The following is a 260,030-nucleotide window of genomic DNA, read 5'->3' as shown; positions in this document are numbered from 1 at the left end:
GGAAGGAAGGAAGGAAGGAAGGAAGGAAGGAAGAGGGAGGGAGGGGGAAGGAAGGAAGGAAGGAAGAGGGAGGGAGGGAGGGAGGGAGGGGGAAGGAAGGGTGGGAGGGAGGGAGGGAGGGAGGGAGGGAGGGGGAAGGAAGGAAGGAGGGAGGGAGGGAGGGAGGGAGGGGGAAGGGAGGAGGGAGGGAGGGGGAGGGGGAAGGAAGGAAGGAAGGAAGGAAGGAAGGAAGGAAGGAAGGAAGGAGAAGGAAGGAGATTGGAAGTGGACTGAGAAGCAAGGGAGGAAGGGAATCGGTGCAAAGGTGACTCAGGGATCTATCCAGAGCAGGTCTGCTAAGACGTCAATCTTCTCAGTGTCGCTTACTTCAGGAAAATGATATTAGGAGTGCAGTCTTTATACCAAGAGATTCCCGGCGCTTCAGATGCCCTTGGTCGCATTCAGGCAGGATGAGTAATCGATTTGTCCATCAGAGGCACAAAAAGGGCTGGCTTTTATGCTCACCCCACACTTCCTTCTTCAGCTGACTTGCAGGTATGAAAGTGAAGACTTCTTGACTGACGGCAGGTTCCCCAAGCCCACACCTTTTCAAGGGCACAGCTACAAGTGTGTTTCAATTCTCAGTAAAGCTATTTATCCGTAAAGCAGCTTGGCGCTCCGCTCAAGAGAGCTGGCATGGTGTAGCAGTTAAGAGCAGCGGCTTCTAATCTGGAGAAATGGGTTTGATTCCCCACTCCTCCTCCACATGCAGCCAGCTGGGTGACCTTGGGACAGTCACAGTTCTCTCAGAGCTCTCTTGGCCTCACCTACCTCGTTGTGAGGTAGAGGAATGGTAGGCAATTGTGAGCTACTTGGGACACATGAGATCTGCTGCATGACCTTGGGCCAGTCTCAGTTCTCTCAGAGCTCTCTCAGCCCCACCTTCCCCACAGGGTGTCTGTTGTGGGGAGAGGAAGAGAATGTGGTTGTAAGCTGCTTTGAGAGACACAAGACCTGCTGGGGGACCTGCTGGGGGACAGATCTCTCAGAGCTCCCTCGGTCCCACCTACCTCACAGGGTGTCTGTGGTAGGGAAGGGAAAGGGGTTTGTAAGCCATTTTGGAATTCCTTTGGGTAGTAAAAAGCAAGGTATTTTTAAAAAGCTCTTTGCATATTTAAATTCTGCCAATGAAAAGAAGACCCCCCCCCTCTCTCTCTCTCTCCCTCTCTCTCTCGTGCCAGTAGAAAAGTTGGCAGGATTTCTGCATCATTCTGTGAGTAGCAACCACTCAGCCACTAAAAGGTTTTGAAGCAGAGATGGCCAGAAGTGAGTCAGGTTGCCAACCTCTAGGCATGGCCTGGAGATCTCCAGAATTACAGCTCATCTCCAGACCACATAGATCAGTTCCCCTGGAGAAAATGGCCTCTTTGGAGGGTAGAAGGTATGGCATGACACCCTGCTCATGCCCCTCTGGTTATCCTCCCCAGGCTCCAGCCACCCCAAATCTCCAGGCAGCTGGCAATCCAGAGCCGGCAACCTTTCCAGAGTCAGTTATAAGCGGCAGGAGCCTTACTTGCTTTAGGATGCTTAGGGCTGATCCTGCATTGAGCAGCGGGTTGGACTAGATGGCCTCTATGGCCCTTCCAACTCTATGATTCTATGATTCTGTGATTCTATACTCACCGGCAGGCTTCGCAAGGCGCATCTTTCTGTCGTCGGAAGCCGTGCTGGTGGTTTAGGCAGCAGTCCTCCTGGTCCACCCCGTCTCCCAAGAGCTGCACGCAGATCCGGAGGAGTCATCAAAAATCTCATAGCACAGGCTGGCCTCTGAGTGCAAAACAGAAAAGCAGCTGAAATGTTGCTACAAGCAGGGAGGTAGGAATTCCTGCCACCTGGGCAGGTACACAGGTGTGCATCAAAGCTGATATTTTTTGGGGGAAATCTATGTGTCATTTTTTCCTGGGACCCCTTTTTCTCCCGAGGCTGCTTACAATAAAGCAATAGAATGGCCGAACCATGGCTGTCCAGATGTTTGTGGACTACAATTACCATGAGCCCCTGCTATAGCTGGCAGGGGCTCATGGAATTGTAGTCCATGTGAGTCCATGGGCAGCTAGAGAGCCCCAGTTTGACAAGTTTGACAGATCCTGACCAGAAGTGGAAGTCGTTAAGAAGAAGCAGTTAAGTTTCCTTTTTTAAATTTTTTTTTTGGATTTAAAACATTTAAGATAAAAAGATAAAAGTTCAGAGAAAGAAGATAAAAAGAAGAAAAGATACAATAATAAAGCCTTCGAGTTTCTTAGCGACAAAAAAATACACAATTGCCTGTTTTGCCAAATTTATAAATTTGTTGTAACAAGATGACTTCCTCATTCTAAAGTTACTGCAAAGTTATAACAGAAAATCTTCTCTCTTTTTTAGTCTCTCTAAATCTCTCCATTATCATGAAATCCAATCGAAGACCAAAATTCTTTTCCCCCTTGGTCCTCAAAGCCACAAATCAACAAATCACCCCCCCCTCCCCCTTCATTCCAAAAGTCAATAAGGGGGTTCCTATTAGCAATGAACACATCTTGTTGACTTTAGCGCTTATAAGCTTCCGGATTCCACACACATAAAGCTGACAGTTACAGCCCTGCCGGGAACTCGAATGAAATGCCCACTTGATCCTACCCTTTGATCCGAGGCGGTATGTGGAGGAAACATCTGGCAAAGCTCTCCCTGGCATGGGGCGAGTCCCTGCTTACAGCTGCAAAATGAACTGAAGGGGCAGCTATGAAAGCTGGCTCAAAGGCGTGCAAACCCAATGGTTATAGGCCAAAGGAATTCCTTCGCATTCACCTTTTCCCCTGGCATTTGGGAACAACGGCCAGTTTTTCACATTTGGGCATTATGAAAGAACCACAGCCAGGACCTCATTCCCTCTTGCTTGGGAGCACAAACCGGATTTCTCATTCGTGCATCGTGCAAAAAACACAGTTTGGACTTCATTCCCTGGTGTTTGGGAGCAATAAAAGTTTTTTTTCACATTCGTGCATTGTGCAAAAACATAGTTAGGAGTAACTGTGGTTTATAAGGCCTTGACCAGGATGGCCTGATCTCATCAGTTCTTGGAAGCTAAGCAGAGTGGCCCTATAGGCTGAGGAGGGAAAGAACTTTGGTGGGGTATGATATCATAGAGCCAGCTCTCTAAAGCAGTTGATTTTGGGGAGTAACTCATCTTTGACCTGGATGGCCTGGGCGGAGACCAGAGTTACCAATCTGAGGATACTACCCTGCCTTTTTTACGATCAGGGCTCCCGGGGTTAACATCACCCAGGGTCATCTATGTAAGAATCAAAGACTGAGAATCAAGGTTATGGGCCCAGGAGGGAGTAAGTAAATTTGATTATGCCACCATTAACTGCAATAAAGGATTTTTATATGTTTTAATTCTGTATTTTTACTGTTTATTAGTTTGTAAACTGCCACAAGATGGCTGATGCCAATAGTGGCAGTCTAGAAATCAAATGAATGAATGAATGAATGAATGAATGAATGAATGAATGAATGAATGAATCTCATCAGATCTTGGAAACTAAGCAGGGTCAACCCAGGTCGGTATTTGGATGGAAGACCACCAAGGCAACGAATGGCAAGCCACCTCTGAACGTCTCTTGTCTTGAAATCTCCATGGGGTCTCCATGAATCGGCTGGTTTGATGGTACTTTTCTCCACCAAACCTTTATTGAAGGGACAGGACATTTCCTCTTGGGTCCTTTCGGCCAGGGGTAGTCAACCTGGGGTCCTCCAGATGTCCATGGACTACAATTCCCATGAGCCCCTGCCAGCGTTTGTAGTCCATGAACATCTGAAGGAGCACAGGTTGACTACCCCTGCTTTCGGCAACAGTGGGCCTCCCCCTGTAATTAATTGGCCCTATAAATGAGGCAGGATTGATAGTTTAGCTGACCCTGTTGCCATGGGACCAGTTGAGACGGCCTATCCACAGAGATTGCCTTGAGCTGGCTAGCCCGGGCTAGCCCGATCTTGTCAGATCTTGGAAGCTAAGCAAGGTCAACTCTGATTAGTATTTGGAAGGGAGACTGCCAAGGGAATCCAGGGCTGCTGCACCAAGACAGGCAAAGGGAAACCACTTCTGAACGTCTCTGTCTTGAAAACTCCACAGCATCCCCAAAGAAAATATCTACAGAGACTACCAGATCCAAAGGATTTCCAAGGGGCCCTTTCCGAGTAATCAGCTGGCGTGACAAACCCGCCTATTGGACCCTGGAACAGGACCCTGATGCAGTTCTTTCACCATTCCAAGCTCCCACCTCAGCACCCGGATCTTTTGTACATCTGCACACCAGCTCAGCAGACCACTTTTTCTTGTCTACGTACCAAAATCATTTCCATCCCCACCTTCCTCCCCAAAGTGGCTTCCACCTTCCTCCTCCTCTCCTTCATAACCCTCACAACAACCCTGTGAAGGAGGAAAGGGAGTGAGCAGCCCTGGCAGTGTGGAAATTCGTTCTGGATCTTCCAGATGTCAGTGCAAAACCCGCACCAAGCTAACTTTGGGGGCTTTTTCTTGGGGGTCTGCCTCATATATGGAAGAGCCAACAGGCAAAGTGTTGTTTTCATTGTATTCCATGGAAAACAATACCACTGGCAGAGGGGTTAAAGCCCTGGACTAGGATCTGGGTGACCCAGGTTCGAATCCCTGATCCACCATGGAAGTTGTCTGGGCGACCTTGCCCCAATCGGACACTCTCAGCCTAGCCTACCACACAGGGCCATTGTGAGGACAAGTTGGGGGAGAGGAGAACGATGTCAGCTGCTTTGGACCCCCCCAGGGAAGAAAGGCAGGACAGGAATACAGCGTGGTGTAGTGGTTAAAGAGCGGCAGACTCTAATCGAGAGAACTGGGTTTGATTCCTCACTCCTCCTCCACCTTCAGGGTGTCCTTGGGCCAGTGACAGTTCTCTTAGGGCTGTCCTCGCAGAGCAGGTCTCTTAGGGCTCTCACAGCCTCACCTGCATCAGAGGGCGTCTGTCCGTAAGCCGCTTTGAGACTCCTTCCGGCAGTGAAAAGCGGGGTATAAAAAAACAGCTCTTCTCTCTCCATCAAAAGTGGAAACGGAGTACCTGCGAAACTCCCACCTGCCCCACAGCTATTGTTCCTCCCTGGCCTTGCAAGGAAAATAAAACACGCCGACCTCATGCCAACTCTGCCCAGGGCTGCCTCTGAAAAGAAACTTCTGCTCCCCTGCCTTTTGTCTCTGCACCCAAGAAAGAAGTCAGGCTCTTTCTCCCTGCCGCCCGCAAATGGGTTGTGTGTTCACAGACTGCCTGTCAAAAGATGCTGCCAGATGCCCAGGAGCGAGAATCCCCTGCACAGCCTGCTCTCCCTCCCTCCTCCCCGCCTCTGCTTACCTGCAGGGGTCTCCAGGCAGCCAAGCCCCCAGGCCACCGCCAGCAGGAGAGGGACCTGATTCAGCCAGGAGAGCATTGTGCTGACTGCCCTTGGAGGCCAACTGAGGAAGTTTTAAGCCGCAGAGCAGGGAAGTCCTGGGTCAGGCCTTCCGATTAGCCTCCGGCTGACTCAACCGCGGGGAATGACCCGGGACACCCCTCCCTGCCCCCTCCCTCCCTCCCTCCCTCCTGGAAACTCCGGCTGAGACCCTGGAGGGGGAGGATTGTGCAAGATCTGGAGGCTGGCCTCTTGCACCTGAGTGGAGGAAACCGCTGGGCAAAGCGTCCCTTTGACAGGGACACAACCCTCTCCTTTGGCCATTAGTCAGGGCGGGCACAGGGCACCTGGCATTTGCGGTTGCAAGCTTGGTGTGGTTGGGTAAGAGCGGCGGCGTCTGTTCTGGAGAGCTGGGTTTGATTCCCCGCTCCTCCTCAACATGCAGCCAGCAGGGCGACCTCGGGGCTAGTCACAGTCCTGTTAGGGCTGTTCTTTCAGAGCTCTCTCGGCCCCACCTACCTCACCGGGTGTCTGTTGCAGGGAGAGGAAGGGAAGGCGATGGTCAGCTGCTTTGAGACTCGTTTGAGTGGTGAAAAGCGGAGTATAAAAACACACTCTTCTTCTTCTCCGGGTGGAGGCTGGATATCTTTAGGCTGGTCCTGCCTTGAGCAGGGGGTTGGACTAGATGGCCTGTCTGGCGCCTTCCAACTCTAAGATTCTGTGATTTCCCAGGGTGACAATTGATCTCGAGAGACTACAGAGTTCAGCTCCCCTGGAGAAAAGGGGGGACTCTGTGGTGCTGTACCCCGCTGAGGCCTCTTCCCTCCCGTAACCCCTGCCCTCCCTGGGCTCCCCCTCCCACCCCAGATCTGCAAGGAACTTGCAACCCTAAATCAGCCTAGCCTACCACACAGGGCCATTGCTGGCAGGGGCTCATGGGAATTGTAGTCCATGAACATCTGGAGGACCACAGGTTGACTACCCCTGATCTAATCCACCCTCTCAAGCAGCCATTTTCTCCCAGGGAACTGGACCTTGGCCACCTGCGGATCAGCTGTAACAGTGGAAATCTCCAGCTGTCCCGAATCTGCCAGCCCTACAAACCACCTCGGTTTAATCACTTCCTTTGAACGATGTCACATACTCAGACCAGAAGGAGCCTCTCTCCGGAGTCTCCTGCAGAGACAGTCCTCGTAATCTAGGCCGTCCTTGTAAGCCAGTGGTTCTCAACCTGGGGGTCAGGACCCCTTTGGGGGTCGAACAACGCTTTCACAGGGGTCGCAGCAGAGCAAGCAGCTTGGCTGGGGTGGGAGGCCGCCACTGTTGTTGCTCCTCCTGCAGGCGGAAAAGAGCGAGATCAGCATGGTGGGACCAGAGGCAGAACTGAACTGAGAGACCCTGGGGGAAAAACAATTTATATACAATCATGAACAAGGGATCTTCACGCCATGGGTCAGTTTCGGTTTAATTTCTGTGAAAGGACCCTTGTATAATTTTACGGTTGGGGGTCACCACCACAGGAGGAACTGCATTAAAGGGTCACGGCATTAGGAAGGTCAAGAACCACTGTTGTAAGCGGAGACGGCGGGGATCGAACCTGCGCCTCCCGCGGATACTCTGCCCCTGAGCCGCAGCCAAACCCAGCTTCCGGTCTGACTCGTAAGGGCCTAGCTGCATCGGAAGGCTTCCTGGGGCGACTGGCGGCTCACTCAGCAGGCAGCTGCCTACCTGGGGAGAGGTCCTAACCCTGGCACCAACACACTCCCCAAGAGAGCAGGTGACAGCAGCGGCTATGGCGCAATGGCTCAGGATCTCTTTGTCCAACCGTGCCTTGCCCCTTTCCCTCCCTCTTCAGCCAAGCACTGCTTCAAGCCCCATCTCTTTGCAAACCCCCCCCCCCGCCAAGCCTAAGCAAACATTCCTGCCAGAGACGGCACAGCTCAGGTTCCCTTGAGCTGCCTGAGAAGACCGCAAGGGACCCACAAACCAGAATGACCACTCTTCCTCCTCTCTTTTGTCCTGGAGAACAACCACAGGTGGACACGGGCCGAGCGGAGAAGGGGCAGATTAACCCTTTACTTCTCGGTCGTTGGAGCAGTCAGAGGTTCATAATGTCCCATGTAAACTGCCCAGAGCTGTAAAGAATGGGCGATATAAAAATCCAAATGGATGGATGGATGGATGGATGGATGGATGGATGGATGGATGGATGGATGGATGGATGGATGGATGGATGGATGGATGGATGGATGGATGGATGGATGGATGGATGGATGGATGGATGGATGGATGGATGGATGGATGGATGGATGGATGGATGGATGGATGGATGGATGGATGGATGGATGGATGGATGGATGGATGGATGGATGGATGGATGGATGGATGGATGGATGGATGGATGGATGGATAGATAGATAGATAGATAGATGGATGGATGGATGGATGGATGGATGGATGGATGGATGGATGGATGGATGGATGGATGGATGGATGGATGGATGGATGGATGGATGGATGGATGGATGGATGGATGGATGGATGGATGGATGGATGGATGGATGGATGGATGGATGGATGGATGGATGGATGGATAGATGGATGGATAGATGGATAGATGGATAGATAGATAGATGGATGGATAGATAGATAGATAGATAGATAGATAGATAGATAGATAGATAGATAGATAGATAGATAGATAGATAGATAGATAGATAGATAGATAGATAGATAGATAGATAGATAGATAGATAGATAGATAGATAGATAGATAGATAGATAGATAGATAGATAAAGTGTGTCTTATCTCTATTTTAATGATTAATGACGCAACCAAAATGGACTCGAAATTTGTGCCATTTTCAGTGCTGTATGAATGATATATGTATAATCATCAGTATAAATGATATAAATCAGTATAAATTGGTATAAATATTCTTTATACTCTATTATAGGATATCTAGTAGCAAAAAGACGTGGTTGTCAGCAATACAGAATAGGTAAAAGTTTACCTTGCATGAATTATATTGATATAGGCATGTACTACGTTTAGAGCCTCTTGTGGCGCAGAGTGGTAAGGCAGCAGACATGCAGTCTGAAAGCTCTGCCCATGAGGCTGGGAGTTCGATCCCAGCAGCTGGCTCAAGGTCGACTCAGCCTTCCCTCCTTCCGAGGTCGGTAAAATGAGTACCCAGCTTGCTGGGGGGTAAACGGTAATGACTGGGGAAGGGAATGGCAAACCACCCCGTATTGAGTCTTCCATGAAAACGCTGGAGGGCGTCACCCCAAGGGTCAGACATGACCCGGTGCTTGCACAGGGGATACCTTTACCTTTATGTTTAGAGCTAATACGTATACTTTGAATCTTTGGAAAAATATTGGAAAAATCTTTGGGATATTGGAAACTTGCAAGGATAATTTTCACAAGCATAGGAGGTATGCTTCTTTTGTACTTATTTGTTTGTTAATTGATGAACCATGATGGAATTTACACTCACTGTAACCTTGCTGTAATTTCCTGCCCTTAGGAAACAGCCACTGATGAAAATTCAACATTGAAAGCAGAACAAATCTAGAGTCCGTTCTGCTTGCTTCATTCATCATTAAAATAGAGACAGGACACATGTTGATGTTTGATTCAATATCTTATTAATGTGTATTGTATCAATATTAAACTCTATACAGATTTTGATAGCCTGGGACAGGTTCTCTCTTTTGTTCTGTAGCTTCCGAGATCTGACAAGGCTGGATTAGCCTCAGCAGCCCAGGTCAGGACCCTTTAATAGAGGTCTAAGATGCAGAGATGGGCAAAGAAAGTTTTTCATGGCATGGAGATGAATGAGAACATATAAGAATCAACTCTTCTTCTTCTTCTTCTTCTTCTTCTTCTTCTTCTTCTTCTTCTTCCAATTCTCCAGGAGTTTTTCTTTCTTTCTTTCTTTCTTTCTTTCTTTCTTTCTTTCTTTCTTTCTTTCTTTCTTTCTTTCTTTCTTTCTTTCTTTCTTTCTTTCTCTCTCTCTCTCTCCCTCCCTCCCTCCCTCCCTCCCTCCCTCCCTCCCTCCCTCCCTCCTTCTTCCTTCCTTCCTTCTTCCTTCCTTCTTCCTTCCTTCCTTCCTTCCTTCCTTCCTTCCTCCCTCCCTCCCTCCCTCCCTCCCTCCTTCCTTCCTTCCTTCCTTCCTTCCTTCCTTCCTTCCTTCCTTCCTTCTTTCTTTCTTTCTTTCTTTCTTTCTTTCTTTCTCTCTGTCTCTGTCTCTCTCTCTCTCTGCTAGACCTAGTAACATCTGCATGAAGGAAGGCTGGGGTAAGTCTGGAACACAGGTGGATTTCCTCCTCCCTCCCTGTTTTCTCTGCTGCGGTGGGGGAGGGAGAGAATGTTTAAAACTCAGAGCAAAGGCTTTGCTCAACTCCAGCCCCCAAAGGGGGGGGGGGAAGCCATTTCATCACAGTGCCGAATCTTCCTGACCCTTTGGGGTTTACAGTGTCGCAAGACTGTGGTTTGGAGAAGTGAAGGCCCTTTCGGTCTTGTGCAAGATCTTCTGGGGGAAATGGATGTAGACTGAGCGGCACAAGCAGGCTCCCGAGCAGCTGTTCAGGGCAGGCGCCTCACAGGGGACAGCCAGCCCCTGCCCCAGTCTGAAAGGGGAGGGGGAGGCGCCAGTCAAGGAAAGGGGGCCTGCAGAATGAGGAAGGCGGAAGCCCGGTGTTCTGGCTAAGCGAGCTGGATTCCCCTCTCCTCCTCCACGTGCAGCCAGCTGGGTGACCTTGGGCCACTAGTCCCTCCGACCTCACAGGGTGTCTGTTGTGGGGAGAGGAAAGGGAAGGCGACTGGAAGCCGCTTTGAGACATATGAGGCCTCTTGGGGGGCCCTGGGTACTCACAGTTCTCTCAGTCACTGTGCTCTCAAAGGGCTCTTAGTCACACTCTTAGTCACAGTTCTCCCAGAGCACTCTTAGTCACAGTTCTCTCAGAGCACTCTTAGTCACAGTTCTCTCAGAGCTCTCTCAGCCCCACCTACTTCACAGGGTATTTGCTGTGCGGGGAGGAAGGGAAAGTGATTGCTGCTTTGAGACACAAAACTGCTTTGAGAAACATGAGGCCTGCTGGGCGACCCTGGGTACTCACAGTTCTCTCAGTCACTGTTCTCTCAGAGCACTCTTAGTCACAGTTCTCTCAGAGCACTCTTAGTCACAGTTCTCTCAGAGCTCTCTCAGCCCCACCTACTTCACAGGGTATCTGCTGTGGGGGGGGAAGGGAAAGTGATTGCAAGCTACTTTGAGACACATGAGGCCTGCTGGGGGACCCCGGAATCTCAGTTCTCTCAGGGCTCTCTCATACATAGTTCTTTCAGAGCTCTCTCATCCCCACCTGCCTCAGCCCCACAGGGGAGAGGAGGGGAAGGTTATTGTGAGCTCCTTTGAGACTTCTTTGGGGAGTGAAAAGTGGGGTACAAGAAAACAGCTCTTCATCTTCTTCAAAGGTTCACAGGTAGAAAAACCTGCTTGGCAAATCTCGCCACCGCTGCCCTGTGCACGCCCTGTGCACGCCCCCAAATCCGGAAACAGATGGCATCTCCCTTGATCAGACAAAACGGAGGGCGGGGAAAAGATTCCTTTCTGCTCCAAAACTGGGGCAGCTGTCGGGAAGGATATCAGAAACTAAAGGAATGCAGGAAAGGACAGTCTATCGTACTGGGGGGGAGGGGACGACATCAGAACCGAGAATCTCATCTTTTCTTTTCTTTTCTTTTCTTTTCTTTTCTTTTCTTTTCTTTTCTTTTCTTTTCTTTTCTTTTCTTTTCTTTTCTTTTCTTTTCTTTTCTTTTCTTTTCTTTTCTTTTCTTGTGAAAGGAGCCAAGAAGTTATGACTGAAAATGCAAGGAGGGTTGTCAACTTCCAGGTGGAGCCAGGGGATCTCACAGAGTTACAATTGTCCTTCAGATGACAGAGATCAGTCCCCTGGAGGAAATGGCTGCTTTGGAGGGGGGGGGGACACTGAGGCACTACATCCCTCAGTGGTTAAGAGCGGGGGCCTCTCATCTGGTGAGCTGGATTTGATTCCCCACTCCTCCTCCACATGCGGCCAGCTGGGTGACCTTGGGCCAGTCACAGTCCTGTTAGAGCTGTTCTCACAGAGCAGTTCTGTCAGAGCTCTCCCAGTCCCACCAACCTCACAGGGTGTCTGGGAAAGTGCATGGAAGCTGCTTTGAGTAGTGAAAAGCAGAGTATAATACCCCACTCTTCTGCTGTTGCTGCTGTTGCTGCTGTTAAGATTTACTCTCATCCCCAAACTACAAAACCCACATGTTTCCCCCCAAAATCTCCTGGAATGTTCCAACCTGGAGTTGGGAACCCTGACGATGACTGCTATGGTTAGGGGGTGCCAGCCTCCAGGTGGGGCCTGGAGGTTTCCCGCAAAACGAATTGAACAACGGTCTAAAAATCACAGCGTGATAACGCACACAAGGTGGAGCTGCTTAGTGCAGGGGAGTTGGACTAGATGACCTTTGGGGTCCCTTCCAGCTCTATGATTCTATGATTCTATGAGCAGGGAGAGGGGGGACTGAGCAGCTTGGAAAACTTGCCCCTGGCAAGAAACAGTGCCCTGCCTTTCATCCCAGCAGGGACCCAAAGTTCTTACGCCCTCGCCCCTCTCTTCTGCTTTGTCATCACAACACCCCTGTGAGGTAGACAAGGCTGAACGGAAGTGAACGGCCGAGGTCACTCGGCAAGCTCCCACAGCACCGTGAGGAATTGAACCTGATTCTCCCGGATCCTGGCCCTGCTGCACTCCTTTTGGCTCAAATCATCTTCTTAAAAAAATAATACATTAAAAACCTTGTGAGCTAAAACCAAACAGAACACAAGACCGTAAATGGAGCCTCCCCAAAGACGCCGGCTGTTCATAACATGGCAAAAGTCCCGGCCAAAAAGCAAGATTGGCAGCATCTCCAGCAGGGGGCTCCCCACAGACTCCAAAGTGGGAGACGCAATGGAAGAGGCAAAAGCTGACGTTGGGTGGGCCACCCACAGTGCTGTCTGGTTCAGTTCAAGCTTTTGTAAGACAACAGCTTTCTGGGTGGCAGTCAGGCACCCTCTCCTGCTGCATGTTCCTTGTTTCAGGGGAGCTTTCTGGGTTGCAGTCGGCACCCTCCCCACCTGCAAAGTGCCTTGTTAAAAGAGAGCTTTCTGGGTTGCAGTCAGCACCCTCCCCACCTGCAAAGTGCCTTGTTATAAGGGAGCTTTCTGGGTTGCAGTCGGCACCCTCCCCACCTGCAAAGTGCCTTGTTAAAAGAGAGCTTTCTGGGTTGCAGTCGGCACCCTCCCCACCTGCAAAGTGCCTTGTTATAAGGGAGCTTTCTGGGTTGCAGTCAGCACCCTCCCCACCTGCAAAGTGCCTTGTTATAAGGGAGCTTTCTGGGTTGCAGTCGGCACCCTCCCCACCTGCAAAGTGCCTTGTTAAAAGAGAGCTTTCTGGGTTGCAGTCGGCACCCTCCCCACCTGCAAAGTGCCTTGTTATAAGGGAGCTTTCTGGGTTGCAGTCGGCACCCTCCCCACCTGCAAAGTGCCTTGTTAAAAGAGAGCTTTCTGGGTTGCAGCCGGAGACTCTTTCCAGCTGCATGCGCCTTATTATGGGGGAGCATTCTGGGTTGCGGTCCGGCACCCTCTCCACCTGCAACCTACCTTGTTAGAGAGCAGCTTTCCGGGTGGAGGTCTGGCGCCCTCTCCCCCTGCCACGTCCCCCACTGAAGGTGGGCTTCCCAGACTCTGCCAACCTCACTTAACCCTGGTTCACAATCCCCGGCGTCACCTGCCCGGAAGGCGCCTGTGGTCAGAAGCTATTTTTGAAGAAATCAGGGCGACAGGAGTGCGGCTGCCGTTTGGCTGCCCGGCGCGTTTCTCGTCCTGATCTCATCTTTAATGAAACAGGGTCACGGAAACAGTCAAGCAGCTGGTTTGCCGGAGGCAGTCGGAGGGTTGAGTGGGCCAAAGTGCGTCTCTTGGGCCGTCGCTGACAACCTGGAAGAAAGGGGGAAATGGCCATCTGCTTCCCCAGGGATCCTTCAGCTGGCAGCCTTACAGAGGATCTGCGGAGGCCAAACGTTGGCCTAGGGTTGCTGGATCCTGGCTTTGAGATCTGGGAATGGAAGAAGAAGAAGAAGAAGAAGAAGAAGAAGAAGAAGAAGAAGAAGAAGAAGAAGAAGAAGAAGAAGAAGCAGAAGCAGAAGCAGAAGCAGAAGCAGAAGCAGAAGCAGAAGCAGAAGAAGCAGAAGAAGAAGAAGAAGAAGAAGAAGAAGAAGAAGAAGAAGAAGAAGAAGAAGAAGAAGAAGAAGAAGAAGAAGAAGAGTTGGTTCTTAGATACCGCTTTTCTCTACCCGAAGGAGGCTCAAAGCAGCTTACAATCACCTTCCCTTTCCCCACAACAGGCACCCTGTGAGGTGGGTGAGGCTGAGAAAGCCTGAGGACTGCAGACGCCCCGGGTGGGTGACACAAAGTCCACCCACCCAAGCCCCCCTTTTCTCCAGGGAAACTGGTATGGGTGGACAAGATGAACTGTAATTGTGGGGGAGCCCCAGGCCTCTACTTAAGGCCAGCACCCCTGCATTGGGATCTTGCAACACAGTGGATCTACTTACGAGTCAGCCATCCTATGGTGGTCTTGAAAAAAGATCCAGGCTCAAACCTCCCTCTCTGTCCATCAGGAGGCCTTGGGCACACTTTTTGTTGAGGATGCAGCCCTGCCGAGGAGGACCAAGCTTGAGGTCCCAGGCAGGACCGAGATTCACGGATGCTCATTGGCTCAAGAACTGGCTGGCTTCCCTACGGGAGCCAGTGGATTCAAACAGCCAAGACGCAACCTGGTTGGCCAGCTCACAGCAGGATCCTCCAGGGATCCAATCCATTTAACACTTTTGATGTCGAGATCCAAATTCAGGAATTTGTAGCAAGAGCGGTATTCTTGCAGAAGTGCGGGCATTTCCGCACATCTAAAAAACTAGCGTTATGCCAGCGTAATGGCGTAGTGCTAAGAATTATTGCGCCTCTGGCCATTCCTCATCTTCTGGCTCTCTCGCTTCCGTCTGCCACCTTTCCGCTCTCCTTACACTCCGCATGGCTGCTTGAAATGGCAGAAGAGATCAAGGCGCTTTACACATGACTCTCTTCCGCCTGTCAATCAAGACAGGCAACCAATCCCCTTTCTCAACCTTTTAAAGGGCCCACGATGACTGCAATTTTGTTTAATTCAGTCTTTCACCACTGAAACACCATTGCATCTAATCATAGATGCACAGTGCTTTTTGAATGCCAGCTAGTTCTTTAAAAATGGATGTAGCTAACAGTTTGCTGCTTGGACACTGGAGCATCTTCACCAAATAAGCATTTCATTATATTTATGGTGTGCGGAAAGGCCCTGATTCTTTGCGCCTTTCCCCCTCTTCCGGCTCCATCGATGTTGCATTAGCACTAACAAAACCCGAATCTTCACAAATGAGGCTGTCATTGCTAAATATGGCCACAAGAGGGCAGTGCGGAACCACAACACAGGCCATGTGCTGCAATCAATGAAATGCAGAAGGGAAGGGGGGTCACTGTGGGTCATCCCCGAGAAGCTTGAGCTTGCCCTGCTGTGGGGTGGCTTATTTATTCACTACTTCATTTACAACCAGCAGGGAGCCAAAACGGTCTCCCCAGTTCTCCTCTTTGCCTTTTCCTCCTCACGACAACCCTGCAAGGTAGGTTAGGCCAAGGGTTCTGTATGTGTGGCCAAGCTTCCCTAGGAAGCTTCCAAGGCAGAGTCGGGGGTGAGGGGGGGGGTTCAAACCACGGTCTCCCGGATTCTAGTTCAGGACCGGATCTTACATGGATCATGCCTTCCAGCCTCCATAGGGCTTCCATATCACACTGTGGTTCTTCCGTCAGCTTGAGTTCTGTGGCCAGGTGGCACAAAGGTGCTACAGGCAGCTTTCCTTTTAATGATGGTGTCGCTTGGTAATCGGTGGAGCATTATGGTCAGTAACGGTAGGTAAATGTTGGCTCCGTAGAATCATAGAGTTGGAAGAGACCTCCGGGGTCATCTAGTCCAACCCCCTGCAGAATGCAGGAAATTCAGACCCACGACTCAGAATGAGAGCGGCTGCTACCTGCTGGGACAAATGGCAGAATCAACCTTGGGTTTGACTCTGGGTTTGACTCCCCACTTCTCCATTTGGGTGACTAGTCACAGTCCTGTTAGAGCTGTTCTCACAGAGCAGTTCTCTCAGAGCTGTCTCAGGCCCACCTACCTCACATGTGTCTGTGGTGGGGAGAGGAAGGGAAGGCGATTGTGAGCCACTTTGAGACTCCTTTGTGTCGTGAAAAGCAGGCTAGAAAAAAACAACTCTCCTTCTCAGGCTGCCTTTGTCAACTTTTTTACCACTGAGAAACCCAAGAAGTGGTGCGATTGTGCAGAATATGGTTGGGAAGCATACCTGGGTACACGCCCACCTGGGGCCCCTCCCCTTCCCCCCCCCTCCAGGCCCATCACTGTCCATTTTCTGAGGGGGGAGGAGTTTGACATGGCCATATATGATCCTTGTAGTTGTTGTTAGGTGCGAAGTCGTGTCCGGCCCATCGCGACCCCATGGACAATGATCCTCCAGGCCTTCCTGTCCTCTGCCATTTCCCGGAGTCCATTTAAGCTTGCACCGACTGCTTCAGTGACTCCATCCAGCCACCTCATTCTCTGTCGTCCCCTTCTTCTTTTGCCCTCAATCACTCCCAGCATTAGGCTCTTCTCCAGGGAGTCCTGCCTTCTCATGAGGTGGCCAAAGAATTTGAGTTTCATCTTCAAGATCTGGCCTTCTAAGGAGCAGTCAGGGCTGATCTCCTCTAGGACTGACCGGTTTGTTCGCCTTGCAGTCCAAGGGACTCGCAAGAGTCTTCTCCAGCACCAGAGTTCAAAAGCATCAATTCTTTGATGTATATGATCCTATCACCCGATATATGTTTAATAATTTTTTTAAAAAATATATTAAAAATTAACTACCACCCATTCGGGAAACCCTTCTAAAGTCATCAAGAAACCCCAGGGTTTCACAAAACCCTTGTTGAGATAGCCTGGTCTACGGCCTAAACTTGAGAATCATCTCCCTACAGCAGCCAGCCCACCTAGAATCACAGAATCATAGAATCATAGAGTTGGAAGGGGCCATACAGGCCATCTAGTCCAACCCCCTGCTCAACACAGAATCAGCCCTAAGCATCCTAAAGCATCCAAGAAAAGTGTGTATCCAACCTTTGCTTGAAGGCTGCCAGTGAGGGGGATCTCACCACCTCCTTAGGCAGCCTATTCCACTGCTGAACTACTCTGACTGTGAAAATTCTTTTTCCTGATATCTAGCCTATATCGTTGTACTTGTAGTTTAAACCCATTACTGCGTGTCCTCTCCTCTGCAGCCAACAGAAACAGCATCCTGCCCTCCTCCAAGTGACAACCTTCAAATACTTAAAGAGGGCTATCAAGTCCCCTCTCAACCTCCTTTTCTCCAGGCTGAACATTCCCAGGTCCCTCAACCTATCTTCATAGGGCTTGGTCCCTTGGCCCCAGATCATCTTCGTCGCTCTCCTCTGTACCCTTTCAATTTTATCCACGTCCTTCTTGAAGTGAGGCCTCCAGAACTGCACACAGGACTCCAGGTGTGGTCTGACCAGTGCCGTATACAATGGGACTATGACATCTTGTGATTTTGATGTGAAAACCACCTCTTAAAAGTTGTGACAAAGTTTTCGTGCTGTTGGAGCTGGGTGTTTTTGGTTTTTTTTTTAAATTTGAATCTCTGGATTGCTATTAATCTTTTAGGCCGCCCGACATTTTGATGCTTTTAAATCATTTATCACTGTTTCTTTTTAAGCAGAGCCCTATAAATACACGAAATAAATAAATGACAACAGGCTCGCAAAACACACGAGCGCGCCGTATCAGAATGAAAAACAGAGAAGAAACGTCACGCAGACGGGCGAGAGGCGGAATGGAAATCAACAGAGGGGAAAAGCACAAGAATGCCAGATACGGTCCTCGGTTTAGGAACAGATAGGGCAGAGTTTTTTGCCAGGTGAACAACCGGTTCTTCTCTAGAGGAGACAGACTAAGGAGACAGTTTTCACATTGGCCGTCTTCGAGGAATCCTTTCCGTCTTGATTTCCAGAGCGTGCATCAGTATGGTTGCCAACTTTGGGATGGAAAATCCCTAGAGATTGGCGGTGGAGACTGGGGAATCATGGTATCTTAGAGTTGGAAAGATCCAAGATCATCTAGTCCAGGGGTAGTCAAACTGCGGCCCTCCAGATGTCCACGGACTACAATTCCCAGGAGCCCCCTGCCAGCGAATGCTGGCAGGAGGCTCCTGGGAATTGTAGTCCATGGACATCTGGAGGGCCGCAGTTTGACTACCCCTGATCTAGTCCATGGCGGGATCTGAGGGGGAAGACAACCTCTTGCTCTAGAGGAGCTGGCCTCTGTGTCTGGAGATCAGTTGTCGTATTGGGAGATCTCTGGGCCCCACCTGGTGGTTGGCAACGGTATGTTCTAGGCGGCCCCTGGGTGGAGCCTTATAATGGCCCAGAGCTGTCACTAGCATCTAAAAGGGTGCCATGTAGAGGATGGAGCAGAGGTATTCTCTTTTGCCCCGGAGGGACACACCAGAACCAATGGGATGAAATTAATGCAAAAGAAATTCCATCTAAACCTCCGGAAGAAGTTCCTGGCAGTCAGAGCGGTTCCTCAGTGGAACAGGCTTCCTCGGGAGGTGGTGGGTTCTCCATCTTTGGAGATCTTTAAACAGAGGCTGGAGAGTCATCCGACGGAGAGGCTGATTCTGTGAAGGCTCAAGGGGGTGGCAGGTGACAGTGGATGAGCGAGAGGCTTGTGAGTGTCCTGCGTAGAGCAGGGGGTTGGACTAGATGGCCCATGAGGTCCCTTCCAACTCTACGACTCTATGATTCTTGCTAATCCCGCACCAGAGGCAAGGATATAAAATAGCACCTCCTATACTTTCGTAGCAGTCATTTTGGTAAATACATAAAAGAACATGAGTCACAACACGTTCCTTTTAGCCCTGGCCGGCTTTCTCTGCGCCCCCTCGAAGAAGAAACCTTTCTTGACTCGCCCTTGCTACAGCTCTGCAAGGGCCCAGTGGCCCCAAATGGACCCACACGAGGAGACGAGGGGAAGGCCCACGGCTGTCCTTGCTAGAGGCAGCGATGAATTCTCCAGGAGAAAACGGCTGATTTGGAAGCAGGAATTCAGCCTATAATTCCCACCCTTCCGTTGCTTTGAGAGCCATTGTAATCCCCAAAGACCCCCAGGCATGACCCAGAGGTTGGCACCCCCGATTCCACCCATGGCTGCAGGGAACGCATTTGAACAGGGTGGATGACCTGGAAACATTCCCTCACCTCTGCCTAGCAGAGGGGGAGATCAGGGGTAACCGCAGGCCAGTGTCAGCCGGCCGGGATCGATTTTTCTCCCAGAGGAGCCCACGAGAGGGAATCTAGGGCCCTCCCCGGAGCCGGACTGGGGAAGGCACTGGTCTCGCACACTGGGGGGAACGTGCTGCTATCGCAGCCCCAGAGATAACTTTCTGGGTCTCTGATCTAAGCCGGCTGGGGAGGGGGAAGGGGGAAGGGGGACATCCCATTTGAGCTTTGCAGGCTGGCCTTGCAGTTAATAGAATCCGCGGCCAAAAAGGCTTTAATTACTGTCAGCGGGCAAGGCGATCGTAAAAAGCAGCCGGGGCCCAAATTAGTCAGCAGATTCACACGCCGGCTTCTATATTTCTCTCTGTATAGTTCTGTATAGATATACAGCTTCTATATTTGTATTGCTGGGGGGGGGGGGGATGTAGAGACCCCGACAGGAGCCCGAATTAAGTTTACACTGAGGGGGGAGATATATTCTAGCCGGCAGCTCTTTGGCTTAGTCTGGGCTTGCCAACCTCCAGGTGGGGCCTGGAGATCTCACCGAATTGCAGTGGGTCTCCAGCGCCTATGAATATCTGCCCCTGCTGAGCTGTCCTTTCCTACACAGCTGTCAAGGGCTGAAGAATCTCATCCGGGTTTTCACCTCCAGGGCTGCTGATGAGGGTTGCCAGCCTCCAGGTTACAGCCTGGAGTTGGGTTGACAGCCTCTGCAGGGCAGCTGGAGAGTTCCCGGGGCTGCAGCCAGCCTCCAGGTTACAGAGGTCAGTTCCCCTAAAAATGGCCACTTTGAAAGGTGAATTCGGTGGCTATACACCCTACATTATACCCACCCTGCCCTTCTCAGGTTTCAGCCTAGAGTTGACCATGCTGGGTTGGGAAATTTGAGGGGGTGGAGCCTAAGGAGGGCGGGTTTTGGAGAGGGGAGGGACTTCAATGGCGTGGAATGCTGTAGAGCAGGGGTAGTCAACCTGTGGTCCTCCAGATGTTCATGGACTACAATTCCCACGAGCCCCTGCCAGCAAACGCTGGCAGGGGCTCGTGGGAATTGTAGTCCATGAACATCTGGAGGACCACAGGTTGACTACCCCTGCTGTGGAGTCCATCTTGCAGAGCTGACATGTTCTCCAGGTGGACCAACCTCTGTCACCTGGAGATCAGCTACCACCTACAGGCTGGCAACCCTACACCAGCCCCCAAGTCTCCAGCTCATTTCTGGCAGTTCTCACCTGGAGATCTCCTGCGATTACATCTGGTCTCCAGACAGCAGACAGCAGTTCCCCTAAAGAAAATGGCTGCTCTGAAGGATGGAGTCAACGGCATTATCTCCCACCGAGATCTCTCCCCTCCCGAAACCCAACCACCCCGGGCTCTGCCTCCAAAATCTCCATGAATTTCCCAACCTGGAGTTGGGAACTGCCCTCCTGACTCTTCTCTGCCCAACCATTCCTCCACAAATCCGTTAGCGGCTCTGTTTCCAAGCCACGGTTCTTGCAGGAGACCAAATCTACAGCAGCCTGAGGCGATATCGCCAGAACCTAAATCAAAAATATAATGAGGTGCCCTGAGATCTCCCCCAAAGAATCCTGGGAACAGTAGTTTGGTTAGAGATCTCCAGCCTGCCCAGCAGAACCACGGCTCCCTGAGGAGACGAGAAATCGTCATTAATTTAAATGAAATGTAAGAGTTTTTCGGGGAGGGATGGGAAAGGGCTGCCTGAGTGACACATCAGGCCCCGAGGCATGTTCATCCTGGGAACCCGCCCCCGCCCCCAGTGGCTCTACCAGATTTTAATTAAAAAGTACGATCAAAAATCTACGCGTAGATTCACTTGGAAGAAGGCTGGATAGCTTCAGACCAAAAAGGAAGGCTATAAATAGAAAGGGGCAACAGAAAGATTTCCAGGTTGTTCAGGAAGAAAGGAGAGTCCCTGATTCAATGTCCTGTATCTTTCCGATCCTCCAAGGGAAATGTAAATGTGACTAATTGGGGATAAGAGGTGCTTCTGGCCTTTGGACCACTGTCTGGAGATAGGCTGGCCAGCTCTGGGTTGGGAAACACCTGGAGATTTTGGGGGTGGAGATGGGAGTGGGTGGGATTTGGGGGAAGGAAGGATCTCAGTGGAGTAGAACACGAGGGAGACCCACCTGCGAAGAAGAAGAAGAAGAAGAAGAAGAAGAAGAAGAAGAAGAAGAAGAAGAAGAAGAAGAAGAAGAAGAAGAAGAAGAAGAAGAAGAAGAAGAAGAATTGGTTCTTATATGCCGCTTTTCTCTACCTGAAGGAGTCTCAAAGCGGCTTACAATCTCCTTCCCTTTCCTCTCCCCAGAACAGGCACCCTGTGAGGGAGGTGAGGCTGAGAGAGCCCTGAGATTACTGAAGAAGAAGAAGAGCTGGTTCTTATATGCTGCTTTTCTCTACCTGAAGGAGTCTCAAAGTGGCTTACAATCCCCTTCTCTTTTTTCTCCCCAGGTTGGGGACTGGCCTCCCTACCTGGAGAACAGGGCAGCTCCTCGGAACCCAGAAGCTGGCCACCACTGGAGTGGCAGCACCCCATAAGTCCAAGTTTTAGAGGACACCTGAGTAGGGTTGATGACCTCCAGGTGAGACCTGGAGAACTTTCAGAATTACAACAGATATCCAGAGGACAGAGATGAGCTGTCTTATAGCAGCTATGTGGGGTTCTCAAGGGAAGAAATACTCAGAGGTGGTTTAAAGAAGGTAGAGGGAGGACTCTACAGCAGGGGTAGTCAACCTGTGGTCCTCCAGATGTTCATGGACTACAATTCCCATGAGCTCCTGCCAGCAAACGCTGGCAGGGGCTCATGGGAATTGTAGTCCATGGACATCTGGAGGACCACAGGTTGACTACCCCTGCTCTACAGCTTTATACCCTCCATAGAACCTCCCCCCCCAAGCCCCATCTTCATCAGTTGGGTTGTCTGGGCCCACCAGAACCTCCAGCAGGGGATGGGGGGGAGTAGGGTTGCCCGTTCTAGGTCAGGAAGCTCCTGGAGATCTGCAGACGGAGCCTGGGGAGGGCAGTGACCATCCTCCAAAGCAACCATTTCCTCTAGGTTTTCACCGCAATTTCTTGGTTTTATGGGTTTTTACATAATTTTGTTTTTGTCGGTTTTAAGGGAATATATTGGGGGGGGGTTATCCAAATTTGTAACCGGCCTCATAATAAAGTAAAATAAAGCAAAATAACGATAACGATAACGATAACAATAACAACAACAACAACAATCGCGATAACGACAACGACAATAACAATAACAATAACAATAGCAATAGCAATAGCAATAGCAATAGCAATAGCAATAACACTAACAATAAGACAATAACAATAACAGGTGTACTGATATCTAGAGCTGAACTACAATCCCATGTCACACCTGGCGACTGGCATCCCCATTCCCAACCCAGAATTGGTAGTTCTACTTGGGTCCCGTTCCCCCCCTCTCAGCTCTGGCCCCCGTTGCTTTCCAGTATGGCACCCCCTTCATTACGATGGCTCTTTCTGGCTTTTGGAAGCTCAAGACTTAAAAGATATGCTCCGAGGGGCACAGCACTTAGCGATCGATGTCAGCCATCTTGGCTCGCTCCCTAAGAGCTTCTAGGGGAGCAGAATTCCCCTCAGGCACTTAGAAAAGGATGAAGTCAAAAGAAACTTCCCATCACTGTCTGACGTCATTCCCATGAAATCATCCTCACCGCTCCTTGGCTTCTCTCACTGGCCTGAATAGGTGGCTATAAATGGCCGGGTGTCATCACCAGAGCCCTCTTCATAGAATCATAGAATCACAGAGTTGGAAGGGACCTCCTGGGTCATCTAGTCCAACCCCCTGCACTATGCAGGACACATCCCAATCGCTCATCCACTGTCACCTGCCACCCCCTTGAGCCTTCACAGAATCAGCCTCTCCGTCAGATGGCTCTCCAGCCTCTGTTTAAAAATCCCCAAAGATGGAGAACCCACCACCTCCCGAGGAAACCTGTTCCACTGAGAAACCGCTCTAACTGTCAGGAACTTTTTCCAGATGCTTAGATGGAATTTGCGTTGGATAGATTTCATCCCCTTGGTTCCGGTCCGTCCCTCCGGGGCAAGAGAACAATTCTGCTCCATCCTCCATATGGCAGCCTTTTAAATACTTGAAGATGGTTATCAGATCCCCTCTCAGTCATCCCCTCTCCAGGCTAAACAGACCAAGCTCCCCCAACCTTTCTTCATATCTCTTGGTCTCCAAACCCCTCACTATCTTGGCTGCCCTCCTCTGGACATGCTCCAGTTTGTCTACATCCCTCTTCAACTGGGGTGCCCAAAACTGAACACAGGACTCCAAGGGAGGCCGAACCAGAGCAAAGAGCTACCATCACCTCCCATGATCTGGACACGAGACTCCGTTTGATACAGCCCAAAATCCCATTTGCCCTTTTAGCCATTAAAATCCATCCATTCGGGAAACCCTTCCAAGGGCTGTCAAGAAACCTCAGGGTTTCACAAAAGCTTGTTTAAGAAAGTCTGCTGTATCCTTGGGATAACGTGTTAGAAATAAGTACAGGGATATTTCTTTGAACCCAGATCGGTTATGTACAGCCTCTCCCCTTCCCTTCATTACATGCTCTCCTCCCTCTAATATCCTTCTTGAGAGCTTCAATGGCTATTTCCTTAACCATTAATTTTCATTTTACTTGCCTGCTTGGTAAACACCTTAATCTAATCTATATTTTAAAAGAGAGAGAGAGAATTAGAGAGAGAGAGAGAAGCTCCGTCTCAGAGCATAAAAATATATTTAAAGTTTATTCAACCCATCAAGTGTTCAGAACATTTCCTGTGCATTATCTCTCATTAGCCCTTTCAGCAACCTTATCAGGTATATTAGTAGTAGTAGTAGTAGTAGTAGTAGTAGTAGTAGTAGTAGTAGTAGTAGTAGTAGTAGTAGTAGTAGTAGTAGTAGTAGTAGTATGCACTATATCATGGGTAGTCAACCTGTGGTCCTCCAGATGTTCATGGACTACAATTCCCATGAGCCCCTGCCAGCAAACGCTGGCAGGGGCTCATGGGAATTGTAGTCTATGAACATCTGGAGGACCACAGGTTGTCTACCCCTGCACTATATGATGATAGAGCCTCTTGTGGCGCAGAGTGGTAAAGCAGCAGAAATGCTGTCTAAAGCTGTCTGCCCATGAGGCTGGGAGTTCGATTCCAGCAGGCGGCTCAAGGTTAACTCAGCCTTCCATCCTTCCGAGGTGGGTAAAATGAGTACCCAACTTGCTGCTGGGGGGTAAAACGGTAATGACTGGGGAAGGCACTGGCAAGGCCACCCAGTATTGAGTCTGCCATGAAAACGCTGGAGGGCGTCACCCCAAGGGTCAGACATGACTCGGTGCTTGCACAGGGGATACCTTTACCTTTATATGATGATGCCCATAGTGCAGACGGGAACACTGAGGCCCAATGATTTGCATTCATGCAGTCCACTGCTACGCATGTTTACTTGGAAGTAAACTGTGTTATATTCAGTGAGTCTGATTTCCAGATAGGTACATTTAGGACTGCAGCATCGACCACTAACAAGGGAATTCTCAGCCCCGCCTAAACTTGCCACCTTAAATATATCCAGATTTCTTTGTGGGTCCTGCGAATCTCCCCCCTTTCTCTTTGCTCCCCAAATATAAGGGATCTATTTACTGTCTTCTGGGAACCCAAATGTTCTTGGCTGCTGCCCCATCGATGCATAATTAGCCAGCCCGAGGAATGACGGCAACATACCCCCTTCCCAGAAAGAGGGCAGGCAGCGGGGAGAGGACGCTGAAGTCACAGCCTACCATCATCCCCAAAATCATCCCCTTGCCCCTCCCCCCCATACATCATGACATCATCTGCGTCCCCGGCCCACCCCAACAGAGCAGTGATCTCCATCTGGGCGGCCTCCTGCCTCCCCATTGGCTGGGCGGAACTGCCCATCATCCCTGAAAGTAGGCGGGCCCCACAGCGCTCTCCCTATACCCCCCCCTGCCCAAAATCTGAGACTTCACAGAGCGTGACAGAAGGCAGCAGGAGTTGGATTCCGAACCCCAGCGAGAGAGACATCATCGAAGGCCAGCTTGGCTGCAGGCAAAGCAGAGGGTGAGTGAGCCTGGGTACCACATTCCAGCGCTTGGGATGCGGTTGCCGGGGGAGACGGGATGCAGGAGGTGGGAGGGGGGAAGCAGCTAGGCGGAAAGTTTCCCTGGTTTCCTCTCACCCGCTGTACTGACCTAATTCCTCAGCACCCCTCCGTCATCTTTCCAGCCCGTTGGGGACTTTCTTCTTTCCTTTTCCCGTCCTCCCATCCCTTTGGGATCTGCACCCCTCCCCCCTTCCCATTCCTGATCCAAGGATACAGTCTGGGTGTTTCTGGCTCCTAATACACCTTCTCAGAGCCCCTGAGGTCCCATTCCTCGCATGAAACTGGTGGAAACAAGGTAGGAGTTCCAGCCTGCTTTACATGCCAGCCCTGCTAGGACATGAAATCAGATCAAACCCTCAGGAATAACCGATTTCCGTCAGAAGAGAAAAGAGGTCGTGGCAGGGGTGGGGGGGAGTGTCGTAGGGGTAATTTTAGTCACTCTCCCATGCGTGACAGACACTGCTCGATCTGGATTGAGGCAATCTGGATTCGGTCCGAGCACCAAAGTGGGAAGGGGGCTAGGCAAACATGATTTGGGACCTTGATCAAAGCCATCAAGGTTGGGTGGGAACCTAGGAGGTTTCAATCCTTCAAAGGGTCCCATCTGGTACAACTTTCCTTGCAGAGATGCCTGCTCGGAAGAAAGCCCCATTGTGTTCAGTGGGGCTTACTCCCGTGTAAACGAGCATAGTGCCGCAGCCACGCTTGATATAACAAACAGCTGCATTTTGACTTAATTTTCACCCAAACCTGTCCTCCCCGCCCACTGCCAACGGGATCAGGGCTGCGTAGCCCATGCAGAAGCCGTCAAAAGAAGCCCCTGGTTTCATTCCAAGTGCATTAGAATTAAGTGTGCAGCCTCGGTGTGCGCTGAAGTGCACCGAAATTTAACAGGTAGCATTTGAACTCTGCCGTCTTGTACGCCTCGGTTAATGCAACGGCACACCCTCACCCACCACGGACTCTAATAGCACTAAGGGAAGAAGTGTCTGAGTTGTGCTTTACGGTAGAAATTCAGTCATAGAAGCAATTTTTATGGGAGAAAGAAAGCTGTCGGCCTGGGCAGAATTTCCGAAGTTGGGTCAAACTCTGCAAGATTTGCAGGGATCGCTTCGAGGAGGACCTGCTATTAGGCCAGGAAGGAATTTTCCTCCAGCCCAGATTGGCCCATAGATCTTGGACTTAGTTTGCCTTCCTCTGGGCATAGAGCCAGGGTCACTGGAGGAGTGGGCGGGGGTAGCTGTGAATTCCCTGCATTGTTCAGGGGGTTGGACTAGATGACCCTCAGGGTACCTTCCAGTTCCATGTTTCTATGAGGTATAAAATAGTAGACAGGACTTCTCAGCTGTGTCCCAGAGGCTACAAGAAAACACAGGTCCTGTGAAGGACTGTGGCCATCCCCTACATGGTTCATCCCCTACAGTGGTTCTCAACCTGGGGGTCGGGTCACCTTTGGGGGTCGAATGACCCTTTCACAGGGGTTGTGGTAGGGGAAGCAGTGCTGCCGAGGGGGGGGGATGCCATCCACACAACAGCCTTGCGGGGTAGATTGAGAGAGAGCGTTTTTCTGTCAGGAGCGGCGGAAAAGAGCGAGATCGGCATGGTGGGACCAGAGGCAGAACTGAACTGAGAAACCCCAGAGGAAAAAAAAAACAATTTACACACAATCCTGAACAATGGATCTTCACGCCATGGGTCAGTTGTGGTTTAATTTCTGTGAAAGAACACTTGCCTAATTATATGGCTGGGGGTCACCACAACATGAGGAACTGGATTAAAGGGTCGCGGCATTAGGAAGGCTGAGAACCACTGGCCTACCTTGTTCCCTAGCTCTGAAAGAGGATGGAAGTCAAAACCCATCGACTGGGCAGGACTGACGGTGTCCTTAACTTCTGTGGCCCTCACCGGAGCCCCCTCCCGTATGTCTTATCTCTGTTCCGTCCTCTAATAGTGCAGGATTGGAACTAATTTCACATTAGAGAAGTCACCTCGCAGGCCATGAAGGGCAAAACCGGCGCTTAGCTAAGGACTCGCTTTTATCAGGATGAATTCATCCGCTTCAAAGGAAACAAACAAGCAAACAAGCGTGACCTATCTAGTGGGTTTTCTGTTGAGCTTTCTCAACGGGTGGCCAAGGACGATGACCCCTGGGCCGCCCAGCAGCAACCTGCTCCTTTAACCCTCTCTTTTGGGTTTCATGGAATTAGACCATCTGGTCAAATCTTCCTCGATTCGGCATCAGTTTCCGACCGAGTGCCCCTTTCCTCCTCCCGGTCACAATGTGACAGATCTCTCTAGGCCAGGGGTAGTCAAACTGCGGCCCTCCAGATGTCCATGGACTACAATTCCCAGGAGCCCCCTGCCAGCGTTTGCTGGCAGGGGGCTCCTGGGAATTGTAGTCCGTGGACATCTGGAGGGCCGCAGTTTGACTACCCCTGCTCTAGGCTTTCTCAACTAGGGGTTCATGAAACCCTGGGGTTTCTTGACGGCCCCGGAACGGTTTCCCCAGTGGGTGGGAGTTAATTAATTTTCGATACATGTTTAAAATTTGTTAAATATTTATGGGGTGATAGGCCCATATGTGGTCACGTCAACCGATTCCCCCCCCCCCAAAAAAATGGCCAGTGATTTATTTATTTATTTATTTAGAGAGCCAGCTTGGTGTAGTGGTTAGGAGTGCGGACTTCTAATCTGGCGAGCCGGGTTCAATTCTGCACTGCCCCACATGCAGCCAGCTGGGTGACCTTGGGCTAGTCACTGCCCTGATAAAGCTGTTCTGACCAGGCAGTGATATCAGGGCTCTCCTAGCCTCACCTACTTCACAGGATGTCTGTTGTGGAGAAAGGAAAGGGAAGGCAATTGGACGCCACTTTGAGATTCCTTCGGGTAGAGTAAAGTGGCATACAAGAACCAACTCTTCTCCTTCAGTAATCTCAGGGCTCTCTCAGCCTCCCCTCCCTCACAGGGTGTCTGTTGTGGGGAGAGGAAAGGGAAGGCAATTGGAAGCCGCTTTGAGACTCCTTCGGGTAGAAAAAAGTGGCATATAAGAACCAAATTCTTCTAGATTTTTATACCGCCCTTCCATACGGCTCTGGGCAGTTTATACAAAACATCATGGGGTAATTACATGGAACATCATAACAAATATAACAATCATAACATAACATATAACATTTCAACTAGGATATTTCAACAGAACATTGTTCAACCAAGATAGCAACTTTAACAGAACCCTTAGGTAGGTCATATTTAGCCGTGTAAAGGGGGGACCAGCAGATGTCAGGGGGGGACCAGCAGATGTTGTTGGGTCAGTCAGCCTCAAGCTAATGACCTGGAGGGGAGGGGGCCTGAGTGGGCATGTCCACAGCTCTGCTTCCCAACCTTATTCTGCATGATGGCGCCACTTCTGGGGTTCCTCGAAGCCTGAAGAATATTTCAGGGGGTTCTCAACATTAAAAGAATTGAGAAACACTGCCCTACGCCCTTGTTTGGGGGAAGTTCCATTTCAAGGTCTCCGTTCCATTAGAGAAGACCACCCGTGTCTCGTGGATACATCAGAAAGGTTGCGGGAAAGATGGAGCTGAGGAGGCCGGATCCAGGAGGGAAAGTTGAAAAGCAGGCATCCAAGTTGGGCTTCAGGGGGAGGGGGGATTGACGAACAAACAACGCCTTTGGGGAGGGAGGGGAGATGCGTGTGGAAGAGGAGATCCATACTCCCCGAGACCACCTAGGGGCCAGCCAGAGAGAGGAGGCTCAAATAGAAAAATGCGAGGAAAAGAGCAAGAAGAACTTTCCCCGCTGTGAAAATCAATCGCTATTGGATAAATAGCTACCCAGAAAGGTTGAAGATGGAATTAAGAGGTGACTAACAATCATTAAGGAGGTGGAACAACGTCTCCGTGAAGGAAGCTTAAAGAGGTTAGAACTCTTTTAGTTTGGAGAAATGACAATTGGAGGGGTGACATGAGAGGGGCTTGCAACAATTATGCCTGGGATAGAGAAGGTCGGGAGAGAAGTCCTTTTCTCCCTCCCTCGCAAGGCGAGAACTTGTGGGCGTTCCATGAAAGAGCGGTAGGCTTTGAACAGATACAAGGAAGAAGCACTTCTTCTCAAGGACACGTGGGAGTCACTGCTTTAGAAAGGGGTGGCAGCTACAAGCATAGATTCGAGAGGGGATTGGAGAAAAATCTGGAGCAGAGGTGGGTGTTAGCCATAAGGTATAGATGGAATGCTCTACCTGAGGCAGTGATGTATTCTTGGTGCTTGGGGGGCCACAGTGGGAGGGCTTCTGGAGTTCTGGCCCTGCTGGAAGAGACCTCCTGGTGGCACCTTGGGTTTGGCCACTGTGTGACACAGAGTGTTGGACTGGATGGGTCATTGGCCTGACCCAACATGGCTTCTCTTATGTTCTTAAGAGCAGAGTTCCATGAGTGACCACAATATACAGACCAAACACTCTGGAGCAGTGAAGCTCCAGAGTTCTTGGTGCTTAAAAGGGCCACAGTACCAGGGCTTCCTGAGTTCTCACCCCACTGGTGGATTTCCTGATGGGCTCTTTTTAAGTCATTGGTGGCCGTCTTGATGGCCTCTGGGTTATGGCCATTGTTGACCCAGAGCGTTGGACTGGATGGGCCATTGGCTTGGTCCAACATGGCTTCTCTTATCTTAAAGTCATTGGTGGACCTCCGATGGCCCCTGTGTTTGGGCCACTGTGTGACACAGAGCGTTGGACTGGATGGGCCCTTGGCCTGACCCAACATGGCTTCTCTTATGTTCTTAAAGGCACTGGTGGACCTCCTGGTAGCACCTGGGTTTGGGCCACTGTGTGACACAGAGCGTTGGACTGGATGGGCCCTTGGCCTGACCCAACATGGCTTCTCTTATGTTCTTAAAGGCACTGGTGGACCTCCTGGTGGCATCTGGGCTTGGGCCACTGTGTGACACAGAGTGTTGGACTGGATGGGCCTTTGGCCTGATCCAATATGGCGTTTCATATGTTCTTAAAGCCGCTGGAGGACCTCCTGGTGGCACCTGGGTTTGGGCCACTGTGTGACTCTGAATGATGGTCTGGGTGGGCCATTGGCCTGAACCCAATATGGTTTCTCTGATGTCCTAATGAATTGTTTCCGGAGCAATACAGACTACGTGAATCCCTGAAGTAGCAACAGCCAGCCCAGTTCTATGAGGAGCGCCACCGTTTAATCTCTGAAGCAATTGAGTATAATGTTCTGCTTATTGTTTTAATGCATCCCCCTCCCCTGCCACCCCTGCACAGTTGATTACCCAAGTCAGTTCTCCGCTTTGTTCTCATTCTGCGTGACACCGTTTTTATCTCTTTATTAGGATCCTCGCTGGGAGTCCTTCTAGCCGAAGGGCTCCAGGCAAAGGCGATTGTTCGCAAATAAACAAGAAATCATTGTGCAGCCCCAACAATGAGATGCTGTTGAAAATAAAATCAGTCAATCGGCACTAAAAGACCAACCGGGACAGTCAATGCTCGCGGGGATAAATTGGGAGCCACAGCAAGTGTCCAGGGCAGCTGGAGGTCAAATCCAGCCCCCATTTTGTCTTCACCACGAACTTACTAGAGAGGCTGGGCTAAGAGAACAGGACCAGCGCAAGGTTCATGGCACTGTGCAGATTTGAACTCGGGTTTCTAGAACCTAGTCCGATATTCTAACAACTCCACTCATTCCCTTATTAATGGATCCAGAGTTATACCTTGCTTTTCACCCTAACGGATATGTAAAGCGGCTTACAATGTTATTCGCCACTCGTCCATGTCATCTTCAGAACAACTTTGAGTTGCCAACTCTGGGTTTGGAAATACCTGGAGATTGGTAGGGTGAAGTCGGAGGAAGGCGGGGTCTGGGGAAGAGAAAGGACTTTAGTGGGTTATAACGCCATTGACTCCGCCTTCCCACCTTCTACGGCAGCCGTCTTCTCCAGGGGAACCGATCTCTGCCACCTGGAGTCAGTTGTAATTCTGGTCTCCAGGTGGGACCTGGGGATCTCCAAGAATTATAGGTCATCTCCAGCGAGATCAGTTCCCCCGGAGAAAATGGATGCTTTCAAAGGTGTGGCATTCCGGGGGATCCCCAGGTCCCACCTGGGGACAGGTATCCTAGAATCTTGGCCTGGAGGCTTGGAGGCGGAGACTGAGGAGGGTGGAGCTTGGGGAGGAGGAAAACTTCACTAGGGTACAATGCCATGCAGTCCCCCCTCCAAAAGGAGCCACTTTCTCCAGAGGAACTGATCTCTGTAGTCTGGGGGTGAGCTGGAATTCCAGGGGATCCCCAGGCCCCACCTGGAGCCTGGCATCCCTGACCCTCAGTGGGGTCCAAGGCCACAGAGTCCCCCCTCCCAAGCAGCCCTTTCCTCCAGGGGAACTGATCTCTGCAGTCTGGAGAGGAGCTGGAATTCCAGGGGATCCCCAGGCCCCACCTGGAGGCTGGCATCCCTGACCCTCAGTGGGGTCCAAGGCCACAGAGTCCCCCTCCCAAGCAGCCCTTTTCTCCAGGGGAACTGATCTCTGCAGTCTGGAGAGGAGCTGGAATTCCAGGGGATCCCCAGGCCCCACCTGGAGGCTGGCATCCCTATACCAGGACTTCAGTGGGACATAATACCCATGGAGTCCACTTTCAAAACCAGTAATTTCAGGGGATCCCCAGGTCCTATCTGGAGCCTGGACTCTACCACCCTCCCAAGCAGCCCTTTCCTCCAGGGGAACTGATCTCTGCAGTCTGGAGAGGAGCTGGAATTCCGGTGGATCCCCAGGCCCCACCTGGAGGCTGGCATCCCTGACCCTCAGTGGGGTCCAAGGCCACAGAGTCCCCCCTCCCAAGCAGCCCTTTCCTCCAGGGGAACTGAGCTCTGCAGTCTGGAGAGGAGCTGCCATTCCAGGGGATCCCCAGGCCCCACCTGGAGGCGGGCATCCCTGGCCCTCAGTGGGGTCCAAGGCCCCAGAGTCCCTACCCCAAAGCAGCCCTTTTCTCCAGGGGAACTAATTTCCGTGGTCTGAAGATCAGCTGGAATTCCAAGGGCTCCCCAGGCCCCAACTTGAGGTAGCAACCCTAATTCAGAATCGGGGAAAGCTGAGGTCAACGAGGAATTGTAGCCGCCTTTCCCAGAAATTTCTTTAAAATCATATTGGTCGGTTTAGCTAAGATCTCTCCAGTATGGTGTTGTGGTTAAAAATGTTGAACTAGTATCTAGGAGACCCAGGTTCGAATCCGCATGTGTGCCTTGGAATCTTGCTGGATGACCCTCCTCTCTCTCTCTCTCTCTCTCTCTCTCCTACCTCACAGGTTTGTTGTGAGGAGAGAAGGGAAGAGAGGACAATGCTGGAAGTCGCTTTGGGACCCCATTGGGGAGAAAGGTGGGGTATGGTTGAATTAAATACACGAATTAAATTAAATATCCACTCCCTTGTTCACCACAATGGGCCCAAGGGAGACAACACAGCCAGAACAATAAACCAATAATACAGAGATCGTATCAACAAATACAATCCGATACTATGAAATTCATCTTCTCCAGCCCCTCAAATCCTTCCATTTGGGTTTGTTTTAAGTTGTCACCCTTTGAACTAAGAGAGCTTATGCAAGAATAAAAGCTGTTCACATGCCACTGAACTCCTATTGACTTGACACGGGTATTGGTCCAGGGATCCACTGGGCTTTGCAAATATCCCCCAGAATTCCCCATCTCTCAGGAATTGTTCTGAATCATTGGCTTTTAGATTCCCCACCCACCACCAGGAGGGGGAGCAGCAAAAGGCAGCTTTGAAAAATTGGAGGAGGAGAGGGACTGAACAGCTTTCGCTGATGTGGGGTTATTGCTTTCCGCTGCAGATCCCAAATCCTTCCAGACATACCCTCCAGTGACCTTACTGTTTAAGCTCAGAAATGTCTCCCGGCAGCTGTTCTTCCTGTGGATTAGCATCAGGGCAAATCTGGTCCGAAACATCAAGTCTCATGACTGGGCAGTGAAATCTCTGGACTGCGATCAGTTTAAGATCAGTCAAACAGACCCCATTTACCTATCGGTCGTCATGTTTCCTCCTTGTCGGCCTTTTTCCACAAGGAAGGATCGACCCCACCCCACCCCCTGCCAAGTTAAGGCAACTGCATAAGCTTTTAAAGAAGAGAGGTGAACAGAGGTGGGTTTGCCATTGCCTGCCTCTTTGCACCCCCCCCCAAAATTGAAACAGAAAACGTTCTGTACTGGATTAGGGAAGCTCACAGCAGGGAGGAAAGCGGTGGTCACCAAGCTGAACTACCTTTCCTGAACTGGCAAGGGAGCAGGGAGGCGGGTGAAGTCCAGCCGGCATTAGTGCTTTATTTCTTCTCTTTTGACTCCCGAGCTAGCAGCAGCTTCTCAGAGAATGAGGCAAATCTCTGCTGAGGGAAGTGTGGGGTTCTGGAGTGCAGTCACTTGAAAACAGGGAGGGAAGCCTTGCAACTGGGAACCAGGAAGTCTTTAAACTGACGCCCTGACCAATCAGGGAAGATTGCTTTGCTACATCAGCCTGCAGGGAAAGGTGGATCAATCATGCATGTTGCGGACAGACAAACAGAAAGACAGAGACAGAAATGCATTTCTCGCCTCACTCAATTGCAGTTTCACAGCAGGACTGAAGTGTGTGGGGGGGGTGGAATCCTGAGCAAGGGCCACAATTGGCCCTCAGTGGGGGACAGTCCACCAATAGGAAAAAGGCAGTCCGGTTTCGTCAGCAGTTGCTGGGCACATCCCCCAGACTGCAGGGCATACTGGTTCACCGTCCTTGATCACAAGTTCCTTTTTATGTGGGGAAGTCAATTCAGATTGCAATTGCATTTTTAAATTTTATATTTGTGTTGTGTGCCTTGTCAAGGAAGGGAGGCATATGTCATAAATGACTAGAAGAAGAAGAAGAAAGATGCAGGCAGGTAGCCAGGTTGGTCTGAAGCAACAGATGAGAGTTTGAGTCCAGGGGCACTTTAAAGACCCACAAGGTCTAATTCTGGGTAGAAGTGTTTGTGTCCGAGCACACTTCTTCAGATAGAATAATCCGGGTGCGTTCAAACACACAAGATGTGTGTGCGCTCACGAAAGCTTATACCAGCAGTTCTCAACCTTACCTTCGCAGCGACCCCATTTGGCGGCCACTGGTGCGGTGGCGGCAGCGCACGCGTGGTGTGCAACAGGTGGCGTGCATGCGCATGCGCGCAACAATTGAGGCAGTGTGGAGGCAGCCACTGCCATGGCTCCGCCCGCCTCTGCCTGCTGCCCACCGCCACCGCTGCCCGCCACCCACTGCCGCGGCGGGCAACCTGATGACCCCTGGAAAGGGGCCAGGCGGACCCCCATTTGGGTCCCGACCCCAAGGTTGAGAACCACTGGCTTATACCCAGAATGAAACTTTGCTGGTCTTTAAAGTGGCCCTGGACTCAAAACCAAAAGTTTGTCATCGCTGTTGCCCAAGTCAGAGACGAGCGGAAATATTATTAATTTATTGATTTATTGATTTATTGATTTATTGATTTATTGATTTATTAATTTAATTTGTTAATTTGTTAATTTATTAATTTATTAATTTATTAATTAATTTGCTTAGACTTGTATGCCACCACTCCCAGCAAGCTGGCTCGTGGCAGTTCACAGAAAAAAATAATAAAACCCTATGCAACAAGTCACATCATAAAACATCTCTTAAAACAGTTGGAAAAATAACAAGGAAACTGCCAATTGTCCCTGCCCGGGCCAGGCATGCTCAGGACTGGGCAGACGTCCAGCAAATGAATGTCCAGAAACGTTCGTCCAATGAGAGCGGACGTCCACACAAAGGCAGCAGCCCAGCACGCAGAGGCACGGGCATGTCAATACCTTCAATGCGCAAGTGGACGTTTGGAGAGGCGCATTATGCGCAGAAAGCGAGATTCTAAATCCTTAAAAAAAAAAGAGAGGCAAAGAACAAGATATAAAGATGAACAAGCATGACGGGAGCTCTGAAATGCCTCCTGCATTACACCCCAGAACAAGCCCTTGAATTGCGCAAGGTCAAAACACCTGGATAGCAACGGCCGCGCTGTCGTGTAGAACAAGGTACCCTACCATGGCAACACAAAAGCAGCCACAGAAGAGAAATTGGCGGGTTTATCATTTCTTTTTCAGTATGAGTGGCACAAAATAACGTGCAGCGATTCTGGTGGCTTAAGTTCGGAAAGGTGGAAGCTTGGCCACTTTTCCTGAAATGTCGCGGACATTCAAGGACCCACTGGCTTTCAAGGAATATACTCACATCCTTCTTTACCCTATTCTGGTGATCTGGATGTCTTGGTATGGGGAGGGGACTGTGGCTCAGTGGTAGAGCATCAGCTGGGCATTCAGAAGCTCTGAGCTTTGAGCCCTGGTATCTTCAGTGGAAAAGACTATGGGGAATATTGAGGGCCATTCCGCACCCGATAAATATAGTGAAATGCTCACCTTGTGCAGATGCAGATTTTTCTGGCGTTTTGCACAACGTCGCCAACATCCAGTGTCCAAGCAGCAAACCGGTAGCTACAGCCTCCATTTTAAAGCGCTAGCTGGGGGAATCGCATAAAGTAGATTCCCCAACCTAAAAAGCACAAGCTACAGGAGAGCAACCAGCAGGCTACATGCTAAGAAAATGTGTGGAGCTGAAGTAGTGCTATCTCCGTCTCCAATGCCTGCCCTTGCACCCGCCTCCCTCTCCCTTCTCCCCAGGACATGTTTTTTTTTAAGCAAACTGCATGGAGCAACAAATAGGCGTTCAATCATGCAGGCAAAAAAAAAAAAAAACCCTCCCCCCTCCCAGTTAAAAAAGAAAGCATTTCTCTCTAAAGCCTCCCCCCTGAATCGGAAATGAGATTAATTTTTAAAGGATTCAAGGTTTATGATTCCACAGGGGGTGGCATCATAAAAAGCACTATGCATCTATGATTAGATGCATAGGCATTTCAATGGAGAAGTTCTACTTTAAAAACAATTAGCTGGCATTGCGGGCCCTTTAAAACTTTGCAAAAGGTGATTGGCTGCCTGTCTTGATTGACAGGTGAAAGAGAGTCACGTGTAAAGCACATTGCTCTCTTCTGACATCTGAAGCAGGCATGCAGAGTGCAAGAAGGCGGCAGATGAAAGCGAGAGAGCCAGAAGGTGAGGAATGGCCTAACCACTCCCCTGACAATACTGGACCATAGGTTGAGAAATATGCAATTTTTGAGATAGAAAGACAAAGGCCTTGTCGTTCGAGTCATGGAGCAGAAGAGAGGATTTCGGCCAGGGGTAGCCTCCCCAACTGCCTTAGCATGCCCCAAATTCCCTGTCCTGTACACTCACAGAAACACAACACCCCTATCTTCCTTTGTGCTCGGTTACACATGCTAATAAGCCCAGAGCAAACGGATGCCCACACGCCACTGGACCCTGCCCATGACATGTACACAAAGCCAGCGCCGTGCTAGCCCCCATTAAACAAGCTCAATTCGTACAGTCGCACCGCCCGATCTGTTTTGCTAGAAGAGGGTCAGCTAAGGGACTGGATTGATGGGGAAGTGAAAATCAATTATTCAGGAGCCCCAATTAATATTCATAAGCCTCCGGCACCAAACTGTCAGAGGCGCAGAGGGGAAACGAGAACAAGCATCCACGTGGCAGAGAGGCAGCCCTTGCCTACAGCCCCCGGAGCTGTGCCAATTACGGCGTCCTGTCCCTTTAATGAAGACAGCGGAAGGGACAGCTGAAGCTTTCCATAGCCGGGAGGTGAATCGGGTCTGCTTGACCCAATATTAAAGAGACGGGACATTTTTCGCCAGGGCAGTTGGCAACCCTAGCCCCCAAAGGCCACCCCTTAAGTCCCAATCCATGAAGCCAGATTCTTGTAAGAGTGGGCCAAGTGTGACAGATACCTGGAGATTTGGGGGGAGTGGAGCTTGTGGGTGGTGGAGTTTGGGGACGGGGAGGGACTTCAGTGGGGTATAATGCCAGAAAACCCACCTCCCAGAGCAGTCATTTTCTCCAAGAAGACCTGTCTCTATCTCCCAAACATCAATCGCCATCCCAGGCCATCTCCAGCCACCAGCTGGAGGGAGAGCCGGCGTGGTTAAAGAGCAGAAGCCTGGAGAACCAGGCCTGATTCCCTTGCTCTTCCTCCACCTGCAGCCAGCTGGGTGCCCTTGGGCCAGTCGCGGTTCTCTTAGAGCTGTTCTCACAGAGCAGTTCTCTGAGAGCTCTCTCACCCTCACGATGCCCAGCTTCCACATGCTCTGGGCACCGGGCAATAACTGTCCTGTTGGCCTTTGATTCAAGTGGGTCGCAGTGTTGTTCTGAAGCTGCCGAATAAAGATTGACTCTAGTAGAAACTTTAAGACTAATGAAGTTTAAGATTCCTTCAAGAATTTTAAAAAAACAGATGCAAAGAACCAGCTCTTCTTCATTATCCAAGCACTAACCAGGGTTGATCCTGCTTAACTTTTAAGACCGGACGAAATTGTAGACCCGTAATAGGGTGTTGTTTACTTCCCCGCCACTAGAAACCCACACTGCATATTTCCACACGTAAAAGGATGGGGTATTATTCCCCACGCCAGTTCGAAGGTCTCCTCTTCACCCCTGGCTGATCAGCACAGGCAGACATCCCCTAGGGAAAGAAAAAGACTAATCACAAGGTGGGAGGGGGGGGCTGGCTTTGGAGCTGCGAAACATAAGAGCATTTCTAAAAAGACGGGAGAATCCAACCGCAAACCTGCCGGTTGACTCATTCGCTTCGAGGGGACGTGGTGGAGGAGCTTAATTGCGTTCATTACCTTGCAGAAGGCCACGTCTCCGAACCAGAGAGCTGCCAGCCGTTCTGCCAGGCCCACGCTCAGCTGACCCTTTTCCAATGGCTGTGCGTTGGCAATTTTATTTAGGAGGTATTGGAAAGAAGGAGGCGATCCAGCGGGCGCAGTGCTCCTGGCATGAGGCAGGTGCCGTTTGACACATGGCAGAGTTATGGGGAAGCTGCTGCCAAAACCCCCTTGCCTCCGATCCTTCTCCGCAAGAGCTGTGTTTTGCTTTCGCATCTGGTCCACTCTGGCTATCAGAAGCCAAGGCTTTGTGCTCGATAAGGGCAGGCCATTACCGGACAACGAAAGGCAAGCACAATAGTGGGTGGAGAGGCTCGATCTCTTACTTAAAGGGATAGATCGGCCTTCCGACCCATCTGATCACAGCGCTTTGTTTGGTTGATGGTCGTTGAAGGCAACACACCGGATGCTTTTAGCATGCACAGAGGCACACCGGTGGAGCAAATCAACTGGGAAAGAGGCTGAGGAAAGGCAATTTCCTGATTCTGGAAGGAGGCACCTATCTGAAAACTTTTAAATCAGATTAGTTACCTCTTAAGCCAGTGAGTGGCCTTCGAAAGCCAAGACTCAGCCTTCAAGCGATCCAAGGGCTGCAACTCAAGGGTAGAGCATCTGCTTGGCATGCAGATGGTCCCTGGCATCTCCAGTTAAAAGGAGCAGGCAGTATGTAGTGAGAAACACCTTGACCCTGGCTCAGTGGTAGAGCATCTGCTTGCCAGGCAGAAGGTCCCAGGTTCAATCCCCAGCATCTCCTGCTAAAATGGTTAAGATAGTAAGTGATGGGAAAGACCTTGACCTGAGACCATGGCTCAGGGGTAGAGCAATATCTTGGCAATTTCTTGGCATGCAGAAGGTCCCAGGTTCAATCCCCGGCATCTCCAGTTAGAAGGACCAGGCCAGAGGGGATGGGAAAGACTTTGGTCTGAGGCCCTGGCTCAGTGGCAGAGCCTCTGCATGGCATGCAGAAGGTCCCAGGTTCAATCCCTGGCATCTCCAGTCAAAAGGGATCAGACAGTGGACAACGTGAAAGACTTATGGGTACTCTGGGCTGCCAAGAGACAAATCAGTGGGTTCTAGACCAAATCAAGCTAAAATGACTAAATAGAGCCTATTGTAGTTTGGCCACAGTATGAGAAGACAACAGCACCTAGAAAAGGACAATAAAGGCACACAAGACAGTAAACGGTCCCCGTAATGACCAGTCCCTGGGCAGCAAGAAACCTAGAGGCAAGACCTCAGAAGTTAGAAGGGAGGCTGGGAGTCCTGACCCTCCCAACATGCAGTTTTGTGACCCTTCTTTCCTATTTAAGAGACTATGCACTCAGTTAAACTTGCGTGGTCATATGTAACTGATTGTAACTGGTGAATGAGCTGAGGAAGACTTGCGAAACTGGATTATATCCAGGGTGCTAGTTCTTTTACTCACTCCATTTCTATGATGTTCAAGTGAAGACATTCTTTCATCATATTTTTTACGAATGATCTCCTCGGTCACCTGGAGAACAACTAAAATTGCAGATCTTCAGGTGGCAGTTCAGTGTTGTAGTTATAGAGCAGCAGCTCTACCACCTGGAGAACTGGGTTCAAACATTCCCCACTCTTCCACATGCAGCTGGGCAATCTTGGGCCAATCACAGTTCTCCTAGAGCTGTTCTCACAGAACAGTTCTCTCTGAGCTCTCTCAGCCCCACCTCCCTCACAGGGTGTCTGTTGTGGGGAAGGCAAGGGTAAGCCGCTTTTACAGGAAAGGGTAAGCTGCTTTGAGCCTCCTTCGGGCAGAGAAAAGTGATAGATAAGGTCCAACTCTTCTTCTTCATTAATCTCAGGGCTCTCTCAGTCTCACCCACCTCACAGGGTGTCTGTTGTGGGGAGAGGAAGGGAAGGCGATAGGAAGCCGCTTTGAGACTCCTTCGGGGTATAAGAAAAGCAGCTCTTCTTCAAACATTTTGCGGGGTCTGCAGCAGCGGGCCTCGGCTGCAAGCAGATGTTCCTCCGCACACCCACGCTCACAGCATGGGGAGCACCCATCCAAGAGGACAAGGACAGGATGGGTGTCGTGCCCGTTCTGGATCAACGGCTCCGCCGGAGTGGCCCCCCCTCCCTCCCCTCCCTGATGCCAGGCCTCTTCTCAAGCCCCCCTCGGAGTCTGCAGGCTGCTCCCTTCTTCTCTGCCGCTCTGTGACACATCTCTCTATTTTTAGCTCTCCCCTTCACGACGTTTGGCTGCCGGCTCCGCTCTCGGCCCTCCTTGTGCAAATGAGCTCATGCTCCGCCTCACACGGCAGGATCTGGAGCGCACCACCGTCTGGGCCCGGTGCCAGTTCGGGGACGGCGGAAGGGCAGCGAAGGGGAGCCTCGGCTACTCTGCCCTTGCGGAGGGTCGTCGGTTTTGGCCTCCGGTTGTCGCTTCCCCAGCTGCTGGGGCCGTGAGCAGACTTCAGGGGCACCTTTCTGCTCCTTGAAGCTCCCCCTGAAGTCAAGTCGCTCCTTGCTGGTGGTTTGTGCTGCTCCTGTGGCTGCCACTCTCCAGGTGGGGCCTGGAGAGCTCCCAGAATTCCAGCCGAGCTGCAGAGGGCAGAGACCAAATCCCCTGTCTGCTTTGGAGGGTGGGCTCCATGGCAGGGGTAGCCAAACTGTGACTCTGTAGATGCCCATGGAATACAGGGGCTCATGGGAATTGTAGTCCAAGGGCCTCTGGAGAGCCACAGTATGGCCACACCTACTCTAAGGCAGGGGTAGTCAACCTGTGGTCCTCCAGATATTCATGGACTGCAATTCCCATAAGCCCCTGCCAGCGTTTGCTGGCAGGGGCTCATGGGAATTGTAGTCCATGAACATCTGGAGGACCACAGGTTGACTACCCCTGCTCTAAAGCATTATTCCCCACTGAGGTCTCTCTCCTCCTCAGCCCCTGACTCCGTCCTCCCCAAATCTCTGTGAATTGTCCAGAAATTGCAACCCCGTGTCCCCCCCCCCCATCCCAGCGCTGCAGTTTAAAGAGGCGTCACCCTTCTCCACGACCCTTGGGCCCTGCACTGCACTGGTGGACGGGCGTCCCATTTCCGTAACGCATGCTCTAGACCTGATTTCTCCTCTCTTTCCCCCAGCAAGCCACACACACCCCTTGCGGCAACAGTGCATGGTTGAACAGCCCCAGCTCCCGTGGCCCGGGAGGTCATGTCCTCCCCCCTCCCCACGGGAAATCTATGTCAGGCCCCAGCTGCTCCACAGAGAGGTTTATTTAGGTCATTCGCTACCCAGGAGGCCTTGCTCCCTGCCACTGCCAATGTCTCGCAAATCCCACCCTGCGCAGACGGGACACATCAACAGCCCCGGAGAGATCGGGAATGGGGAAATGCGTACTCTGAAGCCTCTCAAGCAGGGGCGGCCAAACGGTGGCTCTCCAGAGGCCCATGGACTACAATTCCCACGAGCCCCTGCCAGTAGGCAGGGGCTCGTGGGAATTGTAGTCCATGGGCCTCTGGAGAGCCACCGTTTGGCCACCCCTGCAGACGCATCCTCTGGCATCGCCAGTGCTGGTTTAGGAAGTACATGAAGACTGTGAGTTTGGGGGGAAATGTTCCCTCTAATTTTTTCCCCCTACTGAGCCTAGCAGTTCACATCCTGAGCAGAATAGACCTGCTGTCGTCTTTAAAAAGGCAGCGCGAGAATCTCCGTGGGTCCAGATTGCTCCTGAGCGTTTGCGGCCAATTTGTACAGGAGTGCAGCAAACCTGGATGGTGATGATGATGATGAATTAATTAATTAAATTTTTATCCTGCCGCTCCCAGACGAGCTGATCCCAGACAAACAATGTTATTTATTTATTATTTATATATCATTTCAATGTATTGCCCGCCTCTCCCCAAAGGCTCAAGGCGGGTTGCAATGTCTGCATAAAACCCCCATAAAAGGTAAAGGTGTCCCCTGTGCAAGCACCGAGTCATGTCCGACCCTTGGGGTGACGCCCTCCAGCGTTTTCATGGCAGACTCAATACGGGGTGGTTTGCCAGTGCCTTCCCCAGTCATTACCGTTTTACCCCCCAGCAAGCTGGGTACTCATTTTACCGACCTCGGAAGGACGGAAGGCTGAGTCGACCTTGAGCCGGCTGCTGGGATCGAACTCCCAGCCTCGTGGGCAGAGCTTTCAGACTGCATGTCTGCTGCCTTACCACTCTGCGCCACGTGAGTCAACCTACAAGGCTAACTCCGTGTGTGTATAAACCCCCCATAAAACCCCTTAAAACACATGAAATACTAATACCATTCAAAGCCCCATGGCGATAAGATGCTGCGGCAAAAAACTCATCCCAGTTCTAACAATACCCATAATGCCTTCTGGTGGGGAAGGGTGAGCAGAGGGCGTGGATGGAAATCGATACCGCCACTCCTGTAGGCAGGGCCACGATCTTCCTTGCTGCCCGGCCTCAACCGCAGACCTGGCGGAAGCGCTCCGTTTTGCAGGCCCTGCGGAACGCCGAAAGTCAAAAACATAACCTCGTAAATGCAAGCTAAAAACCAGATAAAACAGAAAAACAAAGGCAAGGCTGCTTCCATCAGATCTCAGAAACGAAGGAAGGTCGTCCCTGGCTAACAGTTGGAAGGGCAACCTACAAGGATAACTCCGTGTGTGTATAAATAAAAATCAAGTACACACTGCACATGAGTCGTACGTTCGTCCACTGAGTCGAGCAACAGGGGTCCTCTCTCTGCCCTTCCAGTTTCCACAGCTCCTTCTAAGCCTGGAACCGCTGTGCTCTCAGTAAGGAGGGCATTTATTTGAAACAGCTTCCTTCCTGTCCCCGTAACAGCAGCTTTATGCGCCGTCATTAGCGAGTGATAATTGTTATTTCCGTACAGTGAGAAGCTCCATATGGCGGTTACAGGAAACCAAGCTCCTGCTACAAGCACAGAAGCAAGGCCAGCTGGGAGAAGCAAGGCCAGCTGCTACAAGCGCAGAAGCAAGGCCTATTTCAGATTTCACCCATAAAGTTCTGACCCTGCAGGGGTTAATGTTAGTTCATAAGGTATAGCTCTCTGCAGCTGTGTGGTAGAGAAATTCACTTCTGCTTTCCATGCAAATGGCTGGTGAGCTCACTGACAAGTTAGAAGGTCCTGCCACCCTCTGCGACATCATGGGAGGTCAGGCAGAGTATGAGCAACGATGACTTCCAGGCTTCTGTGACATCACAGCAACGCAGCCAATGACAGAGAAGGGCTCTGCAAACTGTCTTTCTGGCTTTTCATCACGTCACCTTCTTGTGACCTTTTTGTCCAATGAGTAAAGCCAAATCTACTTATTCTGTTTCAATATTATAATTTGTTCATGTCTTTTAAGTGTGTGATGAGTGCCCTAAAAATGGCATCTTCAGACAAATCTCGAGTTCAGATGGGTTATATAAACAGAGGGCTCTGAATTTAATGCTGTGAATGATGGGACTTCTGTACAATTGCACATCTTCTTATCCCACTCGGATTTAAAGTGCAGGGGTTCACGAAGATTTTGGATTCATAAGAACTTGGGGAGATTTGAGAAATGGATTTTGATGAGTATAGTATATAGTGGGTAGACCATCTTTGGAAATCTTTAAACAGAGGCTGGATAGCCATTTGACGGCTGATTCTGTGAAGGCTCAAAGGGGTGGCAGGTGACAGTGGATGGGCGATAGAGATGTGAGTGTCCTGCATAGTGCAGGGGGTTGGACTAGATGACCCAGGAGGTCCCTTCCAACTCTATGATTCTATGATTCTAGACATAAGGGAACCCATATCAGTATGTCCCCTGGATAGACACATGCTGCCAAATTCTACTTCAATCAAAGAATCATGGAGTTGGAAGGGGCCAGACAGGCCATCTAGTCCCACCCCCTGCTCAATGCAGGATCAGCCTAAAGCATCCAGGATAAGTCTCTGTCCAGCCACTGCATAAAGACCACCAGTGAGGGGCAGCTTACTTTAGGCAGTCTATTCCAGGAGATCTCTTTCAACTCTTTGATTCTATGATCCAATGATTCTGTTCCACTGCCAAAGTACTGCGACTCAATTGTCATCCCTTGATATTTAGCTGGTACCATTCTACCTGTGTTTGTTTGTTTGTTTGTTTTCTTTGTTTGCACAGTTGCTCGTCTCGGGGTAGTTTACAAAGTCTAGAAGTTTGAATGATTCATAAGATAAAACCTGGTTTGAAAATCATTATATAAAATTGTATAAACCCACAATTTAACACTGTTGCATCAGTTTTAATCACTGAGGTCAAGATGTTATCCTATAGGGAGGGAGCGGGGGAAGGAAAGGAGGGCAGGAGGGAGGCCCTATATCTGCTGTAGTTTAAACCCATGACTGTGGGTCCTCTCCTCTGCTGCCAACAGGAACCGCTCCCTGCCCTTCTCCAAGTGACATCCTTCCAGATACTTCAAGAAAGCCCTCATGTCCCCTCTCAGCCTCCTATTCTCCAGGCTGAACATCGTGCATGGAATGTCTGGACATGTCAAAACCCCATAGAGATCCCTCTCTTTGCATACCGATCTGATGCCTTTTCTCTTCTCTCTTCCAGGGATGTCCTTGCTCCGCGGACTCCTCTAGATCAATATCGAGCAGATCACAATTGCTCTTCACCTCCCTTAGCTACACCCCAGTCCTCTGGGTGGTCAAAGGGACTCATCAGGGGACAACACAATGTCCCGCTTTCAACTCTGTGTACTGTTGGTCCTGTTCCTGCAGGGGTCGCTGTCTGGAACTCACACCTGTCCCCCGCAATGCGTCTGCGAGACTCGTCCGTGGTTCACCCCCCAGTCGGTCTACCACGAGGCCCGCACGGTGGATTGCAATGACCTGCTGCTGACTCGCGTGCCCGGCAATCTCTCCTCAGACACGCAGGTCCTTCTCCTGCAGAGCAACAAGATATCCAAGGTCAACGGGGAGTTTCAGCACCTGTCCAACCTGACGGAGCTCGACCTGTCACAGAACCACTTCTCCAGAATTAGCGACGCCGGGCTGGCGAACCTCTCCCGCCTCATTACTCTTTACTTGGAGGAAAACCAGGTGGAGGAGCTGCTCGACCACTGCTTGAGTGACCTGGCCTCTCTTGAGGAACTGTACATAAATCACAACCGCATCTCCTCCATTGAGCCCTTGGCGTTTGCCGGTTTGACCAGCCTGCTCCGGCTGCACCTCAACGCCAATCGTCTCCGGGCCATCGACCACCGCTGGTTCCTCTCCCTCCCCAACTTGGAGATCCTGATGATCGGGGAGAACCCCATCTCCCAACTACAAGCCGGTAGCTTCCGGCCCTTGGGGCGGCTTCACAGCCTTGTCTTGGCTGGGATGGAGCTAAGGGAGATCCCCTCGGATGCTTTCCAAGGGTTGGACTACCTGGAGAGTTTGTCTTTCTTTGATAACCACCTGACGCACGTCCCCACCGGGGCCCTGAAAGGTCTGCCTCTCTTGAAGTTCCTAGATCTCAACAAGAACCCTATCGCAGAGATACGGGTGGGGGACTTCCAGGACATGCTACACCTGGAGGAATTAAGCCTCAATGGCATGGAAGAACTGACAGACATTCACAAAGGTGCTTTTGAAAACCTTCCGGAGCTGGCCAAACTCGAACTGTGCAACAACCCACGTCTCTCCTACTTGCACCCCGGCGCGTTCCAAGAGGTGCCTGCTCTTCGCACGTTGCTCGCTAGCAATGCCGCCCTCAGTCTCCTCCCGCTAGGGGTGACAGATGCCTTGCCCGCCTTGGCTGAGCTCAGTCTTTACGGGAACCCCCTGCGCTGCGACTGCCCGGAGCCTTGGCAGCCATTAACCACAGGGGGCATACGGCTGATCGAGTCTCAAAGTACTCTCTGCAGCTCGCCTCCAATGGCTGCCGGGCAACCACTCCAGGAAGCCCTGAAAAATGGCATGGTAGGAGCTTGCTTGCCAGAGATCTCCTCCAAGGGTCTTCCGGAGCAGCTGGAGGTACCCTCGGGCTCGACAGTATCTTTGGATTGCCAAGTCAGCTCAGAACCACCCGCGCACCTCCACTGGATAGCACCCTCTGGGGAAAAAGTAACCACAGGGACAGAGAAACTGCACCTGAGGGTAGGGGGAACCTTAGAGATAGCCTCGATCAGCCCAGGAGACTCCGGACTCTATACTTGCGTGGCATGGAACGGACTGGGGTCTACCAGCCGGAGCGTTGCCGTCGCTGTGATCAGCGAAAGACCCCTCACTCCAGCCCGGCTGCTGGTCCTTGCTAAGAAGGTACAATCGCATTTTGTAGTGGTGGAGTGGATGACGTCCTTCTCAGACGGGCAGGGAAAGGAGAGGGGCGGTGGTGGGTCAGTGACTGCCCAGCCACCTCCTCCTTCGCCGTGGTCCTCAGCGACCATGCGCATCCATAACCCCCACTTGAGCTACACAGCAAGGGTTCCAGTGGGCATCCGGGAATTCAACCTCACCCACTTGCAGCCGGCCACCCGTTATGAGATTTGCCTCACCGTCATGTCTTCCGTCCCCAAGGCCTCAGAGATTGGGGGTTACACCAATGTCCCCCCATCGTTAGCCATCTCCACGGGCTCTTCGGCATCTTCTGTGAGTTCTTTCGGAACCGTCTTCGCCACCACGGGCGCTTCTCCAGGGCCGCTGGTAACTCCCAAAGTATCTTCAGCAACTCCCAGGTTTCGTCTAGCATCCATGCTTTCTGCAGCAACTTCCAAAGGCTCCTTGGCCCCTCCTACGGACCCCTCGACCACCTCCACCTTTACTCCATTCCTTCCGCACCTGCCCCGCACGCAGCGCTCTTGCCTCAACGTCACCACCAAGGAAGCTTCGCTTTCCGTGGAACTGATGGGCGGGTGGGCTGGCGGGGCAGCCCTGGCCGCCGTCACGGGCTCCTTGCTGGCGGCCCTGAGCGCCGTGCTCCTGCTTCTCTACGCCTCGCGGCGGCTCAAGGAGAAAGGGTGCCGCCATTCCCTGAAGAAGTACATGCAGCACGCGGCCGCCATCCCGCTCAACGAGGTCTATCCGCCCCTGATCAGCTTGTGGGACGCTGAGGGGGACCCGCCCACGCCGATGGCGCCGCTCTCACAACTGGCCCCGCCCACATTGACGCCTCCGCCTCCTGCCGCCGTAGGACACGCCCTTCTGCTGTCGCCGCCTGCTAGTCAAATCGATACTTCCAAGACGTATCTATGGCAACAGCCGTGAACAAGATACGAGGCCGCCAGGCCCACGATGCCTCTGGCCCCCAGCCATGGGCAGGAAACCTTCCCACAGATTTTAGGGTATAGGAGTGGGGCCTCCAGGCCTTCCCAAACCATGTCCTTGCCTCCCACCGTACCCCCTTGCACATCCATGCGCACCACCACCTAGAGAGCACCCGTATCGGGGAGGGTGTTTTCAGCCAAGGCCTCACTGTGTAGTTGTAGCCAAACTGGGAGGGGAGTATCCGGTGGATGACAGGGCCCCTGGGACAGTGTAGCCCCTGGGGGGCAGGAAATTAAAAAAATAAAAAGTTTTGAATAAAGTTGTTGAGTTGGAAAACGCTCAGAGTGTGCGGATGTGTTCCTTGGGGACGGAAATAGCCACAGTGGCCAAGAAACTGCCTCACAGAGTAAGGGAATGAATCCATTTTACCTCAGGGTGAACACACATTGCTTATCCAAAACAAACCAAAAAGGTTGAGGCACTGCCCTCTAGTGATCATTTGAGAAATAGCTGGCCAAGTTCTCTTGCATTGACTCACACAAGCAACAAATGTTGTGAGTCCTTAAGATGCTACTGGACTCTTGCTGTCTTCTGCTGCTCCAGAGACTAGCATGGCTTCCCATCTTGATCTTGCTGGGGGGGGGGGGTGTTTTTGTGTGAATTGGGGCAACACCAGGGAAGATCTTGGCATCTGTGCCCTCCAGAGGAACTGGTTGGCCTCTGTGTGAGGCAGGATCCTGGACTAGATGGACCACTGGTCTGACCCAGCAGGGCTTTTCTGAGGTTAAGAAGGTCTTGGTCCCTCTGCCCTGTTGTTGGCCCTCCAGAAGAACTGGTTGGCCACTATGTGAGGCAAGAAGCTGGACTAGATGGACCACTGGTCTGATCCAGCAGGGCTCTTCTGATGTTCTCATTGCCTCAGCCTCTATGCCCTGTTGCTGGCTTCCCAGAGGAACTAGCTGGCCACTGTGTGAGATGAGATGCTGGACTACATGGACCACTGGTCTGATCCAGCAGAGATCTTCTCCTCGGCCTCTCTGCTCTTCATTTGAATGAAGGCAGCCAATTACAAGCCCCACCCACTTTCTGAAAAGCTCAGGGGGCACCAAGGGAAATGTAGGTGGGCACCATGTTGGAGAACCTTACTGTGATCGGCAGTGGTTTTCCAGAATCTCAGTAGAAAGGCTTTCGCATCATCTTATGACCAGCTCCTCTTAACAAGAATGTCAGGGGACTGAACCTGACACTTTCTTAACACATACAAAAATACGTTCTCTCACAGAGCCACAGTTGCACCTCGAGGTGAACTTGGCTGATAGACAGATGTAAATGATAAAAAGAGACAGAATCACAAAGAATCCTAGAGTTGGAAGGGGCCACACAGGCCATCTAGTCCAACCCCCTGCTCAACGGAGGACCAGCCCAAAGCATCCTAAAGCATCCAAGAAAAGTGTGTATCCAGCCTTTGCTTGAAGACTGCCAGTGAGGGGGAGCTCACCACCTCCTTAGGCAGCCTATTCCACTGCTGAACTACTCTGACTGTGAAAATTCTTTTTCCTGATATCTTCCTATTTCCTGATATTTTCCTATATCGTTGTACTTGAAGTTTAAACCCATTACTGCGTGTCCTCTCCTCTGCAGCCAGGAGAAACAGCATCCTGCCCTCCTCCAAGTGACAACCTTTCAAATACTTAAAGAGGGCTATCATGTCCCCTCTCAACCTCCTTTTCTCCAGGCTGAACATTCCCAAGTCCCTCAACCTATCTTCATAGACCCTTTAGAAAAGAGGCAAAGCCCAGTATAAAGTTCAAGACATCCTTCCCCTTATGGGGTATCAACAACTGACGATTCAGGGCAGGTTATTTATTGTTAGCTTTAGTAGTTTTACCTTGTTTTTACTGTACTTATGTGTTTCATTGGTCACACCATAATGCTGTATGCTGCCCCAAGATGATGGGTTCAAGAGCGGTGGCCTGTAAATCTAAATGATAAATAAATAATAAATACATTAAATAATGTATATTATCAGCAGGAGGGAAATGGCCACGAAAAGACAGTTCAGCGGTCTAGACACTAGTGCAGAGGGGAAGGTCAGCCTGAAAGCGTTCATCCCTGTAGTCCTGTAGCCCAGAAATATGAATAAGGGTCCAAAAGAGAAGTGGGGATTGAATTTCACACCTCCACCTGAATTTAGCAGCCAGCTTCTCAACTGCAGGCTTCCAACACAGCAGAGACGGCTGCAACAGGAGGCAGCAGCTGGCAAATGACCTACTTATCCCCAATGGGACGCAGGGCTTAATTTGGACCCTGAGAATATAAGGTTGCCAACTTCCATACCCCAAAAAGCTTCAACTACCCATTTCCCCTGGTTAAACCCCTTCTAAAGAGATAGGAACCCCTCCCCCCTTTCAGTTCATTAGGACGTGAATATGATCTAGATCAGTGGTTCTCAACCTTCCTAATGTCGCGACCCCTTGATACATGTTGTGGTGACCCCAGCCATAAAATTATGCCAGTGTTCTTTTACAGAAATTAAACCAAAACTGACCCATGGCGTGAAGATCCATTGTTCATGATGGTATATACATTGTTTTTTTCACCCCGGAGGTTTCTCAGTTCAGTTCTGCCTTTTGCCCCACCATGCCGATCTCGTTCTTTTCCGCTGCTCCAGACAGACGAACGCTCTATCTCCATCTACCCCGCAAGGCTGTAGAGCTTCTCAATCTCTTTGCCAGATCACTGTAATTTGTTTGTGCTTTCAAAGCACAGGATAAAGCTTTTATCCATATTGTACAGATTCTTATTGTGTTGTAGTCTTTACATAACGGATTTCCCCCCTCCTTTTGTATAATCTCCAGGTGGGGCCTGGAGTACTCCTGAAACTGAGCCATTTTCTCTGATCCCTCCCTGGGTCTCCGTCTACATTTGTCCTGTAGGCTCTCTAAGTGTAAGGATTAGCTTGCTGAAATGAGGCTCCCACTATGAAACGTTACGCCTTGCTTCGGTTTTGGACTCCTGGTTGGTTCTGCAACCCAAATCCAAATTTCATTGTCTGATCCTGTTGATTATATTGAGGCACTAAGTAATCTGCTTTGAGTCCCTGTAGGGACGCCAGCTTTGGGTTGAGAAATGCCTGGAGATCCACCGTAATAGCGAGAGATCTCCAGGTGCCGCCTGGAGGTTGGCAGCTGGAAGTCCAGGTGCAAAAGGCAGACTACAGAAGCACTGCTATTTGAACGTTCTTGGCATAGGGTCCTTCCAAGTTGGGGGGGGGGAGAAGCAATGAGCATTGCCAGCCTCAAGGAAGGGCCTGGAGACCTCCAAGAATTGCATGGAGACCTCCAAGAATTGCAGCTCATCTCTAGAACACAGAAATCTGTTCCTTGGCTGCTTTGGCAGGCAGATTCGATGGCATGACGTCCTGCTGAATTCCCTTCCCAAATCCTACCCTCCGTTGCCAGCTCTGGGCTGGGAAATACTTGGCACTTTTGTGGATGGATCCTGAAGACAGCAGGGTTTGAGGAGTGGCGGGACTTGAATGGGATAAAGGCCACCTTCCAAAGTGGCAATTTTCTCCGGGTGAACGGATCTCCAGTCCATTGTAATCCCAGCTCTCCAGCTGCCCCCTACACCCTCCCCAAACTCCACCTCCCCCCAACTCCAGGAATTTCCCAGTCCGCTGTTGGCAACTCCAAAAATCTGCCCCCTAATCATATATATGTATGGAGGGGTCTGGCCAGGATGCTCTACCAGCTCCCCCCAAAAGTGTCCTTTTAGCAGAAGAGTTTTCCAGGAGAGAGAACTCGGGGGGGGGGCAGCTTTTTCCACCTCTGCAGCCAAATTTGGCATCCGCCCACACGGGCCCAGACTCAAAATACATCTACATGAATTAAAGAACAAAGCAAGGAGTGCAGGAGCAACCGTGAATTTGCACTCTTTTAGGTTGTATAGGAGCTAATGAGCCTCTGGAGGAACAGACAGGGAGGAATACCCTCCCACCCACCCTGCTCAGAAGGCTCAGAATGGCCAACTTTCCCCCTGCAATGTGCGTGACAAGCAGAAATTCAACATGGGAAGCGCTCCCCGATACGTCCTCTGCCTGCCGGGAAGATCTGCACCTATTGATTTTCTGTCAGTGGCTCAGGAGGGATTTTGACCGGAAAAAAAGGTTATGAGTCCTAGTGAAGCCTAAGGTTAATCAGGGGTCCCCATCAGGGAGCCCCCAACACCTATCTTAGCTCCTGCCAAGCAGTTTCATAATGGGATGCCAGACTCCAGGTGGGATCTGAGGATCCGTAGGAATTCCAGCTCATCTCTGAGCTACAGAGATCAGTCCCCCTGGAGAAAATGGATGCTTTGGAGGGGGGGACTCTTCCGTATCCCCCTGACGTTCTGGTCATCTCCAGGGTCCACTCCCAAATCTCCAGCGGTTTTCCAACCTGGACCTGTCAACCCTACTTCAGAAAGTGGGAGGGGCTTTTTCCCAGGAGGCCTTTTGATTGGCTGTGCAGATTATAAGAGCTTCTGGCTGAAATGTATTCATTTATGTATTTACTAGGGGCCAAGCCCATTGTGTTCAGGAATACACCGGGTGCTAAATTAGGAAGCTGGAGTGGAAGATCTCTGCGGAAGGCCTCCCCCTCCCTCCAGGACCTGGAAAGACTGCAAGCAGCTGTTAGGGAACTCACCAGCAGGGGTAGCTCTCATACGGCAGGGATCTGCAGCCTCTGAGCCTCGGAGGGAAGTGGAAGGAGGGGGTGGTCATGGGTGAGGGAAGGAAGGCGATTGGCTGGCCGCTGGACAGACAGGCAAGCCGGTTGGAGGAGGAGGCACTCAGGGGCAGGACAGCCGCCCTGAGTGGGTGTTAAGCGCTGAGTGGCACTTGGGCCATGAGACCAGCTCTTCCTCCAAGCCCTTACCAGAAATATTAAGTGGAACAAGTTGTGTTTTTATAAATATTGAAGAGCTTCAAGTAGACTTTATAGATAACCTTATAGTCTGACATTTTGTGGTGGGCTCTTCCTCCTGCAGTGGCCAATTTGTGATTGCCAGAATTTCAGCGGTGTCCACAAGTGTAGGGCAGTGTAGGCCAGAGAAGAGATGAGGGCTTCAGGGAGAGCCACGCGTGTCCGGTAAATGAAACAGCCGGTAAGAAAAAAAACCGGGATTAAATCCCAAGTAGGCGGGGTTCAGCTTCTGTTCGTCTCCTTGAATTTTATTTTATAGAGAATGGACAGTCTTTTCCAGCACTGCTCGAATTACGCAATCCCGAGGTCTTACCTGCAACCTGATACGGTGTGCCGTGATGGCTAAAGATCGTGAGGCTGCAAACCAGCTACCTCCACTCCAAACCGTCTTGGGAATTCCCAAATGGATCTCCGATTCGGCAATTAGATTTGAAATGGGACTCTGTTCCTTACGAGCAATCCCATTCGGCATTCGGATGTGGTTAAAAATATTCTTATTAGGACCCTCGAGGCAACTAATCCATCGAATGAGGCCAAACTTATTTTTGTCATCAAGTGCTAACGTCTTCGTGGAACAAATCGTGCGGAAATGGGCTTTTCATTCGGCAACAACTGATTTAATTACTATTCCGATCACCGGTTGGAAACCAAGACAGGATCGGTTTTGTCGAAGGAATTAGTCTGAGTTGCTCACGGATCCAGACAGGAAGTGTTCTGCATTGTGTTGTAGCTGCGTCCCTACAACTTCCTCTACAGTGGCTAAGTATATGGTCACTATGCAAAAAAACATCTCAAGCACAGACATTGCATTCCTTTGGCCCACCGCCGATAACACGGGGAGGCTTAAAGGTATTTCCATGGCTTGAATGAAATTGTCCTTGTGCATCTGGAGCAATAAAGACCATTTCACTAGAAGAAGAAGAAGAAGAAGAAGAAGAAGAAGAAGAAGAAGAAGAAGAAGAAGAAGAAGAAGAAGAAGAAGAAGAAGAAGAAGAAGAAGAAGAAGAAGAATTGGTTCTTATATGCCGCTTTTCCCTACCCGAAGGAGTCTCAGAGTGGCTTACAGTCGCCTTCCCTTTCCTCTCCCCACAACAGACACCCTGTGAGGTGGGTGAGGCTGAGAGAGCCCTGATATCACTGCTCAGTCAGAACAGCTCTATCAGTGCCGTGGTGAGCCCAAGGTCTCCCAGCAGGCTGCATGTGGGGGAGTGCAGAATTGAACCCAGCATGACAGATTAGAATTCCGCACTCCTAACCATGACACCAAACTAGCTCTCTAGCCCTCCCCCACCTCCCCAAATGGCCAATGATGGGCCGGGAAGGGGAGGAGCCCCAGGTGGGCGTGTGCACAGCTATGCTTCTCAATTATATCCAGCACCATCGCACCACTTTTGAGGTTTCATGATAAATGTTTCCGGGGTTTCCCAATGGTAAAAAAGTTGAGAAAGGCTGAACTAGGGTCTGTGGTGGAGGTTCTTTCACATCATCGACCACGTTGATCCTGTTGGACAGAAGTGCTGAGAACTGAACCTGGGACAAAGCAGCTGCTCCCCCACAGAGTACAGCCTTCCCCTTTGAACCAGAAGTCTAGGCCATTCTGCCACACCTCTTTGACCTTTCTCATTCCACCTGCTCAGCTGAAGGGTCCAAGGCCTCCCTTGAACATTTATCCGTCCTATTGAAGTCAGTGCGCTGAAGCATGCCTTACGAGATACAGCAAGTCCCTCCTGCACAAACCTTCTGAGAATTAACAGGATTTACTTCCTCCTAGTAAATGTGCTTAGGAGCACGACGTTCCCAGACTCAAAGGAAGATCGACGCGGCTACCGATGCCAACCCTTGAAACCAAAAATATCCAGTTCCTGGACGGGCCCTGCAGGAAGAAGCAAAGTCTTTGAAGTTCTGCAAGTGAAAGTCGGTAGTCGATTGTCCTTTCACCTAAAATGCAAAGCATAGGAGGGGGTGGGGGAGAGATGGTACTGGGCACAACAACCAAAAACCAGTCAGGGGTGGTTGGTTGGCAGCTCTACCAAGGGCCTAGTTACTCATTACTGGCAAATTCTCCCACTCTTTGCTGCAGACCCTCTTGTCCCAAAAGTGACATTTCTTGGTGTAAAGGGTAGCTGTTTTCCAGGGGGCGGAAAGAATATTGAGAGAGTTGAGTAAGGACCTGCTTCCCTTCTGGTATAGCCTCACTTATAAGGACAAATCTCCTCAGGTGAGGAAAACAAAAGGATGAGTATTCTGGTTAGGGGAGAAGCAAGTGAGTCAGACGAGCCCCCAGGGGGAGGCAGAATATAAATAGAAGTAGAAGAAGAAGAAGAAGAAGAAGAAGAAGAAGAAGAAGAAGAAGAAGAAGAAGAAGAAGAAGAAGAAGAGAAAAATGTCAAGGGAAACAACTGACAGGGACATTGACCCACCAGTAAAGCATTACCAATCTCGCCACCTAAGACGACTGATCGGTTTCCATACACAGCATTCCTGATGCTCATTGACATGTCAAGGATTATATTCTGGATCTTCTAACCCTTGTGAGCTACTGCACATGCATGTTTTTTCTGCAAGTTATGGAAGGCAGAGTCTTTCAGTGTTTTTTCTCCACATACACACACCTTTTTGCAATATTTGCACAACCAGAGACGATTTAGGTAACATTTTCCCCTCAAAGTAAACTGTCGATAGCATCACCTGTCCATTTATAATGAAGCGCTTTTTGCGGATCGGTTTCAGGAGTGTGGCAGAATGTGTACGACGTCGTGCATAACTGCATATTAGTAGCGATTACAATTTGCCACACTCCTGCTACATTAAACTTGTGCGGAATGGACCCCAGGCTTGCCCTGGACTTAACTACAGTTTTTCTTCCCCTTTCCACCACCGGGTGTAAATCCAAAATAAATCAACGATGCAGTGCAAAGTGGAGTCACACTCCTCTACTTCCAATGAAGTCAGTAAGCGTAGAAGGGCCTAACGTGGCTTAGGCTTCGGGTTAGCCAAAGAGGTCCATGTAGAGGTGCCCATGCCTACAAGCACGGCAAGGAAATTGGCCTTAAAGTAGAATACGCTTCTCCAATACACATCAGCTCAGTTGAAGCAACAGGGGAGGAGCCCAAGAGGCCAGCGGAGCCCTGAAGAGAGAGAAGAAAAGAGTCGAGCCATCAAAGGGATTTTGTTGAAAAATAAATTTATTTACAGGGCAGGATCCCAGAGAGATTCGTCATAAAAAATAAAACAGGATCCAAGCCCCAATGCAGAGGTAACCAGAGAGGGACGGTTCCCCGTCACCCCTCGCTCAGGGACCACAACCAAGCTAAAACAGGAAAAGATCAGGGACTAGGAATCCACAGTAGATCTACTTCAGCATCTTGCAGGAACCACCTGGAAGGGGGCGGGGGGTATAATCACCAGCACAGAATCTACTTCAGGCAACAGTGTCCAAGTCCCTGGATTTTGCCCTGCTCTTCCCGTGTGTCCCAACCAATCCCTGCTAAAGTGGCGCTTCGTAAGACCCCCAAGTGCCGCTGAGATAGAAAGAGAAATCCTGAACAGCACGGACCCATCAAAACTGGCAGAGCCCCCCCCAAAATATAAAAGAGAGGCGTGTTCAAGAGAGGAAGGCAAAAATGGAGCCCTGCAGAACTCCCATCTAGAGAGAGGGGCTGGCCACGGCAAAAAATATGCTTGTGATCAGTGATGCCAAATCTCAAACTCACAGTCTAGACTGGTGCGTGTGTTTGTGTGTGTTGGGGGTGGGGTTGTTCTTTGCTGTCAAGTCATAGCAGCCCTGTAGGGCAGGGGTAGTCAACCTGTGGTCCTCCAGATGTCCATGGACTACAATTCCCATGAGCCCCTGCCAGCAAATGCTGGCAGGGGCTCATGGGAATTGTAGTCCATGGACATCTGGAGGACCACAGGTTGACTACCCCTACTGTAGGGTTTTCCAGGTAAGAGCTGTTCAGAGGTAGTTTGCCACTGCCTACCTCTGCGTCACAACCCTGAAGGTCTCCCATCCATATATTAGTCAAGGCTGACCCTGTTCAGCTTCCAAGATCCTGTGTATCATTTAACTTCCCTGTAATTACATCTTTTAAATTTTATTTGTTTGTTTAGATATCTAAACAGCCCCTCTCCGAAGAACAGAAGTAGGCAACTGTGGATCTCTAGATGTCCGTGGACTACAATTACCATGAGCCCCTGCCAGCATGAACTCATCTGTTCTGTGTTTCGTTCCCTCTAGTGGCCGATTCAATATCACACCAGTTTACATCCGGCATTTTTAAAATGCCATTTAAATCTGCAGGGCGACGTGCCGGACAGAAATCTGTGTAATATCGAATCGGCCACTAGAGGGGGCACAAACTAGGCCCCCAAAGAAGCAGGAATTTACAAACGAGGAAAATGAGGGTGCCGAAAAGACTAGAGTCCAGTAAAACCTCAAAGACAAACAAAATTCCCAGGGTATTCTTTAAACTTGCAAAAGCCAAAGCGGCTTTCATCCGCTAAGCAGGAGTGGAGATCCTTGAGGCCTTACATCACAGCATGAATCTGGGAGAGGTATTTCAAAAACGGGAGTTGGGATGCAGAGGCACAATGCAAAATGTACTCCGCTGGTTTAAAGCAGGGGGCTAATGCTTAAGGGCATAACAATCGCATCTGTGGCCATCTAAGAATCCCATGTTCCCATTCAACCCTGGGGCGACCATGGTTCGGAATTTGCAAATGAACTCAGGTTCTGCAATTGGGCATTGGGGATTTCCATTCCTAAAGATGGAGCGTTGCCTTGATGCTCCCCAGACTTGCCGGGGGAGGTGGGGTGGGAGTCATGTTCCAAGCAGGTCAAATTCCCCACGAGGAAGCTGCTCTAATCCGACTCTGGCATCGGCTGACGCAGGCTTTATCCTGACTGATGCTCACCAGAGCGGACAAAACATAAACAGGGTGAGGAAGGAAGCAACCAAAGTGAGATAGGGAAAGGAAGGAGGAGAGGGGGTACTGTGAAGCCCTCTCCTGCTTGGCTGTCTCCTAGCTTTCAATCCGTGATATATATGGCTGTGAAAGTTGGGCCATAAGGAAGGCTGAGCGTCAAAGAATTGAGGCTTTTGAACTACAGTGCTGGAGAAGACTCTTGCGAGTCCCTTGGACTGCGAGGCAAACAAACCGGTCAGTCCTAGAGGAGATCAGCCCTGACTGCTCCTTAGAAGGCCAGATCCTGAAGATGAAACTCAAATACTTTGGCCACCTCATGAGAAGGAAGGACTCCCTGGAGAACAGCCTAATGCTGGGAGCGATTGAGGGCAAAAGAAGAAGGGGACGACAGAGAATGAGGTGGCTGGATGGAGTCACTGAAGCAGTCGGTGCGAGCTTAAATGGACTCCGGGGAATGGTAGAGGACAGGAAGGCCTGGAGGATCATTGTCCATGGGGTCGCGATGGGTCGGACACGACTTCACAACTAACACCAACATCATATGGGAGGCATAGTCCTAAAACAGGGGTAGTCAACCTGAGGTCCTCCAGATGTCCATGGACTACAATTGCCATGAGCCCCTGCCAGCAAACGCTGGCAGGGGCTCAATGGAATTGTAGTCCATGGACATCTGGAGGACCTCAGGTTGACTACCCCTGCCCTAAAGGATCTTCAGAGGCTCACATGAACATATGAAACTACCTTATACTGGATCAGACCTTTGGTCCATCAGAATCAGTATTGCCTGCTCGGACCGGCAGCTGCTCTCTAGGCCAAGGTCACCCAGCTGACTGCCTGTGGAGGAATCAAACCGGGCTCACCACTCGTGGTCCTTGTAGTCCGTAGACATCTGGACAGCTGTGGTTTGGCCACCCCTGGCGTAAAGGAATTTGGCACCACTGATCCAGCTGAGCTGGCCTCCGTTTACGAGGCAATGGAACGCAGGAATGCATCCCAGAAAACAAGCATGTGGTCTGCTACAGATCTCCATTTTTATTCTAAATCTTCTCCTTTGGCCATTTCCTCTTGAACACCCCCTCGCCTCGGGGTGGGGGGGTGGGGGATCCCTTCTTTGTCACGTGAATCCGTGCTAATATATGGCTACAAAAACAGTTTCACTCCAGCGCAAAAAAGTTTTTAAAAGCTGCGCAAGTTGAAGAGGAAGGAAAAATTAAAAAAAAGACACATAGGACGGCCGTGCCGGTCCCCGTTGCTCTCCCCAGTCCCCCGGGGACTTCCAAACAATCAACCCTGAAGCAAGAGGATCAGGACGGGGAGCGCAGAAAGGGGCCGTCCGCCCTAGGCTAAGAGTTCGTAAAGCTACTCTGCTCGGTGCTCTCAATAAAACTGGGACGAGCCCACGGGCACCGGCAAGAGAAAGAGAGGCTCGGAGGGGCCGATTCCCACGTTAAAAGTGCTCACGGGCTGCCGCGGGGTCCCGCGATACAGACGGGTACTAAGTGCTCCCTCCTTGGGAAATTAAGTCTTAAGCATATGCAGGCCCAACTTGGACTGCTGGGAAATTGCTTCAGCAGCCTCCACAACCAGCCCCTTTGATTGTTTTCCTGGCCTGTACATGTAGAAATCAGAAAAACCACTATAGGAAAGCGGTTGCCAAGAGATGTCCATGGACTACAATTCCCATGAGCCCCTGCTGGCAGGGGCTCATGGGAATTGTAGTCCATGGACATCTGGAGAGCCACCGTTTAGCCACCCCTGGCCTATGAGGCAGTCATATTTTGGCTGAGACTCCTGTAGCAGGGGTGGCCAAACGGTGGCTCTCCAGATCTCCAACTACAGTTCCCGTGAGCCCATGCTACCACATGTCGGCAGGGGCTCGTGGGAATTGTAGTCCATAGACATCTAGAGAGCCACAGTCTGGCCACCCCTGCTACAGGAGTCTCAGCCAATTTATGACTACCTCATGGGCAGGGGTGGCCAGACGGCGGCTCTCCGGATGTCGACAGACTACAGTTCCCATGAACCCTTGCTACTACATGTCGGCAGGGGCTCATGGGAATTGTAGTCCATAGACATCTAGAGAGCCACAGTCTGGCCACCCCTGCTACAGGAGTCTCAGCCAATTTATGACTACCTCATGGGCAGGGGTGGCCAGACAGCGGCTCTCCAGATGTCTATGGACTACAGTTCCCATGAGCCTTTGCTTGGCGGCAGGGGCTCATGGGAATTGTAGTCCATGGACTTCTGGAGAGCCACCGTTTAGCCACCCCTGCTACAGGAGAACACAAAAACGATCGAACAAAAGAGACAACGGATCGTGTGGCCAAAATATGCATCTGTGTCTAGAGAAGCACAATTATTGTGTTTGTTTAATTTGTATACCGCCTTGCCATGCAGGCTCAGGGCGGTGGGCAACAATAAAAAGCAATTATAGAATTAATAACAAACATAACCATTAAAACACGAAAACCTTTAGAACCGCACCTTCCCTTCAAGTTCCGTTGAGCTGTGTCCCCGGTGTGGCCCTTCTCATTTCTAGCGTAGAAACATAATTGGCGTTTTCAACGGGGATTTTCTGTTGGGGTGGGCGATTGGAGGGAAGTAAAAAAAGAGTCAGTAAAAAGTCTCTTTATTATACGAACACATCTCCCTTCTAAGCAAAACTCACCCAGCGGAAATAATGCCCAAGGCTGAATGAGGTTCCAAGGACGGAGGCACGCTTAAGAAAGAAAATTTAAAACAGCCATTTTGAGCTTGGCTCCTTCAGAGAGCCGTCTCTTTGGAAATAAGGACTTGCTGGAACCTTGTTCAGCTTTCAGAGTTGCTTAAAGGAGACACACTTGTCCATGGATTATTTCCTCTGGATTAATTTTGCTTAGAATGAATAGAATCACAGAGTTGGAAGGGACCTCCTGGGTCATCTAGTCCAACCCTCTGCCCTATGCAGGACACCCATAACCGTATCGCTGAAGATTTGCTCATATAATAAAGAAGCTTTCCCCGATTCATAGTTTGGCCACACGATTCGTACTTTCTCACGTAGAAATCAGGACGGTTTCCCCCGAAGGTGTTTACAGAAGTTTCCCAGGGTTCTTTTGGCCCGGAAAAACAAATTTTTGGAAGGAGACGTCTCTTAGCCCCATACGTGCCTGGGGCTTACATTCCTTACAGGGAATACCCGGAATGCATCTGTTGAGTAACGTGCAAATCGGCCCTTCACTGCGGGGAGCCAGTGAGGTGAATACAAACAGGCTTCAAATGGTTTAAGCATTGTGTAGGTTTTCCACACGGCTTGACCGGAGGCCAATCATGGCTTGCGTGGCCTACTAATTGTTTGCATATGGCGTACTCAAAGTGTAACCATATTTCACTTACAGTTTACATAGAACAATTGCAGTCTTGCTGATTGTTAACTCATGGCTTACTCATGGTTTTGCATGTAGGATGGCTAGAGCTAGTTATTTATGGGGGAAAGTCTCACACTGAAGGTCCATTACTGTTCACGCACGCTTATTCATGATGTACTAGTGGGTTACACAAAGTCTTGCCGGGAGTTGACGCTTCCCGTGCTCACACTTAGCGAATGGTTTCGGTATCGCCCGCGTGTTGTGTACAATGGGGCTCGGTCACAAAACGGATCCGGGATTCCCACGTTTTGCTCATGATTATATCCATGGCTTATGCACGGCGCACTCACAGTTTGCTCTAAAAGCACAACTTACTTTTATACACAAATCACACACGATTTTTACACTATTGGTAATACTCATGGTTTGTACCTGATTGAGTTGCAGATTGCTGTTTACACAAAGGACCTAACCTAGTCAATAAAAGTCAATAAAACACCCCCTTGTAAAGCACTTTGAAGATTTCTTCCAGTAGTAGGCAATGTGGAAGTGCAAAAAAGGTATCGTCGCTATTACTATTAAATGCTACACAAAAGGATGATTAAAAGTAACCATGTCTTTGTGGATAAAATTGCTTGCTTTTTAAAGCACAAAACATCAGACCGCTTTCACAATCTCTTGGCAACGCCGCCCGGCCAAAACCATCATCTGAGTTCAATTTCCCTTCCCGGTAACGTAAGTCCAGTTCTAGCTGGCTAATCAACATGGAAGGAAGAGACACAGAGTCAACCCCGACGGCAACTGAGTAATTAAAGGAATATCATGCCCTGTCTCGATTACTTCTTAATCAGAAGTGTGTGAATCGAGACCCAACTAGATGGTGATGGTGGCAGATTGTGTTTTAGCCCGGATCTGCCCAATAAAATAAGACAGTGGAATCGGTGATAGGGTTTGCCAGTCTCCAGATGGAGAATTTCCAAAATTATAAGATCTCCTGGCTACAACAAAAATCAGATCCCCCGGAGAAGATGGAAGCTTTGGAGAACAGACTTTGAGCGACTCTGCATTCTCAATTTTCCTCGCTTGTATATTCCTGTTTCTCGGGGAGGGGGGGGAGGTTGTTCCTATTCCGAACATCTTTTGCTCCCCCTATTGGTCAATTAGATATTATACTGGTTTGTGTCCAGCATATCTCCCTACAGATTTCAACTGCAGGAATTCACACACAAGGGAAATGATAATGAGGGAAAACCCTATAGCAGGGGTGCTCAAACTGCCAGCATGCTGGCAGGGGCTCATGGGAATTGTAGTCCGTGGACATCTGGAGAACCAAAGTTTGGCCACCCCTGCCTATAGCATTTATACAACACTGAGGTTCCTCTCATTTTCCTAGCCCTGTTCTCTCCAGGTTCTACCCCCAAATCTTCAGCAATTTCCCAACTCAGAGCCGGTGACCCATCGTAGGTGAAATGGATGTCAACCGCTCCCCCTGCCAGTGACTTTCTGTCCTCCAGCGTGATTCTCCTCCCGTCAGAGCTCACTTCAGTCACCGTAAGCTCTGAAAAATATCAGCTTAGGGAACAGAACACAAGAATTGTAACTCTTGGGAAGAAACGTGAACTCGAAAACATGACTCTGCCACCATCACATCTAGTTCAACCCTATTAATACTCACTACAGTTCTTTTCCCCGGCGCGTCTCGTGTCCCCCCAAGTGCAGAACCCCCCTCTTCCCCGCTCAAATCCTTGCTTTAATCCTCTTAAAACACGGCCTTTCGATTTCTCTACCCACAAGGTACACTTTCCACAGGAGCCATCGGATGACCATCTGCCACGGAACTCCTAAATGGCAAAGATTTGGGGGCATTTTCAAGGGCTTGGTTCACCCGTCACACGAGTCAGGAACTCTAGCCCCCCCCCCAGTTGTTCCATGTAAAAAGAAAAAAACATTTGAACACATTCAAGATTTCCCTGGAATGGCAGTTTGAGACAGAGCAAGCTCTCCTCCTCAGCGAGGAACTAATCCGCCCCTTACAGGTCTCGTCATAGCAGAAATTCCCTACAGGTTTTTTCCCCCCCACTTCAAAAACCAGAAAAATACTCTCCCCCGTGTGCTTCCCTTTCTTGCCAACCTTTAAAAGGCACCCCCTTCCCCCACTCCCACCCCATGTCCCGCAGGTTCAAAAATAGATATCAAAAATGGACGGACGAAAAAAGATAAATATAGCTCTACGCCGTCTTTTCTCTCTCAATAGGACTCTCTTGACAATAGATAAAACCGATATATAGACTCTGTGAAAAAATAGAAGGCCCTGGGAATTCTGATCGGGAATTGGGTGACATTTCCAAAGTCTTCCGCAGCATCCAATAAGGACTTACCGGAAAATCCCACCAAAACGAGAAAAAAAAATAGAACGTGCCACAATCAAGGAGCGAGGAAATTCTCGTCTTCTGGAAATGTGAGCTACTGACCTACCCCTTATGACACAGCCCTTTTGTTTAGGTTGTACATTCCCTTATCATATATCTGGAAAGAAGCTAAGAGCTGTAAAAAGAGGCAGGATTTCCATTTCGCCGTTTCCATGGAAAGGACCCCGGTTTGGGTTGTAGGAAACGAAGGGGACGCAAGGTAGAAATGAGTCAGTGCTGCCTCTGGGGTGGCTCGTGAAGTGGAAGAGATCTGTGTGGTAGGATTTCCTTTCCGGACACCAACCCGCACATGACGTTTCCTCATAAGAATGGGAGTAATGTCTGACACTTCTCCAATGGATAAAGGGGGAAGAAATGGAGCTGTACGAAAATAGTCAAGGACTTCCCCTTTGGTCATTCCTACGGTGACCGTTGATCGTCAGGAAATAAATTAAGGAAACCATTCTGCAAAGAGAGAAGGTTCCCCTTATAGGAAGGGCTTCCCTTCTCTGGTCTCCGCAATGACGAACCGGTGACCTCTGACCTCCAGGAAGCACATCTTAAAAAATGACAACACACCCAGAGCTTCCACTGCTGTTGGCACCTCTGACGTATCCCCAAGGAAGACTTAGCGACGTCCCCCCCTATCTCAATGAATCAAAGAAAACCTGGTCAACGTGGTCCAGCCCAAACCAACACAACTGGCGCTGCTAAGTCATCTGACCAAGCTGAACGTGACTGGCGGTATTCCTTTCCACCCGGTCCCCCAGAAGACAATGTTCAAGTTTTCCTCCCCTCCCACATCATGCTAAATCAGCAATCAACCATAGAGATATCCTGTTTAGCCATGAAAAAACATGGGTTCATAACCCTCCTCGGTAACTCTATCTCAGGTTCCATAATTCCCAGCATAGCCTGTTTGGTGGTTAAAGGGGACATCTTCCTTCCCTTTCTCACCATGGGATCCAACCCATGGTCAACAGTGCCTTCTCCTGGCCGTTCGACAACAACCGACAATTCCGGTGCTGAAATTCAGCCCTCAAACCACACTGACTGGAATTTCTCAGTTTACTCTACCTGGCCAAACCACGACGACGGAAATTTCTGTCTACTCTACCCAGCCCAAACCAACATGGCTTACGCACCGACATCTTGGCCATGGCAGACACCACCACGCCGCCAAAATAAATATGGCCGATACAGCTTCTATCCCCTCTACACAGCCAAACCAAACCAGACTGGCAAAGTCTACCCCTCTTCGATGACCTAATTACATCTCAGATGAGGTGACAAACACAAGAGATCTGATTTATCGTAGAGGGTTGAAGAAGAAGGTGGTTCCTCTTGACCTTGGACCATGAACCCCCCAAATCATCTCCCTTAAAAGGAGAAGGAATACCAAGAAGGAGGGTGCCCCCACCCTGCCCCATCAAAAGTCAACATGGACAACCCCTTAAAGCAGAAAGGGGACCAAATAAACGAGGATATATATCCCCTTTGCCCCAAATGAGGTATCGGAGGGCCATATCAAACTTCTCAGAAGCTGGCAGGTGCAGCGAGTGGACATCTTGGCGTCCGGGAGACTCCGTTCCGGCTTCGTGGGAAATCCCGGCACTTCCAAGCGAGTGAACCCTTCCGCTGCTGTGTCACTTCCACCCCTCGAGGAGGGCGGCAGTCCCCGCTTTGCCAAAGGGATCTTCCAGTCAACGAAGAGACACGGAGATGTTTAATCCGGGCTTCTTGGAAAGGAACTGAAGCCGTTTCATTGGCAGAAGCAACGAGAGATAACAGAGGTGTGGAGAGGGCAGGTTATGGCTTCTGGGGGCCCGGAGAAAGGACGACAGGGGTGGAAAGTCCGTCGACACTGAGCGAGGGAATGTGAACTTGAGAGCTGGAGTTGCTGGGAAACTGGAAGGAAGAGAGAGAGAGAGAAACAGGGAACTGAGAGAACCAAAACCCTAAAATCAACCAGGGTTTTGTGAAACCCTGGAGTTTCTTGACAGCCCAAATAGGTGGGAGTTAATCCCTTCTCGTTCCTCCGCTTCTCCAGTCAAACTCCTCCCTCTTCTTTTTGTGGCTTTCCCCTAGGTGTTTATTATATTCATCAAATGATACATCGTGGCACTGTCACATAGACACCCCCCACCCCCATTGATGCTGGTCAAATCCCACGCAGCATTCCTCGCAGATCCTAGCCCCAGTCTGCCTCATCCCTCTCCACAGCTCTCCTTTCCTGCCGCTTCCCAGTTCTGTGCATTATTCACGCACGCGCATGCCAAATCCCCAGTTCGACACCCAGAGACACATTAATTTGCTTGCATGTGCTCATTTGGGTTAGGCGGCTTTCAAAGGAAAGACTGGCACTGAGGAAGCTTCATTTCCTGCTGTGTTTCCATGCGGACTTGTTTCTAGCGCCCCCCCCCCGCTTCCCCTAACCGTCGGAAGTGGCTTTTAAACGACTAATATCCCTTGTCAGGAGGGAGTACCCCTGGCTACACTTGGCAGCTACTTTTCTGTGTTCCTTCCGTCACCACCGCTGAGAACGCAGATGCATGTGCAAGGGCTGTGTGAGCTCCATGTGGCCGTTTGCCCTGCCCTGCCCTTGCCTCTGTTCCCTGAAGCCACCGTTTCCTCCTCCACCAAAGGGCAATTAGGGGCTATTAAAATTTTGTAATTGACGTACCTCTATAGCAGCCTTTGTCGACTTTTTTAATGTTGAGAAACCCCTGAAAACATTCAACAGGCTTCGAGAAAGCCCAGAAGTGGCACGATGGTGCAGAATATGGAAGGGAAGCAGTGCTGTGCACATGCCCACCTGGGGCCCCTCCCCTTCCCACCCCTTTCCAGACCATCATTGGCTATTTCAGGAGGGGAGGACGGTCAACATGACACTTCTTAGCAAGCTGTCCAAAGCCCCCCATGAATTGGAACTGCATTATTCAGCACAGGTGAAAGCGCCCTGTTGCCGTTCTGCTTTCCGGCAGTGGGTGAGACCCTGGACAGCCGCTGCCTGTCTGAGTAGACAGATCTCTTTAACTGGACTGAACTGAATCTCTTTAATTGGACCTTGATGGACCAAGGTTCTGATTCAGCCAGAAGGCCATTTCATATGCGTTCGGCGTCCAAGATCTAGCTACATCAGGCTGGCCTGGGCCATTCAGATCACAGAACTACAAAGACACACTGTCTTATCACAACCCCTTTGCGATCCAGCCCCAGACTCTCTGTCCACCCCCCCACACCCCCAAACTCGGATCTCCTTCTCTTGCCTCTGCAGACAGACCACAGCCAACAAGAATTCTCCCAGTAACCCCATCTCCAGAGCTCTGCAGGCCCTCGGATCTCATACCATACCTGGAAAGAGAGCTTGGCAGGACTCCGTGGGGCAATGGGGCTCAGGGTGCTCCAGAAATGAATAGTGGGGGGCAGGGAACTCGGGGTAAGCAAGACCGGGGTCTGCAAAGAGATAAAAAGGCATGTCAGACCTGGGAGAGGAAGAAAACAAATACACGCCCCAGGGGCTCCAGACCGAGCCTCAAGAGGGCACCCTTTTGGTTCCTCCCCCCCTCCTTTCTAACTGCAAGAAGGAAGAAGTTTAGATTAACCTCCAGCAAGGTGATTGGCCATCCTGGGCAGGTGGCAAGCGGTGACAGGGCTTTTTCAGTAGTGGCCCCTTACTTACAGACTGCGCTTCCTTTTGATGCTCGCCTACCATCTGCTTTGCTTTCTTTTAGGCCCCAGGATACCATGTTTTCGTTCACCCGGACTTTTTAGTAGAGGATTGGGGTTTTTTAAACACGATTTTAGCCTTGAAACTATTAAGGTGTCAGCGGTCTGCCATTATGGTCTATGTTTTTATTCTGGCTTGGGTTTTTTTAAAATGCTGGATGGAAGTGAGTCTCTTTTTAAACATTACCACTCTAATGGCAGAAAGTGAAGAGGAACTAAAGAGCCTGTTGATGCAGGTGAAGGAGGAGAGTGCAAAAGTTGGCTTGAAACTCAGCATCAAGAAAACGAAGATCATGGCATGCGGCCCTCTCAATTCCTGGCAAATAGATGGGGAAGAAATTGAGATAGTGACAGATTTTATTTCCCTGGGCTCCAAGATCACTGCAGATGGGGACTGCAGCAAAGAAATTAAAAGACGCTTGCTCCTTGGGAGGAAAGCTATTGCAATTCTAGACAGCATCCTAAAAAGCAGAGACATCACCCTGCCAACAAAAGTACGTTTAGTCAAGGCTATGGTATTCCCAGTTGCAATGTATGGCTGCGAAAGTTGGACCATAAGGAAGGCCGAGCGTCAAAGAATTGAGACTGTTGAACTCTGGTGCTGGAGAAGACTCTTGCGAGTCCCTTGGACTGCAAGGCGAACAAACCGGTCAGTCCTAGAGGAAATCAACCCTGCCTGCTCTTTAGAAGGCCAGATCCTGAAGATGAAATTCAAATACTTTGGCCACCTCATGAGAAGGAAGGACTCCCTGGAGAAGAGCCTAATGCTGGGAGCGATTGAGGGCAAAAGAAGAAGGGGACAACAGAGAATGAGGTGGCTGGATGGAGTCACTGAAGCAGTGGGTGCAAACTTAAATGGACTCCGGGGAATGGTAGAGGACAGGAAGGCCTGGAGGATCATGGGGTCGCGATGGGTCGGACACGACTTCGCACATAACAACAACAACAAGACTGGGCGTATAAGACACCCCCCAACATTTCCACTCAAAATATAGAGTTTGTTACATGAAGTGCACCTGGCGTATAGGACGACCCCCCCACTTGGAGGCATGTTTTTCAGGGGGGAAAAGTAGTCTTATAGGCCAGCAAATACTGTAATTTTGCTTTGTGAGCCACCTTTCTGCAAAGCTGGCAGACAACTGTTCCAAACGAACCAATAAAAAACGCATGGCTAGAGAAAATCTTGAGACCCATCTCTCCACCCGCACGCAAAAGGCAGATTTGGCACAGAAGCTCGCCGTTGCCAGCCTAGTGATCTACGTTTGGAATTGTTATATAGTTGGGTACACAAGACAGGGCCTTTTCAGTGGTAGCCCCACCATTATGTATATTCGGTCTTGAAACAGCTGCTGGCTGTGTTCCGGATCAAGTTCTCACGGTGCTGGCGATCACCTTGAAAACCTAAAGAGTCTAGGACTTCTGTCCCTGGCAGACCACCACTTCCGACATGTTCCCACTTGAAATTTGTGTTGTTTGACTTGCAATTTATTTGCAGAGCCTGGCCCTTGGGAAGTTTGGCTGGCATCCGGCAGGATGAAGGCCTTCTTTGTGGTGGCCCCATCCTGGAAAAAAATGTTCACAGTCAGAGTAGTTCAGCAGTGGAATAGGCTGCCTAAGGAGGTGGTGAGCTCCCCCTCGCTGGCAGTCTTCAAGCAAAGGTTGGATACACACTTTTCTTGGATGCTTTTAGGATGCTTAGGGCCGATCCTGCATTGAGCAGGGGGTTGGACTAGATGGCCTGTGTGGCCCCTTCCAATTCTATGATTCTATTCTATGGTGGAACCAGCTGTTGGATGATCTGTGAGCCCTACAGGACTTACCTAAAACCCAATGGTCTGCAAAACAGAGCTCTCCCGCTTGGCTTTTAGTTGGGTTGGGTTTGCTACGCGGGCTATTCTTCACTTTTATTTGTGTTATATGTTTTAAAAATGAGATTTGAATGTTTTAATTGTTTAGCTGCCTCGAGACCAGCTGGTGGCGAGAGGCGGCATATAAACACAGTTTAGAAAGACAGTTTCATTTAGGATTGCTTTTGACTAAACTATTTATTAGCAGTCCTAACTGGTGTCTTTCCGTTGTGGGTTTTTATGTGCCTTTATAATTATGGCTTTAAATACGTTGGAAGCTTCCTTGCATTCCACAAGGAAGAAACATAGCTAGCGGGTGCCTTAAACAGACAGATTAAATAGAAACAAAACTTGGTGTTTGAGGGTGGAGAGGAGTTTAAACATCAAATCAAGCACGACCCCTAACAAAAAGGGACATCCGACATGGGACGCCTGCATCGTTTCTTGGAGACCCACGTTCGAATCCAACCTGTGTCACAAATGGTTAACTTGGGCCGGTTGTTCTCTCTGTCTAGACCAGGGGTAGTCAAACTGCGGCCCACCAGATGTCCATGGACTACAATTCCCATGAGCCCCTGCCAGCGAACGCTGGCAGGGGCTCCTGGGAATTGTAGTCCATGGACATCTGGAGGGCCGCAGTTTGACTACCCCTGGTCTAGACTAAATCACAGGGTTCTTGTTCACGGGATAAAATGGAAGAGCGGTCCCTGTTGGGGAGAAAAGTGGGGTGTCGTTACCTCTAAATGAATCAGCGTACCTACAGGACCGCATCCTCCAGTGTACCTAAGGGATCGCGTCTCTGCCTACACCCCTCAGAGAGCCTTACGCTCTTCTACAATGACCCCTGGCCCCAGGGAAGCTCGCCTGACTTCAACCAGGGCCAGAGCTTTCTCCATCCTGGCCCCCACCTAGTGGAACAAGCTCCCGGAAGAGATCAGAGCCCTAGCAGAGCTTAAACAGTTCCGCAGGGCCTGCAGAAGGAAGCTCTTCCGCCAGGCTTTTGATTGAGGTTGACCTGAATTCAATCCCATTGGCCCCTGAACCCCCCCCTCCCCATGTGAACCACCACCGACATGTCCATCCTACGGGGTGGTCAGTACGTGACAGTTAAAATTGAATGTTCTCACCATGTTTGTTCCATTATGTTACTGTTCTCCTGTTATGACTCCTTCACTACTGTTCAATTTATCATGTTATTTGTACTGTTTTTATTCCAGTTCCATGTAAACCAGCCTGAGCCTCAGGGGAGGGCGGTATATAAATATAATAAATAAATAATCCCCCAAGAGCACTACAGTCTGTGGAACAACATCTGTTCAGAGTCCCCGGCCCAAAAGAGGAGAAGCCTTCTCCTCTTTTGGGCCGGGACAGGGCCTTTTCGGCCACGGCCGGGTGGACCAAGGACAGTGCCGTTTCGGCCACGGCCGGGTGGAATGTCCTCCCAAGAGAGTCCAGGGCCCTGCGGGACCTCAATCAGTTCCAAGATGCAGCTCTTCCGCCAGGCTTATGGCTGAGGCCTAGAATAACACCCACCAATAAAGTCAGGCCTCACTGCTGGAGGAGTGAGTTGGAAGATCGTCTCCATAGAAAACCCTTTCTGCAGAAATTTCAGCTGGGGGTATCAGGAAAATGTTAATCTTTTTAGATTTTCAACTGTACGTTTTATATATTGCTTCCCCCCCTGAACAATTATTTGAATTTATTATGATGATTTGAATTCATTGCTTCCCACTCTTGGCAGAGCCAGCTCGTGGCAGGTTACAAGACTAAAATAAATACAATCCCCTAAAAATCCCCCTAAAACACAGTCGTTAATAAAATACAGTCTGACAAGAACATGACGGCAAACCAGCCCCCCACCTACCCCGCTGGGGCCCAGGAGAAACAGCGGGCCGCCATATATAAAACATGGTGGAGTACCTCTCCTCCTTGCTCCTCCTTTGGGGGGGCCCACAGATCTTCTTTTCACCCTGGCCTCAACCATAGACCTCAACCATGTGGTCTCAACCCTGGCCTCAACCATAGACCTCAACCATGTGGCCTCAGCCATGAGGCCTCAACCATAGACCTCAACCATGTGGCCTCAACTCTGGCCTCAACCATAGACCTCAACCATGTGGCCTCAACCATAGACCTCAACCATGTGGTCTCAACCCTGGCCTCAATCATAAACCTCAACCATGTGGCCTCAACTCTAGCCTCAACCATAGAACTCAACCATGTGGTCTCAACCCTGGCCTCAATCATAAACCTCAACCATGTGGCCTCAACTCTAGCCTCAGCCATAGACCTCAACCATGTGGTCTCAACCCTGGCCTCAACCATGTGGCCTCAACCATAGACCTCAACCATGTGGTCTCAACCCTGGCCTCAATCATAAACCTCAACCATGTGGCCTCAACTCTAGCCTCAACCATAGAACTCAACCATGTGGCCTCAACCCTGGCCTCAATCATAAACCTCAACCATGTGGCCTCAACTCTAGCCTCAGCCATAGACCTCAACCATGTGGTCTCAACCCTGGCCTCAACCATGTGGCCTCAACTCTAGCCTCAACCATGTGGCCTCAACCCTGGCCTCAATCATAAACCTCAACCATGTGGCCTCAACTCTAGCCTCAACCATAGACCTCAACCATGTGGCCTCAACCCTGGCCTCAATCATAAACCTCAACCATGTGGCCTCAACTCTAGCCTCAACCATAGACCTCAACCATGTGGCCTCAGCCATAGACCTCAACCATGTGGTCTCAACCCTGGCCTCAATCATAAACCTCAACCATGTGGCCTCAACTCTAGCCTCAGCCACAGACCTTAACCATGTGGCCTCAACCCTGTGGCCTCAACCCTGGCCTCAGCCATGTGGAAGGGCAGGGTAGAACTAAAAAAAAATATTAGATTTTTATTGTAAATGGCATTCCTGAAGCAGTCGACCAGGCCTCAGGGTCAAATATAGCCTCACCAACGCATGGGAAGAAATAACCGTGGTGGGCGTCAGGGTGCTCCCCGTCCCGCCAGGTGCCAAGAGGCTGTTCACAGCAGCGTTCACTTTCTCCTGGGTGGGCAACGACGGCAGCTCCAGGACTTTGGGCTTCTTCCCCTTCTGGGGCTGTCCCTCGACAGAGACGACCACCGGGTTGGGCGACGGGGCTTCCTCCTTCAACAGCCTGGGCCCCTCCATGGCCAGCTCGGTCCCCAAGGAGGCCTTTTCCGGGGGCGCCACCTCTTCTTTCTCCGCGGCGTCCATCAGAACAAGCAGGGCAGAGGCCTCCTCCTCCAGGTCCAGGTTTTCCTCCTCGACCTTCACCAGCACCTTCTCTTCGAGAGGAGATGTCTCCAGGGAGGTGGGCTCGACGATGACCTGGAAGAGAAGGGTGGGGGGAAAGGGGTGGGTGGGAGGTCCCCAGAACATCAGTCAAGCAAAGCACAGCTGCCACAACTTTGGCTAACATGCTGCATGAACCAAAATACAGTAAAAAAAAAAGTAGTTTGTATGTTCATAGATATACCACCCAAAAGGGCCTGATTTTGAAAGATTAGAGGTCTCAAATAGTTTTATCTGGCTTTTTGGTCCACAGAATTGACTAGTAAGTAAAATGTCGGGTGGGTTCTCCATCTTTGGGGATTTCTAAACAGAGGCTGGAGAGCCATCTGACGGAGAGGCTGATTCTGTGAAGGCGCAAGGGGGTGGCAGGTGACAGTGGATGAGCGAGAGGGTTGTGAGTGTCCTGAATTATGTTGGGGGTTGGACTAGATGACCCAAGAGGTCCTTTCCAACACTATGATTCTAAGTTTATAAGTTTTTTTAAAGTTTCCCTAATTGATGTATAGCATGCTGTCATTAACACAACTTTCCTTCTTTTTTCCTTTCAGATGTCCATAGTGTCCTGAGAATATATCATTGTATGTAACAATTCTTGTGTTTATTGTATTTTATGTACGCTGGTTTTATTTGATGCCTGACCATTGATAAAGGTGGTAACACCAAAACATGTCTTGTCAGTGGCAGTGTTGGTATGCATGTATGCATTGGCTTTATTGAGGCTATGCTAAAAGCCTTGGGTTTTTAACCTAAATAAATACTTAGGTGTTTGATTTGTGTTCTTAGCTATAACACAATATATAAATCCAAAATTCAGGGGGGGGAAAGTTTGCGTGTTCCTAGATATATACAATAACACAATCATATGTAAATCTAAAATTCTAAGTCCTGTTAATTGTCCAATCCTTGGAAGCAAGAGGAGAAATTCTCTAGAATGTACACTAGGCAGGATTCCGGTATAGCGAAGCCTGTTTCATGAATTTCTTCAGCAGCATTGACCAAATGTCCAGACATAATCTCTCAATGTCAGCATGTAGGATCAGTAAGTACCAGAAAAATACCTCCTGCAGTCGCTCAATTTAAAGGTGAGACACAAGTCGTTGTGAGTCAGATACCACTGAGAGCTTATGGCCTGACAATTGGTTAATGCTGCTGAAGAAAGTCATGAAACACGTTTTGTTATACCGGAATCCTGTTCAGCATTCATTCCAGAGAATTTCATAGAATAGAATCATAGAGTTGGAAGGGGCCATACAGGCCATTTAGTCCAACTTCCTGCTCAACGCAGGATCAGCCCTAAGGCCCTAAGCCAAATTTTTCCTTTGGCTTCCAAGGACTGGACAATAAACAGGACTTAGAATTTTAGATTTAGATTGATTGTGTTATTGTATATATCTAGGAACACACAAACTATTTTTTTTTTGCTGTTGTCTTCTTTGTGTGCTCATGAACCAAAGGCAGGCCTCACATTCATCTCCCGAATTAATGCAACGGCCTTCCAAATGACTACTGGTCTCCCTTATGAAAATGGGATTTTCAAAAAATCATAGGATCATAGACCTGGAAGGGGCCATACAGGCCATCTAGGCCAACCCCCTGCTCAATGCAAGGGCAGCCTAAAGCATCCAGGATAAGCATCTGTCCAGCCACTGCTTGAAGACCGCCAATGAGAGGGAGCTCACCACCTCCTTAGGCAGCCCATTCCACTGCTGAACTACTCAGACTATGAATTTCCCGCCCTGATATCTAGTTTAAGCCCATTACACATAGTTTAAGCCCATTACTGCCCATCCTGTCCTCTGCTGCCCACAGGAACCGCTTCCAGCCCTTCTTCAAGGGACAACCTTTCCAATACTTCAAGAGAGCCCTCCTGTCCCCTCTCATCCTCCTATTCTCCAGGCTGAACATCCCCAAGACCCTCCGCCTTTCCTCACAGGGCTTGGTCCCCTGGCCCCGGATCATTTCTCCCCTGCACCCTCTCCATTCTGTCAAGTTTCAATGATCTTTTGCACCTCACCTGTTTGTTTTGTTTTTTACAAAATCACGGTTTCATTGATATGCTGAACTGCCCCGAGTCCCACAAGGGAGACAGGTGGCTAATAAATGTTTTACGCAAATAAATAAATCCTCCGTGAATCCAGTACACGGACACTGAGCAAGCTCCAACAGGATTTGGCTTCATGCCCTGAGGCCTTTCCTTCCCTCACCACCCTTTTTCTTTGTTTGGGGTTGTTTTGTTTTGAGCAATGCCTGAGGGAAAGTCCTGGAGCCTTCAAAAAGACACATGCTGTTTTTGTATCCTACGTCTTGACTCTAATAGAAGGTATTACGCGAACCGTGAACCTGGCCTAACCCTGCTTTCGGTCCTGCTCTGCCTTTCAGTTGACCTGGGATGAAATTATCTCCCTTGGTCTCCTGGGCCTTGGAATTCCTACATGGGAGAGCCAGCGTGGGGTAGCAGTTAAGCAGTTCTAATCTGGCAAGCCAGGTTTGATTCCCTGCTCCTCCCCAAGCAGCCAGCTGGGTGACCTCAGGCTAGCCCAAGTCCTGATGCAGCCATTCTCACAGAGCAGTTCTCTCAGCGCTCTCTCAGCCCCACCTCCCTCACAGGGTGTCTATTGTGGGGAGAGGAAAGGGAAGGCGAATTTAAGCCACTTTGAGACTCCTTTGGGTTCAGAAAAGCGGCGCAGAAGAACCGACTCTTCTTCTTCAGTAATCTCAGGGCTCTCTCAGCCTCATCTCCCTCACAGGGTGTCTGTTGTGGGGAGAGGAAAGGGAAGGCGACTGTAAACTGCTTTGAGACTCCTTTGGGCAGTGAAAAGTTGGGTATAAAAACCAACGCTTCTTATTCTTCTACAAGGCTCAAGTCTTCCTGCATCGTTCATTCCCGCCTATTGGTCACCAGGCCCTTGGGCCTGCTCCAGTCATGTCAACCAGAACCATGCTGGGAGTTCCCTGCTCAGAACTTCAATCCCAATTTAGACTGGGAAAGCAACGTGTGAGGAGAGTGGGTTTTTTGCTTTCCCACCTGCACCGTTTTCCCGACATCAAATGGTTCCAAGGAGAAACCAGAGCGTGTGGCCAACCAGTCAGAGAGAGAGTTGGTTCTTAAATGCCACTTTTTCTCTACCCGAAGGAGTCTCAAAGCGGCTTACATTCGCCTTCCCTTCCTCTCCCCACAACAGACACCCTGTGAGGGAGGGGAGGCTGAGAGAGAAGAAGAGTTGGTACTTATACGCCACTTTTCTCTACCCAAAGGAGTCTCATAGTGACTTACAGTAACCTTCCTTTTCCTCTCCACACAACAGACACCCTGGGAGGGAGGTGAGGCTGAGAGAGCCCTGAGATTACTGAAGAAGAAGAAGAGTTGGTTCTTATATGCAGCTTTTTCTCTACCTGAAGGAGTCTCAAAATGGCTTACAATCTCCTTCCCTTTCCCTCTTTCCCTGCTGGAATTCTATTGTGAACCGTCCCCCTTTTTTGTGTGTTGTTACCTCCAGGTGTTGCCTGGAGATCTCCCCTAATCATAACTGGTCTCTGGACTTTCAGGGATCAGTTTCCGTGGGAGGAAATGGCCGTTTTGAAGGGTGGACTATCCAGGCTCCACCTGGAGGTTGATAACCCTATCTTTGTGTCACCTTTTCTTCACGTCCTTCCCCAAGTTGGCTACCAGGGCTTTTGATCAGATATTCCTTGAAACGTCTGTGGTTGGAACTCAATTCTGAAGCAGGCAAAGATCCTACTTGAGTTTGGGACCATGATGCCCGGGGATTGGGGGCTAAAGCTCCCCCCCAAAAAAACCTTCTCCCCATGCTGTTCGCCCAAACTGAAACAGCTTCAAGGATCTTACATGTACTGCTGGTTACATCTCATTCTCCCAACAGGACATACAGCAGATTCCAGAAACTATTTCAGGGCCATATAATGGCGTTAGGGGTGAAGGAAGGGACGCCACCGCTGCCTTGGCAAATCTCAGGAGACTTGGATGGCGATATGTGCAGAGGGTGGAATTTGAACAGGATGTGATGTCACTTCAGGGTGACCTCTAGGAATTTTCCTAATCTCTATGGTACAGATCATAGAGTCACGAAGGGAAACCTAAAGCTGCTTTCCAAACCTGAGCCAAACTAGATTCTGTCTGAAGCTCTCAGTGGTTTTTATTTAAAAACTCGGTTCTCCAGACGCAGAACTCCCAGAGTACATCTGGTTTGGCCCTCAATGGTAGTCTTGGTAGTCCACTAAAAAGCCCAGCTTGCCCCCAACTTGCTGGAGCTTCTGAAAAAGCCATACTTGCAAGGACTCTGCGGACTCCTCTGGTTCTTCAATGCTGATATGGAGCTGTGGGAGGTCCTCTACGGGAGCCAGGGTAGGGGGCGGCCCTTCCGGGGCAGCAGGGGGCGGCACGACCGGCAGGATCTCCGTCTCCTGGCGAGAGGCCCGTCCAGCGGGCGTAGGAGTCTGCAGCGACTGAATAGTGAAAGTGGAATAGAGCCCAGAGCGCATATATTCGTTCCGACTGCTACGCGGGGTCCCACCGCCTCCGCGGGGGGCTTTGGGGGCGCCAAAGGCACCCTCTCCCACTTTGGCATCAAGCTGGACCTGCTCCGGTCTCTTGGCGCCCCCCTCGTCCTTCACCCCCTCCACGCTGGAAAGTTCCGGGTAGGAGACGAACTTGTAGACGAATTTCTGCCCGCTGACTTTACGGATGATGTTCTGGGAAGGAAGGGACAGAAGGGGGGAGGATTAGAGCGGCGGAGGAGACGAGGTTCAGACTTCACCTGTCCTGATTGTTGGGAGGGGCTGCCCTAGGCAGAGGTGAGGCTGCAGGTTGGAAATTCACAGCGCTTCGAACGGGGCGGACGGGAAGGCTCAGCGGCAGAGCACCTGGGTTGCACGCAGAAGGGTCCAGTGATGAGGATCGGGTCGGACAAAGCTGGAGTCCAGGGGCAAATTTAAGACCGACAAAGTTATATTCAAGGTGCGAACTTTAATGGGCGTGCACATTTCTCCAGGCAACCACTGCTCAATGGCATAATACTGGCAGGGGCTTATGGTAATTGTAGTCCGTGGAAATCTGGAGAGCCCCGGTTTGGCCACCCCTGCCCTCTGGCATTGCCCAATTCAGGGCTAATGCAGGCACAGGAAAGGGTGTCCGTCCCCTCCCTTGCCACAGATGAGTTTCTGCAGCCCAACAGAACGCCCCCTCGCTACACACACACACACACACACACACACACACACACACACCCCAGCAGTGGGCTTGCCGCCGCCTCGGGTAGCCTCCCCACCTTGTCGTAGTAGTACCGCAGGGCCCGGCTCAGCTTGTCGTAGTTCATGTTGGTCTTGTTCTTCCGCAGCCCCCAGAGCCGGGCGACTTCCTCCGCGTCCACCAGCTTGAACTCCCCGTCGTTGGACGTCCAGGCGATGAGATGGCCGTTGCTCTGCTGCTCCAGGAGCTGGAGCAGGAACTGCCACAGGGTGACCGAGGGATCCATGACTAGACGGGCCGGAGGGAGAGAGAGAAAGGCCAAGGACAAGCGGGTGAGCCAGTGCTAACGTCCTGTTTCCAGCGTGGGTGACGGCTTTCATAGGGTGGCCGGTTGGGAAACTCCTGGAGCTTTAGGGGGATACAGAGGGGTTTGGGGAGGGGAAGGGCTTCGGCAGGGTATAATGCCATAGACCAGGGGTAGTCAAACTGCGGCCCTCCAGATGTCCATGGACTACAATTCCCATGAGCCCCTGCCAGCATTCGCGAATGCTGGCAGGGGCTCATGGGAATTGTAGTCCATGGACATCTGGAGGGCCGCAGTTTGATTAGCCCTGCCATAGACTCCGCCTTCCCAAGCAGCTGTTTCCCCCCAAAGGACTGAACTTGGCTGTCTCGAGATTCTAGCGGTAGATCCTCCGGGGTGCCCAGGAAGGCAGAAACCCTACAACAGGGGTGGCTAAACTGTGGCTCTCCAGAGGTCCATGGACTACCATTCCCATGAGCCCCTGCCCATTGGCCATGCCAGCAAGAGTTCATGGGAAGAGGCAGCCCACGAGCATCTGGAAAGCCACAGTTCGGCCTTCCCCCTGACCTATGAAGACCCACTCAGAGAACCATCAAAATGTAGTCATAAAGCCTCCCCAGGCTAGAACACGAAGTCTGGGAAGCACCTAGGTTAATGCGATTTGGACAAGGGTGGAACTCCCCACAATTGGAAAAATAGCATGTAAGGACAAAGACCGAATGGATTACCCTGAGATGCTTGCTTTCTACATGTGGTTGCTTGGTTAACTGCGTTCTTTGGAGGTGCAGTCAACAGGGCTGCCAATCTGGGTTGGTAAATACCTGGATATTTTGGGGGCAGAGTCTGAGAAGGGTCAGGTTTTGGGGAGAGACGTCAATGGTGCATAATTCCCTGACTGTCTTCCAAAGCAGTCATTTCCTCCAGGTGCAGTGATCTCTGCTGCCTGGAGATCTGTTCTAATCCCTGGAGATCTCCAGCTACCACCTGGAGGTTGGCACCCCTTTACTACTTGGTTATGCTGCCTATTAAGAGCCTCTTTGGCGCGAGGTGGTAAAGCAGCCGACATGCAGTCTGGAAGCTCTGGCCATGAGGCTGGGAGTTCAATCCCAGCAGCCGGCTCAAGGTTGACTCAGCCTTCCATCCTTCCGAGGTCGGTAAAATGAGTTCCCAGCTTGCTGCGGGGTAAACGGTAATGACTGGGGAAGGCCCTGGCAAACCACCCCATATTGAGTCTGCCATGAAAACGCTAGAGGGTGCCACCCGAAGGGTCAGACATGACCTGGTGCTTGCACAGGGGATACCTTTACCAGGGGATACCTTTACCAGGCAACAGAGATTAGTTAGAATAACAGAATCGGAGGAGTCGGGCCTACAGGGTCATCAAGTCAAACCCCCTGCGGAACGTGGTCACTTGGGAGGGTGGGCTCCGTAACACTGAGGTCCCTCCCCACCCCAAAATCTACCCACTCCCAGCTCCACCCCCAAAGTCTCCAGGTATTTCCCAATCCAGAGCAAGCAAACCTACTCAAAATGTAGGCGGGGAGAACAACTCTGATTCTATAACAGCTCTAACAGGACTGTGACTAGTGCAAGATCACCCAGCTGGCTGCATGTGGAGGGGCGGGGAATCAAACCTGGCTCACCAGCCACCACTCTTAACCACTAACACCAAGCTGGCTCTCCTCCATTATACCCTAACAATTCGCTCAGACAGGTCAAGCTGACAGAAAGTGACCAGTTCTAGGCCACCCAATATGGCCAGGAAGGATTTGAACCCGGGCCTCCTCGGACTTAGGCCAGAACACTAACCACAATACCGGCATTGGTTCGACAAGCAAACAGACAATTATTTGCATGGCTTTCTCCAAATAATCTGCCAAAACATTCAGGAGAAAGACGCCTCTGTTGCCTCACAGGATTACGCAATCTTCAAGTCCAGGAGGACATGACTGTTCACAGTGAATGACGTCGCCAAAGTAGTTTACAACACCGCAATCTTGAAATCCAGCATGTGCAGTGATCAGAACAGGCAGTGGAAGAGCTGGGTTCAAATCCCCACTCTGCTGTGACATTGGCTGGGCGGGGGGGGGCATCTTGGGCCAGTTGCTCTGTCTGTGAGACTGGCCTACCTCGCAGTCTTGTTATGTGGATGATGACAGAACCATGCAGACAATCCTTAATTTAGGCTTGCCAGCTCTGGGTTGGGAAATACTTGCAAACTCAGGGGTGGAACCGGGTATGGGTGAGATTTGGGGACCTCAGTGGCGTATAAGGCAACGGAACCCACCCTCCAAAGTAGCCATTTTCTCCAGGGGAACTGATGACTTGAGTCTGGAGACGAGCTATAAGTCCAGGGGAACCCAGGGCCCATCTGGCAACTGGTCTCTCTACTGTTAATCTTTGGATGAAGGTGGAAGTGTATTAGATTGACAGATGTGTCACAGCTGGTTCTTATATATGCCACTTTTCTCTAGAGGCTGAGAAAGCCCTGATATTACTGAAGAAGAAGAGTTGGTTCTTATATGCCGCTTTTCTCTACCCGAAGGAGCCTCAAAGCGGATTACATTCGCCTTCCCTTTCCTCTCCCCACAACAGACACCCTGTGAGGGAGGGGAGGCTGAGAGAGCCCTGAGATTACTGAAGAAGAAGAGCTAGTTCTTATATGCCGCTTTTCTCTACCCGAAGGAGTCTCAAAGTGGCTTACAATCTCCTTCCCTTTCCTCTCCCCACAACAGACACCCTGTGAGGGAGGGGAGGCTGAGAGAGCCCTGAGATTAGTGAAGAAGAAGAGCTAGTTCTTATATGCCGCTTTTCTCTACCCGAAGGAGTCTCAAAGTGGCTTACAATCTCCTTCCCTTTCCTCTCCCCACAACAGACACCCTGTGAGGGAGGGGAGGCTGAGAGAGCCCTGAGATTACTGAAGAAGAAGAAGAGTTGGTTCTTATATGCTGCTTTTCTCTACCCAAAGGAGTCTCAAAGCGGCTTCCAATCGCCTTCCCTTTCCTCTCCCCACAACAGACACCCTGTGAGGGAGGTGAGGCTGAGAGAGCCCTGATATTACTGAAGAAGAAGAAGGGTTGGTTCTTATATGCCGCTTTTCTCTACCCGAAGGAGTCTCAAAGTGGCTTACAATCTCCTTCCCTTTCCTCTCCCCACAACAGACACCCTGTGAGGGAGGGGAGGCCGAGAGAGCCCTGAGATTCCTGGCTGTGATCAGGCTCTCCGCCTTCACTCAAAATCACACGGGTCTTTTTTCAGCGGCTGGATCAGTCGTCCCTTACCCTCCCACAACATCCCAGGCTCACTTGTAGAAGATTCACTTCCAATGGACTTCGCAACTGAGCTTTTCTGGGGGGAAAGGGCAAAGTCCCCTTGCAAACCGTGTAGTGAAATGGCATCCATCATTTTGCACGGGAGAAAATGCCCACCGTGGGTGAGGAATAAGAGAAGACTCGGAGGCACCTTTCAAGTAGCGCTGGAAAGGCCTTGGAACTGAAGTGTGTCTGGAGACTCAAGGTAATCCAGGCAGGGTGAAGTGGCTCTGAATCAGTTCCAGGAGCTGATCCAAATACCCTGAAGCAAAATCTAGAGAGGAGAGAGGGGGAGCGTGGGCATCTGCCACCCTATTAAACACAATGCAGAAAGCTGTCAGTCTGCAGACATGCCCTGGGCACCTGGAAAGCCCTAAAACGGTAGGGTTGCCAGCTCCAGACTGGGAAATTCCTGGAGATTTTAGGAGAAGCGGGGCTGGAACCTCGGCAGGGCACGGTTTGGGGACCTCAGTGGGGCACAATGCCATAAAGTCCCCCCTCCAAAGCAGCCATTTTCTCCAGGGGAACTGATCTCGGTGGTCTGGGAGGGGCAGTTGTAATTCCAGGAGATCGCCAGCTCACACCTGGAAGTTGGCGACCCTATGAAATGGCCTTGGACACCCAGAGAGGCCTGGGAGACCTGATCATACTTGAATAAGCATGCAAACTATCGAGAAAGTTAAAGGAGGAACCATAACAGAGGCATCACCAACATTCAAGGGAGCAGGAGGGACTGCACTTTTCACCCATGGTTGATTTTGTTTGATATTTATACCCTGCTTTTCTTCCTCCAGTGGAGAGCCAAAGCAGGTTACAACATCAACCACCTCCCTATTTTGCCTTCCCCACAATAACAAACTCGTGTAGCAAACATAATATTCACACTTTATGGTGAACACACGTATATCCTGCCTGTACGTACATACATTTGTCCGTAACAGAGATTCAATGTCCGTTCACTGAACAAACGAAGCCGGGGACCAGTTGCTGAGTAAACTGGGGTTCCAATCACAGATTTTGGCATAGTGATTAAAGCATCACACCAGGATTTGGGAGACCCAGGTTCAAATCCCGACTCGCACCATGGAAGCTTGCTGGGCGACCTTGGGCCAGTCACATGCTCTCAGCCTAGCCTACCTCATAGGGGCGTTGTGAGGAAGAAGCAAAAGAAGCAGCAGAAGAAGCAGCAGCAGAAGAAGAAGCAGAAGAAGAAGAAGAAGAAGATTTGGTTCTTTGGGGGAGAGAAGGACCTAAGCCCATTTGAGTCCTCATTGGAGTGGAAGGCGGGATATAAATAAAGTAAATTAATAAATGCTCAGTTGTACATACGATGGATGTCATACAAGAAAAATCAAGCACATGCATTTGTTTTAACTTGCGAATGGGGCTTCCGTGGGCATGCATTTGCATTTATTGATTTATTTATGCCTCAATTTCCACCCCACAGTCAGGGCTCCAAGTGGCTTAGGACATCATTTTCCCTCCTCCATTTCCTCCCAACAACAACAACCCTAGAAGGTAGGCCAGGCCGAGAGTTTGTGAGAGGTCCAAGGTCACCCAGCCAGGTTCTGTGACAGAAGTGGGGGATTCGAACCTGGGTCACCCAGGGTCCTAGGCTGCCACTCCACCCGCAACAGCACACTGCTTCTCCAGTGTACCCTGGGTTGTTCTTTGTACGAGCATGGAGCAATTCTTAAGTTACAGTCAAGCCCCAACGTATCTGAGAGACTGCCTCTCTATCTACAACCCCAGAAGAACCCTACAAAGGTTACCAGTTGGTGGTCCCTGGCCCCAAAGAGGTACATTTGGCCTAAACCAGGGCCAGACATTTTTCCTACCTGGTGGAACGAGCTTCCGGAACACGTCTGAGCCCTGTCGGAATTAGCACAGTTCCACAGGGCTTGTACAATGGAGCTCTTCCGCCAGCCTTCAGTTGGGGCTGTAGCTGGACAGGCCGATATAGAAGCCAAAAAAAGTTAACACACCCTGGTTCTTTCCTACTAAGAGATGGACGCGTGTTCACTGTAACATGTGAACAGGACTTCCCTGAAGAAGGTTAGGCTGGGAGGGAATGACCTGCCCAAGGTCACCCAGCAAGCTAGCTTGGGAAATTCCCTGCATTCTGCAGCGGGTTGGACTAGATGACCCTAGTGCAGGGGTAGTTAACCTGTGGTCCTCCAGATGTTCGTGGACTACAATTCCCATGAGCCCCTGCCAGCAAATGCTGGCAGGGGCTCATGGGAATTGTGGTCCACGAACATCTGAAGGACCACAGGTTGACTACCCCTGCCCTAGAGGTCCTGTATGATTCAAAGAGGCATCTTGGAACTGCTTTCACGCATGCTAAATTATACAGTTTTCATCTGCTTTTGCACCTGTTTACAAGTGGATTTTGCGATTTCCCACAGCAAAACTCTGCTGCAAAGTGCATTGGGAATGGGTTAAAAGTGCATTATTTAGTGAGTGTGAAAGGGATATAATACAGTAGAGGAGGTTACCTCCTTTTATGGCAGTGTTTCTCAACCTGGGGGTCAGGACCCCTTTGGGGGTCAAACGAGCCTTTCAGAGAGGTCGCGGCAGGGCAAGCAGCTTGGCCAGGGGGGGCGCCATCCACACAACAGCCTTGCGGGGTAGATCGAAAGAGAGCATTTATCTGTCTGGAGCAGTGGAAAAGAGCGAGATCAGCATGGTGGGACAAGAGGCAGAACTGAACTGAGAAACCCCGGAAAAAAACCAATTTATATACAATCAGGAACTATGGATCTTCACGCCACTGGTCGGTTTGGGTTTAGTATCTGTGAAAGAACACTTGCATGATTTTATGGTTGGGGGTCACGACAACATGAGGAATGGTATTAAAGGGTCGCGGCATTAGGAACGTTGAGAACCACTGTTTTATGGGTTTCAGGCGTGCATTGGGAGTGACAAGTAGAGAGTTCAAGCAAACACTTTGTAGCAGGGGTGGGAGAGGGAGGTCCCCCAAAGTTCCAGGCCCAAAGGGGGGGGGCAGCGGCGTCTAATTCCTGTGGATTCTGGACACCCATCGAAAATCAGTCCAGTAGAAGTCAACGGACAGCATCCTAACCTGGTACACTTTTTCTGATCAGAATGCCCCACTTGCAAACTGAAAACTGGTAGGACAGAGACCCATCAGCAGCTATCAGCCACAAGATATAAATGGAATAGTCTGCCAGGACAAGGATGCTGTATATCCTTGGTGCTTGTGGGGGAGGACTTCTGGCCTGCTGGGGGACCTCCTGATGGCCCCTGGGTTTGGGCCACTGTGCAACCCAGAGAGCTGGACTAAATGGGCCATTGGCCTGATCCAACATGGCTTCTCTTAGGTCTGGAGGAGTGATGTTCTGTATTGCTTGGTGCTTGGGGGGCCACAGTGGGAGGGCTGCTGGAGATCTGGCCCTACTGGAGGACCTTTCGATGGAACCTGGGCTTTGGCCGCTGAGTGACAGAGTGTTGGATGGGCCCTTGGCCTGACCCAGCAGGGATTCCCTTACGCTGTTATGAATCCGACTGTCCCACCTCCATCCCTCAACAGAAGCCCAGCAAAATTTGCAAGCAAGGAAAGGAAGAATCATAGAATCATAGAGTTGGAAGGGACCTCATGGGTCATCTAGTCCAACCCCCTGTACTACGCAGGATCAGCTTGGAATCATTTTTCCAGTCTCTTCCAATTCACATCTTCCCCTTCCTTCTATCTTACTGATAGACCCGGACAGTGACTATTTCCTAAAATTGGGCTTTACCCCACTTCCAAAGCAGGCAGGCATTCTCTGTAGTCCTAGAACTACAGGGACTGGTTTGGGGTGGCATTCCATGCCGAGCACTCCACACATGCCCAGAGGCACCGGGTCCCAGAGGTCTGAAGACTGGGCCTGAATCTTGGATCCTAAGTAGGTCTGTGCTACGTTCTGGGTGATCCTAGAATGGTGATCCTGGGAAGTGAGGGGCTTGGGGGGGGGGGGGGGCAAGCCAGGATCAAGGTTTCCAGAACAGATCCCGCTCCGTCCCAGCCCGGCTCCCCTTCCAAACCACTTGGTTCTTCCGGGAGACGGAAGACAACAGCTGGTTGTGGGCTCTGATTTGGGGGGTGGGGGGGAGGCCTCTGCCAGATCTGGAAGAGGGGCTGCAGGGATTGAACGAAGCCCGGCCTCACTCGCCCACACGGTCTCTTCCTCTCCCCCCCCCACTCCCCTCCCAGCGAATCTCTGGATTTGGCCAAAAGAAAGGATTTTCGGGAGACGGATTTCACGCAAACGCTCTGTAATCCTGCCTCTAATACGGAAGGAGGGGGCGGTGGATGCAAATGGGTTGGGGGGGTGGCTACGCCGAGGGGGGCCTCCATGGAGCCCGGGGGGGGGCGGGCGGGGGTGTCCAGACAGGCCGGAACTGGGAAGGCGACAAGGGCATCTCCAGTGGGACCAAGGCAAGGGGAGAGATGGGGCCAGAGACTCCAATCATCACCAGACTCAGAAAACTGGGCGGGGGGGGGGGGAGAGATCATCTCTGTCCCCCCCCCCCGGAAATATTTCCTAAGCAGCATGTTGCCTGGCAGGAGGTGCATCCCAGGTGAGAACTGGGTGGGCATCACAGCAGCGACAGATCCACACAGCTTTCTTAGACTGGAGCCTCACTTGGAATTATAGGGGGGACTGAGGGGCAATCTTCCAGCGCCTGCAGAAGGAGAGGCTGCTAGGACCCCCCCCCACACACACACACACACAAACACACATATTGTCATGCAATCCTACCCCGCACATCTGTCGCCCCCCCACCATAAACAGCTGCAAGAGGAGGGGGGCTACAGAAATCCATGGATCCTCCCCCCCCAAAAAAAAAACCCAGAGGGCGACTTACTCACCGGTCAGCATGGCAGCGCCCCCCGCGCCAGACCCGGGCGGCTCCATGGGGCCGGGCCCCCCCAGCTCTGCCGGCTCGGGGGGGCCGCCCGGTCCGCTGGCGGCCTCCCGGGCGGGGGCGGCGGGAGCCGGCTGCCCCTGTCTGCCCAGGCCCGGGCGGGAGGCGCCTTCCGCTCGGCCACCTTGACCCGGGTTCGCGCGGACGCCTTCCCACGTTCAGGCGCGCGTGGGCGGGCGCGCGTCGGGGAAGCTCCGGGCCCGCGAGTCCCCCCAGCCCAGCCCAGCGCAGCCCAGCAGGCAGGCCCCGGGCCCCTGTCCAGTCTCCCGGCCGGGGGCGCAGCGGCCGCAGGGCCGGGGCTGGGGCGGGCGTCGGGAGGCGGGTCCGCGCTGCTGCTTCTTCTTCTTCTTCCTGCCTGCTGCTGCTGCTGCCTGCCTGTGACGGCGCGGCCCGGCCCGGCTGCCAGCGGCGGGGATGCAACGCTGACGGCGGCCGTCACATGGAGCGGGAGGCGGAGCTGGCGGCCGGGGCGAGGCGAGGCGAGGGAAGTGCGGGCGGGACGCCCGGGAGAGACGGAGGCCGCCTTCCCCGCCATCCAGCCCCCCTGCGATCCAGCTCCGCGGTGGGGTCGCCAGCTGGGATTTGGGGAGGGGGCCCACGCCATACCCTGCAAGGCACGCTTTTTTTTTTTTTGCAGGGGGTCTGATCTCTGCAGGCTGGAGATCAGCTGCCATTCCGGGGGATCCCCCTTGTCCCACGTGTCTCCCTCCTGAGTCCTCTCCCTCTTGCAAGGTGCCATGGAGGTTGGGCGCACCGACTCCCGGGTCTTTGCCTGAATGGGACACCACCCAAGGCCACAGAATCCCCTCCCCATAGCATCCATCTTCTCCCGGGGTGAACTGATCTGGGATGAGTTGCCATTCCAGGGGAATCCCCAGGCGCCACCTGGAGGATGGCACCCCCAGCTCCCCCTCCCCACAGCCAGGAATGACCCCTGTCATTCAGGACAGGGCCCAGGAGACAGGCTGGGCGCAGCAGGAGGAGTTGGGGCCACAAACCTACATGGCACGTTGGAAGGGGGAAGAGGACGCAGGAGGAGGGAGGCAGGGGATCTCCAGGTGGGTCAGGGGGATCCCCCGGAATTGCTGCTCATCTTCAGACTACACAGATCAGTTCCCCTGGAGAAAATGGAGGCTAAAGAGGATGGACTGTATGGTGGTGTACCCTACTGGACCCTTTGTCCCCCCTCACCCAGGCTCCAGCTCCCAAATCTCCAGGGGTTTCCCAACCTGGATCTGGCAACCTTACCACTCCAACGACTGCCAGTGGCCAGGAGGGACCTGACAACCTGACACAAGAGTGGAGCCCTGCTTTGTGTGTGTGTGTGGCAGGGGGGGGGAGATCAGGACACTTGAGTCTTCTCCACACAGGTGGCCAAGAATCTACACTAGGACGGGTCCCGAGTTCAGGAGCTAGTGCTTCTGGGTCTGACTGATGGGCAACTATCAGAGGCTGCAATTCAAAGGAGAAAGGGATCTGCTGTATGTACTTGTGTGTGTTTGTGTGTGTGGGGGGGGGGTTAGAGACTGTCCTTTGCCATTCTCCTGCGCCCACGGCTGCGAGGGGGCTGGCACAGCCTGGCATTCAGCCAGCCCACCACTTCCCACCCCCTTGTCGCCCTGGTGCTCCCCCACCCACGGGTGCCATGGCAACAGAAAGCCAGGACAATTGTGGCGGGCGGGGGGGGGGAGATCCGAAAGAAGGCGGGTGAGGGGGGAGAGAAGCAAAGAGGTGGCTGCCATGGTAACCCCTGGCCCAAGAGGGATGGCGGCATCAAGGGACTCCATGCCACCCAAGGGCTGCCTCTTTCGGTCCCCATGGAAACCAGGCCTAGCAGAGTAGGCCTTTGCCCTGCCTGTGGTGCCGCTTCTGGGGCAAGGCCCAGCTTTCCTCGCAGAGGTCGGTAGCAGCAGCCAGAGTGCAGCTTTCGGAGAGCCGACCTCCATGCGGAACTAAATCAAAGAAGAACATATTTTTGACAGTGCCCCTGAGCAGGCACGGAGTGTATTTTTGCAAGGAATGCCAGGCTCCAGCTGAAACCTGGGGATCCCCCGGAATTCCAGCTCCTCTCCAGACTGCAGAGATCAGTTCCCCTGGAGGAAAGGGCTGCTTGGGAGGGGGGACTCTGTGGCCTTGGACCCCACTGAGGGTCAGGGATGCCAGCCTCCAGGTGGGGCCTGGGGATCCCCCGGAATTCCAGCTCCTCTCTACAGAGATCAGTTCCCCTGGAGGAAAGGGCTGCTTGGGAGGGGGGACTCTGTGGCCTTGGACCCCACTGAGGGTCAGGGATGCCAGACTCCAGGTGGGGCCTGGGGATCCCCCGGAATTCCAGCTCCTCTCCAGACTACAGAGATCAGTTCCCCTGGAGGAAAGGGCTGCTTGGGAGGGGGGACTCTGTGGCCTTGGACCCCACTGAGGGTCAGGGATGCCAGCCTCCAGGTGGGACCTGGGGATCCCCCGGAATTCCAGCTCCTCTCCAGACTGCAGAGATCAGTTCCCCCGGAGAAAAGGGCTGCTTGGGAGGGGGCATTCTGTGGTTGAGGGATGCCAGTCTCCAGCTGAGACCTGGGCATCCCCTGAAATTACAGCTCATCTCCAGTCTACAGAAATCAGTTTCCATGAGGATAATGACTGCTTTTAAGGGGGGATTCTGTGGCCCTGGGCCTCACTGAGGTTTAGGGATGCCAGCCTCCAGCTGAGACCTGGGGAAGATGGATACTTTGGAGGGGGGGAACGCTGTGGCATTGGACCACACTGCCCTCCTCAGGCTCCGTCCCCAAATCTCAAGGAGTTTCCCAATGTCTGGCAAGCCCACCTCTCACTGGTGGGCAGGTGGGACCTTACTACCAACCCTTACCCATCAAGACTGAGGCCATTGTAGCAGGACATATTGATCATGGACATCCTCCCATCTCTTCTCTCTAAAAATTAACCAATCTCACAAGGTGTTGTATAAAGCCGCCATATACTCCAGAGCAGGGACCCCTGGCAGTTAGATTGCCAACTCCCCCTGCCTCCAGCCTCTGGTGGGGAATAGGCAAACCTGCTCCAGTTTGGGAAGTGCCTGGAAATTTGGGGATGAAATCTGGGGAGAAGATTTCGGTGGGTACGATGCCCTAGTGTCCACCCTCCAAAGCAGGGGTAGTCAAACTGCGGCCCTCCAGATGTCCATGGACTACAATTCCCAGGAGCCCCCTGCCAGCATTTGCTGGCAGGGGCTCCTGGGAATTGTAGTCCATGGACATCTGGAGGGCCGCAGTTTGACTACCCCTGCTCCAAAGTATCCGTTTTCTCCCAAGGAGCTGATCTCTGTAGTTTGGAAAGGAAGAACCATTCTGAGGGATCCCCAGGCCACACCTGGAGGCTGGCACCCCTAGGAGTCAACACGGTGGTATTCACCAGAGTTGCTATTGGTTCAGCATTTCTAATGGAGCGTTCATACAGTCTACTGATTAGGCCTTGTCTCTGAATCCTAGTCTTAGGGTTCCAGGCTGTTGGGAAATGGCGTTTTTAAAAAGCCTTTCTGTACTTCTTCAAGAACAGGGGCTTGCTTAGTCCCAGAGGACAGCTGGAAAATGCTGCGCTATAATTCAAGTCATGCCAGTGCTGGAATCGGAGATGGCCCAAGAATGTAGAAAAACGTGACACTGCAAATGAGCCACAGAGAGGGGAGGGCTCTCAAATGGGATATTGAAATCTCAGAGTGCTCCAGGGATAGAATCAAGCAGCTCAGACACCCAAGAGCAGGGGTAGTCAAACTGCGGCCCTCCAGATGCCCATGGACTACAATTCCCATGAGCCCCTGCCAGCAAATGCTGGCAGGGGCTCATGGGAATTGTGGTCCATGGGCATCTGGAGGGCCGCAGTTTGACCACCCCTGTCCAAGAGCTTATATTCTTTAATTCACTGATACCCTGCCTTTCTCCCCAGCGAGTACTCAAGGCAGCTTACGTCATTCTCATCTCCTCCCATTTATCCTCACAACCACCCTGTGAGGTAGGTTAGCCGAGACTGTGACTGGCCTAAGGTCACCCAACGAGGTCCCATGACACAAGGGGAATTTGAACCTGGATTTCCTAGATATTTGTCTGACACTCTTAACCATTACACCAGGGGGTGGCCACCCAGCGGCTCTCCTGTAGTCCATGTAGTCCATGGACTACAGTTACCATGAGCCCCTGCCAACATGTGGTGACAGGGGCTCATGGGAATTGTGATCCATAGATTTCTAGAGAGCCACAATTTGGCCACCCCTGTAGAGTTAAAGACAGCGCATAACTTTTCGGAAACAGGGAAAACACTGCAGCAAGGGCTTGAATTGCTTATGACCAAGCATCGATCCAAATCTAAGCCGGATCTGAGACAAGAATACAGGAAGAGCAATTCTTCACAATGTCAGGGCAAATTCAGGGGGGGAAACCCGTCCGAAAACAACCGGAGAAAGTCAGTCCCGCAGCAGTAGGTCCTAAGCAGGCTGCAACAGAATCTGGAAAGGGTTGTTCGTTTTAAAGGAGGACAAAAAGGAAGGTCACCGAAATGGTGAGAAATACCAGACGCCTACAGAGATGAGAGAATCCACATTTAAGTCACTGCCAGATGCGTGGTGGGGGGTGAGGCGGCACGGATCTAGCCTGGCTTTCGAGCTGCCAAACCAAATCAACAAAGATTTCCCATTTGGAATTTAGCACATGGGGAATGAACACCTGGACTGGACCGACAGGAAGAGATTGGAAGGAAACGTTCACCAAGAAGCAGACTCACAACGTAGCCCTTGCTGTCGGTAGGGCCTGGGTTTCATTTATAAGAGGAGGCAACATTTCACAAAAGCCAAAGGCAGAAAGGAAATGGGAAGGTCACACATCTGGGTGAGGATATATAAAAGAACCCGGCAACATCTGAAGCTTTTGCTCACAATCAGACGTTTAAAGAGGGCCAGATTTCCAATCTAGGAAGTCTTGAAAAGCCAAAAATGGTCAGGCCTGGATCTTCTTCATCAAGAGAGCTATTAGTATGTGAAATTCCCTGCCACAGGAAGTGGTGGCAGCTACAAGGATAGACAACTTCAAGAGGGGATTGGATAAGTACATGGAGCAGAGGACTGTGAGTGGCTCCAGGCCGCAAGGTGTAGATCCCTCTGGGGCAGTGATGCTCTTGTATTCTTGGTGCCTGGAGGGCAACTGTGGAACAGCTTCTGCAGTTCTGGCCCAGCTGGTGGACCTCCTGATGGCTCCTGTTGATATAGTGTTCAACTGGATGGGCCATTGGCCTGATCCAACATGGCTTCTCTTATGTTCTTAAAGCCACTGGTGGACCTCCTTGATGGCACCTGGGTTTTGGCCACTGTGTGACACAGAATGTTAGACTGGATGGGCCCTTGGCCTGATCCAACATGGCTTCTCTTAGGTTCTTAAAGCCACTGGTGGACCTCCTTGATGGCACCTGGGTTTTGGCCACTGTGTGACACAGAATGTTAGACTGGATGGGCCATTGGCCTGATCCAACATGGCTTCTCTTATGTTCTTAAAGCCACTGGTGGACCTCCTTGATGGCACCTGGGTTTTGGCCACTGTGTGACACAGAATGTTAGACTGGATGGGCCATTGGCCTGATCCAACATGGCTTCTCTTAGGTTCTTATCTCTGCTTGGGAGACAGGGACTGAAGTGAATGGTTAGTGGGCAGACCCTTAGGATACGAGATTAACGCTGGGGGTCTAAACTGAGTTTTCTTGACAACTGCCCCCCTCAAGTTTCCAGTTACCTCTCCTTAGTCAACATTTAAGTACTGCTGACGGGGTACAAGGACTGAAGGCTATCCAGTGATTTGGTGTTTTGCAACCAAAAGTCAACACAAGTCTTGTGACACCTAAACAATAAAAACATTTTATTCCAACATAAACTTTTGGAGCTTCGAGCCTACTCCTAGGGGAAGGCCTCTAGCTGGGAGAAGAGACAGGGATCTAGAAAACTGCAGAAGAGCTAAACACCCATCAAGCCCCGTTATGGTGTGGTCTGTGGTAGATTTCTTCTAGAATAAATCGGTTCTAGATTGATCGATTCCAGAAGCCGATACGACTAATGACTGACTCTGTAAGGATGCCAACTTTGGACTAGATTCTGATGACCTGTGATTTTCTGCTGTATGGATTCCAGAGTGTGTGCTGTTATCTTTGTTATTGTTGTTAGGTGCGAAGTCGTGTCCGACCCATCGCGACCCCATGGACAATGATCCTCCAGGCCTTCCTGTCCTCTACCATTCCCCGGAGTCCATTTAAGTCTGCACCGACTGCTTCAGTGACTCCAGCCAGCCACCTCATTCTCTGTCGTCCCCTTCTTCTTTTGCCCTCAGTCGCTCCCAGCATTAGGCTCTTCTCCAGGGAGTCCTTCCTTCTCATGAGGTGGCCAAAGTATTTGAGTTTCCTCTTCAGGATCTGGCCTTCTAAGGAGCAGGCAGGGCTGATCTCCTCTAGGACTGACCGGTTTGTTCGCCTTGCAGTCCAAGGGACTTGCAAGAGTCTTCTCCAGCACCAGAGTTCAAAAGCCTCAATTCTTTGACGCTCAGAGTGACCTGCTCTTATTGCTTATGACTGACTGTACTTTTGCAAAGGACTTGATTCTGACTAACGCTTTCCTTGCATGAGCACCACATGCCTAAGCAACAGGGGAGAAAGCCCAAACAGATCTGGAGGCAGAATCTTTTATTGTTTCTAAAAACCAAGATGAGGTCGCTCCAAGGAAGCACCTCGGGAAGAGAGGCAAAACTTCGAGGTTAGAAACCAATCTGCCCGTGAAAACCACTTCTCGTCGCCCCACTCCCCAATTTCCACTTCCCGCTTGCCGGGCCTTACTGAGAGGCGATCCTCCAGCTCCAAGCGCAGTTCCCGCTGCTGCCAAAATGCCCAGGAGACCAGCTCTTCTTCCAGCATTATCAGACACGGGGAAATGCCCCTCCACAAACCTCGGGTGGGGGTGGGAAAGGCAGGTGTCTAAAGGACAATGTCCCGTCTGTTCTCGTCCGGCAGGTCCTGAAGCCCTTGAAGTTCACGCAAACCCTGTGGCAAGAACGGGCCGAGGGGAAGGAAAGAAGACCAACTTGATCACCCAACTGAACCCATGAAAATAAACCCTTTTTCTTATCCCCCCCCCCCTGGAACTCAGGTCGCCAACCGCCCTGAGCCTCCAGGGAGGGCGGTATATAAATATAATAAATAAATAAGTCTGGGGTGGGGAATACCTGGAGATTTCCGAGGCGAAGAAGAAGAGCTGGGATTTTTATATCCCGCTTTCACTACTTGAAGGAGTCTCAAAGCAGCTTACGGTCTCCTTCCCTTCCTCTCCCCATAGCAGACACCCCGCGAGGTAGGTGGGGCTGAGAGAGCTCTGAGAAAACTGTGACAGAGCTCTGAGAGACCTAGTTGGCTCAAGGTCATCCAGCTGGCTGCAGGTGGAGGAGTGGGGAATTGAACCTGGCTCTCCAGATGCGAGACCGCTGTTCTTAACCGCCATATCATGCTGGATCTCCATAGAGCCCACCCTCCAAAGTCTGGGGAAGGTGGGGTTTGGGGAGGAAGTGGACCTCAGTGGGGTATAATGCCGTCAAGAGCACCCTCCAAAGCATTCATTTCTCCCCAGGGAAACTGATCTGCGGGTCAAATTCCAGGAGGGAGCCAAGCCCTGCCCGGAGGTTAGAAAAACAAAACCAGCAATCATAAAGGCCACAAAACTTGTGTCGTCGTTTCCTCTCTGTATATTTAATGTTAACACAAATTCAGACAGGCAGAAAGCGGGTAATTTAGCCTAAGACTCTTGTTGGTCTTAAAGGTGCCACTGGACTCTGATTTTGTTTTCTTGAAGTTGTGTTAGCATTAAATATACAGAGAGGAAACGACGACACAAGTTTTGTGGCCTTTGGGATTCCTGTTTCGTTTTCCTGACTTCATATTGAGGAATCTACGGGTTCTTACCTCTCACCTCCCTGGAGCCATGCAGGCCTACAGAGACCCCAGCCTTGAGGAGTGACCCCTTCCACCCCAGACGCATCTCCTCCTTCCGAGCATCTCAACCACCTACAAGACTCTGCGTGCAAAAGCATCACTCCAACGGCAAAAGAACCGAGGACGTTACCTCTAAGACCATCCGGATGTTGGCTTTGATCTTGGCGGAGTCTTTGGTGAGGATCTCAGCGGTCCTGCGGAGACAGAATCCCTAAGCAAGGCAGCGAGAAGCAGGGATCGGGACCCATGAACCTTGGCAGGGCTTAGACCTTAGCGGGGAGGGCCCATCCCTTTACTGAACGTGTTTCAGAGGTTCGTATCGTTCCTTTCAGCTGCGATTTCGGAAGTGGCTTCCACAGTTCTGCAGGGCCTGCAAAAGGGAGCTCCTCCACCAGGCATTCGCTTGAGGCCGACCGACTCGGAACACCTGCTGGTCCCCCCCAGACACCCTCCCATGACTGCAATAACTGACCTCCCAATGTTGTTGTTATTCACACTACTAATGTTCCTATGGATTATTAAGAAGGAAGGAAGGAAGGAAGGAAGGAAGGAAGGAAGGAAGGAAGGAAGGAAGGAAGGAAGGAGGGAGGGAGGGAGGGAGGGAAGGAAGGAGGGAGAAAGGAGGGAGAAAGGGAGGAAGAAGGGAGGGAGGGAGAGAGGGAGGAGGGAGAAAGGAAGGAAGAAGGGAGGGAGGGAAGGAGGGAGAGAGGGAGGGAGGGAGAAAGGAAGGAAGGAAGGGAGGGAGGAAGGGAAGGAGGGAGAAAGGGAGGAAGGAAGGAAGGAAGAAGGGAGGAAGGAGGGAGGGAGAAAGGAAGGAAGAAGGGAGGGAAGGAAGGAGGGAGGAAGGAGGGAGAAAGGGAGAAAGGAAGGAAGAAGGGAGGGAGGAAGGAAGGAGGGAGAAAGGAAGGAAGGAAGGAAGAAGGGAGGGAAGGAGGGAGAGAGGGAGAAAGGAAGGGAGGGAGGAAGGAAGGAGGGAGGAAGGGAAGGGAGGAGGGAGGAAGGAGGGAGGGAGAAAGGGAGGGAGGAAGGAAGAAGGGAGGGAGGGAGGAAGGAGGGAGGAAGGAAATCTGACTGGAAGCCCAGCCATCGACAGAAGGCGTACAAAAGTTGAGAAAGGCCGCCTGAAGGAGTCGTATGGGGACAGGCGAGGAGGGCGTTCTCCTCCCAAACTCACTCATTCAACAGCTTGTTCTTCTTCTCCACAAAGGCCAGGGCCTCGGGCAGCGTCAGCTCTGCGTAGAAGCCATATCCCAGTGCCACAAAGATGGTGGAGGTATCCGGCCTGCAGCAGGATAGGTGGGGAAGGGGCAGGGAAGCAAAACCCAATTAACTGGGCCCTGCCAGGAGGAGGGGGGTGAAAGCCCAGGGGCAAATTCCGGTTCACAGTTATCGCAACGGTGCAAAAGGTACAGGGACGCCAACGAGGTTGTGTGATCCATCGCGAACTCTCTCCCCTAAGCTCGCCCTCCCCGTTATATTTAAGCCAAGTGGATGGAGAAATTGTCCAGTATAGAAATCCCAGCTTCCAGCATAGGCTAAGACTGAGAGGGAAACGATCTTGGGGCTGCAGTGAATAGCTGGATGAAATCGCTAACTCAGTGAGCTGCAGCAGTGAAAAACGTGAAAGTCTATGTTAGGGATTCTTAGGAAAGAGCTCTTTTGATGTCCTTAACAAGACACCGAAGAGATTTCCAGGGCGCTGGCTTTTGAGAGTCAAAGGTTGGCCTCTGTTCAAAAGAGCTTGTACCCTGGAAATCTCAGGTGCTCCCGGACTCAAAATTTGCTGTCCTACTGCAGATCAGGACGCCTAGCTGCCAGAAACAATCCTCCCTCGAGAACTGCATAGAGAGGGGAATTTTAGGCACATCTCACACATCAACTCTACTCAGCCACTTGCCAGTAGTGAGCGTCAATTCCTTCCCCCTTACCACCAGCCCTCCTCAAACAAATGGCCTCTCTACCCTCCTTCTTTTCTGCTGCTCACGGCTGCTGTTCATTCGCACAGCTCTCGGCCTGTCGCCAGCAGAAAGCCGAGAGAAAAAAGTGTCACTTCGGACTCTAATCTGCCCTCCCTTGCTTCGGAGAGGGCGAGAAAACAGCCTAAATTTGACATTTGTTTCACTAAGTGCCTTTCTGGGACGCAGCGGTTATTTTTACCCAGAAATTGTTTACCTGGGATAAGAGGGCAGAGTTCTCGCCCAAGCTAGCCTCTTTCTCCTGTCTCAAACAGCCCTGAACTCCCAATTTTAAGTTTCACCCAGGCAAAGAAGTTTATTTGATTTCTAGAGAGCCAGCTTAGTGTTAAGAGTGGTAGCTTCTCATCTGGAAATTGTAGTCAGGGACATCAGAGGAGCCACAGTTTGGCTACTCCTGTGTTAGACAAGGATATGTGAGAATCAGGTTTGACTCCCCTCTCTGCCACGGAGGTATGCTGGGTATCCTTAGGGCCAGTCACACACTAGCCTGCCTCACAGGGTCATTGTGAAGATAAGGATAGGCGAATGATGTAAGCTGCTCCCACTGGGGAGAAAGATGGGTTATAAAGGAAGTAAATATAATAATAATAAGAGCTGTTTTTTTTTGTACCCTGCTTTTTACTAGCCAAAGGAGTCTCAAGGGGACTGACGTCGCCTTCCCTTCCTCTCCCCACAACAGCCTTTCCTGGGAGGAAGGTGAGGCCCAGAGAGTTCTGAGAGCTCCAAGAGAACTGGGACTGGCCCAAGGTCACCCAAATGACTGCATGGGAAGGAGGAGTGGGGAATCAAACCCAGCATCTCCAGATTAGAACCTGCCATTCTTTAACCACTGCACCACGCTGACTTTGCATGGGGCAGCCAGGAAACAAAGGGTCAGAACCAGAAGGGAAAAGGCAAAGGAGGCGCTACACTCTACTTACACTTCTGCGTTGACGTAGAAATTGCATCCGAGGTCCACTTGGGTCACCAATTCCCGGCTTCCTGTCTCCTGAGAAGAAAGGACAGCATCTTACTGATCTATTTCCACTCCCTACGGACAGAGCCACCTTTTCAACTGGCCCTTCAGCCAGCAGCCTGCCACCGTCAATCCCTCGCATCAAGCTACTTCGATTCTAAGGAAAGCCGCTGACTGAGGGGTGACAATGGAAAGACTTCTGAATTACCTGAAGCCGCTCAATCACGTTCTTCAGCTGCAGGTACTGGGCAATCTTCTCGCAGACTTCATCCCGCTGCTCCATCACTTTCCTGGGAGAAAATGTCAGTGATTGTCCAGCAGGGGGAGTTCTTTTGATACCCTAAAGCAGGGGTAGGCAACCTGTGGTCCTCCAGATGTCCATGGACTACAATCCCCATGAACCCCTGCCAGCTGACTACCCCTGCCCTAAAGAATTAATGTCCCTATATAGAGCACGCTAGTTCGATCCACTCAGATCTCAGAGCCAAGCAGGGCCAATCCAGGTTAGACCTGGGATGGGAGACCACCAAGGACGCCCAGAAGCACTACACAGAAGTGCCTTGAAACCCCTTTGGGGTCCCCATGGATCAGCCACAACTTGAGAGCACCTGCCCCCACCTAATTCCACCTCCCGCCCCCATAGAGACTGCAATGTGGGATCTGGTTCTTGTAAATTATTTTTAGTTTATTTATATTTTAATGTATACACCGCCACTCCCCAGATGGTATTGTGGCGGTTTACATCATAAAACATTAAAAATACATAAAAATATGTATCACCACCTCTCCCGGATGGTTCCTGCATCTGGCGGCCAGCGGTACATTACCGCTCTCCCAGGCCCATGGATCGCGAGCCTGCTTTGGCGATTGTGTGCCTTCATGGAATCGCAGGACAACAAGGCGTGCCAACCGCATACAACTAGACTAGGTATTGTATATCAAAACTGGAGAGCCCAGGCTAGCCAAATCTCCACCGATCTCAGCTGCTAAGCACGGTCAGCCCCCAGTTGGTATGCAGGTGAGAGGCCACCAAGGAAATTCAGGAGCTGGTATTCAGAGGTAAAGGTATCCCCTGTGCAAGCACCAGGTCATGTCTGACTCTTGGGGTGATGCCCTCCAGCGTTTTCATGGCAGACTCAATACGGGGTGGTTTGCCAGTGCCTTCCCCAGTCATTACCGTTTACCACCCAGCAAGCTGGGTACTCATTTTACCCACCTCGGAAGGATGGAAGGCTGAGTCGACCCTAAGCCAGCTGCTGGGATTGAACTCCCAACCTCATGGGCAGACAGCTTCAGACAGCATGTCGCTGCCTTACCACTCTGCGTCACAAGAGGCCCTATTATGCAGAGGTAGGCAATGGCAAACCAGCACTGTTAATCTCCGGCCTCGTCCTCCGTCAGCTATTCCTGTTTGGTGTATACCGTTCTGAGCCTTCAGGGAGGGTGGTATATAAATATATAATAAATAAATAAGCAGGAAGTGCTTTTCACCGCCAAACAATGTACATTGATCACTGGTTTGGCCAGAATCTTTACAGGCACCCAGCAGCTGAGAGCTGTGTAGGAAAGGCCCAAGGGAGAGTGCCAGGATTACGACTGAACGTGAATCTTCACAGGGGCAACAATGCCGCCGTCTCCCACATCACCCCAAGCTGGCACTCCACTGGAGAATTGGCATAAGAGAGAAACTGGACCCAAAACAAGAGCCACTGGGGACCAGAGGGCGTGAGCGTGCTCGGGGCAGAACACAGGGCTGGGGGGAGGTCACTTACTGGAGATCCCGCTGCAGGACATCACTAATGAAGGCTTCGTAACGCAGCACCTTCCCTTGCACCTGCTGTTCGTCTAGCATCGCCATAGGTGTCTCTAAGAGCAGCAGGGACTGTGGAAAGAACAGAAAGTTAATCTCTGCAACTGGGCAGGGGGAAGCAAATGCAGACCTCCAACCAGCAAACCCAGGGCATGATTTGGAAATGCAACTGCTGGCCACTGCTGTCGAGGTTTAGCGCAGGCCAAGGCACCCCAGCCTTCCAACACCCTCCCCTCTGCCTTGATCCAACCCGGCGGGAGATCTAACCCCTTGCCCCGCTGGTTTCCAGCAAGCAAGCAATAAAAGGGAGGAGGGAGCTGGAGGGCTGTCTTCCCTCCCCATTTCCTCCAAGAGGCCCCCTTCTGCAAGCTTCCCAGCTTTTGCATTTAAACACACATTTCCCCCCAGCACTCCGAGAGGCACAAAGAGCGAATCCTACCCGGCTGCAAAAGCAGACTTACATTCAAGCTTGGAAAGCGGCCATAGCGTCTGCGAGGAACCCGACTCTCTCGCACTTCCGGCACTCAATCGAACCCCAACACAAGCCAGGAGGATTCGGTCATAAAGGGACCACGCAGGAATATAGTAAGAACGAAATAAAGAACTCCTTTCTCGCACCTTTATATCTCTCTATTTCATTTGGACGGCTGTCGACAATACCTGGCCATGCGTGCCACTGGGAGGCCGCCATTTGCGGGGCGAGAGTACGGGAAAGACCGCATCTCTATGGAGGATTCCCACACGCGGTCACGCGCTTATCTTAGCCGTCGCTCCGTGCGAGGTGAAAGGAATCACTTCCGGATCGAACATCCGGGAACCTCGAGAGCCAGTTCTCAATTCGCCAAAAAAATTCCCGCTATAAACTGATTTTCTACAACGAAATTAAAGGATTTCCAAGCCGTCGACCGGGAATTTTTCCGAATGAAGTTTCGCGCCCGACTTTCCGAGATGGGAACCGGAAGTGACGTTTTTCTCAATGAAGCCATTTCCGGTTTCTGTGCCCACCCAACTTTCGTTCCCTTTTTTAAACCGAGTGGTCCCGAGTCCGCCCAGCGATGGCGGCGCCGGAGTTGCGCCTGGATGGCTCGATCCGCTTCTGGGTTCTGCTGGCCGTCGCCTGGATCGCCCTGGCCGTCGGCATCCTGCGCCTGCGCGTGGCGGCGCTCCTGCGCGGCGAGCGCGAGCGCGGCTGGCCCGAGCAACTGCAGGACACGTGAGCGGGGGGGCGGGGCGTTGCAGACCACGCCCACATTCGGGACAGCGCCTATCCCGTGGCAAGGGCGGGGGCGGGTGGAGGGGCCGGCTGGGGAGCCTGGAAGTTTTAATAATCATAATCTAAACAATAAGATAATTATAAGGAATTATCTTGTAACTTTTATATTATGAATATGCTACTTTTATATTATCATTATGCACAGTGATAAATAATAAGGAATTATTGTTAATAATTAACAGAGAAGGGTAGCTAATAATTGATTATTAATGATATTTATTATTATTAATAAGGAATGATTAGCCACCCGTCCCTGTCCGGCTCTGGGTGGCTCTCAACAACTGCAAACCCCCCCCCCCATTAATACATTTCGATTCTTTATGCCAATACAGGTATTCTGATTCCATTAATACATATTATGAAATATCAACAATTTAAGTATTAAAAGCAATTTTTTCAGAATTACAAAACTCTCTATACATATATATATATACATATGGAAACTGCTTAAGTAGTTTCACTAGGAAAGACAATGAAGAGGGGGAAATAGCATTGTAAAATACACGCTTCAGTTATGACTGCACAAACTTTCCCCTTGATTTAAGACTCTGTAATATGCTGTGGTGTTGGAGACGAATGGTGCGAATCCCATGGACAGCCAAAGTTACCAACAAGACAGCTTTAGAGAGGAGCAAACCAACTGTGTCATTAGAAGGGAAGATGTTGCAGCTAAAGCTGACTTACTTTGGACACATCATGCGATCAAACTCATTAGAAAAATCATTCATGCTCAGCATGGTCAGTGGCAGAAGGAAATGTTCACCCATATGTGTGGGTTGGGGTAGGGCTGCCAGATCCAGGTTGGCAATTTGCGGGCGGAGCCAGGAGCAGACCGGAACCTCCATGGGCTACAGGGGCCATCGGAGTCCACCCTCCAAAGTGTCCATTTTCTCCTCCGTAGTTGAGATGAGCTGTAATTCCAGGGGATTCCCAGGTCCTGGCTGGAGGCCGGCATCCCTAGGTGACTCAAATAACCAACATCACAACATACAAAGGCTTTAAGAAATGACCCCCCTCCCACGCCATCAAAGAACGTGAGCACGAAAGATAAAGCCACAAAGATCATTTGGGCACCAAATTGTCACTGTTGTCCTCAAAAACACTCGTTGGGCAAGCAGCCAGACTACTGCAGAGGGCCCTGGAACTTGAGAAAAACTCCGAAAAGGGCCGTGGCCAAAATGTGGAGAGGGTGGCAAATAAATTATGTGGGACTGAGGGCTGAAAGGAATGTCCTTTGTCTGTCAGGCAGATTCTGGCCCGCAGCCGCCTTCTGAGAGAAAACGGACGGTTCTTGACACATCAGGTGAGAGTGTGAGGGGGCAACCCCTTCTGGTAAACCCGCCCCACACATGATTGCTGGGATTCCGCTTCTCAGCATATGCATGGCTTTGTTTTGGTTTAGGGTTTTGCCTTGTGGAATCTGTGTGTCCACAAAGGTGCCAGAGAGGTGCTGTTCACACAGGTAGCGAGAAAGCACAAGAGAAGCTTGTCCAAATGTTGCAGGTGGTTCTACATGGTTTGCATTACATGTCAATATGGACATTTACCACAAACTGGTTGTGTGCAAAAGGGTTATAACATTAGAAGAAGAAGAGTTGGTTCTTATATGCCCCTTTTCTCTACCCAAAGGAGTCTCAAAGAGGCTTACAGTCGCCTTCCCTTTCCTCTCCCCACAACAGACACCCTGTGAGGGAGGGGAGGCTGAGAGAGCCCTGAGATTACTGAAAAAGAAGAAGAGTTGGTTCTTATATGCCGCTTTTCTCTACCCGAAGGTGTCTCAAAGAGGCTTACATTTGCTTTCCCTTTCCTCTCCCCACAACAGACACCCTGTGAGGGAGGTGGGGCTGAGAGAGACCTGATATTCCTGCTCGGTCAGAACAGCTTTATCAGTGCTGTGACTAGCCCAAGGTCACCGAGCTGGCTGCATGTGGGGAAGCGCAGAATCAAACCTGGCTCGCCAGATTAGAAGTCCACACTCCTAACCCCTACACCAACCTTTATTTTTAAAATACAGGATATCTGTATTACCTACAACTTGAAACTTTGGCAGTCTGAAAGGTGTCCCTGGACTCCCAACTTGGTTCTGTTGCTTAGGACCAGCATGGCCATCCATCTGTATTTAATTCCGGTGAGCTAGTTATGTTTGGCATGTACTGAGCCTTGGTCCCCGGAGGTCACGGTCAGAAGGCTATTAAAGGATGGTGGAAACTTGAAACCCAGGCCATGTGCTGGCAGGGGCTCATGGGAATTGTACCCACAGGCTCACACAAGCATGCCTTTTAGAAGGCCCCCTCCCCCCCCCTTTATTTGAGACATATGCTTATTCCCCTACGTGATCTGAAATGTCAACAATAAATGCTCTTAAAATACACCAGTCTTCGGAGTGTTTTGGGGGGGGGATTTGAAACGTTAATGGCAACATGATGTCACTTTTGAGAGTGTTGGATGGGTCAGCTCCTGGGTTTAAACATCACCCCCGTCTTAAAAGTCACTGGGTGACCTCAGGTCAGGCACTCTCAGCCTGTCCTACCTCGCAGGGGGGTTGTGAGGATAAAACAGAGGAGGGAAGTCCCAGTGCTGGCAAAGGCTCGTGGGAATTGTAGGACATCTGGAGAGCCACAGTCCCACCCCACCCCCCACCCTGGTTTAGACCACCTCACCTACCACATGCTAACTTTTTTCAAAATGTACAGGTACCGTTTAGAAGTCATTTATTCTTTTCCATTTAATTTTTTTACTGATCAGCACCATCTAAAATTGGGCTGCGTTTTCTTCTGAAATCTAGGATTGATCTATGTAATTTTTGACATTGTGGCACATTCTCATTGACGTATTGATTGACTTCATTTCTACCTGACCTTTCTCCCCCAAAGCCACTTACCCTGTTCTCTCCCCCATTTCATCCTCAGAAGAACCTGGTGAGGCAGGTTAGGCTGAGGGAATGTGGGACAGGCCCAAAGGTGCACAGCGATCTTCCCAGGCCCAAGCGGGGATTCGAACCTGGGTCTCCCAGATTCTATTCTGAGACTCTCCACCATAACACCGCACCAGCTCTCAATGTTCTGGCCTATGTGTGCTCTCCCTGGTGTTTCCGCAGGGCTTCCTCTCGCGCAAGCATTACTTCAACGACCCGCAGGGCGGCTTCTTCCGTAAGACGAAACGTAAGATCCAGCCCCGAAACCCTCTGACAGGTAATGAGAGAGATGGGCTGGGCACTAGGGCAGTGGGAGGTTGTAATTTTAAAACATTAGTCCTTCCCTCCCCATGGGTTTCATTCAACTTGGAGGCAGTTGTCTGCGTACCTGCTTTTCCTCCCTCTGTCCCTTCCCTTGCTCTTTCTTTCTTCCTTCCATCCATCCCTTTTTCCCTCCCTTCCTCTTTCTCTTCCTTTCTCCCCCCTTTCCTCTTTCTTCCCTCCCTTCCCTTCCTCTTTCTTCCCTCCCTTCCTCCTTCTCTTCCTCTTTCTTCCCTCCCTCCCTCCCTTCCTCTTTCTTCCTTCCCTCCCTTCCTCCTTCCCTTCCTCTTTCTTCCCTCCCTCCCTCCCTCCCTCCCTCCTTCCCTTCCTCTTTCTTCCCTCCCTCCCTCCTTGCCTTCTTTCTTCCCTCCCTTTCTTCTCACCCTTCTGCTGCTGTTGGAGCACAGTCTGCCCCCAGGCTCGCTTTAATGTTTCCTCCCTTTCTTCTTCTCCTCCAAACCCCCACCCCCCGCCCCAAGATCCAACCATGGTTACAGAGATGTTGAAAGGGAACCTTGTCAACGTGATTCCCATGATCCTCGTTGGAGGCTGGATCAACTGGGCATTCTCTGGCTTCGTGGCGAGTGAGTGAACCAGCCCAGGCAAGGAAATGGCAGAGAGGATGTTTAAGAGCCAAAGTTTCAGCAGAGGCCGATGATTCTAGCCTCCAGTGGACATGAGAGAAGCCATGTTGGATCAGGCCATTAGCCCATCTAGTCCAACACTCTGTGTCTCACAGTAGCCCAAACCCAGGGGCCATCAGGAGGTCCACCAGTGACTTTAGGAACATAAGAGAAGCCATGTTGGATCAGGTCAATGGCCCATCCAGTCCAACACTCTCTGTCACACAGGGGCCCAAACCCAGGGGACATCAGGAGGTCCACCAGTAACTTTAGGAACATAAGAGAAGCCATGTTGGATCAGGTCAATGGCCCATCCAGTCCAACACTCTCTGTCACACAGGGGCCCAAACCCAGGGGCCATCAGGAGGTCCACCAGTGACTTTAGGAACATAAGAGAAGCCATGATAGATCAGGTCAATGGCCCATCCAGTCCAACACTCTCTGTCACACAGGGGCCCAAACCCAGGGGCCATCAGGAGGTCCACCAGTGACTTTAGGAACATAAGAGAAGCCATGATAGATCAGGTCAATGGCCCATCCAGTCCAACACTCTCTGTCACACAGTAGCCCAAACCCAGGGGCCATCAGGAGGTCCACCAGTGACTTTAGGAACACAAGAGAAGCCATGTTGGATCAGGTCAATGGCCCATCCAGTCCAACACTCTCTGTCACACAGGGGCCCAAACCCAGGGGACATCAGGAGGTCCACCAGTAACTTTAGGAACATAAGAGAAGCCATGTTGGATCAGGTCAATGGCCCATCCAGTCCAACACTCTCTGTCACACAGGGGCCCAAACCCAGGGGCCATCAGGAGGTCCACCAGTGACTTTAGGAACATAAGAGAAGCCATGATAGATCAGGTCAATGGCCCATCCAGTCCAACACTCTCTGTCACACAGGGGCCCAAACCCAGGGGCCATCAGGAGGTCCACCAGTGACTTTAGGAACATAAGAGAAGCCATGTTGGATCAGGTCAATGGCCCATCCAGTCCAACACTCTGTGTCACACAGTGTCCAAAACCCAGGAGCCATCAGGAGTCCCACCAGTAGGGGCAGAACTCCATAAACACTCCCACTGTGGAGGGCCCCCCAAAGGAAACATAGGTCAGGCTGGAGGAGGGGGAGGCGGGCTGCAAACGGTGGGGTGGCAGTAGAGCTTGCTGTGGGGAGAGGCCAGCTCTAATCCTCTCCCTCCCAACCTCCTAGCCAAAGTTCCCTTCCCCTTGACCCTGCGGTTCAAGCCCATGCTGCAGCGCGGAATTCACCTGCCTTCCCTGGACCCCTCATGGTAAGCACTCCTCTCCCCACCTCATGGTCCAGCCGCTCCTTTGCAAGGGCATGAAAGGGGGGTTCCGGCCCTGGGTCCCACCCAACAGGACAAGGGACCCCGGAGGCAACCTGCGGTAATCGCAAATCGCTCTTCTCCTCAACAGGGTGAGTTCCGCCTCGTGGTACTTCCTCAATGTCTTTGGCCTACGTCGGGTGTACAATCTCATCCTGGGGGAAGAGACTGGTAAGGGGTCGCTTGGAGCGGGTCTTACTGGGACATGATGCAGCCCCAGGGGAGGTGGGGGGAAGGAGCCCTGAACGGCAAGGAGCAAGCCAAGGCTGGAGGTCCGGATGGGATGGTGACATGTGGGAGGTAAAAAAAAAACAGCTTGGTGTAGTGTGGGGCAGGGGTAGCCAACCTGTGGTCCTCCAGATGTTCATGGACTACAATTCCCATGAGCCCTGCCAGCGGTTGCTGGCAGGGGATCATGGGAATTGTAGTCCATGGACATCTGGAGGGCCACAGGTTGGCTACCCCTGGTGTAGGGTTGCTTCTCCAGATGTCCATGGTTAAGAACCTCTGATCTGGAGAACGGAGTTTGATTCCTCACTCTTCCTCCACATGCTCCCATTTGGGTGACCTCAGGTCAGTCCCAGTTGTCTCTGAGATCTCTCAGCCCCCCACCTCATGGTGTCTGTTGTGGAGTGAGAAATGGAAGGTGATAGTCAGCTACTTTGAGACTCCTTCGGGGAGCAAAAAGCAGGGTACAAAACCCAGATTGTCTTCTTTGTATCCCCCAGAATGGTGGAGAAAGCTCTTTTTAGACATCACAAATGGGGGGGGGGGTGAGATATAGTACCAAGCTTTGCCATCCGGCTCTGAGCACAACTGCAGGAACCGCACCACCTAATTGGGCGGATCCAGACATCGTCCACTGCCTCTGGGTCCAAAGTAGCTTCTGGCCTCTACCAGCTCTGAGGGAGCCAGCAAGCACAAAGAACGCTTTTGAGTTGGGGGTGATTTAACCCCCCTCCAATGTACTTTTTTTAAGATTTCAGATTTTTCTGCAAACCTGGGGGGTGTCCCCTCAAGTTTGCCGGAAAATCTGTTCGGCGGCCACACGGCCCACATCTGCAGATTTAGGTATCCGCGAATGTTGCCACTGTGTTGCAACTAGATGCATAGATTTCGGGTTATAGGTAGTGGTGTGGGGAGGTGGCTGAATGTTCCCCCACTACCGCCTGCGGGACTGGCAGCACTGGAGATGGTAAACTCGGGTCTGGGCTGTAGCGTGTTCCACGACCCATGGGGTCTCACCCAAAATAAAACTCCTCTGTATGGAAACAAGTCCTGTGCACAGAAAGCCCAAGCAGTCTTGGCTACAGCCCTTTTGAGTAGATTTTCGGCGGGGGAGGGAATTTTGGGGAAGGATTCCACTCCAGTGTACCCCTCCTTGCCGGCTGAACTTATGGCGGCCTGCCTGCAGGTTTCCCACTTCGATGGGGACTGGTTTGTTGGGCGTGCAGCAGTTTCCTTTCCCATCCAATGGCATTTCTTTCAGCAGCCCCAGAGCAGAACCAGCTGCTACTGCAAGATCAGTTCCTGGGGCCCCCTGTGCCTGCCCCCCCGGACCCCAACAAGGCCTTCAAGGTAAGAACCAGAGTGTTACTTGGGCAGTGGTTGGGGGACGGGACTCGATGGAGAACCTGCTCACGGGAACAGACAGGCGACCTGTTCTGCATACATTGGAGAGGGCATGCTCCTGCAGCTGGATTTTCCTGTGCAAAACACTTTGGATCAGGCCACTGGCCCATAGAGTCCTCCGCTCACAGAGAGGCCAAAACCCAGGTGCCATCAGGAGGTCTACCGATGGTTTTAAGAACAAGTGAACCCTGCGGGATCCGGCTTCTGCAGAAGTTCCTATATGGCAGGGGCAGCCAGACTGTGGCTCTCTGGATGTCCATGGACTACAATTCCCATGAGCCCCTGATAGCAGCATGGACTACAAATTGTCCACCCCTGGTTTACGCCCTTTAAACAAAGCTTCCAATCCTGGTGCCCTTTAAACAAAGCTTCCAATCCTGGTTTACGCCCTTTAAACAAAGCTTCGAATCCTGGTGCCCTTTAAACAAAGCTTCCAATCCTGGTTTACGCCCTTTAAACAAAGCTTCCAATCCTGGTTTATGCCCTTTAAACAAAGCTTCCAATCCTATCCAGAGTTACCTGCACAGACGTCGTTCATATAGAGGGTTTCCCCCAGGATTGCAGTGTCAGTCCACAGTTGTCGTCCGCCGCTGTTGTCGTGATTATATCCCCCTTTCCCCCCTCCTGCCTCAGGCCGAGTGGGAAGCCTTAGAGCTCGTCTCTCACCAGTGGGCCCTCCAGGACGTGGAAGACCAGCTGATGGGCCGGGACCTCCAGTTGTCACAGCAGTACGGACCCAGCTGAGCCGATCGCCACCATCTGAGGACTGCAGCCCGACGGGGAAAACGGCGGTCCCCAGAGAGAGAGAAGTGAAAGGAGTCCCTCCTCTTGCATGGTGTGTTAAAGAGTGTGGCACAGCGATCAGCTTCGCAGGCAGAGGCGAGCCGGAGCAGATGACAACGGGAACGCTGAAGCAAGCCCTCTGTCCCTGCAGCACGTGGTGCCGAGGTAGCCAGGGGGCGAGGGAAAAGGAGAATGTCGCCCGGCAGCTCACCGACAGGAAGAACCCAGTGTGCAAGGGCCAACTTCGTTTGCTCAAGGCATGTGTGGACAGCAGTATGGTTTGAGTATTAAAGCAAGCAGCTGAAGCTCTTCCTGCTTTAAGGGGTCTCATGGTTTCTCTTGACCAGCGGATAAAGCCAGGCTTTCAGTGTTCAGGGAGGGTTTCCCCCCAGAAAGACGCTGGCTGAATACTTTTGCAGGCAGTGGTACTTTCATCAGCAGTACGGAACAACTGCTGCTCCAAACCCTAACCGAAAATGAAAGAAAGGCAGAAGAGGTGGTCTTTAGACCCTGCTTTGTACTACATGGAGTCTCAAGCCGGCTTACGAGTGCTTCCTCTCCCCACAAAAGGCACCCTGGGAGGTAGGTGGGGTGAGGCAGCCCTGCTCTGTGAGAACAGCACAATCAGGGCTGTGACAAGCCCAAGGTCACCCAGCTGGCTGCATTTGGAGGAGCGGGGAACTGAACCCGGCTCGCCAGATTGGAAGGCACATCTCTTAACCACTGTGCCAAGTAGGGAACAGGATGGGTCTTCAGGGTGAGGGAAGAAGTAAGATGGGAAGGGAAACCCAACAACACCCACCCCTCCCTTTGTCTCAGAATCATAGAGTTGGAAGGGGCCATAAAGGCCATCTAGTCCAACCTCCTGCTCAATGCGGGATCAGCCTAAAGCTTTTCCACGAGCTTTTCTGTATGTTCATTTTCCTCGCCAGTGCATTCCTATTGCTTTGCTGTCTCAAATGTTCCTTGCCGGTCAATTTGAGATTATAGTCCATTATTACATCTCCCTGCAGGTTTAACAGGGCAGGTTTTATGCCAGACAAAGTGGTGTAATATAGGATCGAACACTAGGGGGAGCAAAACAGAAGAAACCCTGAAGTGAGAGGCGCACACAGGCTGTCCGCTATTCCCCCTTCTCACCTTTATGAGCCACTTTGAAATCCTTCATGCACCATGAGAAAAAAGCCAACATCTGCCTCGTATCCTGTCTCCTAGAACCAGGATGGCCAAACTCTGTCTCTCCAGATGTCCATGGAGTACAATTCCCTGCTGGCAGGGCCTCATGGGAATTGTAGTCCATGGAGATCCAGAGAGCCACAGTTTGCCCCCCCCCCCCCCCGCCCTAGAATTCCTCTTCCTATCAGCCGGAGATAGCCTGCTGATAAAAAGCCATCTTGTGCCAGAATTTGAGCTGCAAAGCAAGTGAAAATCTGTGTTCAAGCTGAAGGGGGCCAAACACATCCAGCCCCTCCAGCCATTAAAAGAATCGTGTGAAAGTTCAAAGGGTGTGAAAGGAGAATGACAGCACACTGCTTCTGTCCAGTACAGTGGGGGACACCATGGGAGAAGCCAATCACGGCTCAGGGGTTCGGATAGCCTGGGAACAAATCTCCATGCCTGAAAGAGCCAAGTGCAGGTTCAGGGCCCTCTCCAGTCACAGGGCCAAGGGTTCCTTAGAACAAGGGACCCAACAGGTGTTCTTGGCATTCTTACAGGCTGTACAGATTAAAAAAAAAATATTTTGAAAGCAGGTGTCACCACAGCACAAGGATCTTCACTGAGTAGCTGAAGGAACATCACAGCGGCCATTTTGTTTCATAGAATCATAGAGTTGGAAGGGACCTCCTGGGCCATCTAGTCCAACCCCCTGCACTGTGCAGGACACTCCCAACCTTATCGTTCATCCACTGTCACCTGCCACCCCCTTGAGCCTTCCCAGAATCAGCCTCTCCGTCAGATGGCTATCCAGCCTGTTTAGAAATTTCCAAAAATGGGAGAACCCACCACCTCCCGAGGAAGCCTGCTCCACTGAGGAACTGCTCTGACTGTCAGGAACTTCTTCCGGATGTTTAGACGGAATTTCTTTTGAATTAATTTCCTCCCATTGGTTCTGGTCCATCCCTTCGGGGCAAGAGAGAAGAATTCTGCTCCATCCTCTGCATGACAGCCTTTGAAATACTTGGTTTCCCGAGAGCTATTTTGTAGCAGGGGTCATTATTATGCATTCATTTTTGAACAGGCCTGGAGGAATTCTTTCCTGCCCTTTGCCCACAAGTGGCCAGGAGCCAATTTGTCACCTGAACCGGATCGCCCCCACCATAAAAAGGGTGTTCAGATCCATTTGGACTAGAGGGCCGATATGAAAACAGGAAAGGGGGGGGGGGTAACGGGGAAGGGGGGGGAGAAGAGTCCACGCAGCCTGAAATGAAGTTGTTTTATGTACAGGTTTTTTTTTCTTCTTCTCGTTATTGGTTTTACCACATGCCAAAAATAAGTTTCTTCAAAAATAGAAAAAACTCACAAAGAAGAGAGGCGCCTCCCCCCGAATCCAGTGAAGGAAACCCCTTTCCGAAATCCTTAAGAAAATACACTTTGGGCTCCTGTGGTCGGCAAGTGCTCCATGCGTGGCCGCGGGGGCCCCCAACCCGCCCCCGCACGCGGAAACCTATATACAAACCAGTGTGATCCCTGAGCTTCGAAAGCAGCAGCAGCAGTCGAGACGCTGAGCAAAAAAAAAACAGGGGGAGAACCCCCCCCCCATCAAGCCTTTGGGGCCAGGTGAGGCCCACAGTGCTCCACCCCGCGCACCCCGACCCCAACTGAAATGGCTGGAGGGGGGGAAGCGGCTAGTGGCATTCCTCCCCCTCCCAGGGGGCGGGTGCCGGAGCAGCTCTGCGGATGTGTCGGCTGAGCGTCCCCCCTCAGATCCCCCCCTCCCACCCACTCCCGGCCTTCGATGTGAACATTCGGAAATCAGTCGGGGGTGGATTTCCAGCCTAGTGGTTAACAAGCGGTGCCCTGCCTCGAAAAACAAAGAGAACCATGAAAGAAAGCCAGCCCAAGAAACGCATGCGGGTGTAGGGGAAGGGGGAGCTGTAGAAATTATTGCTCTGCGTTGAGGAGGGGGTGAGGAGGAGGAGGAGGAGGAGGAGGAGGAGGAGGCACTTGAGATTGTGGGGAAGAGGAGAGGACACCTTGCGGCAACTGGGGAAAGCGGACAAATTATCCGGCAACTAGGGGAAAAGGAGGGTAGGGCTGGAGAATACAGGAGAGAAAAAGAGAATACCTTATTTTAAAAACTTCCCAAGCAAAAACAAGAGCCTGGTATGGCTGACCCCTTGGGGGGGGGGGGAGAACAACCCCTGGATCCAAAAGCAGCAGCAGGAGGGCTGTCAACCCCGATGCTAAAAGAGCAAAGCGAGGAGCCAGTGCCTTTTGGGGAGGGGGGGGGAGAAGAAAGGGTAGCGCGCCCACGGGCTGGCATTAATGACCTACGGGACGGTTCCCCCTTCCTCGGGAAGCTCTAGCCCAGAAAACAGTTCTGGAGACGGACCAGAAAGCGCCCCCCATCCCACGTGACCCCTCCCCTTTATCTTACAAAATGCTGGTGCAACACATTGCCCCTATGAAGGCGGGACAAAGATCCCTCCCCCACCGCCCTTCAGAGCGGGAGAAACTTATGTGCGATGCCCAGGAGAACAGCAGGGCGAGAGTCTTCGGCCCTGCCCGGAGCCCTGTCCTGACGCCTGAGAAAGACGAGCCGCTGCCCCTGGAGAGAAAGCGGCCGCTGGCGCTGGTTTCTAAGGAAGGGGCCTGGCTCTTGCCTCCCCCCCCCCGCGTCTCTGGTTGCAACGAAGAGGGTCAGTCCATGTCCACAAAGTCTCGATTGGCGGTCTGGCCCGGGAGGGAATCCCCGCTGGCTTCGTAGTCCTCCTGCTCTCGGACGCTGGCGGCACTCGTGGCCACGGGAGGGGTAGCCGGGTGACGGATCTTGTCCTGGCGTTGATAGAAGAGGACGTAGGCAGCTTTGGACTGTTGGCGGAGGAGAGGAAGAGAGCACGGGTGAGGGTCAACACATGGAGCGGCCTTATACCGGACTGGACCGTCAGTCCGTCGAAGTCAGGTCTGCTCAGGTCTTTCACGTCTACTTCCACCTGGACCTTTTGAACTGGAGGTGCCGGGGATTGAACCTGGGGCCTTCTGCCTGCCAAGCAGGGCTCTGCCACTGAGCCAGGGTCTCAGATCAAGGTCTTTCCCATCCCCCCCTGCCTGGTCCTCTTTACTGGAGATGCTGGGGATTGAACCTGGGACCTTCTGCCTGCCAAGCAGAAGCTCTACCACTGAGCCAGGGTCTCAGGCCAAGGTCTTTCCCATCCCCTCCTGCCTGGTCCTTTAAACTGGAAATGCTGGGATTGAACCTGGGACCTTCTGCCTGCCAAGCAGAGACTCTGCTACTGAGCCAGGGTCTCAGGTCAAGGTCTTTCCCATCACCTCCTGCCTGGTCCTTCTAACTGGAGATGCCGGGGATTGAACCTGGGACCTTCTGCCTGCCAAGCAGAGACTCTGCTACTGAGCCAGGGTCTCAGGTCAAGGTCTTTCCCATCCCCTCCTTCCTGGGTCCTTTTAACTGGAGATGACGGGGATTGAACATGGGACCTTCTGCCTGCAAAGCAGAGGCTCTGCCACTGAGCCAGGGTCTCAGGCCAAGGTCTTCCCCATCCCCTCCTGCCTGGTCCTTCTAACTGGAGATGCCGGGGATTGAACATGGGACCTTCTGCCTGCAAAGCAGAGGCTCTGCCACTGAGCCAGGGTCTCAAGTCAATGTCTTTCCCATCCCCTCCTGCCTGGCGCATGGAGATGCTGGGGACTCCAGTGGGTAGGTGTGTGGACAGCCCTGGCTTTGGTCAGCGAGTGTCAAGGAGGCTTCAGACGTCTGATCTCACTCACCTCGATCTGGGCCTTGGAAACCACGGAGACGTTGCTGTCGTCGAAGTAGAACCAAGACCCGCTGTCCTTGTTCCGGGCAAACGTCGTATCTGGAGGGCAGAAAAGACCAGACGGTTCATGGGGAGCACCGTTTCAATGTTCTTCCAACATGGTTCAAGGGAAAGGACGCTGCCTTACTCCCCCAACCAGGGGTCCCCAACATGGTGCCCACTGATCCTTTTCTGGGTATCGGGCATATGCTTTCAGAAAGTAGGTGGGCCTAGAGATTTTATTGGCGGTGCGGATTTTTTAAAATGTAGCTTCGCCAACACAGCACAAGGGAACAGACTTCTACTAAAACTTCTGTTTAGTAGAGGCCATCTATGACCCAAGCCCCACCCAATTTCGCCCCTCAAGTCCCACAGCAAATCTGATTTTGCTTCACCTTATTTGTGCACAGGAGCCTCTTGTGGTGCAGAGTGGTAAGGCAGCAGACATGCAGTCTGAAAGCTCTGCCCATGAGGCTGGGAGTTCAATCCCAGCAGCCGGCTCAAGGTTGACTCAGCCTTCCATTATTATTATTATTATTATTATTATTATTATTATTATTATTATTATTATTATTATTATTATTATTATTATTATATTTATATTTATATTTATATTTATATTTATATTGATATTGATATTTATATTTATATTTATATTTATACCCCGCCTCCCCCCGAAGGCTCGGTAAAATGAGTACCCAGCTTGCTGGGGGGTAAACGGTAATGACTGGGGAAGGCACTGGCAAACCACCCCGTATTGAGTCTGCCATGAAAACGCTGGAGGGCGTCACCCCAAGGGTCAGACATGACTCGGTGCTTGCACAGGGGATACCTTTACCTTTATTTGTGCCCAAACCTTGGGGCTCACCTCCCTACTCCCCCCCCCCAAAAAAGAAACCCCTGCCAGTACTTACAGTGGCCATCTCGGAGACCCCCATAGTGGTTGGACACAGCGATAAGGTCGTATTTGTACACCGTGTGGTCAGTTTCTTTCCGTGGCTTGATAATGAAATCAGAGAAGTCCAGGTCCCTGCAAGACGGAGATTTGGATCAAGCGGATACCTCCTCCCCAAAAACCTCCTTTCCTGATGCCACAAGGCACTCTGGGAAATCCAGTATGCAGACATTGGCCACGGTCCTTGCAGTGGAAATCACTGCTGAAATGGCCAGTGCACACCTGTATGGGACAAGTGATGCACGAACTCTGTGCACATCCATTCTCCTTCCAAGCACCCTGAAAGGCGAGCCGGTTACTTCTAATTCCAGGTTCCGATTCAAATTTGGTAGCCCCCTTACGATTTTTGAGGTGGAAGAGTTTGAGCACCAAAGCATACATTTTGGTGTAGTTTGGTGTCATGGTTAGGAGTGCGGACTTCTAATCTGGCATGCCGGGTTCGATTCTGCGCTCTGCCACATGCAACCAGCTGGGTGACCTTGGGCTCGCCACGGCACTGAGAAAACTGTTCTGACTGAGCAGGAATATCAGGGCTCTCTCAGCCTCCCCTCCCTCACAGGGTGTCTGTTGTGGGGAGAGGAAAGGGAAGAGGTAAGCCACTTTAAGTCTCCTTCGGGAAGAGAAAAGCGGCATCTAAGACCCAACTCTTCTTCTTCTCTCCTTCTATTTGCCGCAATGAATTGCAGCTGCCTCTCTTGGGTCACGCTTAGTTGCAGCGTCTTGTGTGAGCAGACGATATGGCTCTTCTCTCAAGAACGGTGGTTGGCCCACATGAACTTCTAGCCTCCGTTCGGAGCATGGCTCCCAAGAGGGTCTAACTAGTAATGCTTCTAAATCAAGGATCCTTCAATTCAGTAAGAAAACAAAGCCGAACCAAAAGAAAGAGGCAAGAAAATACGAGCCGGGCGGTCGCAGGTCAGTATATGGAGCAAGCAGAGTGATTTAAGTATTCAAGAGTCATGTTTCTAGCGAATCTGTCCTTGAGGGTGCGTTTAAACTCTGTTCTAAGGACTGCCGTGAGTACTGGGAAGATTTTATTATTCCTCTGGGAGACAATATGTCCTTGTGGCAGTTTAAGCATTTCATGGGCACGTTTCTCAGCAGTTGCTGTGTGCAGCAGGGGAGCCATTCTCAGGCCACACGGCCCCCTGGGGGCCCCTGGCACACTGGAAGGGGGCCACAGACTGAAAGATGTGAGGAGGGGAGCCCATAGAGGGACCCTGGTTGATGGAGGGAGCCTGGTAACTGAACCGATAATTGCTGGAAAGTTCGACCTTCATCAAGGAAGGGACAGAGGGAGGAGATTGGAAGTGGGAGGGAGGGAGGGAGGAGAGTGGAAAGGGAGGCAGAGAGAGGGGAGGGAGGGAGGAGATTGGAAGGGGAGGGAGGGAGGTGACTTTCAGAGGAAAGGGAGGGAGGTAGGGGAGGGAGAGAGAGGGGAGGGAGGGAGGAAGGGAGGAAGAAAATTGGAATAGGAAGGAAGGAAGGAAGGAGGGAGGGAGGAAGGAAGGAAGGAAGGAAGGAAGGAAGGAAGGAAGGAAGGAAGGAAGGAAGGAAGGAAGGAAGGAAGGAAGGAAGGAGACTGGAAGTAGACTGAGAAGGAAGGGAGGGAGGGTGGCAGGCAGGCAGGCAGAAAGGTAGGCTAGTTGGTTGGTTGGTTGAATGGCAAGCCAGCTAAGAATAGGGGTTAGAGTGTTGGCTTCAGGGTATGGGAGACCCTGGTTCATATCACCAGCCTGCCAAAGAGCATACTAGTCAACATTGAGCGTCATTTTCTCTCAGCCTAATCTACCTAACAGGGTTCCCACCTAACAAGTGGGAAATGGGGGGACACACCAACGTACGAAGCCCTGAGTCCATTGGTGAAAGGGTGGGATAAAAAGGTAGTCAAGAAATAAATACGTTCCAAGATGGAGGATGCAGCCCTTCGACAACTTTCCGCCCTGCTGAACTCTGGAACAACGGCTCCTCCAGTGCCCCACCCCCTCCAGCGGAATACTGCCCAAATCCACACCGGGGACATGAAACACCCACAATTACTGCTCCTTGGAGTAGAGACCAGCTTTGAGCCCTCACCGGATGGGGAATTCCACAAGGGTGTCAAGTTTTTCCCGGGAGAATTTCGTGTAGGAGAAGCGCTTGAGGTGAATGATCAGGGTCTCCGGCAGCGACCACAAGTCCAGCTTCTTGGTGGCCAGCTGGTGCCGTTTGCAGGTGGGGCAGTACCTGCGGGAGAGGAAAGGAGGGTCAGCGTCCAAGCAGAGGGGCGGGGCCACAGACCTTGGGCTTTCCCTCTTGCCAGGAACGGTAGTGCCGAGTCACAATCAGAGCTCGATTCATGACCAGCAGCACGAGAGCCTGACAAAATCGGGAGGTGTCGGCGGTGGAGAGTCAAAACACTGACCCTTGGAAGCTCATGCGCTCCCCCAAACCCTTGATGGTCTTTTAAGACGCTTCCAGACTTCCATCCAGCTCAGCCTTTCTCAACTTTTTTGACCGTTGAGAAGCCCCTGAAACATTCTTCAGGCTTCGAGAAACCCCAGAAGGGGCGCGATCGTGCAGAATAAGGTCGGGAAGCAGAGCTGTGGACACGCCCACCAGGGGCCCCTCCCCTTCCCACCCTCTCCAGGCCTATCGTTGGCCATTTTGGGAAGGGAGGGCGGGTGGACTTGACCACACATGGTGCTGTCACCCGATGAATGTTTAACAAATTTAAAAAATATATATATATTAAAAATTGATTAAGCCCCATGCATTGAGGGGGTTGAGGTCGACCTGAATTCAATCACTTCCCATTAGCCCCTGAGACCCTTTCCATGAAAACCGACACCCATCTGTCCATCCCAAGGGGCCATCAGTAGCTTACAGTTAAATGGATGTTCTCACCATGTTCGTTCCCTTGTTTTATTCCTCTGTTATGACTGCATTGCTATTGTTCAACTTATCGTGTTATTTGGACTGTTTTTTTTCCCGTTCCATGTAAACCGCCCTGAGCCTCAGGGGAGGGCAGTATACAAATATGAAAAAATAAAATGAATAGCACCCTGTTCACAGGCCTTGAGGTTCCGTCAGGGCCCGGGTCTCCACAGGCAGCATATTCCAAAAGTCTGGGGTTCCTCAAAGCCTGAAGAATGTTTCAGGGTTTCTCAACAGTAAAGAAGGAGAAAAAGTCTGGCTCAGGACCACGCCTGATTCAAGTCTTTTCTTTGAGGCTCGGTGGCTTCAGTTCCTTCTCCACTGCCTGCACTTCCCTGCCACCCCAGCCCTGACAGCTCTCACCAGGGATTTTCCTCCTCCAGCGTCTCCACGGTGGTGAACAGCTCGATGCACTCCTGCAGCCGCACGGGGTTCTTTTTCAGTGTGTAGCCCATGCAGTCGTGCTTCACGTAGCCCTAGGGAAGATGAGAACGGTTGGAGGAGTCGGTCGGAGGACATCCGGCCGGGCAGCAAGGAGGCCAGGAAGGGAGGGAGAGACACACGTCACCATGGGTCAAGAGAAGGGAGGTCGCGTCCGCTCACCTCGGCTTCCACCTCGTTGTAGTAGCGCTTCTTCATGTCAGAATCCCAGTCGATGGCGACGTACGGTTGGGCTGAGCAAAGGGGAGAGGGCGGAATGAATGAAGGGCAAAACCCGAGTGATCAGCTGGTTGCAGAACAAACGAAGAGAACTTTTTATCTCGCTCTCCTGATACGACAACTCGAGGGCATCCAAGGATGCTGATGGGCAGTAGGTTCGGGATGGACAAAAAGATATACGCCTTTGGCTTTGCAGAGAGGGATTAAAATGTGGCATCTGCTGGAAGAGGATGCGCTGATACCGCAGCAATAAACCGCTTTTCAAAGGAAATTCCAAGATTCATGGAGGGTGGAGTCTACCAATGGCAACTAGCCATGGTGGCTGAGGGGAACCTCCATGTTCAGAGGCACTAAAGGCTTTGAATCCCAGAACCAGGAGGCAACATCATGGAAAAACCTCGGCCTCCCTGCCCTTTTTCTGGCCCTCCAGTGGAACTGGTTGGCCAGTGTGTGAGTTAGGCTGCTGGACTAGATAGACCACTGGCCTGATCTAGCAGGGCTCTTCTGATGTTCTCATGAACTATGCGGGACACTCACAACCCTATCGCTCCTCCACTGTCACCTGCCACCCCCTTGAGCCTTCACAGAATCAGCCTCTCCGTCAGATTCTATCCAGCATCTGCTTAAAAATCTCCAAAGATGGAGAACCCACCACCTCCCGAGGAAGCCTGTTCCACTGAGGAACCGCTCTGACTGTCAGGAACTTCTTCCGGATGTTTAGACGGAATTTAGAATCATAAGAGTCGGAAGGGACCTCCTGGGTCATCCAGTCCAACCCCCTGTACTATGCGGGACACTCACAACTCTCTCGCTCATCCACTGTCACCTGCCACCCCCTTATCATTGTTGTTTTATTGACATGGCAAGTCACCTTGAGTAGAAAGGACGGTAATGAATGTTTTGACTCAATATGCCTCAAGTGTCATCTTACTGCCGAGGCCCAATAAAAACTCCACTTTTCCTTGGCAAAGGACGCAGCATTAGCTCTTGGCGCAGATCAGAACGGAATGCTCCCGAGAGACCGGACTCACAGTTGAAGCAGACGGCGCTGCCCTCGTCCTGACCGGCCATCCGATCGCTCGTCCCGTTCGAGTTGACCGCCTGGAGGGTGAAGAGCAGCTTCCGCCGCTGCGGCAGGCAACACTTGCGCTTGGGCTGGTTGGCCGTGGGGGGACTGGGGCTGGACGAGGGGGCCCGGGGGGACTGGGCCGGCCGGTGCGGGGACGGGCTGGCCCTCTGCCTCCCCTCCACCCCAGCGCCTTCCTCCCCCGCGGAGGCGTCGGAGGGGTTTTCCTCGGTTTCCGAGCCGGGCTCCTGGCTGGTGGAGCCCTCTGCTGTCGTGGGCTCCTCCTCCTCCTCTTCTTCCTCCTCCTCTTCCTCCTCCTCACCTGCACATCGGGGACAGAGCAGACGGCAGCTGTAGCAGAACGCTTACGATCCCCGCCGCTGCCTATACAAGCCTTCCTCAACTTTTTTACCCTTGAGAAACCCCTGAAACGTTCTTCAGGCTTCGAGAAACCCCAGAAGTGGCGCAATCATGAAGAATATATCCGGGGAGCAGAGCTGTGGACACGCCCACCTGAAGCCCCTCCCCTCCCCACCCCCTCCAGGCCCATCCCTGGCTATTTTGAGAGGTAGGGAGTGGGTCAACACGACGGTTTGGGCTCCTGTCACTCGATAAATGTTGAACAATTTTAGGTAGGTAGGTAGGTAGGTAGGTAGGTAGGTAGGGGGAGAGAGAGAGAGAGAGAGAGAGAGAGATGATTGGATGGATGGATGGATGGATGGATGGATGGATGGATGGATGGATGGATAGATGGATAGATAGATAGACAGAGACAGACAGACAGAGACAGACAGACAGAGACCGAGAGACAGACAGACAGAGAGACAGACAGACAGAGACAGAGAGACAGACAGACAGAGAGATAGAGAGACAGAGAGAGAGAGACACAGAGAGAGAATTAATTGATTCCCGCCCATTCAGGTGACCCTTCCAAGGCCGTGAAGAAACCCCAGGGTTTCACGAAGCTCTGGTGGAGAAGGCCTGGCGTATCCGTCAGGGGAAAAGATGCTCACCTTCGCTCAGCCCATTGGGCCTCTTGCTGTAGAGGTCCTCTTCCTCACTCTGCTCCTCTTCCTCCTCCTCCTCTTCCTCCTCCGAGTCTGGCCGAGTCACGTAGCGGCTGTAAGGACAGGCCGGTTTAGGCCCGTTCAGGGTTGGCCCTCGCAGTGTACGGCCGATGTGATTTAAGGCGATGACGCGGGACCCTCTTTCTTGCAGCCGCCGACTGCCGCTTCCCACAAATAAGAGGCGGGAGCCTAAGGCGACAGCCTAAAAAGGTGACTACGCTCCCAGAATCCTTTGCTCCTAGCCTTCCTGTAGGATAGGGGCAGCGGATTCCTGAATTTTCCACACTCCTCCCCTGAGTCTGAGGGGGCTTCCACACACACACTAAATAACGCGCTTTGAAAATGGATTTCATGAGTGAAATGGCAAAATCCCCGGACAAACCATCACTCGAGTGGGTCGAAACAGCATTATTTAGCAGGTGTGAAAAGAGCCCCCCTCCCCTGACTTTTGCACAAAGCAGCAAACTACAGCTTGCTGCTGAACAATGTCTAAATGTCAGAAAGGAAAGCTCTCTCTGGCTCAAAAGAAGAAGAGTTGAGGTTTTTTACCCCGATTCTCACTACGCGGAGTCTCAAAGTGGCCTTCTTCTCCCCACAACAGACACCCGGTGAGATCGGTGGGGCTGAGAGCGCCCTGATGTTACTACTCGGAGAGAGCAGCTCTAACAAGACTGTGACTAGCCCAAGATCACCCAGCTGGCTGCACGGGGAGGAGGAGCAGGGTATCAAACCTGGCTCGCCAGATCAGAGGCTGCTGCTCTGACCCACGACACCATGCAGGTTCTCTGGCGAGGCGATGAGGCCGAGAGTGGGAGACCGGCCCAAGACCTGCCAGAAAGCTTCCGTGGATTTGAACCTGGGTCTCCCAGAGCCTGGCTGGACTTCCCAAGCACAGCCTCCCAGAAAGCCGGTTTTTCTTAGTTTGCATCTGGTCCCTTTCTTCCTGTCCTTATCTCGTCAGGTCTCCGGCACTCAGCAGCCGGTGAGAGACAGCCGAGCCAAGCCGACATCACCATGCAGGGCAGCCAATAGGAAGGCACCTCCCTTCACCTCTCGACTCAAACACTCCGGGGCAGTCTTTCTCAACCTTTTTACCATTGAGAATCTCCCGGAAGACTCTTCAAGAGCCCCCAGAAGTGGTGCGATCGTGCAGAATGGGATTGGGAAGCAGAGCTGTGGACACGCCCACCCGGGGCCCCGCCCCTTCCCACCCCCTCCCGTCCCATCTTTGGCCATCTTTTTTTGGGGGTGGGGTCATATCACCCAATAAATATGGGTCATATCACTCGATAAATATTTAACAAATTGAAAAATATATTAAAAATTAACGAACTTCCACCCATTCGGGGAACCCTTCCAGGGCTCTCAAGAAAAACCTGCGTTGCGTGAACCCCTAGGTAAGAAAGCTTGCTCTACAAGGACGCCCTCAGCCGGCTGTCGCTTGATGGCACCTTTCACCACCACCATCTTCTTCTCTCCTTGGGGAAATCGGTTCAAGAGACAGCCTCCCTGGGTCAGGACCCGGCCCCCGCCCCCGACTCACCAGCCAAAGACCCATGCTTTGGGGGGGAGAGACCTGCACCCTACCTACGTGGGCAGATGAGAAACTAAACCCGGAGCACTAGGGGGTGACTCAGGCTAAGAGAAAGTTTGGGGCGGGGCAGGGAAAAGTAAAGGCGGGCCACTCACGAGAGCCGATGCAGCAGGAGCTGGTACAGAGCATCCCAAGACAGCTGCTCCCGGGGTACGGAGACCAGGAGCGGGTGGCCAAAGAGCATGACCCCGTAGTAGGTGTCGCTGTACTCGCGGCCCTGGGTGCGCTCCCGCAGGTACACGGGCAGGACCACGGCCTCTGCCGTGGCGGGGTCCTCCTGCGTGGACACCGACACTTCGTATCTGGAGGGAGGAAGCGGCACAGTGCGTGGGCGTTGCTGTGCGATCCTTGGACCGCTCAGAACTAAGACCCCGTGTCCGGAGGAGGGACACTCTCTCTCTCGGATCTCGCTTTCATAGAATCATAGAGTTGGAAGGGGCCAGACAGGCCATCTAGTCCCACCCCCTGCTCAACGCAGGATCAGCCCAAAGCATCCTAAAGCATCCAAGAAAAGTGTGTATCCAACCTTCGCTTGAAGACTGCCAGGGAGGGGGAGCTCACCACCTCCTTAGGCAGCCTATTCCACTGCTGACTGTGAACATTTTTTTCCTGATACCTAGCCTATATCGTTGTACTTGTAGTTTAAACCCATTACTGCGTGTCCTCTCCTCTGCAGCCAACGGGAACAGCCTCCTGCCCTCCTCCAAGTGACAACCTTTCAAATACTTAAAGAGGGCTATCATGTCCCCTCTCAGCCTCCTTTTCTCCAGGCTGAACATTCCCAGGTCTACATCCTAGAACTGTTCTGCAAAGACCCAGAAGCGGTGGGCACAGGGATAGGTCAGTAGGCCGAGGCGTCCCCATGAAGGTTTACTTGGAAGCAAGGATCCCACCACAGCCCCATGCCCCATGCAAAGGAGCGTTCCCTTAATTGAAAGATGCAACGACTGCAGAACGCTGCAGCTAGGATGCTGGTCGGGGCCAGCGACCATGAGCAGAGGACGCCGATATTACTGCAATTACACTGGCTAATGATCCGCTCCCCAGCCCAATTCGAGGTGTTGGTTTTGTCCTACACGCTCCTGGGATTGAGGTATCCTAAAGCAGGGATAGTCAACCTGTGGTCCTCCAGATGTTCATGGACTACAATTCCCATGAGCCCCTGCCAGCGAATGCTGGCAGGGGCTTATGGGAATTGTAGTCCATGAACATCTGGAGGACCACAGGGTGACTACCCCTGTCCTAAAGGACCATCTTCTGCCATACAATCCTGCCCGGAAATTCAGATCACGGGGAGAGGCCTTCCCAACAACCAAGGACACTCATCTGGTAGGCCGCACGGGACAGGGCCTTCTTGGTGGTGGCCCCCCTATCCTCTCCCGGGATCATCCTCTCCCGGGAGCCCTGCCTGACTCTCTCTCCCTCTTTATATGCAGGAGTCAACTGAATAGGGTTTTCTATTCAATTAACTTGTTTCTTCCTGCCTAGCGGCAGTTTGAAATTGTGATTTTTAATTTACGGCCTCACGTGTTTTATGTATTCGATTCCCTTTTCAATTTAAGCTGCCATTAGAAGGTAAAATGCTGCCTTTTTTCCTGACGCACATGAGATACACTCTCAGCACAGAATTATGTAATGGCGAAGAGTGGTGACCCTAGGCATATGTCATAGGAGGTGGTCTCCAAAAAGTCTAAAATTTATATATATTGGTTGGAGCCATAATTTACAGATCCCATTCAACCACTCAGCTACACTTGATAATGAGTTTAGTATAAATATTTTATATTGTGTATTGTCACAGTTCTGACCACTGAGGAAGACCCAGTAGGGTCGAAACATTTTGGTCTTATGTGCTGTCAGTTCTGTATAGTTTTTATGTAGTTTTTAATTGTCCACTACAATAAATAATTTAACATTTTTACATTATTTTATTGTACAGCTCAACTTCTGAGTTCCTACCTGTTGGGTCGTGTGCCTTTTTTTGGTTTTGGTTTTGTCTTGGCCTCAACCAAACGTTTAGATTTTAATGCTGTATTTCATCTTCTTAATTCGCACTCAACCATATAAATATTTACATTTGCTCAACCTTCGCGTTCCTGGCCTGTTTTCTCGGGTTGGGTTTTTTGTTCCTTTTGTCTTTTGCGTCACCTCGATCCCTGCCAATCTGTGGTTGGCTCCGCCTCCGCCGGCAACCATTTTTATAACAGCGCCCGCCTCCCCTAGGGATCCCCCCTCTCCGCCGGCAGTCCCGGACTCACATGAAAATATCGTCCCGGTCCAGAATGCTGCTCAGGGATTCTTCCATCTGATAGATCTTGTAGAAGCGATGGCTAAACACGTCCGCCACCATCATCTGGAAAGGGAGACCGTCACCCGTCACGGAGGGCAGGGGAAAGGGAGGCCGGTCTGCGGGGGCCAGGGCACTCCTCCCCCCGCTCCCAAGCTCACCCGCTCAGCTGGCACCCCTGTGTGCTTGGACAGGGCGCGGCATAGGTCAAGCACTTTCCCGGCCTTCGGGACAATCAACCTGTGCTGTTAAAAAGGGAGAGAGAAGGGTGAGGACAGGAAGGCTCGGACCCCACTGGGCCAGGAATGTCTAATTTTATCCATTCGCAGAAGCAAAACACAATCAGCTCTGGTTAGTACTTGGATGGGAAATCAGGTGGTATGTTAGGGCTGCATGTAGCATATAAATATCCTCTCAATCCACAAAGAGTAAGAAACCACCCATGGGGGCTCTGAGCCCTGCACTGTCTCAGAATCATAGAATCATAGAGTTGGACGAGACCTCCTGGGTCATCCAGTCCAGTGGTCCCCAACCTTTTTATCACCGGGGACCGGTCAACGATTGACAATTTTATTGAGGCCCGGGGGGGGGGGGTGTTAGTCTTTTGCTGAGGGATGCCACCGCCGCCTGAGCCCCTGCTCCACTTGCTTTCTTGCTGGCGCCCCTGACTTCCTGCTGTCCACTAGGGGGCGCTGCCAGCAGCAGCTGTGCAGTGCCATGCCCAGGGGGAGCCCCAGCCATGGTAGCCACTGGAGAGCACCAAAGGTGAGCTGGTGGCAGAGTGGCAGGGCAGCCCCTGAAGCAGCAGCCAAGGAGGAGGACGAGGGGGAGCTGCGGCCCGGTTCTGACTAATCCATGAACCGGTCCCAGTCCCCAGACCGGGGGTTGGGGACCACTGATCTAGTACAACCCCCTCCACTATGCAGGACACCCACCACCCTCTCGCTCATCCACTGTCACCTGCCACCCCCTTGAGCCAAGATCATCTCCAAGATCATCTCCAAGAAGCCAAGATCATCTCCGCCCCCCCCCGAACCCCCAAACCCTTGAACGGCCGCCCGGCTGGCACCTGCTCCGGTTTCTTGCTGGGATCCATGTAGACGAAGAAGATCTCCATGACGCGCTCCTTGCTGACGGGGAGAGGGACGCTGAGGTAGCAGAAGGGGTCGAAGGTCACGGACACTTTACCGCACTCGGGGCACACCAGGGTCGACTTGAAGAGCCCGTGGAAGATGTCGACGATGACAGAGTCGTTGCGGCGCTTGTGGTTCCGCCACGCCTCTTCCGCTACTTCCTGGAGTGAGAGAGAGAGAGGAAGGACGGAAGTAGGTGAGCATCTACTTCCATTTCCGCACCGAGGGCAATCGGCTCTGGATCAGGACATTCTGGGAGATCTGAAGGCAACGCTTGGAGAGGAAGGGTGGTGGTACCATGCGCGTCCACCCTCCAAAGTAGGGGTGGTCAAGCCGTGGCCCTCCAGATGTCCATGGACTACAATTCCCATGAGCCCCTGCCAGCGTTTGCTGGCAGGGGCTCATGGGAATTCTAGTCCATGGACATCTGGAGGGCCACGGCTTGACCACCCCCTGTTCCAAAGCTTCCGTCTTCCCCAGGGGAACCGAATGTCATTCGGTTGTAATTCTGGGAGACCTTCAGACCCAACCTTGAATTACATTTATTATGGTGCCAAAAGAGACCAGAGGTCCCCAGATTTGTGCCTGAGGATGCCATGGCATTTGCTGATGCCTTTCATGGTGCCTTCAGAAAGCAGGCTGGATGAGGTGGGGCAGGCTTTCTCAACCAGGGTTTCATGAAACTCTGGGGTTTCTCGACAGCCCTGGAAGGGTGTCCTGAATGGGTGGCAGTTTATTAATTGTTTATATTTCTGAAACACTTATCGAGTGATATGACCATCTAGGGTCATGTTCACCCACCTCCCCCTCCCAAACTGGCCAATAGTGGGCCTGGAGGGGACAGGAAGGGGAGGGGCCTCGGGTCTACACAGCTCTGCTTCCCAACCATATTCTGCACAATCGTGCCACTTCTGGGGTTTCTCAAAGCCTGAAAAATATCTCAGAGGTTTCTCGACAGTGAAAAAAGTCAAGAAACGCTGAGGTGGGGTTTTGCCCGAAAAGGTTTCTGATTGGCCGTAGGGCTTTTTAGAACCGTTGCTCTGACAGCAGCTGTCACCGGTGCGCAAAGATCTTCACCTCAAGAGTGAAAGTAAGAACCATTTCGTGGCAGCCGTTCTGTGGCTTGGACCACGGTACTGTGCCAGCCTCCAAAGGGGGGGGTCACAGGAACAAAGAACATTTGGGGGACCCTGGCCTGTATACATAGGAAGCCACCTTATGTAGAATCAGACCCCTGGTCCCTCAAAGCTGATTCAAGTGGAAAGCAGTTTCTCAGTGGAACAGGCTTCCTCGGGAGGTGGTGGGTTCTCCATCTTCAGAAATTTCTAAACAGAGGCTAAACAGAGCCATCTGACAGAGAGGCTGATTCTGTGAAGGCTCAAGGGGGTGGCCGGTCACAGTGGATGAGCGATAGGGCTGTGAGTGTCCTGCACAGTGCAGGAGGTTGGACTAGATGACCCAGGAGGTCCCTTCTGACTCTATGATTCTATGAAATGACAGAACTCAAAGCCTGGATGCAAAGTTTGACTCCAGGGGCAACCTGAAGACACACATGGTTTAATTCTAGGTATCAGCTCTTGTGTGCCAGTCACATTCCATCAAATGCCACGGGGTACCTCTTTGTTATCTGAAGAAGTGTGCGCACACACAAAAACTCACACCCAGAATTAAACTGTGTTGGTCTTCAAGGTGTCCGTGGACTCACACTTTCTTCTACTGGTCCATCAAAGTCAGTTGTCTACTCAGACTGGAGATGCCAGGGATAGAACCAGGGACCTTCTGTATGCCAGACAGCTAATCTGCCACTGAGCCATGGCTCCTCCTCGGAGGTGCTACCAGACTCAACTTGAGTCCTGCTGCCCTGCTCTACTCTGACACAGCTGAAACTGCACCACAGCGGACTTTGTATTTGTTCCCCTAAGGAGGATTTGGTCAGCCCGGATCAGAATCGCCAGCCCCCCCACCGAGCAATCCCCTCTTACCTCGTCTGGCCGCCCAGCTGCGTCCTTCAGCTCGATGTACTCCTTCTTCTTGACGCGGTTCAGGTCCTCGTGCAGCCCGTCGAGCAGGAAGGAGAGCAGCTCCTGAGAGTCGTGCTGCTGGTAGCCAAGGAACTGGGAGGCAAAGTGCCCAACTTTGGTCTGCGGGGGAGAGAGATGCAAGACGGTGGCTCGTAGCCCCAAGGTGTAGATGGAACACTCCATCTGGGGCGATGAGGCTGTGTATTCTGTTGGACCTCCTAGTGGATTGGATAGGCCATTGGCCTGGTCCAACATGACTTCTTTTATGCTCTTAGGTCTGGGCAGTGATGCTACAGATTCTTGGTGCTTGGAGGGCAACAGTGGGAGGGCTTCTGCAGTTCTGCCCCACTGGTGGACATCTTGATGGCTCCTGGGTTTTGGCCACTGAGTGACACAGAGTGTTGGACTGGATGGGCCATTGGCCTGATCCAACATGGCTTCTCTTATGTTCTTAAAGCCACTTTGTGGACCTCCTGATGACCCTGAGTTTTGGCCACTCTCTGACAAGAGCGTTGGACTGGATGGGCCATTGGCTTGATCCAACATGGCTTCTCTTATGTTCTTAAAGCCACTTTGTGGACCTCCTGATGACCCTGAGTTTTGGCCACTCTCTGACAAGAGTGTTGGACTGGATGGGCCATTGGCCTGATCCAACATGGCTTCTCTTATGTTGGTGGCCTCAAGAACCAGAAACAGAAAGGAAGGGAAGAGGAAAGGCAGATGTGGCAAAGATGAGGTGCAGTGGCTCAGTGGCAGAACATCTGCTTGGCACACAGAACATCCCAGGGTTCAATTCCTGCCAGTTTTACAAGGACTGGGAGAGCCACCGCCAGCACGGATGTCAATGGACCAAAAGCATCTTTGTGGGCCCGACTCACCTTGAACATACGAGGCACAATGGAGCGGTGGTGGCCAGACCACTGCTGCTTGATGAGGTCGGCGTAGGCTTCCGCGATTTCCCCCTTCATCCCCAGGGGGTTGGTGAAGTTGAGCTCCTCCAGGTAGCAGTTCTTGAGGAAGTACTCCGTGAGAGAGGCCACGTTGCTCAGACACTGCAAAAAGAACGGGAAGACGTGATGGGCTCGCCAAGCGTTTTTGGGAAGTGGGCGGGACCAGATAGGACTTAGGCTCAGCAAGGCCTCTGATTGGCCACTGGAGGTTTGATTGAAGAAGAGAAGAAGAGTTGGTTCTTATATGACGCTTTTCCCTACCCGAAGGAGGCTCAAAGCAGCTTATCGTTGCCTTCTCTTTCCTCTCCCCACAACAGACACCCTGTGGGGTGGGTGAGGCTGAGAGAGCCCTGATATCACTGCTCAGTCAGAACAGCTTTATCAGTGGCCTGGAGAGCCCAAGGTCACCCAGCTGGCTGCATGTGGGGGAGCGCAGAATCGAACCTGGCATGCCAGATTAGAAGCCTGATTAGAAGTCTATACCAAACTGGCAGATTTTTAAAAAATACTGATATAGCAGCTGCTGCAACAACAGTCAGATTCCAGAGTCTGAACTAGGCTTGTGCACCAGGGGCCCAATTCGGACCAATTCGGCTTCGGCACCCATTAAAGTCAAAGGCGCCATTGACTTTAATGGGAATTCCGGCGCTCCTGCCTTTCCTGGAGCTTGGGAGGTGGGGGTTCCAGTTACAACCTCCAAACATTCAGAGTAGCTCCGGGAGGCTCTTCCCTAACACCCCTACGAATTTCACAACAATTGGGCCATGGGGTCCACCTCCAGGGGTCCCGAAAGAGGGTGCCGCCATCCGCTCCATTCTATGCAAAGGGGAGGACTCTCCATTGGATAGAGCCAACAGAATCTGTGTGAAATATGATACGCATCTGGCTTCTGTAAAGGTCCCAGTAAACCAGGGGTGGCCAAACCGGGGCCCTCCAGATGTCCATGGACTACAATTCCCATGAGCCCCCGACAGGAGCATGCTGGCAGAGGCTCATGAGAACTGTAATCCACGGACATCTGGAGAGCCACAGTTTGACCCCCCTTCGCTAGGCCATCTCCTGCTCAGAGGGGAGGCGGAGGGGTGCCAGTTATGGGGTAAGGGAGGTCAGTGGAATTTTAGATGCAGTTTTCAGGGCTTTAGCCATAAGTCCAGCAAAACACCTCTGCCTTACAAAGTCTGTGGAACTGACCAATTGCTTTTTGTTTCCTGCTTCTTATCTTCTTAACAATTTTAAAAAAAGGGAGAGATCCGAAGCCCATGTGCTTGGTCGCCCCCTAGCCATCAGATTTAACTCGTAAACCACAAAGATTCTCCGTGGGAGCAGGGATGTGGTCTTCTACTCCCCCTTGTGGAACAGATGCAAAACTGCAGCAGCCGAGCCATGCGCTGTCAAAACTCCCATAGAGAAGCTGCAGCTTGGGATTGTTACCGTCTCGGCCACGTCTGCCCCAGCCCCCGTTCGGTACCTGCAAGGCCGAGTTCATGAAGCAGGTGTTGCCCAGGTTGGTGAGACCGCAGACCCCCGGCTGGCCCTGGTACAGTTCTTCGTCCTCCACGGAGTTCTTCCTAAGAGAGGCAAGGAAAAGGGTGTTTCAGAAGACAGTCGGGTCCGTCTGGAGCAGAACAGTTAGATTCGAGTCCAGTAGAGACCAACAAGAGTTCGAAAGTCAGATCCCCCTTCGTCGGATGCTAAGGGAGTAGAAACCGAGTCCTTTTATCCTAGTTGGAAAACGGGAGGGGAACTATCATGAATGCTTGTATAGGGTATAATGCATATTGTGATCAGCCTAATTAGAGCAAAGGGAAAATGCTGGGGGGGGGGGGGAGCTGCAAAAGGGGAAACTGAAACATCACCAAGGCCTATCCTTAGCAGTCAGGATAAGGAACGGCAAACGCTTGCAAAATTCCCACCCTTCTAGTTCGTCTGCCATCCAAAATGCAGCTGCCCTTCAAGCAGGGAGGCCATTCCCCACGTTCTGCAGATTCAGCAAGGTGTGCACACATCCCTTGAGGGTGGTGCAAAAGGACAGAAAGAGATACTCACATGATATGGGGCCTGGAGCTGGGCCACGTTCCATCTTTGCTCCTGGTCTCCATTATCACCATCTGGCAGAAGCACGTGCAAGAAGGTGGCGGCGGGGGGAGAGGACAGAAAAGGGACCAAAAACAATAAAGAGGGGGGAAAGTTAGTGTAATTAACTGGAGCTGCAGTGGCCAAACTGTGGCTCTCTAGATGTCTATGGACTACAATTTCCATCAGCCCCCTGCCAGCACTGGTAGGAGGCCCATGGGAATTGCAGTCCATAGGCATCTGGAGAGCCACAGTTTGGCCACCCCTGAACTAGAGTATATCCGTACAACTGCCTGCAAACCACATCCACAGCTGGCATCCCTTCCAGCCAGTGAAAGGGGGAGCAACGAAGCAAAACCACAATGGGCGCTTTCACATGTGCTAAATAACGCGGTTTCAATCCAGTTTGGCAGCTGTTTGCAACTGTTTTGATATTTCACATGGCAGAATCCAGCTGCATCAAACGTGCATTATTTGGGATGGGGAAGACTTCCCGTCGTCCCTTATGCGGACAACCCACAAGGTACCTTGTACGGAATGAAACACTGAGGGTGCTCAGCCAACACAGGGGATCGTGTTTCCAGGCAAAACCCCCCCACACACACACACACCCTTATCTTAAACTCAGTGGTGCAACCTCCACCCCCTTGTCTCCTGTTACTCCTCTTATTCCTTCTTGGCGCTGGAAGCCTCAAAAGGACTGAGGATAGCTTGACTCAGATCCACCGGCTAGATTGTTTCCACCTTGTATGGAAGCCGGGGAGACAGGGATAAGGAGTAGGGTGGCAGGGGGGGGAACGAGAGAAATGGCAGCATGGAAATGTCCATAGCAAAAAGATCAGGTTGCCAACCTCCTGGTGATGTCTGGAAATCTCCGGACAACAGAGATCAGATCTCCTGGAGAAAACAGCTAGCTTAGGGGGGTGGTACCTAGGGCAGCCCTTTTCAACCTTTTGACCATGAAGGAGCCCCGGAAATAAATTTTTGGGCTTCAAGGACCCCTGGAAGCGATGTCAGCTGGTCACACCTCCCTGCCATGCTCCCGGAAGTGGAATAACTGCTCACACCCTTTGACCTCCTTGCACTCCCTCCCCCTGCCTTTTCTACTAGTACATTAGCTCGGCCTCATATTGGCTGGAAAGAAGGGCAGGAGCTAAGAAGACAGCCTGGACCCCCATATCATATCACAACTGACTCCCCCCCCTCTGATTTTTACACCCATGGCCTACTCACTGAGCCCTCCAAGCAGAGGTGGCCAGTTCCCTAGCTTGTGGCCAAGTCCATTAAGAAAGGAGCTGAAAGGTCATGGACCCCCTTTGGAGCTCCTGTGGACCCCCAGGGGTCTGCAGAGCCCTGGTTGGGAATCCCTGTTCTAGGGCATTATAACATTCTGAGGTTGTTCCCCTCCCAAAATCCCCCCCCCCCAACAACAAACTTCAATAATTTACCAACCTAGAGCTGGGAAACCTAAGGAGATGACTCCCCTCACCTGTCCCACACTTACAACCTCCTTTTTTCTAACTTCCCGTCTCCTCCCATTCCTCCTGAACTGGAGATATTCCTATACAATGCATGGGGTGATTGTTTCCCCCCAAGGAAACTCACAGCTCTCACGCTGTGAATGTAATAACATTTGTTCCGGTGATAAAGTCAGCGCTTTAAACAAGAAAAATAGATGGTTCCCAACTATAGTGCGTTCCTTCATGCTCATCGATCTCCACAATCTCTTTACTGAATACAATTCGGTTATGGGCCCAGCAGGTGGCTAAATGAAAACACAGCATGAGCAGACGTAACCAGGGCAAAATAACACGGTGGTGATAAAACCGTCTCCCGACACGACTGTTTAATCTTTCCTCCTTAATCATATAACCAGCAGTGCTATGACTGCTGTACCTCCTTTCCCATGTTGGCTCAGGCCAATGGCCCATGCAGTCCAGCATTCAGTGGCCAAAACTCTGGTGCCATCAGGAAGTCCCCCAGCAGCTTTAAGAACTAAGAGAAGCCATCAGGAGGTCCACCACAGGAGGCGGAACTCCAGAAGCCCTCTCACCTCAATTATCAGGCCACCAACACAATTGGGTGCAGGAACAAATGCATTCCAATGATTTGTTCATAGATCTCAGGTTGGGAAGGGAGAGAGAACAACAGCCAACCAATCGAATCCCTGGTCCATTTAACCCAGCCTCTGAGAACTTTGATCCGACAGGCACACTTCACCAAGGCAAACTCTTCCAGGGCTGGTGTCTTTCAGCAGAGATGCCACGGCGGCTTCTGAAACCTTCTGCAGAGGGGACAGCCCTGATTCAGACCTGCTCATTTGGAAACAACAGCGTTACCTGCCCTGAACTGAGGCAAGCATCCAGCACAGTCATCTGCAAGTTCCGCAGCCTCTCACAAGACCCGTCTGCATTTTTCACCCAGAGCCTTGTCTCTTCCTCAGGTGGGACCATAAAGAGGCGCCGGGCTTCCTTAAGGACGTTGTCTAGGAGGAAGAGGACAGAAGCAAAAGGGAGAAATTAGGAACTTAAGATAAGCCATGATGGATCAGGACAATGGCCCATTCAGTCCAACACTCTGTGTCACACAGTGGTCCAAACCCAGGGGCCATCAGGAGGTCTACCAGCGGCTTTAAGAACATAAGAGAAGCCATGTTGGATCAGGCCAGTGGCCCATCCAGTCACACAGCCACCAAAACCCATGAGGTCCCTTCCAACTCTATTGACCCATGAGGTCCCTTCCAACTCTATTATTCTATGAAAACCCAGGTGCCATCAGGAGATCCACCATAAGAGCCAGAACTCCAGAAGCCCTCCCATGGTTGCCCCTCAAGCGCCAAGAATACAGGGCATCATTGCCCCAGACAGGGTGTCCCATTTACACCTTGGGGCTAACACCCACTCATGGACCTCTGCTCCATGTTTCTCCTATCTCCTCTTGAAGTTTTCTATGTTTGTCATCACCACCACTTCTTGCGATGAGGAATTCCACGTGTCGCTCTTTGGGTGAAGAACAGCTTCTTTTTATCTGTGCTAAGTCTACTAGTCATGACTTTTCTCAAGCGTTCACAAGTTCTTGTATGGTGAGAAAGGGAGAAATACACTTCTTTCTCTGCCTGCTTGACCCCATACGTAATTTGGCAAACAAATTAGACCTCAGCTGCAAGGATTGCAGACCATGCCTCTCCTCCTGCGCTTGCAGACAGCATCAAGCTGCTTCAGCTCTTACCGATGATGTCCACCCGGCTGAAGGAGGCCACGACAGGGTTGTCCATGTCACTGTGCTGGCAGAGGTAGAGATCCACCAGGTAAACCTCCACCTTGGGCATGCTTGGTAGGTCTACCACCTAACAGGGAAGGAGTAAAACAATCAGGCACTGAAGGATGCATTAACAACAACAACAACAACAACAACAGCAAGTTGGTTCTTCTATGCCGCTTTTCTCTACCAGAAGGAGCCTCAAAACGGCTTACATTCTCCTTCTCTTTCCTCTCCCCACAACAGACACCCTGTGAGGGAGGTGGGGCTGAGAGAGCCCCAATATTACTGAAGAAGAAGAAGAGTTGGTTCTTCTATGCCGCTTTTCTCTACCCGAAGGAGCCCCAAAGCGGCTTCCAATCGCCTTCCCTTTCCTCTCCCCACAACAGACACCCTGTGAGGTGGGTGAGGCTGAGAGAGCCCTGATATTCCTCCTTGGTCAGAACAGTTTTATCAGTGCCATGGCGAGCCCAAGGTCACCCAGCTGGCTGCATGTGGGGGAGTGCAGAAGCGAACCCGGCATGCCGGATTAGAAGTCCACACTCCTAACCACTACACCAAACTGGCACTGAAGGATGCAATAACCCCCAGAGGTTTCTCTATGAACAGTACAGAGATGGGCATCCTTTCTCTACCACTATCAGGGAAGTCTAAAACTTCAGTAAGCTGTTTTGAGACACACGAGACCTGCTGGGTGACCTTGGGCCAGTCACATTTCCTCTCAAGGGCTCTGCTCCCCGTGCTCTCTTCATCTACACTAGAAAGCCTAGCCCCACCCCCACCCACCACACACACATTCACCCGGCCTCGACCAGGGCCAGGGCTTTCTTGGTTCTGGCTCCAGCCTGGTGGAACGAGCTCCCTGAAATGCTAAGGGCCCTGCCGGAGTTATCAGCTTTCCGCAAGGCCTGTAAGACGGAGCTCTTCCGCCAGGGGCATGGCTGATGCCAGGTTGAGATCCCGGAATTACCATCTGGGGATTCCCAGAGCTGGTGAGATCATGTCCCCCGCTAAGGAAAGAGCTCTGGACTGCTAGCTAGACAGGGTGGGGAAGTAGACGAGGGGGGGGTTAACTCCAACTAAGAGTCATCTTTGCTGTGTTTTATGTGTGGGAGATTTTAAGGAGTCTGTGTTTTTATCATTTTATTGTAAACTGCCTCGAGTCTCTGAGAGCGGCGGTATATAAATCAAAGATCATAGAATCATAGAATCATAGAGTTGGAAGGGGCCATACAGGCCATCTAGTCCAACCCCCTGCTCAACGCAGGATTAACCCTAAGCATCCTAAAGCATCCAAGAAAAGTGTGTATCCAACCTTTGCTTGAAGATTTCCAGTGAGGGGGCGCTCACCACCTCCTTAGGCAGCCTATTCCACTGCTGAACTACTCTGACTGTGAAAAACTTTTTCCTGATATCTAGCCTATATCGTTGTAAAGATTGAATGAATGAATGAATGAATGAATGAATGAATGAATGAATGAATGAAATGCTCTTCCCTGCAAAAACAATGGCAGACAAAAAGAGGGAGGCAGCACAGCTTCCAGCACACCCATTTCGGGGAGGGGGGGGTTGGTTCTCCCCTCCCATTCAAGGCGCGAAGACGCAAACCCCTCACCTTGCGTTCAATGGGGGACTGTTCGTGCTCGATGCCGTACCAGCTCACCAACTTGTCCCACACTTCCTCTGGCACCAGGATGTATTCCTCGTATTCCACCAGCCTGTCCTTCAACCGGTGTGACGCCAGATCTGGAAGGAAAAAGGAAGGCAACAGAGGGCTTGAAAATCACGGGCGGAACCACCTTTCCAGGGAAGCCAGTGACTCTCCGTTAAGCGATGCACGGAGAGCAGCAGGTGCTTTACCAGCGGAACTCACTGCTGCAGGGGGAAATGGAATGCTGGCCACTTACGCGCCCAGCTTGAATCAAGGTGGCTACATTCCGGGAAGGTTGCGGAAACCTTACCTTCAAAGAGTTCGGCGTTGTTGATCCGACCCGGGTAAGAGCTGGAGTTCTGGTCTCCGGATTCCACGTACGCCTTCCACTGCTGGTACCAATGGTTCTCCAGGAGATACCTGCACGAGGAAGCAGGAGATCGAATCCAGAGGCTTGCAAATGGGAACAGTGTGCAACGTCTCGTCCCGGTCTCGCCTCAAATCATTATGGGGTTCGTTGCACGTTCGGGATGGGACCAAGGGTGACAGGACACTGCTGGCAACACGCTGGCCCAGGTTCTCGAAAATTCCACCTGTTTTATTGTGGAATTTCCCGTGACTGTTGGAGAATTGAAGGCCAACAAGCAAGAGGAAGCAAAGGGCTCCCACGGCCAGAGCAAAAGATTCCTTCCTCAAATTCTCTCGCTGAAAACCATGGCATTTCCCAGTATCCTGGCATCTATTCCTCCTTCCCCCAGCTATGGCCACAAGGGATGGGCAATCCTCGGTGCATTACAAAACTAACCAGAATGCATCTAAGTAACCACGAACATGTACTGTTATTTACAAGTGTTTTAAGAGAATTGAGCAATTTGGCTAAGACCAGGAAGGTAGAGAGCTACCTTGGTGTAATGGTTAGGAGTGCAGGCTTCTAATCGGGCGAGCCAGGTTTGAATCTGTGCTCTCCCACATGCAACCAGCTGGGTGGCACTGAGAAAACTGCTTTTACTGAGCAGTAATCTCAGGGCTCTCTCAACCTCACCCACCTCACAGGGTGTCTGTTATGGGGAGAGGAATGGGGAGGAGATTGTAAGCCACTTTGAAACTCCTTTGGGTAGAGAAAAGCGGCCTATAAGAACCAACTCTTCTTCTTCTAGATTGATTTTAAATACATTAGTTTATTAGCGAAAAGTTAACTGGCTCGGTGGTTACGTTTATTAAATCAGAAATTACCATTTCTTTTCAGGGGTGGGGGAAAAAAAGAGATAGTTAACTCACCATCTTGCAAGTTAAAATAAATAATCAGTGGGGGTGGAGCATACCCACGTCCTATCACTCCACTAGGTGAATATGAAGACCTCATCCTGCTTAAAAAAACCTCCACCAATCCGTGGCCCTTCCACTGGTGAAAGCGCTCCTTGGAGAATGGTAGCAACCACAGCGCTGTACAAGTACCAATTTACTTGCCAACTAAACTCACGGATACAATCACACCAATAGAACCACAGCAGTAATAGCCACAACGAATCACATGCCTGTGTACACACTTCCCACAACAATGCTAGAAACTATGTACTTGCTTGAATACTGTAAACTTTCTAAACAGTGGCATTTGTTTGCTAAGCGATATTATACATTTCACCATTTCAATACGAATACAAATACAATACCAGCATTTCGATACACTCATACAATATCAGACCGACCGGCGGTTAACGCCGAGTTTCGAAGCGTTCTTCGTCAGCGATGCAGATTTCCAAACGCAAAATGCAGAGTTCTCCACGGGCAAAAGAGCCTCAAATGGCTCCAAAATTTACCTGCGCGCTCAAAACGCTCCATAATGCGGCATGTCAGGTTGCAAAATATCGTGGAAGGAGATGTTGCAAGACAAGGCGCTACGAGCCCTGCGGGAGCTTCCGGCGTTCCGCAGGGCCTGCAAAACGGAGCTCTTCCGCCAGGTGAATGGTTGAGGCCGGCGCACTAAGGAAGATCTGTTTGGCCCCCCTCCAGGATAGCGTGTGCACGGCGGCTACGGTCGCATCTACCCTCTCTTCCCACCTCCCGTTTGAGTTACTGAGAGAAGGGAGAGGGTTTTTTACATTTTTTCTGCCGTTCTTCGCTTTTACGTTGTTCATTTGGATGGCGATGTTTTTATGTCTGGGGTTTTGATGGGGTTTTATTCAGGCTAATGTAACCCACCATGAGCCACTGGGAATGGCAGGAAATAATAATAATAATAATGATGAGGATGAGGAGGAGGAGGAGGAGGAGAACAACAAGGGCCTTAGCTAAGTTCCGTTCCTGTTATACTGTTTAAGATCACTGAAATTGTATTATTTAGATTATTGTTGTTGTTGTATTGGTTTATGTTATATATATGTATATATATATATATGTGTGTGTGTGTATATGTATGTATGTGTATATATATATATACATACACACACAGACACAGACACATATATATATACATATACACACACACATATATATATATACATATATATACATACATACATATATATATACATACATATATATATGTGTATATATACATATATGTGGAACTTCCACAATTCCACAGGGCCTGCAAAAAGGAGCTCTCCCACCAGGCATTTGGTGGGGCCGACTGAGCCACAACACCTACAGGTGCCCCCCAGACTGAGGGACCGAACCTACTGAGGGATTGTTAAGTTATTGTTGAAGTGCCGTTCTAATTGTTTCAGTTTATATGTTGTTGTTATTGTTATATTGTTATATTGATTTTGATATTGATTTTGATAGTGTTCTATGTGAATGTTGAAAAATGTTTTATGTAAACCGCCCAGAGCCGTAGGGAAGGGCGGTATAAAAATATAAATATAAATAAATATATATATATATATATTAATTATTTCCATGTATCCCCCCCACGTTGTATGTAAACTGTCCTGAGCCATACGGAAGGGCGATATAGAAATCAATCAATTAAATAAATAAATAAAATAATGTTGTTGTTGTTGTTAGGTGCGAAGTCGTGTCCGACCCATCGCGACCCCATGAACAATGATCCTCCAGGCCTTCCTGTCCTCTACCATTCCCCGGAGTCCATTTAAGTTTGCACCTACTGCTTCAGTGACTCCATCCATCCACCTCATTCTCTGTCGTCCCCTTCTTCTTTTGCCCTCGATCGCTCCCAGCATTAGGCTCTTCTCCAGGGAGTCCTTCCTTCTCATGAGGTGGCCAAAGTATTTGAGTTTCATCTTCAGGATCTGGCCTTCTAAAGAGCAGTCAGGGCTGATCTCCTCTAGGACTGACCGGTTTGTTCGCCTTGCAGTCCAAGGGACTCGCAAGAGTCTTCTCCAGCACCAGAGTTCAAGAGCCTCAATTCTTTGACGCTCGGCCTTCCTTATGGTAAATAAAATAATAACAACAACAATTTAGGGATTACAAACGAGCGCTGGGAGCCACTGAGGAAAGCGGTTACTCTGAAAACGAGAGAAAATCCTCGTTCGCCATGAATTCATTGAACTTCAAGCTGTCCAGATCAGCTGTTTATCCCCAGTCTGAAGCCAGATTGCTTTTTTTGGCTGTCAAGCTGTGCGCGATGTCGTCCCGGAGGTTTTTCAAGGCATGAGACGTTCCGGGATGGCTGGCCGCTGCTCGCCTCTACGCGGCAAGCCCAGATTTCCTTGGTGGTCTCCCATCCAAATACTAAGCAAAGCCAACCCTGATTTGCTTCCAAGATCTGACGAGATCAAGTTAGCCTGGTCTATCTGGGTCAGGACGAGACTTGCCTGCTGGATCCTTGAACTAACAAAAAGCATTCGCTGCTGGGCCAGGAAGCCGTTGTACCACTGCCAGAAAGTCCTAATTGTTCCACTACCGGAAGAAACCCAGCGGAAGGAGTATGCCCCCCCTCCCACCCAGAATTTGACACTCCATCTGGGGTGAGGACACTTTCTTTTGGGGAAACTGGTACCGGCTGGCAAAGAAGCAACATGCCCATAATTTCTCTTTCGTTTACTAGGAGAGGAACCCAATTCCTCTGCACGCCCCGCCGGTAGAACAACTGCGAGATGAGTCATGAGAACAAAGCGGAACTGAGGACCACACGGGCAACCACGGAAGAGAGAACCCAGCTATTTTGCTCAGTGTGAGCAGGTGAGAGTGGAGATGACTACAGCAGGTCTGTCCAAACCGTGGCTCTCCTGATGTTCATGGACTACAATTCCCAGAAGCCCCTGTCAGCACTGGCAGGGGCTCGTGGGAATTGTGGTCCATGGACATGAGGAGAGCCACAGTTTGGCCAGACCTGGGCTATGTGAAGAAGACAATACCAAGAAACTGTCAAGACAGTGGAAACTTTTAATTTTTATTTAACCGCCCAGAGCTGCAAAGAAATGGGAGGTATAGAAATCTAAATAAATAAATAAATAAAATAATAATTTTTTTCAAGAATAATCAGGATAATAAAAATTTGATTCTTATATCCTGCTCTTCTCTGGTTGGCTCAGGGCAGGTAAGGTCAAAGTTGAAACGACCCTTATAAGTCACTTATGAAGAGTAGTAATTAAAACATTTCGTTAAAACAAGCCTGATTTAGGCTTTAAAACCATTTCAAATGTTGCCTCCACTTATAGTTTAAAATCTTGCTGGGGAGGGGGGGGGGTCAGCAGCTAGTTAGTGCTTGGAGGGATTGGTGGACGGATATATTCTCTGGACAGAGACTAGAATAAGGACTGGAAGCTTCAAACAGACAAGGAAGGAAAGCAGCACACAAAAATTCGGCAAAACGAACTCTATCTCAGTTAGGCTCCAGTCCTGCAGGCAATTTTCCTCAAGGTGGTCCATTGAATTGGCTTTCAAGGCAACCCACACAGAAGCCTGCATACTTTACTATGGGGACTTCCCACCAGGGTTCTGCAGACCCCCGAAATTTCACGAGAGCTCTGGAAGGGTTCTTTGGCCTTTTCTCTCCTGCCTTGAAGGACTCGACCACCAGCCAGGGAATGGGCTGCTTCCATTGCTTCCCCCCCCATCCGAACATGAGAGAGTTCTCTCGCAGTTTCTGTAGCTAGGAGGGGCCGGAGCCTGCCTACCTACTCCCACCTTCAATCACCTCCTGTCTCCCCCCCTCCACCACCCCCGGGCCTTTTCGAGCCTTCCTCTTAAAAAGGGTGGTGATTTCACTTCTGGTGCTGTGTCACTTCCAGGAGTGTTGACAGGGAAAGAAGGGAAATATACAGAATCTGTTCCACCTAATAGATTTCCGGTAAGGGCTTGGAGGAGGGGCGTGGTCTCATGGCTTAAGTGCCACTCAGCACTGACCACCCAGTCAGGGCAGCTGTCCCGCCTCTGAGTGCCTCCTCCTCCAACCGGCTTGCCTGTCTGTCTGACAGCCAGCCAATCACCTTCTGTCCCCCACCCCTGACCACCCCCTCCTCCTTCCACTTCCCTCCGAGGCTTGGAGGCTGCAGATCCCTGCCGCGTGAGAGCTGCCCCTGCCGGTGAGTTCCCGAACAACTGACTGCAGCCTTTCCAGGGCCTTCCGGGAAGGGGGAGGCCGTCCAGAGAGTTCTTCCACCACCACTCCAATCTAGTGCCCACTGTATTCCTGAATGCAACGGGCTTGGCCCCTAGTAGAAAATAAACCAGAGGACAGTAAGACACCTAGATGGCGATACAAGCTCGCTCAATCCAGCGGAGCAAGTAGATACATAAGACGTCTTCAAAATACAATTCCTTTAATGGGAAGTATTCTTGAATGCTTCCCAATGCGTTTCGCTGAACAGCGCTTTATCAAGGGTGTGCCTGCAAGCTTTACGAAGCGGCTTTTAGAATTGTTCTTACAAGCTTCTGGCTGGCTGGTGAAATATTCTAGGTTGTAGACTACTACAGATGAGGTTTTGGAAGCCCTTGATGATGCGTTGTTTAGCAAAACGCATTGGGAATCATTGAAGAATGCTTCTCATTAAATAAATTGTATTCTGAAGATGGAAGACGACATGCTATGATGGATTGAGCCATCTTGTGTCACTATACAGGTGTCCCAGGGCCCTTTGGTTTCGAAGCCTGAAAAATATTTCAGGAGCTCCTCCGCGGTCAAAAGGTTGGAAAAAGCTGCATAATTGCAAGGAGATGGACCATGAAGCAGAAAGAGGGGCTTCTGGGTTACACTAGCCTCGTAAATTGGCTGTCGCGTCTCAACCACATCCACACGAATCTGCAACTTAGCATCTGGCCAGCCGGGAAGGGCAGAACATGCAGGACGTCAAATTGCTCCATTCCCCAAAGACCAGGAAGGGGGGGGGGAGAAAGAGTTAAAATAGTTTAAACAAGAAACCGAAATCGCACCACAAAACAGGAAGTCGGTCAGCAAACTCCAGAGCAAAACCAAAAGTAATTCCTTAGAAGGGAGGGGAAGGAGAGGCCAGATAAGGATAAGGGGATGGGCTACCCGCTCCCACGAGAGACAGCACTGAGATACTGAGGCCACTGAGGGAGCAAACAGTACACTAAAAGCATCAAGTGCTAAGATATGGACAGTTCCCAGCCCTCAAAAAGTGCGTCTGGCCTCCACCAGGGTCAGGGCCTTTTCAGTCCTGGCCCCAGTCTGGTGGAATATTGTCCTTGTGGAGACCAGGGTCCTGATGGATCTACCAAAGTTCTGCTATTCCACCAGGCATATGGTTGAGGCCAGGGATAACAAATAAAATCACTTGGCTTCCCTCCTCCAGAGTATAACAAAATTGTCTAAATAAAGCGGTCTTTCTCAATCTTTTTGTCATTGAGAAACCCCTGGAAAGCTGTTCAGCCTTCAAGAAACCCCAAAAGTGGCATGATTGTGCAGAATATGGTTGTGAAGCAGAGCTGTGGACATGTCCACCCAGGGCCCCCTTCTCGTCCCACCCCCTTCCAGGCCCATCATTGGCCATTTTGGGAGAGGAGGGCAGGTTGACATGGCCATATATGGTCAGATCACATTTGGGAAACCCTTCCAGGGCCATCAGGAAACCCCAGGGTTCCTCTGGGTGGCCAGTGCAGAAAGGCTGAGGCCTTCCCCTGATGTTGCTGCCTGGCTCTGGGGTTCCAATGCAAATCCTTGCAGCAAGGCTGCAACCTGAGCCTGTATGCTCCTAATGGCCAGCTTCTCAGTACCGCACTCTAGAAAGCATTGTTGCTATGAAGACCCACATATCAAAAAATTAAACAGTAATGTTTGAAGCACCTTCAGGATATACAATCTATTCCAGTTTTAGCTTTCGGAAGAACCGGAACGCCAATGCTCTCACCCACAGAAACATAAAAAGGTAAAGGTATCCCCTGTGCAAGCACCGAGTCATGTCTGATCCTTGGGGTGACGCCCTCTAGTGTTTTCATGGCAGACTCAATACAGGGTGGTTTGCCAGTGCCTTCCCCAGTCATTACCGTTTACCCCCCAGCAAGCTGGGTACTCATTTTACCGACCTCGGAAGGATGGAAGGCTGAGTCAACCTTGAGCCGGCTGCTGGGATTGAACTCCCAGCCTTATGGGCAAAGCTTTCAGACGGCTGCCTTACCACTCTGCGCCACAGAAACATAGGCTACCATGAAACCTTATTCAGGTGGGTAGCCATGTTCGTCTGAAGCAACACAATTAAGCCTGAGCCCATTGGCACTTTTAAGAGGAGCAAAAGTTTCACTTGAGGTATAGGATTTCCTGTCCATGAAGGCTTTTACCCAGAATTAAACTTCATCAGTTTTAAAAGTGTCACTGGACTCAAATTTTGTTCTATGAAACCTGTCTTGAAGGCATTACTGGAAGTAGTAGCAGTAGTTTATTCGGTCAATTGTCCCATATAAATGATACGTCCGCAAAAAGCTAGAGTCATTAATAGTAAAAGTGAATAAATGTGGTGTCATGCAAAAATACAAGAATATTGCTCCATGAAAATATTAAGATGTGTTAAAACAATAAATTGCCGAGACCAAATATAATGTTATTGTAAATAGAAAAAAGTATTGCAATATATAAAGAAAAAAAAGGGGGGGGACTGGGCATCCTTGGACACACATTTCGTTTTTCAGCAAGGTATGTCACAGGTCGGTTGCCAATCTCCAGGTGGTGCCTGCAGGTCTCTCAGAATTGCAAGTGATTTCTAGTTACATCCATTCTCCCTGGGGAGGGGGGGGACACACTCTACTAAGGCATTATACCCTGGGGAGGTCTTCCCCCACGATCCACCCTCCCCCAAGCTCCAGGAATTCCCCAAACTGAAGCCAACAATAGGACTAAAGCTTCTACGGCTCAACTACTTTTGATGGTATTTGAGTCCAATGGCACCTTAAAGACGGGCAAATATAGTAAATAAATATAATAAATAACAAATAAAGTTTAATTCTGAGTATATGCTTTCATAGGCATGCAGAGAATTAAACAGTGTCTGCCTCCAAGGAGCCAGAAGTCTCCAAATTTATTCTGCTGCTTTGGGCCAATGTGGCCACCCACCTGAATCTACACTGGCTGGTATGTCAATGGGTGGGGAATCCCATCCAACCTGCCAGGAATGATGTCTGCAAAAGCAGGCTGTCCGTCCACAGGAAACTCCCACTCGAAAGAAAACTTGGCCAGAGAGTCGGCTAAGGATGCAGGTTGGGTTTTGCAGGAACAGACCCGACGTGTCTAACCCCCCTCAGGCAATATATATATCTATATCAATAATAACCACTTAAAAACACACACCCAAAACAAGGGCAGGGACACAGCTCCCATCTCCTTCCAGGAAGAGAAGACAAAGTTACACCGGACTCGCGCTTTTTGGACGGTGGTAGCTCCCGATTCGGGTTGCCAAATCCAGGCGGGGGGAATTCCCTGAGATTCAGGCATGGAGCCTGGAGAGGAAGGGGCCTCATTGAAATCCAATGCTGCAGAATCCCCCCCCCTTCCCAAGCAGCCCTTTCCTCCAGGGGGGCTGATCTCTGCAGTCTGGAGAGGAGCTGCAATCCCGGGGGATCCCCAGGCCCCCCCTGGAGGTTGGCATCCCTGCATAAGTTTAAAAAAAAACCCTATATAAATGTCCCCCTCCCGGTTTGCAAAAGCAGAGGGGGGGCATCTAATCCGAATTGGCGACCGGGCGTGTGGACAGAGCCCCGGAAGAGGGTATCTGGAGCGGCTTCCTACCAGGGGGGGGGTCTCCGCAGCCCCCCCCCCAGGCGGACTCCCCCGCGCCCTGCCCGGTTGCCAACTCCCCCGGGCCCCTCAGGCGCACTCACCATTTCTCTCCCGCCCGCAGCGTCCGCTCCCGCCCGGGCTGGCCAGGCCCGTCGCCCTCGACTTGCCGCTTCTGGGCCTCGAGCCCCGGCGCGCCCCGCTCCGCCGCCATCGCCGCCTCGGGAGCCGCTCCAACCCTCCGCCGGCCCGGAAGCGAGCCGCGGAGACACCTGGCTCCCCTCGCCCGGCGCTCGAGCGGCCCCGCCCACCCGCTTCCGCCCGGCCATGAGAGGGGTGGCGGGCAGGGGCGGAACTGGCGGCCATGCGGAGCGCGGCGCGGCGAGGACGCCATCTTGGGCGCGGCTTGTTCTGCGCGTGCGCAGTTTCGCAACGTTTCCTTCAGGTGGATTTAGAGCGGGGGTAGTCAAACTGCGGCCCTCCAGATGTCCATGGACTACGATTCCCAGAAGCCCCTGCCAGCGAATGCTGGCAGGGGGCTTCTGGGAATTGTAGTCCATGGACATCCGGAGGGTCGCAGTTTGACTACCCCTGATTTAGAGGGAGTCTGAAGCAGCGGAGCAAAACTTGAGTCCCGGGGCAACTTTGAGGCCGACCCATTTTTACAAAATTGTGTAGAAGCGTCATTGCTACGGGGGGTGCAATAGGTTGAGGGCTCGGGCGTAGGATTCTGCTATGGCTGACAACATGCAAGTGTGGTGCAGCAGGGGCTCATGGGAATTGTAGTCCATGGACGTCTGAGGGGACTCAGTGTGGCCACCCCTGATGCGTTTCCAGTGGGTTGGTGTGTTGGGTTTCAGGTAGCACAACAACATTTGAGGCCAGTAGGAACTTTAAGGCCAGCAAAGATTTACTCAAGGTGTGAGCTTCTGTGTGCAGGCGCACTTCCTCAGGCCGCACACTTCCGGAGGCAGACAGAAGGCCGTGTTTGCAAAAAAAAAACATCTAGATGCCAGAAACAAAGTGCCTCACTAAATAAAGTATGCGCATAGCTGCAGGATCCTATTCATTGCATCTGGAGAAACGGGCGTGAAAGTGGATGATGGGATCAAATCCTTCTAAAGAGCCACACGCTTTTGATTTTTGCTGAAACGGCCCTGCACTGTTACCCGGGGAAGTGTGCATGCACACGAAAGCTTATATCCAACGTTCAATTTTGTTGAATCTTAAAGGGGTCACTGAGTCCAGTGTTCAATCTAAATGATGTCCCATTGTTGTTGTTAGTTGCGAAGTCGTGTCCGACCCATCGCGACCCCATGGACAATGATCCTCCAGGCCTTCCTGCCCTCTACCATTCCCTGGAGTCCATTTAAGTTTGCACCGACTGCTTCAGTGACTCCATCCAGCCACCTCGTTCTCTGTCGTCCCCTTCTTCTTTTGCCCTCGATCGCTCCCAGCATTAGGCTCTTCTCCAGGGAGTCCTTCCTTCTCATGAGGTGGCCAAAGTATTTGAGTTTCATCTTCAGGATCTGGCCATCTAAGGAGCAGGCAGGGCTGATCTCCTCTAGGACTGACCGGTTTGTCCGCCTTGCAGTCCAAGGGCATGTCCCATACATGCCCAATAAAGCGGAAAGCATCACAGGGATAAAGTTGCCAATTTCCTTTTTCCTCTGTCACCTCCCCCCCCCCAGGTCCACAGATTCCTGTGGCCTTTCCCCTTCTGCCTTACTGGATTTGGCCCCAAGCAACAGAACTGACCGCCAGTACCCGGTGGGCCCGGCGGACAGGTATTCTGATTCTGACAAAATAAAATCAGATAAATTTGGGCACTATTAGATGCATGCTTTTGGGCTAGGAACGTGTTTGAAGTTTCAGATGTGGCAAGCAACAGCTACCAAGTCAGATATGCTTCCCTAGTGACAATTCTCTGCCCGGGTGGGGGTAACCATGTGAGTCAAAGAGCCTTCTTCAATGAGAGCCTTAATACACAGAAAGTCTTGGACAGTATACACCACGGATGGCCAGACTGTAGCTCGCCAGCTATCCATGGAGGACAATTCCCAAGAGCCTCTGTCAACATGGCACTGGCAGGGGCTCACGGGAACTGTATATAGTCCATGGACATCTGGAGAGCCACTATACACCATTGCATACTGAGATGTTATGCAACGGCAGCAGAGGTAAGATGGTGAAGTTGCAGTGTTTCATTCTGTATTATGCAGCTTTTGAAATGGACTTTAGCGCAGTAGAATTCCCAAAGACAGAACCACCGGGTATCTGAAGGCCAGCCTCACCAAGGTCCATGAAACGGCTTTCGGTTGATTAGCTTATCCAGGTCATTCTTGTGTACTCCGGCCAGCAACAGCTCTCCAGGGTCCCAGACGTGGGTCTTTGCTCTTTTCGAACAGTATGCCTTGATGCAAATTTTCATACGCTTTGGGTAAAAGCTGAGAGCCAGCTTGGTGTCGTGGTTAGGCGTGTGGACTTCTAATCTGGCATGCTGGGTTCGATTCTGCGCTCCCCCACATGCAGCCAGCTGGGTGACCTTGGGCTCGTCATGGCACTGATAAAACTGCTCTGACCGAGCAGTGTTATCAGGGCTCTCTCAGCCTCACCCACCTCACAGGGTGTCTGTTGTGGGGAGAGGAAACGGAAGGCGAATGTAAGCTTCTTTGAGCCTCCGTTGGGTAGAGAAAAGCGGAATATAAGAACCAACTTCTTCTTCTAATACCCATTCTAGCGTCTTTAACGTGTTGAAATTCTAGATATAATGTGTCTTGCCTCTTATTGCTGAAATGGAACTGCAAATGTGCAACCTAATTATTTCTGGATTAAATAAGTTATTTGGGAGATGCGCTATCAAATACCTGTCGTTAGGATTTGTTGTTTCCAACTCCTGGTGACTTTCTGGACAAAGGGCCACCGTGCTACTCTGTCCGCATCACTTCTTTTAAGTTTTGATAAGGTTAATCCACTTATATGTTTTTGATTCTCTCTCTCGCTTTCTCAACAAGACACCCTGTGAGTTAGATGGGGCCGAGAGCTCTGACAGGACTGCTCTGTGAGAACAGCTTTAACAGCTGGCTGCATGTGGAGGAATGGGGAATCAAACCCAGCTCGACAGATTATAAGTCACTGTTCTTCATCACCACACCCAGCTGGCTCTCTATAATAAAACAGTTCCTCTTTCCAAATGAAATTATTTTCGAGGCAAAGTGGATATGTCATAGACTTCGATCCAAGATGCAATTCTGCTCCCAGGATATCAAATCAACCCAATGCCCCAATGCCTAACACGTCCCTCTCATCTGTTAGCCCATTCTTTTATATGCTGCTATATATTATCTACCAGCTCTTGTGGCGCAGGGTGGTAAAGCAGCCGACATGCTGTCTGGAGCTCTGACCATGAGGCTGGGAGTTCGATCCCAGTTTGACTCATCCATCCTTCCGAAGTCGGTAAAATGAGTACTCAGCTTGCTGGGCGGTAAAAACGGTAATGACTGGGGAAGGCACTGGCAAACCACCCTGTATTGAGTCTGCCATGAAAACGCTGGAGGGCGTCACCCCAAGGGTCAGACATGACCTGGTACTTGCACAGGGGATACCTTTACCTTTAGGTGAACATCCAGAGTCTTCCATGTGCCCCATTTAGGTGAACGTCCAGAATTCTCCTGCTGCTGGGGGGTAAACGGTAATGACTGGGGAAGGCACTGGCAAACCACCCTGTATTGAGTCTGCCATGAAAACGCTGGAGGGCGTCACCCCAAGGGTCAGACATGACCTGGTACTTGCACAGGGGATACCTTTACCTTTAGGTGAACATCCAGAGTCTTCCATGTGCCCCATTTAGGTGAACGTCCAGAATTCTCCTGCTGCTGGGGGGTAAACGGTAATGACTGGGGAAGGCACTGGCAAACCACCCCGTACTGAGTCTGCCATGAAAACGCTGGAGGGCGTCACCCCAAGGGTCAGACATGACTCGGTGCTTGCGCAGGGGATACCTTTACCTTTCTTTATATATTATCTATGACTGTTACATTTCCTTAATTGGTTGCAAATGTTTAATGTACTTTCCTGTTTCTCTGCTCTACAAACACCGCCCCGAGACCATCACAGTGAGGGGTGGTATATAAGCCAAGTAAATTAATGAGGGGAGCATGCAGGGTTTTCATTGCTTCTCAGCAGTTCTGTGCCTTCTGTTATCCTGTTACCTTTTCACCTCTCCCTCAAACCACTGTAAGATATTTAACCTCAGACTAGGCAAAACCAAGCTTATTGCCCTACCCTGCAACAAGGAGAAAAAAGACCAGGTAGGGACTGCATACCTAAAGCCTGAGTAGAAAACTAAATTTTTTGTTGAAAATTTAGCAATCTCTAACCAGATAGCAAAAAAATTACGTGTATGTACTAAGATGGCAGAGTCTCAAGCAGTTTTCTCACTGTTTGGGTATAGGTGCAATTTATAATTTTAAAATAATTGTAATTTTAATTATAATTATAAAACAAATTGTTTTATTTTAAAACTCCATCAAGATGTCAAGTATCGCAGTTTCATATTCTAAGTTAAAAATGATGCTTTTTGCATTGTTAAAGCAGTACAATTGGGTTAGGTTTGATAGGACGGAAAGAATTGTATATATTTCTATCCCCCCCCCCAAAAAATGGATTTTACCACCTCTAAGCAGAGATGTAAATTTAAAACTCCATCAAGGTGTCAAGAATTGCAATTTCATATTCTAAGTTAAAAATGATGCTTTTTGCATTGTTAAAGCAGTACAATTGGGTTAGGTTTGATAGGACGGAAAGAATTGTATATATTTCTATCCCCCCCCCCCAAAAAAATGGATTTTACCACCTCTAAGCAGAGATGTAAATTTAAAACTCCATCAAGGTGTCAAGAATTGCAATTTCATATTCTAAGTTAAAAATGATGCTTTTTGCATTGTTAAAGCAGTACAATTGGGTTAGGTTTGATAGGACGGAAAGAATTGTATATATTTCTATCCCCCCCCCAAAAAAATTGGATTTTACACCTCTAAGCAGAGATGTAAATTTACCCTGGAAATTTTACACCTCTAAGCAGAATATTATATATATATATATTATATAATACTGGGAACTGGTGTTTATATATACATGATTTGGAGAGGGTATTTTCAGGAAATGCTCTTAGCCCAGGAATGTACCAACAGGGAAATGTGGCCTAGAATCAAAAAACGTGGAATGCTAGAGCTAACAACTCCCCAAATGGCTGCAGAGGATTTTTTCTTCTTCTGTACAAACCCCTTTGACATTCTACTTTCTTCCATCCGAATCCAAAAGAGAGATGTTGGACACTCAAAACTTCTTGGAGACTTTTTAATCAGTTTCGTACATTTGGATATGGTGCAAAACCCTGAATAAGGGAGATGGAGGAGCAGCTGGGAGAGAAAGAATTCTGCATTTTCCTTTCTGCCACCAAATCATCTTCTGCGTTCGTCGCCACTTTCTGGTCTGTTCAAGCAAAGAAGCTGCTTCTTCAGTTCAAGTTCTGCACAAGGCCTACTTTTCCCGTTAAGAGAACTAAATTCTGTCCCCACCCCGGCGAAAGGTGGCGGGAAGCACGCGGATATAGTCCATTCCATATGCTAATGACTACCCAATTCCAGAGCTTCTTGGTCACTGCAAGAAAAGGTTAACTTATCTGTTCCAGACCAGAAATGGCAGTTCTGGAGAGTTCTTCCAATCGGCACACCCCTCCAAAGTCAATTCATCCAGATCTTCCGCACATTCACTCTTCGACAGGCCACTTTGGAGCTCTATCTCACATCATCCAAAGTGGATTTTCTCAATTCTCAGACACTCAGATACCATGTACGGTAAGCCAGCCAGTTTAACTATCAAGGCACCCTCCAAAAACTACAATTCCCACAATTCCCAGGGGGAGAAATCATGACAATGAAAACGGGAAACTGCCAGCTTACACTTGCACGTCAGTTGCAACGTTTGTTGTATCCAACTCTGCCATATTTCTCTGTATTCCCGTTTCTCGTCTTTGGGGAAGAGAGAAAAAGTTTCTATTCTTGACTCTCCCCACCCCCAAGGTGACACTGCATTTCTTGGTTGAGATCTCCCCATTAACTCCACTCAGACTGTACTGTAACAGAAATTTCTATGGGCCCTGAATCGATGTATATTTAACCAAGGATTTGATGTCCTTAACCACAGATAAAGGGACTGCATACCTAAAACCATGGTAAGGAGAAATCATCGGCCGAAATTGGTTGCAAACCATGGCTTGGACCCATTGGAGCATTTCCATGGATGGCCCAAGAGCAGCATTTCAGGGGACACCCCGGGTTGCAGTGGGGGAACGGGGAAGAGCAATAAAGTCCTGTGGGGGCAGAAACCATGCTGTCTGTAGAAATGCTTCATGGGATCCAAGACCATGGTTTATATTAACCATGGTTTATATTAACCATGGTTATATTAACCATGGTTAAGCATCACATCTGCACTGAGCAAACCATAATTAAGGCAGTTTGTCCCACCTCTGCTGTTTCTGGTGTCTCCCTACGCATGAACTCTCAAGCCGGGGCTCAGCTTGGGAAGCTAAAACCAGGGCTGCCTTGTATATCGATGACCTTCACGAGGGTCAAAGAAATACGTCGTGGCTGTGTGTGGGTCCCGGGCTGCGAAAGGAGGAACGACGAGGAAATGCACCCCGTGCACTCCACAACTCCCGCGGGAAGGAAGCCTGACCCTTTTGGACCCAAAGATGGCTAGTATTTCTTTAAGACAAAGGCAGGGAGAACCTTAATCTCAGAAGGCCTGGAGCTCTTAAAGAAACAGATCTAAGTAGGAAGACTGGGTGGGGTCAAGAAACGGTCCCCCTTCAGCCGTAAGGTGCATCCCAGGGAAAAGACTTTGGGAAAAGACGGAAAAAAAGAGGAACCAGGTAGCCAGAGCCTAGAGAGGAACAGGCAGGAAGAGAAAGAGAGTCATGCAGGCAGGTTACTGGACTAGCGTTGCTGTTTTCTGAAACCGAAGGAAAGGCGCTCTTCTTTCGTGGTTATTAGGACCCTCTCTGTAAACACAACCCTCTATTATCCCCTGAGCTTTAGGTTCCTGTCAGCATATCCCCATGGCAGGTGACACCTCTGCTGGTGGGACTCTCCTCGGATCTCTCCACCACACAGACTCCGCAGGCTGGGCCAAGAGGTCTCCTGCATTACTAATTCCTCGCAACCCTGCACAAGGCAGCCTACGTTTCTGCACGCGCCCCCCCCCCCCCCTGTACAGGTGGCACATTCCGCAATCTTTACGTTGCCAGAGGATGGTGGTTATAATAATATGGCTCTAAGGGGGCGGGTGGGGTGGAGGTATTTTTTTTAACCTTACAAGTGTTCCATGCTGCATATAAAAATGGTTACATATGTACATATATACACACAAACACATAAATTACATACATATATAGGCCATGATCGAAGAGAGGGAGGCTGGGCACTAACTCGCCTATACGTGCAGAGACAACGAAAGCTGGGATTGAACAGACATCCTAGAATTCCATCCATCCGGGACTCGGGCCTCAGCGCCACAGGGGAGCTTGGAGAGCTACAGCATTTTTGCACTGGGAGTCCTACTGTCAGTGAGAGCATCAAAACAGCTTAACTTTTGGAGTGGGATCTGTAGATATTTCCCTTCTCCTCGGAGACAGAAGGATGGGGAGTCAGAGTCCTTGGGGATCCTACCTACCGACAGGATTCTGCAGGGATTTCCGAGCCTAGATCAATTAAGGCTGGTACGTTTTTCTGCAAGAACGGATTGCGGAACTGACGGTATCCATCAGACAAGGAATATAATAAAAAGCCAGGGAGACGGAAGCGGGTTTTCTGTGTGTGCGTGAGAGGGTCAAATGGCTTTCGAGTCGGGGCTCGATCAAGCGGCAGAAGTTCAGAGTGCGTCTGTTAAACTGCAAAATAAAGGCTTGTGGGGTAAAGGAAAAAAGAGGCCAATGAGCCCCTGAGTAGGTCTTTTATCGCAGTGGTCCCCAACCTTTCTGAGGCTGGGGACCGGCAGGGCATCAGGCCGCGCCCGCACGGGCCACGCCCGCGCATTGGGCCGCGCACCAGGCCGCGCCCGCACATCAGGCCGCGCCCGCACATTGAGCATGCGTGGATGCGCCGTGCGCATGCGCAATGCACGGGCGCAGCCCTGATTCCCTCTCCCCACCCTCCTGCAGTAAGAAGCTTCCCGGGCCGCAAGCTTGCGGCCAGGGAAGTTTTTTACTGCGGGGGGGGCGGGGGGGGAGCCGCGGCCCGGCGCCATGGCCTTCACGGCCCGCCACTGGGCCGCGGCCCGCAGGTTGGGGACCACTGTTTTATGGAACAGGGGCTGCAAAACCCCTTACTCAAAACTCTCCACTTTTGATAAAGTGCTCTGTGAGCGCACAATGGAGGCTAGTTATCCTCCAAATACCTTTCGGCTTACCTCTGGTGCAGGCCAGAGGTGAGCCTCGGGGGAACTCGGTTGATGGAAGGACTGAAGAGCCAGCGCAAAAGAGCTGCAGATGGCAGAGAGCAAAAGTGAAGTCGATGGACGAAAAGAAGAGCAGGAGCAATGACCAGGACAGCTGCAAGAAAAGGATCTGTGTAGAGATCAAGCGAGGACATCGTCAAGGCTGTTAAATCAGAAAAGGGTCCCGAGTACTGTAAAAAAAAAAATGCAGTCTGGCTTTCAGAAGAGCCAAGAAACAAGTCGTGATTGCCAAAAGCTTAAGTACTGGAGGAGGGCAGAAACGAGATCCAATCCAGAGGGGAATTTCTCCTGGGCAAGCCCTATAGACAGCAGATCCCATTCGTTTCAACAGGGCTTGCCTGGGAGGTTTCCCAATTGGACCGAGCCCACGGAGGACTACGTGCAAACCCTGAGTAAGCAAGCGAACCATGCGAGGGACATGACCGACCGACAGGAATAACTCAGCCTGGGTGACAGGGCTGGCCACGTGTGCCCGGAGAGCCCAAGCGAGGCACAGATCGAAGGAAGACAAAGCGAAAACAAACAAACAAACAAAGGATCTACTACAGGGGTAGTCAAACTGCGGCCCTCCAGATGTCCATGGACTACAATTCCCAGGAGCCCCCTGCCAGCAAACGCTGGCAGGGGGCTCCTGGGAATTGTAGTCCATGGACATCTGGAGGGCCGCAGTTTGACTACCCCTGCTCTACTACAATGTGAAAAAAACAGGGAGTAGTGGGTTACACCTTTGAGCCGAAGCAGACAGGAAAACGAGGGCAGGGGGGGCTCTGTGCAGCATGAAAGATGAATAACCAAGGAGGGGAGGATGATGGACAGGAAGAAAAAGACACTGCTCCCAAAAAGAAGCCTCCAAGGTGACCTATCCACCTGGCCCAGCAGGTGGGCTTTCAACACGCCTCCCTGCCAAGAAGACTTCCATCCTGTGCCAAAATGCCAACAGCAACGTAAGGAGAAGGGAGACAACAGGTCAAACCAAGTGAGAATCGGCCCACCTTTCAAACGACCAAAGGGGCCCTCTCCCACCCCGCCTGCAGATACACAAGAGTACAGAAGATGAACACACAGACAATGGCCCCTTTTCGGTTCTCCCCCTTTCCCTCCGGGCAACTCTCCTCCCCGCCCTTCTGCCCAATCAGGCCGAAAGTGGGGTTGGGCTCCTTTGCGGATAATACTGTATGCTCCCCGCAGCTGGAGGGGGCAGAGCAGAGGTGTCTCTCCTTATAGATCTTTGTAAATATAATATTTTATCGTATCGCGTTGAAAAAATAAAAACTTAAAAAATAAAATGAAACACCATGCTTGTGTGTGTGTGTGAGAGAGAGAGAGAGAGAGAGAGAGAAAGGGAGGGTCCATCCCAGCAGCAGAGGGGTTATCCGTTCCTGGACAGGGGTAGGAGGTGCTTACCCTTGGCTCCAGGGCATCGTGACCCCCCCCCTCACCCCAGTGAAATTCCCAGCCCGTGTCCTCTCTCCGCAGTTCGACACAAAGAAGCCGGCAGTAGGGGTGTGCCCACGGTGGGGGAGCTGGTTTATTGTCTGCCCCGCCAACCCAGATCCAGGGGAGTTTCAAAGCAGCAGATTCGGCCGTCCATTCTGTCCGTTCACTGAAAGAGGGGGGGGAAAAAAGAGAAAGTCTTTTGCCTCTGCTTCTCCTCTCTGGAGACGTCACCCTCACCCCAAGGTTCGCCTCCACCGTCTGCCGTAACCTTTCAAGTTTCCAGTCCGAACTATCAATTATTTCCCTTCCAGCCATCCCCGTAAAATTCAGCGCGTTTCCGGTGGGTAGCTTTATTGGTCTGCAGTGGAACAGAGAGATTCGAGCCCGGTAGCAGCTTCGAGACTGACGAAGTTTTCAGGGTGTGAGTTTTCGGGAGTCAAAGCTCCCTTTATCAGATCGGGAAGCTTTTATTCCCGAAAACTCAAGACGCTGAAAATTTCGTGGGTCTCGAAGCTGCTACACAGCAGGGGCCGTGCCTCATGGCTACAGCACGTTTTGGCACGCGGAAAGATCCAGGTTCAATTCCCAGATTGGGCACGTAGGTGATGTGAAAGACCTCAGCATTAGACCCTGGAGAGCTGGGACCAGTTTGAGTAAACAATATTGATGGACCGATGGTCTAATTCCGTTTAAGGCAGCTTCCGTGTGTGCCGTCCATACTGGACTTGAATTCAGCTGTTACAGCATCTAAAGCAGGGGTAGTCAAACTGCGGCCCTCCAGATGTCCATGGACTACAATTCCCAGGAGCGCCTGCCAGCAAATGCTGGCAGGGGCTCATGGGAATTGTAGTCCATGGACATCTGGAGGGCCGCAGTTTGACTACCCCTGATCTAAATGGCGCTTACAAACGCTCCCGTATGAGTACCCAACAAAAAGAATCAGTAGTAATTCCACCAAAACTAAGAGATCATGGCTTCTCTAAGGTCACATAGTGAACTCATGACACGGTGACATTTCAGCAGGGGACTTCCCGATTCCTTCTTTGTGGCCCTTTTGTCCAACTCTGGAATCGGCATCCTACGGCCCTGTTAATTGGACATCTCAGCTGCCCGATTCCTTTATATTCTGTAATTCACCTTGAGTCCCAGTGGAAAAAGGCGGGCTGTACATGAAGATAATAAAATAAAAGAGCTCAAAGCGGCATACCCCCGCCTCCTCTCCTTTGTTCCGTCCTCCAAAGTCGGCAGGACAAGACGGAGTGGCTGATTCAAACTCAGGTCTCCCAGGTTCTAGCTGAGCCCTTTAACACTACCCTACCGGAGGCCACACCTTCCGGCTTTCCTTTTGCCACCTTGATACACACACACACGGGGCCTCCCTCATCCTCTCCCCCGCTCCCTTTCTTCCAATCCCAAACAATACAACGTCCATCAGCGGACGTGTATCGGAGCAAAAGGTAAGAGTCTGGATGCGGGTGAGGCCAGAGGAGCTGAGCAGGCTACGACCGTGTGCCGACGTAAGGGGGGAGGGAACGCCACTTGTCATGCTGAGAACGAGAAGGGTGCTGATGGAAAAGGGAGGGGCACCGATACCTGACTCGGTGGCTAAAATTCAGTGTCCACTACCTGGAACGCGGCGCTGCCTGTGGGAGAGGAGAGACTGTTCACCGCCCAGCTACAGAGTATTAAAACAAGGAATGGACACTGCCTAGTTCGTGGAAGGGGACAGGGTGTAAGACAAGGTGCTCTTCCTTCTCAAAAGCTTTTGGAAAGGAGAAGGGATAACAGGCAAAGAGGCAGCTCGTGAGGGATCTTCCATGCCGAATCGGAGTAAAATGTCACTTGTAAGGAGGGGACAGATGAAGTTAAGGCAAATCCATGACATTTTGCTGCCCATATTAGAAGATCCATATATTAGAAGTTCCATCCTCTTCTCATTAATTAGTATGGGGGCTTAGTCCCCTCGGACATCCGCCTGTAGGATAAACAGGGAATTGTGCCCCCATGGAATTGCTTCACTTCCTGCTTGGCCACCCACAGAGGCTTCACTTTGAGTTCCTTGTGGGGTAGGGCAACCATGGGCTTCGAGGACTTAATAATAGGGAAAGTGAAAAATGAAGGGAGAAAGTTGGGAGAAAGAGCTGGGGCAAAAGTGGGCAGGGCCTGATTCCCAGTGGGCAGGGCAGATGGAAGGGTGGGCGGGGCTCTGGAGAGGGCAAGAATGGCTCACCTGATTCAGGCAGGGAAGCTGATCTCAGCCCCGTCTCTTTCTGTAACTGAATCTCCTTTAGTGCAAATATTGATGTGGCTGAAAGAGGAGATGGAAAACAGGAAACAAATGGGACAAGGACCTTTTAATGGATCTACTAGTCTGTAACTAGTCTCTTCGTCTATGCAGGGGACAATCATCGCATTCCTTAATCAAATATATATATATTTATATCCCTGATCAGGAATTGCCAACCTTTTTGAGCACGTGGGCTCTTTTTGAATTCTGGCATGGGGAGTGGGCTCGGCCCCAAAATGTTTGCCATAAAATGGCGGCCGCAGGAGGTGGAGCCAGCCACAAAATGGCTGCTGCAGCTTACCAACGTTTTTAAAAATCTACACAGCCAATCTAATCTCCGTGTTGGAGAACCCTAGTCTTAATTCACATTTTCAAAGCCACATTTCCAGATATGGATGGTGTGAAATTAATCATTTTTTTAAAGTGCCCCTCAAAAATGAATTTTGAACATTTTCTTCCCAGTTTTCTAAATTCGGGCCAATTATGACGGTGTAAAGATGTACCTATATATACTCGCGCATAAGCCGACCCGAATTTTAGCCAAGGCTAAAATTTTTACCACAGGACCACCGATAACAGGAAAGTGGGGGACCCTCACTCAAGTATAAGCCTAAGGGGGCTTTTAAAAAAGTGCTCAAAAAGTTGGCTTCTACTCGAGTATATACGGCACATTTTCTCAACAAATGTCATTACTCAGAATGTAACAAATTACATAATATACACGATTACCGGGGTGGGCAACTGTTCAAAAGAATTTTTGGCTGCTTAAATTTAAACTGTGAAAAACATATAAATACATCAACGTATTTCCAGCATCTTAACATATGGGCCCCCTTTTGAGAGCAAGTTATCCCCCGACTGGCAGAAAGAAATGCCATCTGTACTGCGCTTTCCTTGCGGTGATGAAGTGTCAGGCAGCGATTGGCTCGGGTGGCATGAGAACACGGAACACTTAGGAACATTCCAATAGCTCAGGGAACAACTCTTGGCAACACAAACAGTCCAACCTCTTTGGGACAGGTGTCAGTTTGGCTGGGAATGACCATCCTCACGGTCCTGATGGAAAGAGGAACTGTGTATGAACTGAGAAGCTGCAGGGGAAGCAACCCCAAAACGGTGGGAATGCAAGAGCCAATATTCCCAGAGGCAGAACGACTGTGTGAAATAATAGGAAGTAGACCATTAGATGTGAACCTGAGCATATGTGTCTGTAAGACCGTTTATGCACTGGAGGTTTCATGCCAGGCTGCAGGCAGGGGTTTTAGTCGTGGCAGGTTACCCCACCTCTTCCTGCACCCACACGGGGGAGCATTTGGCCTGGTGCACCTCATCCACACCCAATTTGTGCTCCTGCACGGGAACTGGGGCAGTGAAGTTCCCAGTGCATAATCGGTCTAAGGGAGGACATACTAGAGAGGGACATCTAAGGAAACGGCTGCAGACTGGGGGCTAAAAAGCCAAAAGGGGCATATAGGTTGACGCGGTGGGGAGGTGGGGTGTCTTCTAAGAGTTGTACAGAGAAGTGGTGCCCGCTGCAATGTGAGTCCACAAATCTAAGGGAATAGCGAAGGCAAAAATACGTGGCATGATGAGTTTGATATCACACAGCAAGCAAATTATCTGACGAAAGCTTCTTTCTGATCTCTATATTACAGTAGAAGCGAAAGATCTTTAAAAAAAAACATCCCAAGCTGATTGAAATCTGCCCGTGTCAATTTATCAACTGATGATGCGTGGGGTTTAGGGGTGGGGTGGGGTTTAGGGACGTGCATTCGGATCATCCAAGCCAAAAAACACCCCCCAAAACACCTTATTGGTATGGCTGCAATGGTCCCTAGAGGCTATAACGGGGGCTAGAAAAATTCGGCATTCCCGAATATTTACCGAATCCAAATATCATCCCGGTATTGGGATCCAGGAATATCACGAAATTCTGATTTTCCGGGTTCAGTATACCTGGATCCAAAAAAGACTCTTTTTTGCATACCAGTCGCAGGGGCCCACGTGCGACAACCACATATCATAGAATCATAGAGTTGGAAGGGGCCAGACAGGCCATCTAGTCCCACCCCCTGCTCAACGCAGGATCAGCCCTAAGCATCCTAAAGCATCCAAGAAAAGTGTGTATCCAACCTCTGCTTGAAGCAAAGATTAGGCTTGTCAGCAGCCCTGCGGTCCTTTGTCACGTTCGTGTAACATGTCCCGTCACGGAGAGCCTGACATCAGCTGCTCTGATGCTACCCGACACCAGTGGCCAAGTTTCCATGCAAATCCCCTTTTGTTTGAATTCCCTCCCTCCCTCCTTTGCCTGCACCTACTGTCCGGGAGTTTGAGGACTCGCTCTCCCAGACTGTGGAAGAACTGGTGCCGCATGGCCTCGTCTGCAGAGATCCGCTTCCTGCCTTCGAACTGCATTGGAAGAAGAAGAAGAAGAGTTGGTTCTTATATGCCGCTTTTCTCTACCCGAAGGAGGCTCAAAGCGGCTTACAGTCATCTTCCCTTTCCTCTCCCCACAACAGACACCCTGTGAAGGAGGAGAGGCTGAGAGACCCCTGATATTACTGAAGAAGAAGAGTTGGTTCTTATATGCCGCTTTTCTCTACCTGAAGGAGTCTCAAAGTGGCTTACAGTCGCCTTCCCTTCCTCTCCTCACAACAGACACCCTGTGAGGTGGGTGAGGATGAGAGAGCCCTGATATTACTGAAGAAAAAGAAGAGTTGGTTCTTATATACTGCTTTTCTCTACTTGAAGGAGTCTCAAAGCAGCTTACAATTGCCTTGTCTTTCCTCTCCCCACAACAGACACCCTGTGAGGGAGGTGAGGCTGAGAGAGCCCTGATATTACTGAAGGAGAAAAGTTGGTTCTTATATGCCACTTTTCTCTACCCAAAGGAGTCTCAAAGCGGCTTACAATTGCCTTCCCTTTCCGCTCCCCACAACAGACACCCTGTGAGGTGGGTGAGGCTGAAAGAGCGCTGATATCACTGCTCAAGTCAGAACAGTTTTATCAGTGCTGTGGTGAGCCCAAGGTCACCCAGCTGGCTGCCTGTGGGGGAGCGCAGAATCAAATCTGGCTCGCCAGATTAGAAGTCTGCACTCCTAACCACTACACCAAACTGGCTCTGGAAGGAGGGGGAGAGAGAGGGAAATAGAAAGAGAGATCAACCCCAAGGTCTGGGTCAAGTTTAGAGGGTTATACGACTAAGCTGCCAAACTCCTACTAGAAAGCTTGCCTCCACCAACAGAGAAAGGCTACGTGGCTTCCCCTGGTTTGGCTTAGCAGCCTGTTGGTTAGAAGACCCACCCCCAGATGTGTAAGGGATTAGGCCAGGGGTAGTCAAACTGCAGCCCCCCCCAGATGTCCATGAACTACAATTCCCAGAAGCCCCTGCCAGCATTTGCTGGCAGGGGCTTCTGGGAATTGTAGTTCATGGACATCTGGAGGGCTACAGTTTGACTACCCCTGGATTAGGCTTTTCCTTTTGCTTGTCACTCTGACCAGAATAACAATAACCAGGCAAGCCTCAAGGGGGTAAGAGCGAACTTTATCAACTTTTTTATCTTTAAGAAACTACTGAAACATTCTTCAGGCTTTGAGGAACCCCAGAAGTGGCACGATGGTGCAGAGTATGGTTGGGAAGCTATGGGTAAGCCCACCTGGGGCCCCTCCCCTTCGCACCCCCTCCAGGCCCTTCATTGGCCAATTGGGGAGGGGAGGGGCAGATCAACATGACCATATACGGTCATATCACCCGATATATGTTTAACAATTTTAAAAAACATATAAAAAATTAATTACCTCCTCCCCATTCGGGAAACCCTTCCGGGGTCCTCACGAAACCCCAGGCTTTCACGAAACCCTGGATGAAAGCCTGGAGTAGACTAAGCCCTTTGCCCTGAAAAGAGAGCTTTCTGCCCTGTAACCTACATCCTCCTCTCCTAAATGTTTTGGAGTACCAACCAAAGATGAACCCTGAGAGAGTACTGATGGTCCACCCCAAATCCCCAGGGACTCACAGGGCAAATAGCTGACTGAGACAGCCCCATCTCGAGAGGGTCTTGCAAATTAGGGCTGTGAGATAATGGTGGTTCTGCCATTTGGGGGAGAGGTTCCCAGCGATCTGCTTTGCCAGCCATGATAAGGGAGGGCCTTCCTTCTGCTCAGACTGGGAAGCAAACCGAGGGACTGGGGCCCCAGGGAAGAGAAGCCGCCCGACTCCAGTGCTCACCTGCAGCAGCTTGCTTAGGAGGTCAGCTCCGTCACTGTCCAGCCTGCACAGTACCAGAAAGGCAAGGAGAAAAATCACGATTGGCACCCCCTTCAGAGAAGCCAAAGCTCTGCTTCCCGGGCCTTTGTGGGGCTGCTGGCCTTCTTTATAGCACTTTATTATTATTGTTGTTGTTGTTGTTGTTGTTGTTGTTATTATTTCCTGCCTCTCCTGACAGGCTCGAGGCGGGTCACAACAACTAACCCCATTAAAATTCCCATTAAAACATCAATCTACTAACATGACGGCTAAAAAAACAATCCCTCCCCCAATTATCAAAGAGGTGAAGAGGAAAGGATGGGGGAGTAGCGTACACTCCAACTCCTGGGGGGGGGGCGATGTCCCTGATTCGCTGACCCCAGCCTCAACCATAGACCTGGTGGAAGAGCTCCGTTTTACAGGCCCTGCGGAAAGCTGACAAATCCCGCAGGGCCCGCAGATCACCCGGGAGCTCATTCCACCAGGTAGGGGCCAGGACCGAAACGGCCCTGGCCCTGGTCGAGGCTAGGCGCGCTTCCTTCGGGCCGGGGACGACCAACAGGTTCTCACCCGCAGAGCGTAAGGCTCTGCGGGGGGCATAGAGCGATAGGCGGTCCCTCAGGCATGTGGGCCTTGAAGGTTAAAACCAAAACCTTGAACCGGACCCGGTTGTGGGGGGAAAGGGAATTGAAGACCTGAGAAGGAGAGCATTGGAGAACCCTTTGGCCTGTGTCTCTGCTCATTAAAAAAGGCAACAAAATGCATCACAGCTGATATCTTTGTGATATGCTCAAGGGAGCAGACCTATTTATTTATTTATTTATTTATTCATTCATTCATTCATTCATTCATTCATTCATTCATTCATTCATTCATTCATTCATTCATTCATTCATTCATTCATTGGATTTATATCCCGCCACTCCCGTGAGACTCGTGGCGGGTCACAATCCATAAAATCCCATGAAAACCCCTAATACAATAAAACCCATCTAAAAACCGGCGATTACCAACCTAGCCCACACCTACAGCGGCAACTACCACAGAACTCAAGGGGGAGTAACATCAGATGACCGTGGATGACCCCCATCAGATGACCGTGGAGGGGGGTCCGATCTACCGTCGAGGCGCCTGCCTCAACCATAAACCTGGCAGAAGAGCTCCGTTTTGCAGGCCCTGCGGAAAGCTGGTAAATCCCGCAGGGCCCGCAGATCTTCCGGGAGCTCGTTCCACCAGGTAGGGGCCAGGACCGAAAAGGGCCAGGCCCTGGTCGAGGCCAAGAAAAGCTCTTGTTGGCCTCAATCAGCTCCCAGCCTAACAATAGCAATGATATTATTAATAACAATAACCACCCAACGACTGCTTAGTATTAAGTGGGGAATGCCTGGCAAAATGTCAGAATTGCTACACCCTGTTCATCCCTCTGCATGTAACATAACGATGCCAGATTCAGAGGGACTCGTGTCTTATAACGATGCCAGATTCAGAGGGACTCGTGTCCTTTGACCCCGATGCTGACACTCACCTAGGGGCATGGTTGATCAGGGCCTCGGCGCGATACTTGGGGTAGTTATAGGCTCGGAACTCCTCATTGGACAGGATCCCAGGCCACGTCTCTTCATTGGGGGTCCCTGATGAGGCAGAGGAAGAGAAGCACGAACAAAGGTGAGTGAACCAGCAGAAATGCGAACCCTGGTGGCCCTCGATAAGGGCCGAAAAGTTAAGAAAGTCTGACCTAGGGGTTAGTAACCCTAGCTTATTCCTCCCCTGGAAATGCTTACACCAGGGGTAGTCAAACTGCGGCCCTCCAGATGTCCATGGACTACAATTCCCTGGAGCCCCCTGCCAGCGAAAGCTGGCAGGGGGCTCCTGGGAAGTGTAGTTCATGGACATCTGGAGGGCCGCAGTTTGACTACCCCTGGCCTACACAAACCATTTCCCCCTCAGCCAAGCTTCCTTCATGTTTTTAGGAGAAGGGATTCAAAACCGCCTGATGGGCATAGACAGGGGGAACTCAACGGGTGTGTGGAGGGTTTGGCACCCAAATACATGTTGTTCCCTTGCGTGTCCTTTCCCCAAAATGCTCTCTGCAATGTTGTTTGTTCCACCCTAAAAGCACACTCAGACCTAGCTGAGGGTATAAAGCCCTCATTTGGTCCTTAAAACCATTGTTTTGGCAGAAGTTTTCCCGTCCAAACCCAGAAAAGTTCTGCTGCCTCATTCATTCATTCATTCATTCATTCATTCATTCATTCATTCATTCATTCATTCATTCATTCATTCATTCATTCATTCCCTTCCAGCTCAGGGTGGTTCACAAGGAACATGAAAACCAACAAGACACATACAATGTGAATTCAGTAACTGCATCAATCAACAACTACAATAACAACAGCAGCATTGAACACTGAATTTTCCACTGTACAGTAGAGGGTTTCTATGTCCCCCTCCCCACTCCAGGGCCTAATCAGCATTGCAACTCTTTGACGCCGCATCAGGCCCGTACCCAATATCCGAAAAATGAAGTGCAGCTGCTCCTCAACTGTGGAGCCGGGGAAAAGCGGCCGTCCTGTGGACATCTCGTAGAATATGCAGCCCACGCCCCTAAGGGGACAGAAAGACAGGCGTCAGTACCAAAGGAAGGACACATTAGGAGCTGCCATTTAAATTCCGTTACAAAACGGAACCCTAATTCTGGGCCTGGAATGGAAAATTCTGCACCTGGAAAAGCCAAATTCTGCAACCGGAGTCTAAAACGGAAACCCAATGCTCAACAGTTGGCACTTTGATACTCCGTGTAGATGGATGTCTCCCCCATGTCTAGCAAAAAGAGGGGAACATGAATTTAATTCACATACAGGTTACGTGTTTCAGCTTTGCATTCCCTTGGCTGATTCTTTTTTCATTTCAATTGTGTAAGAGCGCTATTGAGTATAGCACACTTTCCCAACTAGGGTTTTGTGAAACCCTGGGGTTTCTCGACGGCCCTAGAAGGGTTTCCCAAATGGGTGGGAATTAATTAGTTCTTTAGATGTTTTTTAATCAGTTAAACATTTATTGGGTGATATAACCGCATACGGTCATGTCAACCTGCCCCCTCGGCCCCAAAAATGGCCAATGATGGGCCTGGAGGGGGGTGGGTGTGTCCACAGCTCTGCTTCCCAGCCAGATTCTGCACAATTGTGCCACTTCTTGAAACCTGTTTCTTGAAACCTGAAGAATGTTTCAGGGATTTCTCAATGGTTAAAAAGAGGCTGGCGTATAGAGAGAAACAGTGGTGGGCCTGCAATTCTGGCTGTGGGACCAAAACAAACCGTGATTGGCTGCAAACCTTTGTCCAGAGCTCCATGGGCAGAGGAGAAGATGGCCAAAAACCAAGATGCAGAACACAAAGTGTAACAGGACCCTGGGCCCGGTATAAGCTGCATCACAAAGTTACAAGGATATCAAATTGAGCCTCAGCAGGAAGAATCCTCTAAGACAGCGGCCCCCAACCCCCGGTCCGGAGACCGGTACCGATCCGTGGATCAGTCAGTACCGGGCCACAACTCCTCCTGGCCGTCTTCCCCGGCTGCTGCCTCGGGGGCTGCCCTGTCACTCTGCCGCCGGCTCATCTTTGGTGCTCTCCAGCGGCCACCATGGCTGGGGCTCCCCCTCGGAGTGGCACTGCACAGCTGCTGCTGGCAGAGCCCCCCAGTGGGCGGCAGGAAGTCAGGGGTGCCGGTGGGAAAGCAAGCGGAGCAGGGGCTCAGGCGACGGCAGCAATGTCCCTCGGCAAAACACTACCCCCCCCCCGGGCCTCAGTAAAATTGTCAAGTATTGACCGGTCCTCAGTGATAAAAAGGTTGGGGACCGCTCCTCTAAGACATCCTTTGATTTGGACACATACTGGGACCATTCAAGCATATTCTTTGGCAAAGATTACAAAGAAGATACTAGGAGGGCTGAGGTGAACAAGGCAGACTTGTTTCCAAAGTATTTTTGTTTGTTTCTTTTTACTTAATACAGGACACAATACAGGCTATCACTCTGTGACTGAGGGCGTTCCATCCTACCTCATCCCCACAGAAATTAGGGGCCACACAACCCTACCATTAGTGGCTACGGGCCTACTTTCCAGAGGGCTCGGAAGAATCCTTACCACATGTCAATCTGCGTGGAATATTCCGTCGAACCTAAGAGGATGTCAGGGGGTCGGTACCAAAGTGTCACCACCTCGTTGGAGTAGGTCTTCGTGGGAATGGATTTCGCCCTGGCCAGTCCTGACAGAAATTAAAAAAAAAATTAAACATACAGATTTACGGCAGAGAAGCAGAAAAGCTGGCTTTTTTTTTTACCACCCCCACTTTTCACGACCTGGAGGAGTCTCAAAGTGGCTTACAATCACCTTCCCTTCCTCTCCCCACAACAAGACAGCTTGTGAGGTAGGTGGGGCTGAGAGAGCTCTAAGAGGACTGCTCTGTAAGAACAGTTCTGAGAGTGACTAGCCCAAGGTCACCCAGCTGGCTGCATGAGAAGCAGGGAAAAAAGCCAGGTTCTTCATATGCATGGGTAGTCGAACTGCGGCCCTCCAGATGTCCATGGACTACAATTCCCATGAGCCCCTGCCAGCATTTGCTGGCAGGGGCTCATGGGAATTGTAGTCCATGGACATCTGGAGGGCCGCATTTCGACTACCCCTGTATTAGAGTCTACACCATGCTGGCTTTCAATAGGATCAACAGAGATCACGAACGTCTTCTTTAATGAGAGCCACTAAAAATATCCCAAGATACCCCTTTCCGCCATCCATATTTCCAGGTTTTGCTCTGTCCCCAAAAGAGATCATATTAGATGGGATGCTGGACTACTGATCTGATACCGCAGGGCTCTTCTTATGTTCTCAAGAAAGCCTCGGCCTCTCTGCCCTGCTGCTAGCCCTCCAGAGGAACAGGTTGGCCACTGCGTGACACAGGATGCTGGACTTGATGGACCCCTGGTCTGACCCAGCAGTGCTCTTCTGATGTTCTTAAGATCTGGCCCTGGAAGGAGCACCTTCCATGTCACACATTAGCTGGTATTTTTTCTTCAATGCATATATGTGTTGGTTCAGTGAAACCTGCCTTGATGGTCACTAGAGTGAATTTCCTAGAATCTTAGTGGGGATTAGAGGGTGTGACAGAGAAGGGGAAGCCTTTGGCCTGGTGCACCTCATCCACCCCCGATTTGTGCTCCTGCACGGGAGCTGGGGCAGTGAAGTTCCCAGTGCGTAAACGGTCTACTCTAAGGGATGCTCAGACAACTCTGAAGCATCTGGAAAGCTTCCAGTAGCCCATGAGCTGCCTGCCGGAGAGACCTGCACTGGGAGACACTCCAATAGAGAGGTTCATTTTTTCCCCCACTCACCAAAGTCTGCTAGTTTGAGCTCCCCTCTTTCATTGATGAGCAAGTTCTGAGGCTTGAGGTCTCGGTGTAACACCTTCTGTCGGTGGCAGTAGGCTAGGCCACGCAGCAGCTGGAAGAGGAACAGCTGGGGGAGGAAGCAAAGCCAGGTTGGTTCTTTTCTTTTGAACTTGGGAACACCTGCCGTGTCCCATTCACTCGCCCACCCACCCAATCCTACCATCTCAGCTGAGATTTTAGTGCAGTGCAGTGCAGAAAGAAGAGGTGAGAACAGAAGTTCATAAAATCCTTCACAGGGCGGGGAGAGTCGACAAAGAGAACTTTTTCCCCTTCTCCCAAAGTACTCGAACTCAAGGCATCCAATAAAATCAATGGGCAGTAGGTTTACTCAAAGAGGGATTCAGAAGTGGGATTTGCAGCCAGAGGTAGAATTAACAGAGGAATTAAAGGGGATTAGATAGATTTATGGAGAAATCCATCAACAGCTACCAGCTATGGTGACCGAAGGGAACGGCCACGTTCAGAGGCACTAATCCTCTGAATCCCAGAGCCAAGAGAACATTGGGGTTTCTTGAAGCCTGAAGAATGGTTCAGGGGGTTCTCAAGTTGAGAAAGGCTGCCTTAATCCTCTTTCTTGAGGTGCGGTGACCAGAACTGTCCGCAGCATTCCAAATGCAGCCGCGCCCTGGATTTATACAGGGGCCAAAATTTCTCCTGTATAAATCTGTATAAACCTACCAACCTGACCTAGCCCTGGATTTAGCATCCAGAAAAGCTGCCCCCCTCCCAAACACCACCAGATATCTCCACAGATGGAAGCGAGACAGCTTACCTTCACATTGTGCATATTTATAACGTTGCCGCAATCGTCCAAGTACTGTTTCAAGTCTTTATCCTGCAGAGAGGGGAGAGAGGCGGAGATGGCCGTGAAAATCGGACATGGGTGCTGTGCCTTTAAGCCTGTCGCACGATTCCCTGACAACAAGACCTATGGAATTCAGGAAGGCTTCTGAAAACAGCACGCATAGGGGCTGGCTCTTCTTTACAAAATCAGTAGGTGCCATTCATTCCGGGGTTGGGGGTATTTGCCTCTCAGTGGCCCATTTGCGTGAGAGGGAAACTCATAGCAATCCCTTCTGTGGGCAGCTTATTCTACGATTCGAAGGTCCAGGGATGCTGAAGCAGAAAAGCAAACAGACGCAGCACTGTTCTGCTCAAGCCTGCTCTGCCTCAACGTGCAGTGCTCTCCTGCCTCTTTATAGCACGAGGAAACTGTCTACCCAGCATCTTGTGCAAGTAGGGAAAACAGCTTAGGGCTGTCTTAATTCCGTTCCCCCGTAACTTGGGGTTGTGGTTAAGAGCTTGGTGTCGTGGTTAAGAGTGTTAGCTTCTAATCTAGGTTTGATCCCCTGCTCCTCGACATGTAGCCAGCTGGGTGTCCATGGGCCTGTCACAGTCCTGATAGTTCTCACCAAACAATTCTCTCAAAGCTCTCTCAGCCTCACCTCCCTCGCAGGGAGTGTGTTGTAGGGGGAGGAAGGGAAGGCGATTGCGAGACGCTTTCAGCCTCCTTCTGCTAGAGAAAAGCGGCATATAAGAACCAACTCTTAAATTCCACTTGTGCACAGAACCCCAGTGCAGTGGATCGAAGCCGCTGTGCATCCAAGCCGCACGATGCCTCTCGAGGGGAAGCAAACTATTTCAAGTCGCATAATTTCTTAGAAATCACCATGCGCTGTTTTTTGCTATTAAATTCTGGCAAAGCTTCATGCACATCAGACACATTTTCCCCCAAGATAACTGGTTTGGTTCACCTGAGTCGCTGGGCTGGTCTGAAGTAACAAAGTCTGAATCCAGGGGCACACTGAAGACCAACCAGTTCTGGGTCTCAGCTTTGCACATGAAAGCTTATACTCAGAATTAGATTCTGTTCCTCCTAAAGGTGCCCCTGGACCCAAACTTTGTTCTGTTGCTTCTGACTAACACAGCTACCCCGTTGAACAAATTCTAGGTCTAAACTTTGTGCAACAAATATAATCGTCATTCACGCAAACTTCATCGCTCTGTGCATGTTGGGGTACCGCATGGTCACTTTCCTGCGCTCCCCTGGAACTCGGCTCAAAGGGTTTAGGCTTCTAAGGGATACACCCCTTCTGTTTATTTTATTTATTTATATTTATTCATTGCTGTATTTATATACCGTCCTCCCCGAAGGCCCAGGGCGGTTCACATAAAACAGAAACAATACAGATAGATTAACAATAGTAAAGTGATCACAACAAGCAACATAGAACAGTAGAAAAATATGGAGAACATTAAATTAACGCATACTGATAGCCCAGTGGGTTGGGCAGAATTGTAGTGGGGGCAATGGGAGGGAGGCGTAGGGGAAGGGCCTGTGAGAAGTGGTGGTCCAGGTCAACCTTATCCAAATGCCTGGCGGAGGAGCTCCCTTTTGCAGGCCCTGCGGAACTGTTAGAGTTCTGTCAGGGCCCTGATCTCCTCTGGGAACTCGTTCCACCAGGTGAGAGCCAGGATGGAGAAAGCTCTGGCCCTGGTTGAGATCAAGCGAGCTTCCCTGGGCCCAGGGATCACCAGGAAGTTGGAAGTGCTGGAGCGTCAGGCTCTTTGGGGGGTGTAAGCAGTATACTCACTAAATACTCGAAGACAAGCGTGAGGGACTTCTCTGTATGGATGATGTCATGCAGAGTCACTATGTTGGCATGTTTAAGATCTTTTAGAAGCGAAACTGGAAGAGAGTGAAAAAGAGGTAAATGGTGAGATTCACCCGAGAACTTCTAGCGATGGAATATAGAGATTTCCAAAACGCCTGCTGCCACCGAGGGTGTGCCGTGAAACATAAATGGGCTCTCCAATGCATCCTGTCTGCATAGTGGCCAGCAGAGATGGGAGGAAAATGTCCAGTCCGTTTAATGCAGGGAAACAGGCTGGGGAAAATTTTCACAGCATGGAGATAAAGGACATTCCATTAAGCTTCCGCTAAAACGGGCAGCACGCTTTTCTCCTGGCCCGTTGTCCACCTTGCCTGTGAGTCAAAAGTCTGAAAGGAGGGGGCCCACTGCATCTCTGCATGATTTGGCGTTCTTGGACATAAGAAGAGCCCTGCTGAATCAGACCTGCTGAATCAGGCCAGACAGTTCCTGTGGAGGTCCGACAACAGGGCACAGAGGCCGAGGCCTTTCCTTGATGTTAACCCCCTGGCCCCGGTTCAATACCTCCTTAGCACAGTGATGCCTCTCCTCCTTCTTTTTCTGTTTTGCCAGATCCATAATGTTGCCTCTTTCCTCTCCCCTGGTCCCCATGAGCTTAAATTTATTATTCTGACTTTTCTTTTCCCCTTCTCTTTCCTCTTCTCTAATTTCGGAGAAGAGGATGGGGAGTAGGGTTACGTAGAATGTTTTAGGTTGACTATTTGGAAGCTATGCAAATTTCGGGAGCAAAAAAAAAATGTCCAACTTCAGAGGATGCTGCCCTCTGTGACTCTGCATGAGTCACTGCTCTGGGCTGACCTCCTTCAAATCACAGGGTACGTTCTGAACGGTGACTCACTTATTTCTAGGCATGAAAGGAAAGCACAGCTCCACTTTTAGTTCAGGAAAAAAATCTGCGTCTCAGCCCCCGGGCATGCGTCTGCCAGGGCATGGGAATTTGTCATCTATTCTAGAGGACACATGGTGTTCCAGGCAAACAGTCTACTTCCCCTTTCAAGCCAGCCCCAAATCAGCCACTGGCTCCTACTTCCAAGATCTGTGCAGATTCCTAACTTAGCTGCACGCCCAGGTGCATTTTGGTTTCTGACAATGAATCTGGCTGCCCCAACCATCTCTCAGCCTCCCCTCCCTCACGGGGTGTCTGTTGTGGGGAAAGGAAAGGGAAGGTGAATGTAATCCGCTTTGAGACTCCTTTGGGTAGAGAAAAGCGGCATATAAGAACCAACTCTTCTTCTTCTTCAGTAATATCAGGGCTCTCTCAGCCTCACCTCCCTCACAGGGTGTCTGTTGTGGGGAGAGGAAAGGGAAGGTGACTGTAAGCCGCTTTGAGACTCCTTCGGGTAGAGAAAAGTGGCATATAAGACCCAACTCTTCTTCTTCTTCAGTAATCTCAGGGCTCTCTCAGCCTCCCCTCCCTCACAGGGTGTCTGTTGTGGGAAGAGGAAGGGAAGGCGACTGTAAGCCCCTTTGAGACTCCTTTGGGTAGAGAAAAGCAGCATATAAGATGCAACTCTTCTTCTTCTTCAGTAATATCAGGGCTCTTTCAGCCTCACCTCCCTCACAGGGCAGAGAAAGGCGGCGTATAAGAACCAACTCTTCTTCTTTTTATCACAGAGTTTCAACAAGTCCTAGAGCGCCCCTGGGGGCATGACATCCAACCAGTCGCTTTCTCCACCCTGCCCCAAAACCTTTAAGGTGCTGGTGGACAATGAACTGAATTGCTGGGAGGTCTCCTGCCTTAGCAGGTGACATGGCCTGCCAACGCGCAGAAGACACAGATGGATTTTCTAGACTGGAATGTCTGTCGACTGCAGGCCATGCTGAATGCAGTTCATCAATCACCCGTCACACTGTGCCAAGCACCTGCCGACCTCCTGTTTTTGCAGCTGCAGGCAGGTTGCATAAAAACAAGAGATGGAAGTCCCTAGTCAGGCAATGCACATGACTGGTGGGCTGCAACTGAATCACAAACCCCGCTTAACTGCTTTGTGAACCGGCATTTGTGACTACTCCGTTTAGCAGTCGATCGACCCATCTGCCCCCCATCGGTGCAATCATCTTAAAAACATTCAATTGCGGTTGCTACCGCAAGATCTTCCGGCGGTGAGTTCCACGGGTTAGTTCTGTTTCGCTATGCAATGAGAAAAGCGTCTCTTTCATTTAAAGATTCTCCCCTGCAAGTGGCTTGAACGCACCTTCTCGGATGGCCGTGCAAGGTGCCCCCTCCTCGTGCTCTAGACGGATCTCCTTCAGGGCCACCAGGTTGTCTGTGAGTTTACTCTTCCCCTTGTAGACCGTAGCGTACGTCCCCTGCGACAATGAAGACACGGTTAGGAGCCCGGCATAGAACATCCAGCCGTTTTGCTGCCCTTTACTGTGGAGATTAAGAACCTAAGAGAAGCCATGTTGGATCAGGCCAGTGGCCCATCCAGTCCAACACTCTGTGTCACACAAGGGCCAAAACGCAGGGGCCATCAGGAGGTGCACCTGAGGGGTCAAAACTCCAGAAGCCCCCCCACTGTTGCCCACCAAGCACCAAGAATACCTTGTGGTTAATAGCCACCAATGGACCTCTGCTCCATACAGGTATCCAATCCCCTCTTGAAGCACTGTGTGCCTATAACCACCACTGTTTACAGCAGTGAACTCCATGTGTTACTTATTCTTTATGTGAAGAAGTACTTACTTTAATCTGTTCTAATCTGACTTTCATTCAGTGCCCAGGAGTCCTTGTGAGGAAGGGGAAAAAGTCCTTTTATCTCTACCTAAATTCATCCCTTTACGTACTGTACACCCAGGGTCCCCAGTGTGGTGCCCTGGGCACCATGGTGCCTGCAGACCTGTATCCGGCCAAACTCCAGGTGTTTTCAGAAAGCGGGTAAGGAGAGATGGGGCTCTTGCCCAGAAAGACTTCTGATTGGGCGTGCAGATTTAATTTTCTTTTACAATGCTTCTTTTACAGCTGCCACCACGGGGTTGTCAGGACTGGAACCCAGGACTTCTAAACCCAATCAGAGAATCAGAGAACTGGAAAGGACCTCCTGGGTCATCCAGCCCAACCCCCTGCACTATGCAGGACATTCACAAACCTATCGCTCACCCACTGTCCCCTGCCAGCCCCTTGAAAAACTGTGTTATTCAAAACTGGATTATCCTTCCCAGGTTGGCTGATGGGAAAGGGGCTACTGGGATGGCAGGCACAGGAGCTGTTTCTTTGCTGAAGGAGTGAAGACAAAAGAAGTGGCAACCAACCAATCAGAGCCCAGCCCGTTGCCCTGACCAGGCCATGAAAGGACGGAAGGCGAACTCACCTCTCCCAGCTTGTCCAACTTGACGTATGTCTCCAGCTTCCCAAACCCAATCTCCGACTGCTCGAGAAAGCACAGAGAAAGACAGAGGTGTGATAGGCCGGCTGGCCAAGGGGGAGGGGCTAGAAAGCCAGGAGGAGGGCAACCGTTGCTGCTCCAGCTCCCGGGAGGGGTGCGACAGGAGCAGCCGGGGGAAAGCAAGGCCCGGTGCTCACCAACGAGACTCTCCGTAACCGTCGGCTCAGGGGCTTGTCGAAGAGGGGGCTGTTGAGCGTCAGCTTCTCCAAGTAGCCTTCGGGCAGGCGGATGTCGGCCGGGAGCGACAGGCGCTTGTTGATGTCCTGGGGGGAGGCGAGAGAAAGCGGAATTGGTGGAAGCCAGAGGCCGGAAACCCACCAGCTGCGTCTCGGAGGAGACCCACCGCCCGATCTGGGGCCAGGTTGGCTATCATGCGGAGGTGGGAAGAAATCTTGTCCTGGAGCTCTGTTAGGTTGTGGTTTTTTTAACTGCCCTCACAATAGAAGCTACTTTGGGGGGAGGAAGAAGGGGTATGTTACGGATACTGCCGTCTGTACACATCTGTGCTAGTATTGACAGGCCCCTCCTAGCACCCGACGGGAAACAGAGGTGAGAAGCTTAGCTGTAGAAGGAAAGAGCCCTGTGTCATGTCGCTGGCGTCACAGGGGAAGTGGCGTCATCTCACTCTCGATTTCTGGGTGATGCTCCTGGACACGGGTGGGCAAATTGTGGCCCCTCCAGCTATCCATGGACTACAATTGAAAGGGGCTCATGGGAACTGCAGTCCATGGAGAGCTGGAGGGCCACAATTTGACCACCACTGCTCTAGGACAACCTTTCTTGACTTTTTGACCATCGAGAAGCCCCTGAAACCTCCTTCGGGCTTCAAGAAACTCCAGAAGTGCATGGTCATGTGGAATACGATTGGGAAGCAGAGCTGTGGACATGCTCACCTGGGGCCCCTCCCCTTCCCACCCACCCTAGACCTATCACTGGCAATTTTAACAAATTTTAAAAATATATATTAAGAACTGATTCACTCCCACCCATTCAGGAAGGCCTTCAAGGCCATCAAGAAACCTTGGTTCAGAAAGCCCACTCTGCTATTTGGGTGACAACTCTATGGTAAAACCGGCTTCGACTACAGAGTTTTTGCCAAAGTACCAGAGCATCACCTGGAAGTCGCTGGCATGATGATGTCACTTCCTCTGTGATTCCGGCAGCACGACCTAGACCAGTGGTTCTCAACCTTCCTAATGTTGCTACCCCTTTGGGTTGGCCAAGCAGCGGCAGCCTCACGACCCTTGGGGAAAGGGTCGATTGACCCCCATAAGGGTCGCGACCCCCAGGTTGAGAATCGCTGACCTAGACCTTCTTTCTACTGATAAGTCTACCCCTCATATCCCACCAATTGGTGGCTGGGGGCAGTGTCTCCTGGCAGGAGACCCCTTTCTCCACTGGGGGGTTGGGGCAACCCTAACCTGTACCCCGTGACCCCTCACCATAAAAAGCCTTTCATGCTAAAGAGAGGCAGGGAGTCCCTCCAACAGAGACCCCCCCTTCCGAGCGTTCCCCCCACTACCTCTAACGCTTTGCACCTCAGTGGAAATCTTGCGCGTCGGGTTGTTCCTCATGCGCACTCGGACCGGGGACTGCACTTCGTCCGACGACGTCCCCGAGGCCTGGTCGCTCTCGCCGTCGGAGCCCATCTTGAGGTCTTCGTGGACGATTTCTGCGCCAAGGGGAGAGAGGGGCAGATCCCCGAGGCCAGGAAAATTAGCAGCCACTCTCCCCTCGAGTCTAGTCCTCCTCGCATCCCGTAAAGCTGGACTTAGGGACGCGCCCTAAGCCTTGGATTCGACAGGAAGGGGCCTCATCATTTTCCTTCTCGTCGCCAGAAAGAAAGCCTGATCTACCCCTCGGCGGAATGAATGGACAGGACCGCTTCACAAATCTGCTGGGTAAGTGAGTGGGACTGTAGTGTATATTGGTGCATATATAATTTATAACTTATTGAAAGTAGGATCCTAACATGTCATTTCTGTGCCTTTTAGTACAGGGGTAGTCAACCTGCGGTCCCCCAGATGTCCATGGACTACAATTCCCATGAGCCCCTGCCAGCATTTGCTGGCAGGGGCTCATGGGAATTGTAGTCCATGGACATCTGGAGGACCACAGGTTGACTACCCCTGTTGCAGTGTGTCATGTGAGTAGTTACACAGTTCTTTCTGGTGGTTGCAGACTTCTAAAATCCTAATGCACTGGTCATTTGAATGTCCCGTTTTCTTCACAGGCGTAATCCGGCTTGAACCCCGTGAGAAAGGCAGCCTCTAAAGCACTAGGACAGCTTGAGTTCGAGTCCCTGCTCTCCACTGGAAGCTAGTCAGGGGACCTTGAGTCTGCGGCACTCTTGCAGGCTAACCGACCTCAAAAGGTGGTGGTTGCAAGGATAAAGTCGTGGAGAGTAGAAAAACATAAGAAACAGCTTTAGCTCCCCATGAAAGAAAGTGGAATACAGAATTTTTTAAAAAACAAATAATAAAAATAAACACCTGGAAGACTGGACTTTTCACCTTGGGGTGCTAGCTTTCTACAGGCAGGGACTTTTTCAACTGGAGAGTATTGAAAAGAAGACCAGCCTATGCTGGTTGTAGGCTGAAGTGGTCCAGTCCATTCTACTGCCACCCAACCTCTACCATCTAGACAGATCTACCCTAAAACCTGGAGCTTTGGGTAACACACCATCCACTCTTATCCCCCCCCCCAATAAAAACCTATCCAGAACCATTAAATGGGGTTATCCCTGCTGCTTATAAACAGCTTGACATGAAAAGTCCCATACGTAGGAGTAACGATACAGGTTCATTATGCCTTTATGGATGAGCCACAAAGATAAAGACCTGGCCCAAGGCCACATACGGCAGGACGACACCCAAAGCAGGCCCTGCATGTGGATTCCATGCCCAGTGCACCAACCGCTGGGGTCACATGGGTTCTCCTTAAGTTTCGAGTAACTTTTGGGGAATCAGCAGGGGTCTTATAACCCAGGGGTCTCTAATCTGCGGTGCACCTTTGAATTCAGTCACGGTGTGGTGGACACAGCTACAAAAGGCCTGCAGCCGCTTAACTTCATTCACCCCGTTATGATTATTGATTATTGATTGGATTTCTAGGCTGCCCCTCCCTGCACGGCAGACTTGGGGTGGCTTGCAATGTAAGAGTTTATTAATTTATACATTTGTTCAATTTTTATACCGCCCTTCCAAAGAATTTTGAGTGGTTTACATCATGATACAAAATTAAAATCATAAAAACGTAACAAAAATAATACAGCGACCAATAGTCTCTTAAGTCTACAGTATAAGGGAGAGCTCTCGTAACTAAAGTAGTGAGTAATTCAGACTGTGGCGCTCTGCGGGCCGCTGTGAATACGCACGTCCAATCCAATTTACAATGGCCGATCAGAAATGCTGCGGGACAAAAAGCCCCGCCAGGCCCCGCCCACTTTCTAAAGGCTCCGCCTACTTTCTGAAGGCCCCACCCACTTCCTGCGGGAGCTATGGCGCCCATGGGCACCATGTTGGGGATCCCTGTTATAACCCACATAGCTCTTTCAAGATGATTTTGAAGAGGCGGTGTCCGATTTCATATCCACCTCACCCCTGAGGCATAAGCATGAATAGGAGATAATTATTAAACTGATGGACATCTGACCAGCCCAAACTGTAACTGACACACTTTTAAGACACAGGTCTTGGAAGCCCACATTAATTCCCAGTTAACAACTGGCACCAAGTTCATTGGGCCCGAAACCCAGACGACATCGGCGCCCTTACCGCAGTCCTTCTGATGCCAGGAATGGAAATTCAATACTCTGGCCTACCCGGTCTCCTCAGTTAAAGGGAGGCCCAGTTCGGTCACAAGGGGCCTAACCGCGTGTCAGCCACTCAAGTCTGGATTCCAAAACGTCTTCTTCCAGTCCGGTGTGGATAGGCGGAAACCCCTACCCACCAAAGGGAGTCCTTGCGGGCACAGTGAGAGGGGCGATAGTCACCTAGTCGGGCGGTGCCGTTGAGGTGAGTGCTCAGACTGCGGCTGATGGCCAGGCGGGGCCTGCGGAAGGTGCCCGCATAGTGGTTCAGGAAGGCGTGAACGCTGCGGGAGGTGCCGGGGGGCACGCTCTTCACTGTGGGGCCTGGGGGGGAAGGGGGAGGGGAAGAGGGAAGCCCACAGACAGACAGATGGACGCATGGGGGGTGGGGATGGAGGCGAGAGTCGATGGGATACAGAAAGCGCGGGGGCCGGGGGACGTTGATCGAAAACGGCATATGAGGTGCACGGTGGAAGGGCCGGTGGAGTGTAGGAAATTGACAAAGGGCGGAAGAGTTGTGATAGGGCGGAAATCCCCAGCGAAAGGCGGAAGTAACGGGTGGAAAGACCACAGGCCGGAGACATTGATAACCAAATAGCCACCCCTCCGCCAGAGCGGGAGGAGATGGATCCAGGAATTAAGGAAAGGAAGGAGGGAAGCGGATGAGTGATGAGGAATGGAAATCCCACCCGCACACGGAAAGGAAGGGGGAGACACATGGGTGTGCACGGGTCGAGGGGAGAAGAGCACAGAAGGGAAAGAGAAAAGGGGGAGAGGGGAAGCACACAAACCAAAGTCAGATTTACAAAAGGAGGAGGGTAGGCCATGACACGAGCAGGGGGCGGGGTCGCCAGTGCGAGGAAGGAGGAATCAAAAAGAAGAGGGAGGAAGGAGACAAAAAAAAAAGAGAGAAAAAAGAAAGAAAGATGAAGGGGGGGTAAAAAAAAGCAAAACTGAAAAATCAAACCAGAATGGAAGTCAAACTAAAGAGGGAGCCTTCAGCAGAGAGGCATGAAGGGAGAATAACAGACAGGGACAACTTACCTGAGAAGGGACAGGTTTCCGGGCCACATGAGCTCCCCTACCTGAATGGTTCGGAGGGTCGGGGGGCGATTAACAATGACAGAACAAACCTTGCTGAAACTCAGGGATTCTCCCTAGGTAGGGGTGGCCAGATTATGGCTCTCCAGATGTCCATGGACTACAATTACCATGAGCCCCTGCCAACGGGCTATTCTGGCAGGGGCTCAAGAGAATTGTAGTCCATGGACATCTGGAGAGCCGCAGTATGGCCACCTCTGCTTGGCAAAACCCACTTTCTTCTGGAATCAGAACTCGAATTAAGACAAAAGGGAACGAGAGAGGTATGGGCTTCATGGCCCCAAACCACAGAGGTTCTAGAACAAGCTTCTAGTCCTCTGTGTGGCAGAGGTAGCCTTTCAAAAAGCCATGACAGCTTTATGTTCAGTACTGCCAAGACCGGGCAGGACAAGGGCTTTTTTGGTGGCCAGAATCACTTTTTCCACTCGACGGGGTTCCCGCTCGCCTACCAGCTGACAGCCGTGTGAACCACCCGGTCCTCAACTTCCTGTCCGTCAAGCTATCTCCCACGAGAGACGGCTGGCTCAGTATCTTTCTCATCATTATCCTGCCCACAAATCAATCGGACAAATGTGGCCTTCCCCAGTTGAGAAATTCCTGTTTGGATTCACGCTGCGCGAGGGCACCTCGATTTGACGGACAAAAGCGTGCGTTTTGAGCCGCACCGAAGAACGGTGGGATGTCCCTCTGTGGTTTGCCAATCCAGAAAGCAATCTCTTGGTCCCGCTGTTCCACTTCGGCTCATCGGCTGTCAAGTCCTTTCCCTCTTCCTCTCCGGTTCCTGTAGCATCTGTCAGGTTCGCCCTCTCTCTAGAAGAGCAGCTAACGCACAGCTCCCCCGTGAAGACAGGGAAAAAAAGAACCTGACGGGATGACAGCAAACAGCACCCCGGGATACGGAAGGGCTGCCCAAGGACAGGCCTCTGCCCAGCGTGTTCAGGATCTGGGCACACTGACAAAGCAGGCAGGGGTGAGTAAGACGCTGTTCAATAAAGATGGTGCAGAGTTCTACGTCTGGGTAACAGAAATACCGGACAGGGGATACACTTCTGAGTAAGCAATGTCTATGAACAAGATCTTGGGGTACAGGTGGAATTTTTTTTTACAGTAAGAGGAGTTCAGCAGTGGAACCTGCTGCCCAGGGAGGTGGTGAGCTCCCCCCCCCCGGGCAGTCTTCATGCAGCGGCTGGATGAACACTTAGAATCATAGAGTTGGAAGGGACCTCCTGGGTCATCTAGTCCAACCCCTATGCAGGACACTCACAACCCTATCGCTCATCCACTGTCACCTGCCACCCCCTTGAGCCTTCACAGAATCAGCCTCTCCGTCAGATGGCTCTCCAGCCTCTGCTTAAAGATCTCCAAAGATGGAGAACCCACCGCCTCCCAAGGACGCTTGTTCCACTGAGAAACTGCTCTAACTGTCAGGAACTTCTTCTGGATGTTTAGACAAAATCATAGAGTCGGAAGGGACCTCATGGGTCATCTAGTCCAACCCTCTGCACTATGCAGGACACCCACAACCCTATCGCTCATCCACTGTCACCTGCCACCCCTTTGCCTTCACAAAATCAGCCTCTCCGTCAGAGATGTCACAGATGTTCTAGGCCAGGCCTATGATTGAGCCCATGTGGCTTAGAATGATGCGGGCCTCCTTCCTCTCCTGTCCCCTACTCTTTCTCCAGCTCCCTTGGGTCACGTTTTTATCACTGAAATGGCCAAATTGGCCGGCTGGATTGCGACGGTTGGTGGGAAGTGGCAGATTATTGGTGTTTTATTGCGTTTTATTGTGTTTTAATTATGTGACGTTTTAAAAACGGTGGCGAACTACCCCAAGCCCGCTTCAGCAGGAATGGGCAGTATATCAATCAAATCATTAATTAATTAATAAAAACAAAAGCCTAAGGAGAGGTTTACAGTGGAGCAGGCAGAAGGAAAAAAAGGCAACGGGTTCAGGGTTGAAACACAGAAACGGCCACGATTCTCAGGGATGCCCCCAAATTGAGTGCCGGGAAGATGTTGTTGTTGTTATGTGCGAAGTCGTGTCCGACCCATCGCGACCCCATGGACAATGATCCTCCAGGCCTTCCTGTCCTCTACCATTCCCCGGAGTCCATTTAAGTTTGCACCGACTGCTTCAGTGACTCCATCCAGCCACCTCATTCTCTGTCGTCCCCTTCTTCTTTTGTCCTCGATCGCTCCCAGCATGAGGCTCTTCTCCAGGGAGTCCTTCCTTCTCATGAGGGGGCCAAAGTATTTGAGTTTCATCTTCAGGATCTGGCCTTCTAAGGAGCAGTCAGGGCTGATCTCCTCCAGGACTGACCGGTTTGTTCGCCTTGCAGTCCAAGGGACTCGCAAGAGTCTTCTCCAGCACCAGAGTTCAAAAGCCTCAATTCTTTGACGCTCGGCCTTCCTTATGGTCCAACTTTCACAGCCATACATTGCAACTGGGAAGACCATCGCCTTGACTAAACGGCCGGGAAGATGAGACCATGGCAAAAAAACAAAATAAAGCTGCAGAGCCCTGAGGCATCTTTCAGGGCTTTGCCCAACGCACACACCCCCTCTTGGAAACACATGAGTGAGGCTCCCTTCCCAAAACACAGATGTCCAATCGGCAGCATTTGTATCCCCAAGAGTGGGGTGGGAAACATTCCACGCCCTTAATGTCCTGGAGAAAGTTTTCTGCTTCTAAAGAGCGGCTCTTTCGTAAAACAGAAGTGGCAGCCAGCTCGGTATTGGGCAAGCTTAACCGTGCCAATATTGTGATTCGTGTTTTTCCCCTCGAAATTGCACGAAAGAGCACAAGGGAAGCTTTCTTTAATGCAGTGGTTCTAAACCTGGGGGTTGTGACCCTTTTGGGGGTCGAATGACCCTTTCACAGGGGTCGTGGCAGGGCAAGCAGCTTGGCCAGGGGGGGGGGCATCCACACAACAGCCTTGCGGGGTAGATCGAGATAAGAGTGTTCGTCTGTCTGGAGTAGCGGAAAAGAGCGAGATCGGCATGGTGGGAGAAGAGGCAGAACTGAACTGAGAAACCCCAGAAAAAATACAATTTGTATGCAGTCATGAACAAGGGCTCTTCACGGTATTGGTCAGTTCTGGTTTAATTTCTGTGAAAGAACCCTTGCATAATTTTACTGTATTAAAGGGGACTGTATTAAAGCATTAGGAAGGCGGAGAACCACTGACTTAATTGTTATCGGGACGAGGGAGAGAAACCAAAGGCACCGTTCAATACATCCAAGCTTCAAAAACGAACTGAGAGTTTGCCTGAATTGACAGGCAAGCCGAGGCTAAAAATTCTTATTTGCGTGTCTCCTCGCAGATGGGCAAGGGGGATCTTGTCCTCTCCAGTCTGAAGCGGCAAGTCAAGGGAGTGGAGATCCAGAGAGCAATGATGAAACTGGGGGAATTGAGCGACTTCGTGGAAAAGAGCTGGATTCTTCTTTGAGAGCAGCTCGGTGAAGTGGTTAGAATCATGGAACCATAGAGTTGGAAGGGGCCAGACAGGCCATCTAGTCCCTCCCCCTGCTCAACGCAGGATCAGCCCTAAGCATCCAGGAGAAGTCTCTGTCCAGTCGCTGCTTAGAATCATAGAATCATAGAGTTGGGAGGGGCTAGACAGGCCATCTAGTCCCACCCCTGCTCAATGCAGGATCAGCCCTAAGCATCCAGGAGAAGTCTCTGTCCAGCCGCTGCTTAGAATCATAGAATCATAGAGTTGGGAGGGGCTAGACAGGCCATCTAGTCCCACCCCTGCTCAATGCAGGATCAACCTCGAGCATCCAGGAGAAGTCTGTCCAGCCACTGCTTAGAATTATAGGATCATAGAGTGGGAAGGGGCCAGACAGGCCATCTAGTCTCACCCCCTACTCAACGCAGGATCAGCCCTAAGCATCCAGGAGAAGTCTCTGTCCAGCCACTGCTTAGAATCATAGAATCATAGAGTTGGGAGGGGCTAGACAGGCCATCTAGTCCCACCCCCTGCTCAATGCAGGATCAACCTCGAGCATCCAGGAGAAGTCTGTCCAGCCACTGCTTAGAATTATAGGATCATAGAGTGGGAAGGGGCCAGACAGGCCATCTAGTCTCACCCCCTACTCAATGCAGGATCAGCCCTAAGCATCCAGGAGAAGTCTCTGTCCAGCCGCTGTTTAGAATCATAGAATCATAGAGTTGGAAGGGGCCAGACAGGCCATCTTGTCCAACCCCCTGCTCAATGCAAGATCAGCCCAAAGAGACCTGCAGCCTCCAACTGGAGAACTGGCTTTGATTCCCCACTCCTCCTCCACCTGCAGCGTTGCTGGGTGACCTTGGGCAAGCCAGCCTGGCCAGCATCATGGACTGATGCAGCGAGGCGCTCCTTAAGCGAGGCTTTTATATCCTTGGGATCACTTAACGCAGATGAGCCGCAAAGGAACCTCAAATACAGGCTCTTATTGGGGAAATGTAAAACTACATTAGTGGACCACTGGGAATTATGTTTTAAGTGGACCGCACGATCCTGACATCAGTCCAACTCCTGGCAAGATGTCAAACTACACTCAAGCGCGCAAAGGCCTCTTTGGGCCACTTCTCATTGGGAGAACTCGGTTGGATTCCCCACTCCTCCTTCACAGGCAGCCAGCTGGGTGACCTTGGGCTAGTCGCAGTGCTGTTAGAGCTGTTCTTACAGAGCAGTTTCTGTCAGAGCTCTCTCAGCCCCACCTACCTCACCTGTCTGTTGTGCAGAGAGGAAGGGAAGGTGATGGTAAGCCGCTTTGAGACACCTTCCGGTAGGGAAAAGTGGGGTATAAACTCATCTTCTACTTTATTTATTTATTTTATTTTATTTATCATACTTCTATACCGCCCTCCCCGGAGGCTCAGGGCGGTTTACATTATAACAAGGAACCTTACATAAAACAGTCTGTAAAACATATACATCAATAACCAACAATTGCAACCAAACACAACACAGTATAACAGTAAACAGTTGTGATACAAACAGGTCCAGGGCTTGTTGATGGGATTCTGAGGGGGGTGGTTTATTGATTGAATTCTGAGGGGGGGTGGGGGGGGAGCAGGGGCCCTTGGTCGCTGTTGATTACGTCTGGTCTCGGCCAAATGCCTGATGGAGGAGCTCCTTCTTGCAGGCCCTGCGGAACTGTTTAAGCTCCATCAGGGCCCTGATCTCTTCTGGGAGCTCGTTCCACCAGGTAGGGGCCAGAACAGAGAATGCTCTGGCCCTGGTCGAGACCAGACGGACTTCTTTAGGGCCAGGGATCCTTAGCTGATTTGAGGCAGTAGAGCGTAGAGCTCTTTTGGGGGCATAGGCGGGGAGGCGGTCCCTCAGGTACACTGGGCCCTGACCGCGTATGGCCTTGAAGGTAATTACCAGAACCTTTAGTCTGATCCGGAATTCAACTGGTAGCCATTGCAGCTGATGAAGAATAGGCCGGATATGGGACCTCCACGGTGTTGCCGTGAGGATCCTGGCTGCTGCATTTTGAACTAGTTGTAGTTTCCGGGTCAGGGCTAAGGGCAGGCCTGCGTAGAGCGAGTTACAAAAGTCTAGTCTAGAGGTGACCGTCGCATGGATCACTGTGGCTAGGTGTTCCGGGGCCAGGTAGGGCGCTAGTAGTTTGGCTTGGCGGAGATGGTAGAATGCCAGCCGCGCTACCTTTGTGATCTGGGCCTCCATTGTGAGGAAGGCGTCCAGAATCACGCCTAGGTTCCTGGCGGCATGAGCCGTGGAGAGCTGCACGCCATCCAGGGTAGGCAGGCGCGCTTCCTCGCAAGGGCCCTTCCTACCTAGCCACAGGACCTCCGTCTTTAAAGGATTGAGCTTCAGACGACTCTGCTTGAGCCATCTCGTCACTGCTTCCAGGCAGCTGGCTAATGCTTCTGGGGGAGAGTCAGGGCGGCCATCCATCAGGAGGAAGAGCTGGGTGTCATCTGCATATTGATGGCAACCCAGCCCGAACGTCCGTACCAGCTGTGCGAGAGGGCGCATGAAGATGTTGAATAGGATAGGAGAGAGGACCGCTCCTTGTGGGACTCCACAAGTAAGTTGCCGGCGGCCTGATGTTTTCTCTCCTATTGCAACCCTCTGTCCACAACCCTGGAGGAAGGAGATCAGCCATTGAAGGGCTGTCCCTTGTATTCCAGCATCGATGAGGCGGCGAGCTAGAAGCTCGTGATCGACTGTGTCGAACGCTGCTGAGAGGTCTAATAATATCAGCAGTGCCGACCCGCCTCGATCCAACTGGCGACGGAGGTCGTCCGTCAGGGCGATTAGCGCTGTCTCTACCCCATGGCCAGGCCGGAAGCCAGACTGAGATGGGTCTAGGACCGAAGCTTCTTCCAGGTATTGTCAGTTGGTTTGCGACTGCCCTTTCTATCATCTTGCCCAGAAACGCTAAGTGAGACACGGGCCTGTACTTGCTGGACTCCAGTCACAAAATGCTGGGAGATTTAGCAGAAATCTTGGCCAGTAAAGAAGTCAGATGCTTCCAGATGGGACTCTGCCTGTGAACCCAAAGATCCACCTGAAGCACCTTTTGTTCCAGGGATGTTCTGATGCACCTTTGTACTCTGGCTGGCTTTGTTGAGACGGAGGAAAGCCAAGAGTGGTCTTGGCTCTGGGTAAGGGAAATTTTAGAAAAGGCGCATGGGAAGATGAAAGGGAGTCCCACGGCACCCAAGTACCCACCACTGTGGGGGTCACAGAAAGACACAGACCCATAAGAAAGCTAAAAACTCAGCCAATTAAAAATATACAGATATGAGTATTTACAAATATGGAACAATGAGGGTTTCCTCTCCCCTGAAAAAGCAACAAAAAAGATAGAAATGGAAACATTAACAACCAATGGTGGGAACAGGGATCTAAAATTTCCAGAAATGGTGAAGCTAAGGGCAGAAGAAACAGAGATTTGTTGGGGTGGGGAGGAGATATATATCTGTATATATCTGCTTGCTGTCCTATCATACGTAATTGCGTTTTGCTGCTTTAACACACTAACAATGTAAATGCATCATAGAATCATAGAATCATAGAATCCTAGAGTTGGAAGGGGCCAGACAGGCCATCTAGTCCAACCCCCTGCTCAATGCAGGATCAGCCCAGAGCATCCTAAAGCATCCAAGAAAAGTGTGTATCCAGCTTTTGATTGAAGACTGCCAGTGAGGGGGAGCTCACCACCTCCTTAGGCAGCCTATTCCACTGCTGAACTACTCTGACTGAAATTTTTTTTCCTGATATCTAGCCTATAGCGTTGTACTTGTAGTTTAAGAAGAAGAAGAAGAAGAAGAGTTGGTTCTTATATGCCGCCTTTCCCTACCCGAAGGAGGCTCAAAGCGGCTTACAGTCGACTTCCCATTCCTCTCCCCACAACAAACACTCTGTGGGGTGGGTGAGGCTGAGAGAGCCCTGATATCACTGCTCGGTCAGAACAATTTTATCAGTGCCGTGGCGAGCCCAAGGTCACCCAGCTGGTTGCATGTGGAGGAGTGCAGAATCGAACCTGGCATGCCAGATTAGAAGTCCGCACTCCTAACCACTACACCAAACTGGCTCTCCATTAAACCCATTACTGCGTGTCCTCTCCTCTGCAGCCAACAGAATCATCATTTATAACTGCCAGGCTATTACTTTGTATTAATTGTCATATTTATGGAATTTCAGAGTATAAGCGCCTGGCTCTGTACAAGTAAAACGGCAGTTCTCTTTCACTTGAGTGTTGGATGCATTAGCAAAGTGCTGGACCCTGGATTATTTTAGCACATTTCATGCATTCCGAAAGGGGGGAAAAATCTATTTTTTTACAGTGCTTCTCAAAGTTTTCCATCAGAATACTGGGGCGGGTGGAGGTGGGAGTTATGCAGTCATTCCTGTCATAAGTTATCTGCAAATGAAACCTTGTCTCAAAAAGCCTTTCATTTTATGGGGCATATATTTTAAATGGGTTACGTGTGCCAATTTTTCCCCCCGGCGTTCCCCAAAATTTCCCAAGTTTTTCCACAGGCTTTTTAAAAAAGCGGTTGAGAGGGAGAAAAACAACAAAAAAATTGTTTTTCCCCCTGGGCCGTCGCGTCTCTGACCGGGAGGCGGCTGGAGGGGAGGAACTCAATTTAATGACCTCTTTCTTCACAGGTTCAAAGAAGCCGGAGGCTGAATATTTTTTCAAGTCCAAGTAAAACTCCCCCTCAGGAAAACAAAATTTCTAACCAAGGAGGGGTGTATTATTTTTTTAAATGCTATGTTTGTTTCCTTTTTACATCTGAAGATACTCAACTATTTCCCTGAAGAAGAAGAAGAAGAAGAAGAAGAAGAAGAAGAAGAAGAAGAAGAAGAAGAAGAGTTGGTTCTTATATGCCACTTTCCTCTATCTGAAGGAGTCTCAAAGTGGCTTACATTCGCCTTCCCTTTCCTCTCCCCACAACAGACACCCTGTGAGGGAGGTGGGGCTGAGAGAGCCCTGATACTGCTGAAGAAGAAGAGTTGGTTCTTATATGCTGCTTTTCTCTACCCGAAGGAGTCTCAAAGCGGCTTCCATTCGCCTTCCCTTTCCTCTCCCCACCACAGACACCCTGTGAGGGAGGGGAGGCTGAGAGAGCCCTGATATTACTGCTGGGTCAGAACAGCTCTATCAGTGTTTGTGAGGAATGGAAACCATTGCCTAACAATTGCGTGCTGGAAAGAAACCTTGTTTATTGCCAAAATCTATGTTTGTTTTTGTAAAGACAACAGACATTGCTTTCATTTTTTCAAACTGACACTTATGGAAAACTATAAATAAATCTACAAAACCCAGGAGATGCTGAGCTAAGCAAAACCATTGGAAAGCCACCCAGATCCTCTCCGTGAAGCAAAACCTCAATCAATCTTCTACTTTAAAAACCTTAAGGACCAGAAGCATGGGGGGGGGGGTGTTCATTAAAAACTGCTTTCAGGTCAAGGTCAGTCCTTCACCTGATGCCATGTTTTGTGGGAAAACTGTGCTTGTTTAGAAACTCGAAGTAGCTCCTTGTCGGCACGCGCTCTCCTGCACCACCCGCAAAACCCACCCGAAAAACTTACCATTATCGCTGCTGTTGTTTTCCTCTATGTTGATGGGTTCGTTGAGGTTCTTCTCTACCGTCCTGCTCCCCCGCAGCGTCATAGACAGCTGCCTCTTGATCTTCTTCATCCGATCCATGGTGGGGAAATTGCTAGCGTCACTGCAGAGAGAGAGAAAGTAAAAGGAGGTTACTGGACTCCGGCCGGACAGTCAAATGGCCTCTGATACAGGGCTACGGCAGCCGCAATTCAGCATCAGATCTGGGATCTTCTGGCCCTAGAGAAGGATCCTTGCAAAAAAAAAAAAAGTTAGTGCCAGTAATCCAAGTGTAGGACCATTCAAAGGTTGATCCCAGCGCACTAAAACAGAACAAGATCCTGGCTGGATTGCAGCCACCGGACTTCAGAGTTTGCTCTTTGTGGCTGTTTATTTTATTTATTTATTTTGCCATTATAAAGTCCCACCCTCAGAATCTGCCAAGTTGCAGGTGGTCCTTAATGAGGATAGGGGAAGAAGGAGTACCCTAGTGCAGGGGTGGCCGGACTGTGGCTCTCCGGATGCCCATAGACTACAATTCCCATGATCCCCTGCCAACATGCTTAAGGCCCAGAACCACTAGGACAGGGGCAGCCAGACAGTGGCTCTCTGGATGTCCATGGACTACAATTCCCATAAGCCCCCAATAGCAGTATGCTCGCAGGGGCTCATGGGAATTGTAGTCCATGGACATCCGGAAAGCCACAGTTCGGCCACCCTGCCCTACTGGATCTAGAGGGGAAATAGTTCTGGAGGGGAATAACCCCGAACCACTCTGATCCACGTTAATGCAGGCGAAATATGTTTAATGTACAGAATGAATCTTTACTGGAAGCCACTCCCATAAATTGCTTCAGAGGGACTGAATTTATAGGAAACGAGCAGGCAAGGTCTAACAGCAGGACTAGGCCCTGAACCAACCCTTGATCTCCCATGATGCCCCGAGGGTGACTTTTGGGCCGCCTGTTCCCTACCCTGTAGGGTCGTTGTGAGGACAAAATGGTAGGAGGAGAACCACCCAAGTTCACCTGAACTGCGTGGAAGGAAGAAGGGATATAGATACGTGCATCAGCAGTAAGGGGGTAGGGGGGGAAACACTGCTCAGAACCCGAAGAAAATGGTTATGCAACCAGCCTTGTTTTTCCCACCTATAACATGACAACCTGTGACAAGTCTTTGTCATCAGCGTTATTAGCTTCCTACCTCATTTTTAGGGATGGATTTCTCGTCTCTCCAGTTCTATAGCAAAACCAGCATTGCCTAGCAGTTAAAGGCTTGGCAGGCATGGCGCCATGGAGCTTGGGGTCATGGGGGGGGGGGGAATACAGGGGAGAATGCTAATGCAGAACCTTAAATATAATCTCAGCTATCAGCTTCACGCTGAAATACCTACAGAATTAAAGCTGCATTTTGTGACGAGCGAAGGTAAGAATGCAACGTTTGAGCCTGTGTTCGTTGGAGAAGACCACCCAGAACCACGTAAAAATGTTTCGGGACCAGAGGCGGCCTCCGAGCTGTCCATCGGCTGTCCCTGGGAACGTGAAATCGGAAAGGCCTAGAAGTAAAGGGGGCAGGAGGGGTCTGAAGGCCCACCTAAGGAAGAAATGGCCCAGCCTGCAAGACCTGTGTCCATCTTCAGAGCTGAGGATAGGTGGTGGTCAGTGACAGGGCTTCCTTGGTAGAGGCACCTTGCTTGTCAAACACCGTTCCTCTTGAAGCTCACCTGACACCCGCATTGCCTATAATTGTTTTAGGCAGCAGGCCAAAACGTTTCGGTTCACCCAGGCTTTTGAAGTGTTACTTTAAGCCAGCCTTCTTCAAGCTTTTGACCACGGAGGAGCCCATGAAAAAGAAATTCAGACTTCGAGGACTCCCGGAAGTGACATCAGCTGGCCACGCCACACCCCCAGAAGTGACATCACTACTGACACCCTTAGTCCTCCTTTTGCTCCCTCCTCCCAGCTTTGCTACTACAATGGGGGCTCTGCCTCACGTAGGCCGGAAAGAAGAGCAGGAGCTGAGAAAACAGCCTGGATCCCCCACCACCACCACCACCACAATACCACGCCGCTTTAGAACTCCTGCGGACCCCCCCACCAGGCATCCACGGACCCCTGGACGAGAACCCCTGCTTGAAGCTGTCAGTGACTTGTTTCAGTGCTCTTTGTCTTTATGCCGGGCCACGAGGACGGCCCCGAGAGAACTGTGACTGGCCCACGATCACCCAGCTGACTGCATGGGGAGAAGTGGGGAACCAAAACCAGTTCTCCAGTTTAGAGGCCACCCCTCTTAACCATGACCCTAGGCCCACATGTGTTCTGGCTGCCACGCAGCACCCTACAATGGGGTTCCTCTAACAGCGTCACAGCTGCATCGGTGGAGAGGCCCAGAAAGGAAGGGTTGGGAAGTGAAGTCACAGGGTGAGTAGCTAACAGCTGTGCCGGCACCACCCAACCATGTGCGATCTTGCTCCTCGGGCACTGCCCGGTAATACAAACACAGGCAGCGCCTCCTCCTCAGGCCCTGCTCGATAGGAATAACCAAGACACACGGCGCATACCGTGCGAAGAGCCAACAAGAGTGTGTGCATATGCGGAGGGGCGCAAGTGTGTTGGGAGGAGCAGGGAAGCACAAAGAACGATATATTTGCCCTTGTGTTTTCGATTCTGCCACATCAATCATGTCTTATTCCCTACATGCATATAGAGAACCTCCCCCAGGCTTGGGATATTTCACTTCCCTTCCTCCAAGACACTGGCTTGCCGAATACCTTCCAGGACAGGGGTACCCAGCATGGTGCCCAGGGGCATCGTGACGCCCGCTGATATTTTTGTCTGGCACCCGTCAAGAGTTTTTAGGAAGCTGGTTGTGCCAAGTAGGGCTATGGCCCAGCAATGGCTTCTGAATGGCTGCTGGACTTTTGATCGGCTATGTAGATTTTTTTTTTAATGCTGTTTTGGCAGAAGCTGTCTGCACAGTGCACCCCCGGGCTGAAGTAAAACTGTGATAATCGTTTTGCGGCTGGCTCCGCCTCCTGCGGCGGCCATTTTGCGCCTGTCCCCACCATGCTGTGTCAGGACTACAAAGCCTGCACGCTCGAAAAGGTTGTGAACTCCTGTCCTTGGGAGCTCTGGAATTCCTTGGAGATTCCTTAATGAGAATGGCGCTGAGCTAATCCCTCAGCAAGCCAGGGCTGGGTTGAAGAAGAAGCAGAGCTGGTTTTCATTCCCTGCTTTTCACTGCCCAAAGGAGTCTCAAAACAGCTTACAATTCCCGACAGCAGATGCCCTGCGAGGCAGCTGGGGCTGAGAGAGCGCTGAGAGAGCTGCTGTGAGAACAGAGCTAACAGGACTGTGACTAGCCCAAGGTCAGCCAGCTGGCTGCGCGCGGAGGAGCGGGGAATCAAAGCCGGCTCACCAGATTAGCAGCCGCCACTCTTAACCACTACACTACGTCTGTTTTGGGGGTCCTTCTCCATTGGTGTGGAGCGACCGTGAAGCTCACAGACCCAGTCAGGACCTCCCGGGGAACATTCGTCACTTGATGAGTCAGTGTGGGAAGAGTTCCCTGAGGCCAAAAGCTCCGAACTTGCTGATCTGAGGAGCCAAAGGTTGCCAGGGCCAGACCTGTCTCAATCGGTGGGCATGACCAAAATGATAAGAAGAAACTTCCCCTAGGAGGGGGCAACAGGGTTGGGGGCTGGGGGCTTTTTTGTCCCCTGCTAATTATCGTATTTGGAGAAAAGGAATTTCCCCTCCGGACAAACTGGCTGGCAACCAAATTAGCACAATTCATTCTAAGCACATAATTGGGGAGGGTGTGTGTGTGTGTGTGTGCGTGTGTCTCTATGTGCGCGTCACACACACACACAAACCCACACAAAGGCCCATCCGTGACACGGCGCCGAAAGGAAAGATGATTTCATCGGAGGTTTCTGGGCCAGCCATCGCTGGGTCGGAGAGCTGTACTTGTGGGTATTCTCGCCCGCTTTCATCCACCTCTTGAGCCGTCCTGTAATGAAGGGTAGGGATTAAATTTAGCAACGCGTACAAGGAAACCGCCCGGTCTGGGCATGCCACTGGCAGATGGCATCCCAACACTGCCAGAACGGGAGGAGATGGGTTTGTTTAGGGCCAGGGCTCTCCCAATGTAGCACAGGCCTCTTTTCTGAGATGGGTGGTTGTCGTTCTTTAAAGCAGGGGTAGTCAACCTGTGGCCCTCCAGATGTTCGTGGACTACAATTCCCATGAGCCCCTGCCAGCGTGCTGGCAGGGGCTCATGGGAATTGTAGTCCATGAACATCTGGAGGGCCACAAGTTGACTACCCCTGCTTTAAAGAATCGAGGGGGGGGCATAATAACCCAGACAGTCGTATCACAAAGCCAGACATCCACTCGGCAATGTTTCTGGACTGACAAGGCCAAAATAGACTATTGTGGAATATCAGGCGCTTTTGCTGACCGCTCCAAGTACTGCTGCAGACGAAGAGAGAGTAAGAGAGAGCACAAGTCAGCGGGGTGTGGTAGGTTAGAGCAGCGGCCTCTAATCTGCAGAGCTTGGTTTGCTGCTTCGCTCCTCCACATGCAGCCAGCTGGGTGACCTCAGGCTCGTCACAGTCCCGTTAGAACTTCTTGGACAGTGCAGCTCTGTCAGAGCTCTCCCAGCCCCACCTACAACACAGAGCATCTGTTGTGGGGAGAGGAAGGGAAGGCGACCGTAAGCCGCTTTGAGACACCTTCGGGGAGTGAAAAGATATATAAAAGCCAGCTCTTCTCCTTCTTAGTTTCTTGACGTCCCTGGAAAGGTTTTCGGAATGGGTGGAAGTTGATTAAGGGTTTTTTTTTTTAATTTACATTTGTTACATATTTTTCATGGTATGACGGTATACGGTCATGTTGACCCGCCTCCCCCTCCCAAAATGGCCAATGAGGGGCCTAGAGGGGGTGGGAAGGGGAGGGGCCCCGGGTGGGCGTGTCCACAGCTCCGCTTCCCAACCATATCCTGCAGGATGGCGCCACCTCTGGGGTTTCTCGAAGCCTGAAGAAGGTTTCAGAGGGGTTCTCAACCGTAAAAAAGTTGAGAAAGGTTGACATACACCAATAGTACGAATGCCTGCGACCTGACGCATTATGATCCAAAGGATTTTCATCAGAGGTCAACTCACTAGATTCTGACTTCACCCACAGAGAGAGAAACTCAGTTTGATCTGCTGCCTTCCAGGGGAGATTGCAGACAGACACCTGGAGAAATGTACCTGGTATATACCAACTAGGAATGGCAGGGTACAGACCCAGGAGAACGCAAAGGCATTCTGCTTAAATAGTCCTGTCCCCCCCCAGAAAAAAAGAATTCTTTTAACTCTGTGGTAGTGAACTGGTGAATATCCTTTCAATCGAAATGCTATGAAATAAACTGTATATTTTTATGCCCATTTTTAATCCCCCAGCTTTCTTGGTTCTCACCCATCCCCAAATCTCCTGAGGTTTTCCAGCCTGCAGCCAGCAACCCTATCACGCAAGGAGACGTAATGCTAAGGAGCCAAAAGAGGCACGTTCAGGGCTGGCCCCTACCACAAACCCATCCAAAGCCTCTTCCTGCTTCCTTTCTCAAAGAATTGAAGGCAGTCTTGGGGCCAGAACAAAGCACACACACACACACACACACCAGGTCAGACATGCAGATAACTTGGTCTGGGGACGGCAGCCCTCCCGACCTCTGCCCTGTTCACAGGAAACAGCAGTCCAGAATTATCACCAAATCTGGCCTTGCCGCATCTTCAGCTTCAGATCCCACCTCTGCAGCCAGCCCTGAACGGATCAGATGCGGCTCCCCCAGATAAACCGGCCCGGTTCAGCCTACAGGCTGCTGTTAAATACCTTTCTGCAGGGATAAGCCGCTCAGAGGTGCCCTCTTAGCCCTGCCTAGAAACACGCTGCTCCCGATTAACTCTAACCAGCTTTGGCGCCCATCGATGCGCACGGCCACCCGTGCGCACCTTCTGCCGATATGCTTTTCAGAGAAAACCCGTTTGTTGCCACAGCAAGCCATAGAGTCTACACGAGACTGCGTGTAGAGTTGCCAGCTCGGAATTGGGAAATACCTGGAGGTTTTGGAGGTGGCATGTGGGAAGGGAGAGATTTGGGGAAGGGGGGGAACCATGAGCTCCCGGGGATTGGGGTCCTGTCGGAGCTGACTAGGTTCTGCGGGGCCTGCAAGACGGATCTCTTACGTCTTGGACTGAGATATTTGTAGTTTTCAACTTTATAGTTAATAATGCCTGTTTTATCGGTAATAATAATAATAATGGAGTACTGCTGTTCAGATGAGCCTCTTGTGGCGCAGAGTGGTAAGGCAGCCGTCTGAAAGCTTTGCCCATAAGGCTGGGAGTTCAATCCCAGCAGCCGGCTCAAGGTTGACTCAGCCTTCCATCCTTCCGAGGTCGGTAAAATGAGTACCCAGCTTGCTGGGGGGTAAACGGTAATGACTGGGGAAGGCACTGGCAAACCACCCCGTATTGAGTCTGCCATGAAAACGCTAGAGGGCGTCACCCCAAGGGTCAGACATGACTCGGTGCTTGCACAGGGGATACCTTTACCTTTACCTTTACTGCTGTTCAGAGCCTCTTGTGGCACAGAGTGGTAAAGCAGCAGACATGCAGTCTGAAAGCTCTGCCCATGTGGCTGGGAGTTCGATCCCAGCAGCCGGCTCAAGGTTGACTCAGCCTTCCCTCCTTCCGAGGTCAGTAAAATGAGTACCCAGCTTGCTGGGGGGTAAACGGTAATGACTGGGGAAGGCACTGGCAAACCACCCCGAATTGAGTCTGCCATGAAAACGCTGGAGGGCGTCACCCCAAGGGTCAGATATGACCCGGTGCTTGCACAGGGGATACCTTTACCTTTTTACTGCTGTTCACCGCCCTGAGCCGCTAGGGAGGGCAGCCTATATATTAAATAACTAAATGTAGGCAAATGGTGAGTGGGTGGGAAGAGGGGACAGTGCCGGCACTTGGCTCTTGTGGCCCTTTCTTGCATGCCCAGGGAAGTGCCGATCACCACTTTGGGATCAAAAGGCGAATTTCTCCTAGGCCAGACTGGCCAGAGAATCTGGTTTGTATTTTTTTGGGGGGGAGAGGCATCATCTGGGCATGAAACTGGGGTGACTGTGGGCAGATAGTTGTGCATTCCCTGCATTCTGCAGGGGGTTGGACTAGATGACCCCGCAGGTCCCTTCCACCTCTAGGATTCCAAGATCCTAAATAAATACGACAGGACACAACGACACACAGCCCATCCTCCAAAGCTGACATTTTCTCCACGGGAGCTGATCTCGATTGTCCAGAGGGCAGCGTTCCCCAAGCATACATATATGGTTCTGTCCTATATAAGAAATCTCCTCCGGAGACGGATTCAGGCGCGGCTCTCTTGCCAGCCTGTGCTCTCCTCTTTCTGACATACGGCTCTGATTGTTCTCTGTTGGAACACCGGCTTCTGTTGTCGTGCGCTGAACTCGGAGGGCTGCATGTAAAAATATCCTATTCTCACACTTTGGCGTTAAACAGAGCGCCCCGTTTCCATTGTTATAGCCAATTTTTCGTTTCTGGCTCGCGGAGGAATATCCGAACGATCCTGATAGCTCGGGTGAGTCATCCCCAAGGGCCTTATTAGATTTGTCTCTTATGAATGTGCGAGGCACCATAAAAGGTTTCAAAGCATCGCTTCCCGTTCCAAAACTCCTGCGATTTTTAGAAGAATCTCAAAACCGCTCACACAATGGGGAGCGGTAAAGGAGGACGAGACCTGTGACTCAGTGGTGGAGTATCTGCTGGGCACACAGAAGGTCCCAGGTTCAACCCCTGGCATCTCCAGTTGAAAGGACCAGGCAGGAGGGGATGGGAAAGACCTTGACCTGAGACCCTGGCTCAGTGGCAGAGCCTCTGCTTGGCAGGCAGAAGGTCCCAGGTTCTATCCCTGGCATCTCCAGCTAAAAGGACCAGGCAGGAGGGGATGGGAAAGACCTGGATCTGAGACCCTGGCTCAGTGGCAGAGCCTCTACTTGGCAGGCAGGAGGTCCCAGGTTCAATCCCCGGCACCTCCAGCTAGAAGGACCAGGCAGGAGGGGATGGGAAAGACCTTGGCCTGAGACCCTGGCTCAGTGGCAGAGCCTCTACTTGGCAGACAGGAGGTCCCAGGTTCTATCCCCGCCATCTCCAGCTAAAAGGACCAGGCAGGAGGGGATGGGAAAGACCTTGGCCTGAGACTCTGGCTCAGTGGCAGAGCCTCTACTTGGCATGCAGGAGGGCCCAGGTTCAATCCCCGGTATCTCCAGTTACAAGAACCAGGCAGGAGGGATAGGAAGGACCTTGACCTGAGACCCTGGCTCCTCAACTGAGCTTCCATGGTAGAACTGCCTTGAGCCTACCATGAAAGGGCAGAATCGAAATACTTATATATTGAGGTTGGGATTGGAACTTGGTTCTCCCGGGCGATGCTCTATCCACTGCGAGACACCATCCCTTCTGGTCAAATTTTGACTCTAATTTGAATACACTGGTTGAAATTCGAAGAGGGAAGCTACGGACATGGCGTGACGACTTCAAGACACATCACCTGGCAGAGCCCTGGCTATGAGGACCAGATCTGCGCTCCACGAGGGGCCCCGAGGGCCGGTGTCTGAGCATGGCGCATCGCCCAGCCCCCTACAGATGCTGGCCTCCGCTCTGTGCTCCGTGGAGTAAGTAAGATGTGACAAGCTGGGAACTCGGGGCTACGAGGCAGCCAGCCAGCGGAGGACGCGTGCTGTGAACAAAGATGACATCCCTCACCTCGCTCTGTCACTCCGCGTTAAGTAGAACTCCCTTCCGGATCGGGAAGGGGCAGAGGAAAACCTCGATGCCCACGGGGATGATTGGAGAAAACACAACTCTCCCCCGCCCCGGATGACGCGCTCGGGGCAGGCCAGTCTAACTGAGTCGGAGCGACGGGCCCAGGCAAATTCGGACCCTTTGTCCTCCGGATCATTCTGAAAGCAACGGCCAAGCTGTCTTTCCCTTTCACGGGCACCAGCACACAGATCTCGGCATTCCTGGAATTACCGCAGCTCTCCCGACTACAGAAATCAGCTTCCACTCAGAAAATGGCTGCTTAGAATCATAGAAGAATCATATCATAGAGTTGGAAGGGGCCACACAGGCCATCTAGTCCAACCCCCTGCTCAACGCAGGCTCAGCCCTAAGATCCTAAGACGCTTGGGAGGGTGGACTCTCTAGCAGTCACACCCCACTGGGGTCCTTCTTCTTTCCAAGCCCTGCTCCCCCCCCCCAAAAAAAAATCTCCAGGTATTTCCCAATCCACTGTTGGCAACCCTAGCTAGAGCATGCAAAAAGCAAAAAGGGAACGAAATCCCAACCTGGACGAAAGTCAGGAACTCAAAATCTGAGCTATAAATAAAACAATATAAAATGTGAACAATTATTTCTTAAAGTGCACCAATATTAGGTTAAAAACAAAGTAAAAACTATATTTTAAAAAGATCTGTATAGTTTTTGCCATTGTCTTCCTCTGGACTGCCTTGGTAGTCTCCCAATCAAATTCTGACCCTGCTTCACTCCTGTAACCTGGCAAGATTCGCTTCATCTGCAACATCCAGGTCAGGAATCCCAAACTTACTCTCTGGAAATCTTGTTGCTCTTTAACGTGCTGTTGGACTCGAATCTCTCTTGTGTTTTGCCGTTCTCTCAATGACCATCTGCTCGGTGCTGCCTTTTCCTCTCTCTCTCTCTCTCTCTCTGAATCTTTCCCCCTCCCCAAACCCAAATCTTTCCAGGAATCTTTAGACATAACCCTTCTGTCCCTCCCTCCACATCTGAAATACATTCAGGCTTTCACAAAACCCGGGGGTTTCTTGATGGCCCTGGAAGGGTTTTCCTGAATGGGTAGGAATTAATCAATTTTTATTTTCATTTTTAATTTATTCAACCTTTAATGGGCGATATGGCCATCTAGGGTCATGTTGACCCACCCACCCCCCCTCCCAGAATGGCCAATGAGGGGCCTGGAGGGGGCAGGAAGGGGAGGGGCCCCAGGTGGGCATGTGCCCAGCTCTGCTTCCCAACCATATTCTGCACCATCGTGCCCCTTCCGGGGTTCCTGGAAGCCTGAAGAATGTTTCAGGGGTTTCTCAATGATAAAGAACTTGAGAAAGGCTGATCTACATGCATCCTTGGTTTACCCTCACCTTTCTCTTTCCTCCCCATCATTGAAACCGAAGATGGCAACCTCCCCCCCACTTCCCCAAGGAGATGCCTGATCTTTTTACATTATATTGCAGCTCTGCCTGCATTATTCATAGGACAGCAACATCTCCCCTGGCTGATGGGAATTTGCTACTGGTTTTAAAGGCGGGGGGAGAGTATATTTCCTTCCCTTATTCCTTGCAGGAAAGCTGTCCCCAATCTATTTCACGAAGGCCAGATACAATTCCTAGTGGCGTCGGACTGAGCTTGCACGAAGGAGGGAGGGGAAGAAACATTCCCCCCCCCCCTGCATCTGCCCCCAGCCTGGGAAGACCACAGAATATATTACTGTGGGAATTCTGTTTCTCAATTAAGCTTCTAGCTTGAACGCTCCTGCAGACAACTTTGGCCAATCCTAGCAGTGGGTTTGCTGAAGAGTCAGGCAGATCACACAAACCCATGAAGCTGTGTTTTCCCAAGGTCGATCTGGTCTACCCCGGCTCGCGACAACTCTTCCGGGATGTCGGATGGACGTCTTTCTCCCTTCCCGATTCGAAAAAAGGAAGGTTCACAATGGAAATCAACAAAAAAAAACCTTTCCAAGGCAATATACTTGTGATAATGTATACATTGAATTCCAATACAATTTATTTTACAATTTCTTTTATATACCAGAAGAGGCCGGCGCCTCTTCTGATCGACCCCCCGCCCCCCTACATCAGCAGTGACCTCTGGATTCCCGGATAGTTCCACTGCCATCAGGTAGGGTGGGTTGGGGAGTGTTTTTAGGTGTTTTTATGTATTAGGGGTTTTATGGGGTTTTTACATGTTGTCACCCGCCGTGAGCCTTTGGGGAGCGGCGGGCTAGAAATCCAATAAAATAATAATGATAATGATAATGATAATGATAATAACCATAACGGTTTCTAGATAATTTCCGTTTTCAGTGACTTCTTCAATATCGGTTTGTAGTATCAAAAGTGGAAAAATCCTACCACCCTTCCTTATTTTGCTGTTTTTAGTATCAATAGGCCATTGGCTCAAAGGTACTTTCGGGGAATGTTAGTCAAAGAAATTGTACTGGAATTCAATATATACATTATCACAAGTATATTGCCTTGGAAAGGTCCCTTGTTTTTCTGTTGATTTCCCTTCCCGATCCTTCAAACTGGAGACGTGGGAGGGATGGACTTGGGCCTTTCTGCATGTGAGGCAGATGCTCAGCACGTCAATACCGGCTTGCATGGATTTGGGGCGGGGTGTAAGACTGTAGGCTAGGAAGCTGTTGCTTCAGGGCGGTACGCTTAATTGCTCTGGCAGAGGGGCTTTCTGAGCCTTCAAAACCCCACCATGCCGAACGCCCCCTGCCATCTACGAATTTATTGCTCATCGCTACTTTTCCTCTCTTCATAGAAGCGATTTTACAGAGGCAACGTGGCGCAGGGTTATTAGACTAGGGCACGATGCCCAACTTATTGCCCAAGGGCACCGCATTGCCCATCAACACTTCTCCTGGCTCCCACCAAGCGTGTGGGGCTATGGGGGTGTCTGACTGCCCACGGAAGATCTGACTGGTTGTGCAGATTAAAATAAGGCTGTTTTAGTGCTAGCTACTACCGCAAGCTGGTTTTATTCCCTCTCTCTCTCTTCCTCTCCTCTCCCCCAGTTTTGTGTAGTGGTTAGGAGTGCGGACTTCTAATCTGGCATGCCAGATTCGATTCTACACTCCCCCACATGCCGCCAGCTGGGTGACCTTGGGCTAGTCACAGCACTGATAAAGCTGTTCTGACTGAGCAGTGATATCAGGGCTCTGTCAGCCTCACCCACCTCACAGGGTGTCTGTTGTGGGGAGAGGAAAGGGAAGGCCACTGTAAACCGCTTTGAGACTCCTTCGGGTAGAGAAAAGCGGCATATAAGAACCAACTCTTCTTCTTCTACTTTTGTTATAGAATCCTAGAGTTGGAAGGGGTCATACAAGCCATCTAGTCCAAGCCCCTGCTCAATGCCCGATTTCCAAATTACCCCTCTTCTTCCCTGTTCTCGGCCTTCCTCTGTGTGTGATTGGCTCCGCCTCCTGCAGCAGCCATGTCAGCGTTGCATCCGCCGTATCAACGTTCCAAAGGGGCCAGCAGGCTCAAAAAGGTCGGAGGCCCCCGGGCTAGGGGACAAGCTGCCGGGAAGTTCTCCAAGCAACCTTGTTCCAGCCTCTTTCTCTTTCTCTCTCTCGGCCTACCTTAACTCACGGAATCATTGTCGGGATAAAACAGGCAGGAGAACCTTATAGGTTGCTCTGAGCTCTCTGAAGGACAGGCAGGATAGAAACGCGCTAGGGCAGATTTTTATCTCCCTCTACAGCCGTATCCATTTACCGCAGATAACGTTACCTGCGTTTTGTCCCAAGTTACACCCCGCGACCCCTGCGGTCAAGATACCGATTAGCCCTCCGGCAATAAGCCCCCTCTTTCTGCCTCCTCCAACACTCCACCCACCCACCCTTGCGGGGCGGTTCAGACACAAGGTGGTGGGAAGATTGCCGAAGCTCCACTGGACGTTCTCCTTTGCCCGTTTCTTGAGATTCCCCCCTTTCTGCCGCACGATTGAACTGCTCCATGTTCGTACCACTATGGTGCCACTGTGGTGAAAGACTGGAGATGAAACCCAAGCTTGGAGGGGAACCTGATTTGGCCCAGTATTCATTGAAAACCTGTGCATGGATCTTGGCATTGAAAGTAAAGCAAATAAATAAATCTCCAACGCAAGGGGAAAGGATTCTGAATTTTATTGAGAAAGGACCTTCCATGAGGCCGTGGAAAGAACCGCTGGGAAGAACCGACAGCAACGGTTAGGAGTCGATGACAAAGATATGGATATTGAGGAAAAAAATACGGCCTTCGGTACCGATTCTGGAGGAACCAGGTACCTTATTGATGGCACCAGCATTGGTTGGGATTCCCTTCTCTTTCGCCAGCTATATATTAAAGCAACATTCCCAGCCCTTCTTCTTAAGCATATGGAGTCCGGTTTTGCTGAGTAGAATCATAAAGTTGGAAGGAACCTCCTGGGTCATCTAGTCCAACCCCCTGCACTATGTAGGACACTCCCAACCCTCTCGCTCATCCACTGTCACCTGCCATCCCCTTGAGCCTTTACAGAATCAGACTCTCCGTCAGATGGCTCTCCAGCCACTGTTTAGGAATCTCCAAAGATGGAGAACCCACCACCTCCCGAGGAAGCCTGTTCCACTGAGGAACCGCTCTTACTGTCAGGAACGTCTTCCGGATGTTGAGACGGAATTTAGAATGATAGAATCACAGAGTGGGAAGGGACCTCCTGGGTCATCTAGTCCAACCCCTTGCACTATGCAGGACACTCACAACCCTCTCGCTCATCCACTGTCACCTGCCACCCCCTTGAGCCTTCACAGAATCAGCCTCTCCGTCAGATGGCTCTCCAGCCTCTGTTTAAAGATTTCCAAAGATGGAGAACCCACCACCTCCCGAGGAAGCCTGTTCCACTGGAAAACCGCTCCAACTGTCAGGAACTTCTTCTGATGTTTAGGGTATTTAGACGGGTTCCGGATGTTTAGGGTGATTGGTGTTTTTTGTGGGCAGGCAGGCCAGTGTCTTTCCTGCATTATTTTCCTGGCCTCTGCAATAGGCCTACTGGAATACCTCTGTCTCATCAGCAAGACCGTTCCACAAGGTTGGAGCCAGGACCAAAAAGGCCCTAGCTCTGGTCAAGGCTAGTTTCACTTCTTTTGGGCTGGGAATTCTGAACAGTTGCCATTCACCGGATCATAATGCTCTTTGGGAGTTATAGGGGAAGAGGTGGTCCCGTAAGCACATGGGTCCCAGACCGTTTAGGGCTTTAATGGTTAGCACCAAAACCATGAACCCAATCTGGTCTCCAATCTGGAGCAGATGCAGTTGGTACGGCGCCAGTGTCATTATGGGCTCTCTACTGAGTCTTTTGGGGTCGTTATAAGCCAGCTGTGATTGCACTGCACAGACCACTGCCAAATGGCAGAAAAATCACAGAACCATAGAGTTGGAAGGGACCTCCCGGATCACCTAGTCCAACCCCCTGCAGAATGCAGGAAATTCACAACTCTGAAGGAATGGGCAGATCCAGACTTGTCTGCCCATTCACCGCCCAAGGGAGCTTGCTCTTCAAGTCCAATTTGGGAAAGGAATAGAATCATAGAGTTGGAAGGGGCCATACAGGCCATCTAGTCCAACCTCCTGCTCAACGCAGGATCAGCCCAAAGCATCCTAAAGCATCCAAGAAAAGTGTGTATGCAACCTTTGCTTGAAGACTACCAGTGAAATTCCAATCAATATTGTCGAGGCCAGGGCTCCAATCTCGAACCCTTTAAAACCCTTGTGAGTTGGCATGGGGTCGCTCTCTGATAGCCATGAGGCCCTCCCTAAGGATACAAAGTTCAGCTGAAGCCTCTGACAGAGTCACATCTGCCCTTTCCTTGGAGTTCTTCCACGCCCAGGTACGGCAGAATCAAACACCTGGCTAATTTATGCTGAAGGCAGATCTCCTTCTGCATTGCTTTAATATCATGTGGTCTCACAGCCCCGTCAGGCTAAAACTTAGTCAGCACAACTGGGGGAGGGATATTTATATGGCCCCAGGCTCCTGGGATTTTTCCACACGCTCACCGATTGCTTAGATGCCAAACATTTTGAAGCCGGTAGCGGCTTGGCGAAATCCGGCGCTGCAAAAGCAGACTGCGTAACCCAAACAGATGTGCCCAGCATATCCAACGGTGCAAAAAAACAGCCGATGACTTTCTCGTGGCTCACAAGCAATCACCCCGCTTCAGCCCAGGAAACTTATTTATATCTAATCCTTTCTAAGTCAGGCCCGGGAAATCAGCAGCCTGCAGCAACTCAGCCAGCCAAATATATCCCTGAAGAGATCACTTCCTCCTTCCATTCGACTAACGTGGTCTCCCATTAAATGAAAAGCGCCAGTAAATCATCTCTGGCTTGGCTTCCATGTATGAAAGAGGTGGAAGATCCTAGATGCTCCAGTACGACCCACCCCAAACATTCCTTCTGTTATCGGGAGTCCTCAACATTCCTTCTCTGTTAACAGTTGCAAGTCCAATCAGCATCTAGGCCTTGACCCGTTAAGATCCTGGGCTCTAAACATATAGAACACAGGAAGGTCTATGCAAGTCCCACAGTGACTGCACGCTCCAGGAATTCTGGGTTTCCCAAATTTAGGGACTATTGCACTACCTCCCCCCCCCTCCCAATTGATGCCGCCAACCTCAGGAATGCAGATGGCAGAGATTAAAAGAATCCAAAGGCAGAAAAGGCTTTTACTGCCCCAACTTTTACAAATGTAAGAAAGACTGTTGCCGGATCAAAAATTTTGCAGCCAAATATTCCAAAAGTGGGCAAGTAGATGCATGCTAAAACAGGATGGGAATGGTCCATCCCTTTTTTCTGTCCCGGAAGGTGCAAACAAGGGATTCCACTGAGCTAACTCAGCTGATACATAGCAGGTCTATCAATGGTTAAAAATTGGGCTTTTTTTTTCAGTAGACTGCAGAAAGATTGATGCAAGAAAGCGTTGAATCCCCTCTACTTCCCACCCCCTCCAGGCCCATCACTGGCCATTTCGGGAGTAGGTAAGTGGGTTGACATGACCCTATATGGTCATATTGCCCGATAAATGTTGAACGGATATATTAAAAACTAATTAACCCCCACCCATTCAGGAAACCCTTCCAGGACTGTCAAAAAAGCCTGTCCTAGACCAATGCTCTAACCATTAGACCATCTGAATCTCTTGAAAAACAAAAATAAAAAGTGGACTAAATCTTCACCGCAGGCCCAAAGAAGGCCTGTGAGGGAAAGAGGGCCTAAATCCTCACCACAGACCCAAGGAAGGCCTGTGAGGTGAAAGTGGGCCTAAATCCTCACCGCAGGCCCAAAGGAGGCCCATGAGGGAAAGTGGACCTAAATCCTCACCGCAGGGCCAAAGCAGGCCCACAAGGGAAAGTGGGCCTAAATCCTCACCGGAGGCCCATGAGGGAAAGTGGGCCTAAATCCTCACCGGAGGCCCAAAGGAGGCCCATGAGGGAAAGTGGGCCTAAATCGGAGGTCCAAAGGAGGCCCCTGAGGGAAAATGGACCTAAATCCTCACCAGAGGCCCAAAGAAAGCCTGTGAGGGAAAGTAGGTTGCCAGGAAAAGACTGCTAGCATCTTTGACCTGAGAGAAACGGGACTTGCTAAGTTGCTGAACATGGAGGACGTTGACAAACAACGTGAGCAATTAAAAATGGTCAACACGTTTTTGTTAGCGAGTTTTTAAGCAAAGCTATTCCTCTGCATCAGACACGAATGAGGATTATTTTGCTGGATGCTAAAGAGCTCCAACTCCCTGGTTTACCAAAACAGTTTCCCTTGAAAAAGTTTTGGACTAGGAGGGAGGAGATACGATAAGAAGCCTGCCTTATCTAGCTGCTGCTGTTGTCCTCATATTTTCCATACCAGATCTCACTCGTTGTTTTGGGGTTTGTTTGCTTTTTTAAAGCCAGCCCTACAGAGAGAGAGAGGTTTGCCTGAAGGTGGGACACAAGACCATCCATATTCTGCACAAAACTCCACCGTGGTAAACGAGACCCAAAGTTTCAAGCATTGCTCATGCTACTAAGAGACTAGCGATATGAAAGGACCTGGTTATTCTTAAACTTCAAGGAGCTCTTGAGATCCTGCAAGTAGCAATTTGGAGAGGGGGCTGCCTATAACTGCACATTACTCCCACGGATATAATCGCACAATATGGCTCCTGGTGGTACAGTTATGGCACCCAGCATGGACAGAGCCTGCAGCCTAAACAAGGCAGCACGAAAGATTGACAGCCACAGTGTGAGTGCCGATACCATGTGCGGTCCCAGATGCAAGCAATGCAGCGCTGCCAGTTGTGAGGTGGGAAATATCTAGAGATTTCGGAGGGTAGAGTCTGAGGAGGGCAGGATTTGGAAGGGGAAGGACTTTAATGGGGTATAATACCATGGAATCAAACCCCCCAAAGCCGCCATGTTCTCCAGGGAGACTGATCTCGGTCAACAGGAGTTGCAGTCCTAGTAGTTCTCCAGTCCTGGAGGGGACTCAGATGGAAGACCGCCAAGGAAGGCCCAAGCTGCTATACAGAAGCAGGCAATAACAATCCACCTCTGTTCGCCACTTGCCCTGAAAACCCTACAAGGAATAAGCAATAAGGCACTGGGACGCCAATGTGCTGTACCCTATTGGAGTCCCAGTGCCTTATTGCTTGTCCCTTGACTGGCTTCTCCCTGGGTCCCACCCCTCCTATTTTATTTTTGCTTCTGAAAAAGGGAGCTCCTCCACCAGGCATTTGCTTGAGGCCGACCAACTCGGGACATCTGCTGGTCACCCCAGACCCTCCCCCAGGACCTCCCAATGTTGCTGTTATCTGTTGTTATATTATTAATTAGAATAATAGAGTTGGAAGGGGCCATACAGGCCATCTAGTCCAACCCCCTGCTCAACGCAGGATCAGCCCAAAGCATCCTAAAGCATCCAAGAAAAGTGTGTATCCAACCTTTGCTTGAAGACTGCCAGTGAGGGGGAGCTCACCACCTCCTTAGGCAGCCTATTCCACTGCTGAACTACTCTGACTGTGAAAATTTTTTTCCTGATATCTAGCCTATATCATTGTACTTGAAGTTTAAACCCATTACTGCGTGTCCTCTCCTCTGCAGCCAACGGGAACAGCGTCCTGCCCTCCTCCAAGTGACAACCTTTCAAATACTTTAAAGAGGCCTATCATGTCCCCTCTCAATTAATGATGTATTGTAATGTTTTAATGTTTACTGAAAGTTGTTTTGATGTTACAGCCTGTATAACGTTCCATGCAAGTTATATAATGTTCAATGTAAACCGCCCAGAGCCACAAAGAATGGGCGGTATAGAAATCCAAACAAACAGATAAATAAATAAAAACCTACAGCAGGCTCTCTCAACCAGGGTTTTGTGAAATCCTGGGGTTTCTTGAAGGCCCTGGAAGGGTTTCCTGAATGGGTGGGAGTTAATTATTAATTTTATATATTTTTTTGAAATTGCGAAACATTAGGTGATATAATCATATATGGTCATGTCAACCTGCCCCCCTCCTAAATAGCCAATGATGGGCCCGGAGGGTGTGGGAAAGAGAAGGGCCCCAGGTGAGAGTGTACACAGCTATATTTCCCAAACCTATTCTGCACAATCGCGCCACTTGTGGAATTTTGTGAAGCCTGAAGAATATTTCAGGGGTAGAAACGCCGAGAAAGGCTGGTCTAGGACCACCATGTTCCAATCTGCCATGGAAGACTTGCCGGGTGATCTTGGTCCCATCACAACCGCTCATCCTAACCTACCTCACAAGGGTTTTTTTTCTGCGGTAAAGAAGTTGAGAAAGGCCTCTCTACAGGGTCGCCACAAGTCGGTTGCAACCTGGCGGCACTTTCTACTACTTCTACCAAGTTGGTGATTCTGCCTTGACCTGGATGGCCCAGGCTAGCCTGATCTCATCAGATCTCAGAAGACAAGCAGGGACTGCCTGCCTTAGTTCTTGGATGGGAGACCACCAAGGACATCCAGGTTCTCTACACCAGGGGTAGTCAACCTGTGGCCCTCCAGATGTCCGTGGACTACAATTCCCATGAGCCCCTGCCAGCAAACGCTGGCAGGGGCTCGTGGGAATTGCAGTCCATGGACATCTGGAGGACCACAGGTTGACTACCCCTGCTCTACACAGAAGCAGGCAACGGCAAACCAACTCTGAACGTCTCTTGCGTTGAAAACGTCGTGGGGTTCCAATAAGTTGGCTAGAGAGGGTGGCATATAAATAAATAAACTCTCTACCACTGCCGACAAAAATAAAAGAAGGTCTCATTACTCAAAGAAACAAGGAGGATCTGAGCCTTCTGCTTGGTGTTCCGGAGAAGGCTCGCCGTGTCGCCCATATCGGCAGCATTCGAGCTTTGCCTGTCGACAATCCATTCTCACTCTGATCACACTTCACAACATCACAGCTAGCGGCACATCTTATCTGACGGGTGAAGGCGGCCACCTTAGAGGTGATGTTCTACATCCCGACCTTGTCAAAAGTGTGATTCAAGTGTTTTTCCCACCATCGTGCGTCCTGAAAACGGTCCGTGCCTCAGGCGGGCAAATAGGCGACTGCTTCTGGGTTTTGACAGAGGGTGGAAAGGAATCAGTGCCTTATTAAGAAAGCTTTTCTCCGACACCTAGATGAGGTTAGCGGAGGAAGCTCAGCAGGACGGCCTCCAGGTATACATGTGAATGCGCACTAGTAGCTTAGCCTGGTGCAGGTGGAAAAAATGCCTGTCGAACTATTTTACTCTGCTCTGGTTCAGCCTCACTTGGAGTCCTGGGTTCAGTTTTGGGCACCCAGTTGAAGATGGATGTAGACAAACTGGAGCATGTCCAGAGGAGGGCAACAGAGATGGTGAGGGGACTGGAGACCAAGACGTAGGAGGAAAGGTTTGGGGAAGCTTGGTCTGTTTAGCCTGGAGAGGAGACGACTGAGAGGGGATCTGATCTTCAAGTATTTAAAAGGGTGCCCTATAGAGGATGGAGCAGAATTGTTCTCTCTTGCCCCAGAGAGACAGACCAGAACCAATGGGATGAAATTAATTCAGAAGAAATTCCATCTAAACATCCAGAAGAAGTTCCTGACAGTCAGAGCGGTTTCTCAGTGGAACAGGCTTCCTCGGGAGGTGGTGGGTTCTCCATCTTTGGAAATTTTTAAACAGAGGCTGGAGAGCCATCTGACGGGGAGGCTGATTCTGGGAAGGCTCAAGGGGGTGGCAGGTGACAGTGGATGAGCGAGAGGGTTGTGAGTGTCCTGCACAGTGCAGGGGGTTGGACTAGATGACCCAGGAGGTCCCTTCCAACTCTATGATTCTACTTCGGTGACTTGAGCCTCCACAGAAAGAGGTACATCAAATATCACTTCCAGATGCACGCCATCCAGGCTGGGGAGGTGTGCTTCCTCCACTGGTCCCTTGCTTCTCAGCTACAGGTTCTCAGTCTTTGAAGGGTTCAGCTTCAAACAACTCAGCCTTAACTGCTCAGCCACAGCTGCCACACATCTGGCAAGTTGTTGGGGGGAGGTCTGGCCGGCCGCTCATCAGGAGATAGGGCTGGGTGTCATCTGCATACTGATGATATCCAAGCCCAAACCCTCAGACCAGCTGGGCAACAGGGCTCTTGAAGATATTAAATAATATCGGGAAAAGGATTGCCCCCTGAGGAACTCTGCACTGGAGCATCCAGCAGTGGGACTGGCCCTCCCCAACCACAACCACAACCTTCTGTTCTCAACCTTGCAGAGGGGAAACTAGCCACTGAAGTGCTGGCCCCCACATCCCAATGTCGATGAGGTCGCAAGCTACTCTACAACAGGGGTGGTCAAACTGTGGCTCTCCAGATGCAAATGGACTACAATTCCCATGAGCACTTGTTAGCATTTTGGCCACCCCTGGTCTACAACATCAAGTGCAGCCATAAGGTCTAGCATCACAAGCAGCACCAATTCGCCTCGATCCTGCTACCTCCACAGGTCATCCCCCAGAGAGCCCAAACAGAACCAGGGAACAAAACTCCACACCTGCCTCTACCTTGTTGCAACCTAGGACATCCCCAAGAGGGAATCCTTTGGTGTAGGCTCCCACTAGATCCATGCCCTCTCGTACAAGAATACATTAAGCCGCCATATACGGTCCACCAAGCTCGCCCTGATCTGGCTAGCCCACTCGTCAGATCTCGGAAGCTAAGCAGGGTCGGCCATGGCCCGTGTTTGGATGGGAGACCGCCAAGGAAGACCAGGGTTGTGATGCTGAGGCAGGCAATGGCAAACCAACTCTGAATACCTTGTGCCTTGAGGAGGAGGAGGAGGAGTTGGTGCTTATATGCCACTTTTCTCTGCCCGAAGGAGGATCAAAGCGGCTTACAGTCGCCTTCCCTTTCCTCTCCCTTGAATGTTCTACTAGTATGACTTGACAAACAAAAACAGCCAACAAGGTCGGTATTGTCCACTCCAACTGGCAGCAGCCCTCCAGGATCTTGGGCAGAGCTCCGGGTTCACTAAGCTCACGACAAACACTAGGATGTCAAGCTGAAAGAACTGGCTACATTGAAAACCGATTGTGATTCAGAAGAAGAAGAGTTGGTACTTATATGCCGCTTTTGTCTACTCGAAGGAGTCTCAAAGCGGCGTACATTCACCTTCCCTTTCCTCTCCCCACAACAGACACCCTGGGAGGTGAGTGAGGCTGAGAGAGCCCTGATATTCCTGCTCAGTCAGAACAGCTTTCTCAGTGCTGTGGTGAGCCCAAAGTCACCCAGCTGGTTGCACGTGGGGGAGCGAGGAATCAAACCCAGTTCACCAGATTAGAAATCCGCACTCCTAACCACTACACCAAGCTATACGGAAAAGAAAAGTGACATCTTTGGCTGGTCCATGCAGGGCCTGAAAACCCTTTTTAAAAACAGACTTTTTACCTGTAACTGTGACAGGGTGGTTTTCTCAGCATGACCTTTGTGTTCTTAGCTGTGTGTTTCATTATCCATTGATGATGTTAGTAAGACTGCAGGTTTGAGCACAGCTTTTATGCTGATTTTATGATTGCCATTCTTTGCCCTATGGATTTTCTCATTTTTTTTTTATGAATCACGCTCTGAGGGCAGGGAGGGCAGGACCCAAATCAAACAGAAGAAAGCAGGGTTAAAGGATTACACAGTGGGATATTCTTGGGTTGCATTTTGTATTGTGTTTTCAGCCTGCTATGAGCCGACTGGTAGATCCTGTTTGGATGAGAAGGAAGGTAAGAATTTTTTTTTTCTATGAAAAGCATTCTCTGGAATATAAAAGGGACAGAAGATGACACCGTTTTGGACTTTACTGAGGGAAAGATACTTCTCCTGGATGCTTGAGGCTGATCTTGCATTGAGAAGGGGGCGGGACTAAGTGGCCTGTCTGGCCCTTTCCAGCTCTATGATTCTACGATTCCAAAAGAGGGTTCTAGATCAAATCCAACCCTGAACCGTCTCCAGAAGCTAGAACGACAAGACTGCAGCTATCGTACTTTGGTCACATTATGAAAAAAGGTCAATGGAGAAGACCGTCACGCTAGGAAAAGATGAAGGCAGCAGGAAAAGAGTAAGAACCAACACAAGGTGAAATTGAGTCAACCAAAGATAGATCTCCAAATGACATTCCTGATGTCTGAAAGAAAGGGAACGTTTGCCCTATGGAGAGGGTGAGAAAAGTGTTCAGCTCCCAGAGAAGAGACACCTCTGTTCCAGACAAGAAGACGAGTTGGTTCTTATATGCCACTTTTCTCAAAGCGTCTTCCAGTCGCCTTCCTTTTCCTCTCCCCACAACAGACACCCTGTGAGGTGGGTGAGGCTGAGAGAGCCCTGATGTTACTGAAGAAGAATAAGGGTTGGTTCTTATATGCCGCTTTTCTCTACCTGAAGGAGTCTCAAAGCAGCTTACATTCGCCTTCCCTTTCCTCTCCCCACAACAGACACCCTGTGAGGGAGGGGAGGCTGAGAGAGCCCTGAGATTACTGAAGAAGAAGGATTGGTTCTTATATGCCGCTTTTCTCTACCTGAAGGAGTCTCAAAGCAGCTTACATTCGCCTTCCCTTTCCTCTCCCCACAACAGACACCCTGTGAGGGAGGGGAGGCTGAGAGAGCCCTGAGATTACTGAAGAAGAAGGATTGGTTCTTATATGCCGCTTTTCTCTACCTGAAGGAGTCTCAAAGCGTCTTACATTCGCCTTCCCTTTTCTCTCCCCACAACAGACACCCTGTGAGGTGGGTGAGGCTGAGAGAGCCCTGATATTCCTGCTTTCTCAGTGCTTTGGAGAGCCCAAGGTCACCCAGCTGGCTGCATGTGGGGGGGCAGGGAATCCAACCCGGCTCACCAGACTAGAAGTCCGCACTCCTCACCACCACACAAGCAAATTCTGGCCGCGGCTGCCTTAGAGGAGTCTTTCTCGGTGGTATTCAGGAGGCAGGTGGGCTGGCTCGCGTGAGGAACGCTTTTAATACAGGACAACCGGACAGAGAAAGGAGGTCAGCTCCAGGCCTTTCCAGTTCTATGGGTTTCTATTTCCGTCCGTCCGCAGCAGAAGCCCTGAACCGAAGCCATGCCTTCAGAGACGCAGCCGGACTCAAAGAGCACCATCCGCTCCCCTGCCAGCATTCACTCATGGGAATTGTAGTCCATGGACATCTGGAGGACCACAGGTTGACTACCCCTGCACTACACCAGAATCATAGAATCGGAAGGGACCTTCAGGGCCATCTAGTCCAACCCCCCCTGCAGAATGCATGAAATTCACATCTACCTGCCCATCCACAGTGACCAGATGATGCCTCCCCCCCACACCGAAAAAAAACCAGAACCCCTGGCCAATCTGGCCTCTTGACCCCAAAGTAGCGATAGGCATTTCCCTGGATGTGCAAGAAAGGGCTACAGGCACAATCCCTTCTGCCCACTATTCACAATCTGCCTCTGTTCACACAAAAAAGCATTTTTCTCCAATGGCTATCTAATCTCTTCTTCTTTAAAACGTTCAAAGGAGAACCCACCACCTCCTGAGGAAGCCTGTTCCACTGAGGAACTGCTCTAACTGTCAGGAACTTCTTCCGGAGGTTTAGCCGAAAATTCTTTTGAATTACTTTCATCCCCCTGACTTTGGTCTGACCCTCTGGGGCGACAGAAAGCAACTCTGCTCCATCCTCTAGGTGAGAGCCCTTCAAGGACTTGAAGATGGCTATCCTATCACCTCTTCGTCGTCTCCTCTTCAGGCTAAACAGGCCAAGCTTTCGCCTCGCTATCTCCCTTGCCCTCCTCTGGACATGCTCCAGTTCGTCTACATCAGGGGTAGTCAAACTGCGGCCCTCCAGATGTCCATGGACTACAATTCCCAGGAGCCCCTGCCAGCATTTGCTGGCAGGGGCTTCTGGGAATTGTAGTCCATGGACATCTGGAGGGCCGCAGTTTGACTACCCCTGGTCTAAATCCTTCTTCAATTGTGGTGCCCAAAGCCACACTTGCAGAGTCTAGATCCCTTTCACACACAGCAGAAGAATTACATGTTATTTCTTTTTTTTGCCATCAAGTCAAGCTGACTTATGGCGACCCCCACGAGGTTTTGAAGCCAAGAGTCATTCAGAGGTGGTTTTGCCTCTTCCTGCCTCTGAATCATGACCCTTGGAGGTCTCCCACCCAAAAGCTAGCCGGGAGCCCCACCCTGCTTAGCTTCCTAGATGTCACTATCCAGGTTAGGCCGCTTGCATGCTGCAATACATTCTACGACTCAGCCACTGAACTCCGGCCCCTTCTGATAAGGAGAACTACTTCACCTTTCTTTGGGCAGGGCTTGTTCCCAACCCAAGTTCAGGCAAAGGTTTTCAGGAGACAGCAGAATGGAGAGAGAAGATCTAACCTACCTGTAATCCCTTCCACATGGGAGAGTGGGGGAGGGAAGGCAGTTTGCCTCCCCTAAATACACGTCATTCCTAAATGATTGTGCTGGGGGTATGGTTGCCAAACTCCAGGTAATGCTCACAGATGTGATTATTTCACATACCATCCTAGGCAGGTGCAAAAACTGCTTTGAGATCTGGCTAGCTTTGGCCCACACTGTGCTTGAAGTCTGTCCCAAGGGGTGTGGGGCGGGGGAACAACCCTTTACTTCTTGTGCCCTCTTTCTTTTCCAGACCCAAGGCAAGAAAGCCAGTCCCTTCTCAGAGATAGGACAGAGATTCACGGATCCAGCCTGGTCTATACTCACGAGGCTGATGGCGTCATAAGCGCCTACGGTTGCCAACTCCAAGTTGGGAAATTCCTGGAGATTTAGGGGGGGCGAAGCCTAGATTTAGAAGAAGAAGAGTTGGTTCTTATATGCCGCTTTTCCCTACCCAAAGGAGGCTCAAAGCGGTTTACAGTCGCCTCCCCATTCCTCTCCCCACAACAGACACCCTGTGAGGTGGGTGAGGCTGAGAGAGCCCTGATATTCCTGCCCAGTCAGAACAGTTTTATCAGTGCTGTGGTTAGCCCAAGGTCACCCAGCTGGCTGCATGTGGGGGAGCACAGAATCGAACCTGGCATGCCAGATTAGAAGTCTGCACTCCTAGCCCCTACACCAAACTGGCTCTCTTAGGGAAGGAAGAGACCTCAGCAGGGAACAATGCTACAAAATCCACTATCCACTAAGCAGCTGTTTTCTCCAGGGAAACCCATTTCAGGAGACCTTTTATAATTCCAGGAGATATCCAGGCCCCGCCTGCAAGTCAGTAACCCTCCAAAGGTTGTGTGCACACTTAGTGACAGGCAGCGGTTGTCGAAACCTGGACCTATGCACCCGGGTTTCCATTAGTAGATGGTGATTCATTCAGTGGAAAGACTCACGTGGGAGGCCTTCAGGGCCCATGTAATATGTCAGAAAGGAAGCCCTACAACTCCGAACGGCGGGGGGGGGGGGGGAGAAGCAACCGTGCGTTTTGCACAGAGAGCCGCTCCAAGGAGTGAGACCTCTCAGGGACAGCACAAAGCCCCCCCCCTTCCCTGATAAGTGCCGGCTATCTCCCCCTCCCCTTAAAGTCTTAAAGGGACCGGTTACGAAGAGGAAAAAGGATCCTACCCCGGTAAAGAGTCTCAGGGCCGGAGGGCGCTTCTCTCCATCCGGTATGCCAGAGACGGTGTTCGTCATTCTATTAATACTTTGGGGGATAACTTGGCCGATGCGTAGGGGCAGCAGTAACCCTGCAGAGCCCGACTGCAAATAGCCAAACGCTGTGTTAGTGTTACTTCGGTGGAGAGGTGCGGAACAGAGAAGACCCTGGGTCTCTCTTTCCCTGGGATACAGAACTTAAAATCTTTGGGGATCACAGATCTGTCCCTGCTAGAATGCGCCGTGTGACATTACAGGTTCGGCTTGGGGTAATGAGGCAAGTCCAGAAATGGAAAGGTAGGTCCTTCTTCTCTGAGCAGTGCCAAATTTAGGCCCAGCTTTCAGCACTCTTCTCCGGACGAGGCTGCTGTGCAGTCCAAAAGCTTGCTTTTCTATTAATACTGTCAGCCTAAAACAGGGGTGGTCAAACTGAGGCTCTCCAGATGTCCGTGGACTACAGTTCCCATGAGCCCCTGACAGCAGGGGCTCATGGGAACTGTAGTCCACGGACATCTGGAGAGCCTCAGTTTGACCACCCCTGGTCTAAAAGAACTCAGCCAACTCTCCAACAGCGCCCAGATCTACAGATGACAACTAATAAGATTCTATTTTGCTTCTGTGAGTTGCTGGCTTCTCACTCCCACCCACCCAAGAAAATCACTGGCTTTGACAGTTTTATTTCTGATACGTCTTTGTGAACTACAAATGGGTTCGAGGGGTTTGATTGGCTGGTTTAGCAGGGAGTTCTCATGTGGCTATGTTTGGATGCTGTGACACAGTTTACTAATGTAACAGGATTAAATTTTTTTAATATATTCCCACTGTCATGATGGTCAGTTCTTAGTCTGACGAAGGGTGCTTGTCCTCGAAAGCTCACGCCCTGAATACATCTTTGTTGGTCTTAAAGGTGCCGCTGGACTCTGGTTTTATTGTGCCACCCAAAAAAGATACTCAGCAACATTCCAACGTATTCAGAGACTCGAACTCATGGCTCAACGGCATGGGGATGGGCTTGGTTCTCAGTCCTTCCACTCAGTAGTTTTATGGGAGAAAACAAAACAGGGCGCAAATTGGCACAACGGTTGGGAAAAAAAAACAAATGGGTCTCACTCCCATCTTACTGGATCGCCACAGGGAAGACTTGTCCTCACCAAGCTGCAACCTGCCTCGGCCGCTTCCTATATACATGAATGCCTCCCATTCTTTCCTGTAGGTAGAATGCAGGATGCCACTTGGGGACAACATTGCAGGGGGTGGGGGGGAGCTACAGGGTGGTTCTCCCCCTAAAAAAGACAACACATTACTACCCTTGCAAAGAAAAAAAAAGAACTCCAACTGAGACATTCTCCCCAGACACTGTTCTCCTCCAGTTTATCCTCACAACCACCCTGTGAGGTGGGCTAGCCTGGGAGGGCATGATAGGCGCTAGGTCACCCAGTGAGCTTCTATGAGAGTTGGGATTTGAACCTGTCTCTCCCCAATCCTAGCCAGAAACTGTAACCCAGCCTTTTTCAGACTTTTTGACCATGGAGGAACCCCTGAAACAAATTTCAAAGACACTCCTGGAAGTTGTGTCAGCTGGCCACACCTCCCTGCCCCGCCCCACCCCAGAGGTGACATCACACATACCCTCTGCCCTCCTTTCACTCCCTCTCCCCATCTTTACAACTGCTACAGCCTAATGGAGGCCAGGAGAGCCTCTTGTGGCGCAGAGTGGTAAGGCAGCAGACATGCAGTCTGAAGCTCTGCCCATGAGGCTGGGAGTGTGATCCCAGCAGCCGGCTCAAGGTTGACTCAGCCTTCCATCCTTCCAAGGTCGGTAAAATGAGTACCCAGCTTGCTGGGGGGTAAACGGTCATGACTGGGGAAGGCACTGGCAAACCACCCCGTACTGAGTCTGCCATGAAAACGCTAGAGGGCGTCACCCCAAGGGTCAGACATGACTTGGTGCTTGCACAGGGGAGACCTTTACCTTTAATGGCCAGAGAGAAGGGCAGGAGCAGAGAAGACAGCCCAGATACCCCATAACAGGCCACAACTGACTCCGCCCCCCACTTTTACACCCACTGAGCCAGTTCCCTAGCTAATGACCTAGTCCATTTAGGCATTGGGGGAAGCTGTGGACCCCCGCCTGGAGCCCCCGTGGAACGCCAGGGGTCCACAGACCTGGTTGGAAATCCCTGCTCGAACCTCTACCCCACTCTACTCTCCGAGGGGCTTTAATTCTACTGGGAGCATATCCGGAAGGTACCATATTTATTCTAAAAGGAAGAAGACCCTGAATGTGACAGCCCCTCTAAAAAGGTTTTTATATATATATATTTTAAAACATTAAACATAGCGGACACAAATGTCAGTTGTATGGAAATATAAAACCACCCCCACTTTCTTGCAGCGGCTGACGGAAAAAGAAATATTCAGGCGGTAGAACGAAGTCCAGTAGATAGAATCGCCTAGTTCAGGGGCAGTCAAACTGCGGCCCTCCAGATGTCCATGGACTACAATTCCCAGAAACCCCTGCCAGCATTCGCTGGCAGGGGCTTCTGGGAATTGTAGTCCATGGACATCTGGAGGGCCGCAGTTTGACTACCCCTGGCCTAATTACTTCTTCTTATTGAGTCTTAACTGGCCCTTTCTGGTAACTGGCCCCTGCATGTGCGATGGTTGAGGAGGTTGTGTCTCACTGCAGCTGAGGAAGTGGGCATGCACACAAAAGCTTAGACTTCGGCCTAAAACCTTGTTCTGGAAAAGAAACAAGGCTTGCCCTTGAGAGAAGAGAGCCAATCCGAAGCCGGCGTTCCCTCCAGCGTTAGGTGCGTTTGGCCCGCATTCCTGGGTTTCACCCTGGATTAAGAGATCATCTGAACAATGGCAGGATTCCCTCGGATGGGTGGAGTTCATTCCTCCACAGGCTGAATGCCGTTTCCCCGGAGAAACACCAGCCTCTGCCCCTCTATTCTAGGCCCTCCTTCAAGTGAACCACACTGAACGACAATCCACCCTCTCTGCTTCTTCTGTACACCCATCTTCTCCCCAAATGAGCAACTCTGTGGCTTGTTGACACTCCACAGGGACCTGTTAGGCCCAGGGGGTGGCCAAACTGCAGCTCTCCAGATGTCCATGAACTTTGTTGTTATGTGCGAAGTCGTGTCCGACCCATCGCGACCCCATGGACAATGATCCTCCAGGCCTTCCTGTCCTCTCCCATTCCCCGGAGTCCATTTAAGTTTGCACCTACTGCTTCAGTGACTCCATCCAGCCACCTCATTCTCTGTCGTCCCCTTCTTCTTTTGCCCTCGATCGCTCCCAGCATTAGGCTCTTCTCCAGGGAGTCCTTCCTTCTCAGTCCATGAACTACAACTCAGCAAATGCTGGCAGGGGCTCATGGGAGTTATAGTCCATGGACATCTGGAGGACCACAGGTTGACTACCCCTGTCATAAGGTGTCTGTTGTGGGGAGAGGAAAGGGTGTTTCACTTTGGGACTCCTTTGGGTAGTGAAAAGGCTATTAAAAAACCCAGCTCTTTTTCTAGCACAGCCTTTCTCAACTTTTTTAATTGTTGAGAAACCCCTGAAGCGTCCTTCAGGCTTTGAGAAACCCCAGAAGGGGCGCGATCGTGCAGAATATGGCTGGGAAGCAGAGCTGTGGACACGCCCACCAGGGGCCCCTCCCCTTCCCACCCCCTCCAGGCCCATCATTGGCCATTTTGGGAGGGAGGGGCAGGTTGGCATGACCCTACATGGTTCTATCACCCAATAAATGTTAAACTTAAAAAAATATTTTAAAAAATTGACTAACTCCTGTCTGTTTGGAAAGCCACCGTGGGGACATCAAGAATCCTCAGGGCTTCACGAAAACCCTGATTGAGAAAGTCTTTTCTACCAAGTGGGGAAAGACTCTTGGGTCTTGTTTGGCAAACCCCCAGCAACTATTATTAGCCCTCCCCCCTTGCTGTGTTGTTGTTGTGCGTGCTTGCGTCTTTCTATGTTTTTATTGTTTGAAATACTGCATATATACTTTGAGTTTTAAGGCTTCCAATGTTCTGTTATTTGCTCCCTGAGCTGGGTGGACAAGCAGCATTGAAATGCCTTAAAATAAACTGCCACAGGAAATCGCCTGCACCAGCAAGGTGCAAACAGATTTGGGAAGAGGCAGCAGTGGACAGGACTCTCCCAAAATGGACAGACAGCTTTTTCCTTCCTTCTCCGTTGCTTGTTTGACACAGTTTTGTTGTGCAACTAAGGGTTCTGCACACAGCGATATGCCAGGAAGAACCCAGCCTCTGGAGAAGAAAATAAGAAAAAACTCCGGCCAATTGGCTGAACTTGATTCTCCTCATTGTTATTAGTATTTTGTTGTTCTTTTAAATGTTCACAACTTGAGATTCCCTTATAGGGAAACATTGATGCTTTCAAATAATATATGAAACTATATCAAACTATATTAAGGTGACCAGATTGTCCCATTTTGGAGGGACATCTGGGGACACCTGGCAAATTGGACTTACCTTGAAATTAAAAAATGTATATTACAATAGTATTTTTGTGTTCTGTGCGTTCTATGAAACTTTTTGTTGCTCCATATAGACCAAATCTTAATCAAGACCCCCCCCCCCAGTCAATGGTGTCCCGCTTTACCAATATTAAAATCTGGTCACCTTAAACTATATGAAAATGGGAAATAGAATCATAGAGTTTATCCAGAACCCGTTTGGGTGGGCTATTGTTTGGTTCGTACTTTATATTATTTGAAAACATCAATATTTCCCTATAAGGGAATCTCAAGTTGTGAACATTTAAATGAATGACAAAATACAAATAAAAATCAGGAGAATCAAGTTCAGCCGATTGGCCGGAGTTTTTTCTTATTTTCTGGACTAGCAATCCAACCAGCCTTTTTTGCACCATCTGGAGAAGGGAAAGTTGCTACTTTTTTTAAAAAAACAAAGTTTCTAGTCCTCAAAACAACAGAAGCACATGGGATAAAAAGCAGGCTGGACCTTGAAAGCAGAGCTGAGCAGGATTCCCAGCCTACAAGGGACGGTGCAGCTGTCTCTCCGCATCGTTCCAAGACTGTGCCATTACCTTCCTGCCCAAGAATCAAGACTACAGGGAGATGCCTTCCAGACTCCCTCTCCAATGAAAAAATCTCATCCGATAGGCACACGAGGCAGGGCCCTTTCGGTGGCAGCCCCACAACTACGGAACGACCTCCCCGGAGAGGTGCACCCGGTCCCCTCCCTTTCAATCTGCAGGTGGAAGTTGGAGACGGTTTTATTTAGGACTAGTTTAGTGCGTGTTTATTGGCAAAGTCCTAAATGAGATCTCGGGAGGGAGGGCAGCATGGTGGAGCCTCATCCTGTCAAACTTCAGAAGCTAAGCAGAGCAGTCCCTGGAGGAGAGGCTGGTGAAGGAACCCTCTGCAGAGGAATGCAAGGGCAAGCCACCTTTGCTTTTCCCTTGCCTTGAAAGGCCCTTGCTGGGTCGGCCCTAAGCCGCTTCCAACTGGACGGAACCTTACACTTGCACAGGACCCGAGATTTTAAATTGTGCTGTCTTGTGTGTTTTCATAATGGCTTTATTGACGGCAAGTTCCGCAAGGCAGAAAGGCAGCCGATAACTGTTCGAAATAAAGAACATTTAGTAATAAGAAACGTGGGCTTCTCTTCCCTTGCAAATTCCACTGCTCCTCCCTCTTTCTTCCCCCCCCTTTTCTCAATTTCATTCTTCACCTTCCTCCCCCCTCCAATTATGCTGCAAAAATTAGGATGTGGGAAAGACCCTGCATCAAACCAGAGAGGGATCAGCGGCCTAACCCACCGGCTCAGGACAAATGCATTTTGGGAGGTGCGATTGGGCCCTGCTCCGTGGCTTCAGCCTAATTCCCCCTGCAAGCCAGCCGGAACAGATAAGGCTTTGCAAAGGAGTGAGGCTGGCAAGTCTCCAGTGGGAGAGAGTCTCAGAACCGCAACTGGCAAGACGGGGGGGGGGCATCCCCAGGGAGGCATCCCTCGCCATCTGAAAATGGCACCCAGCCAATGCCATTAAGCAGAGGGGGGGGCTGGACAAGGAGAGCTGAGAGGGGGCAACAGTGTCGGGCTACAGCCTGCATTTGCACTTCGGCGTCCTTGAGCGGTGCCCAGCGCCTGACCCTGAAGCGCCGTGGGCAGCTTGCGATTTTACTCGGCCCTTGGCTCTCCTGCCAAGTTTTAAGGCTGTGTTGTTGTTTTAAGGCTCCCCCCTCCCCCATGAGAAGACATTTCTTCTGCGCGGGTGGGGGGGGGGGAGAATGAGATTAACATTCCATGCTTCAATCCTATATCCGTGTTCGGCCGTTGTGCGCAACGCCCTGGCTATGCCGCAGAGAGCATGTGCTGTGGAACTGGAAGTCCTTTTCCTTCGGCACGGTTGCCATACCCTACCGAGACTGAACAGGCATTAAGCAGATCAATAAGAGGCCAGATGCCCATCTAGGTTACTGAGTCCCCCTCTGAGCAGAATGGCCCTTGAGCAAAGGTGGCTCTCCAGATGTCCATGGACTGCAATTCCCATGAGCCCCTGCCAGCTTGGGCAGAGGTGGCTCTCCAGATGTCCATGGACTGCAATTCCCATGAGTCCCTGACAGTTTGAGCAGAGGTGGCTCTCCAGATGTCCATGGACTGCAATTCCCATGAGTCCCTGACAGTTTGAGCAAAGGTGGCTCTCCAGATGTCCATGGACTGCAATTCCCATGAGTCCCTGACAGTTTGAGCAGAGGTAGCTCTCCAGATGTCCATGGACTGCAATTCCCATGAGTCCCTGACAGTTTGAGCAAAGGTGGCTCTCCAGATGTCCATGGACTGCAATTCCCATGAGTCCCTGACAGTTTGAGCAGAGGTAGCTCTCCAGAGCAACAATAAAGCTAGTGGTGGTGACAGCATTCCAGTTGAACTATTCAAAATCTTAAAGGCCGATGCAGTAAAAGTGCTACACTCAATATGCCAGCAAATTTGGAAAACTCAACAATGGCCACAGGATTGGAAAAGGTCAGTTTACATTCCAATCCCAAAGAAGGGCAATGCCAAAGAATGTTCAAACTACCGCACCATTGCACTAATTTCTCATGCTAGCAAAGTTATGCTCAAAATCCTACAAGCTAGGCTCCAGCAATATGTGGACCGAGAACTTCCAGAAGTACAGGCAGGATTTCGAAGAGGCAGAGGAACTAGAGATCAAATTGCCAACATACGCTGGATCATGGAGAAAGCTAGGGAGTACCAGAAGAACGTCTACTTCTGCTTCATTGACTATGCTAAAGCCTTTGATTGTGTGGAGCACAACAAATTGTGGCAAGTTCTTAAAGAGATGGGAATACCAGAGCATCTTATTTGTCTCTTGAGAAATTTATATGCAGGTCAAGAAGCAACAGTGAGAACTGAACATGGAATCACTGACTGGTTCAGAATTGAGAAAGGAGTTCGGCAAGGCTGTATACTGTCGCCTTGCCTATTTAACTTGTATGCAGAGCACATCATGAGAAATGCGGGATTAGAGGAGTCACAAATTGGGATCAAGATTGCAGGGAGAAATATCAACAACCTCAGATATGCAGATGATACCACTCTAATGGCAGAAAGTGAAGAGGAACTAAAGAGCCTGTTGATGCGGGTGAAGGAGGAGAGTGCAAAAGTTGGCTTGAAACTCAACATCAAGAAAACAAAGATCATGGCATCCGGCCCTCTCAATTCCTGGCAAATAGATGGGGAAGAAATGGAGATAGTGACAGATTTTATTTTCCTGGGAGAAGAGCCTAATGCTGGGAGCGATCGAGGGCAAAAGAAGAAGGGGACGACAGAGAATGAGGTGGCTGGATGGAGTCACTGAAGCAGTAGGTGCAAACTTAAGTGGACTCCGGGGAATGGTAGAGGACAGGAAGGCCTGGAGGATCGTTGTCCATGGGGTCGCGATGGGTCGGACACGACTTCGCACATAACAACAACAAGCTCTCCAGATGTCCATGGACTGCAATTCCCATGAGTCCCTGACAGTTTGAGCAGAGGTGGCTCTCCAGATGTCCATGGACTGCAATTCCCATGAGTCCCTGACAGTTTGAGCAGAGGTGGCTCTCCAGATGTCCATGGACTGCAATTCCCATGAGTCCCTGACAGTTTGAGCAGAGGTGGCTCTCCAGATGTCCATGGACTGCAATTCCCATGAGTCCCTGACAGTTTGAGCAGAGGTGGCTCTCCAGATGTCCATGGACTGCAATTCCCATGAGTCCCTGACAGTTTGAGCAGAGGTGGCTCTCCAGATGTCCATGGACTGCAATTTCCATGAGCCCCTGCCAGCTTGGGCAGAGGTGGCTCTCCAGATGGGTTCCCAAACTAACTGGCAGGGGCTCATGGGAATTGCAGTCCATAGACATCCGAAGAGCCGTAGCTTGACCACCCTCTGCCCTTGAGGATACAGAGCAAGGATTTCCAACCAGGGAACCCCAGGGTTACGCTGGAACTCCCCAGCGGAATGAGAACTGTCTTCTCATACTTGCAGCAGCTCTCCCGGTTTTTATGCAGAAGCAGCCTGTAGCTAGCCACCTCTGAACATCTCTTGACTTGAAAACCCATCGCCAGTCAGCTGTGACTCGAAGACACTCCCCACCACACTAACTAGGTCCTTTCGACTACAGGGATTGAACCTGGGACCTTCTGCGTGCAAAGCCGATGTTCTACCACTGAGCCATGGCCCCCTCCCCTGTAAGGCTGTGTTACAATCTTCAGGCTGTGTTAAAGGAAGCTCCCTGAATTTGCTGCAATGCCTGTCTGGCCCCTTCCCACTCTATGATTCTAAGCCGTGGCTGGACAGATACTTCGCCAGGACGTTTTAGGCTAATCCTGCGTTGAGCAGGGGGTTGGACTAGATGGCCTGTCTGGCCCCTTCCAACTCTAGGATTCTAGGATTCTAGGCAGCGGCTAATAAAGCTGTTCTGACCGAGCAGTAATCTCAGGGCTCTCTCAGCCTCACCCACCTCACAGGGTGTCTGTTGTGGGGAGAGGAATATAAGCTGCTTTGAGACTCCTTCGGGTAGAGAAAAGCGGCATATAAGAACCAACTCTTCTTCTCCAGTATTCTCAGGGCTCTCTCAGCCTCACCCACCTCACAGGGTGTCTGTTGTGGGGAGAGGAAAGGGAAGGAGACTGAAAGCCGCTTTGAGCCTCCTTCGGGTAGAGAAAAGCGGCATATAAGAACCAACTCTTCTTCTTCAGTAATCTCAGGGCTCTCTCAGCCTCACCCACCTCACAGGGTGTCTGTTGTGGGGAGAGGAAAGGGAAGGAGACTGAAAGCCGCTTTGAGCCTCCTTCGGGTAGAGAAAAATGGCATATAAGAACCAACTCTTCTTCTTCTCCAGTAATCTCAGGGCTCTCTCAGCCTCACCCACCTCACAGGGTGTCTGTTGTGGGGAGAGGAATATAAGCTGCTTTGAAACTCCTTCGGGTAGAGAAAAGCAGCATATAAGAACAAACTATTATTATTATTATTATTCTACTTTAATGTTAATGATACTGTTATCATCACAATATTACAAATGGAGTTACCTGTATCGTTCTTGTTTCATGCAAAACGGAGCTCTTCCGCCAGGTCTACGGTTGAGGCTGCGGCAGTGGGGGAAGATTGACGGGGGGAGGGGGTGCTGGTGTCAATCTCCAATTTTGATTACCCTACCTCTAGAGGTAGGGGTAGGGGGTTCTCTGCCATGTTGTTGGACTGTTGGTTTACAATATTGGTATTTTTCTGTCCATTTTAATGGGGTTTCAATGGGGGTTTTAGCTGGACATCTGTAACCCGCCACAAGCCTGCTTGGGAGTGGCGGATAAAGAATGTAATAATAATAATAATAATAATAATAATAATAATAATAATAATAATAATAATAATAATAATAATAATAATAATAATGTCAACCACCCTGCGCCAAACAAATAAATAAATAAATTACTGTTTTTTATTTGGGACAGGATTCTCCCTAACCTTTCCACTTCGGCTCCTCCCTTTCCCCCCCTTTACACAGAGAATTTACATTTGGGAAACTCAGGGCAGAATCCACACCATGCCTCCCTGCCTCCGTTCCACACTCTCCCCCCCTTAGTAATCTTCCCCGCAAGGATGCCCGGTGGAAGAAGTGATTTATGATTCAAGAAAGCTCATGCCAAAATAATGTCGGTCTTTTTGAAAATTTCATTCCCTTCCGAGAAAACACAGGGGTGGAAAGGCCGGAGGTGAAGTCGGAACAGCCAGTTCTGTGCCCAGTGCAATGCCATGCCCCGCTGCTGCCCCCCCCTGTACACACACACGCGCACACACACACATTAAACAGCAAGGAGGCTCCTGTGGGGTCCTAGCTGCCAGCGGAGAGCCAGCCAGGGTTCACAAAACAAAGATCCCATTATAATGAGAGCTGTTTGTGCTAAAAATATTATCAAACCCGCACACCAAGGTGTCCCGAAAACCCATGCCAAGAAAAGCTGAAGCCACCATATGTTATGGAAATTTAGCCATTCTGCCTGTGTTCTGCTTATTTAACAGAACTGAAGCCGGATTCTGTTAATCCAGGGGAAGCTATACGGAATCGCAAACCCCGACTCCACACAAGCCTACCGAGCCATTCATTTCTCTAACATTTCACCAGGCGTCAAAGATAGACGGGACCATCAAGTCAAGCCACAGCTGACTTAAGACAACCCCATAAAGTTTTAAAGGCAAGAGAAGAACAGGGTTGGCTTGCCATTGCTTGCATCTGAGTAGCAAGGTGGACTTTCCTTGGTGGTCTCCCATCCAGGTATTAACCAGGGCTGACCCTGCTTAGCTTCCAGGCTCTGATGAGACCAAGCTAACCAGGGCCACTCAGACCAGGGCACTCACTGTCCAGACACAATTCAAAGCAATCTTTCCAGACACAGGAACGAGGAACTTGATTCCTCCCTTTCAAAACTGAAAAAATGCAAGTCAAAATCATCAGGATTCTCCGTTCTGCACATGCACGGGTCTGGAATGCTCCGTTCGCTCTTTACAACCCAGCCCCTTCTTAAGCACCGGAACCGAAACGATGGAAGTTGAGAACCGGCGTCCCCCAAGGGGAGCTACGCAGTATGGATTACACCCTCCTTCTAGCTCTGTCGGAAGCAGAACTCCAATTCCTTTGACGAGTCTGTCTCCTAAATAGTTGCAGATAGGACATCAGCCGAAGCCGACCTTACCTTTCCATGATAGCCGCAATCAATACACGTCGAGAATAAGCTCTGGTTCCTCCCACTGATGGATATTCTAAAGAAGAACATGGAATTTGGAGTGCCTGGCAGGATTCTGCATTTCTGCACCTAAGCACAGTCGCTCCACGTTTGTTACCGTGGAGCGTAAGAATTACTAGCTCTGAATGAGGATTCAAAAAGCCCTTAAAGAGACAGCCCAGGGCAAGTGACCGAAAAACGGGATATGATCCAGAGCCCGAATTCCCAGCCTGGTTGGTTGGTGGACATCTCGGTGCCCACCAAAGCACTTCTTGACGCCCACGGGCACTCTCCCTGCAGCAGACTGCCAACCCTAGACGGCCTACATCTCGAAAAAGGAGGTGCTCCGAAAGACTGCAGGAAGCATCGCCTCCGTAGCTGCAGAGAAACAGCCACCCCATAATAGAAGGACACATGGCACAAGTCTTGCAAACATAAAATGCAGCCACTCTGCGATTGCTTGTGCCTCTCACGGCAGCCCACCTAGGGATACCCTCTGAAGAAGCTTGACGCAAAACACGTTGGGGTTTCACAAAAATTAAAGATTCGTTCCCTACGTGCACCAATTTGTTTTTTTTCAGGTCCCCAGGAAGTACAGTTTCTCGCATGATTACAGCAAAAGCCAGTGAGAAACACCGTAAAGCAGGGGTAGTCGACCTGTGGTCCTCCAGATGTCCATGGACTACAATTCCCATGAGCCCCTGCCAGCAAAACGCTGGCAGGGGCTCATGGGAATTGTAGTCCATTGACATCTGGAGGACCACAGGTCGACTACCCCTGCCGTAAAGCCCTTTGCACATCGAAGCAAGTAATGTGGGAGAACATCACCAGCCAACAAATTAGGGTTTTTTTGGTACTGAAAATCCAGCCTTAGCTGCCTCCTTGAGGAAGCAATCAACCATCTTTCAACGTACTCGACATGACAAGGCACATAAGCGACACAGGAACCATGAAAGCACCCTGACTTCCAAAAAGTACTATCAAAATAACCGTTCTATGCATACCCTTCTCTTCATGCCCCTTCCTCTAAGACATGCAACTTGGCTTACTTGCTCCAAGTTATTTGGAGCAGGGGTAGTCAACCTGTGGTCCTCCAGATGGCAGGGGCTCATGAGAATTGTAGTCCATGGACATCTGGAGGACCACAGGTCGACTACCCCTGATTTGGAGCACCCTGGTCTTGAGGCACGAGCACAGATTTGGAGTTCACCCACTCCCTGACTGCAGGGATTGGCTTTTGGGACACCGCTGAGCTGAAGAAAGGAAGGGGTGATCCTCACTTTGGGGCCCAGGGCAGTACTAAGTGAGTTTGGGGCCCGACTCCACTTAAGGCAGTTTTGGTGCTGGGACAAGTCACAGCATTCCGAGGTCGGAGAGGAATCTGATCCCTAAAGCCAGATAAAAGTGGCTTTTATACCATGGTAATAAAACCTTCTTCAGTGACTTGAGTTCCAAGAAGTCCAATCGTGTGTTAAAACACACAAAAAACATACAAACACACACACACAAACACAGGGAGCAGGAAAAACAGAAACCAACATTGACTGTAGCCAAATCCTTCCTTCCTCCCCCCCCCCCCCCACTGAGATGTTAATGCCACTTTCTCTGCAGCGCCCTGGCACTGATGCCAACTTCCCAGAGTGCCAAGAGCTGGCAGAAAGGACCCGGGGCGGCAAAGAAAGGTGCCATCTGAGGTCAAATCCGAGGACCATATTTTTTTGGCCCCACGTTAACACACACACACCCCACCAGGAGGGACTGGCAGAGGTTTGGCAGGCAAATGAGGACAAGAATTCAGGCGCGGAGGCTGAGTCAAGCACCAGAGCTGGGAACTTTGGGTTAGGTATGCTGAAGATGAGAGGGAGAAGGTCCTGCCTCCCCCCCCCTCAATCCCACCCAGTCCCGGCAGGGCTCTGCACCAAACCCCTGGAGGGGCGACCCCTGCTCACAGCTGCTCGGAAGCCAATCCCCAGGAGGCAGCCCTGAACCCGTGCCAACCTCTCAGCACCATTGACAGAGCCGTTTGCCTACCGGTGCATTCTCAGTGGCGCACAGATGCAGCGTTGTGTGACAGGGGAGGGCGGAAGATCCCCCCCATTACATCATCCGGCTGGCCAGGAGGCAGGTGATAGCATTGGGAGGGGGGGGGGAAGGAAGAAGAGACAGAAGGTGCACCCATACGCTCCCTTCCCCCATAGGGTGGGAGAGGAGAGCAGCTGGAATTCCTGAACAGAGACAGCAAAAATCCCCTACGGAGGCTGACTGCGGCTTCTCCGCCGGCTTGGCCTCTTTTCCCACCCGCAGCTAACCCGAGGTGCCCCCCAACCCCTCAGAGGGCACCCTAGAGCCACGTTGTACCTTCTGCCCGCTCCCCTTTCCCAAGGGATGGGAGTGACAGAGAGAAGAGCTGGGCAAACTCCCCCCCCCCAATTGAAAGATGCAGTTGTCACTGGACACCCACCCAGAGAATCTCTCTTAAATCTAGGGCCGACGTTGCCACTTACCTGCGAAGAGGGGCTAAAGAAGGGGGCAGAGGGAAAGCCAATGGATGCACACACCCACCCCAACTCCAAAGAGAAGGAGCCCACCTCCTCGTGCAGGTTTGTGGCAAGACCGAAAAGGGGCAGTCCTGCCAGTCAAAAGCACTCAACCATACGTAGGCCCACTGGAGGGGTCCTGGCAGCACTCCCCCCCTCAGGCACGGACAGGGCCACGCCAAACGGGATTCTGCTACGGGGCCAAGGCAGGATCGGAAAAAGGTCCTTCGCAGGTCAAAGCCGGTGAACCAGGGCCGGGTGGGGAGGGAAAGGGTGGGCACCCTCCAGGGCAACCCTCTAGCCTTTATCCCCACGGGGAGGCCCCGATCCCCGGGGTCCTGGCCGCGACCCCCTCCCTTTTCCGCCCCGTGCAAAGTGTGCAGCAGCCCAGCCTGGAAACACGCTGCCTGCAAACCGGGGGAAGGCGAGTTAACGCCTGGATCCCGAGGCTGCCCCAGCTCACGCGCCTCCCTCGGAGGAAAGCTCGGGATGGGCGCGGATCAGCCTCGGATCCCCCGTGCGGAAGAGCCACCCCATCGTGAACCCGGCGCGGCAGGCGACCAGGGGAGAGGGGCGGAGTGGTCCGAGCGCCGCTGCTCCTGCAGGGTCACGCCGCCCGCCCCAGAGGCGACCCCCCCACGGGGGCAGCAGCCGGGGTCAAAGGTCGCCGCGGGCCCCGTCTCTTCCTCTCGCCTCCCCCCCCCCGGCGAAAGGAGGGGCGTCTCTCCCTACCTTGGCGGCGGCTTCTGCTATGGCGAGTCCCAGTAATCCTCGGCCATGGCCGCCCGCACGGGCCGCCTCTGGACGCGGCTCCCCTCAGCCGCCCATGGCCAGGCGCCCTCCCACCCCGAGCCCCGGGCGCGTTCGGCTCCGCCCTCCCAGCTGCGCAGCCCCGGCCCCCCCGACCTGGCCGCCTCCCACCCTGCGACTGGCCAAGGCCGGCCTCCGGGCAGGGCTTCGCTCTCCCCTCCCCTCGGGGCGGACCATTCGACGCGCGGCGAGGGGGGAGGCGGGAAACGGGGGCCTCCAGCAACCGGGGTTTTCCCCCCCAAATTGTCTCATTGGACGAGTAAGAACGACACTGAGGAGAAGGGCTGAGGGGAGGAGAACATTCCTCCGCTGCTCGCAAAGACGCAGCTTTATTAGTCGGGGAGGCACTCGTCAAGGGCCTCACTCGTTGCACTTGGTAGCACCCCGGCGTTCCCATTTTCGGAAACGGGGGGGGAGAGCCCTTCATGAGGCCGGGAACTCCGTCCCCCGCTTTTGAGACAGCGGACTCCCTCGCCCGCTTTTAAGCCGAAGTTAACTGTATAGGAGTCTTTTGAAATAGGGAAGGTATCGGGCCCGACGTCCGGGAAGCCGTGTGAAGGGGGACGGTTGTCCTCCCCCAGTAACTGTGATGGTACATTCCACTCCGGCTCTCCGCCCCCCCTTCCTCGGGTTAACGAGGCGTCCTTCTTAACTACCGCCAGACGCGCGCTCGGGCCATGCCTGGATTAGGCGATACCATTTTGATTTGGCGGAGGAGGGGGGTGCGTGTCAGGGGATTCGTCTCGTCAGGCGAAGGTTCGGGCAATGCGGCCGAAACCTCCGTCAACGTGGCGCTTCTGCGCCTTCCACAAGACCGAGAGATGGCTTTTGGGGAGCGGGCGGGCGCCTCGGTCGCCGCTGTCCCCCGGTATCCCAAATGGTCTCTCCCAAGCCTGTCAGGAGAAGAATGGAGGGCGATACCATTAATGTCAAATAAACAGAATTTAGGGATTTAATCCAAACGACGGCGCTAAATTTTAAAAATGGAGCTGCGTCCATGAAAACACACTCCGGTCGTCGCAAGCCATCGATTTGTGAAGAATTAACTGACGAGGAAGAGGTTCGCTGTTTGCCTCCTCTACTGGAGTTGTAATGGTTTGACCCACCGGACTGAACCAAGGGGTATAGGACGATACCACGGATCAAACGGGGGGGGAGTGACTTTTTTTTTTAAGATCATTGCTAGGTTTTTTTTTTTTTTACAGACTAAGGCCTTTTGTCAAATTATGACAGTAAAAGAAACATGGATGTTTAAAGGGATAAGAATAAGATGCATGTGCGTGTCCCCCTCTGTGATGGTTGACAATGGTTTGGCTCTTATAGACGCCGATCTTTGGCTCCGACCAAAGTCTCAAAAACAGGGGGAGGATTAACTACGCCCCCCCCCCATGTCTGTAGTCCTTGAATACCTGACTCAGGTAGATTCTTCCTGTTCTTTTTTTTTTTTTTACTTCCGCCACGAGATGAGAGCCACATGTGGTTTCTGTACTTTGCTTCTGAATCAAGACATGGACAAAACGAAATGTTTCTTTCTCTTTTTGCATTCCTTGATTTTCAAAGCCCGCTTTGCAACCTATTTAAAAATATTGTTTCCAGGACACTTTTACAAAATAACTGAGTTTACCATATTTTAGAAAACAAAAAAGAGGACATGCCTACTTCTAACAACTGACCACTTGACAAATCTCGTTTTTAAATGCCCCTGCTCTTTAAACTGGGATAGTGGCCACTAACTAGGAATATTCCTAGTCTTCCTTGTTTTTAAAGGACAACATAGAATCATAGAGTTGGAAAGGGCCTCATGGGTCATCTAGTCCAACCCCCTGCACTATGCAAGGACACTCACATCCTTATCCGTATCAGAACAATACTAAGCGATTTGTTTAAGCCATATAACAGAGGATGGACACACACAAAAGATGCACCCTCGAAAAAGAAAAGAACTAGTAACCTGACATTTATTCTTTGACCAGGGTTGCTGATGTGCAGGCTGGAAGCTAGATCTCACAAACCTGCTGAATTTCTGAAATGTGGAATTCTGGAGGGTGAAGTCTCATCCCACAGCACCATCAGCCATTACCGGACATGCAAAAAAATTTTCTTTATTTGCACAGCGCTTTAAGGTTTGCCTACATCGGCCCTCTCTTCCTTACAACCACCTTGTAAGGCAGGCCTTTGGTGTCACGTCCCCTGTTGAAGGCCATCAACTTGAGGAAGAGGGAAAACAATTAGCCTAAAGTGACCTAGGGAGTGATCCAAAGCAGCTCTACTTGGAATTATCCCCATTGTATTCAATGAGACTTACTTCCGGGAAAGGGTTCTTGGGGCTGCAGCCTTAACAATGACTATATCACCTGTTAAATAGCGGCTTTGTAGATGGCAACCCTGTAATATCTGGGAGAAGGTAAATTTTGGTTTAGTAAAATTTGTACTGATAACATTCAAGTAGGTAGCCCTCTTGGTCTGAAGTAGAACAAAATTGGGACCCAATGGCACCTTGGTGTAATGGTTGAGGGTGGCCTCCTCTAATCCAGCGAGACGGGTTCAATTCCCCACTCCTCCACATGTAGTGCAGCCAGCTGGGTGACCTTGGGCTAGTCACAGTCTTGGGCTAGAGCTGTTCTTGCAGAGCAGTTCTGTCAGAGCACTCCCAGCCTCACCTCCCTCCCTCCCAGGGTGTCTGTTGTGGGGAGAGGAAGAAAAGGCAATGGTAAACCACTTTGGGTCTCATTCAGATAGTGAAAAGCTGGGATGTAAAAAAAAACAACTACTTCAATTTGGTGCAGTGGTTAGGAGTGTGGACTTCTAATCTGGCATGCCAGGTTCGATTCCCCGCTCCCCCCACATGCAACCAGCTGGGTGACCTTGGGCTCGCCACGGCACTGATAAAACTGTTCTGACCGAGCAGTGATTTCAGGGCTCTCTCAGCCTCACCCACCCCACAGGGTGTCTCTTGTGGGGAGAGGAAGGGGAAGGCAAGGCGACTGTAAACCGCTTTGAGACTCCTTCGGGTAGAGAAAGCGGCATATAAGAACCAACTTCTTCTTCTTCTTCAGAGCCATAAAGTGTACACAGGAAAGTTTACAAATGGATAAATTTTGTTTGTCTTAAAGGTGCCACCATACTCAACATTTGTTCTTGTAAGGAGAGAGTTCCAGTTCAATCCTGTAAACTGCATTCCTGCTTACCAAATGGAGAACCCAGGGGCACCTTTACGAACAACAGTTTTATCCCTGCTTAGCAGACCTCCTAGAAAAACATAACATTTGCTCTGCTGCTTCAGACCTACACGGCTGCCCACCTGGATCCATCTTCCTAGAAATATGTAAATCAGGAGATAAGGAGGAAACCAGCAGACTTGGGGAAAGGGACTGTTTTGGTTTTCGCTTTTGAACTCTTGCCACCTGTGCCAGATGGCTGCTACTCCTCTCTCATTCCTCTGCCTCTAATGGCATTATAAATAATTCTCTCTTTTTTTTCCCAAAGACACCAGTGTAAAGTCCCCAGTTCTCTTCTCCACGGGATCTTTCCAAGGACAAAACACAGAGATCTGTTCCCCTGGAGGAAATGGATGCTTTGCACGGTAGACTCTAGGGCAGGGGTAGTCAAACTGCAGCCCTCCAGATGTCCATGGACTACAATTCCCATGAGCCCCTGCCAGCATTTGCTGGCAGGGGCTCATGGGAATTGTAGTCCATGGGCATCTGGAGGGCCGCAGTTTGACTACCCCTGCTCTAGGGCAAGCTTTCTCGATCAGGGATTTGTGAAATCCTGGGGTTTCTTGATGGCCCTAGAAAGGTTTCCCAAATGGGTGGGAATTAATTAATTTTAATTGTTTTTAATTTGGTAAACATTTGGTAAACATCGGGCGATATGACCATACATGGCCATGTCGACCTGCCTCCCCCCCTCCTCCTCCAAAGGGCCAATAGTGGTCCTGGAGGGGGTGGGAAGGGGAGGGGGCCCGGGTGGGCATGTATACATCCATGCTTCCCAACCATATTCTGCAAGATGGCGCCACTTCTGGGGTTTCTCAAAGGGTGTTTTCAGGAGGTTCTCAAAGGCATAAAAGTGGAGAAAGGCTGCTCTACGGCACCGAACCCCAAATCCACCCCCAAATCTCCAGGGATTTCTCCAGCAGGTAACGGCCACGGACAAAGGATGCTTTTCTTTCGTTTTGGCAGCCCGTCAACTCCAAGCCCTGACAAAGTGACCTAATTCGGCCCGGATTCCAACACAGCCCTGAACGCTGCAAGCAGGAGCGGAGAAATAAACGGCTGAGCATGTCTCTTTTCCTGCTAACGAGTTCTCGCGAATGGATCCCGTGCCAAGATTCTCAGCTGTGAATAGCGCAGCACCAGCCGGGTGTTTTAAAAAAAAGGCTCCTTCAGCATCGTGACCCCGCACCGCAGCTAGCACATGCCGACCACGTCTAGGGTGCTCACGGAGTCCAGGCCAGGCACAGAAAGCTTCTAGCCAGGCATCGGGGAGACCAGTAGGCCTCGTAGCTGCCCTTCTTCCTGCCTCCCAGCAGGCAGGTTTATGGAAAAGGCGTCTGCATGTATAAAACCCACCACGAAAAGGAGAAAATACCCTGACCCGAGTCAAGAACCCACCCCCAAAAGGGTCAAAATAAGGGAAATGTGCTCAGGCCTCTGTAGGGCAAAACGGGTTGTAAAACTGAATATTAATATTTATCAAAATTAAAAACCCGAGGCTTGAAAGCTAGCCCCGTTAGAATCCGAGTGTGCATCCATGCTAATGTGTTTCAGCATCGCTGCCTTTGGTGAATAAATAGACAGAGAGAGCAGCGGCCATAAAACGCAGGAACAGATATGCTCAATATACAGTTGGCTCCTTTACGTACAGTGATATATGTGAACTATTTATATTTATATTTTATTTATATTTATATTTACATATACTATGTAGGGCACTAAGGACCTTAGTCGAATCTATGGACCAGAAGGCCAGGGGAAATTCTTTGAGGCCTCCTATGTTTCTAAAGCAGGCCCCGATCCAGAAGGGCACTTCCAGTTTCTCCAAAGTATGCTGAGGTCACGTATAAAGAGTGCATGTATAAAGCGCCATAAAGTTGCAGCCAACTCATGGCCACCCCAACAAGGGTCTTCCAAAGCTACGTGAGAATCAGGGTTGGTCGGCCACGGGTTTCCTCCGCAGAGTCTTGCTTGGAGATCTCTCTTCTAAGTACCGTGTGAGGTGGACTGGAACCCTCTGTCCAGGGCACTATTGCTCTGTATTCTTGGTACTGGCTCCACTGGTGGGCCTCCTGATGGCCCCTGGGTTTTGGCCACTGTGTGAAAGAGTGTTGGACTGGAGGGGCCCTTGGCCTGATCCAGCATGGCTTCCCTTATGTTCTTAAAGCCGCTGGTGGACCTCCTGATGGCCCCTGGGTTTTGGCCACTGGGTGACACAGAGTGTTGGACTGGTTGAGCCATTGGCCTGAGCAAACATGGCTTCCCTTATGTTCTTAAAGCCGCTGGTGGACCTCCTGATGGCTCCTGGGTTTTGGCCACTGGGTGACCCAGAGTGTTGGACTAGATGGGCCATTGGCCTGAGCAAACATGGCTTCCCTTATGTTCTTAAAGCCGCTGGTGGACCTCCTGATGGCCCCTGGGTTTTGGCCACTGGGTGACACAGAGTGTTGGACTGGATGGGCCATTGGCCTGAGCAAACATGGCTTCCCTTATGTTCTTAAAGCTGCTGGCTGACCTCCTGATGGCCCCTGGGTTTGGGCCACTGTGTGACACAGAGTGTTGGACTGGATGGGCCATTGGCCTGAGCAAACATGGCTTCCCTTATGTTCTTATTTGCATCGAAGAATGGGAAATCTCCAGGTAGTTGATTTTTTTTAAATGTTAGCGGCTTATTCTCCCCAACGTGAGGTCAGCCGAGCAGAGAGTGCTTGACCGGTCCAAGGTCACCCAGCAAAGCCTCCGTGTCTGAGTTACACCGTGAATCCAAGCCACTTTCACCCAAACAGAACAGAACGTTCTTAGAACATAGGCCCTCGCCTGGCATAATCAGTCTCAGCCAGGAACCAATATAAACAGTGCCAAGTGACCCTCAAAGAAAAGCTTCTTCCTTCAAAGATCCTGCTACAATAACTACACAATGCGTTAAGAGCGCGTCAACAAATTAACATCGCCCCAAGAGATAATCTGGAACAAGGACAGGGGGTTTCCAGGTCCAGATCGGGAAACAGGGGGTCAAGGAAGGGGAGGGGGAGGGACGTCAGTGGGGCACAATGCTACGGAATCCACCCTCCCACGCAGCCCTTTTCTCCAGGGGAACTGATTCTCTTTAGACTGGAGATGAGCTATAATTCCAGGGGATCCCCATGGATTCCAGGGGATCCCCTGGAAGCTGGCGTCCTACCCTAACCTCTTCACCACCCCAAAACAAGCTATTCAGGCTGGCCTAGACATGACATGGAGAAAGACGTCCTGTGCACAGACTCCGGACAATGGAGCTGAAAAGGCCCGGAATCCCATTCCGCTGAACATGATGTTCCCAGGCCCTCAAAACCACGTTTGTGAGCAAAGGCGGCTTTCCCTCTCCTCCCCACGCCCCCCCTTGCCCCCTCCAATTAAACAACCGTCTGATTTTCTTTATGTTTTCCAGCCCAGAGCAGCCGGAGAATCCTGTTCCCCTCTTGGCAGCTGCCAGCTTGGACATTCCCCTGTCAGAAACGGTTTGGTGCACTCGAGCGTGAGCCTGTCAGGGTTATGCGCATCGCGCTGACAAGCGCCAGCCCTGCCATAAAATTACAAGGTGGGGGAGATCTGGCCGTGGGCGCATGCCGAGGCACCGCAGGGAGAAAATTGCCTGCGTCTCTGGATTTCCCTAAAGGAGGCTGTTCTGTTTTTTGTGGGATGGGTGTCCAACTGACCCCCGAAAGCAGGCCTGGCCTGCTCTCACGCCTTAAAAAAATTAATTCATTTATACCCGGCCTTTCTCCTCAATAGGGACCCAGGGCAGCTGACCTCATTCTCCTCCTCTTTTTTACATTCACAACAATCTTGAGAGGTTGGCTAGGCCAAAAGAGTGGGAGATCCCATGGCAAGGTCGGGATTTGAACCTGGTTCTCCCAGATTACGAGTCCAACGCACTGAACTGCTACCCCGCACTGACTTTAACAACAGCCGGACATGCCCAGATCAGATGGAGATGTTTTCCAAGTTATCGAGATGAGCATAAAGAGCCACATGAATGCAATTCGAGCTACGCAGGAAGCCAGGCTGCTAAGAAGTTGGCAAGGGTTGAAGAGTGGGTTCACGAAGGCGGGGGTTTGCTGGCAGGGGCTCATGGGAATTGTAGTCCATGGACATCTGGAGGACCTCAGGTTGACTACCCCTGCACTAAAGCATGGCATCACCCATGTGCCAAAACATCAGCTCTTTATTGATCGTGCACAACTGAACCAGCAGCCCACCACCCGAACTTATATACCGCTGAGGGTTCCCATCAAAGTCTGTAATTGGCCCAGATCCCCCCCCATACAAACAGATTAGACTAGTTAAACCTAAGGGTAGCAGGGACTCATGGGAATTGTAGTCCATGGACGTTTGGAGAGCCACAGTTTGGCCAACCCTGCCTAGGCTGATCCTGCACTGAGCAGGGGGTTGGACTAGATGGCCTTTGGTGATCCTTTCGACTCTAGGTTTCTATGATTCTGTAAAATGGGGGACAGGAGACTGACTCAGGTCCCTATTGGGGAGAAAGATGGGAGGGGATGACAAATGAATTAAATAAATAAATGCAATTCAGCTTGGTTTAAATCCTCTTTCCAGAGAGCTGCGAAGCAGAGGAAGGATGAGGAACAGGCAGACAAACAAGAGAAGAGAGGGAGACATACCGGGGAAATATATCTACCCGCTTTCTGCTTTTAACAGCACAGGGGGTTGCCAACGGGACTGGAGGAAAATGCTTGGCCCCTGGAATGGAGGCTTTGTGCTCTCGACCTGCACCCCAGGAGACCCTCCACCTGCCCATTCCGGCCTCTAAGCAAGAGGCAGGGCCAGTTGGCAACCCAGGCGCATGCTTTGCCTTTCTCTCTCCAACGCTGCCCCTCTCCCGGCCTTGGGCGACCTTGGCAGCGGCTGGGCAGCTGGTTCCCCGGCGCTCCCGAAGGATGCCCGGCGGGACGCTTCCTGCTGCTGCCAGTCGGGCCGGCTCCGACCTCCTTTTTCCCGCTGAACAGTCAACGGGAGGCGAGAAGAGCGAGCCGGACGCCGCAGAAGGGCTTTGATCGCCGCGCGCGGCACAAGCGGATTCCTCGACGCCTCGGTCGGTTGCGCGAGGAGACGCCGGCCGGCCGCTAGGGGGCGGTGGCGGCGCCGCGAACCTAAGAGCCGGCCGGACGATGCGGCGCGCTGTTATAGCTCTGGCCGGGTTGCCAACCTCCCGGCGTGGTCTGGAGATTCCCCCTAGGATGACAACATTGCTACTTTATTTTAAACATTTATTCCACTTCTCCTATGGAGGGAAAGGGGATGCATGGGCTGCATGGCACCACACCCTACCAAGGTGCTCAGCACTTAACAACGGAAGGCAAGCCATGTTGGATCAGGCCAATGGGCCACGCAGTCCAGCCCTCTGTGTCGCCCAGGGGCCACAACCTTGCGAGGTAGGCCAGGCGATGGGCTCAAAGTCACGTAGCCGTGTTGGCCTGAAGCAGCAGGGCAAAGTTTGAGTCCAGAGGCAGCTTTCTGAAGAAGTCAGCCTGTACACAGAAGCTAATATCTCGAATAAAACTTTTGTTGGTCTTCGGGGGGGGGGGGGGCTGGACTCAAACCTTTGTTCGGCCTTCCATGAAGATCAATCCAATCAGCTTAACACATTGCATAAATATTGGAGTTCAACTAGGGTCACCATACTCCGAGAAGCGAAAAGAGGACCGGTTTATTCCGACCTCATATGACCGATCGCTCCGGCAAAGCTCATTCTAAACACCCTCCTCTTTAAGCTGTGATCATTGCTAGGGACTAGAAACATTCTGAACCTTCTAAACCCAAAAGAGAACATTGGCACAACTTTCTTCCAAAGGGCCATCAAATGGATGGCGACCCAGATAAAGAGGACATAATTAACTAACTAATCCAACTAACCAAGAATGTAAGATTGGCCAGGTTTGCTTCCATTGCCTGTGTTATACTAACTAGCAGGGTAGTCAAACTGCGGCCCTCCAGATGTCCATGGACTACAATTCCCAGGAGCCCCTGCCAGCATTCGCTGGCAGGGGCTCCTGGGAATTGTAGTCCATGGACATCTGGAGGGCCGCAGCTTGACTACCCCTTACTAGCCCATCGCCCATAAAATTAATTTGTCTTTAAGGTGCTGCAGGAAGAGATCTACCTGGCTGGAACCAGGGGCACCTTTAAGACCACCAAAGTTTTATGTTGGGTATAAGCTTGTGTGTGCAGGGAGGCTTTTTCAGCTCCCCGAAGACTGTTTTCCTGTTGTTCATTAATATTAATAATAAATATCGATTCGTGTTTAATACTCAGGAACCGGAAGCATTGTGCATTCCCATAAAAGCTTCGACCCAGAATTAAACTTTGTGGGTCTGAAAGATGCCAGCTCTTGCGTCAGACCAGCAGGGCTAGCCCACCCAAATAGTTTTTGAAATAGTGAGTTAAAATTATATAGGGAGGAAGCAGATACACACACTTTATGGCAAACTGCAGTTGTCGCGTGCAAGATTCCTATTTTATAAAGAAAACACCACGGAACCTTCCTCTCTGTTTCCATTCATGCAAGATCATGTCCTAAAACCTCCAGTTCCGAGGTTGGAGGGAAAAAAATTAGCTTTTCCCATACCGGGAGTCGAACCCGGGCCGCCTGGGTGAAAACCAGGAATCCTAACCGCTAGACCATATGGGAAAGTCATGCTTACTGGGTTTTCGCCACCAGGGTCAAGACGAGAAAAGCTCCCAAATAGTTTACAGACATCACCTAGCGGACGATAGTGGAATTACAACGTTAATTTTCTGCTAAATTGGGAAGGGAGGGGATTCTATTTTATTTCAAAGCAAAATCGGGCTGAGTTTGGGCCATTGTCTTTCGGGTCCTAAAGAAATGGTGCTTCCACGGAAGTCTGAATACTATAACACTAACTTTCCGAGAAATAGGTTTTTAGCTACTTTCAGGCCTTGCCATGTAGGTCTGAAGCCAGGAGGCCACATTTTGAGGCCTGGGGCACCTTGAAGATCAACCCAGCTTCATTCAAGGATAGATCCAAGTGGGTGGCCCTGTTGGTTTGAAGTAGTGTAACAAAACTAGAATCCAATGGCACCTTTAAGACCAACACAGATTTATTCAAGGCGTGAGCTTTCGAGTGCATGCATGCGCATGCACTCGAAAGCTCACGCCTTGAATAAATCTGAGTTGGTCTTAAAGGTGTCATTGGACTCTAGTTTTGTAATTCAAGGAGTGAGCTTCCCATGCACACATACACCTTCAGGTACTCTGTATATAATGCCCAGAATTAAACCTTGCTGGTCTTAAAAGGGCAAACCAGGACAAAAAGCCAAAACAACAAAATGAAAAGAAAAAAAAAACTAGTGAGGACTAAGAAGGCCAAGGGATCAGAAATGTACAAAATATATTTTAAAATAGATGCCCAATTTATTTCACAGAATTCAGGATAAACTAAAAAATGAAAACACCCCGCCAAAAAAAGGAATTTCCATCTGCGTGCAATCCAAATGGAAGTGAAATATTCCCTTTTGGTACGCTTTTGACTTTGGATATTGAAACAAATTTTTCATATTTCTTTAGATATACATTTCCGGTCCCTCGACCTTCCTGGTCTTCAAGGTACCCCTGGATTCTGACTTTGTCCAACCTAACGTATAGCCGGGTTTGGGATCAGGAGCGTTCCTGACATGTTTTACTTTTCATTCCCACGGCCCGATCCTACAGGCAGCTTTGTGTGGAAGCTCCTGGCTATCTGCCTTAGACCGGCTGTTTTAATAGCTTCCCCTCCTGGCCCTCCTCTTCATCGCTGGGACGAGGGCAGGGCGGGGCAGTTCCCTGGTTGGGCTTAATCCTTGGCACCTGGGAAGCCGACAGGACCCATTTTAAGGGCCGCCGGCTCCCCTGAGCCTTTAAGATCTTCTTCCCTTGCGTTGATCTTTTAGTCAAAATGGGGCGGTGGCTTGCAGCTAGGTGAGTAGGCATAGCCTTGGAGAAGCTTTGGGGTCTCCTCTGTAATGCTGCTTCTTTTATGGGTTTGGCTAATGCTATTGGGGGTGTCTTTCTTGAAGGGTGGGGTGGAAGGGGGAAACCTACCTGGTGGGGAGGGAAAAATCCTGGGGGGGGGTGTTCAGTGGACTGGGAATGGAGCTGGGGTTACCAGGCTGCCCCCTGGTCAATGGCAGGGGGAGGGGGTTAAGGGATGCCAGATCCACCCTAGGAAACTCCTGGAGATTTGGGGATGGAGCCGGGGAGGACAGGGACGTCAGTGGGGCACAGTGACCCGAAGGTCCAAAGGATCCGCTTTCTCCAGGGGAAAATATCTTTGCAGTCCGGAGCCAAGCTGTAATCCTCAGGGATCTCCAGGTTCCACCTGGAGGCTGGCACCCTTAGAAGAGGCTCTTGGCTTAATTTTATTGACTGTTTTTTCTGTTTCATTGACACCCTGACACCTTTCTCCCAAAGCAGCTGACATCTTCTCTGTTGTGTCCTCACAACAGCCCTGTGAGGTGGGCTCTAGGCTGAGAGTGAGTGGGCCCAGGGCTGCCCCGCCAGCAGAGCGGGGATTTGAACCTGGGTTTCTGGGGTCTGAGCTGAACCCCCTAAACAGCACGCCCTCTAGGCTCCTATTCAGAGGTTCGACCTTCCTTTAGTCTGTGTGGGGCCTCCCTGGGTCTGTGGATTAGCTGATGTTCCTTTAGTGGACTAGAGGGGAAGCGATTAAGGAATTGGGGTTCCTCGGCCCTTTTTACCCAGTACTGGCCTGGTTCTTTGGAAAGCCTTCTAGGAATGCCCATCTCCAGGCAAGGGCTGGAGTTCTCCCTGAACTACCAGGGCTCTCCAGGCTGCAGAGAAAAGGCCAACGGGGGTGGAGGGATGTTCTGGACTTTGCAGCATTTTACCCTGTGGGGCTTCCTCAGCTCCCCAAATTGGCCCTCCCCGAGCTCTGCCTCTGGGAATTCTGCCACCTGGGGTTGACAGCCGTAAACACACTTCGCAACTCTTACCTGTTCCAGATTGTTCCTCGTCTGCCTCCTGGCCCCCGGCGGCTCCCCTCAGTTGGCGCCCGGAACAGGTACTCATGGCTGGAGACTCACAGGATGCGTCGGGTGGGGCTGATGCGGGTGGGATTTGTTTTCGGTGGGTGTCATGGCGATCACAGGAATAAGCAGCGTCAGAAGGGGACAGGATAGATTCCTGGGGGATCGATCACTGGCTACTGGCTGTGGGGCCCGAGGGGAACCTCCATGGTCAGAGGCACTAAACCTCTGGATGCCGGTACCCAGAGGCCATTTCAGGGGAAGCCCTCGACTTGAGGCCTCTCTTGAAGCAGTCAAAAGGTTGCCCCTTGGAGGAGGGCAGGGAGGGGCTCCTGGTGGCAGTGGAGGAGAGGGTCCACAGGAAAGAGCTTAAACCAGGGGTAGTCAACCTGTGGTCCTCCAGATGTCCATAGACTACAATTCCCATGAGCCCCTGCCAGCATTTGCTGGCAGGGGCTCATGGGAATTGTAGTCCATGGACATCTGGAGGACCACAGGTTGACTACCCCTGGCTTAAACTACATGTAGGAAGGTACCAGATGGATATTTTCACAGTCAGAGCAGTTCAGGGGTGGAATCACCTGCCTGGTTCTGTGCTCTGACTGGATCAGACTAGCCCGGGCCATCCAAGGCCCTTGGACTGTCCAAATTCACAGTGCTGAGGGCAATTTGAACGGGGAAAGCTGTCAATTGCACTAGGGCAGGGGTGGTGAAACTATGGCTCTCCGGAAGTCCCTGGACTACAATTCCCATGAGCCCCTGCCAGCAGCAGGGGCTCATGGGAATTGTAGTCCATGGACCTCTGGAGAACCACAGTTTCACCCCCCCCAGTGCAATTCCCTATTGTACACCTGAGATGGCTGGCTACCTAGCCCTGGCTGTTGCTCATGTGGCTGCTGTTTGCCCTGGGGGGGGAGGTCAAAGGTCAGCTCCCCAACTTTCTTCCGGTCTTCTAGATCGCGTGGCCGTGGAGTGCCTCGGCAGCCTTGCCCGGCTCCAGCTGAACCCGCGCTACTTCCAGAACAAATTTGTCAGCTTTGCTGCTGTCGGTGAGTCTTGGATCTCCTCCCAGTCCTGAGGCAGAGATGGGCGGAATGCTAGGCCCATACAGGCCCCTGATGTGATGCCCGTGGGCCTGGCAGTGCCTTTTCTGAGGCTTGCCAAGCGAGCGAAGGCCCTGGCTCTGGTCGAGGCCATGTGCACCTCTCTGGGCCTGGGGACTGTCAGCAAGTTGGTATTTGCTGGCCTCGGGATGTATTCAGAGAGGCGGTCCCTTATGGGAATTAGATGCCCTTTGCTGAGGACCACATCTTGCTCAGAGACCTGAGGCTGTCTTCCGAAACTAACTTGCTCCGGAGAGGGCAGGGATTTCCAACTAGGCTTCCGGGAATGCCTGGGGTTCCGATGTTCTTAATTTTTAACTTGTGCACTTTATGGCAATAGTTGTGCACGTTTTTGTGAGTTATTGCATGCAACCTTTCTTGGACAGGACTGTCGTCCTCCTGGGTCCCTGGAACACTCGGGATACATGCTGGAGACCTACTTCTAGCTGCGATTCAGTGTTTCCGGAGAAAGTTTTCCTACACTAGGGTGGACAGTGCTATGGACCAATTCCACTTCTTCTAAGATGACCCAGTTCTTCTTCTTTCTAGACACGTTTGGCCGTTCTTGGCCCATCAACCAGACCCTGGCCGCGCAATGCGGATACACCATCCACCAGGACGTCTGGGGGAACCTTGAATTCCGCACCTCCTTGCTCAGCTGCTATGCTCAGATGGTGGTACGTGAGATGCAGACCAAGCTCCCGGACTGTATAAGAAGCAGTCCTGTACTATTCGGATAGCCCTAGCGCATAATTCTCTGAGGTCCTTATTGGATTTCCATGGTGGTGGAAAGGGCTCTCAAATCTTAGCTGACATCACTGTATCAGAGCTGGTTTGCTATGGCCCCCCTCTGCATTATGGATGCCTTTCCCCCAAGCAACCCTTGCCCTCTGCTCTCCTACAAACCCACACTCCATCTTGGGTCTCCATCCTTTACTCTCCCGCCAACTTCCTGTTTGTCTATCCTGCAGCCCCCTAAACTCCGGGCTTGTCCCGTAGTCTCCACTGCCTTCTGCGACTTTATTCTAGTCCTTAGCTTTCCCCTCAACAGCTCAAAGGTTGACCTTCTTTGGCTGTAGTTAAATGCTACCTTTCCCCTTTGCCACGCAAACCGTGCCACCAACCTTCTGTCGGCTTCCTTTCACGGCAGTCGGAGCGCTTGTGAACGTTCCGTTGCCTGCTGGGTTGATTGATTTCGGAGGCATCATGGTGGATTATTGATATAAAACAAAGGCTTTGATTAAGAAGCACGTTCTCCCTACTCGTGTGTCCTCAGGGTGACGAGCAATTCAGTCTCACCTTCCAAGTCCTGGCAGCCACTAACCAGGAGATGCGGGACGCAGTTGCCTGGGTGGTCCCCGTGAAGTGTTCCTACGGCCCGTGGCAGACGAGGGAAATCGTCTGTGAGGAAAACTACATGGAAGTGAGTTTTTCCTAGCTGGCTTAATGATTTCACGCTGAGCCCTCGGGTTAATTGGAGGGGCAGGACAAATGACGGATGGGGCTCAGCCACGTTTTGCTATGGGCCTACTTGCAGTTGAGTTCTTTGGTTCCTTGTCAACCTACGTGAGATCTAGGAGATGGCGGACACGGGTAATAGTTTCTCCAGAGCTTCTCAGTTACGTTCTTCCCATCCTTTCAGGTTTCCGTGAGAAGGAACGTACCACCAATCCCGGATGGTTTTCTTCAAGATCAGCCTGAAGACTGGGCAGCTGCCTTCCCAGAGGTACCTTCTAGCCGTGGCCTAGCTGAGAGGCTCGGTAGCTGGATGTCTTGAGGAAAGGCAAGGGACCAAGCCCTATGAAGATAGGTTGAGGGACTTGGGAATGTTCAGCCTGGAGAAAAGGAGGTGGAGAGGGGACATGATAGCCCTCTTTAAGTATTTGAAAGGTTGTCACTTGGAGGAGGGCAGGATGCTGTTTCTGCTGGCTGCAGAGGAGAGGACACGCAGTAATGGGTTTAAACTTCAAGTACAACGATATAGGCTAGATATCAGGAAAAAGATTTTCACAGTCAGAGTAGTTCAGCAGTGGAATAGGCTGCCTAAGGAGGTGGTGAGCTCCCCCTCACTGGCAGTCTTCAAGCAAAGGTTGGATACACACTTTCCTTGGATGCTTTAGGATGCTCTGGGCTGATCCTGCATTGAGCAGGGGGTTGGACTAGATGGCCTGTGTGGCCCCTTCCAACTCTATGATTCTATAGGCCAAAGCGGGACCGCCATCTATCTGGCAAATCGTCTTCCACACGGACACCCGGAAGAAGACGATGCTGGTGGAACAAGCTCATGCTGCTGGCTACGGAGTCAACACCACAGACTCAAGGATCGTGTTGAGGGCCTCCTACAACTCAACGGAAGGCCAGACGATGGAGGTGGGTTTCCCATGGATGGGCAGTTGAGTGTTCAGGTGAAACGGAGGGAGCTGGAGGGGAACCAGGACTTGAGACATGACTAGGTGAGAGACAGATGATTATGAATCACATCACAGCAGGTACGCCACTGGAGCATAATTCCCTTGTATGCGAAGGAATCACAAGATGGTCCAGAACAGTGGGACACTGTCCTTCGACTGAATTGGGATGTAGGAGGGGCCACCCGCTCCCAGCCACCTGCACACAAGCACTCTTTCCCCGCCACCCCCCTCCTGATTGCCCCCCCAACCCACCCCCGATCCTTCACACACACACCTCCTTCCCGCCCCCCCCCCCGGTCCCATCCCATACCACCTGCCTGCCTGCCTGCCTGCCTGCCTGCCTGCCTCCCTCCTTCCTCTGTTTCCTTCTCTCCTTTCTGCCTCCCTCTCTCTCCCTCTTTCTCTCCCTCACACTTGCTCGCTTGTGGGCTTTCTGCCTTATTTCCTTTCTCCCTTCTCTTTCTCCCTTCTATGCATCCCTTCACCCACCCCTTGCCCTCCTTTCTCCCTCCCATCCCTCCTTCCCTCTTCTACCTTCCTTTCCAGTGTTCTTCCTCCCAATCCCCTAGCGCCTGCTGTATTTCTTCTACAGCAGGCTTAATTTCTAGTACAATCATAGAATCATAGAGTTGGAAGGGACCTCCTGGGTCATCTAGTCCAACCCCCTGCACTATGCAAGACACTCCCAACCCTCTCACTCATCCACTGTCACCTGCCACCCCCTTGATCCTTCACAGAATCAGCTTCTCCGTCGGATGGCTATCTAGCCCTAGCAGAACCTGCCACTTGTCATGTTCTTGGTCTACTACTTTCTCACGGTGAGAAGCTGCTTGCTAACGCCGTTCTCCCCTTCAGGTCCTCGGTGTCCCCTTTTCTGCCGTGAGGTCCACCACCTTCTACAAGCAGCGCTGGATGCTTCTGATGGTGGACACTGCTGTGGCCTGTCCCGTAGGTAGGAAGAGCAGGGGAGGAGATCCCACCAGCTTTTGGGCCCTTAGACCCACACGGTCACTGGTAGACCCATCAGGCACAGGGGTGAGCCTGGATCTTCTCCCCGTCCATAGATGGAGTGACGTACACAAACGAGACCATCACCTGGACTATCCCGAAAGGCATGTCTCCTCTCATGGTGGGAGTGAGCAGCGCCAAAGAGCTGCGGGTGGAGATGGGCATTGACCTGTCCAAGCTTCCTGCTCGTGAGATCGCCAGTCGAGGCTACTTGCTGGTCAGCGATGATGAGGCCATCTCCATGCGGATACCCATTGGTGCCCTGGGTGGTCATTATAAGGCGAGTCTGATATTTTGGTTTGTTCATTCATTCTTGACTTGAGGCGTGTCGAAAGGGATCTGCATTCATGCCTCTTCTTTCTTCTCGTTGGGGACCCGAAGCAGCTTATATCAATCTCCTGTCCTCCGTTTTATCCTCACAACCCCCCTGTGAGGTAGGTTAGGCTCAGAGAGTGTGACTGGCCCAAGGTCACGCAGTGTGGCCCCGTGATACAAGGCGGGATTTGAACCTGGGCCTCCCAGATGCTGGTCTGATGAGCTTAACCCCTACACCCTACTGTCTCTCTGGTAGCGATGTTCTCAATAGGGGCGCCACTTCCAGGGAGGGTTTCCAGTTCTGGGTTGGGGAATACCTGGAGACTTTGGGGGTGGGGCCAGGAGTGGGCGGGATTTGGGGCAGGGAGGGGCCTCAGTGGACCCTATGGAGTCCACCCAGCTATTTACTCCAAGGGAAATGAGCAATAATTCCAGGGGATCCCCAGATCCTGCTTGGAGCCTGGTATCCCTAGGGCAGTGGGCCCCTCTTAACAGCTGATGGAGTCCACCCAGCCATTTACTCCAAGGGAAGTGAGCAATAATTCCAGATCCTGCCTGGAGCCTGACATCCCTAGGGCAGTGGGCCCCTCTTAACAGCTGACTGGTAGTTCTTTCTTCCTGTAGAGCGCCGTAGTGGCTGGGCAACTGGTCACCTCCTACAAAATCAACCCCTTTGTGGAGCATCTGTGGGAAGATGAGAAGAGAGGCGTCACGAAGCATACCGTCCTGAAAGAGATCCACACCCCTCCACAGCCTGCGCCAATCATAATTAAAGATAGTAAGTCATTCATTGTGAATGCAGCCAACAAAGTTGTATAAAGGCAAGCTTGTCACATGAGCAGCTTTGGCCAATCAGGGGTTCTCTGCCACAGAGCAGAGCCCAAATTCAAAACAGCCTGCTTTCTCAATCCAAATCTTAAAATATTGAGATTTAAAAGCACTCTAAGATATCGCACAATAAAGGTGGGGGTCACTCTGGATCAATCCTGCTTGTTGCAGAAGGAAAATTTAAATCGCCCAAAATCAAAACGGAAATTGCATTCAGTGTAGACGGCAGGGATGGAATCGACCTGGGATTGGAATAAAAGCTCAGTGCAGTTTACACGGGATCAATGTTCTGCTTCATGTTCACCTGTCCTGGCTGATAGTTACCTTTATCGTGCAGGCACCAACGTCCCTCTCCAGCACTTCAACGTATCCGTTGGGCCCTTCCTGCCAGATGTGGAGCTGGTCAGTGTGACGGTGGACGGTTCGGGCCCCTGGTCGCTGCCAGAGGCCGAAAAGCAGGGCTGCAAGGTAGTGGGAAGCAAGCATCCTAACGACAGCAATGAGGTCATCGTGCAGATCCCTTTCGACACACCTCAAGTCAAGAAACAGGTGAGTCCTGCCTCTAGCGAGCTCACACCTGGAAGATGTGCTACCAAGCTAACAACCGAAGCCTGGAAGTATGGGCAACTTGATCGACGTTTTATGGCGTTCCTATTTGGAATGACTCCGATGAGCAAGCGGGCTGGCTTTTGAAAAGTTTTGCCCTTTTAAGGCTTTAAATAGAGTGCCGCTTGGGAGATCTGACCCTTTTTAGCGGCTATTTCGGGCGTTGTGACCCAGATAGCCCTGTGCTGCAGTTTGCGTGCGCCTCACCTTCTACCTTGCTTACCGAAGTTAACCAATAAAATCAGAGTCTAGTAGGACCTTGAAGACCGACAAAGATTTGTTTAAGGCGTGAGCTTTCGAGTGCAAGCAATAAATCTTTGTTGGTCTTAAAGGTGCTCCTGCACTCTGATTTTATTGTGCTAATTCAGATGAATATGGCGACCCATTAGTAGTTAGCTAGTTACAGTTCCGGTGTTGTGGGGTTGCTTACACGTACGGCCTTGGTTCCTGTAAGCCAGGAAACATACTAGACTTAAAGGTTCCCAGGTGACACGAGGGCAAATCCATGCAAAGCTGCTTCTGCTCTGGGAGACAGGAGAGGAGGGGAAGAGTCCCTAGAAGCTGAATCCTAATGACTCACGTTGAGCAGGGTCTTGGTAGGATGTTGGCCATTTATGCCCATCGGTGCTCTAAGCCTGGGGGCCCTGGCACATTGGAAGGGGGCCGCAGGCTGGAAAATGTGAGAAGGGGAGCCCCCAGGATTTTAGGAGGGAGGGCTGGTCACTGACCCAGTGAAATACCCTTTTAGTCACGTATGATGTCATTAATTGATGGGACGTTTGACCTTCATCAAGGGAAAGAAAAAGAAATCACGTAAGCCTTTCCTTTGCGCGTGCTAGAGTTAAGGCACTGAAGAAAAATACGAACGCATGTTCGTATTTGGTCAAAGGTTCTAGATATCTGTCCGTGTATATACGAGATGAGGGCAACAAAGGTGGTGAGGGGTTTGGAGACCAAGACGTAGGAGGAAAGGTTGGGGGAGCTTCGTCTGTTTAGCCTGGAGAGGAGACGACTGAGAGGGGATCTGATAACCATCTTCAAGTATTTAAAAGGCTGCCATGTAAAGGATGGAGCAGAGTTGTTCTCTCTTGCCCCAGTGGGATGGACAGGAACCCATGGAATGAAATTAATGCAAAAGAAATTCTGTCTAAACATCCATTCCTGACACTTCGAGTGGTTTCTCAGTTTAACAGGCTTCCTCGGGAGGTGGTGGCTTCTCCATCTTTGGAGATTTCTAAACAGAGGCTGGAGAGCCATCTGACGGAGAGGCTGATTCTGTGAAGGCTCAAGGGGGTGGCAGATGACAGTGGATGAGCGATAGGGTTGTGAGTGTCCTGCCTAGTGCAGGGGGTTGGGCTAGATGACCCAGGAGGTCCCTTCCAACTCTAGGATTCTAAGTCACCGACCCTTCATATTGGCTAACCTCAATACCTCATTCTCTTTCCAGTATGTGTCAGGTCCCATCAGAAATTACACCTTAAATGTCACATTTGGATTCATTGTGAGCCCCCATGCAGACCCCTTTGATGTCCCAGTCACACTTGTTGCTCTAGTCCCTGATGCAGGTGAGTTTTTCTTGGATGCTTTGGGCTGATCCTGCGTTGAGCAGGGGGTTGGACTAGATGGCCTTGTCGGGCACCTTCCAACTCTATGATTCTATATGGCCTGTATGGCCCCTTCCAACTCTATGGTTCTATGATTCTATGAGTTGGGCTAGACGGCAGTACTCATTTAGTTGGGTCCACAACAGAGGGCATGTTAGAATAGAATGAAAGGACGGGATGGCAGGTAGAGGTTCCAACAGGGCTGGCCAAGCCAGATTCACAACACTCCAAGCCTTAATTTATTCCTACCATTAAGTGGGAAGATCTTTGTCTTATTTGACCTTGGAAGGCTTTATGTCAAGGTTATTCATCACCCTACTGGATCCGAGTGGGCTTTTATCACTCTCGTTAAATAAATGGACTAACATATACAGATGCCACCAGACTTTAGATTTTGTCATGGGAAACGTGCTAGCCGCGTGATGAATGCTTTTGCTTAGGATAAGCAAAGATAACAAGAAGAAGAAGAGTTGGTTCTTATATGCCGTTTTTCTCTCCCCGAAGGAGTCTCAAAGCGGCTTACAGTCGCCTTCCCTTTCCTCTCCCCACAACAGACACCCTGTGAGGGAGATGAGGCTGACAGAGCCCTGATATTCCTGCTCGGTCAGAACAGCTCTATCAATGCCGTGGGGAGCCCAAGGTCACCCAGCTGGCTGCATGTGGGGAGTGCAGAATCGAACCCCACATGCCAGATTAGAAGTCCGCACTCCTAACCACTACACCAAACTGGCTCTCAAGAGGCACAGAAGGACTGATATAGTCATTCCTAGACTCCTTTTGGAAAAGGGGGACAAAATTTTAGGCATAGCTTCTGAAGGGAAGCCATGTTAGAACAGTCAGCATCGAGTGCAGTGAGTAGGACATTAGAGACCACCAAGGCTCCAAACTCCCTTCATCAGATACAAGTAGGAATGGGCATTGGAGCCTTTATATCACAGTCAGGAGGTGGGAGGGGTGTGGTAAAGGATCCCGGGGTACTAAGCCTGCTCTCATAGAGAGTGGCAGCTAAGCGGGGACTAGGGTGGTTGGTGTTAGGATGGGTAACTTCCAAGGAAGCTCAAGAGGCAGGCAATGGCAAATCTCTTCTATTTATCTCTTGCTCAAAGAGCCCACAAGGTCATCATTAGTCAAGTTGCGCCCTGACAGCACACAATTATGATTAGGCCTCCAATGAAGCCTCTGGCCTCAAGTGTCTGATGTTGTCGAACTTAAAGCATAGTTCATTAATTCTGCGCTTACGTTGCTGTTTGAGAACTCAGCTCTGCTTCTCCTACTAATTGAAAGCCATCATGGCGTTGTAGTTAAGAGTGGCAGCCTCTAGTCTGGAGAAACCGGGGTTTGATTCCCCACTCCTCCACATGTAGGCAGATGGGTGACCTTGGCCTAGGTACAGTTCTCTCAGAGCTGTTCCTGCAGAGCAGTTCTACTAGAGCTCTCTCAACCCCACCCATTTAACATTTTTTTAAAAAAAAACCTAATTCACAAGCAGTTAAGTATCTGTAAGGATGGGAGTACTGAAACATCAGATGTTTCAGTATTACATGAATGCCAACTGTATGAACAAATTAGAAGAGAACTTAATCTTTCCCACAAATTAGGCTTAACTCTGAGACGTTTAAAATCCTGCTGTTAAGTACCGTATTTGCCGGCGTATAAGACGACTGGGCGTATAAGACGACCCCCCAACATTTCCACTCAAAATATAGAGTTTGTTACATGACATTACAGTACTATGGGCCACTATGGGCAGCTGTGTCTATCCCAACTGAAGTGCACCCGGCATATAGGACGACCCCCCCCCCCCACTTGGAGGCATGTTTTTCAGGGGGGGAAAGTAGTCTTATACGCCAGCAAATACTGTAAAAATATTGAACTAATCTCTGCCATGGCTACATTTGCATGGGGGGCAACTAAAACAAGGAAGACTTGGTTGAATCTGGAACAAAGACAGGGTTACTTACCGTATTGCATTTTAATTTGAGATTTTGTTGACTTTCATGGCTTGGAATCTTTTCTCTATTTAAATCTCTGCATATCCTGTGGATTTTGTATTGTCATCTAAATTCTGGTCTAGTACCGCATCAGTAAACTGAAGGAAGAGAAAAGTAAGATGCTTTGGAGCTCCTTCGGGTAGTGAAAAGTGGGGTATAAAAGCCTGGCTCTTCTAATTCGAGATAGCAGCCGCTATAGTTAAATGGGAAAACAAAAGCAATGGGAAGAAAGAAAATATATAAGCAGCGGGACCCTGATGGTCTGGGCAGTGTTCCCACCTTTTGAGATACTCCCTCCTGTCCTCCAGTGTTGCCTCAAGCTACGGGCTCCTGCGATGAGGAAGCCCTCTACTTGGTGATGAGACGTGGCAACGTGGACCAGGACTGGCTGCCCTTTGTGGAGGACACGCTCTTGACTCGGGAGGTCGCCCAGCAGCTTGGCTACACCTTCCACGACAACGGAACCCACCTTGCCTTGAGGGTACCACGGCATGCTGACCACGTGGCTTTCGAAGTAAGAGAAACCTCAAATGCCAAAGAGAAGTGGGTTCCAACAGCCACTGGAAGAGACTGCAAGGAGTCTAGTGGGGGAGGGAAGGTTCTCTCTGTCTTCAGGTGTCCCCGACAACCCATGAATGTGTCACTTATGACTGATGGTGACCCCGTAAACTAAGGATCTCCAAAAACCCGTCATTAGCAGTCTTGCCCAGGTCTTGCAAGCAGAGGGCCATGGCTTCCTTGGTTGAGTCCATCCGTTCCAAGCTGGGCCTTCCAGTTTTCCTAGCTTTACTGTCTTCTCCATTGACTCTTGTCTTCTCATAATGTGACCAAAGTACGAAAGCTTGAGTTTAGTTGTTTTAGATTCTCAGGGGGGTTCAAGCTTGATTTGATCTAGAACCCACTGGTTTTGTCGTTTTCTCGGTCCATGGTCTCCATAGCACACTCCCCCAACAACCATGATAACTCCCTGAATAATCTAGATCAGCTTATAATAGGCAACAACCATGCTTTGGTCTTGAATGAGCCTCTTAAAAGTCAAACTCCCTCTCCGTCAAGTAGTTGAATCTCATAGCACGTGGCTATATTTAGAAGCTAAAGAAAAGGGCAATGATCAATATATATTGTGGATGATCAATAAAAGCTAAAGAAAAGGGAAGACTAGCAAACAACCCAGAAGAAAGAGTTCAATGAGATCTGAACATCCCAGAGAGGTAGGCAAATGAGATGGAATTCAATAAAGATAAATGTTTCTAAGCATATGTGGAGGACAGGATGCTCCAAACATGCAGAGTTTGACTCGAGTGCTCTACTCAAGGGGAGACTCTTCTCCATACCAAAATTAGCGGCTTTCTCAAATCTGAACAACTCTAAAAAATGCCCGGTTCTTGGTAAACGTCTAATTCTACCAGTGATGAGTATTTTGGTCACTGGGTATTCCTTTCAACAAAAGGTGCTTCTGTTTAATTTTTGACCACTTCTGAGCAAAATTGAGTATCACCTAGAAATCTCCAGTTTAGGCTAAGGAGTCTCTTGGCCCTGTATTTGGACACAGGGGTGGCCAAACTATGGCTCTCCAGATGTTCATGGACTACAATTCCAATTGGCCATGCAGGCATGGCCTTGTGGGAACTGTAGTCCATGAACATCTGGAGAGCATGACATTTGTCCTCGGGGAATGACTTTTGTTCTCGGGGAATGCATCATCTGGTCCTTTCTGCCTTCAGGAAGTCCACTCTTCAGGCATTGTGATGACCTTCCAGCTGCTGCTGAAGGACCCAGACACTCAAGCGGAGATGATGGACTTCTCAATTTCCTGCAGCTTCTCTTCTGAAGATCTCATTGGTAAACTCCACCTCCTCCTCCTCCTCCCCCAACATCCTTGAAGGGACTTTGTTCTGCAAGTACCGTGTTGTTCCCTCAAAGTCCGGCAGAACGTTCCAAGTCCAGTAGAGATATAGTCCTGAACTTCATATGGTGGAACCCATTCAACAAAGCCTGCAGCATGGAGATCTGTGTCCCTGTCATACGTTAGACATCCAGCCCGTAATTCTTCATGGCAATCCCTGGTGGTGTACTCCACCCACAGTTAACCATTGGTTTCCTTGGGAGGTGGTGGGTTCTCCATCTTTGGAGATTTTTAAGCAGAGCTTTCAGCATCCAAGCCAGACTCCCAATTCTCAAGCTTCCTAGGGGAGAAACAGTGATAAGAGTTATCTCCCTGCCATCTCTCAAATCCATGCCCCAATGCTGCTGGGAAATGGCGAAAGTTCAGGCTGTAGCGGAAGTGGTCTTCGTTGGTCAAGGGTAACTTCATCCAGGGGTTCAACAGGGGAGGGCATCTCTTTGCAGATTGCTTCCCTAACGGCACAATGGTGATCTCCGCCTTGAAGATCGCTGGCATCCCGGGCTTGTTGCCCTCCGGCCTAGTGCTGAGAGACGGACGCTGCAAGCCGTCTTGGGTGACGGAGGAAGGAGCGACGTTTGTCTTCAGCGTGAGCACCTGCGGGACTACCCGCACGGTAAGAATGGAACCCATCTTCTACCGGAAGACCTCTGCTCGGTTGCTTTGGCTCAAGAGCATTTTGAGCTCAGGCTACAAGGGACTGGGTTGACTTAGCTTGATGGTGCTGAGTTGATATATGACACGGGTGGCCAAATTGTCACTCTCTGGATGTCCACGGACTACAATTGTAGTCTGTGGACATCTAGAGAGCCACAGTTTGGACACTGGGGGTTAGTCTTCTAACTAATGCTGACTGACAGCTGTTGGATATCTGGGGGTGGGACCTCAGCTGGGTGCTACCAACATACTGAAGGAACCATCTCTGGTTGGTTAACCAAGCTGATATCATCTCCTTAGGCCATAAGCAGGTTCGAAAATTACAGTTCCTGCCCCCCTCCAATCTTCTTGTAGTTCAGGGATGCTATCATGACGTATGAAAACGAAGTCCTGTATGTACGCCCGGGCCAAGCAGCACCCATTTATCGGTAAGTACACGGGACCATGTGGGAGAGGAGAAGTTTGGCACATTGCATTGGGAAGGATGACTCGGTGTCCAGAATAAACAAAGTGCAGATTCAGCCCAGGTGTCCATGGACTACAACTCCCATGAGCCCCTCCCATGCTGGTAGTAGTCCATGGGCATCTGGGGAGCCACGGTTTGGCCATCCCCCTGCTGTAGGGTTTTCACGGCATGAGAAGTTAGAGGCAAGTGGGCCAACCCCTCCCTCTGCATCACCACCTTAGTATTTCTTGGTGGTCTCCCATCTAAACAGTAACCCGGGTCAACTCTGCATAGCTTCTGAGATCAGGCTAGCCCGGCCCATCCCTCACTGCTAACTTCTGGTCTTCCAGGTTGAAATGTGGTTGCCATTATGTAATCGGCGATGGCCTGTCGCTTGAGTACAGCCCTGCCGAAGCCCCGTCGCCAAGCATCTTGCCGGGAGTGGGCCCACTGGCTCTGGCCCTTAAGCTAGCCAGAGGTAAGAGCCGGGGAGGGGCGCCTGAATGTCACGTGGGCCTGGGAGAGGTATGTCGCAAAGAGCAGGCTGGGCATGCTGCAGGGGGAACTGCAGCCCTGCATTGGTTGGCTGGGACTTTGTCCATCCCTCTGTGCGAGCATGAGCTAGGGTTTCCAACTCCGGGTTAGGATATTCCTGGAGATTTGGGGGTGGAGCCTGGGGAAGGGAAGGGAGGGGAGGGCCCCGAACAGCATATAATGCTATAGAGTAGGGTGGCCAAACTGCGGCTCTCTAAATGCCCATGGCCTACATTTCCCATGAGCCCCTGCCAGTGTTGGCAGGGGCTCGTGGGAATTGTAGTTCATGGGTGTCTGGAGAGCCAGTTTGGCCTCCCTGCTACAGAGTCCCTCTTCCAAACTTGTCGTTTTCTCAGGGGAACGGATCTCTGTTGTTTGGAGATTGCCTATTATTCTAGGAGATCTCCAGAGATGGACAATCTGAGCTTAGAGTAGCCTTTTTCAACCTTTTGACCGTGGAGGTGCCCCTGATGTATTTTTCAAGCTTGAAGATACCATGGAAGATGCCATGGAGCTTGAAGCTTGAAGATGCCATGGAGGTACCATGGCAGCTGGCCACATCTCTCTGCCACACCCACATGCAAATAAAAATATGCAAATGAACATAAAAATCGCACCCCCCCCCCCTTATCACCTTATCCCATCACACTTTGCCAGCAATTCCCCGTACGCAAATAAAAACGCAGGCCATTCTTGGTATGCTTCTGAGCCATGCACCCTACAGACCTTGCATGTTCCAACACTAGACTGCCGTAGCAATTCTAACCTGCCTTTTCCGCCTCCAGACCAGACCTATAGGGACTTCCACCAGGACAAGGAGTACCCAGTGACGCGGTACCTTCGGGAACCCCTCCACTTCCAGGTGGAGCTGCTGGGTAGCCAAGACTCTCAGCTGGAGCTGTTCCTAGAAGACTGCTGGGCCACAGCTTCCTCCGACAGGAATAGCTCCCCACAGTGGAACATTGTGACCGACAGGTAGAGTCCTCTGTGCGTCCGGAGGGAAGGATGCTCAGCTCCTGAATGGGAGAGAGCGATGCTAGAAGAGAGGGGGCCACAGAAGGACACTGGGGGTCCTAATGCAATGGTTCTGCTTTGGGTAGTTGGGGACAGGGTCATGTCTGGGGTTGAAGACATTGTGGAGGTCTATAGACCAGGGGTGGCCCAATTGTGACTCTCCAGATGTCCATGGACTACAAGTCCCAGGAGCCCCTGCTGACACTGGCAGGGGGTCATGGGACTTGTAGTCCATGGACATCTGGAGAGCCACAGTTGGGCCACCCCTGGTCTATAGGGAAGATGGGACCAGGGCAGGATGTCTGGTCCTCATGCTTGAAAGTCTTGCTTGAAAGATGACCTTGGAAGTGGAGGGGCAATTCTAGCAAAGCTCTCTGGAAGCGGAATGACCGGGAGGTCTAGCTAAAGTACACTCACTAAAGTAGCCCATCTGATTTGTGCCGTTGTTATTAGCATGGGTGGAATATCATGCTTTCTTCCTTTCTTTTTTGCTACAGTTGTGAGAGTGCAGAGGATTCCCACCAGACCGTCTTCCACCCCGTCCCCCATGGCTCCGTCCCGTTCCCGACACACGTGAAGCGATTCGAAGTGAAAATGTTCACATTCATGGTGGACGACCAAGCTCTACGAGGACAAGTAAACTTCCTCAAAGAGTCAGAAAGACCCTGAACCTTTTCTTTAACGTGATGGTTTGCTATTCCAATAAAAAGAAACCATGGGAGTCTTTTGCCTGCTAGGAAGGCATCTGGTGTTTTAAAACTTGGACTGTATAGATTTTAGTACTTTCTGCCCTCCCTCCATAAAAAAAAAAATTGTCCATTTTTCAAGTGGAACCGAATTGTAGAGAACTCATTTCTGTCTTTCCATTCTATAAGGAAATGTAGCCCTGTTCTTATTTTAATAGGCACTCAGGATTACTTAGGATTTCTACCCAGGGGCTGCAAACTAGTCCTACTAATCCAAATTGTTTCGGTCATTTAGGATAATCATTAACCCATCTGTTTTAACTAAAGCCATCCTCCTTGAAGAAAAGAATGCCTCCCCTGTTTTCAAAGCTAGAGTGAAGCAGAAATTATGGAGATATTCAGACGGAATCAGTGTTCAGTCTGACACCGATAGGATCTACAGCTTTATCAAGACTGGTCACTTGAGATTTTTTAACCAGCTACCTCCTAACGGTACTCTGTCATTTGCCATGCTGGGCTTGATTCTTCCACAAAGGGTCCCGTACCATGCCCTGAGGACCAACTCTTCAACTGGACTTGTTCTTCCCAGCACGGATCTTTCCTCCGAAAGGCAATGCAGGGGTGGTGAAGCTTTAGTGTTGTCCTACCCTTGACCATGCTGAGCCAGCACGGTGTCGTGGTTAAGAGCAGTTGGCTTCTAATCTGGCAAGGCGGGTTTCATTCCCTGCTCCTCCACATGCAGCCAGATGGGTCATGGTGGGCTAGTCACAGTCCGGTTAGAGCTGTTTCCCCAGAGCAGTTCTTTCAGAGCTCTCACATCCCCTCCTACCTCGCAAGGTGTCTGTTGTGGGGAGAGGAAGGGAAGGCGATTGTAGGCTGCTTCGAGACTCCTTCAGGCAGGGAAAAGCGGGGTGTAAAGACCAACTCGTCTTCTTCTAATCCCCTTAAGCTATTTTTGACATGCCTTTTGTCTCTGTTTCCAGGTCTATTTCCACTGCAGCGCAATCATCTGCGATTCCGCCCGGCCATCATCCGATGCCCTCTGTGCTAGGCGGTGCATTCCCCGAAGGCAGAGAGCAGGTAAGTGGGTATTCGAGGTAGAACTGGGGAAAGTACGTGAGGCTGACGTGTCTAGATCAGGGGTCCTTTGAGCCGATGTCTACTGCGGCACGGCGGGTGCGTTAACATAATGGCCGCCACCGAACGGCTGCTGAGGGAGGCGCAGCCAGCCACGAAACGGTGGCCGCCACTTAAATCAATCAATCAATATTTTATTTGTATACTGCCCCATCCTTGTCGGCGCAGGGCAGTTAACATTCGGTAAACAACCCGTGATCAAAACGGGATCTTAATAAAACTTGCCCCCGATTTGCAATTTATTTGCAACCACTGGGAGCACAGTTTCCTTTCTGTGGATGAGTTTTTTGAATCAGGAGGCCAGCATCTCCTGCTGTTATTGCCTGGCCTCAACTAGTCAAACTGCGGCCCTCCAGATGTCCATGGACTACAATTCCCAGGAGCCCTTGCCAGCATTCGCCAGCGAATGCTGGCAAGGGCTCCTGGGAATTGTAGTCCATGGACATCTGGAGGGCCGCAGTTTGACTACCCCTGCTCCAGATCCTGGAGGGCCCTGGTCTCTTCAGGCAGAGACCTCCTCCAGACAGGGACTTGGGCTGAGAAAGCCCTCGCTGAGGCTGGTTTATCTCTTTAGGACCACGGTCTACTTCAGGAGGGCAGTATAGATCCTGTAGGTGACAGCTGCTGCCAAAATAACTTTTTAAAAATCTGTCCAAGCAATCTAAACATCTGACGGTTAGAGCAGTTTCTCCGTGGAACAGGCTTCCTCGGGAGGTGGTGGGTTCTCCATCTTTGGAAATTTTAAAGCAGAGGCTGGAGAGCCATCTGACGGAGAAGCTGATTCTTGAAGGCTCAAGGGGGTGGCAGGTGACAGTGGATGAGCAAGAGGGTTGTGAGTGTCCTGCATAGTGCAGGGGGTTGGACTAGATGACCCAGGAGGTCCCTTCCAACTCTATGATTCTATGATTTAATCTGAAGCCTCACTGGACAATGGCCCCACCTACTTCCTAAAAACACATGGGCGGGCCCCAGAAAAGGTCTGCAGGTACTACAGCATCCACAGGCAGCACACTGGGGACCCCCCATAGCTTCCCAGATTACATGGCTGTACCTTGTGCATAACACAGCTTGAGATCTGCATGGCCATGCAGAGATACTGAGATGACAGGGTATTGTGGGCTTTGCGCTCCAGCCTTGCCCCCTGTCCTAGAGAGCAAAAGGGAGGACCGCCCATCAGAGAGGAGCAGCTGGCTCTCTAAGCACTACAAAAATGACTCCCACAAGCCTCACTGTAGCACAAGATCTGCCGCCTGCGCTACAGAGAACCCCATTAAAGCCCAAACCTTTCAAGATAAAAGCCGTCACTGATGAAAGCACCCACAAGGGACTACCCACAATACATATTTTGGGGGAATGGCAGACTGACAGTAGCCATGGGTATCTTATGTAGAGTCCTGGGGGGAACAGACCCTCTCCAATAAGATAAGGCAGTAAAGGACCGGAATTCACATGCTGGCCTCTGTCCAACTGGGCCCGGGCTGGGTTCCAGGAATTTTCTAACGACTTAGGAGCAAGTGGCTCCTTTCCGTTAGGATGCCAAGAAATAACGAAAAGCTGTTCAAGGGGTTCGCTCGGAAAAGCTGAAAGCAGCAGGAAGAAAGGGGAAGACCGGACAAGAGATGGAGCATCTCTGTAAAGCAGGCTTTTCCAACCAGGGTTTCACGAAACCCTGGAGTTCCTTGACGGCCTTGGGAGGGTTTCCCAAATGGGTGAGAGTTAAATAATTTTGTATATACCTGTCCCTCCCCTCCAAATGGCCAGTGATGGGCCTAAACACCCAACTCTCAAACAACGTTCTATCCTTCCTAGCGTAGCAGGTGTTTCTATTTTAAAGAACAAAACTTGGTTCCCTTGAAATGTTTCTTCTTCGCGGCAGACGCAGGAATCAGCATTATAATCCTGCTCGTCTTGCATAAAACATTTTTGCACTTACATTTTGCCCTTTCAAAAACAATTCTTTCGCGGGACCTTTCGGAGTTCCTCCAGTTTCGCAGGTGGAGGATTAAGGAAACCTGCAGAGGTGAAAACGGAAAGCCGCTCCCCCCATAGGCCCTGAGACATCTAACAGACAAAGTCTCCTTACATCCTTGGCACTTAAAACCTAATTAAAATCATAGAGTTGGAAGGGGCCATACAGGCCATCTAGTCCAACCCCCTGCTCTACGCAGGATCAGCCTAAGGCATCCTAAAGCAGACTCTCTAATCTTTGCAGATGGAAAAGGCTGCTTAGTGGAGCTATCCTGTATACAAAGGTGGCCTTCCCTTAGCATTGCATGTTGACGTAGCGTGCATCTGCTTTCCATCGTGTAGCTCCTGATTCATGCTACCCTTAGAATGACTTCCTTCTGTTAACAGCCTTGCTCCAGTCTTACAAATGAAGGGCCACGGCTTCCTTGATTGACTCAGTCTATTTCATGCTGGGTGTTCCTCTATTCCTGCTGCTTTCAGCATTTCCTAGCGCAATCATCTTTTCCAGGGAAGTCTCTTCTTCCCACAATGGGGCCGCAGTATGAAAGCTTCCGTCTATTCACTTTTGCTTCCGGGGGGAGGAAAATTCAAGTTTGATGTGATCTATAATCTGGCCTTTGCTGTAAACCAGTGGTTCTGAACCTTACGAATGCCGCGGCCCTTTAGTACAGTTCCACATGTTGTGGTGACCCCCGACCGTAAAATTATGCATAAAATTAATTTCACAGAAATTAAACCAAAACCATGGCGTGAAGATCCGTTGTTCATGATTGTATATAAATTGGGTTTTTTCCGGGGTTTCTCAGTTCAGTTCTGCCTCTTGTTCCACCATGCCGATCTCGCTCTTTTCCGCTGCTCCAGACAGACGAACGCTCTAGCTCGATCTACCCTGCAAGGCTGTTGTGTGGGTGAAATGGAAGAGGAGCTATGTTGGCCGCTTTGGGACCCCCTTGGAGAGAAGGGCTGCTATCCCTGCCATGACCCCTGTGGAAGGGTTGTTCGGCCCCCAGGTTGAGAACCACTGCATTGGACTCACAATTACCCATGTAACTCCTGTGTTCTTCTGCTAGGCCGGAGCGTTGATCCCTCCAGAGATCTACACGGGTACGTCTCATCCGGAGCGATTGTTCTCGGTCGGAGAAGCCATGCTTAAGCCTCTGGCGACGGAAAGATGTGACTGGCTGTGGCGCTGGGAAACATTTATTGGCATCCTGTGCAATAAAACCTACAAAACCACCCTCCCCCATTCAGAACTCTGATCTTGTGCTTATTAGTCTGTAAGGCTTCTATATGGAAAGGTATGGGGTAGGCAGAGTGCTGCCAGAATTAAAGAGGGACTTGTTCGAGGGCCAAGAATTGCAAAAACCTGATGCGATTGGCAGAAATCCGCTGGTGTCCTTGTTAATATGTTGTAAGGAGGGGACGGTGTCTGGAACCCCCAAGAGGAGCCTAAAGGAGACGGAATTGCCCTGGTGCAGTGGAGACTGGAGAGAGACCCTTTAAGAAGAGCTGGGTTTTTGTACCCTGCTTTGCACTACGCGAAGGCGTCTTAAAGTGGCTTACAAACGCTGTTTCCTTTCCCTCTGCTGTGAAAGCAGTAGGTGAAAAGCCAATAGAAGCTGCGTTAAGCATTTGCTGTGACCCAAAGCTCTCTCTCTCTTGCTGCAGCAGCATCCAGCAATTCTGCAGCGGAGGCAAACAGATATATTGACCTTGAACAGAAGTGCTCTGTTTAGATTCTGACCCACAAGCTAAACTAGCTCCATCTAAACTGGGGTGGCTAAACTGTGGTGGTCCAGATGTCTGTGGACTACAACTCCCATGAGCCCCTGCCACCCCTTGATCTAAACCAGGGATTTCCATCCAGGGGTCTGCAGGAGCTCTGAAGAGATACAGTATTGGGGAGGGTCTGGTCTGGTCTGTCTTCTCAGCACTTACTCTTCTTTCCAGCCTACATGACGCAAAGCACCGTGATAGTAAAGGCGGGCAGGAGGGGGGAGCACAAGGAGGGCTAGGAGTGTGAATAATGATGTCACTTCTGGGGGTGTGGCATTTGACATGGTCAGCTGATCTCACTTCTGAGACTCTTCGAAGTCTGAACCATTATTTCAGGGGCTCTTCCACGGTCAAAAAGTTGAACAGGGATGAGCTAAACTAACTCTTAAGCAGGACCCACATATCCGATTATTGTGCTAATATCTTTCTCTTCTCCTCTTGTTTTATCCTCACAGCGACCCTGTGAGGTAGGTTAGGCTGAGATGGTATGATTAGCCCAAGGGCACCCAACAAGCCTTCCATGGCAAGACAAGGATTTGAACCTCGGTTTCTCATCAGATCCTCATCCAGCACTTTAGCCACTGCCCCACTGGCTCTCATGTAGTCATTTGCTTCCCGGCTCTTCCGATATGCATAGGAAAGTCAAAGAGGTGAATTAAACCGAAGCACATGATGGCTGAAGGATCCAATCCTGATCGGTCCTGAAGTAGAACCTTGGTTTTCAGAGCAACACAAGTGCTTTTAAACATTAAACCCGTCTCCTTGCTTTCAAGCATTTTCCCAGGACCTTTTTAGTATCTGCCCGAGGGAAACTTGGAAAAAATAATTTAGAACTTCTAGCAGAGTGATTCCAGAATAGCCCGTGATCCTAATTGAAATTAAAGAGGCTTGGTCAGAAGAAGCGCTGGGTTTTGTTTTTAATTACTATCCCACTTTTCACTACCCAGAGGAAGTGGCTTACTACCCACTACCCAAAGTAGCTTACAAACCCCTTTCCCTTCCTCACCCTGCAACAGGCACCCTGTGTGATAACTAGGGCTGAGAGAGCTCTAAGAGAACTGCTCTGTGCAAACAGCCCTAAAAGCACTGTGACTGGCTCAAGGTCCCCCAGCTGGCTGCCTATGGAGGAGTGGGGAATAAAATTTCGTCCTCCAGATTAGAATCCGCCATTTTTAACCACTAACACCGCTCCGGCTTTCCTTATGCACTCTAATTTGGGAAGAAATTGATTGGGACTTAATTTGGAACAAGCCAGCCTCAGGTCACACTGCCAGTCCCTACGCTGGGTGCCCAGCATGATGAACCATGTGTTTTCCTTGGAAGGGAGCCCAAGCAAGGTCAAAGGCACTTGCTGCCAAGTCACCGTGCCGAGAACTGAGTCCTTAATTCCCAATAAGGGCGTCTGGAACTGCAGCCGTGAGTTAGAGAGTGGCTGGCCGGCTGGCCGAATGCAGCCTGAGGCTTTGGTTATCAACCTGCAAGAGTGGAGGAAACAGAAGAAGAAGAAGAAGAGTTGGTTCTTATATGCCGCTTTTCCCTGCCCGAAGGAGGCTCAAAGGGGCTTACAGTTGCCTTCCCTTTCCTCTCCCCACAACAGACACCCTGTGGGGTGGGTGAGGCTGTGAGAGCCCTGATATCACTGCCTGGTCAGAACAGTTTTATCAGTGCCGTGGCGAGCCCAAGGTCACCCAGATGGCTGCATGTGGGGGGAGCGCAGAATCGAACCTGGCATGCATCCTGACCACGCTGGAGATGCAGGCAGGTTCCACCTCTGGGGTGTCCGTAAGCTTTCCGTTACAGCTCACTTCATCAGGCGCGTGAAGCGTCCCGGACGAATGATTCGTGCGTCACGTGAACGGAGCTCTTATGACTCACGGCAACTCAATGAGGGAATAAACTTTGTTGGGACGGGAGAAGAAAAGTTGTTTTTTATGCCCCGTTTTTCACTACCCTAAGGAGTCTCAAAGCAGAGTCACCTTCCCTTACTCTCCCCACAACAAATACCGTGTGCGGGAGGTGGGGCTGAGAGATCTCGGTCATTATTGGTCTGTCAGAACAGCTCTATGTGGAGGAGGAGGGAATCAAAACTGGTTCGCTAGAGTAGAAGCTGCCACTCTTAATGGCTACACCAAGCACGGGTCCGGTGGAGCTCCAGAAGACTCTGAAGTCCTTAACAGTGTGGTCATAGAACCATAGAGTTGGAAGGGATCTCCTGGGCCATCTAGTCCAACCCCCTGCACTATGCAGGACACTCACAACCCTCTCGCTCATCTACTGTCACCTGCCACCCCCTTGAGCCTTCACAGAATCAGCCTCTCCGTCAGATGGCTCTCCAGCCTCTGTTTAAAAATCTCCAAAGATGGAGAACCATGTCATGGTTAAGAGTGGCAGTCCCTAATCTGGGGAACTGGCTTCGATTTCCTCCTCCTCCACATGCAAGCTGGGTGACCTTGGGCTAG

The 260,030-nt window shown here is 50.9% G+C and overlaps 8 protein-coding genes and 1 non-coding gene across 21 annotated transcripts in view; 3 read left to right on the top strand and 6 right to left on the bottom strand.

The window, feature by feature from the left end:
- Window positions 1-5,564, bottom strand: part of CFP (complement factor properdin) — a 23,611-nt gene extending 18,047 nt beyond the window's left edge. The window contains 3 exon segments of the mRNA XM_077329425.1: window positions 1,663-1,765; window positions 1,768-1,806; window positions 5,397-5,564. Of these exon segments, the coding sequence (XP_077185540.1) occupies window positions 1,663-1,765; window positions 1,768-1,806; window positions 5,397-5,472 (218 nt within the window). The 5' untranslated portion in view covers window positions 5,473-5,564.
- A 19,316-nt stretch (window positions 5,565-24,880) lies between these two features.
- Window positions 24,881-48,117, top strand: LOC143833515 (leucine-rich repeat neuronal protein 1-like). Its single transcript, XM_077329424.1, has 2 exons — window positions 24,881-25,017; window positions 44,462-48,117. Exon 2 carries the CDS (start codon window positions 44,584-44,586, stop codon window positions 47,095-47,097), a length of 2,514 nt encoding a protein of 837 aa, XP_077185539.1. The 5' UTR covers window positions 24,881-25,017; window positions 44,462-44,583; the 3' UTR covers window positions 47,098-48,117.
- Window positions 48,118-52,296: 4,179 nt separating this feature from the next.
- Window positions 52,297-85,837, bottom strand: ELK1 (ETS transcription factor ELK1). Of its 5 annotated transcripts, none has more exons than XR_013229655.1 (7): window positions 85,343-85,837; window positions 76,931-77,139; window positions 75,933-76,355; window positions 71,283-71,681; window positions 66,100-66,201; window positions 59,475-64,653; window positions 52,297-55,192 (listed from the first exon to the last, which is right to left on the bottom strand). XR_013229655.1 is itself a non-coding variant. In XM_077329421.1 (6 exons), the coding sequence occupies exons 1-6, from the start codon at window positions 85,386-85,388 to the stop codon at window positions 64,555-64,557; spliced, it is 1,278 nt and encodes a 425-aa protein (XP_077185536.1). In that variant the 5' UTR covers window positions 85,389-85,837; the 3' UTR covers window positions 55,232-64,554. The 5 variants fall into 5 exon arrangements, 3 of the variants coding, with proteins under 3 accessions (XP_077185536.1, XP_077185538.1, XP_077185537.1); XR_013229656.1 differs by lacking the exon at window positions 52,297-55,192 and having other exon boundaries at window positions 55,232-61,590; window positions 61,688-64,653; XM_077329421.1 differs by lacking the exon at window positions 52,297-55,192 and having other exon boundaries at window positions 55,232-64,653.
- A 6,242-nt stretch (window positions 85,838-92,079) lies between these two features.
- On the bottom strand, window positions 92,080-99,057 carry UXT (ubiquitously expressed prefoldin like chaperone). 2 transcript variants are annotated; one of them, XM_077329419.1, is made up of 7 exons: window positions 98,750-99,057; window positions 98,094-98,203; window positions 96,530-96,611; window positions 96,287-96,354; window positions 94,565-94,672; window positions 93,521-93,584; window positions 92,080-92,448 (listed from the first exon to the last, which is right to left on the bottom strand). In XM_077329419.1, the coding sequence occupies exons 2-7, from the start codon at window positions 98,177-98,179 to the stop codon at window positions 92,383-92,385; spliced, it is 474 nt and encodes a 157-aa protein (XP_077185534.1). In that variant the 5' UTR covers window positions 98,180-98,203; window positions 98,750-99,057; the 3' UTR covers window positions 92,080-92,382. The 2 variants fall into 2 exon arrangements, with proteins under 2 accessions (XP_077185534.1, XP_077185533.1); XM_077329418.1 differs by having other exon boundaries at window positions 98,593-99,050.
- A 50-nt stretch (window positions 99,058-99,107) lies between these two features.
- On the top strand, window positions 99,108-107,341 carry LOC143833512 (ER membrane protein complex subunit 3-like). Of its 4 annotated transcripts, none has more exons than XM_077329414.1 (8): window positions 99,108-99,344; window positions 100,654-100,707; window positions 102,502-102,595; window positions 103,119-103,223; window positions 104,470-104,551; window positions 104,697-104,776; window positions 106,095-106,183; window positions 106,871-107,341. In XM_077329414.1, exons 1-8 carry the CDS (start codon window positions 99,108-99,110, stop codon window positions 106,979-106,981), a joined length of 852 nt encoding a protein of 283 aa, XP_077185529.1. In that variant the 3' UTR covers window positions 106,982-107,341. The 4 variants fall into 4 exon arrangements, with proteins under 4 accessions (XP_077185529.1, XP_077185532.1, XP_077185531.1 ...); XM_077329416.1 differs by having other exon boundaries at window positions 99,187-99,344; window positions 100,650-100,707; window positions 106,098-106,183; XM_077329415.1 differs by having other exon boundaries at window positions 99,187-99,344; window positions 100,650-100,707.
- Window positions 107,342-109,440: 2,099 nt separating this feature from the next.
- On the bottom strand, window positions 109,441-143,163 carry USP11 (ubiquitin specific peptidase 11). Its single transcript, XM_077329413.1, has 21 exons — window positions 142,862-143,163; window positions 133,938-134,047; window positions 133,592-133,722; window positions 131,947-132,064; window positions 131,058-131,203; window positions 128,692-128,753; window positions 128,114-128,213; window positions 126,574-126,747; window positions 125,657-125,815; window positions 123,611-123,835; window positions 122,703-122,786; window positions 122,513-122,607; window positions 120,350-120,556; window positions 118,607-118,713; window positions 117,559-117,915; window positions 116,471-116,541; window positions 116,231-116,343; window positions 115,028-115,177; window positions 112,911-113,026; window positions 111,968-112,056; window positions 109,441-111,052 (listed from the first exon to the last, which is right to left on the bottom strand). The coding sequence occupies exons 1-21, from the start codon at window positions 143,149-143,151 to the stop codon at window positions 110,882-110,884; spliced, it is 3,075 nt and encodes a 1,024-aa protein (XP_077185528.1). The 5' UTR covers window positions 143,152-143,163; the 3' UTR covers window positions 109,441-110,881.
- Window positions 143,164-152,775: 9,612 nt separating this feature from the next.
- On the bottom strand, window positions 152,776-225,430 carry CDK16 (cyclin dependent kinase 16). 5 transcript variants are annotated; one of them, XM_077329408.1, is made up of 18 exons: window positions 221,949-222,051; window positions 184,726-184,865; window positions 174,742-174,882; window positions 172,286-172,419; window positions 170,885-171,010; window positions 170,673-170,729; window positions 169,557-169,671; window positions 167,284-167,378; window positions 165,462-165,524; window positions 164,633-164,756; window positions 163,389-163,509; window positions 161,754-161,851; window positions 160,773-160,878; window positions 159,230-159,272; window positions 157,320-157,410; window positions 154,945-155,022; window positions 154,308-154,357; window positions 152,776-152,880 (listed from the first exon to the last, which is right to left on the bottom strand). In XM_077329408.1, exons 1-17 carry the CDS (start codon window positions 221,954-221,956, stop codon window positions 154,320-154,322), a joined length of 1,578 nt encoding a protein of 525 aa, XP_077185523.1. In that variant the 5' UTR covers window positions 221,957-222,051; the 3' UTR covers window positions 152,776-152,880; window positions 154,308-154,319. The 5 variants fall into 5 exon arrangements, with proteins under 5 accessions (XP_077185523.1, XP_077185526.1, XP_077185522.1 ...); XM_077329411.1 differs by lacking the exons at window positions 154,308-154,357; window positions 221,949-222,051 and adding an exon at window positions 225,248-225,430; XM_077329407.1 differs by lacking the exon at window positions 154,308-154,357 and having other exon boundaries at window positions 221,949-222,048.
- Window positions 225,431-235,159: 9,729 nt separating this feature from the next.
- Window positions 235,160-235,231, bottom strand: TRNAE-UUC (transfer RNA glutamic acid (anticodon UUC)). Its single transcript has one exon. It is a non-coding gene; the product is annotated as a tRNA-Glu (tRNA).
- Window positions 235,232-236,368: 1,137 nt separating this feature from the next.
- On the top strand, window positions 236,369-257,031 carry LOC143833509 (uncharacterized). The gene is made up of 21 exons (XM_077329406.1): window positions 236,369-236,518; window positions 237,562-237,620; window positions 238,542-238,634; window positions 239,238-239,365; window positions 239,965-240,111; window positions 240,331-240,414; window positions 240,891-241,058; window positions 241,955-242,051; window positions 242,164-242,387; window positions 243,047-243,200; window positions 243,588-243,799; window positions 245,304-245,421; window positions 247,760-247,965; window positions 249,176-249,293; window positions 249,801-249,970; window positions 250,366-250,439; window positions 250,807-250,934; window positions 251,776-251,965; window positions 252,502-252,640; window positions 253,674-253,770; window positions 256,866-257,031. The coding sequence occupies exons 1-21, from the start codon at window positions 236,496-236,498 to the stop codon at window positions 256,946-256,948; spliced, it is 2,712 nt and encodes a 903-aa protein (XP_077185521.1). The 5' UTR covers window positions 236,369-236,495; the 3' UTR covers window positions 256,949-257,031.
- The last annotated feature ends 2,999 nt before the right edge of the window (window positions 257,032-260,030 follow it).

The sequence above is a fragment of the Paroedura picta genome, chromosome 3, assembly GCF_049243985.1.
Source record: "Paroedura picta isolate Pp20150507F chromosome 3, Ppicta_v3.0, whole genome shotgun sequence".
Lineage (NCBI taxonomy): Eukaryota > Metazoa > Chordata > Lepidosauria > Squamata > Gekkonidae > Paroedura > Paroedura picta.
The sequence above is the reverse complement of the archived record's forward strand: the minus strand, read 5'-3'. Positions and strand labels throughout refer to the sequence as shown.

Excerpts from the sequence above, each read along its gene's own strand:
- UXT (XM_077329419.1), bottom strand. The coding sequence starts at position 98,179 with ATGGCGATGCTAGACGAACAGCAGGTGCAAGGGAAGGTGCTGCGTTAC. Across the intron at positions 96,612-98,093 it reads GTCCTGCAGCGGGATCTCCA|GAAAGTGATGGAGCAGCGGG; the intron begins GTAAGTGACCTC and ends ATTTTCTCCCAG. Across the intron at positions 96,355-96,529 it reads ACGTGATTGAGCGGCTTCAG|GAGACAGGAAGCCGGGAATT; the intron begins GTAATTCAGAAG and ends CTTTCTTCTCAG.
- LOC143833515 (XM_077329424.1), top strand. The coding sequence starts at position 44,584 with ATGTCCCGCTTTCAACTCTGTGTACTGTTGGTCCTGTTCCTGCAGGGG.
- CDK16 (XM_077329408.1), bottom strand. Across the intron at positions 171,011-172,285 it reads CGCGCAAGATTTCCACTGAG|GACATCAACAAGCGCCTGTC; the intron begins GTGCAAAGCGTT and ends GCCTCCCCCCAG. Across the intron at positions 167,379-169,556 it reads TTGCACGGCCATCCGAGAAG|TTTCGCTTCTAAAAGATCTT; the intron begins GTGCGTTCAAGC and ends ACTCTCTTCCAG.
- USP11 (XM_077329413.1), bottom strand. The coding sequence starts at position 143,151 with ATGGCGTCCTCGCCGCGCCGCGCTCCGCATGGCCGCCAGTTCCGCCCC. Across the intron at positions 131,204-131,946 it reads CAGCCGGGTGGACATCATCG|ACAACGTCCTTAAGGAAGCC; the intron begins GTAAGAGCTGAA and ends TCTTCCTCCTAG. Across the intron at positions 120,557-122,512 it reads GACCGGGACGATATTTTCAT|ATACGAAGTGTCGGTGTCCA; the intron begins GTGAGTCCGGGA and ends TCCTCCCTCCAG.
- ELK1 (XM_077329421.1), bottom strand. The coding sequence starts at position 85,388 with ATGGAGCCGCCCGGGTCTGGCGCGGGGGGCGCTGCCATGCTGACCG. Across the intron at positions 76,356-76,930 it reads TGCGGTACTACTACGACAAG|AACATCATCCGTAAAGTCAG; the intron begins GTGGGGAGGCTA and ends CTTCCTTCCCAG. Across the intron at positions 64,654-66,099 it reads CTGCCAAGCTCTCTTTCCAG|TTTCCCAGCAACTCCAGCTC; the intron begins GTATGGTATGAG and ends TCTTCCTTCCAG.
- LOC143833512 (XM_077329414.1), top strand. The coding sequence starts at position 99,108 with ATGAAGCCATTTCCGGTTTCTGTGCCCACCCAACTTTCGTTCCCTTTT. Across the intron at positions 100,708-102,501 it reads GACGGTTCTTGACACATCAG|GGCTTCCTCTCGCGCAAGCA; the intron begins GTGAGAGTGTGA and ends GTGTTTCCGCAG. Across the intron at positions 106,184-106,870 it reads ACCCCAACAAGGCCTTCAAG|GCCGAGTGGGAAGCCTTAGA; the intron begins GTAAGAACCAGA and ends CTCCTGCCTCAG.
- LOC143833509 (XM_077329406.1), top strand. The coding sequence starts at position 236,496 with ATGGGGCGGTGGCTTGCAGCTAG. Across the intron at positions 241,059-241,954 it reads CGGAAGGCCAGACGATGGAG|GTCCTCGGTGTCCCCTTTTC; the intron begins GTGGGTTTCCCA and ends TCTCCCCTTCAG. Across the intron at positions 242,388-243,046 it reads CCCTGGGTGGTCATTATAAG|AGCGCCGTAGTGGCTGGGCA; the intron begins GCGAGTCTGATA and ends TTCTTCCTGTAG.